Here is a 255326-nt window from a genome sequence, read left to right as displayed (position 1 = left end):
CAAAATTATTTTTAAAAAATATAAATCCCCGGGTCCCATTTTTGGTACCCGCCAAAATTTTTAAATTTTTGCGCGACGAAAAATACATATTGGTCGCGTAAAGTCTAAAAAAAAAAATTTGCGCGACGAATATAGGAATATTGGTCGCGCAAAGTCCAAAAAAATTATTTTAAAAAAATAAAAATCCCCGCGTCCCATTTTTGGTACCCGCCAAAATTTTTAAATTTTTGTGTGACGAAAAATACATATTGGTCGCGTAAAGTCTAAAAAAAAAATTTTTGCACGACGAATATAGGAATATTGGTCGCGCAAAGTCCAAAAAAAATTATTTTAAAAAAATACAAATCCCCGCGTCCCATTTTTGGTACCCGACAAAAAATACATATTGGTCGCGCAAAGTCTAAAAAAATTCCCGCATCCATTTTTGGTACCCGACCAAATTTTTGCGAGACGAAAAATATATATTGGTCGCGCAAAGTTTTGAGCGACAAAAAATATTGGTCGCACAAAGTCTAAATTTTTTTTTTTATAAAAAAAATCCCTCGTCACATTTTTTGTACCCGTCCAAATTTTTAGAGTTTTGCGCGACAAACTGTTGGTCGCGCAAACTTTTGAGAGACGAAAAATTGGTTCGTAGCACAATATTTATAAAAATAATTGTTATGAATAATAAAAATAAAAATATTTTATTTTACAATTTAAAATATAAATAAGGTTAAAGCTGCTTAATAAATATATATACTATTCAATTTCTTAAGTGTTATACGTACAAAATAAATAAATTTAAAGCTACTTAATAAATAAATATATATACACACACCATTCAACGATCCAACCATCAGACTTGTTTGTATATACTTCAAGATCGTATACCCCAAAAATCGCAAAAAACAAACATTCAGAGATCTAGTAACGGGACAAAACTTTTCGATGGTTATAAATAAAAAAATTACGATTTAACGGTTATTTTAACTCCGATTTTGATGATTTTTTTTACAGCTACATTCCTTGACCATATATGAATACAATGACTGAATTTGATCTTCAATTTAAAATATTTACAGTAGTGGATACCACAAAATCTTATGTTATATTTAACGAAAGTATAAAAAAAACTCTTAATTGTTAGTGAATATATTATTTTGATGGCATACACATTCTACGAAACTAGTTTCAACGATCCAACCGTCAAATTTGTTTGTTTATACTTCGAGATCATATACGCCAAAAATCGAAAAAAATAAACATTCAGCGATAAAGTAACGGGACAAAAAAATTTTACGGTTATAAATGAAAAATCATGATTTAATGGTTATTTTAACTCCGATTTGGATGATTTTTTACAGCTACACTCCTTGACCCTATATGAATACAATGACTGAATTTGATCTTCAATATAAAATATTTACACTAGTGGATACCACAAAATCTTATGTTATATTTAACGAACGTATAAATAAACTCTTAATTGTTAGTGAATATATTATTTTGATGGCATATGCATTCACCAAAACTAGTTTCAACGATCCAACCGTCAAACTTGTTTGTTTATACTTCGAGATCATATACGCCAAAAATCGAAAAAAATAAACATTCAGAGATCAAGTAATGAGACAAAACTTTTCGACGGTTATAATGAAAAATCACGATTTAATGGTTATTTTAACTCCGATTTTGATGATTTTTTACAGCTACACTCCTTGACCCTATATGAATACAATGAACTCGATTATCAATTTAAAATATATATTTTCTAACAAAAACCCAATATGAACAACAATAATATATTTTTCTAACAAAAATCCGATCCGATCTAAAATAATAAATTTAAAGCTACTTAATAAATATATATACTGTTTAATTTCTTAAGTGTTATGCATACAAAATAAAAAACAAAAATAAATTAGTTTAGGCGACGAAATGTTTGGATTACGTCATGCAAAGATTTAAAAAAAAATATTTTTTATTTTTATAAGGACTTTGCGCGACGAAGTTTATTGTTTCGTCGCGCAAAGTCACTTTGAGCGACGATGTATTGTTGTCGCGCAAAGTTACTTTGCGCGACGAATGTTTTTTCATCGCGCAAATTTGGTCGCGCAAGACTTTGAGCGACGATGTATTGTCGTCGCGCAAAAGTTTATCGCGCGAAGTGACTTTGCGCGACGAATTATTTTTCGTCGCGCAAAATTTGGTCGCGCAAGACTTTGAGCGACGAAGTTTTGACTTTCGTCGCGCAAAGTGACTTTGAGCGACGAATAGTTTTTCGTCGCGTAAAATTTGGTCGCGCAAGGGGTTTTTTTTACTAGTGTGGGTTTAGAGAGGTGACATGTTGTAAATTGACCTCAAACTCTTTGGGGTTATTTTTCAAATGACCTTAGTTTAACTTAAAAGTAAATGAAAGTGATTCATATATATTTATATAAAATTTTCATTGAGAAATTGATTGATAGGTTTTGCTTGCATGATTGTAGTAAATTTGTGTCTATATCCGCAGACAGTGACTATATGAAGGCATATATATTCATGTGAAAGCTTGAATTTCTGAAATTTTGGGCTCATTAAAAAATAAAATAAAAGCATAAAATTAAATACGACCAAGTCACACGTGACCTCCTCAAATTGTTCTTGGCATCGTGTGACCATGTTACGACATTTTTTGTCCAAGTGTTTCAGCTTCAGCTGAACGACAAGAGTGTTGGTTATCTCCTATGTTTTTTTATTTATTTTAGAATTTTCAAACAAGGATATGTTTCTCAAATCAGATATTAACCCATTTTCAACATAATTTGTATTATTTTCATATTATATATCTTTTTTTGGTCAACTATAAAAGGCGAATAGGCGTTTACTGAACGTGCGGTGTTGCACGCAGTTAGGCGGCGCACGGTTCTAATAAAATAACCATGAAGTCTATCACACAATAGTAAAGTGGAATTTTTTTCATCCTTCATGTATGCATACGTGGATGAATTTTCAATTGTTAATTCATGTCAAATTATATAATTCAACAGTTAATACACTGAAATCAACTATTGATTCTTGTATTTGTCTATAATGTGGTAATATTAGCGAGACAGAAGACGTGGATTATGCCAATTAGCTAAAATATAGTGTATTTGTCATTTTGAGTTTGAGTTTGCTTTTTCTTTGTGCACTGACACGTCAGTTAATAATAAATTAGTGTGTCTAGTGTTATGTACACAATAAATAGAACCGTAATTTTTTTTTAATAGTCTTTCTTTTTCCTTAAATTATTTGGCATGCCCCATACAAGCTACAGCAACAAAGTATATAGGGATACTAATTTCTCCATTAATCGTGTCTTTCTTTTAACCATATGCTCATTATTATCTTTTAATCTGACTACATGCTGCTTGTTGATCACCACCACACAGTGAATAGATTAAATAATTAATTAACTGATTAATTTGCATTCCCATGAATTATTATTTTTTATAAGAAAGGGGTAGAATTTTATTAGATCAATGTAAATAACAATACAAAAACTATAAAGAGAGCTATTTTAACAATAATATAATAAACATACATAAAACTTCCCGACTAACTTGAATAAGCTAAAAAGTTGAAATAATATAAAGAGAATCACTCTCAAAAATAAATTTTGTGAAACCTCTCTCAACGGCCATAAATTTTCAGTGGTTTGACGTGGTGCCAGTGGTTTCAGTCAGTACGTACTGTTTTGGGACTACAAAAATACAGAGCGTGGTGAAGGCAGCTACATAATAGCTTGTTCAAAATAATAATAATTCAATAGTTGACTTGGTGTATACAGTGAAAATAGACAGGGAGGCAATAGTTGACTTGATCTACTTGCATTTTAAGGGCCGGCTTGCGTTTCTAGAAGAAGAAATTATCTATGGTTAAGTACGAAAAAATGTTATCTTATGTTGTTATATTGTGAAATTTCAGTCATAGTTATGTTGAGTATTACTTGAATGAGAAGTATATATATTCTCGATTGAACTTATGTTTTTAGACAAATTTTGAGACTTGAAGTTTTAGTGAAAATAAACTAGATTAGTGATCTAAATACACAGCCAGACAACATATATCAGACAATTCAACAATATAACATTTCCAACTTGCGTAGGCACATAATTATGAAAATAACATATAGATATATCAAAAGATTTTACTCAATGTCAAATGTGAGTATTTTAAATTAAACGTAATATACATTTTTTTTTACTGATTATGTTATCATATCTTACGTGAATTTGAGAAAGAAAGACGAGTCATTGATGTGGACCCTTACGTAAAAACCCCATACCAATGCCTTGGACGTCTAGATTGGGGTACCCCCACAAGTTTTATAGTCGCGGGTTCATGCAGCAATTGTAGAATAGTATTTATTTCCCCTTCACCAAAGCATTAATTACTGTTGTAGTTATTCGTTTACTATTTTATGTTGACTTGGAAATCTGCCCCTTTTGTCTTGTCCATTCCATCGATCGAGGGCATTCGATCCGACAATGTACATGTGAATTGCTTCCAACTTTTCAGACAGAGGATCTGGATTGAGAAATTTCTATTTATGATCTTACAAATGTGTTATATATAATATGATCAATGAATATGATAAATTTTTACTTTTAAATATATACATATTATAAGCAGAGACATTATATATACAAGCAACTCCACACATACAGAGAATTACAGATCAAACAATGGCATCCCCACAAGCTCCCCATGTTGTTATCTTCCCTTTCATGTCTCAAGGCCACACTCTTCCATTACTAGACCTCTCCAAAGCTCTTTCCCACCGCAAGATCAAAGTCACCATCATCACAACTCCAGCCAACGCAAAATCAATTGGCCAAGACACAGAAAACCACCCCAACATCGGACTCGTTGAGATCCCATTTCCCATCATTCATGGCTTGCCTCAAGGCACAGAAAACACCTCCCAACTTCCATCCATGGAGTTCTTCTTCCCCTTCCTCATGGCCACCAAACAGCTCCAAAAACCCTTTGAACAAGTCCTCCAAGGCATGAGCGTGTCCAAATCACTTCCCATCTGTGTCATTTCAGATTTCTTCTTGGGCTGGACTCTGTCTTCATGCCAAGCTTTTGGGGTGCCTAGATTGGTTTTTCATGGCATGTGTGTCTTGTCAATGGCCATATGCAAATCTGTGTGTGTGCACATGCCACACACAAAAGCAAAGTCAGTTTTGGACCCAATAGACTTGCCAGGCCTCAAGCTTCCCTTTGATCTGAGTGTCTCTGAATTACCAGCTCAGCTCATTCAAGCAACTGATCAAAACGACCCGTTTTTCCAGTTCATGTCTGATGTGGGGCAAGCTGACTGCAACAGCTGGGGGGTTGTGGTGAACAGCTTTGAGGAGCTTGAAAGCGGCACCGTTTCATCATTTGAAACTTTCTATGAAAATGGAGCTAGGGCTTGGTGCATGGGGCCTCTTTTCTTGTATGACAAAATTGAAGGGATCAACAAACCCATCAGCCAGAACCAACCCAACAAGTTGATCCAATTTCTCAATGATCAAGTCACTCTGGGCTCTGTGCTCTACGTCTCATTTGGAACACAAGCAGACTTGACAGATGCTCAACTTGATCAAGTGGGTTTGGGCTTGGAGGAGGCTTTGGTTCCATTTCTATTGGTGGTGCGGTCAACCACTTGGTCTCCACCCAATGGACTAGAAGAGAGGTTAAAAGGTAAGCTAATTGTTTTTATAATTTATCTTAGTACCAATATTTTGTAGATATTTTTATTAGATACTCGGCAATTAACGTCGATATTGAATACTTTGAAGGTAAGGGAATGATAGTAAGGGAATGGGTGGACCAACGACGAATATTATCACACCGAGCAGTTGGGGGGTTTTTTAGTCATTGCGGGTGGAACTCGGTGATTGAAAGTATATCTGCAGGTGTGCCCATTTTGGCTTGGCCTATGATTGCCGAACAGTCTTTGAATGCTAAGCTTGTTGCTGAAGGGCTTGGGGCTGGACTTGGGATTAGAAAATCCCATGATGATTTGGGTTCAAGGATTGAGGTATCAAGGCAGGCAATTTGTGAAGGTGTGAGAGAGTTAATGGAAGGAGAGAAGGGAAGGGATGCAAGGGAGAGAGCACAAGCCTTGGGAAGAGTTGCTTGGCGTGCGGTTCAAGAAGGTGGCTCATCCCATCAAGCCCTAAACAAGTTTATTGACCACCTTTGTGCATTTTCTAGTCAATTGTTTACCAAAAACCCAAATATGATTATTCTCTAGAAAAATTGAAGATGTGATTAAGCGGTTAGCATAGTTAACAAAGTCTGTATGTTTGCCTCTTTGCATTCCAGTTCGATTTCTATTTTACATTGGTACATTATTTGGTATCCAAAAATTGATATAATAAATTAGTATCTCTAGTATTATATAGTACATATTAAATATACACAATTAATTATTTTTATGGTAATTTTTAAAATTATTCGGCATGCCTTTACATCAACAGGGAGTATACAAGACTACTGATTTCTCAATTAATCTTGTCTTTCTTGTTAACCATATGCTCAATAATCTTGAATCTGACTACGTGCATGTTGATCACCAATGGTGAGTAATCCTCCACATAATGAATTTTCATTCCCATGAATTATATAATAAGTGGTTAAGCATGCAATTTTAAGTAATTTTTAACTATTTTTGATAAAATCTCCATTAGTTATGTTGAGTATTACTTGAACGTGAAGTATAGATTCTTGATCAAACTTATGTTGTCATACAAAGTTCCAGTGAAAATGAACTTGATCAATGATCTAATGGCATGTTTACTAGTCTTTAATCACTACTAAAAAAACAGCCATTATCTACTGATTATTTAAATACAAATTCATATTAGTCTGTTTTGAATATTTTTTGAAAATTAAAAAGCTAAATGGGTAAAATTAAATTTAGGGCTTTGTTTATCTATTATATCTATATATATAAAGCAAAAGGCAGAGAATGGTAAAACATTCACAATACTAGAAAATGCCCTTGGTTAATGCAAACATTAAGAATTGAAATTATTAATTAAATGAGGATAATATGGTAAATTCACAATTTTTCGTATTAAAAAAATTAGAATTAAAAGAAAATTCAGATAATGGATCCTATTTTTATGGAACACAAATATCCATTATCTTTTTTAATTCTAAAATAAATTTTAATTTTTTTTTTAAAAAAACCTCTCGCATGCGCGGAAGCGCGTGCAAAGAAGCTAGTCTATATATATAAAGCAAAAGGCAGAGAATGGTGAAACATTTAAAATACCAGAAAATGCCCTTGGTTAATGCAACATTAAGAATTGAAATTATTAATTAAATGAGGATAATATGGTAAATTCATAATTTTTCGTATTAAAAAATTAAAAAAAAAAAGAAAATTCAGATAATGGATCCTATTTTTATGGAACACAAATATTCATTATCTTTTTTAATTCTAAAATAAATTTAAATTTTTTTAAAAAAAAACCTCTCGCATGCGCGGAAGCGCGTGTAGAGAGGCTAGTATATATAAAGCAAAAGGTGGAGAACGGTGAAACATTCTAAAACTCCAAATATGCCCTTTATTAAACAAAAAATTAAAACCACACCATTTTAATTAAATCAGGGTATAATTGTAAAAGAACAATTACGCATAACTTTTAAAAAAATTAAAAATAAAATAAAAAAAGGTACAGACCCTCCAATCAGTTGCTCTTCTTATCAGTTTCTTCATCGTGTTTTAGGAACAGTTCAGTAGCAGTTCCTTTCAGTTTGCCCCCTACTTCCTTCACACCCAATTATCATAGGCCTTTCTTCTTACAGTGTGAAAAACAGAAAGAGGAGCAGAAACATAGAGAACCACGGCTGGGAACAACCACAACGCTCCTTGCCAGCTTCACCAATTTCCCAGGTTTTCCTCGCTTAATTTGATGCCTTATTTTTTCCCCTTTTTACTGTTGTTTTGGTTTCCTCAGAAAATTTCTCATTTAATTGGGTTCCTTCCCAGCATCTCCAGGAACACACAGAATCTCGAAGAATTAAACACCTATGATTTCAACTAAAAGTTTAGAAGGTGGTAAGCCTAACAGATCTTTCTTTCTTATTTGTATTATATTCTTTCTTTGATTGGGTTTTGTGATCTTTCACGTTCAGAGAAGGTTTTAGAGGAAAAGGTGTTTGTTGATGATTTTCCATATTTCTCTATCGTGTATGTTGAACGGTTCTCATGGCTTTTGTGTTCATATCAGACCCATGTCCAAATCAAACGGTAAATTACAGTGGGTAAGAGATTTTTGAGAAACTTACTCCTTTTGCTGCATGCTCACCATTTATCGGATTGATTTTTATTTGCTATATGAAATGGTAGGTATGAAATTTAAGATATGAATGAAAGTTTGGTTATTCAACTTATATTTGGATTCTCGATTATTCAAGAACAGTTGCTGACTCTCTAAGAATAGGGTAGGTGTTTACTTGCATGATTAACTCGCAGGGTAGGTGTTTGATAAAATGTATTTGGTTTTGTTCTACGTATTCGAATGACATGGTGGAGTTTTTTTTTTCGTCACTCTTTTGCAGAGAATACTTTGAAGAGAAAACAGAGAGATGTTGCAACAAGTGTCATATTTGTTTCTTTGGTCGTTCATTTTATGAAATGGTGGGTTTTGTTATTCTTTCATCACGAATTTTGTGTATTTGTTATTATGTTATATTTCTTTACTGTGCGTTGTTTGGTTCTCTTCTCAGGTTATATAAAGAAGCAATCTGTTTATGTTTGCTGCAATGATTGCATTTTTGTAAGAATGAAAAATAGTTTAATCCATATACATTACTGCATTCAGGAAATGCAATCTTCTTTTTGTGTATTGTTGTCTCTTCATATATAATTTAAACTTGCCATAACTTATAGATTGTGTTAAACTGATGACAATGATTACTATTGCTATATTTCTACTATTATTATATATATATATATAAACCCCTGCTCACTTGGTTATGTGGAGCAGTTGGTAGGTGAGAACATCTCTTTTGGCCATGATTGTGATATGAAACCCAACCCAAGTCAGGAAGGTGAATGGGGTGAAAGGGTTCTAAGACGAGGAGGACCGCATGTATACAGATGCTATGATTTTTTTCCTTCTATTTTTTTTTTCCCTCCTGGGATTCCTTTGGTAGAGGAAAGCAAAATGAGGATGATAGAGATGAAGGGAGTTCAAGGAGAGGAAAACTACTAAAGGACTTACTGGCCGTGGCTGTGTTTCTTCTCTTTTTAGAGGTTTGCTTGTTTTTATGCTGATATTTGTTTATTTAATAGTTAAATTGGTGACAAAGAAGACAGCAGCTGGAGGCTTTGATGTACAAGCAGACGTATGCAATTAGACTATGATCTATTGAGATTGGTTTTAAATAAAGACATATGCAATTAGTTATTGCGTCTGTTTCAAATTTCGTTCAAATGGCTATTTTCTTTTACTTTCGTTCCTTAATGTGAATTGTTAACATTGTAGGTTTTCAAGGGGGGTTCAACTTCCCAAAGTGCAGGAGGCTTGCAGAGGAATTGGTGAGCTGCTTTCAACAAAACCGATTACATTAAATAATTGTTTATTCTATGTTTTCATTACACCACTAAAGTGATATATCATCTGTTTGGATGCTTAATCGGGCTTTAGTTAGTTAGTTAGTTAGTTAGTTATTTTTTTTGTTTCATGGTTTTATTCCTTCTGAATACAGAATCATATGTTTGGGTTTGGGTTACAAGATATACTTCAAGTTTTCTTTTGCTACTGGCTTCATGAATTATCGAACCCACGATAATTGTAGTGCAGGAGTTATTGTTCTCTCATCTCATCGTTGCTGTAGGTAGATCGGTTGCACGTGTGGGTCTTCAACTTCTCGAGGTTTATCAGCCTTGAAATTTAGTTATATTCATAAAAAATTATGTGTTGTATTAAATATTTGTTTCCTAACAACAATGAGATCAAAGAATTTGATTGACTATAACAGTTGAAATGATCATTTGTTCTTCTTTGCTGAGAAACAAAAGGAGCCAAATGAAAAAAATAATAAAAGAAAAGAAAGGATAAATTTTGTTAGCACGGCAAATTTGGTATATTTTCAAATCCAGAGGTTTAACCACCAATACAACACGTAGGCTTCAAATAAGTTCCACGTCAGAGCAATTGCGAATGCCACGACATGGGCCCACACTTGCATAGGAGGAATTCCTGGAGAAATTCAACTTAATCATTATCAAGTCTTCAAATAAATTTTATTGATGAATAAAAAGCACACTATCGCATAAGAGCAATTGCGAATGCCACTGTGACAGGCGATGAAAGAAAAAAGAGTAATGCTAAGCTTATCACATTCACAATGTGGTATGAAAAATGTGGTAAGCCTAGCATTTTTCAAGAAAAAAAACAAACTGTTGAGATGCACATTTAGAAATTATTTTATTATTAAATTTGGCTTCTTATATAGAAACGAAAAGATTTTTCTTTTGTCTCTTGATTTTTGAAAATGACATTATTTTTTGTATAGTTTTCTTCTGATAATTAGAGTAGGCATGTAGCAAAATATAAACTATCAAAATTGAAGGTGAGTATATGCAATGGCGGATCCAGGATTATGTAGCCAAGGGGGCTTAGTGTAAAAGTTCTGAAATTTTTCTACAAAGAAAATAATGCTAAAAAGATAGAAAGATAGTACTTCCATTCATAATTCATAACAAAACCAATAATACAAGTTACAATTGTCCACGACGAGTTTTCATATTCTGAAAACGTTGCATTATAATTTCGTTATCAATACAAGCAAAAATATCTCTCTCAATGTAAACAATCAAGCTATCATTCAACCATTGATCTCCCATTCTGTTGCGAAGTGGATTTTTAATAATATTCATAGCGGAAAATGCCCTATCCACTGATGCAGTTGCAACCGGTAAAACTAAAGCCAATGTAAGAAGCAAATACACAAAAGGAAATATTTCATGCATTCCTTTCTCCACCATTTTTTCCGCAAGACTACTAATCCCTTCCAATTGAGAAAAATCACTACTCGAACGCATATGATGAACATAAACACCAAGTTGATCTTCAAGCATCAATAAGTCTCTATCCGAAAAATCATAAGGATAAAATTGAGCAAGACGAACTAGCTTTCGTTTGTCAAAAGCCACAAAGTTATTTTTTGGACTCAAGCATGACAAACAAGTAAGTAACTCAGTACTTACCTCGTTGAAGCGATCATTTAATTCCGCAAGTTGCCCATCAATTACATGAATAAAGATCTCCACACGATAACGATGAGAATTTGTCTTCATTGGAGCATTATGCCGTGATCTCCCTGGAATTACATATTCCTCATCCATGGTAGGAACTATAATATCATGTTTGTAACAAAACGAGAATGCTTGCTCAACCAATTCTTCAAACTCATTATCCCTCATCAACTGCAGGTTTTCCTTGCATGTTTTCACTTTGCATTCACAATGTCTTGATCTTTCTTTTGCAATGCTAGAGACAAAGTGTTTGTTATTCCCAATATAGCTTTCATTACAAATAAGTGAAACACAAACTCAAAAGATTGTATTTCTCTCCATAACTTATAGGATTCACCCGAACTATCATTAGGATTATCATCAACAATCATTTGAAGCACATTCACCACAGATGGGAACATAGAAATGATACTAATCAACGTACCATAATGTGAGTTCCATCGTGTATCGCCGGCACGTTTGAGAGTCCTTTCTTGATTTAAGCCCCGCCCCGTTATAAGACAATCATCTTCAAAAGCTCTCACAAGCTCTTCTTGGTATTGTGCTCTAAGTGCATCGCGAAGCTTACAAGATGCTCCAACCACATTAACCAAACTATTAGCCGTTGTGAAAAAAGAGTTGACATCAATGTTTTTCTTTGCTACCGCAACAAGAGCTAGTTGAAGTTGATGAGCAAAGCAATGAACATAAAATGCACAAGGTTGTTCTCTCAAAATCTTTGTCTTAAGGCCATTGAACTCACCTCTCATATTGCTAGCTCCATCATAACCATGTCCTCGTAGCTTGGAAAAGCTCAAATTCGCGGAAGAAAAGAATTTATCAATTGCTTCATTTAGTGCACTTGAAGTAGTGTCGGTTACATGTTGAACCCCCACAAACCTTTCAATTATTTGTCCTTTGTCATTCACATAACGCAACACCATCGCCATTTGCTCCTTTATTGAAACATCACGTGCTTCATCCACCATTATTGAAAAATATCTATCTTTTACATCACTCAAGATAAGATCAATGGTTTCTTTGGCACAAGAACTGACAAGATCTTTTTGAATTGAAGGAGCTATTAACTTTAAATTTTCCGGAGCATTTTCCAACACAACGGCCTTAACTTTTTCATCATGATCCGCAAGAAATTGCAAGAGCTCTAAATAATTCCCTTTATTACTTGATTGTGCACTTTCATCATGACCACAAAAAGAAAGCCCTTGCCGCAACAAATACCTAGTGCACTTAAGTGATGCATTCAAGCAAGTGCGATAAGCCGTGCGAGCTTGGCTTGTTTGCTTGATCACAATTGTTTCAATGTGTGTAGTTTGATGCATCAAATTGTAAGCAACTTCTCTAGCTTGGTTGTGAACACTACCAACCGGTCCAATATGAAGGTTAAATCTTTCTTTCGCCTTCTTCCAATTATTGAAGCCTACCCCAGTGAATGCATCACCACCCACTTGATCAAAATTAGATTTGAAGAGATAACAATGAAGACAAAACGCAGCATCTTTAGCAATACTATATTCCAACCAATCATGATCATCAAACCAATGAGCAATGAAGCGTCTATTAATTCCTGATTAATTAGTTTGTGGGAATTTATAACTTCTAGATTGACAAGGTCCCTTTTGTAGATATGCTCTTCGGATCTCATCCCTAATATTAGGACTATAATCCGCCATTCAAGTTCTTAGTCCAGGGTCTGCTTGAAGATTAGCTAAGATCTCATCTACTTCAATTGGTCTTGCATTTGAACTACCTGGATTAGACAGAGAAGAACTATCCGTAGATAATTTTCTTTTAAAGAATCGTTCCATAAATCTACAAATCAATTAATTCAATCAATCATTAATTTTTATCCAAATTATCATATGAATATGAAAATTTCAATAACCCACTCTCAATATTCAATATACTCCCTAAACTCATATCAATCAATATTCAATATACCAAATTATCATATCAAATAGCAATCAATATTTAATATACCTAATCAATTCATATTATCAATCAAGCATAAACTCAATCAATCTACATTAATATGATTATCACTATGATTCATATCCATAAATTTAATTACATAAAAAAAAATATCAATATGATTCATATCCATAAATTTCAAGCATAAACTCAATCAATCAATATGATCCATATCCATAAATTTCATTACATAAAAAAAAATATCAATATCAACAATATATATTATCACTATAATTATTAATATCAGATTTTCCATGCTTACTTACTTGTAGTTTAAAAAATGGACGGCGGACGGCGGTAGAAGGAGGTGGTGATCGGCACTGGGCCACCGGTGAAGAGTTGATGGAGGTTGTCCAAGGTTGGGAGGTTAGGGTTTGAGAGGATGGGAAGAGGGGCTGTGGAATTGGGAATGAAAGGTTTGGAGAAAATGAATCTGTGCAGAGCTGCTGTGCGTGTGTGCTGTTCTGTTTTTTTTTTTTTTTTTTTTTTTTAAAACCTGGCCCAAAACGACGTCGTTTTGAGGCCAGGTCAATTAAAAAAAAATTTGACTGAGCCTTGACCAAACGACGTCGTTTGGCAAGGCTGGTTTTAAAAAAAAATTACGCGCAAGGCGCGGCGCAGCTGCGCAGGACATTTCGTTGGGGCATTTCGTCGAGCACATTGTGTGCATATAAGGGGGCTTCCAGCAGCTGTGCAAGGGGGCTTTCATGGACTCTCTTGCCAAATTTCCAGCCTTCCAAGGGGTCGTCCGACCCCTCTTGTCCCAACGTGGATCCGCCACTGAGTATACGTGTTCCTAAATTATGCTAAAATTTGTCAATTACAAATTTAAAAGTATATGTTTAAACATGGTCTCATCTCATGTTATTTATGTATAAATTGACAATGAAAAAGTGAAAGATCAATTAGAGAGGAACGGGTGGCACAAGTGGTCTTGATCGTTGCATGTCTTCCTCCTATGTGCATATTATGTAAATATTTATGTCAAGAATATAAAACTACGATGTTGTGTAGAATGAAAATATTATGTTACTTGAGATTTTCCTATTAATGTTGGATTTGCTTTGGGTAATATTAACGTGTGAGTAATTAATTGAATAAGAATCCCCTTAGCTCCTAAAGTTCATTAGACTAGCCTCCTTGTACGCGCTTTCACACATGCAAGATGCTTTTTTTTTAAATCATGCGCGCTACGTGCGACTTATATAGTTTCACAAATATTTTTTCATAATTATATTTATATAGATGTCTGTTTCAACAGTTTCATATTTTAATCGCCCACGTCTGATAAATCGTCGTCTTAAGAGTTTTCATTTATCGCCCGTATTTTTCTAAACCTCCATTTTAGCAGTTTACACGCTATAAAAGAACAAAAAGAAACTGTTAAGATGGACGTCTAGAAAAATATGGGCGATAAAAAGAAAACTTTTAAGACGATCATGCATCAGACTCACGCGATTAAAATATGAAACTATTGAAACGGAAATCTATATAAATACAATTGCGAAAAAATATTTGTCAAACTATGTAAGTCGCGCGTAGCGCGTGATTAAAAAAAAAAGCCTCTCGCACGCGCGGAAGCGCGTGCAGAAAAGCTAGTTATTATTATTTTCCAGCTAATAAAAAGAGATATTTTAAATACTTTGTAGAGATTATAAAAAAACAGAAGAGAGATCTTGAAATGCAATGAATTTCAAAACAGATATTGGTGCAGTCTCCTAGACAAGTCCACTTTCTCGTTGCTTTATCTTTCTTTCCCCAAAACTTGATCCATCTTCTAATCTAAGTTCTCCTTTCTTGACTTTATTTTCCTCCATGTGTGCTCCTCTCGCATGTTTTTCTTCAAGTATTTTTTTTCCTCTTCTCTCATATTCTCACCACCTTCTCACGTTATCACAACTTCAATTAAGATGTTGGTGGGTTGGTTTCTGACAGTGACTTTGGTTCTTGTCTTGTGTATTGGGAGATGAGGTGATCTTTTCTCCATAGATCCAGTTTACTGCTCTCTATCTCTTCATGGATCTACCATCCGACATCACTGCCACACATTCTCTCCATCTAGCCAAGGCAAAATAATCTGTAAGAAACTTTGATTTTTATAATTATTTTGTATAAAATTCAATTTCAAAATTTCGTTGTTTTAACGTGTTCGGCTCATCTTTTTCTTCAGCCCCTTCACTTCACGCCATTGAAGCAACCTAGATCCAAAAGAAGAACAGGCCAAAACTACGAGCAAATATTCTCACGGAAGAATATTCACTTGTGGATTCTTCAACTTTTGATCTTCTGTCATCGCTAGACTTGGAGGTCGATGGAATCTCTGAGCTCGGGCGTGAAAAAATAAAAAATAAAATAAAAAGAAAAGAGACCGAAACAGGGTTTAAAATAAACTTCTCTTATAGAAAAATAGATTCGAAATCTTACAAGTTTACAAGAAATAAATAAAACTCAGTAGGGACATGAGACCTTACCACAATAGATTGATAGAACTAAATTAAGTGACATGCAATCACACAACCAAATAATATCACATTAATAATAATAATGCATGAATGCTCTTCAATTCTACCCAACCTGTTAATGTATATAATATGGTAATCAAATATGCATGTCCCATACCATGCATTTTACCGTGATTTCAAATGCCCCATTATATAAACTAACACACATCATAGTTATCTCATAATTCCCCTTTTGCTAGTTATCTTGTCTATACCATTGATCTCCAAGCCTAAATCACCCAATCGATAATTATACCGCCGATTTCCTAGTCTACTGTGCACATGTGCTCGCCTGGACTTGGTCCCTACAATGGTTAGACTCAACTACACAAAAATCCTTATCCATTACCCTCTTTTCCATCATTATTTTCTCAATCCAACAACACCAACCAATTACCATGACATGATATAAGTATGCCAACATTATTCAAATAGTTCACAATACGTAAATATCCTATATCAAGAACATTATACAATATCACACATAATATAGAGCTCATAAAATTTAATTATATCAATCTTTGTAAAAGGTCACCAAGAAACCCCCTACCTCGTTTCCAAAACTAGCTCCAAGTTAAGAAAATACAAGCTCCGACCTTTAACTCCTCCAAGAATATTATTACCACTCTCTTTTTTTTTTTTTTTTTTCCTCTCTACCACTATTTGTCTCTCGTTTCTCATGCAAACTATGCATGCCTTTCTCTAGATGTAGTAAACTATTTGTAATTGTAGACTCCTATTTATAGTACAATAAAAGTCGGCTAAAGATAAGATAGAAGGGGAAAGTCGGTATATCAAGTAAGTGGTGTCAATTTGGCATGTGCATATCACTGTAATACTGCCAGCTATAAAAAATTATAGCATGAGGTGTTCAAAGCTAATCAAACTCAAGATATTCATATGACAACTCACAAGGTGATACTGCTCCTTGCTTGGCTATAAAAAATGGACATGTCTATCACTAATATCAATCAAAGTTGATCACTACAATCATTTAAACTTAGCCACCTAGTATTCGTAACATGCATGCAACGAAAATAAAACTTATTCATATATTTATTGAAAGTATATTTTTATTAATGAAAATATTTATGAAAGTACAATATGTACCAAGGCAATTATATATATAATTTCTTGAAATATAATATATATATAATTTTATAAATACGGGGTTTCACATCTTCCTTCTCTCTCTCTCTCGATTATTGTAAAAACGACTGGAGTAAATAGACCACATCTGGAGGTGTTGGCCAGAGGTCCTCCGATGCCTAAGTTAGTTTGATTGAATCTAGGCGAAACAATAGCTAAAAAAAGGGTACATAAATTACTCTACGGTGATAACTGGATGGCAGGAGTCGTGAGTGGTGACCGGAGCCTTGTGAAGAGACAAGTATGGAGAGGTTGGCGGTTTTGTAGCCGTGTATTTATAGGCTCTTTAGGTGCTAGGGTTGCAAAGAATAAACTATATTTAGGATGAGTTAGTTCTTTCTCCAAATTGTAGAGATTGAGCCCATTAGGGTTTTGATTAGGATCAAATCTCCTAATTTGATGATGATTATATCTCATAATTAGGATAATATCTTAATTGGTGATATTATCTTTTTAAATAAAGATAATATCCCTATTTTTAGTGTCAATTTTATTGACCTATGAGATATTCTTGTGTACGTGGAGTCTCGTGATTGAAAGCCAAATTATTTACTCCCACAACTAATTTTTTTTGTTTTTGTTTCACTTATTGTTGAACATAATATATATATATATATATATATATACATAGAGCTTCTATTGAGGGTCACCCTTGTAGGGCCCACTCTGTATTCTATTTTACTAATCCAACTCGTCTATTTTTTTAAGATAATAATTCAAAGATCATATCTACAAAAAATCCTTGAATCCGATATCATTTGACTACTCAATTGAGTAATTGAAATTTTAGTACTTTCTTGAAGTACAATATTCATTGATTTTGTAGGACACAATTGGATGTTGAAATGGTTTCCGATTTGTTTAATTTTTTGCAAGGACAATCTATGAATGTAGATTTAAAAATTAGATGGTTTAGGTCGTTGAAGAAAAATTCGTACAGGGACCCTAAAGGGCATTCCTCAAATAAAATTATTTAAAGGATCTCTCAATAAAATGAGACTGATATATATATAAGCATAAGCAAAGCACACCATCTCCCAAAATCCTTTGTGCCATATCAAATACAAAATGCTTCTCTACATGTCTTTAACAGATGAATGCATCTCTCTTCGTATAAAATACTATTATAATTAAATAGTATAGGTGCATGGGTATACTGAAGATTTGTTTAATAAATACTATAACCTTGCAGTTATACTCTAATTTCAGTTTTTTAAAATTTTGTTAATACTGTATAGCCATGCGGCTATACTTTAGTTTTTTTTCCTAAAATTTTCTAATAAATAGTATAGCTGCCCGGCTATATGTAGGTTTTTTTTAATAAATAATATAGCCGCACCTCTATACTGAAGATTTTAAAAAAAATTTAAATTAATAATAAAGCCACGCAACTATACTTGTTTAAATATTTTTCTAATAAATAGTACAGCTGTGCAACGATACTTGTGTTTTTTAAAACTTTTTTTAATAAATAGTATAGGCGTGTGGCTATACTGGCTTCTTTATTTTGTTTTAAAAAAAAATTTCCTTGAATTTCGTTTATCGATAAGAATAGTTTAGAAAATACACGTTTTTTTAAAACCAAACGTACAATACATATATGTATGTATGTTTCATGTCTAATACACGTTTTTTTTATACAAAATTTTCAATTTCAAACAAAGATTTATGAGTATAGTAGTAAGAGATAAGGTAGTAATCTTCATGTAAAATGTTGTTTGAAAAGTGAAGCGTAAGCAAAAGCATGCCATGTCTTAAAATACTGTATCGTATTAAATACAAAATGCTTCTCCACATGCATTTAACAGATGAATGCATCCCCTACGAATAAAATACTATTATAATTAAATCGTAGAACCGCGCTGCTATACTAAAGATTTTTTAAATTTTTTTAATAAATAGTATAGTCGACTATACTCTATTTTTTTTTACATTTTTATAATAAATAGTATAGCCGCTCCGGTAATACTTAAGTTTTTCTTAATTTTTTTTTTATTGATTACGTTATCATATCTTACGTGAATTTGTGAAAGAAAGACCAGTCATTGATGTGGACCCTTACGTAAAAACCCCACACCAATGCCTTGGACATATAGATTGGTACCCCACAAGTTTTATGGTAGTGGGCTCATGCAGCAATTGTAGAATAGTATTTATTTCGCATTCACCTAAGCATGAATTATTGTTGTAGTTATTCGTTTACTATTTTATGTTGACTTGAAAATCTGCCTATTTTGTCTTGTCCATTCGATCGGACAATGTACTGTACATGAGGATTGCTTCCAACTTTTCATATAGAGGATCTGGATTGAGAAATTTCTATTTATGATCTTACAGATGTGTGATATATAATACGATCAATGAGTGATAAGTTTATACTTTTAAATATACACATGTTATAACTTAAATGGATTAGTTAAGTAAATAAGATTGTTTGCCTCTTGAGTAGCCGCTCCCAACACTTGAAATTGATGACATATCTTTTGATAACCGAAAGCTACATATTATATAGTTCCTGATCAAAAAAAGAAGAAAAAAGAAAAAGAAAAGAAGCTCTAAATGGATTGATGATACTACGTAATGGTATAATTTCGTTGAATTATACAATAGGTGAATTACATTATTTGAGTCAGTCATCCCTTGTAGTATATGTTGACTTACAAATTTGGCAACGAAATCTACTTTCAATTAGCATATCATGAGGATATTGTTTCCATGTATATACATATGTGCATGCATAGTCTTAAACTTAATTGATTATATATGTGCATGTATATAAGCAGAGATATTATATATACAAGCAACTCCACACATACAGAATTACAGATCAAACAATGGCATCCCCACAGGCTCCCCATGTTGTTATCTTCCCTTTCATGGCTCAAGGCCACACTCTTCCATTACTAGATCTTTCCAAAGCTCTTTCCCACCGCAAGATCAAAGTCACCATCATCACAACTCCAGCCAACGCAAAATTAATTTTCAAAGACACAGAAAACCACCCCAACATCGGACTCGTTGAGATCCCATTTCCCATCATTCATGGCTTGCCTCAAGGCACAGAAAACACCTCCCAACTTCCATCCATGGAGTTCTTATTCCCATTCCTCATGGCCACCAAACAGCTCCAAAAACCCTTTGAACAAGTCCTCCAAGGCATGAGCGTGTCCAAATCACTTCCCATCTGTGTCATTTCAGATTTCTTCTTGGGCTGGACTCTGTCTTCATGCCAAGCTTTTGGGGTGCCTAGATTGGTTTTTCATGGCATGTGTGTCTTGTCAATGGCCATATGCAAATCTGTGTGTGTGCACATGCCACACACAAAAGCAAAGTCAGTTTTGGACCCAATAGACTTGCCAGGCCTCGAGCTTCCCTTTGATCTGAGTGTCTCTGAATTACCAGCTCAGCTCATTCAAGCAACTGATCAAAACGACCCGTTTTTCCAGTTCATGTCTGATGTGGGGCAAGCTGACTGCCACAGCTGGGGGGTTGTGGTGAACAGCTTTGAGGAGCTTGAAAGCGGCACCGTTTCATCATTTGAAACTTTCTATGAAAATGGAGCTAGGGCTTGGTGCTTGGGGCCTCTTTTCTTGTATGACAAAGTTGAAGGGATCAACAAACCCATCAGCCAGAACCAACCCAACAAGTTGATCCAATTTCTCAATGATCAAGTCACTCTGGGCTCTGTGCTCTACGTCTCGTTTGGAACACAAGCAGACTTGTCAGATGCTCAACTTGATCAAGTGGGTTTGGGCTTGGAGGAGGCTTTGGTTCCATTTCTATTAGTGGTGCGGTCAACCACTTGGTCTCCACCTGATGGACTGGAAGAGAGGTTAGAAGGTAAGCTAATTGTTTTTTTTTATTTTTGTTTTTTTTATTAAGACAAAAAAATAAGGTAAGCTAATTGTTTTTATAATTTATCTCAGTTTCAATATTTTCTCGATATTTTTATCGGACTCTCAAATTAACGTTGATATTGAATACTTTGAAGGTAAAGGATTGATCGTAAGGGAATGGGTGGACCAACAACAAATATTGTCACACCGAGCGATCGGAGGGTTTTTTAGTCATTGCGGGTGGAACTCGGTGATTGAAAGTATATCTGCAGGTGTGCCCATTTTGGCTTGGCCTATGATTGCCGAACAGTCCTTGAATGCTAAGCTTGTTGCTGAAGGGCTTGGGGCTGGACTTGGGATTAGAAAGACCCATGATGATTTGGGTTCAGGGATTGAGGTATCAAGGCAGGCAATTTGTGAAGGTGTGAGAGAGTTGATGGAAGGAGAGAAAGGAAGGGATGCAAGGGAGAGAGCACAAGCCTTGGGAAGAGTTGCTTGGCGTGCAGTTCAAGAAGGTGGCTCATCCCATGAAGCCCTAAACAAGCTTATTGACCAACTTTGTGCATTTTCTGGTCAATAGGTGACCAAATACCCAAATATGAGTCTCACTTGAATTTGAAGTACAGATTCTTGATCAAACTTATGTTGTATACAAATTATTTTACTTTTGGAACCCCAAGTTGTAGTGAAAATGAACTTGATCAATGATCTAATGGCATGTTTACTAGTCTTTAATCACTACTGGAAAAACAGCCATTAACTACTGATTATTTAGATACAAAGTCATATTAGTGTGTTTTGAATATTTTTTGGAAACTAATAACACCAAAGTGCTTGTTGAAGAGCGGTGGTACACCAGAGTGCTTATGCTTAATGTACTTTTACTTAAAGTGAGTCTCTTATCAGTCCCAAAATGGAGAAAGCCAACTGCCACCAGTCGGCTCCATTTAGATAGGCCATTGTTCTGCACTTTCTTTTCCTCTGTGTGTGCTCCTCTCACATGTTTTCTTCAAGTCTTTTTTCCTCCTCTCTCATATTCTCACCACCTTCTCACGTTCTCACAACTTCAATTAAGATGTTGGTGGGTTGGTTTCTGACTCAGCCACTTTGGTTCTTGTCTTGTGTATTGGGAGATGAGGTGATCTTTTCTCCATAGATCCAGTTTACTGCTCTTTATCTCACCCTCGATCTGCCATTCGACATCACTGCCGTACTCTCTCTCCATCGAGCCAACGCAAATATTTTGTATAAAATTCGATTTCAAAATTTTGTTGTTTTAACGTGTTCTGTTCATGTTTTTCTTCAGCCCTTTCACATCACACCATTGGAACAACCCTAGATCCAAAAGAAGAACACGCCAAGACCACCTAAGAATCCAATGAAGCTATTTATTTGTTTTTTAACATAATATATATAAGTAAGGGTAATCTGTCGAATTGCCCCTGAATTTGTACATAACTCTCATTTTACTCCTTGACCTTTTTTTTTAAAAGTGAATTAATGGCTCGATTTAAATTTTATTATCAATGTTCCCCCATCGTTAAAATTCGAACATTTCATCCATTAATCCGTCCATTTGACTCACGTTGACTCTCTTTTTAGGATTATTTTAGTCATTCAGCGCAAATTGAATTACCCAGGTCAGTTCTCATACTTAACACACTTCTCACATCGCGCTCAATTTGGAAAGGGACGGAATTGAGGGTGGGAAAAGGGATGAAATTGAAAGTTGGAGAGGGACAAAATCGAGGGAATCTGAAAGCTTTTTCATAGAGCTTCTTTTGGCCCTGTTGATTCGAGGCAACATGAGGTTTGAACCCAAGACAACTTAGAAGCACGTCAAAGACTTAGGCCAATGCAACTAACACCCAATTGGTATAAGTTTCTTATCCTTTTTTTTTAATCGAAGTTTCTTATCCTTTATCCTCTTGATATTAAACTGTGGTTTCTTTGCATTTTAGTTAATCCAAAATATTTTTCAGATTGTTGAATGTTTTCATCATTTGAGGCATATGCCTTTATATTTATAAATTATACTCAATTACAATAAATCAAAAATAAGAAATCAAGTAAATATTCTAATATCATAGTGGTTTCACCAAAAAAAAAAAAAAAACTCAACCATGTGGTTTGAGATCACACAAAAAAAAAACAAAAAACAAAAAAAGTAAATTTATAAACTTTTATTTTTTTATAATAAAATGGGAGGAGAAACTCGAACGTGTGAGCTCTTTCAATTATACAATTGTTAACGATACATCACACAATCGTTGAATTACCCTAACAAGACATGATAGAAAAAATATGAAACATATCTCTTACATTTAATCTCCTATTACGTGACGATCAAATGATAAAGTATAGGAATTAAAACGAGGATAATATTTAAACATTCGAGTAAGAAAGTGTAAGTACATTTTTTTTTTAAATGTAGAAGCATTTATTTTCATAAGGGGGCTCTTATTTAATCATAATTAAAAGGGTAAATTGCGGAATACCCTCCTGAACTATATAGATCGTCGAACTTAGCATCTTGAATTATTTTTTTGAGCTAATTTAGCCCTCAAACTATTTTAAATGGTCAACTGGGCCCCTGCTGTCAAATTTTTACACTTCTATCCAATTTTCCCTTAATTATAAGGGTAAGTGTGTCATTTTACAAGGCATAGTACCAAAAAAAAAATTGTAAAATATAATTTCAAAATAGAAAGAATAAAGAAAATCAATAAATCCCCACCCAAACACCAACTCCCCTCTCCTCCAACGGAAGCCACCGTCTCCCCTTTCACACAAGGAACCTTTCAATTTTTGCATTCTCATTTGCCATTTGAAAATTTCACGGTTTCAAGGGAAATTAAGGTGAATATTGTTTGGGTGCTTATGCTTGAGCTCCATACGAGCTCTCATTGTTGGTGTCTTTGTGGGTTTTGTGTTACATGTGATTTGGTTCAATATTTTGGCAGCTTTGGGGAAGAAAACTTCTGGGTTTTCTTCAATTTTTTATGTTGTATTCAGAGTTCAACTTCACATCAGAAAAACTTTCGTGGGTATGTGAAGATTTTCTTATATACGGTGGAAATTGGGATATAATAGGTTTTTTCTTAAGGAAAATTGAATTGGATTGGTGCCAAATCGTGAAAGTTAGAAGCTTTTGGGTGGTTTTACGTGATGAAGCTTGTTGGGAGCATTGTCGGCATCTCCACGGAGGCATGTTGGACTAGCTTTGCCGTGCGTAGTTGAGTTTTTAAGCAATGACGATTGGGCCATGAAGAAGGTCGTGGCTGAGGCACTTAGGAAAGTGGCCTTGGTGGAGAGAGATTTGACGGCAACGTATAAAGCTTCGTGTTTGAATGCTTTGGAAAGTTGGAGATTTGATAAGATATATTGTCTTCCCTCATCCCCAATCGGTTGTTTGGTTGCTGAGAAAGGGTATGTGAAGAGCAAAATATATTGTGACTTCAAACATATCGGTAATTATTTTTCTATACGTTGGTGATTCACATCCGATTTGAGGGATGAGAATTTGGTTGAGGAGGAGAATGGGAAGGGGGGAGGGGAGGGGGGTGTGTTGGTGGATCTGCTAATGGATTTTTTTTTTGTTAAACAATAAAACATTTATAAAAAAAATTATTTTTTATTATTATTTGTTGAGACACATGTTATTCACGTGACATTTTTGAAAAATTTAGATGAAATTGGTTAAAAACTAACGGTATGGGCTAAATTGACCATTTAAAATAGTATGAGGGCTAAATTGATTTTAAAAAATAATTCAGAATACTAAGTTCGGCAATCGATATAATTCGGGATGATATTTGGCAGTTTACCCTAATTAAAAACAGATCATCATAAAAGTAGGAGGGGCTATGTAGCAAAACCAAATTCTGAGGGGCTAATTCGAGATTTTAAACTTTAGAGGGGTACGGCGATGAATTACTCTTTTATATAAAATCCAAAACCTCAGCGACTTGCTCCCAAACAAAGTCGAACCGAGTAAAGGAGCTGCTAGGGTTTCTCTATCTACTCGGCATTAGGTTCAGATCTCACTCTTCCTCTCTGCCCTCCCTCGTATTCAATCTGATTATCGGTGCTCCAAATTTCTATATTTCATTCTTAATCATTGTTAATTTTTGATTAAAAAGATGATGAGCGTGAAAAATTTGCTCTTCTTATCTACCTGTTTTGAATGCTTTGTGGCTTGTGATTTGCAGATTCGATCAAAGAATGTCTCGTGTGTACGTCGGAAATTTGAGCCCTCGAGTTTCCGAGGCAGATCTCGAAGATGAGTTTCGCGTTTTCGGAGTTATAAGAAGGTACTTAGCTATTAAGTTGCTAACAATTTCTTATTTTTGTTTTAATTTTACAGTAATTTACGAACTTTTAAGTATTGTTCTTATTATTTGGGATCGTTGTTAATTTTTATTTTATTTTTTATGTTTACTTTTGGGCAGTGTATGGGTGGCTCGGAGACCACCAGGCTATGCTTTTGTTGACTTTGATGACAGTAGAGACGCAGAGGATGCAATCCGTGAAATAGATGGTATGTATAAAATTGGGCTGTTTATTGTTTTCAAATGGGGTTTCTCAGCTAGCTTATTTCATTGAATTCCACTCGTAAGGAGGAGAATTAGTCCCTCCACAGCTTTTTGTTTGTGAAGCAGTATAATTGAGCTGAACAATGCATGATTGGTTTATCTTGTGGGGTGAATCTAGCCAACTCTACCATCATTTTATTGATGGGAAGGTCTGTACTTCAGTTTTTGGTGAACTGTGTAATGAAAGGACACGGTCTCATGCCCTCCATGAAACTATGTTTTCTCAGCAGGTAGTTTATATTATATTGCTTACTGACTCTCCCCCCATATCTCTCTGCACCGTTTTTCAGTGTTGTGAAATTCTGAAAGCTCCATAATGTGTTAATTTTTTGTTTCTTCTTTTCATTTTGTTTTGGAACAGGTAAGAATGGATGGAGAGTTGAGCTTTCACACAACTCTAGAGGTGGTGGTGGTGGTGGTCGTGGAGGGGGTCGTGGCCGTTCTGGTGGTTCTGATTTGAAGTGCTATGAGTGTGGTGAGCCTGGTCATTTTGCTCGTGAATGTCGTCTGCGGGGTGGTTCTGGAAGACGTCGTAGCCGCAGTCCCCCTCGATACCGTAGAAGCCCTAGTTATGGTCGCAGGTGATGTCCTATTTTCAGATATTCTTTTTTTACATCCCATTTTATTTTCCTCTAATCAGTGTTCTGTGTAGTTAGTTATCGAACAAGTAGTGTTCGAATGTATTTGGTATCGAAAGTTCGCCTTGCTGGATCCAAGTTCACAAACATATCTTATATTATTTTTATCTAGGTTGATCTGGTATTCTCCTATCTAATGCCTTTTGACTCTTTTGACTGTTAAGCAGGAGCTACAGTCCTCGTGGGCGGTCTCCTAGACGTCGCAGTTTGACACCACGTGGGAACAGCCGTAGCAGGTCCCCACCATACCGTGGACGGGAGGAGTTGCCCTATGCCAATGGGTGAGGTTCCTTTCACTACGTTTTAGCAAATACTGCTGTGAAACCCTTGTTCTACAGCATGGAAGTTAATTGTGTTGAAAGGATGACTTTCCATTTGATAATGTCATGATGGGATATATCCCATGCATGTACATTATTTACTGTTAGGATCTGTTAATGGTAGAACATGTGAGTAGTTGTGTAATGTATAATTGATGTTGCTGATTTGTTGTACTGACGTATGCTGCTATATTTTTGCAGTAATGGTCTGAAGGATCGTCGCCGAAGCAGGAGTTGAGGAGTGCATAAATGGCTGTCTGCCTTTGTTTAGAGGATGTACTGGCATTAAGTCTTGTTATGTGTGCTTGGACTTCAGCACAACTGTGTTTAAATTGGGGGACGCCCTCAGCCTCTACTCTCTCTGATTTGGTTAAGTTCCTTCCTTTCTTAACTTTAGCTGGTTTTATTTTCTATGCAAAATAGGTGTAGGCTTGAGGATATTATTATTAAAGGTAAAAGTGATAAACATCATATCTTTGTTTAAGAGTGTTTCTGAGAATGGTGCTAAAGATCTATGCTTTTTCTTTCTTGTGTTGAGGTGTCGTCTGGTTCTGCTTCATTGGTTTTGTTCTTCTGCACTCCCTTGGCCCCTGGGATTTGTGCTCCTCTTCTGGGATCTTCAATTTTGAATGGTTGTGGGTCCCAGCCGGCTATCTGTATAGAGCTTCAATTTTGTGCTTCTGTACTCTCCCCTGGGATTTCTTCACTGCCCTGCTATGGGGTCTGCAATTTTGAATGGTTGTGGGTCCCAGCCTGCTATCTGCAGAGCTGCTTCTAATTTCATTGAACTTCGTCAGTAGCGATGCGCCTCCCTCAAACGACTATAGTGGCTTTGTTTAATTTTAACTTAGAAGAATTGAGGAGGAGCTTTGCGTGCGTCAAATATTTCTGCAGGTACTCACATCTGTTCCACAGAAGTTGGGTTGTAGAGTTTGTTTAGATTTGGCTTATAATGGAACTCTAATATATACAGGTCACTTTTAATAGATTTTGCCAGTGGGAATCGTTTCTTAGTCCCCCATTATCCCATACCCTTTGCCTTGGTCGTCAAGTGGATAAAAAATTACTGATAGCAATGAAATTTAACCCCTTCTTTTCTGAGGGAATTGCCTGTGAAATATATGCCAGCAAAGCCGGATATTCAGAAAATAATTGAAAATAAACGTTTTCGGCCTCACTTTTGATCCGGGTCTGGAGATGGCCGTTTTGTTCCGACCCAAGATAGAATTACACTGGAAACTTTGTTTTAGAAGTTTAAGACAATTTATAACTGTGGTTTGGTTTGAGTATGCGAATTCATTTTCCAGCTTCTTAAAGCATGAGAAATCGCATTTTGAATATTTTTCAAATATTTGTTCATCGTTTTACCTAAAAACATAAACTTGGCTTTAACCAGAAGAGTCGGACAACAATATAGCGACCTATTTTCTCATCAAGAATTTTTTTTTAAATAATTCAATTTAACTGCGGAAAATGACCTAGTTACCCATTGAATTCAAGGTAACCAGCATCAAAAAAGAAGATTTACAGACCCAACATCAAAAGCATAAAATAAAAAATAAAAAAATTACAAAGAGAATTTGCGTCCTAAAAAGTCTAAGACATCTTATGGTTTAGGGTTCAAAAGCATAATGGAGTATTAATATCTTATGGATACCGTTGATTTACTAAGAATTATGAGAAGATATGCTAGAATAATAATGCTATTTGAGAGCCTTTTCCAAGGGTAAGGTCTGCACGTTATTATTTTAATTATTTGTTCTAGATCTGCAAAGAGATAATGACCTTTCTAATTGAATTCGATCCAAGGAAGGACAATCATGAAAAGGCAAACTGATTTGTTATTATGCAAATTGGTCCCATCCCATCCCCACATGTCAATGTTCGTCCGTCGGTCTTTGTCAAAACTAAATTTCTTCAGCTAATTAAGATTGCGATCACTTTCGGTCTCTTTCAGCTATGCCCCCAATTTCTAACCATACGTTCTAACTTCCAAGTAAATTTTTATTTATTTTTGTTTACAATCTAAGAGGTAATATATATATATATATATATATATATATTTTACTTTTGGATTATAAAACAATTCATGATTGTGGCACTTAGTAAGAATAGGAAGGAAAATTATGATCGGGATAGCGGATTCAAAGCTAACGTCGATTATAACCCTTAACTTTTATAATAGAAATGAGTGAGAAGAAACTCTCATATCGAGTTCTGTAATAGAAATGGATGGATAGTTGCTTTGGTTCTCATTCTTCAAAGACTAGGACTGTAATAGGAGTGGCCTAACTTTAACCTATATTACAGTCCAATATTCCACATCTGAAAAATAGGAGATGCTGAGATAGTATATACGAGTTTTGTGAGGTGAAGTTTGAAGTTTCTACCTATTAACTCGTATCAATTGGTATCACAGCTAGATTCAACGCAGGTGGATGAATGATGGGTAAATCCCACACTCTCTTGCCCACATTGATACGGCGATTGAGCATCACCACACTGTAGAGGCCCCACATTGGTAGGACATGGAGATTTTAACATAAGAAATATTATAATAAATGTGAATTATATATATATATATATATATATATATATTTCTGTGAAGTTAACATCAACAGAACAAATATAATTTTGTGTCATATAAGCTGCACAAAAATTCATAAATTTTCCAGGTTTCATCTCACAATCTCTTGATTTGAGGGATATTAATTGGATCGTGCCTCCCTCCCTCCCTCCTCAACCAATTTCTTCCAGTGTATAAATAAAAAAATAAAAAAATAGAAGTCAAAACCAAAGTGTGTGAAGCAAATAATAGCTAGATAGACATGTAGCTTGTTTTTAACTGCTAGTGTAGAATTTAATATCTCCCTCTCTTGTCTTTAATGGGCACACTGCACTTCTTGTTTAATATAAACATTCATGTTCTTCACGTTCTCTACCTCTCTGTGTCTGAGATTCACTGGCTTTCTTAATCCTTCCTTCAACATTACATAAAATAAGACCACCCCACATCTTTTTCTTCCCAAAGTTTCAGCCTTGGATCAAGCCTCCTCTTCCCTTCTCTCTCTCTCTCTGAAACTTGTCATTTTAATATTTGTTTTGGTTTTGGAAGATTGGAAAACTTCCCAACAAATGTGGTGCACTTGAACTGTTGCTGTTCATTTGTGTTGCAACTCATGTAATGCATCTTTGTAATGGTCTCTGTCGATGAATAAATGTTACCAGAAGTGCAAGCATGGAGTTGAAGAAAGATAAGCTAGTGAGGTAATTGTCTCTCTCTACTATACAACTCCATCTAATATTTCTTGGTTTCTTCCCACTTTTGCTTAGTTTTCTAATTTAGCTTAAATTTTGTGTTTTTCATGCTCACAGGTTTTATGATAATGAGAAACAAGATGTTCAATTTTCATGGGAAAAAAGTGACACCCAAAAACACTCAAAAGAGTACAAAGTCTCAGCAGCTGCAGCCCCTCTGTTAATTCCTGAAGGCAGCACTGCTGCTGGTGTTAGAGCTAAACCTCACAGATTTGGGAGTTTTAAGGTTTTCCCAGAGAGCCATGAGCCATACAAGAAGAAAATTCTTGATCCAGGAAGTGACATTTTCTTGCAATGGAACAGGATTTTCCTCTTTTCTTGCTTGGTGGCGCTGTTCGTTGATCCGCTCTTTTTCTACCTTCCTTCTGTGCTGAATGATGGTAGCTCATCTTGTGTGGCAACTGACTTGAACTTGGGAATTGTTGTGACTTGTTTTCGCACTCTTGCCGATATGTTCTACCTGTTGCACATGTTCATTAAGTTAAGGACAGCTTATGTATCGCCAAGTTCAAGAGTTTTCGGGAGGGGTGAACTTGTTATGGATCCCAAGAAGATAGCAAGAAGGTATTTGAGAACGGATTTCTTCATAGATCTCATAGCTACACTGCCTCTCCCTCAGGTGCATCATCCTTCTTTTTTTATGCCTATTTTTATCCCGGTCTAGATTGATTCTTCTGCAAATGATTCTATGATTTCGTAGTGGATTGAAAAATATTGAGAAGGGCATTGTACCTACATATGAAGAAAATCCAATGTAGTTTTTTGTATTTTGTCCCCATCTATATTAGTTTTCTGTAACAATTGTGGAAATAACAGTGCTTTTATATTCTGTTTTGCAGATTGTTATATGGTTTATTATTCCTGCAGTTAGAAGCTCCCATAGTACCAATAATGCCCTTGTACTGATTGTTCTGCTCCAATATGTTCCAAGATTATATCTTATTTTTCCACTAAGTTCTCAGATTATCAAAGCCACTGGTGTAGTCACAAAGACAGCTTGGGCTGGGGCTGCATATAATCTCATCCTCTACATGTTAGCCAGTCATGTATGCAGCTTCTTTTTTTTTATTTATTTATTATTTATTTATAATTTTTAAATTTTTAAATTTACCAATTCAATTTAACCGTGATTCAAGACTCAGTAACAAATGCTAGAACAATGTTTGTTCTTGTAGGTCTTGGGGGCATCATGGTATTTGTTGTCCATCGAACGGTACGTGACATGCTGGAAGTCAGAATGCAGAAAGGAATTCAGCCCCACGAAATGTTTCCTCGGCTACTTGGATTGTGGTAATTTGAACAACGATGATCGCCGCAGATGGATGAACAGCACTCAAGTGTTTAGCAACTGCAACCCAGAAAACACCATCGATTTCAAATATGGCATTTTTGAGAATGCAGTGACTAAAAATGTGGTCTCCACAGAGTTTCTTCAGAAGTACTTCTATTGTCTTTGGTGGGGCTTACAGAACTTGAGGTACGATCATGATTAAATGGTTATAATCTGCAATTTGATCAGTATTGGTTCTGATATAATCTGTTTTGATATATCTCAGCTCCTATGGGCAGACTTTGACTACAAGCACATTTATTGGGGAAACTTCTTTTGCCATACTCATTGCTATCTTGGGTCTGGTTCTGTTTGCCCACTTAATTGGAAATATGCAGGTAAATTATCAAAATATATTATGTAATTCTTGTAATTGTTTGCCTTCAGCAACAAGAAAACCTTTTTTTCATTGTTCATTGTTCATAAATTCATGTCCATCTTTAATTTAAACATGTTCTACTTTAAGTGCAGACCTATTTGCAATCCATCACTGTGAGACTTGAGGAGTGGAGGCTCAAACGGAGGGACACCGAGGAGTGGATGAAACATCGCCAGCTCCCCCGAGATCTGCAAGAGCGTGTAAGGCGATTCGTGCAGTACAAGTGGGTTGCCACTCGTGGAGTTGATGAAGAATCAATCTTACATGCCTTGCCTACTGATCTTCGTCGTGATATCCAACGCCACCTATGTTTAGATCTTGTTCGACGCGTAAGTGTGTGTCTTCTCTGATCAACAGATTTTGCCGGCATTGAGATTCTGATACAGAAAAGATCATGGCAAACAAATCCTAATGAGTAATGCTTCACATTGTGTCATTTGCAGGTCCCCTTTTTCTCACAGATGGATGGTCAGCTTCTTGACGCCATATGCGAGCGTTTAGTATCCTCCTTAAGTACTCAGGGTACCTACATTGTTCGTGAAGGTGATCCCGTTACAGAAATGCTTTTCATCATACGAGGGAAGCTAGAGAGCTCAACAACAAATGGAGGCAGGATAGGTTTCTTCAACTCAATTACTTTGAGACCTGGTGACTTCTGTGGTGAAGAATTGCTTGCTTGGGCATTGCTTCCCAAATCAACCCTCAACTTGCCTTCTTCAACAAGAACAGTTCGATCCCTTGATGAAGTGGAAGCCTTTGCACTGAGAGCAGAGGACCTCAAATTTGTTGCCAACCAATTTAGACGGCTTCATAGCAAGAAGCTGCAGCACACATTCCGTTTCTACTCTTACCATTGGAGAACTTGGGCTGCTTGCTTCATTCAGGTTGCGTGGCGCCGGTTCAAGAAGCGACTGCTGGCAAAGAACCTCAGCATGGTAGAGTCATTTTCATATAATTATGACAAGCATGAAGAGGCTGATGAGGCAAAAGAAGAAAAGGAAGATTACCCTAATACCACTGATGCAACTTCAAATACTTTCCAAGTAAGACAGAATCTTGGTGTCACAATTCTGGCTTCAAGGTTTGCTGCAAACACTAGGAGAGGAGCTCAGAAAATCAAGGATGTTCAATTGCCTAAGTTGTTGAAGCCTGAAGAGCCAGACTTCTCAATAGAGCCAGAAGATGACTAGTTTATTAAGATTGCTACGTACACATTAATAATAAAAATCAAAGCCAATAGTCAATATTATGCAAAAAAAATTTATTTAAAAAAAATATCTTCAAAATGTCTATTTGGAGATTAAAATAGCATGGGATCCAATTATAATTGGATGGCTTGTATGGTCATGGGAACTGCAAGTCTCCAACCTCCCAAGATGTTGGCTCAACATCAAAACCTATGTTGTGTTTGAATCTGAATTATTGACCCCATTGTAAATTCTAGTTCCTCTACCTATATAGCCAGCTGTACTCTACAACTAAAATAATTTGTATACTTTCTATTGCATTTGTTAATGTTGATTTTCATTACTAATTTGTCATATAATTCTTTTTCTTCCTACAAGTTTTGGTTTTTTGCTGAACATTTTCTTCCTTGCAGTTTTCATTGCTCATTGAGGATTGAAAACCCTTCTGATCCAACAGCAAAAAGGCCATGTTATTTCACTATGGTGGTGAAAAAAACTGTAATTGATCATAAATACTAATCAGTAAAACATGCATTGAATTTGAACTTCAATATTAGTTGAGGAGAAAAAGTAAATTGGGTTCCTAGGGTTTTGCTCCATCCAAGGGTTTCAGAGTGATGTTTGCTGTTTTGTATATAAAATGTAGTTGCAAGTTGCAACTGATTTTTTGGAATATGATCATGGAATTCAAATGACCAATTTGTTCTCTGATCAACAAGAAAAGGAAAACTTAAGTGCAGTCTCCAAATTGGGTTTATAATCATTACCCAAGCCCCAACTTGATTTTAGTCAAGGCTATCAAAATGGATAAATAAATAATAATAAAATATTCCATCCTCATCAGTAACTCCAAGTGAGCTAGGATTCAAGTTGTAATGTTTTTTCCTATTTGTTTATGTTTTTTAGAGTTTCTGCATTGTAAGAATCTCCATTTTGGAACTGTGTTCTTCCTGTATGTATTATGAGTTTTTATCTTGCTTTCGATGAATCTTACAGTTCCAAAAAAAAAGAAATAAACAATGGGAAACACCTATAAAAATAAGTTGGGTATGGGCCAGACAGACGGTCGTGGACATGAAATTTCACTCTTTTCTTTTCTTCTCAATAATAAAAGTGAATGATAAGAAGAAAATTACTTTTATTACAAATGTATGGTACATTAATTTTATATTTTTTTAAAAAATTACAAATGCAACAAGACAGTACTACGTAGTAGTGAGGCAGGCATATCCCAGTTACTAATACAAGGAGACATTAACAGGTGGCTAAGTGGCTTGTCAAATCAAAGATTTTCTGAGAAATTTAGAAGGTAGTGACATTGCATTGCAAAAAATTAATTCACTGGGCCTTACATGAGCCATGGCTGGCCAAGGAAATGAATCAAATCTATCTATAATTAGACCTCCCAACCCAACCAAGGACACTATCCACAACAGCAAAGATCAGATGCATGCCCACCAAAGATCTCTGGCCCCCCAATTCTGTGGCCATAGACTGGAGGCCGGAAAGCTTGAAACTTTATGAACCAAAAACCTCAGCCGCCCCAAAATACCTTAAAATGCAAACTTTGTTTCACCTATTTCGCCTACCGACACTTCAAATTTGTCTAAAAACACGTGTGCATGGAGACACACATACACACTCCATTATTTGCAGATTGTGGGGAGAGAGAGAGAGAGAGAGAGTATTTTGTCAAATAGATAAAAGCTGAATATACATAAAGGAATTATTATTTTCAGATAAATTAATTACAGATGATGCTTGCTTTGCATGTCTCACTAGCTACCAAGAAGGAATCTACAAGCCAAAAGCATCAGGCAAACTCATCATCCTTAGACTCCAATCTACCTTCTTGGATTCTAAAACACAATAATCAATGACAACCCAATATTCTGTTCCCACTTATGGTGAACAAGAACAATTCAATATCTGTGGTAAATAAAAATAAAAAAATAAAAAATTGAGGAAAGAACATTTGGAAATGTGGTATGGGGAGTGCTTGACAAACAAAGTTCCTATCTTGTACTTCATTCTCACTGTATGTAAATGATTCATCCTATTGAACCAAAGGGTAACTCTGTGCTGCACATTCCCAAGGCAAAGGGGTTGAAATTCCTCCATGTGTATATAGGTGTTTGCTTTTTCTCCTTTTTTTTCTTCTCTTGCACCCATGAATTATCAGCTCATTTGCTCCCCAATGAGATCAAGTCCTACAAGAAGGAAGGTCACACCTTGGAAGAGCAGGAAGTAGAAGTGTACTCCTTGAGCAGATAACAGACTCCTGACAGAAGCTGTGAGCAGGAGGAATGCTAGAGCAAGCTCTTTCCTATATATCTTGTTAGCTTTCTTAATTGGCTTAGGAGCTACTTCTTTCTGCTCCATAATTCGGTTCAACTCAGAAAGCTCACTCTCAGAAGCTCCTCTGTGGACCTGCAATTGGTTTACCATCTTTGATTCCCTTTCAGCAGCTGCCATTAAGTCAGATTCTGATGACCTGCCAGTCTTCTTGGTGATAACCCACTCATAAGAGCTACCCAACTGGAACAATCCAGAGACCATTGCGTTGAATTTTGTTACCGACATAGTGTTCTCAAAAAGCAGGTAAGGAACAATGAAAGGGAATGATTTGGGGGATGGAAGAATGTTGAGAAATGACATGAAAACAGGCACGTAACAGATGACCCATGCAGGAAGCTCTGCCTCCGGGACAAACATGGTCAGTGGAAGAATTATGCAGAACAAGGTGAAGGAATAGAATGGAAGGATGAGTTTCCTCAATAGAAAGAATAATAGTATCAAGTTTGCTTTCTTCCAAGCTGTTATCTGCAGTATTTATACAATTCAAGACATTATGGTTATAAATAATGAGGAATTGGGAATAGCAGAATAACAGACTGTTGTAAATAAGATTCAAGGCACCTTAGAAGTTATAATAGCTGGCAGGCACAATCTAAATAGCTGCATAGGACCAGAATGCCAACGATGCTGCTGCTTCCTATAAGCTTCATAGGACTCGGGCACTTCACATAGTACCTGAAAATTTACATAGCTTTAGGGCTTAAAACAAAATTTACATGCAGTTGGAGGCTATAAATATCAAGGTTATGCACTCCAACTTTGTCATCCGCAGAGACACTAAACCAGAAGTACACTTAAAATATCACAAATGACAATTCCCTGACATGTTAGGTCTAGATTAAATAGATATGGAACAACTATAATTTAAGATTACCTTAACATCGTTAAGGTAGATGAATTTCCAACCATTGAGATGGGCCCGGACAGCTATGTCCATATCCTCTACAGTAGTCCTTTCTAGCCATCCTCCAGACTCCTCAAGGGCTTTAATTCTCCAAACACCAGCAGTTCCATTGAAACCAAAGAAATTAAGAAACACCCCATTAACCTGTTGTTCCACCTCAAAGTGGAAGCACAAATTAACGTTTTGGAGACGAGTCAACAAGTTCTCATCCTTGTTCACAAAGGCCCATCTAGCCTGAACTAAACCTAGTTCGGGGTTGTCCTGCAACACAGAGTGAGATATATTAAATTCCTGAAGTATTCATCAACCAAAAAATACACTGACAAATGTATTGTGTTGCTATTCACCTTGAAATGTGGCACTGTTTGCTTAAGAAAATCTGGATTAGGTTGGAAATCTGCATCAAAGATTGCAACAAATTCATAGTCCTTCACATAATCACAGCTCATTGCAGACTTGAGATTTCCAGCTTTGTAACCAGTTCTAACCACGCGATGCCGATAGATTATGTTGATACCCCTTTGGCTCCAATTAGCAACCTCTGTCTTTATTAACCACTGGATGCTCTCATCATCAGAATCATCAAGAACTTGAATCAAAAGACATTCCTTTGGCCAATCAATCTGGCAGACTGCAGAGATAGACTGCTCATATACCTGCAAAACGCCAGGCCAAGACACCTTATGAACATCATGAAGAATCTATAGCACATTTATGTGGTCGCCATTAATTTCTTATGCTTCAATTTTTTGGCCTCACCATCATGTATTACACCTAAAGTGGCCAGTGTCTACTATCGACCTTAAATAACAGATCTGAACAATGTGACAATTCTTCACATTCTTTCTAAAGTTCACAATTATAACTCTAATTTGCAATTTTTAGTAAGAGGATACTTTATTCAAATGATGATTTTTTTTTTGCTCACAACCATTAAATATTCACAATAATTCCTCAACTGCTCACCAAATTTTACATGATGCTATCTGAATCTAAGAAGACACTTTTTATTAAACAAAGTTTTGCAAGTTTGGTGGTGCAACTGGATTACTAAGCATAACTATCTACTCCAGAAATAGTAACTTATGACTAGTGAATCAAATGGCCACCAGCTAAAAGCAACACGAGAAACTAACAGAAATTAATGAAGAACATAGAAAGGGAAGAGATAAAGTTCAATTCATTACCTCTTTCTCATTGCACATTGGAATTTGAATAAGAACCCTGGGGTACTCATATCCAGATTTCTCAACGTCGTCTGACTTCAAAGAATCCCAATCTATCCTGGGCTTAATTTTCTTGAACTTTATCCACAAGCAACCAACGCTAAGTATCATACGGTCTATGGATTGGATAAGGAAAAGGACGACACAAAATTTCGAAAGTGCTTGAATTGCAGGTGCAATGTAATCAGCCCGAAACGTTAACCAGGCAACATAAACCATGTGGAGCAAGCTTTGTATATCAGAAGTTCCAGGGATGTGCAAACTTGGGTTCCTAAAATAATGCCAACCTTTGAAATATGCAACAACCTCAAAAGCCAGAATTGCAAGGGAAGTCACTAAGAAGACTCTTATGACTGTAAACAGTAACTTCTGCTTTCCCAACTTCCCACTCTCCATAGCTACACCTTCCCTATAGATTAACCTCTTCTTAATGGTACCAAGCAATGCCCAGAAGATTGTGGCAAGCCAAGAAATGCAACTGACAGCACGATGAGCCTTAAGAAGCAAGACCCATGTGACTTGCTTGGCATTTTTACCCCTGCTCTTATCAACAGGCCTGAATGCAGCATCAGGACCATCAATCTCCACAACAGAGAAATTGGGGTTCTCCATTGTCACAACCACTGGTGTTCCCTTACTGGTGTCTTTTGCCCAGAAATTGAAAAAATCCCATCTTGGAGCCATTTTCTCACACACAATAACACACAAAATAATTTTTTTCGAAAAACTATGAAGAATATAAGAACCCAAAGTCCCAAATTTTACAAAAACCAAGAAAAACTCTAAAACCCAGATCTGAAGACAGAGAAATGAGCAAAACCCATTTCAGGAGCAACCATAAAAAACTCAACTTTACCAATGAAAACTCAAAGAAGTGAAGAACCCATTTCAAGGCTCTCCATTCTACACAGAATGCAGCCAAGAAAAGCCAAAAAAGAGAAGTGTGGGAGGTTGGTTCTTTGTACTCTCTCAAAGGCACTCAAGAAAACACAGAGCACGGGAAAGCCACATTATGAGGGAAGGTATCGGCCTATCTGCAGCTGTAATAGCCGAAACGCCATGTGGGGTACTTGTCAAGTAAGCCCATCAAGCTCAACCCTTGCTTTAAACTCACACAAATATATTACCATTGGGTGAAATATTTTTGATTTTCAGAATCTGCTTAAAAAGCTCACAGATTCTTCCAAAAAAAGTTTCAAAAATGCACAGCAGAGTTCACTGGTAAAACATTGGAGACTGATTTGACTACAAATAAGCATCCCATTGTTTACTGAATCCAGGTGTTGACTCTCAGTCGTTATTGTAATTGAATATCATAGACAAATCAGGAGCTAAACATGGTCACAAATCACTCTTAAGAGTTAATACAATTACAATTTTGTTAAAAACAGAAAAAAGGAACCAAAAAAAGAAAGAAGGAAAATTTTAGTTAAGGGAACAGTTACACAGATGACCCAGAAAATCAACTGTCAAAACAGGCAATAATCTTAAATATACTCCAACTCTGCACTACAATGGCGGAAATGCCGCACTGTCATTACTTCAACCAGCTAACTCTCTCCCTCTCAAACCACCCAAAAAATAAAAAAATCAGCTAACTCTCACTTTCTATATCAGAGTTTCAGAATAAGATAGTTTTAGTAAAAATAATGAGTGTATTATTCTTTTTACTATGAATTAGAAGCTTATATATAAGAATATTCTTTTGTTCTTTTATTCTGTATGACCATTTTCTTTTTCTTTTTCTAAATTTAAATATGAATATTAATACAAAGAGACAGTGGTTTTAAAGGCCCACTGCCAAAAGCCAATAGCTAGCCACCCATGTGATGTGATTGTAAAAAGATTTTTATTTAGGGTGTAACATTGTAAAGCTTACTCACATTTCATTTGTATAAATTTAAGAAAAATATTTTTATTTATTACCATTATTATTCTAAATCTCATTTATATTAGTTAACTAATGTTTATTAGGGAATTTTTTTATATTAGCCAACTAATCAAAATGACTTAATACAATAAAAGAATGATTACTAGTTGTCTAATTTTAAATTTTAAAAAATCCTGAAATAAGTATGATTACTGTGCTAATAAAATGGAATTTCTTTCATTCCAAATTTGTCACATTTTCTCTCAGGGAAAGTGTAAAGTTGTAAACTTGTTTAAATTTGGTTTTCTATAAAGAAGAAAAAGAAAAGAATTTCACGTGTTGTGCTGCCCACAATTTATTAATCTTAACCACTTATTTAGCATTAATATAACATAAATCACTTGATACTTTCATTATATGGACAGTGCGTTAATTTGCTGTGAATTGATGCTACATTATCGAGATTCATTGAAATAAATATAAAAATATAAAAATCAAGAAAATTAATTATTATTTGTTTCTTGTAATAATATTTAGAAGATATACCTGTCCTTCTACTTAAGATAGACATATTTGTTAACGGAGTCTAGCTCAGTGAAAAAAGGGCCTTAACTTGCAAACTAGTGATCTTAGATTCAAATCCACATGACATCAGAATAGTATGTGTAAGAAATTCTCCTTCTCTTAATTTAGATTATCGTTTATAATAAAAAAACAAAATAGACTCATATTTTTGTTGTTTCATGCATAAAAACCGTGGGTGGTCTCTCAATTATTGTTTATAGATCTGTGTCCATGCATGCATGTGATTCCAAACCGTCTCATCAGAGATCAACAAGAAGGCCTTATGAATTTCAGCAACTATGAGCTGGAGAAGCAAGGCTATGCCAATTATAATACAACCCATACCTGTGATTCATCACAAATACTATTTTGCATATGATTATTAATTTGTCTTTTCGATTTTTGAATTATACGAATTTGTGCAAATTTTTAGGTCTAAAAAACAGACAATACTTTATAACTCAAATGAGTAAAAGCATTTACCCTACACTTGAATTCATACATTTAGCGGGAAATTAATAAATTAATAAAAGATGGCCTTTCTCATGAAACATATGAGAGGGATAATAATAATATCATGCAAATGTTAGGTCTACCTGAGATTTTCCTAAAAGAAAAAGAAATTCAGATATTGGCCCCGTGAACCAACCCACCAAATTTAATTTGTGATTGACTCGAGCAATGCATATCAGGGCGAAAAAGAAAGAAAATAAAAGATGCAGGCCCATAAAATTACATCAAATAAAAAGAGTAAATAAAATCCACACACCAAAAGGAAAATAGTAGAGCAAAAGAAACGAGTGTTTTGGGCAGCCCCCTTTAGTATTTGGGTTTAGAATCAGACAAGACAACAAGGCAAGCAAAGCACATTTTGCATTTAAATTCAAAGCGCCCCCAGAAGGCCACCCAACAGCCCAATTCAATTGTTTTGTCGGCTATGGAGCTAACAAAGCTTGAGTTGGAATATTAATGAAAGTTATTATCTTGTCTACGTTAAGTATTTTTTATGGAAAATGCTAGGGAGACCAACTTTAGATACCAACTTGTGTACCAACTCTCTAATAGAGTGTGGGACCCATTGTATTGGTGGGCTCCCACCTCTATTAGAGAGTTGGTACACAAGTTGGTATCTAAAGTTGGTCTCCCTAGCATGACCCATTTTTTATTATCCCTTTCTGTTTTTATTTTTGTTTATAATGACGTTCGAATAATAATAATGTAAGGATGTTCAGATATATATATTTGTGTGTGGTGAGAAGATGGTAAGTCTTAAATTGAAATCTGTTAAATGGAAAAAGAAATTATTGTATTTATTTTACCTGCAATATTTTGATGCAGTTGTTGGAAAACCCTAGTTCAATTGAAGAAATGGTTTTGGTCGTGTGCTGAAGGGTTTTAGGGATTCAGTAAATTTGAAGAATTAAAGGGGGATTATACTCAGATTTCAGAGTCAAGTAAACTTGTAAATAGCTGGATGGGTTTTGGATTTGGAAGGTTGGAAGCATCCAGTGTCATCTTCTCAAGGTCATCAGTTTAGATCAACTTGAAACTCTTGATGCTTTAAAATCTTTGCTTTTTATTCACAATGCAATATTCTAGACTACTATAATTGACGTGGAAGAGGATTCAAACTCGGTGCAAGTAGGTGGGCAGCCCTGGCCAACTGACCTAATCTAACTGTACGAATGAACAGTGTAATTAAGCCGAGTGGTAATCTATCAACATCTTACTCAGCCAAAAGCAATAATTGCAGTATGGGAGAACAACAAAGGATATTATTATTCAAGTGAAGGATGGACTAGCACAACAGGAAAACAAGTGCATGTGCATGGAGGAGCCTGGGAGACCCATTCTGATATAACCTGGACCCTGGAAGATTTTTCTTCTCAAGGACTAATCTATCCGAAAACATGAACTAGGGTATTTGCTTTCTGTAATACCTAAATTTCAAGATTCAACAAAGTCAACATGAACCATGTATCATTGTTCTTCGAAGAACTAATAGCCATGTTTGATGAAAATAGAAGCAAATAGTAAAAAGAGAAAGCAGCTGTTAGCAATCGTATGCGATCTTTCAATATCAATTTCATTTACGATGAGCCTCCACGTCTGAAATCCTCTTCGGGGGCTTGCTCTTCCTTTGCTGATATTTGGCAAATGAATACCAAACTCCGCCAGCTGTGTTGATAACTAGTCCAGTCACATTCAGAAAATGCACTTGCACACCACCCAGTAAGACAAAACCAAGGGTCTGAGAAGCAAAGAAACATGAATAAGTAATTTTGCTCACATATATTTTGCTTTAAAATAAGATGAAAGAAAATTTAATGCCCACAATCATCAACAAAGAGGGAGTTCAGGCATACCGTAGAGCCAACCCCTTTTAGGACTCCAACGATAGTTGTTGTTAGAGCGGAGTTGACTATGGTACATAAGAACATGGTGTAGTTGAGAACAATGCCCATAACAAATGAAAGAATAAGGATCACCAAAAAATAAAACGAATTACTCTGCAAACAAAGAAAAACTCCGTGTCAGATATATATTGTAGGATCTTTTTAAGAAGAAGAAAAATTCAGTGGCACAGCAATAAGCCCCAGGCCCTCAAGAGCAATCTTTACATGGTTACTAATTACATGGCCAGGCAGCCACGCAACTGTATATCCACTCATCCAGAATCCCAAAAATATGCAAAGAACACAAAATCAGCATAATGAGTGGAATAATGCTTTTAATGAAACCCCCAGCCCCCACCACATTGCTGAAATTGATTTCACCCGCTGATCTAGGAATCCGTAATGGGGATGCAGGCCAAAAGGAAACTAGGACTTCTAAATGGCTAAATTGCTCAAAGCAACATGTTTAGTCAACTATGTTGTCAATTGGAACTTGTAATTTGAAATCCATTATCAGAGTACGGTTTTTATACTGTTTAACATGTATTAACTCTTTTCTATCATAACTTCAGAAAGAAAGATTAGATGTCAAAGCCTGTAGTCCTTTTCTCAATACAAAACGAACTTTTACTATTTCAGACTCCAATATGTTTAATAAAATGAGATAGGTTGGCGTCCAAAACAGTTTAAGCAGTCAAGCATTTCTTGCTCAAGCATCTACTGTTCCCATAATTATCAAGAATGAATTCAATTACATATAGAAAGAAAAGGTTACGGTTCTGACCTTTGCAATTAGTAATAATAGAGAATTTGGAAATTCTCCTGTAGCTACAATGAGAAACATCAAAACTGGAAGAGACAGAAAGCTGTTATAGTACATGATCTCAACTGATGATAGCCCATCCTCTGCCCCAGATTTCTCCACCAACACAAGGTACATGGTCTGATAATTAAGCGCTAGTATGAGTTTAGCTACCATAACATACAATTTGAAGCCAGTAAATAAACCAATGGATAAACAAAAACATCATAACCAACCTGGAAAAAAACAGAAGTGAGAGCCATGCTATATCCAAAAAAGTCAAACGAAAAATCTCCCAGTGCAGCTATCACAACCCCTCCTGCAGTCAATATTACTGAAAGAGACACCTGAAACATGAAAGAGAGGAAAGGGGCAAATAGAACTCAGTATTGTCAAATTAGTAGTAATAAAAATGCTTCTTGCCAGGACTTTTAGCATTATATTTATCATCTAGAAAATTCCATGAATAACTTTTGCACTTCTAACAATAACTCCTGATGTGTGCTAATTTGAAATCAAGCATCCTTTATCTACATTTATAAGATCAACTTATTTATGAAGACAAACATAATTGTGTCACAAGACAATTTGTTCCATATATGATGCCAGACGTCATCATAGAGACTCTTCAACAGCAACAGTAACTCTATTTTGTAAAAGCTGAGAGTACTTACAAATCTAAATGACAAAGTTTAAAGCCTAGTGTTTTACACCTTATACTAAATCTCAAGAATGGAGAAGGGTTGTGGTAAACACTGAGGAAATGACCTGGCCATCATAATATGAATCAGACACAAAATGCAACTTAGTCTCATCAAACATATCTTAACTTATGAATTGCAGACAACTACTCCCGCACTAACACAAAGTATGTCAAAGAAAACATATAATTTAGCTTCCATTTTGAATTTGTAGAGTTAGTCAATTTGTATCTTATGGAATTTTCACATCACATGTTTCCAAGACTAAATAGTATCTTGCCCGTGTTCTAATTGGGGATAAAACAAGTTTAGGGTCAATAGTACTAAACAAAAGAAGAAAGAAAGCATAACTAATCCTTTCAAAATATATACACAATCATTAAGTTTAATAACACAGTAAAACAATCCATTTAAATAAACACAGGCAGGAGTCAAACATCGCACAAGCCGATCCAAAGAAAGACAAGCGGGAACCTGTATTGTGGGTTTCCCCTTTCCTGAGACGAACCCAGCTATAAGCACAGCGAGAGGTGTGAGTCTTTTGATTGCAATATACATGGGAATATTAACTCCCTTCAAACTGGCCAAAGCAAACGCCACATTAGCATTATAGAACAGCGACACCGGGAGAAGTTTTTTTGCAGTGCTCATTTCTAATCCTCTTGACCTGGTATATCCCAATCTTCGACCAACGTGTATAAGCAAAGCAGTTGCCAATTGCTAAGACAATAAAGAAATGAAAGGAGGCTCATTATGAACAACCAAGCAGGAAGCAGCTGCAAATTACTAAAACAATAAAGAAATAAAAAAGGGGGGACATCATGAACAATCAAGGCAGGTCATTGATGGAAATTAAAAGACCAATAGTCCAATGGTAAGTAATACCTGGACAGTGAGAAGAGTCATTGAATGTGAGTACTCCATAAGAACTGCTTTATTGATAAAAACCATTGCCATGGAAGCAGCCCCATACGACAAAGCCGCAGACAAACTACATTCAAAGACAACAGGGCCGGGGAAATCAACGATTCTTCACTTCAAGGCATAGCATAGCATGCAAGCATAGCAAACATGTTCTTCTTTGCTTACATTTCTCATCAGCAAACGAAAAGTTTTTTTGTAAAATCAATATAAACCCAAAAGAAAGCAAAGGGGGATATAGAAGGAGAACCTCAAAATTGAGCTAACTTCTGCATCAGGAAGTTTCTCCATGGCCAAATCTAAGCTTCAAAACACAAATTCTCTATGTTGGTCACTGTGAATATGAGCTCAGAGGCAGTAATTCCCAACTCCAGAGTCCCAATTACATGATAATCCGATGAAATAAACACTTGGGTCCTTTTTTGTTTGACCAAAACCTGCAAATCAATGAAACCCAAATCTTAAACGTTCGAAAAGAAGGGGTATGGGATGAGACCCAATAGTGAAGATGAAGCGATCCAATTATAAGATTTACAAAATAGCAAACCTGGTGACTGGTGCAGTTACACAGTCATACCATAAACATTGAGTTGGGTTTTTGGATCAGGGAGAGAGAGAAGGGAAAGCCCGAGAAGTAAAGTGAGGAGAGTGTGAGTATGGAGTGTGCGTGAAATGTCAAGGGAGAGAGAGACACACAGAGAGAGAATAAAAAAATGGAACAGAGGAAGAGAGAGAGAGAGTAACGGAAAGAAAGGGAAAGGAAATGTGGAAAATGGGAAAGTGGGGAAATGGGGAAATGGAAACCCAGTGAAAGTGAGAAATAGATGGCGAATGAGGCTCCGGCAATCTGCCATGGAAAGCGCGACAGCCATCGACATCAGACGTGGACGTGGATGTGGATTTAGGGTTAAAGATTATTGGATGCTTTCGTTCCTTCCTTCGAAAGTTGGCTGATGGTGGCCTTGTCTTGTGACTTTGGGACGCTGCGCGCCTTTTTAAATTTTACCCTTTTACATATTTTTTTCAATTGCGATCTCAACGTTCTCGCTTTTACTGTGGTACATGAAAAAATATAATAAATATAATAAATTAAACTAAATAAATAAAGGTTTTCCCTTGGATCGTTGTTTTTTCTATGCTATTAATCAAAGCAAAGTTTATTGACCCAAAAAAAAAAAAAAAAAAACAAAGAGCAAAGTTTTTTTTTATTATATATATTTTTTGTTCTTTTCATTTTGGTCATGTGAGTTAACCATCATATGTCTTCTTTTCTCCCCACATCATATCCCTACATTAAAGTCCCATAGTAATTTTTTGGGTCTTAAATAGTTAGTTTACCCTAACTTACATACTTTTAATTGGAAATACTTTGTAAGGAACCACTTTTACTTACAAGCGCGTTAACATAACAACTATTTTATCATGTTTTTATAATTCAAAAAGTGCTTTCAACTAAATATGATAAACACAATTTTGGTCATATTAAAGACTAAAAGCAATCTCAAACGAATCCCAAGATTTCGAAAAAGCATGCACCTTCTCCCTAGAAATAGAAGTGCTTGACCACAAATTTACAGATAAAACGTTGATTAAGACTTTAGGCAGGCCTAGAAGGATATGGACACCAATATTGGAATCTCAATATTTTGCATTGAGGAGGACTATAGAATATCTTGAGTTGACTTGAGAATGCATGAGCTCTAGGACACCTTTACAATCTATTTGGCCAAGACAAAGTTCCATTCCATCCATAAAGACTAGGCCCTTATCAGAGGCACTTATTACGAGGAAGGCTCAAAATGGGCAAAATTAGAAAAGTTGGGAGGGAGCAGAAATTTGGAATTTGAGTCTCCATACAATCAGTCTCGTTCGACTCTTTCCAACCAGGCCTCAGACCAACTGGCTCTGGAATACGAGGTTGAATGTTCCACACCAAATCCAAGTCTTTCAGAAAACTTCACCAACCAGGCCTTGGTCCAAGATTTTCATTATTTCCAATATAATTAAAAAAAACTGTATAAAAAAAAATAAAGTTTGACATGTGAATTTTCTCCAATTGTGAAGATCTATCATCTCTGTCTCAAGTATGATCAGAATCCAAAATGTTCAACAGATGAAGGAAACTTCGCATGAATTAAAGATTCTGTTTTAGTCAGGTAAAAATAAAATGATTACAAGTGCTATTTCTTACATGCATTAACAATCAGAGAATCAAAATTTTGTCTAGTACAAGATACTCCACCCACCAAGTACGACACTCCTAGAAATTCATGCCGCCTGTTAGAATAGATTATCGGGAAGAAAGGAAAACAAAAAACCCGAAAATGAAAAGGAAGAAGCCGATCTAGTACCCCCCATTTCCAACTCCCATCAGGACTGGTATTTCACCTTGTTGCAGCTCTTGCACTCATGGATGAGTGGTAGTTGGTGCTCCTTTGTTTCCTGTAAGAAGAATAAACATCATCGTATTGGCTTGCCTCATTTGGATCAGCTGTGGCCCCAAGTCCCAACCTCCCCGAGCCACTCTTTCGATCTACACTGCCATCCGCATAAGTTCCTGTCTCCGGGTCTATCTGCAGGTTTGGAGGTGGAGGGATGCAAGCTCCACCCTTGCGCACCGAAGGCTCTCTTTCATACTCATCCTCGTCCCTACCATCGGCATTATGAAGGGGCCCTTCAGAAGGATTAACTTCACCAATCTCTTTGAAGAATTTTGACACTCTCTCAAGAATTTCTGATTGAGGTACATTGGATGGAGGTATAACAGTTGGAATGTCCAAAGGACTCATTGGAGAATACGGCACACCACTTCCAATCTGCATCTTTCTGACCATTTCAGGAATAAGACCAGGTGGGAACAGAGGATATGGTGGTAACTTCTCACCACTATTAGCAGGTTGACCTGGCAGTATATGTGGTGCAGGTTGTTGGTTTATTACTGGTTGAACAGAAGATGGTATGGGCATTGACCCTGGAAAAGCAGCAGGAGGGATTGAATTTGGAAGAAATTGCTGGGATGGCACAGACATCGGCATGGCTTGGCCAGGACCTGCATGTTTATCAAGATGATCTTGGTCGTGTGAACCGGAAACAGAACTTTGCCTATCAGGCTGCCATTGCAGCATGTTATGGTTAGTTGTCTGTGGTGGCAATCCTGCATTCAAATAAAAAAGATAATTACTATATCAGCCACATCATCAAACCCAGTTGCTGGCAATTTAACAGCACTACTGGCCCACAAGTGCAAGCACCCTTGACAAGTGAGAGTGGTTCCACAAAAGGGCATGTGCTTAACAAGCACAGAAGTCAGAACACATAAGCCCACCTGCAGCTGAATCTGTTGAAGCAGAAGAGAGGTCTTTTGGAAGCCCTGTAAAAGAATTGCTTGAGGGTCCACCCATCATCTCATTCCTAAGTGCATCAATAGTATCCTGATCGTAAATGTTATTAGAAGCCCATAACTGTAAAATTTGCTGCAACCTCAATTGATTGTCCTCCGTGATTTGAGGGTTGTGATAAATCCTTGCAAGCATGGAACCTAAGATAGGTTTAAGTGCAAGGGATTCATTATCAAGGCCTTCACCAGTACGCCGATGTGAGCTGTAAATTTGAAGGCAAAAAGAGGAAGATCAAAGAATTATTCACATCGATCAAGTGCCTCTGTAATAAACAAATGCAAAAGACAAACAAGAGAAGACATCTCTAAGTTCTTTATTCACATTGTCGTCATAACTATACACTCCAGGCTAGATACTAGAAGCATTGTATAGCACATAAACAAAGATAGAGACTTTTTCTTGGTATGACAGATTGAGTTTTTTCAGTACAAGTTCTTTACTACTGTAAAGAGACAATAGCTATGACAAACATATAAATGATATGCCAACCCCTGTGGCAAGAAAGAAGAGTTAATTCATATCTCAAGAAAGGTTCATCCACCATCCCCTGTTACAATTTTATAAATTTAACATTTTAAGCCTTCCACACCTTCCAACACAGGTCACATTCACAACCCCTTCCCTCTCCCTGCATAATAGTGCAAAAACCCATTGAAGGCATCATCCTTCTCATTTCTTCACACAAAAACATCATCCGAACCCCTACCCATCAATTAAATTGTTTTTTTTTTTTGAGAAAAAGAACTATAACAAGTAACAGGATTGAAGCCTTCAATGATCTAATGAAAATATGATACATCCGCGACATGGATTTTACAGCATAGCAAACGCTCAAAAACTACAACCACAAATAATGACTCTACTTCTTCTTCCATCCATTACTCCTTCCAAATTCCCAGTGACTGTTGCTCCTGCACGCATAGGTCCAGCTCAACAAACAAAATTCTTATCTTTTCAGAGCTACATTGGCCCAACAAAATCGACCCAAAAGCATAAAAAGCACAAGCAACAAAGCACACATATGCAGGAAAATGCAAAACAAGAACTCTGTAAAACCATGAATAAGCAATGCACCATTTGAATTACCTGTCAAACAAAATGTCATTGGCAAGGTAAATCACATGCAGTTGCCTCTCACAATCATCCAAGCCAAACACCCTCTCTCTAAGAGCTTCAGCCAGCGCAGGCGCAAATATCGACCTCTGCATAAACCAAAATTTCGCTCCTTTAATGGACTCTTTGGTCCCATTCAGCGACTTCAGCACACTATTCAGCTCTATCGCAACCTCAGGCGGAAGCGGCCCAGAAAGGCCTTTGAAGGGCTTGTTCGACGACTGGTCGTACTCTGGACGCCCATAAACTCCAAACGGCTGACCGTGCCGCTGCTGCTCGTAGAAATAAGATGGCAGCGGCCCACCCATCATCGCTCCAGCAGACGGCGGCCCGCTCATCATGGGGTTCGGCGGAGGTCGCAGCATGTGCATGGATGCAGGGGGGAACCCGGGCTGGTTGAATGACCCGCCGGGGCCCCACTTCGATATCCAGAGCTTGTAGCGGTAGTAGCTGTGGCCATCGCCGCCGAACAAGAAGGCGTACTCGGGATTGTCCTGCTGTTTCTCCCTGACCGTCGCTTCGAAATCCGGCCCCACCTTGGCGGCGTACTCGGCGACCTTGTCGATCAGCTTGTGGAGCTCTGGGTCGGATGGAGGGGCGGCCGGTGGCGGCGGAGGCGGAGAGTCGTAAGTGGGGCCGGAGTGGAAGGGGGAGGGGACTAAAGGAGGGGGGAGGTGGGGGGCAAAGGAGGGAGGCGGAGGGAGGTGGTGGGGGTGTTGCGGCGCGTGGGGGAGGACCTGCGGCTGCTGCAAGTGAGGGTGGTAGGGGAATTGTTGCTGGAGAGAGGGGTGTGGGCCCACGTAAGGCTGGCCGTGGAACTGTTGGGTTTGTGGGGGCGGGTACCCGAATTGCTGCTGCTGGGGCGGTTGCTGCTGTTGCTGTTGGATGTTGGTGGCTGCTTGGCGCTGCTGTTGGGCGTAGGCCATGGCGGAGGCGGAGGCGTAATCGTGCGGCTGCCGATCCATTGCGTGCCGTTGACTGCCAGAAAAAAGAAAAACGGTAGAAGCTGTTTTGTGTTCTGAGTGATAATTCTGCTTCTTTGTTGAGCAGAATTTTGATTTGGGGATTTTTGGGAAGCTCAGTCCCCTGGTTCGGACGGGGGTGTTAGGGCTTGTCGCGCTTGAATTGTGTATATGAAATTAGAAATTTAAAATAATACGTTAAATTACTCAAATGGTATTTAAATTTATACTCGATTTACATTTGGTCCCTTAATTAAATTATTTGTTCAAATTGTCCATCAACTCTATAGATTATTTGCTCTATTGATCCCACTGTCTAATTTTTTCTTCGATTTAACCAAATTTTAGGATAAATATGATTTTTTATAATTAACAAATAAAAATAGGGTTAAAATAAATACAAAATTAGAAAAAATTGAAGAAAATGAGATATAAAAATAAATAAATTTATAATCCTAAGAACAGACATAGAACTCACCCAGAACAGACCCATCATAAAAAAAAATAAAATCAAATCCACACCATTTTTTATCTCTCATTTTATAATCCACTGACCTCTCAATTCATTCAGCAAAATCCCATCTCTATCGAATTGCCTTTTATTTCCAACGTCATCCGCCCGCATTATAAAGCATTTCTTAGGCTCTGGATTTTTGTTCAACATCATCTCCAGTTCTATATTCATTCGGGCATTTCATCGAACACATGAGAAGCAACCCATGACGCAGAGCGTACAAATCCCCCACTCCACCTCCGCTCTTTTCTCTTTTACCCCTGAACGTACCCCTAGCAAGCATTGGCTAAGAGGATCTGTGCCCCAGCCGTCTTGGTAGAGGTGGTCTTCGACAAGCTCCTCAACACCATCCTCCGAAAACTGAAGCTAAACTCGGTAGCCTGCTTAAGTTTTTTCAAATTGGCTTCAAAGCAGCGAAAATTTAGGCCCAACCTAAAGTCTTATGGTATAATTGTACATATATTGTCCAAAGCTCAAATGTACAATCAAACCAAAGCGTATTTGAACGAATTGGTCAGCCTTTGCAACAATAATTATTCAACCTCTTTGGTCTAGGATGAGCTTGTTAGGATTTATAGGGAATTTACGTTTTCACCCACTGTTTTCGATATGATTCTCAAGGTGTTTGTAGAGAAGGGCATGACCAAGTATGCCTGCATGTGTTTGACAATATGGGTAAGTGCGGTCGATCTCCGAGTTTAAGGTCTTGTAATTCTTTGTTGAGTAATTTGGTCAGAAACGGCCAAAGTCACACTGCATTGCTTGTTTATGAGCAAATAATTAGGTTTGGGATTGTTCAAAAGAAGAAGAAGAAGAGAGAGATGATAGACGAAATGACCAATTTGTCCTCATATTTAATGGAAATATTGACAGAATGTAACGGTATGACCAATTAATTATATAGAGTTGATGGACTATTTGAACGAATAATTTAATTGAGGGACAAAATGTAAATCAGGTATAAATTTGAGGACCATTTGAGTAATTTATTCAAAATAATAAAAAGGAATCCAAATCTTCTAAGAAATTCCCATTTTACCTCCAAATTTTACTGTCCTCCGGTTTTCTTTTTCTTCCTTCCAAAATCTCGGCTTTAATTTATTTTACAATTTTAAGTGCTGAGCTATGGTCTTATTAAGTTTTGGTTTGGTTGAAATGTTGAGCTATGGTGAAGTAATGAGTTATGATTAAAATAAGTCATTCTATTCTTCCTCATAGTAAAAATAAAATAAAATAGTTTAAAAGAAGAGATTGAGAGTTGCTTCACATTTCTTAAACCCCCCGGGAGGTTTGTTGGAGTGGGATTGAAAATCCCATTTCATGCTTGCCCAAATAATTAAGGATTTGACTAAAATTTCAAAATTTATAACACAGGATTTAAGGTTCGAGTTTAGGGTTGGATATGAACTTTATAATCAATAATTTGGCATGAACTTTTCAATTCATATTCAAATTGGATTGAAGTTTGGGTATTAAAATATGTATGAGGGTTGACTTTGAGGACAATATTGAGTGCAAATGTGGGAGTTCAAATTCAAAGGTTAAAGTTTAAAGTTCGAGATTCAATGGTGATCGAAATTTGTGACTTGGAAGGTCATGATTTAGAATTTGGATTCGAGTTAGAGGTTTCGAGAGGATTATAATTTACACTATAAAATCTAGTGTTATGTTGAAAAATAATCCAATCTTGCACGTCAAATGATATCATAATTAAATACAAGACAACAAAAGAAAAAAAGTGAAAGTACTTAAAAATTTACAATTTCCATTGCCAATGGTATATGACGTTTTCAAAACTCATCATTTTGGTCCCCAATGTTTAAAATCGATCAATGTTGTCCTCTAAAATTTTGTAATCCGCACAGCAATGTCATCTATGCCGTCCAGTTCGTCAAATTATGACTTTTTTTAAGGGCATTTTTTTGGGTCGGGCTCCAGGGCCATTTTTGTCAATACAACACCACCCCATCTGAAATGGGCCATTAACTACCGGATCAAATTTGGAGGCCCGTACCCGAACCATTACCAGTGTCTGAAACATGCCCTAAAACCCTCCCTCAAAAACCCTCTTCGTTTTATAGCCTCACCCTTCGAAAACTCTCTTATCTTTGCGTCAAGCAAATGAAACTGGTATGGCGATGATTCATTTTCAAAGGACCTTATCATTGACCGCCCCCACTTCATCTGCTTCTTCATTCGTTTGCTCAAACACGTTAGCTTCTTCAGCTCTGCGACTCCGCCGCTCCATGGCCAAGGTTCCCACTTTGCGTTTCTTTTGTTGTTTGCTTAGTAAAACATCAATCATGTTCTTTTATTTTCATATTTGATTTTCCTTCAATTTCTTGCTTTTCTCAGAGGACCACTTCCTTCAAAGCCCGAAATGATGATACTAATTCTAGCTGTAATTAAAGCCATGGTCTGTTTTGGGTTGCTGGGACATTCAAGTCTGTAGCTTTTTCACATTGACTGGGCTAATTTATCGACTAATACAAATATTAAGCGTAGATTTTCGTTGGGTTTGCTTAAATGTGCTATATTCAAGCTAGTGCAACATGTCAAATTTTGTGTGTGTGTGTATGTGTGTGCTTGTGCCAATGCGTTCACAATTTGTTTACGTATGCTGTTTCTCTGAAAATCGTATTCTAATGTGTGCAATTGGTGTAACAGTTGCAGTACAGGGCATTTGAGACTTACCCATGCGTTTGCTTGCCATCTTCCCCGATTTTGACTGCAAGTAAATACAGAAATTATTCTCAGCTTAAGTTAAAAAAATCTGGAGGTTCTTGCATGATCATGATAAACCCTGCAAAGGTTGGACCTAGTTTTCATTCTTTCAGAAGAAGTGGTGATGGGTCTGAACGTGCCTTCTCTAATTTAAAACCTGGTTCCCTGAATTCTTTGGGTCCTGGTAATGTTATCAGTCCCGGGTCTTTCGGAAGTGTAGCTAATTATAGCATTGGAGGTTTTGCCAAGAGGTTTTTTTCTCAAGTTCCACATGTGACAAGCAAATTAGAGAGTGTTGGTGCCCAAAATGGCAAGTATTCTGTAAGTACATCTTTTTTCAAACAGCTCAGTAAACGGAGGAAAAGGGAAAAGGCATTGGCGGCTCAAAGCAAAAACGAAGCTACCATTTCAAGCATCTCCAAAGATGTTGATGTAGAAGCTTCAACTGAACGGCAGATTGGAAGTGAGAAGGGAGATGGAAAACTGGGATCTTTCCTTTCAAATTCGCTTATAATCAATGATAACCATGTCCCTAAAGTCAAAGGAAAAAAGAGGTCGAAAAGCAAGAAAACTAAAGAACAAATTTCTGCTGCTAATGCCCCAGCAGAAGCTGCTGCGACACAAAGTTCTAAAGGTACTTCTCAAACAAAGAAATCTGGTAGTACCAAAAGTGGCAAAAAATCTGCACAGGATTCAGAGGTCAGCAACTATAAATTTTCAAGTAGAATTAGGATTGAATCTTATTTTTACATTGCACTATTGTAACTAACACTGCAGTCTTTCAGTTGAATTTCACGGGAAAAGTGCCTGTAGAAATTAGTGATGGTTCTTCAATAAAACCCCAGCCAAAGAAGAAAAGTGGGAACTCTAGTAGAAAGGGAAAGTCTATAACTTCAGATTCCAAGTCACCCCAGAAACATATACCACAAAAAATGGGCAAAGTGAAACCTCAAGGAAAAATGACACTGAAGCAGCTGTACCCCGCGACTGGGAGAACTGTCGTGGTTGTGGAGTCTGCTACAAAGGCAAAGGTTATTCAGGGTTATCTTGGTGATATGTTTGAAGTGCTGCCTAGCTATGGTCATGTAAGGGACTTGGCTGCTAGGTCAGGATCTGTAAGGCCTGATGATGATTTTAGTATGGTGTGGGAAGTTCCATCTGCTGCCTGGACTCATCTTAAGAGCATAAAGGTTGCACTAACTGGGTATGGTTCTTTATCATTTTCATTCACGTCCAATTGGCCTTAAGCAACTGTGATTATGAGGCTGTTAAGGTTCCCCATATGGTTGGAAACTAATGAGATGCGTTTTTTGTGGGCATTCATTCTAAGCTAGGATGCTGGTGTATAGTACTGATATTGAATTCAGTAACTTAAGCATTTCTATTTTTTATTTTCAATTTTTGGGGTATGTTTTTTGAATTTTCTTATTTGTTTTACATTGTTCATCAGAGCAGAAAATCTTATTCTTGCATCAGATCCCGATCGTGAAGGAGAGGCTATTGCTTGGCACATTATTGAGATGCTGCAACAACAGGATGCTTTACGTGAAGATATTAATGTAGCAAGGGTTGTCTTTCATGAAATCACTGAGACCTCTATCAAAAGTGCTCTGCAAGCTCCAAGAGAAATCGATGAAAACTTGGTCCATGCTTACCTTGCCCGACGTGCTCTTGATTACTTGATTGGATTTAACATTTCACCACTGTTATGGAGGAAACTACCAGGTTGCCAGTCTGCAGGGCGAGTCCAATCTGCTGCACTGGCTCTTCTATGTGACAGAGAAATGGAAATTGATGAATTTAAACAGCAGGAATATTGGACTGCTGAGATTGAATTGAACCAAAAAGAACCAGGTTCATCAGTAAATGCCCCAGACTTCTCAGCGCACTTGACCCATTTTGATTCCAAAAAGTTAAATCAATTTTCTATTGACTCTCATACCAAGGCAAAAGAAATTGAACAGCAGATTAATTCACAAAATTTTCAAGTGGTCAGCTCTAAGAAAAACAAAATGCGGAAGAATCCTCCCACACCGTATATAACATCAACACTTCAACAGGATGCGGCAAACAAATTACATTTCAGTGCAGCATATACAATGAAGGTTTGGGTTTGGGGGCCTTTATCTTCTGATTTCCATCTAAGCTAAAATTGAATTTTACATTTAATTAAATTATTATCACTGCTTCAGAATATTTATGTTTTTTGTATTAGGTTTTGGTTCGTTTCGTATGCTGTTGAGGATATTTTTGCCTATCATTGTTGATCAACTTTGATCTTCATATGTGTAATGGCTGTTTGACTGATCCAGTCCATATGGAATGTTGTATGACTATAAGGGTACACTTTGGACATTGTTGTTTGTCTTTCTGCTTTAGTTTATCTTCACATAAAGTCATAAACTTCTTAAAAGTATTATCCACCATAACCAATTATTTGGTAGTATTGCTCATTTAAACCCCCACCACCCTCTCCTGCAGAAAGACCTCTGTTCAAAACAAAACCACCCTAATGATGAATTCTCTGTTCTGATTTTTTTTCTTAATCGGATGTGCAATACCATATGTAGTCCTGGTGCAACATATTTCCATAACCAGGAAGAGTTGTTATTTATTTTCGATGTTCCTCTTCTGTTCTAGTCAGTATTTTGTCCTTTAATTCAGTTTGCCTTTTGATTTCATGCTTTGAATTGGTAGGTGTAGATTTTTTTTTTTTTTTTTTTTTTTTTGCTTTTTGAATATGTATGTGGCTCATGGAAGTTACATTATGTATGCAGCTTGCACAGAAACTTTATGAGGGGGTTCAATTATCAGATGGTAAGGCAGCGGGTTTGATCACATACATGAGAACAGATGGACTACACGTAGGTATCACTTTGGCTGCATGAATATTAGTGCGTGTTAGTTCATTAAGTTTCTTGTTGTCTGTCAGATGATTTTGGTGGCTAGGTTCCTTCTGCACATTTGTATTGCTTCTCTTTGGGTGATCAGTTTTTAATGACCTCTGAATATACTGAATTTCTAACTTTTCGTTAGATTCTAACTCACTTTGGTTTTCAAGTAACTGTAACTGCGTACTTCTGTAATTCATTTAATCAAATGATTTTTAAATTCATCTCATCCCCTTCAAGGCAAGTACTGTATATTTTTTTATATCGTTTAAAATTCCTTTGTGTGCTGCATTAAGAACAATTATTTTATTGGTCTTACGTAAAAGAGAAATCCACTTGGTGCTTTCAACTAATTTGTAAGAGTGCTTTTGACCTACTAAGCATCTTTTTGTCTAATGTGAAAGGACAATTGTGAAATAAATTTTTTACTTGATTATAACATTGTTCTTTCTAATTAATTATTTTCAGAACTTAATTGAAATGCTCATGCAGAATGGGTATCCTTGTCTTGTGTTTTCAATTGCTCAATTGCACATTGGTATTTTTTATACTGCATAACGTAAAAGCATGAGCTTCCTTGGGCGAGTATAAACGTTTTGAAGCTGCTAGTTTTATTTGTTGAGTTTGCTTCAATATATAATTGTACTTGCATTTCTTTTTTATGATAGCTCATACTTTATTATATGCTGATTGTCTTCTTATGTGCACATGATTTACACTGCCTCAAAGATCCATGGTTTGAGCCTATTTTATTCATGTCTAAATGAGGTTGAGATTCGTTAGTTATTTCTAATACCTATTGTTTTTAAATTCTACAGATTTCTGATGAAGCCTGTAAGGATGTGCGCTCCTTGGTAATTCAAAGGTGCTGGAGATAAATGTCATTTCTACATATATTTATTTGTAATTTGAATTTAATTGTATTTATAAGTAGGTTTTTATGAGTTAATAAATACAAGTTCATTTTCCCAGGGTCCTGAACAAGTTGCCCATGTTTCAATTGTTTGTTCAATCCACTACAATTCTAATATATTTTATGTTTTTGTCACCCTACAACTTAAAACTTAGACCTTTTTTGCTTGCATGGAAATCTGATTAGTCATATTCTAATATATTTTTTGAGATCTCTATGTTTGTTTGTGTCCCTTACAAACAATATTCCTTTGATGCAGGTATGGACAGAATTTTGCATCAGAAAGTCCACGCAAATTTTTTAAAAAGGTGAAGAATGCTCAAGAGGCCCATGAAGCGATTAGACCAACTGATGTTCGAAGATTGCCATGTAAATAATTCTGCATGCTATATGACAATTTCTACATTTTTCTAATGCAAGTTTTGTAGATGTTCATTTCATTTGCTAGTCTCTTTCAAGTGAATTGACCATAAAATTTTCTACTTGGCATTTAGCCTTGTTCCGTGGGATGCTTGATGAAGATTCATTGAAGTTGTACACTCTTATTTGGTGTCGGACAGTGGCATGTCAAATGGAGCCTGCTACAATTGAGCAGGTTAGAATGTAAACATATGAAAATTCTTCTCATTCAAGTGATGTGACTAGCAGTCAAATAGAAAATGCATTAACTTGTTGACTTTTTCTCATATCCTGGTCCTTATGTTCAGTCATATGTATGTAATGCAAATCCATCTCTTGCCTAATTATTTGCCCCATCAATCTTACCAGATACAACTTGATATTGGAAATGCGGGCGAGTCCATTGTTTTCCGATCTTCATGCTCAAGGGTTGAGTTCCTTGGATATCAGGCAGTCTTTGAGGTATAATCTATTTTCCATCTTAGTATGGTTGTAAACACCATAAAATGTGCATGTACATTTGGCTGGAGTGCCACAATCATACCTGTTTGCAATTTCATAATTATGTGTGGTTCAAACTGATGGGAATCCTTAATTAATAAATTGAATCTGCTATTTTATTTTGGTAAACAACAAAATCTTCTTAATATTCCCGAGTTATAGAATGAATTTTGATATGTTTTTCTTTATAAAAATGGGCTTTAATGCCCATGATTTTTCAAAACGTTGCTACTTTTACGAGTTTATATGTCAGTTTAACTTTTGATATCTTGAACTCATCATATCTATTAGTCATTGGATCTAAATTTTACAAATATGTGAGGATTTGGAGAGTAAATTGCCTCTTGTTCATATAGTTTCACTTACATGTGATTCATTTGATGCTATATACCCTATTTTAAATTGGCACTTTGTTGCATGCTTTTATGTGAGATTGTCCAATATGTCTAATTTATAATTTTAGGACGTGGAAGCTCAGGCAGTCAAGTATAAAGAAAATGAAGGGAACAGTCGTAATGAAGGTTTTGGACTTCTTAATTCCTTGAAGGTAAATTTCGACTCCAAGTCTGTTGATCAATTTCATCAGAAATTAATTTTTATCGGTAAAATTTGCATTGGCGGGCCACGTGATGTTGCTTGAATATGTGCTTTATTTTGGTTCTGCAGCGTGGGGATCCATTATACGTTGGTAAAGTGGAACTCAAGGAACACCACACTCAACCTCCTGCACGCTACTCTGAGGCATCGTTGGTAAAGTTTTATAATTTTTCATTATACCAGAACATGGTTTGAACTCCTTTTTTATTTTTAGTGCTCACTATAAATTTTCGAGTTCAAATTGTGCCCTTCTTTTCTGTTTAGCTTTGGTTCTCTGACCTTTGTGGTTTTGTGTGCTATAAGGTTAAGAAATTGGAGGAACTTGGGATTGGAAGACCTTCAACTTATGCAAGCACATTGAAAGTTTTACAGGTATGTGATGATGTTCACATAGCCAGGTTTTTCGTTGATGATATTTTTCTAATGTATTCTTCTGTTTGAAAAAAGCACAATTTCTTTAGTTATTTTTATCTCATCTCCTGAGAACCCTTTTTCAGTAGTTTCAACATGTATTCTGGTAAGTTATCTCATATCATCACAATAAGCATGCTCTTGAGAATGATGTCTTAATTTTTAATAAATTTGTCTCTTAACAGCCATCTCTGCAAATGTCTTAATTTACTTCGATTTATAACTTAACAATATTTTGACTTCTCATTTATTTGTGGTGCCAGGATAGAAACTATGTGACAGTGAAAAGCCGTGTGTTACATCCAGAATTTCGTGGTCGTATGGTATGTTCTGGCATTCCTTCTGGTTTTATGGACGTTAGAGAAATAGAAAAGATCTCTACATGTTCCCTTGTGGCTACATGCAAGTCCATTGTTATGTGAAATTTTCTATTTCTAACACTGGTCATGTCTGACTGGTGCTTGTTTATTTATTTATTTCCTGGTTTATTGGTTTACTTTTCATCCTAGTTTTTATTCTGTATTTCCTATCAAAACTTTTAGATGGTTGTGTATCTGTGGGGTTTTGGTTTTTCTTTTTGGTTCCCTTTATAATTAATTTTCTTCTTACACTTCTCTTACTGTTGTGTTTTGCATTAAATTATCAGTAATTCTTAGTTGAAGAGCATGCTTAACATTTTACTGTTGTGTCCATGAAATACTTCGACATCCCATTCGTCCTCTCAATTTATTTTATTGTTCTGGTTACCTTTAGGTGTCAGCATTTCTCGGCCACCATTTTTCCGAGGTTACAGATTATAGTTTTACTGCTGATATGGAGACTGAGGTAAATCTATATTGAATATAATCTTTTTCAATAAAAGTTTCTTTAGTTTCAACACGAAAAAGAAAATATTTTGTATAATCTCTCTCCCATTGCCTAAAATAGTTTCTTAATTTGGTTGCTGTAGCTACATGATTTTGATATATGTTGGGCTCAATCAAGCAATACTGTTCACCTTCCATTGTTAACTATTTGATGTACTTGATTACCCGAACATTTTTTGTTACTGGTGATTGACTTCTTTATGTCTCTCACCAGCTTGATAATGTCTCTGCTGGCTTAACTGAATGGAAGGGCCTCCTTAGAGATTATTGGACCCGATTCAGCGCTTATTGTGACCGTACCAGTACTGTTCATATTCATCAGGTAAGGTTTAGTCTTCGTTAAACATAACCTTCTTTTCGTAAAATATCCTTATAGGAACTTTCGTATTCATTATAAGCCATATAATATCTCAGGTGGAGAAGATGATGGAAAAAAAATTTGGAGACTTCTTGTTTGCTTCTCTTCCCGATCAAAGCAGGACATGCCCATGGTATGCATATGGTTTAATGAAATTCTTCTTGATATGGCTAGTTCTCATTAAGTTTTCTGCAGTTCAGATTTGATTCTGGGATGCTGTTTTGATGGCTTATCTACTCTTCTGCACACATGAAATTGTTTTCTTGAGCACCGTTTCTAATACATATTACAATCTTCACTTATACATGTTTCAGTTGTATGGAAGGCAATTTGATTTTCAAAGTGAGTCGGTTCGGTGCAGGCTATTTTATTGGTTGTGATCAACACCCAAAGTGCAAGTGAGTATGAAAAGCTATGGTGTAACTTAATTTCATGCATGTGCGGCAATATGGTCATTTGATCCTTCTGTTGCCAGTAGCACTACAATTACGGTCCAATGCAAAGAATAGAACGAGTAACAAAATACGAAAGGAAACAACCCAGTATCGGTCAAAGGCCAATTTCATTGTTTGGCCATTGCCCATGGGCCTACATATATGTGAAAAGTTGGCAAGCCAATTCTAATGGAATGGCAAACAACATACACAACCACAAGGGTTGTCCCTCTAGCAAGCCCTGGCCCTCAATAGACCCTGAAAGGGGATTTCACCTAAACTTTAGAACACTGAACAGAACCCTATGTATTTTCCAGGTCGCTTACAGTGAAAAGAAAGATTCAGTTATCAGACATGGCTCCTTTGTATAACATTAGGCAATGGAACTAGCAGAGCCTTCTTATAATTTCAACTTGCATGTCTTTCAGTTATCAGACATGGCTTCTTTCTATAATATTAGGCAATAGAAATAGCAGAGCTTTCTTATAATTCTAACTTGCATTTTGTTGGTCTAAATTTGTCCTAGTTGTAGTGAAAGAAAAATCACCATCCATAAGTTATCAATGTTCATTTGGTTGCTGCAAATAGGTACATTGCTAAGACATTATATGGTGATGATGAAGAAGAAGAGAGTACTCCGAAGAACAGCAGTATGGAGGAACCAAAAGTGCTAGGTCTTAGTCCAGGTTCCAATGAAAAGGTTTGTTTTGAATTCTGATATTTCTATAGTTGGTTTAGGGTCCACTGGAGCCTTAGCTTTGCTTGAGTTTATTATTGTAAGTTATGTTTACATTAAAGAAAAATGTATGTCGCCTTTCAGGTTCTTTTGAAAAATGGTCCATATGGATCCTATGTACAACTTGGTGAAGACAGGAAGGGAAACTCACCTAAAAGAGCCTCTGTATCCCATGTATGTAAAAGTTACACTGTAACTAAACATTGGAACTTTTTATTCTGGTTTTATATGATACTTTTTTTTTCCTTTTGTTTGGTTCTATGCGGATCTTTGAGATGTTTATCTACACATCTTCTTGCCATTATTGGAGTTGATTTTAATAATGCTGTCAAAACCATATTCATAATAGTTAAGTATGTATGTGCTTGTATGCTTGCATGTGATTTATACGAGTTAATTCATGTGCTAACAAAGATTTCCATGCCTACCCAAGAGAAAATCTTAGTTCAATTTTACCAACCCTTTTACTTTCTTTTTTCTTTGTCTTTTTTTTTTCTTTGTGTGCACTGTGTATGGCAAATGCACCATGCTTTTTTTTGAAATCTGTAATCTTTATATTTACGTGGAATCACTTTTCAGATAAAGGATGTAGGTTCAATTACCCTTGAAGATGCTCTGGAGTTAATGCGCTATCCTGTGACATTGGTTTGTTTTCCATTTTGCTCTGCTGAGTTCTGTTTCCTCTTCATCATCGTTGAACTCATTCTCTTGTTCTCTGTATATGTGTTTTAATTTCATTTCAGGGTAACCATCCAGAGGATGGGCAACCGGTGATTATAAAGGTGGCAAGGGTTGGGTTTGCAGTTAGACATCGGCGCACAATTGCTTCTGTTCCTAAGGTCTACAAGGTAATGGAGTTAAAATACGAGCTTGGTTTATAGCAATAGTAATTAATAGTTTATATGTTTTTATCCGAGGAAAAACTTGGAGATGCAACTAGATTTTCCACATGTGATACATGTTCCTTCCATTTCTCTGAGGAAATCTCTTTGGATCACAACGCGTATTGTATCGGTTTGATCCCATTTTTATATAGATTTAAGACCACAATGGAACTATAATAAGATCATTTATTTAACTTTATACATTCAGAATTCTGTTGTCAAAGAGTTGAGAGAATATTTCACCAATTCTTATTCCTTACCAAATTTAATAAGTTGGGTATCTTCATTACACATGCAGAATAAGAAGCCCAGTGAAATCACCCTGGAAGATGCTTTGGAGCTTTTGTCAAGCAGTAATGTAAGACGATCCGGTCGACCTAAGAGCAAACCAAAGGTTGAAGAAGAAGTCATGTTGGAAGCCGTGTAGCCTTGCTTCATTATACAGAAGTGCTACCCTTTCCTATGATGACAATGACCTTTTGCAAATAAATTTGTATGAACATTCACTTATTGTCCCCCTCAAAGTGATTCAACTCAAAATGGATGCTGGTGTTCTTCCGATAGCAAACGGAGAGGTGTGTATACTTCATACTGCAAAAGAAATGGCCTAAATCTGTGCACTGACCTGCATTTGTAGTCTCTACTATACGCGGGAAGATATCGGTGTCGTAAACATTAGTGTGAGGGATTAAACAGTACTAAGTTTAGCTTGTAATTGGTAGCTAGGTCAAATGTTTGGCCAAAAGGTTTAGCCATGTTCCAAATTTGAGGTTATAAACTAGTTCATCATTGGCTTGATTTAAGTCGCCGGCATGAAATCGCATCTTTGTAAAGTATTTAAGTTCAATTTTTGATATATTGTTATGAGTTATGACATTTGATCCAAATAAAAAAAGATGTGGTTTCATGAAAGTCAGAGAGCCCATTTGCAATTAGTGGATATTTGGTAATTTTAGGTGTGATGAAAACAGTCCAAAAAAGTATAATATTTATTTTGCTCTCACCAACCATGTTTGGCATGATCGGTCTTATAAAGAGAGAAGCTTTTATACTGAATTAAAATAAAATAAATAATCAACATAGAAAGATAAAGATTCTTTGAGAATGGAGTACAAATAATTGTATTTAACTAATAAAATATAGACTTGACATGACATGTGTGACCATAGGAGGAGAAATGTTGTTTTTCTGATCAAATGATACATTTTTTCCCTAAAAATTGAATTTGATAAGAAAAGGGTTTTACTCATAAAAAAACTTTCACTTTTGGAAAAAGCCAAAGCTTTTTCAAAAAAGACAGAAAAACCTCTCAACTTTCAAACCAAAGACATGCAAATGTAAAGGATTCCTTAGGAAATCAAAAAATAAATAAGGGCAATTTTGTCCATTTTGGCTTCTTTTAAAATTTTTCTCTCTCCTTTGGGCTTTTCCAAAGTCTCCCTACAAACTTCGTAAATATCTATAATTTTTTTAAAAATAAAAAATAATGCATTTCAAAGAAGAAGAAAAAAAAAAAATCCTTCTTCTATAATTAATTTGGGAGGTCAAACAAATTTTGAAAATAGATTTTTTTAAGAAAAGAAAAAACAAAAAGGACAATTTTGGGAGTGAGAAAAACAAAATAATGATTAATGAGGAGGACAGTCTTATTCTACCCGAACCCGAGTCATGTGGTTTTAGCCTTTCACTGTGAGAAAGTTTCTCCGACAGAAGACAACAACAACAGAGCCACACCGAGTTTCGCTCCAATTCTACCCATCACCTCCTCAGGTTCCTATCTTCCCTCTCTTTCAATTTTTTTTTCTTTTTTTCTCTTTCTTCTGTTTTTTTTCTTTTTGGGTTTCTATTTTCTTGTTAAGATTTGTCTGAATTATCTTATCTGACACTCTGATTCTTACATTCGAGTGAAAAAGTTCAGTTTTTTAAGAACCCCCAAATGATTTTCAGAGGAAAGTTGCAGAATTTGGGAATTTGATGATTGAATTCGAACTTTTTTCTGTGTATTCTTGCACTGCTCGAGATTCGAACATTGGATTAATGGGTGATCTGCCTTTGTTCTGATTTATAAAAAATAAAAAATTGGGTAGGGAGTATAATAATATGCAACAAAGATTGAAGCTTCAGCAACAGCAACAACAAGAAGCCATAATGCAGCAAGCTCTTCTTCAGCAACAACAACAACAGCACATGTACCATCCTGGTGTGCTCGCCGCTGCCATGTCTCAGGTCCCATCACTCTCTCTCTCTCTCTCTCTCTCTCTCTCTCTCTCTCTCTCTGTATGGCTTGTATGCTTGCTTGCTTGCCTGCTTTGATCACAAAAATAGATGATTTGAGTTATTGGGTATCACCTAATTCACTCAAACTTTATGTAATTCATCAGAACAGGAAATATCATTTGTTAAGACATTTGTTTTTGGTTGGGGGCTTAAGTTTGTATTTTTTGTTGCCAGAGTTTTTCTCCGTACTTGGTGCTTTTACTTAGGATGTTTGGGGACGGTTTCATGTATGGTACCATCTTAGATTTGCTAGGATTTTTTGTTTATCTTCTTTCTATTTTTACAATGTGCAGATGGAGCCTATCCCAAGTGGAAATCTGCCTCCCGGATTTGACCCATCTACATGCCACAGTGTGTAAGTGCTGTATGGATTTTTTGTTTTTCTCTATTTCTGGAGTCTTTTGTCTTCCTTTGCATTCATCTTTATGTTAGTCGGGGTGAAATTTTTTTAGCCTAAGTGGACTTCGTGACTTTGAGAAGTTCAAATTATTTAAATTTAAAGTGGACATTATTCATTTGAATTAATGCTGATAAATTCTGATGGCATGATGGTTTCAGGTATGTTGGAAACATTCACGTAAATGTCACCGATAAGCTTCTTGCTGAAGTTTTCCAGAGTGTTGGTCCTCTTGCAGGATGCAAGCTCATCAGAAAGGATAAGGTACATTGAGTACTCCATATTCAAAATTGATTTTCCCCTTAATGAATTTCCCTTCACGATGTGACTGTATATTTTTTATTACAGTCATCATATGGATTTGTTGACTACCATGATCGAAATTCGGCAGCCCTTGCAATAATGACATTGCATGGACGCCAACTGTAAGCATTCACTTACTTTAGATCAAGTGTGGTTACTCTCATGCCTTTCTTGACTTCAATATTAAACATCAACTCTCTCTCTCTCTCTCTCTGTGTTTTATTTATTTATTTATAATTATTTAAAAATGGTTATCATCATAAAGAAATGGTTTATATTTATTAGTCTTTCTAATTTTGATTTGCAGTTATGGTCAGGCACTTAAAGTGAATTGGGCATATGCGAATAGCCAGAGGGAGGATACTTCAGGTTACTTTGAGCTTCAGTTGTTCTACTGCTGCTGTCGGATAGTGTTGCTTGTTACAATTTTATAGGGTTCATTCCTTTAATGCAATTTTACAATTATCAGGGCACTTCAATATATTTGTTGGTGATCTTAGTCCAGAGGTTACAGATGCAACTTTATTTGCTTGCTTCTCGGTCTATCCTAGTTGTTCGTGAGTTCCTGTTTCTTTCGATTATCATTTTTTTTTCTTCAAAGTTTTAGCAGATATATCCCAGGCGCTAGGGTAGCATGCTATAGTTTTACCTCATTACTTTCACCAAATGTTCATGTTACTGACTGACTACAGTTTAAGGACTGAATTTATTTTGTGTTTCCACTTGGGTGTGGGGTAACAGTTTGAATCACCTATTAAATTCTAAATGTCCTGATGTTAGGTTTACAAGACTTTTTCCTTTTGTCCTTTTTATTGTTTGCAGTGATGCAAGGGTCATGTGGGATCACAAAACTGGCCGCTCAAAAGGATATGGTTTTGTTTCTTTCCGTAACCAGCAGGTATCTGTTATGTTGTTGTGATTAGAAATTAGAGTGTTTTGGTGAGATTCTTCCCACCCAAAAATTGCCTCCCACATGTTGTTTACTCTGGAATATCTGTGAACTGATTAAGTGCCTCATGGAAATGCTTTATAGGATGCTCAGAGTGCTATCAATGATTTAACCGGTAACACATCTAAATGTTGCCTCATGTTGCATGGTTTTTTTTTTGGTCAGTTTTGAAAGATACCATTAGTGCATAATGTTTGATGTGTTCTGGACTCCATTTTGTAGGTAAATGGCTTGGAAATAGACAAATAAGATGCAACTGGGCAACTAAGAGTGCTGGCTCCAATGAAGAGAAGCAGAATAGCGACACTCAAAATGCCGTTGTGCTTACTAATGGATCTTCAGGTATCATGAAAATTTCTGACTTGGCCCACAGTATGTAGGATCCTTGGTGAGTTAGGCCAGAGGTTGCTTGCAAGGGCTTCTGGGACTTTAATGGTTGTGGTTTTTGAGATAAGATTGTGCCAAAGGAGCAAAGATGAAGTTTAATAACAGGGTCAGGATGTAGTCTCTTAATACATGGATCTGGTTCAGGTATTAGATTATTGAATTTATTGATTGTAGTCTGAGATGAATCCATTTCTCCGCCTCTGGCTAATGAAATATGACCAGATCGACAAATTAATGAAAATTAGTCTGATGTTGGTTGTCTCATGTAACAAAAACTGACAGTAGTGAGTTTGACTTTGATAGTGCAATTTTTTTGGTTGGTCTGATATTGTTATAGGGATTTAGTTTGTGCATTTGCTAGTGTAAGTATAGGTCTGAGGTTGATGGTTGATCATAGTATACATTGCCGTCCTTTATAATACCAGGATTGAGTGGGAAGTTCGTACCAGACTTGATGTTGATGTCTTGTTCTGTTTCCTTTCTTTTGCAGATGGAGGTCAGGAGAACTCCAATGAAGAGGCCCCTGAAAATAATCAAGCATACACTACTGTCTATGTTGGCAACCTCTCCCATGAGGTGATTAAACAGTGATTCTGGCTACGTTGATAGATTATGTTTCATATTTAAGTTTTAAATCTTAAGTTTGGTCTTATGACATAACTTTTCAACTGTTGGTACAACTATATGCTGTTAGCCATAAAATCTTGCTGAAAATCTGGTCTGTATTTTCAGGTTACTCAAGCTGAACTTCATAGTCAGTTTCATGCTCTTGGGGCTGGGGTTATTGAGGAAGTACGCGTGCAGAGGGATAAAGGTTTCGGATTTGTGAGATACAACACTCATGAAGAAGCAGCCTTGGCCATTCAAATGGCAAATGGCAGGATAATTCATGGAAAGTCCATGAAGGTAATAAAATCTCTACTGCAAGGTCTTTTCATGTTGATGGTCACACGGTTCTGTTGCCTTCTTAATATTGTTCTTCAATGCACATGCACATGCACAAGATCACCCTCTGGTGGGTTTTTGTGCATTCGATTAGTTTCCGCAAAGCGCCTGTGTATGTGTCTTGATAAAAACATCTATTGTTTTGTGTGATCATGCATGCAGTGTTCATGGGGTAGCAAGCCAACTCCTCCTGGGATAACTTCGAATCCACTGCCTCCTCCTGCCCAACCCTATCAGATCCTTCCGGCTGCTGGTATGAACCAAGTCTATTCTCCAGCTGACTTGTTGGCTTATCGGCGCCAACTTGCCTTAAGTCAGGCTGCGGCCACGTCCATGGCCTTGAACTCTGGTGGATCCCAACCTATGTATGAGGGATATCCTAACAGTTCATCAGGTCAGCAGCTAATGTATTATCGTTAATGCCACGGCCAGCGTTGGTGTTGGTTTCTGGCGGGGTTGCCGTTGTGTTTGGTTGCATTGTGCCAATTCTTTCTGTTGGACCTGTGTCTTATATATTAAGATTTCTGCATCTTCGGTTACATGAATTTTTGATCTCCTATGTTGTATCATGTAATATGTGTGATTAGAGATGAGAATTTTCTTTGTTTTGTGGGCTTGTTATAAAATGGTTTTTTATTTATTATTTGTTAATTTCGATAATAGAATAGTCTACGTTGATTGTGAATAAAACATTACAACTTTTCTTGACCCAAAAAAAAAAAACATTACAACTTCTAGGGTTTTATTTTGCTAAAATTTCTACTAATTTTCATAAATTTCAAAATATAAAACTCCAATCTAAACCGGTTTCAATCAATTACAAAGCCTTAAATTGTTTCCTTATTAAGGTCTGTAAATCACTTCTTTTTATGTGGTGTTAAGACATGCAAAACCGACTCAAACAAGTTAAGCCAATTGGCAATGCAGTGTGTTTGCCCTACCCAGCACATTAGTTGACGTGGCAGATGATGGTAACTAATTAATATTGCCACGTAAGTTCTATTTTATTTATTTATTTGTCAATAATGCCTAGAAATTTAAAAATAAAAATACAAAAATCTTCCTTAAAAAATAAAATAAAATAAAACAAGTTAAATAGCATTACTCAATAAGTAAATCAATTAACTGATCTAGGCCAGTGAAAATGAGAGTTGATTTTCTAGCATATTAGTGGCCTCAAGTTCCAACCTCCCTTATCATTTAGACTGAATTATATTCATAGAGGAAACAAAATTATAGTCGTCGTCAGCGTGACTCTGCCTTTCCAATTGGAGATGTGCAGCACTTTAACTTCAAAGTCCTCGGCACTTCACTTGGAGATGGAGCAGTTCAAAGGCCAGTCTCGGCTGCCGAAATTCGCCGTGCCGAAACGATACGATATAACTCTCAAACCGGACCTCACCGGCTGCAGTTTCGGCGGCTCCGTCGCCGTCCAACTCGACATCGTCTGCGATACCCGGTTCATCGTCCTCAACGCCGCCGACCTCTCCGTCGATGCCGCCTCCGTGTCTTTCGCTTCCTCCAAGGTACCACTGACTGATCCCTGCTGCCATGCATGATGCATTTGCTTGCTTGCTTTGGACAATTGTACAATTGTACTCGAGAAAGAAAAAGAAAAGCAATGTTCATTTGGAAGTGCTTCTAAGTTCATCTGATTTCTGAGAGCAGGTAATTTTCAAGCCTTGGAAAGTTGAGACATTTGAAGAAGATGGGATTTTGGTTCTGGAGTTTGGAGAGACGCTTCCGGTTGGTTCGGGAGTTTTGGGTATTGGGTTTGAAGGAAAATTGAATGACAAGATGAAGGGGTTCTACACAAGGTGTGCTCTTCGAATTCTGGATTATATTATGTTTCAGATATGCTTAAACTTTGATTCATTCTGTACAGTACATATGAGCATAATGGTGAGAAGAAAAATATGGCCGTTACACAATTTGAACCGGTTGATGCCAGACGGTGCTTTCCATGCTGGGATGAGCCTGCTTGGAAGGTTGCTCTATAATGATTTTGTTTAAAGCGATTCTGGATACTTAACATAGTTCTAATTTCATCTTTGAGTCTACTAGGAAAGAAAGAGATTGAATTGACCCCGTTCATTCTTATCGGAACTTTGATTGACAGGCTACATTCAAGATTAGATTGGATGATGTTCCATCTGAATTAGTAGCTCTCTCCAACATGCCGGTTGTAGAAGAGAAAGTGCATGGACATCTGAAGACAGTTTCATTTCAAGAATCACCAATAATGTCTACATATTTGGTGGCCGTTGTTGTTGGGTTGTTTGATTATGTTGAAGATCGTACATCTGATGGTAAACTCATACACAATGTCCCTTGTTTTGTGTATGTTAGTACAACCTTTTCTTGATGGTGTCACCTTTCATCTCGTCACAGGGGTCAAAGTGCGGGTCTATTGTCAAGTTGGTAAGGCGAACCAAGGGAAGTTTGCTTTGAACGTTGCTGCCAAGACTCTTGAATTTTACAGAGAGTATGTTTTTGGATCACAATACTACAAAAAATTACTAATCATTCATATTCAAATTTGAAATTACAGTTGATGCATGTTGTGGATTATAAGTGGTAGTTTCTCTAGTTTTTTTTTCCCTTCCCTGCTAATTCTGCATCATTATATTTGGCATTCAAAATGGAATCATTGACGAAGACAGTTACTTTGCTGTGCCATACTCTTTGCCCAAATTGGATATGGTTGCAATCCCTGATTTTCCTGGTGCCATGGAAAATTATGGTTTAGTTACATACCAAGAAACAGATTTGCTCTTTGATGAACAGCATTCTGCAGCTGCCAACAAACAACGGGTAACATACACATCCTGAATGTCACTCTAGCTTTCAGAATTCAGCTTGGTTCATATGATATGTAGCTGTTGTTTTTGAACCCTAAAGAAATGTTTAATCGTTTCATTTGGAATTTGTGAAAGGTTGCAACTGTCGTGGCACATGAATTGGCACACCAGTGGTTTGGCAATCTTGTAACGATGGAATGGTGGACACATTTATGGCTGAATGAGGGGTTTGCAACATGGGTATCACTTCATTTCACTTGTTGTACTTGTTATTTTATTTGCTTTTGGACTTAAAGTAAGTATTTTAACGCCATTAGGTGAGCTATTTAGCTACTGATAGCTTGTTCCCAGAGTGGAAAATGTGGACTAAATTTCTTGATGAAATTACTTTGGGTCTTAAGCTGGATGGGCTTGAAGGATCTCACCCCATTGAGGTACTTCTACGTGGACCAAGTCTTTCATGGGTTTTATTCTAACTCTGTTGTCCAAAATTTGCTGTTTCGTGGCATCAAACCTGGATCACCACTACATTGCAGGGCATCATTTATTGAAGGGTTTAGAATATAAGTGTTTCTGCTATATTATGTTTTAATCTTTCTTCTTTTTGGCCAGGTGGAAATCAATCATGCTTCTGAGGTTGATGAAATATTTGATGCAATAAGTTATAGAAAAGGAGCTTCTGTTATCCGGATGCTACAAAACTATCTTGGTGCTGAATGCTTCCAGGTTGGTCCTTTGGTATGTTAGCAAATATCCTTGAAGATTGAAGCAACTATCTTATTTCTGAAATTTTTACATTTATGTGATGGAAATTTCCAAAAAATAAAGGCTTCTGGGCATACAGGATTTTAGGACGATAGAGATCTTGAGAAAATTGTTAGATTGTGATGTGGAATACTGAACTAGCTCAACATCTAGTTCTTTGGTCCAATGTGGAGCTTAATCATAGTATTTTAGCATGAATTTGAGGTTGGGCTGATCTTGACCATTAGATCTAATGTTAGTATGGTCCAGACTGAACATAATGGCTTTGGTCTTATTTGTGTATGCCATAAGTTATACTGTTAATGAAATAGGGTAACCATTTATGTAATATCTGTTGAAATAAAGCCTACAAAATAAGAGGAAGATGATTCTGTTCCATTACAGATAATTAAATTACATAGGTGCTTGTAGAGAACACCAATAAATGAATTCCTTTGGAATTATGTTCTAGAAATCAACCTTGAATCATCATAACAGACCAGAATTAAGGGAAAGACGGTCAGCCTGGCTTGATTGACAGTCCTACTTGGTGCAGATATATATGTTGTTCATAACAGCAGAGTTATTACTATGTACTGTAGCTAATTTTGCTCAATCAGGCTATATTGCTCATATGATAAAGGTGTTTGAAGTGTGTCTCATATTCTTTCCCTCAACTTTTGAATTTTGGCTATTGTTTATTAAATCCATTTCTCATGGAAGTTACAGAGTTAATTGCATGTTATTTTTTCATGCCTCTAGAGGTCACTTGCTTCATACATAACAAAGCATGCTTCCTCAAATGCAAAGACAGAAGATTTATGGGCTGCGCTTCAGGAGGGATCTGGTGAACCTGTGAACAAGCTAATGAATTCATGGACACAGCAAAAGGGTTACCCGGTTATTTCTGTCAAAGTCAAAGATCAGAAATTGGAGTTTGACCAGGTTCCTTATGTTTACCTCCTTCCAAATGTTGTTTGATTATCAAGTGAAATTCTGAAAGAAAGCTCTAATGCATATATAAGCTGTTGGATAATTTATTTAGATTTTATTCGAATAAATGGCAGACACAATTCTACTCGAGTGGTTCCCAAGGTGATGGGCAATGGATTGTGCCAATAACATTATGCTCTGGCTCATATGATGTACGCAAAAGTTTCCTACTACAAAAGAAGTTCGAAACTTTTGATGTAAAGGAATTTCTGGGTTGCTCCATAGCAGGGACTGGATGCAGAGGCTCATTATGTAGTTGGATAAAAGTCAATGTGGATCAGACTGGTTTTTACAGGGTGAAATATGAGGAGGAACTTTCAGCTGCACTTAGAAGTGCGATAGAAAAGAAACACTTGTCTGCAACTGACAGATTTGGTAATCAATTTTTTATGCACACACTTGCTTATCTATTTGATAGTTAAATGGTAGTGTTTAGTTTTTGCCCTTTTTTTTCCTTTTAACAGGAGTTTTGGATGATTCATTTGCCCTTTCTATGGCTCGCCAGCAGTCGTTTGCTTCACTGCTTACCTTGCTGGGTGCTTACCGAGAGGAACTTGACTGTACAGTGCTGTCAAATTTGATTCACGTAATGATAACCTCTGCTTTGTGTTTATGTTACTGTATTTGTGTCCTTGGTCTGATTTTGGTCTTCACTTTTCACAGATAAGTTATAAGCTGGCAACAATTGCCGCTGATGCTGTGCCCGAGCTACTGGATCTCATTAATCAATTATTTATTGGCCTTTTCCAGTACTCTGCAGAGTAAGCTTGTTCTGTTTTAACTACTCAAGTACCTAGGTAGATAAGCTTGTCTGATGATAATGAAGTTGGGGCGGGAGCAAAATGTTTAACACTCCCAAACTATCCACAAAATTTTCTCCTTTCTTTTTATTTATTTTTGTGTACAGTTTATTATTTATGTTGAATTTGTTTACAGGAAGCTTGGTTGGGAGCCTAAACCCGGTGAGAGCCATTTAGATGCAATGCTGAGAGGAGACATTTTGACTGCCCTTGCTGTGTTTGGGCATGACCTGACGATAGATGAAGCAAGTAGGCGTTTTCATGCCTTCTTAGATGACAGAAATACGCCACTCCTTCCTCCTGACATAAGAAAGGTTGTCTCGATGTAAACTGTACATTCAACCTTTTAAATTCCCTCTTGATGTTCATTATTAACTATTGTTGCAGGCAGTGTATGTGGCTGTAATGCAAAGAGTAAGCATGTCTGAAAGATCGGGCTATGAATCTCTTCTTGGAGTTTACAGAGAGACTGATCTAAGGGAGGAGAAAACCCGCATTTTAAGTAATACTGATTAATTTAGTAAAAGTATGCCGAACATCTGAGTCTGTTATGCCAGGGAGTAATGCATCTCTTTGTGCCTGTAGGATCACTAGCGTCTTGTCCAGATCCCAACATAATACTGGAATTTCTCAACTTCTTATTGTCTTCTGAGGTACTTGCGATGTTGTTATATATTATATATATATATATATATATATCTTAATTACTGGTTGAAAATTTGAATTAAGAGTATCTCAAAGCTTGATGGTACTTAGTTTGATGATCCCATCTATGTAGGTCCGCAGACAGGATGCAGCCCTCGGGCTTTCTGTTAGTAGTAAAGGGCGGGAAACAGCTTGGACGTGGCTGAAGGCATCTCTCGAGCACTAGTTTTTAATGACATTAATGAATTTATTTTCCCCACTATTGTTAACATGATTCATTTCGCCCTTTGGATGATCCAAAATACAGGATAACTGGGAGCACATCTCAGAGACCTGGAGTTCTGGATATCTGCTTCGCTTTGTCAGTGCCATCATTTCACCGGTTCGTTCTCTCTCTTGAAATGTTTGTTCTTGTCTTTGAGGCCTTTTGTTTTGTTCTGATGCCTTTCCATTTTGTTCAATGCTTGTGCCTTCGTTGTACTTTTGGTGGTTTTACCTTCCTCTGCAGTTGGCTTCATTCGAGAAGGTTAAGGAAGTAGATGAGTTCTTCAAAGTCCATCCTGACCTCTCCATAACGAGAACATTGAAGCAGAGCATTGAGCGGGTACAGATAAACGCCAAGTGGGTTCAGAGTGTTGGGAGTGAGAAAAATCTTGCCGATATTGTGAAGGAGTTGGCGCACAGGAAATACTAGGCTCCATATTTAAGCTTCTGTTATGGAAGGAGAATTCTGGATTTCGAAAGTTATGTAACTTAAATTTCCCAAACGAAGAATAAATGTACTGAGTATTGGACACAATGTGACGTAGATAGCATGATGATTTATAAGTGGCAATTTAATTTTCAACTATGCTACCTTTTATTGAAAGAATATGATTTGCCCATATGGAAGACAAATGGGCTACACTACATTAAATCGTGCCAATTGTTAAGTACTACAAAGGCATACCCAGGACCAAAAAATAAACCATGGGTTGGATTTCAAGTGTTCGTCATGAAAACTGTTCTGATTCACATAAAGAAATTTTTCGGTGTGACCGCACTTGAAAATCAATGCAACATATTTAAACCTAGTTGGTTAATTCTTAGCAGAGAACGTTTATGGTTGTTAATTTTGACAATAGTGACAAGGTTTTGAGGAACAATGGAGTGCAAGGTTTTGAAATCTATGGATTTAGATGACATTATAAGGTAAAATTGTTTGTTTTATATTCTATTTATGCCAAGATTTGAATAAGAAAGAAAGGAAGAAAACAAATGGAATTCAATGCATATATTCATTTCAAATGTACTACATCTAGTTATTTCAAACACATTCAATCTTATTTTGTTTTTGTTTTTGTTTTTTTTTATAACAAATTAAGCATTTGTGTCAAATCCATCCAGCCAAATGTAACCTAAGATTAAGTGGGGGAGCAAGTGTGAAGTCTAAAAGATGTGTTTTTCTTTAATAAAATACGAAAACGAAAGTTACAAAGCAAAATCTTTAGGGCAAGGAAGCCCAAAAAGGTCAAATTAGAGAAATACAATTGAGAGGACAAACCATGCTCCCAACAAACAACAGAAGCCAAGAGGGCATGGCCGACATAAAGCATATAATATAGTACTACAAAGAAAAATACTTGAAATCAAAGGCAGGTGGGCGGAGCAGTCGTGGGTGGGCGAGGAGGTTGCAGAGAGAGTTAGGAGGCGACGGCTCAGAGGAGAGAGAGGCAGTGGGGTTTTCTTTAAAATCAGGAAAAAAAAAAAAAAAAAAAGGACCGCTTAGCGCCTTTAAAAAAAAAAAAAATTTTAGGTATAGCCGTAGCAAAAATTTCTAGAAAAAAATTAATTATTATTGAGATATATATATATATATTTAAAGAGTATAGCCGGGCGGCTATAGTTCTCACATATATTCGAAATTTTTAATAGTATAGCCGCGTGGCTATACTCTTTGGGGTCGTTTGGTACACAGGCTTGGCTTGGACTGGCTTGGACTAAATTTAGTACCACGTTTGTTTCATTTAATTCTAGTCTTAGATGGGATTGCTAATACCGGGCCCACCAAAAACACCTCCTTAAGAGGGGACTACTAATCCCATGAAGAAAGGGAGGATTAGCTAGTCCTATGTTTACCAATGTATGAGATGCATATATTATATTGTAATACTAATAACATATATTACTATTATTATTATTATTACATACACATATACTATAATGTACATATATACATGTATATACACATATACAAGTATATATATATACACATATATACATATATAATATATATAAATACATATAGATATATACACATATATTATTATTATTATAATATACTCATATACACATACATATTAATATTATAATAATAGCATACATGTATACATGTATATATGTAACATATATTATATTATATATTAAGGTACATATATACACGTATATACATGTATATATATAAACACATATATACATATATAATATATAAATACATATAGATATATACACGTATATTATTATTATAATATTCCCATATACATATGCATATTAATATTATAATAATAGCATACATGTATATATGTAATATATATTATTATAATACATATATATAAGTATATATATATGTGTATATATTATACCCATGTATGTATTATAATATACATATGCACACGTATATAGACATATACATTATATATTTATACTATATGTATATATATTATAATATACATATATACACGTATATACATGTATATTATTATTATAACATACCCATATATATTATCTAATATAATATACATATGTATATGTATATGTATTATACCCATGTATATATTATAATATATAGATACACCTATATACACATATATTATATACATGTATATACGTATATATATGTATGTTATAATATATAATATATATACATATATTATACATATATTATATATACATATATATTTTATAATATATATAATATATATGTATATATACATACATATATAATATACATATATACACGTATATACATGTATATTATTATTATTATTATAACATACCCATATATATATATTATATTATAATATACATACATATATATAAATATATGTATATGTATTATACCCATGTATATTATAATATACATATATACATCTATATACACTTATATATATATATATGTATGTACGTTTATATTATTTAAAATATATAATATTATTATAATATACTTATATACATATATATATTTTTGAAAAAATAAAAAAATTATAGTCCTAGTCCAAGCATACACCAAACGCAGGATAAGTGTTATCTAACTTAGACCAAGCCAAGCCAAGCCAAACCAGTCCCTAAACATAGTCCATGCCAAGACAGTCCTGTGTACCAAACGAGCCCTTTATGTTCGAAATCTTAATAATATAGCCAGGCGGCTGTACGCTTTAAATATATACGAATATTGAAATATATTTATATATATTTTAAAGAGTATAGCCGTGCGGCTATACGTTTACTCCTTAAATATATTCGGATATTTTAATAGTATAGCCGCGGGGCTATACTATTTGAATATTTAAGTCGGTGTCACTCTCACCTTGCACTCGAACCAATTGTCATATGTTTCATTCCAACTGAGACAAGCCGTTCCATACATTTGACAAACGTGGACAACTCCTCCAAAGTCAACAATTTGTCGCCAATTTTCAACATGGAGATGGAGAGAGCAGTTCAACTTCGAAGTCCTCGGCACTTGTTCACATGGTGGAGATGGAGCAGTTCAAAGACCACCCTCGCCTGCCGAAACGGTACGACATAACGCTCAAACCGGACCTCAACTCCTGCAGTTTCGGCGGCTCCGTCGCTGTCCACCTCGACATCGTCTGCGATACCCTGTTCATCGTCCTCGACGCCGCCGACCTCTCCGTCGATGCCGCTTCCGTGTCTTTCGCTTCCTCCAAGGTACCACTGACTGATCCCTGCTGCCAGGCCATGCATGATGCATTTGCTTGCTTGCTTCGGACAATTGGACAATTGTACTCAAGAAAGAAAAAGGAAAGTAATGAAATGATTGATAACAGAACAGAAGAAGAAGAGTATTTCAGAGATATCAGAAACAGAGAAAGAGAAATGGAGAGGACTAAAGGATTTCTGAGTTTTGATTATTAACTGACTTTTACAAAGCATAGCCCACTCTTATATGTAAACAGATTACAGAGGAGCTTAACTGACTAACCACATAGCTTAGCTGTCTAACTAATACACGTGCTAGGTACCAGACTTGTAACAAACTTACTGACTTGCTAACCATAGTTAACATAATAACTATAGTTAACAATGATTTCTGAGAGCAGGTACTTTTCAAGCCTTGGAAAGTTGAGACATTTGAAGAAGATGGGATTTTGGTTCTGGAGTTTGGGGAGACGCTGCCGATTGGTTCGGGAGTTTTGGGTATTGGGTTTGAAGGAATTTTGAATGACAAGATGAAGGGATTCTACAGAGGTGTGTTCTTTGAATTCTGGGTTCCTTACAACTTACACAGTCAATATTAATTACACTTCAATGGCTAAACTTTGGTTCGTTCATTATGTGATGGTGAGAAGAAAAATATGGCAGTTACGCAGTTTGCGCCGGTTGATGCCAGGCGGTGCTTTCCCTGCTGGGATGAACCTGCTTGGAAGGTTGCTCTGTCTAACAAACTCAGTTCAATTAAATATTGATTTGTATTTGAATCTTGTGATTTTGTTGAAAGCGATTCTGGATGCTTCACATTGTTCTAATTGCATCTTTGAGTCTCCTCGGAAGAAAGAGATACGTTGTTTATAATGGTAATTTACTATAGATGAGAAATCAATCTTCCGGTTGTGGTTAAATTGTTGTTGAATTTCTAGAGTTTGAATTGATCCCGTTTATCCTTATCGGAACTTTGATTGATTGGCAGGCTACATTCAAGATTAGACTGGATGATGTTCCATCTGAATTAATAGCTCTTTCCAACATGCCTATTGTAGAAGAAAAAGTGGATGGACATCTGAAGACAGTTTCATTTCAAGAATTACCAATCGTGTCTACATATTTGGCGGCCGTTGTTGTTGGGTTGTTTGATTTTGTTGAAGATCATACATCTGATGGTAAACTCATACACATTGTCCTTTGTTCTGTGTGTATGCTTGTACAACCTTTCTTCATGGTGTCACATTTCATCTCACCACAGGGGTCAAAGTTCGGGTATATTGTCAAGTTGGTAAGGCAAACTAAGGGAAGTTTGCTTTGGACGTTGCTGTCAAGACTCTTGAATTTTACAAAGAGTATGTTTTTGGATCACAAAACTACAAAAAAATTACTAAGCATTCATATTCAAATTCTAAATTACACTTTATGCATGTTGTGGATTATTAGTTTCTCTAGTTTTTTTTTTCCCCTTCCCTGCTAATTCTGCATTATTATATTTGGCATTCAAAATGGAATCATTGACGAAATGTGACAGTTACTTTGCTGTGCCATACTCTTTGCCCAAATTGGATATGGTTGCAATCCCTGATTTTCCTGGCGCCATGGAGAATTAGGGTTTAGTTACATACCAAGAAACCGCTTTGCTCAATGACGAACAGCACTCTGCAGCTGCGATCAAGCAATGGGTAACATACACATCTTGAATGTAACTCTAGCTTTCAGAATTTAGCTTGGTTCATATGATATGTAGCTGTTGTTTTTTAACCATAAAGAATTGTTTTTCATTTGGCTTTTTTGACAGGTTGCAACTGCCGTGGCACATGAATTGGCACACCAGTGGTTTGGCAATCTTGTAACGATGGAATGGTAGACACTTTTATGGCTGAACGAGGGATTTGCAACATGGGTAACACTTCATTTCATTTGTTGTACTTGTTATTTTATATGCTTTTGGACTTAAGTAAGTATTTTAACACCATTAGGTGAGCTATTTAGCTACTGATAGCTTGTTCCCAGAGTCGAAAATGTGGGCAAAGTTTCTTGATGAAATTACTGGGGGTCTCAAGCTGGATGGGCTTGAAGGATCTCACCCCATTGAGGTACTTCTATGCGGAATCAGTCTTTCATGGGTTTTATTTTAGTTCTGTTGTCCAAACTTTTGCTGTTTTGCGGCATCGAACCTGGATAACTTGCATGACAGGCTTCACATAGTACTATTCACCACTATACTTTTCAAGGCATCATTTATTGAAGGGCATTAGTTTATATGTGTTTATGGTATATTATGTTTTAATCTTTCTTCTTTTTGGCCAGGTGGTGATCAATCATGCTGCTGAGGTTGTTGAAATATTTGATGCAATAAGTTATAGAAAAGGAGGTTCTGTTATCCGGATGCTACAAAACTATCTTGGTGCTGAATGCTTCCAGGTTAGTCCTTTGGTTTGTTAGCATGTATCCTTGAAGATTGAAGCAACTATCTTATTTTAAAAAAAATTACATTTACGTCATGGAAATTTCCAAAAAATCGAGGCTTCTGGGCATGCAGGATTTTTAGAGGATAGAGATCTTGAGGAGATTGTTGGACTGTGATGTGAAATACTGAACTAGCTCAATAGCTAGTCTTTTGGTCCAATTGTGCGGGATTTAATCAGTTAATGAAATAGGGTAACCATGAATTTTGAGTTTGGGCTGATCTTGACCCTTAAATGGTTAGCATGGTCCAGACTGAGCTATGGTCTTATTTGTGTATGCCTCAAGTTATACAGTTAATGAAATAGGGTAACCATTTATTAATATAAGAGGAAGATCATTCTGTTCCTTTGCGAATGATTATATTACATAGGTGATTGTAGAGAACACCAATACATGAATTCCTTTAGTATTAAGCTCTAGAAATCAACCTTGAATCATGATAACAGACCAGAATTAGGACCAAGACAGTCACTTGCTTCATACATAGAAAAGTTAGAGAGTTAATTCCATTTCTCCTGAAAGTTACAGAGTTAATTGCATGTATATATATATATATATATATATATATCTCTCTCTCTGTCTTTGAGGCCTTTTGTTCTAATGCCTTTTCCATTTCCTTCTCTTCTTGTGCCCTCATTGTCCTTTCGTGGTTACCTTCCTCTGCAGTTGGCTTCATTTGAGAAGGTTAATGAAGTAGATGAGTTCTTCAAATCCCACCCCAACCCGTTGATAACAAGGACCTTGAAGCAGAGCATTGAACAGGTACAGATCAATGCCAAAAGGGTTCAGAGTGAGAAACTTCTTGCCGATGTTGTGAACACAGGAAATACTAGGCTCCATGTTTAGCTTGTTCTGTTATGAAAGGCCAAATGGGTTCAGAGTATTCATTTTCTCATCCATGCAATTTGATAAAAGGCCAACGTTGAACACAATGTGACAAAGATATCAGGATGATTTATAAGTGGCAATCTAATTTCCAACTAAGCTATCTTTTATGGAATGAATACGATTTGTCGACGTCGAAAGCAAATGGGCAACATTATATTAGATCATACTACCAAATTGTTAAGTACTACAAAGGCCCTCCATGAAAAAGGGAACCATTTTCAAATGTTTTTAACTGAAACTGTTCGTATTGATGAGAAATTTTTCGGTGTGCCCTAAATAGTAATATATGGGCCAAGATATTTAACCGGAAACATATAACCTAATTGTGGAATGAGCTGTTGAGTGAATCATCTGGAAATTAAGCCTAGCTGGTTAATCCTCAGCAGACAAGGTTTAAGGTTGTTAATTTTGACAATGGTGACAAGGTTTAGAGGAGCTAGGGATTTTGGCGAGGTGCTGGTGGTGCCGGCTGGGAGTTTACTGGTGGTTGGCTTCTAGGAGTTCTTGGATCGAATGGATTTGGTGCGTTCTAGGATCGTCGGTATTGGGTTCGATTTTTGGCGGATAGGGTTGTTGGTAGCGATCTCTGTTCCATCTCTCTGGGTTTTGTTGTGGTGGGGATATGGGATCCGAGTAGTGATAGAGCCTTTACTATTGTTGAGCAATATTTCGCCGAGTTTGCTAAAAAGGTGACAAAGGCCAACCTCGAGGGGTCTTCCAATTCTCCCTAATGTGTTTGTTAAAACGTTTGTGGGCTTGGCATCCGATAAACGTTCTTATTATGATGCTCTTATGTTGGAAGTTCGTCAGGCTAAGAGGCCATTCTTGATCCCCTATGCCCTATCGGGTAGGGCCTAGATTAAGATTCATGGAGTTGGTATTGGTACTTCTGCTAGCTATGTTGTGATGCTCACTACATGTTGTTCTGTACATCGAATTATGCGTGCATAGGAGTTTTTCTTTGACAGTATTACATTGTGGCGGGTTGTTCTTTGCGGCGCTTGGAGTTGTGCTTTGGTATTGGTACTTCTGCTGGCTATGTTCTAACGCTCACAACACGTTGTTCTATACATTGAAATATGCGTGCATAGGAGTTTTTCTTTGACAGTATTAAGTTGTAGTGAGTTGTTCTTTGCGGGGCTTGGAGTTGTGCTTTGTTTCGTCTATATTCTTTCGGGTTCTTTGTAGCGGTCCAAAGTGGCCTATGTCGAACTTTCTTGTTAGTCCATGAAAATGTGGAACTCTTTCCTACCCTAGAGTTTGTCCCATGTGGTTTTCCTATGAAGATTTTAACGAGACCATTGTATTCGTGCCGGTCTTTGTATGCTTTCTTGGCTTATGAATGAAATCCTTTTCTTAAAATAAATAAATAAAGGTTTAGAGGAGCCAAGATGACATGTTTTGGTCAGAGAGGGAAAGAGTTTCGCTAAGGATCTTTGGTTGCTTCGACCAAAACATCGTACTTGTATTACTTGTACTTGCAAACCCTAAACCCTAAAACATCGTACTTGTATTACTTTGCAAACAAAAGAGAGTAAGAAAGTGATAATTCAGAAGTGATTGACTAATCTAAAATACCAAAAGACCAAAAAAGTCAGATACACATGCTGAGAAATTTCATGAGCTCATCAATTTATCTACAAAACTTGTACATTTTTTCTTTTTCGGTCTGCTTACTTACAAAGTTACATTCCCTTAAACATGTTCTCTTAAATAGTCTACATATTTGTGATGTTAGAGAGTGGTTGATATGTGTTCCTCCTAGCTCGCGGCAGAATGTGACTCTGGTTCACCCCCCTCCTGCAAAAAACAAACAAAAAAACAAAGAACACCATTTTGAGCATTTGAAGCTTTTAGGGTTGGTTTTGGGTTTGCTGTAAATGAATAAAAAAAATCGAATTTGTTGGCCATATAACTTACTAGCTGCATCGAAACTTGGCTGTGCTGAGATGAAGGGCTATCACCAGCCATTAGTGTATGGTGCATTGTGTCTTCAGCAATCCCTCTCAATCTGTTGAGTTCCGGCAGGATAACCTTGCCAAGGTCTGGTCTGTCTTTTCGCCTTAACTCTGAACACTGGAGAGCAAGTTTGGCAAACTTCATGGCTTCTTTAACTGGCCAATCTGGCACAGATGGATCCAGCATGTCCTCGAAAGTCCCCTTCTCGATAGCCCTTTCGACATGATGAGTCAATCCCATTGCTGGCTTAGCTGTGATCATTTGTAGAAACATTATCCCAAGTGAGTAAACATCAGACTTCACACCAAGCATGCCTGTTTGCTGATACTCAGGATCTATGTAGCAGAATGTGCCAGCTGTGGATGTCATTCGATATTGTGTCACATTGTCAGCAACAGCTGGGGGCACAAGCCTGGCCAACCCAACATCACTGATCTTGCTCACAAAGTTCCTGTCAATCAAGATGTTGCCAGGTTTTAAGTCACGGTGCACAAGTGGCTCTGGTTTAGCCTGGTGGAGGAAAAGCAAGCCTGTGCCAATTTCAGCTGCAATCCTAAACCTAAGTTGCCAAGAGAGAGGTGGAGAGTTTCCTCTACGAAGGAGACAATCTTCCAAGCTCCCATTAGCCATGTACTCGTAAACTAGGCATCCATACTCAGGACAGGCTCCCAGGAGGAGAACCATGTTCGGATGCCGTATAGAGCTCAGTACTTCAACCTGTTCATGGTCATTAGCAAGTCAACAAAAGAAACAACAATGTTCCACAGCTGAACAAGGTATAGAAATATGTTTTATCATTAAATATTGGTGCATATGTGGGGAAAATCTCTCTTGTTTAGACAGTCTGGCAAGCCAAGATCCTTTCGAACGAATAGTCCAAATTCATATCCTGGTAACATAAGTACCTCTTGGTTAAACTGTGATCTTCCTTGAGCAGCATCAGGGCGTAGAACTTTAATTGCAACAGGTGTATGGTCTAGATAACACCTATATACAGGACCATAACCCCCTTCTCCAATCTTCCGAGATTCTGTGAAGAACTCTGTGGCAGCCTCAATCTCATCAATTGTGTACTTCCTATACCTGACATCCGAATGTTGCAGAGCATTAAGTGCCTTTCTCTTCTCTTCTGATTCTTTGAGTGCTTTCATTTCTGCATTGATTCTTTTTTGTGCTTCCAGTTCTGCAATCCTCTTAGCTGCTTCAGCTGCCTCAATGGCTGCTCTGGACTTAGCTCTCTCCCTTTCAACAATAGCCATTGCAGCTTCCTCAGCTAGATGCGCCTCTTCCAATCTTCTTTCTTCTTCTAATTTCCAGCGCTGGAGTTCTACTGCCTGTAGAATAGATATCTTATAAGAGCTTCCTGTGAAAATCATCAGAGGTGCAATGCTGATAAGATTTATGGTACCTTTTGCTTCGCCGTGAGTGCCTCTTTACAGGCAGTGCTATACATTTCCATAGTTTGCTTGAGCTCCAGCTTTAGCCTCCTCATTTCAGCCTCCACATCTTCCTGTAATTTTGAGTAACACAACCATCTCTATTGTAACAAAAAATTTGGATGCCACTGAGTAATGGGACCTAACACCTACAATCTGTAAATGCAAGTGAAACTTCTCCATACAAAAACTAGTTATAGGATGATGGTCAGGAGCCTCATTGGTCCAATCACACATAAATCAATATATTTCAAGTTTTGACACACCTCACCTAAACTTAAGTATATTCAAGCATAAATAATGTATGAGAAAGAAGTACATATTTGTCAAATTAAATGACTAGATAAAAAGTCATATGCTTACCATCGGCTGTGATGCAGAGGATAATCGATCACTATCCTGAGAGACAGAAGAGAATGTAGGTGGAGAGGAGCTGACATCCACAGATCTCCGTCCAAAGTACTGCATAGACTCAAAGCTGTGGTTCAAGTCTATTTCTGTGCTGCTTGACATTCGTGGCGGGGTGATTCTTCCTGAATCTAGGTTGTCATAGAATGCAGGGAATATACGGTCAATGCTTGGCCTTCCAGAGCTAACATAAGATATGTCTGTGTCTGGCATAGGGAGATCTGCATAGGACTTCCCATTTGGCCCTTTCCTAGTGAATGGAGACCTGCTTTCCATAATGACTATATGTTAGTTCTCACAATAATGTAGGTAATACCAGCTTTATGTTTTATAACACCTTCTTGTCTATCTTCATTGAAAGGGAAACTGAGTGCCACTGACCTGAAGTTTTCCATTTCATCATGGGATTTACGGTGTGGTTCTGGTGGCTTTTCATGTCCTGGTAGAGGATCCAACAATTAAGTTTTACTGAGAAATGTTAGAGCAAAAAGTTAGTGAGGCAGTATTATGCTTAAGGTGCAAGAAACTAACCTTTCATGCCAGACGGAGGGAAGACATAAGGCTCTGACTTTGCGCTTGGGGTATGGCTACGAACTGGGGCTCGTATGGGTGAGATGGATGGGGCAGGACGTGAGGCAGACCTCCTTGATTGAAGTTTTCCCTTGGACACAACATATACATTACAAAAATCTGGTGCCCCCTTTGATACGTTTCCTGGAACATCTGAGATTTTGAATCTACAAAAGGTTTTTGAAGATAAGAAAATGTTCTGTGGACTTTCAAGGCCCTTTTATCACATATCCCATTCAACAGGCATGCAACCATCATAACATCCTATAGAATTGTAGAGCCTTCTTTCCAGAATTTGATATTGGTTTTTTCTTTTTTTTCTTTTTTTAACTAAGGCTTCAGCAGCCGAGTTAAAAAAAGTATATACCTGAGAAAGCCAGTTTTTGCTGAGGCACCAACAACCAAATGCTCGATTGCAGATTGAGTAACGTACTCGTTCAATGCTTTTGCTATATCAGAGTCTTCTAATACAATGTCTTTGCATTGTATCTGATTTCAAAAATAAAAATAAAAATGAGTGAAGTCAAAAAACAAAAAAAACAAAAAAAAGGAAAAAGCCAATGCTCAAAAAGCCTCAACTAATATGGAGGCGCAGATTAAGATCAATAATGCTGGTAGGATTTTGTGTTGCTTACTAACTGAAAAGACAAGCGAACATAATTTCATCACACTCACATTTTTACGTGTACAGTAAACACGAAAAGGAAGGAACAATTCCTTGGTTTGGGGATCAGGGTCTTTGCATACCAAATGTTGGTCCCAATTTGGGTTACTTCCTGCACCCAAAAAGTATGTTGTTATTTTCTGGTGTGCAGAAATTATGGAACAGAAGAAGAAGAAGAAGAAGAAAAGCATGAAGGAAAAAAATAAATAAATATATATATATGCACAGAGATAATGCATACTTGGGGTGGAAAGAGAAGGTGATTGGGAAAACACAGGAGGTTTGATCTTGACATGGATGAGAAGGACTGTTTGGCCTTGTTTGACAAGACTGTCTATACACCATTTGAGTGCACTCTGGCTGTTTTTGTCCTTGTCTATGGCCAGTGCCACAATCCCATTCCCTCCTTCCTTCTTGTCAACATGATTATTAGGCAGCCACATTTCTCTCTCTCTCTCTCTCTCTCTCTTTTCTGTTCCTGTGTTGTTTCTTTTTACTCAAACAAAACCAGAACAAGAACAAAAATCTAATGGCAACTATATATCAATCAAGCCTTAAGATCACAAAATTAATAAAGCGTCGTTTTCACTTTGTCTGAATTCCTTTGTCTCTCTTCTGCAGCAGGGTCCAAAGAGAGAGACAAAGAAGGATTGTGTTCCAGGTATTTGTGCTGTTGTTTGACCTTAATGTTTCTTATTTTGTTGTTGTTTTCAGCTAGCAGAAACAAGAAATCACTTTTGGCAATGACCAACTAATTTTGATTGTTTTCACTGGTTAATCCATAAATAGCTCTGTCCAGATTGGGTTATTAATATGAAAGGACCCTCCATCATTAGCGGATTCTTTTTTTGTGTCTGGCCTCTCCCTAAAGCTAATGACTATATATTGTCTCTCTCAGTCAACCCCTCCTGTCCTTCAAATTCTCACAATCTCAGCACTCAGCACAGGGACAAGATTTGAGAAAGTCTTGAGAGCTTACTCATATTTGGAAAATGTCAAAATAGTTATGTTTATCATTCTTAAAAACAAATTGTAATCTTTTTTTATAGGAACGATATTGGGAGGGGGGAATCGAACCTACTTGGGGTGCAGAGGTAAATGATATTAACCACTTGAGCTACAAACAAATTGTAATCTACCGTCACTCACCAATCTGTTCATCCCACCCATCTACTCTTCCGCTCCACAAAAATTTCTTTATCCCTTAAACTCATATTATTCCCAAATTATTGCAACCCACCACCCCCCTTCAACCCTAATTTTTCTTCTTATTTTCTAATTTCAGTAATTTTATAAAAGGGTCCAATTGCATTTTCCTTTTTTTTCCTAAAAATTAAAATGAGGGGTTGGTTGCAATGGGTGCATTTTCATCCAGTAACAGTTTTACTAAATCTTTGCTGATAAGGATATCTTATCAACATTTTACAACAACTTCAGCATAGCCAAATTTCAATATTCAATTACTTACACTCACACCTCTCACAATTCAATAAACTTTTTCTTAAAATGACTTTTCTACACAAGTCGGATGAAGATCATAATCACACACACCACAAGAGAATGCCCAGAACCTCCCCTGCTTCTTGCAATAATCACATACATATGCTTTGGCCATGTCCAACTTCAGCAAATGGTCATGCTTTATATCCTTCACTTGAGGAGGCAACGCCTCTCCTTCTTTTCTCAAAGCTGCCTCCAGCTCTTTGATCCTGAATTCTGTAAATGGGAAGGCCTTGGCACCATACAAGGAGATCATGGCCTTCCCATTTGTGCTAATAGCCTTCCCATCTGGTCCAATCAGAACCAAAGCCGGAATCACTTTAATGTCGAAAATTCTGCAAAGGTCTTGTCTTGTTTTATCTTGGTATGGGATGGCAAGCCATGGCATGCAGCTTATGTTGAGCTCGAACTCTTTGAGGTCTCGGTCTGTGGAGACTAGAATGATTTCGAGGTCTTGATCACTGGAGGCCATGAGCTCGTTGTATGCTTCTATAAGTTTGGAAGTGAAGGCGCGGCAAGGAGGGCTCCAATGTGCACCAAAGTAAAGGCCTATGGTCTTACCAATAAGTTTGGACACTGATACCTGTAGATGAGCAATCATATATGTCAGTGACAAAGTAAGCCACAAAAAATTTAAGAATTGAAAGTAGTAGTAAAAAAACTACCTCTCTACCATCACTAGACATGACATAGTTTCGTCCTTGATGAGCCAAAAGCTCTTCTAGTTTTCCCCCTTCGCGCTTCGCTTCATCAGCAGCCTTTAGTTCTTCTCTTCTGTTCTTAGTGAATGGAAATGCCTCAGCTCCATAGTCTTCAATCAGTCCAACCAAGTCTTCCTCAACTGATATTCCATCTGAACTTAATGAAATGAGTGATGGGATGCGATCGACGTGGTACAGGTCACTCAATCGTTTATGCAGGTTTGCATCAAATGGGATTGTCAGCCATGGCATGCACTTGAAGTGTTCATTAAATTTTTCCTCATCGCGGTCGAAGGAGACGAAGATAATCTCAAACTCTTTACCTTCCATTTTAAGCACATCATAAAGCCTCACCAGCTGAGGGGTAAGAGCCTTGCAAGGCCTACACCAATTTGCTGAGAAGAAGAGGCACACTGTCTTCCCATTACATGATGACAAGGGGACCTAACCTCATAATCAAAAAACAAGATTACGCTTTACTTATCATAACAGCGATTAGAAATTCACCTCTGAAATTGAAGAGACATCCTTTTCTAGCCAAAAATTGGGGTTTCTATAGACCACTTAAAACTCATGCTCCCATATTTTCAGGTGGTTGGGGCACCAGAACATTCCATGAAACTAAAATCTTTTGAAACTCAGCAACCAAAGAAAAACAAAAATATTGATTGAAACGAGAGGAGGAAGAAGGAGAAGCTTTTGAAGACTACCTTTCTGTCACCAGATAGAAGGAACTCAACTCCTTGAGATTCGAGGATGGTTGCTATATTGCTGCTAGGCACTGCCATCAGAACTACAAGCAAAGTATGGCCTCCACCCCTCTTTTATATTTCCTAAAACACAATGATCAACAAGGAAACAGAAAGAAAGAGTGACATTCACAAAAGTAGCTAGACTTGCTGCAAAAGAATATTTGATTTGTATTATGCATGCAATCAAAGCTACAAACTTTGGGAGGTGTAGATGCTTCATATATATATTCTTCTACAAGGGAAATCTAAAACATTTTCAACAATTGTATCAATTCGCAGTCGATTATTCTCCCAAAATATTCCATAAAATAAAGGAAAAGATATGAGGATGCCTTTTTAAACCGTCTATATACGCACATGTTAATGTCAACCTTGGCTTTGCAGCCATGACGCTACCTTGTTGGCAATATTATCATTCTCTCTTTTATAATCCTCCATTTGTTTAAGTTTGATTTGTTTGGCAACTCATTTGGGCATGTAGACAAAGTAAGGAATCATCCAATAAGAATCACGGCATGCTCTTTATTCCAACACAAAGTTGACTAACTGGATGTGATCAATATGTGATTTCCCTTTTAGACAAATCAGAAAACTTATTAGTTATTAGTTACAATTGCTTCTTCACACCATAAACTTAGTATTGTCACAAGAGCTATGCTGACAGTCATCCACGCACGTGTAGGCTTGTGTTCACCATTGATGTGCGTGTGTGACAGCCACCTATACATGCACATGTAGACGACTGACTTTAGCATTTTCGATGGTCATACTTTAAACATGTAATAGCAATTACGTTGATAATCATGGATTGTTAATGAGCAAAAACAAAAGATTATGGAATTCCTAATAATAACACAAACTCCTCAGAAAGTTGAAATCGATCCGAGTATAGCAGAGGAGTACCTGAGACTTCAGTTCAGGATTGGATAATCTTCTTGAGAGAGAGAGACAGAGGGAGATTATATATATTCCCTATTTCTGGCTAGAACCCTTTGCTTGCTCGTGCATGAGAATGGTCACAAAAGAATATTTAAGCAAATGGACACAACCCACAGGCAGAGAGTTGGAAAAGGATCACAAATTCCAAAGAATAAAAAGAGAATACAAGCGCAGGGAACAAACTCAAAGGAAGGATTGATGGATAAAAGGTATATCCCACTTTGCAGATATTAGATTCTCACTTTTAGCCCTCTTCCCATGTTCTTACACAAGAGTGGAATATTTTATTTTAAAAAAATATAAAATTTGACTGAGGATTAAAAAAATTATTTTAAAAAATGATATAAGTCACATTCTAGCATATTTGATAAAATAAATAAATAAAATTATAGTCCTCGTCCATTTGAATCGGAATAGATAAGGTAGGCGGATATCAAGGCCTGATTCGACCAACGGCATGACAATTACACGGAACTCATCAAAAGGAAATGGAACCTCTTGCGGGCCAGACGGGTACGATTGATATTGCAGGTTGTATGTAGAACTGTGCGGGCGAGTCTCGGTCATTGATATAAGTAAAAATCCAAATCACATCAAAGATTGGAAATCGCCCACTTGCGCATGGACGACTGCTTTAGCATTACACATGCAACAAATTAACAAAATTCCTTATTATACATCATCTTATGCCAAAATCAGACGTTACCATTGAATATAGCTTAGTTCTTACAGTTTACAGTGAGAACATTAATCTTGAAATAACCAGTCACTAATCACTACAACACAAATCAATGATACAGTCGATGGATTACAAGGCAGCAGTACAGTGGTCAATGCTGATGGACTAAACTGGCTAATCAAAATCGTTTAGATTGGCATTTCGAATCATGATGGAGGAACTTCATGATTTACACAAAAATGTGTCATTTTGAAATGGTTCATTTTTTCCTTCTTGAAGAAGCTCTAGTAAACATTTCTCTGATGTTATGTGATTCTGTCTCCACTTTGGGCTTCTTAGCTTGCCTTCCAGCTCTGGTAGTCTTATTGTCACTCTTACTCTTTTCCTGACAGATTACAACACGTGTACAAAAAGACCCATCAGAATGAACCAAAATTTTCTGGTCATGAGATATGGAAAGCATCTATCAACTCCAAGTATTTAGTTTTGAAACACTAAGGAAAACATTTGTGTGCGGGCATATTTAGTTCCCGGGAAATAGTCCAGGCTCCACAACTGCACCAAACAGTTTTTCATTTATTCCAATTTATAGAGAGAAGTGGCCCTATGTCTGGAAGGCATACCTGTGAGCCATTGCATTCTGTGGCAGTTGGGAGAATTTCGATATCTGACATTTTTCTTGTTGCCTCTGTTAAGTCTATCCTGAAAACACAATCAGTATCCCAGACTTAGTTAATGCATTTCAAAATTGAAACATTCCAAGTTCTAACAATAGATGTTCGCATTAGTTCCCAAATTTCTACGGCATAAGACTTATGACTTGTTATGAACCATTTTTTGAAGCAATACCTCAAACGGTCACTCAAAAGCTTCAGCCAGGGCTCATCCAAGTATTCCCCTAATATTGAAACTGCATCAATTACTGCACCAGTAACAGAGGTGAATTAATGAATGGAAAAACAGACATCCCATGCAAAATGGAACGATTCACATACTTATAAACTAGTTGTTTATGGCATAGCAGGATTTAGGGAGCGCTATAAGTATAATAAATACGTATAAGCTGTTATACAGCCGATAACAGTCTTGACTACATGCCAGTTTTTTACTACCAAAGTAAGCTCACTTCTCTCACTTCAACACTGAACAGATGAAATTCCAATGGACACTAGAGAGAAGGGAGAGAAACAGGAGTCATAAAATAAATGGTTTTCTCACTAAAAGTGTACATCTATCTTTCTCTTCCCTTGCAGCATAATTATTGTCCAAGGTGGATAGTGTCTGTTTTAGCTGACATACCTGCCATCACAGGGCACAAAGATCATAAAAACTTACCCAAAAAAAAACTTGCAGCAATAAGTAGCTAAAATATTGTTCGAAAATTTCCATATGTACATGGATATATTCACATATCTCAACATTAAAAATGGAAGAACCCAGGAAAAAAGACAAAAAGATTGAGAGACAAGCACAATTCAAACTTGCTTGAAACCTATAACTTACCCTCCACCATACTATTACGGGGGAGGAGGTGTCACTAGCCCCAAGGCCATGGATCAGAGAGAAAAATAAAGCAATTAGTGGTCAATCATATGTAGTTATATGGCATGTGAGGTGCGGGGAGCAAATTCTTCAACAAAAAAAAAACACTGCTCAATAATCATCGAACACCAAAATTAAGTGATATCAGATGTGGACAAACCTTATGGTACATCCAAGCTAGAACTTTGGAATCATCAAGCCTGAAAAATTTTGAGGATCCAATTTCTGCAGACAGTAAGAGACGAAACAATATTTACTTGGAAATATAACAAAGTCCAATATAATTGTTGACACTAATATTGTAAAAGTTCAAATTATTTGAATTGGCAACATGAATTAAACAAGCATATTGGAGTTCAGACATACATAGTCTTTTAAGGACCTCAAAAAAGATAATAATTAACCACTAGATACTAGACAAAGCTGTCAATTTCCATTCCAGTAACAGAGATTATGTTTCAGGATTCAAATCTCTCGAACATTAGAAATGTTTCTGAAGTCAACGGTGAAAGTGTATCCAAATCCCTTGATTGTGTGACATTAGTATCGACTAACAATCAACGCCAAATTAGACTTCTCTAGTTTTCTTCACCACCAATGCAAGATGTGAACATGATACAGTACAAGTTAATTGGTTGGTTTGCAAACTTCTACCTAAAATTTGAATTACTAGTGCATAGGTAGTGTGCCACCTTTGATTTCACAAACTACTTGCATAAAATTCTCCGCAATGGACAATAGTTTCTGATATCCGGGATAGCCTTCAACAAAGATTATCTCATCTACAAGCCTGAACTTCCCCGGATCGTCCTCCTTCTGCATTTTTAACAAGGAATGTAGTTACCACTAAGATTAAAAAAAAAAAACAAAAAGTCAAGGAACAGTGGGATTAAGCACCATAAAAGTACCTTCATTCTAGCTTCTTCAAAAATGGGCAACAAAATGAAAACAGGATCAACTGGAGTGGCAGTATATAACCCACCATCTAAATATGGAATTGCAACATAAGTTAGGCAAAAATAAGAATAATCCAGCAAAATTTAAAAAAAAAAATGAAATAAAATGAAGCAGGGTACCACCTTCAGCAACATAGTCACCCAGAAACCAAGAAGTGTAGGATTGCTTGAACCAATTAAGCTCCTGAAGAACTCCATTAACTAAAAGACAGCACATTGAGTTTCCTGTCAAAGAAAGTAAGTGAATAACAGTGAAAGATGTAAGTGAATAACAGTGAAAGATGCCCTAATCTCAAATTCTCATAAATCTCAAGAAATCAAATACATGCATTGAGCAATACCGGACTTGGGATGCCGAAGCGAAAGCAATTGTCCGACGTCGTTTCCAGTTTCAGCAGTATCTGTAGATTTTTCGTTTAGGGTTTAGAGATGGAGAGAATAAAGGATTAACTGAAAATGAGGAACGATAAATCGGAACAGAAATTTACCTGCTGCGATGAGAAGACGGATTTCATCGAAGCCTTCCCACCAAGCCATTGAAATGAAACTTTCGTTCCTTAAACCCTAGCAGACACCAAAGGCGTAGTGAAGCGAAACCAAAACAGAAACTGCGCGTGCAGAGAGATGGAGGGAGGGGATATGATAGGTCCACCGGTGGGTCATTAAACCCGTCGTTTTTTACTTTTTAGGAAATGAAAGTATAAATAATTCTAAAAAAGTGGCCTTGTCGTATGGGGCTCCATATGCCCCACAAACTTATCCAAAGAAAAAGGTCTTCTCAAAAGAAAAAATAAATTCAAATTCAAATTGCTTAACCCGAAAAAAGAAAATAAATATAGAATTGTTTTGTGTTATAAAGAAATGAAGTCCACATAGATAAAGCTATAGGGCATTAGTCAAAAGATGGAGATATAACTAGAGGGTATTAGTCAAAAGATGAGATAATGATGTTGGGAAGAAATTATTATGTCTCTCTTAAAGGCCATTTGCTTTGCCTATAAATAGACATTATATTTGCTTGTAAACATACGAAAGAGAGAAGAGAAAGAGTGAGAGTCAGAGAGAAGAGAAAGAGTGGAGTCTATCTGAGGAGAAATTCTGTCAGTGTAAATACCACAAAGAGAAATATAATTTCACTCCCAATATTACAGTGGTACTTCTCATCCTCTGATTATTCTAGTTTTATAACATTTTGAGGTTTTTCTAGGAATAGTCCGGTGAAAAAATGTCTTAACTTGCAGATCAGTGGAAAAAAGTAGATTGTGAGATAAATTGCTTCTATATATGTAAAATAAATGGGTGTGATTAAATGATTAAGCAAGATTAGAAGAAAGTAGATTGTGAAATAAATTGCTACTATTTTAATTCCACTTTTCCAATACCACCTTCATCAGGAAGTTACATTTTTTTCAAAAACAAAATAAATCAAATTGTGTTGTAAAAGTAGAGTCTGGAGTCCCCAAAATGCCCCTCCCCTAATGTCTATAAATTGGACTTCCCTTAGATAGAAATTACACAATCTGAGATGAATGAGAAATGCAAATAAAGAATTCAACAAGAATTCAGATTTCTATTCCTTTCTCTCTCTCTCAATTTCCTCCTCAATTCTCCAGTTTTATAACACGTTATCAGCACGAATTCTCTTTCAAAAATACCAGCTGAATTATCTGATTTTTCTCTGCTTCTGGTTTCTTCTCTCTGTCTCTTCTTTGTTTTGTGTCTCAGAGGCACAACAACACCAAATGGGTGTTCTTAAGCAATTGATCTCCATCTTCTTCCCCCTTGCGGTTTTGCTAATCACACCCACAACCCTGCAAGATGGCCAAAATGTCATAAAATATATCAAGAAGAGCAGCAAGCCCCCGGTTCATTTGTCCTGGCCTCATGGTCTCCAAATATTTCAGTATTTGAAGTATGTATATTCATGAGAAGGAAGCTGGGTCTGAAGTATGTTAGTGCGTTTTCTCCCTTTGGGAGTTTATGGAGCTTCCTCCTCGGCTACCAATACCGGGATAGATTATTATACCATTATTGAGGACCCCGCTGCTGCCAAAGGGAAGACTCTGCCACAGATCATACTGAGATCCATCATCCAGCAAGGAGCTTCAACAAGGAGAGGATGAAGCAGAACCTTAAAATATTCTATTGGGAATTAGGTGAAGATGAAATGAAGAAGATCAACCAAATTCCCCAGCGCAGGTTGTATGCAGGAGACTTCTTTGTTTACGAGCTTGGACCTTACAAGTCCCTCCACCAACTTTGGGATGGCGACCCCTAGGCCCTATCCTACCCTAGCTACCCAAAACTTCATGATTTTCTCTTCCAGATATGCAGACGCAAATGGAAGCAGCAGATCCACACATCTCAATCAATTTAGCACCACAGAGCAAAAAAAAAAAAAAAAAAAAAAAAAAAAAAAAAAAATGAAGAAGAAAAAAAGGCTGCTTAATTGCTTTTGCTTTACAGGAAGAGGAAAAAAAAAAACCAAAAGAGGGAGGAAGCAACGGGTGGAGCACTCAACTCAAACTCTTTTACGTCACTTCACCCCATCTGTCAACAAAAAGCGCTTTTTGCATTGTGGCCGGCATTATTGGTGCTGGCCAACTTGCTTCAGGCTTAAGTTTTGAAGTTTTCTTTAAAGCCCCATTGATTGTGCCGCTATCGAAATTACGCATGCACACTAAAGAATTGCTAGGCTTTACTGATTGACAGCCACCCACTTGGTCTCTTGGTTTTGGAATCTTAACGTGCACTTCGGTCGGGGTAAATATGACTTCTACTTTATAAAATGATTTAATATAATATCATACTATTTGATCGTGGTGTTGATGAGAACCCACCAATAATTGCGTTTACTTTATCGCAAATTTACTTTTACTTAAAGTATGATGAGGAATCGACCCTCATACTTTATAAATTTACTTTACTGCACATTTAATTTCATGGAGCAGAATTAGTGCCCATACACGCACGTTTAATTTATGAATTTAAATTACCGCACAGTTACATTTATTTAAAAGGGTGGTGCGGGTTTATCGTCCACGCCTTTACTATTATTTAAATGTATGGTGCGGGTTTATCGCCCATACCAGTAATTTATTTACCAGCAATTTATTTTATGGATTAAATGTGTTGTATGATGAGTTTTTACAGTAAGCAGATCAGAACCAGAAGTTCCTTGATCCTCATCATACAATTACATCAGGACTTGAAGATCCTTGATGATGATGTTAATATGAGAGCTGGCAGTCTCTCCGGTACTATATTTGTAAACATGTGATCGGACTTGAGGGTCCTTGATCCCTGACATGTAAATAAGGACCTGGAGTTCCTTAATGATGTAACAGTACCGTATTGTTTCATAATGCCGTACACATGGGTGATAACTGTACTGGCAAATGTACTGTACACATGAATAATGCCGTACACATTGATGATAACTGTACTGGCAAATGTACTGGAACCTGCAGTTCCTTAAACTCATGGATGAGCAATTAAATGAGATGCCAGAAGTTCCTCAAAATATGGACAATTATGTAAGGGCTTGAAGTCCAGAAATATGTACAGAAAATTGTAAAAATGTCCATACCATGAGAATATGTGATTTTGGCCCGAAGTTCAAAATCTAAAGGGATTGAATGTCCATACCATGAGAATATGTGATTTTGGCCCGATTTTGGCCCGAAGTTCAAAATCTAAGGGGATTGAATGTCCATACCATGAGAATATGTGATTTTGGCCAGAAGTTCAAAATCTAACAGTGTTGAGAACCTGAAGTTCCAACAATTAAATGGACAACCCTTGAGGTATTATTGCAAATTGTGGTACGCCACATATCTCTTTGGCATAAGAGAATGATGAATTGAGGCTCCTTACATATTTTGTTATATTTGGGCCGGAAGCTCATGAACCCAAATATATGAGATATTAGCGTGGCTTTTACTCAATTCATATTTCATGTCCATTTTGAAAAGGGCAAATAAATTCTGAGTTTATGTTTAGCCCATGCCAAAAGTTCCGGGCTTCCATACGTTGAAATATGAAATTTGGGACAGTCGATGTGGTTATTTGAACCTATAAGGCACAAGGTTCCAAACCGTCATTTTGAAAAGACGTAAAAACCACAGGTGCAAATTTTAAGAATGTGCGCAATTATTATAAAAGGAAAGGAGCAAGTTGAAACGCAGTTGCTCCAATCAAGTTTTGCAAAGGCCATATCTATAGGAGGAAATATGGCTACAGTTTCCAGGATCCCAATATTATCTCAGATCCCCATATTATCTTTTTCTTTCCCAGATTCTAAAAACTTCACGTGGCCTCCATTAAATGTTTGTCGGCACTTTCGGCGTTTTCAAGTATTATTTTCATCAAAAGCCGATCTTGCTTTACGGATTTCACGGAGCTACTTTTTCAAAAGTACCCCGAGAATCTCGCAATTTTCCTATGGTTAATTTGAAATTCACCGATTTTACCTATTCATCTTATTTGTGTATAAATGTGTTACTAACGAAATTTTCTTTGCAGAAGACATCCAGTTTTCTCCATACCTAGTGATGCGATATCTACTTGTTTTTCTTATCAGTGAGCACGCAGTGATGCAATATCTACTTATTTTCCTTATCAGTGAGCACTTAATATGCCCGAGAAGCAAGACTATCTCTGATCATCAATTCAGGAAGCGAGACTATCCCTGATCACGTTTCCGCTACATCAGGAAACTGTGAAGGCGATCTTATGCTCTAATCTCCGGAAATCCTTCTAGACTAGGAGATATGAGAGCTTGTTGTTTGCTCCCACCAGCTTCCTTCCCTGATTGCTTACCTTCTCTTTTTGCATTTTTTCTCTATCTGTAACTCTCTGAGGATTATTTGTTTTTGACAGAGAAAGGAGTTGTGATTTCACTATTGCAGGATATAACTAGATCATCAAGCGCTACATTTACTGGGCCGATACAAGCTTGAATGATACTTGAGAAAAGTTTCTCCCACTTAAGGATGTAAGCAATACTTGTGTTATTTTTGCTTATATACTTATTTGATATTTTATCTTGAAAGGTAACCAAATGGGAAGATAAGTCCATTCCAAAAGAATGGCTTGTATGTATCCATGAATTATAAATGCAAATTTTACAGATTGCAAGTTGGATACATTGATAATACACTGCCACAGATTAAAGTCTCATAAGAACAGAATATGGGTATAGCAGTGATCAATATTATGCACGCCTGTTGCGTAGCAAATGATATGGATTGAAGTCCCGAAAGGACAATCCTTTGACATGTCAATATTGATATTATGCACGCCTAATGCGTAGCAAATTATATGGGTTAAAGTCACATAATATGGGTTAAAGTCCCAGAAATTAATTGACATGTATGTATTAATCTGTGGCATACCTGCAGCATGACAGATATATGGGTGCACGCCTGTTGCGTAGCAAATGATATGGATTGAAGTCCCGAAAGGACAATCCTTTGACATGTCAATATTGATATTATGCACGCCTAATGCGTAGCAAATTATATGGGTTAAAGTCCCATAATATGGGTTAAAGTCCCAGAAATTAATTGACATGTATGTATTAATCTGTGGCATGCCTGCAGCATGACAGATATATGGGTTCTAAATGTTCCAACTCCCTAAATGGAGATTATCCACGCCCTACTATAAAATAACGCTCCATTGGAGGTTATAATCCACATTCTCACATAATAAAAGCCCTCTGAAGTGGCTTGGGTACCCAAAAGCAAAGAAATGCTTATAATTGATGTATGCGCATGCAAATGAGAATGGTGAGATCATGAATTGATGAATGACAATTTTTGATTTTGGAGTAGCTACTCAAATCATCAATGGGCTGTGTTGATTGGAACCACGTTCAATTATTAAATGTCGACAATATTATTGGCCACAATGGAACGAGGTAATTCCATTATAAATGAGAATGAACGTGAAAGAACAAACCCACAGTACGAACCCCAAATTTGTCAATACTGAAAGTTATACTTGGGTATTCGGAATAAAAGGGAATATACCTACTTTGTATGACACAATGTTTCTGGCAGAAACAAGGAATGTTGGGTTTTCTCCATATTTACAGATTCAATTGTGCCCCCCTTATTACACAATTACGGAGACCAACATATTATCTTTAAGGGTTATTAAATGCACAGAGCATATCACCTGAAGTGATTCCCTAAAGATGTATAAATAGCTGGGTTAAAGCTATATAATGTGTCATAAAGTTTAATCCCTTTTAGACAAAAATCCGTTGAGAGGATTTACATTGCATAAAGAAAGTCCCTAAAGGACATGTGCTTGAAGCACAAAATTTGTACTCAATATTGATATGCATAAATTACCTCAGTGAGTACATTGATGTGATTGCAACACATTAAAGATTCTGCAGAATTCATGAAATATTTGTCTCGATCGAGCATTATACCAACGAGATTCTTGCTCATACTAAAGTATTGAAGCATTTTTATGAGGATTATCCGTTGGACACTTTAATGATTTTCCGGAAGTATACTAGACCAGATAGAGCTCAGCTCACACTGTACTCTTTTTCCTTCATCCAGGTTTTTATCCCATTGGGTTTTTCCTGGTAAGGTTTTAATGAGGCAGTGTCGCTCAAGGGTTTAGGGTATACTATGAAAATTTTTATGATCGCTTACTGGACAAAAGCTAATCCTAAATTTTTCAGGGGGAGCGCGCTATCAATAAAGATCTTCAAATACTGTACTCTTTTTCCTTCGTCCAGGTTTTTATCCCACTGGGTTTTTCCTGGCAAGGTTTTAACGAGGCAGTGTCGCACCCGCGCCAATATACTTAGAATTTTATGTTACACATGGTTATGTACTCTTTTTCCCTTCGACCAGTTTTTGTCCCACTGGGTTTTTACTGGCAAGGTTTTTAACGAGACATATTCTGTATCATTTGTGGTCTCCAAGGGGGAGTGTTGTAAAAGTAGAGTCTGGAGTCCCCAAAATGCCCCTCCCCTAATGTCTATAAATTGGACTTCCCTTAGATAGAAATTACACAATCTGAGATGAATGAGAAATGCAAATAAAGAATTCAACAAGAATTCAGATTTCTATTCCTTTCTCTCTCTCTCAATTTCCTCCTCAATTCTCCAATTTTATAACAAATTGGAGTGGATCTAAAAGCAAACAGCACATAACCCTCAAAAGAATTGGTATCTCATGATTATTCAATATTATTGCAGCATGTATTTTTTTTCCTTTTGTTGGAGAGTCCTTATCCTCAAGCAAATAGGTTTTTTGGAAGACTGAAAAACATTACATCTGAGTATTTCTTAAAAGTAGTATGATTAGCTTGCCAATAATTATGTAAGAAAATTCAATATGATAAATAACTTCATGGATTTGCGGTGATTTATTTTGAAAAATAAAACGATTTCTCTGGTCCCAAATTTTCCAACAAACAATAAAGGTATTTATTAATTGTGAAGGAGAGATATTATGCCAATTGTTTTTTTATCCAGCTAACCAAATTATTAGTACTTGAAACAGACCCCATACCAAACAAAGACATTTGTGCCCAAACTGACCAGATATGAATTTGGAGTTATTTATACCAACACCCCTTGAGGTTTTAGGTGTTTTCACAAAATTCTTTGAGGTTTTAAAAATTACACGAATACACTATGAAGTTTCCATTTATTTTTACAAAATCCCTTTTCATTGATTCTACATCCAAAAATTAGGGTGATATTTGCTAAAAATAGTATAGCTGCACGGCTATACTCGGTTTCCTTTATTTTTTTCAAAAATAGTATAGCCGCGTGACTTTACCTTTTTGACACGTGGCGCGAAGGCGTTAAGATGTTGTTTTTTAATATAGTATAACTGCGCGGCTATACCCGGTTTCCAAAAGCTTTTTAAAAAATAGTATCGCCGCCGCGGCTATCCTTATTTCTAATCGCTGGCTTTTAAAAAAAAATAATATAGCTGAGCGGCTGTACTTATTTTGACACGTGGGCACCTAATCGCTGGGCGGTTCCTCTTTATTGTGTTAGAACATAATATAGCCGCGTGGCCATACTCGGTTTTATTAATATTTCTTAAAAATAGTATAGCTGCGTGGCTATACTTATTCGACCCTTGGAATTTTTTTTATCATTTATATCAATTGTTTCTTGACTAAATATCAACACATCCACTGTAGCCCAATAAATTGGATTGAGAATACAATCCCGGTTTGAATCCCGGCAGTGGAATACGCTTTTATTTTTTTCCCTCTTCAGCCATTAGAAAACTTCAGGTGCTATTTTTTAAGATAAAGACTGTAAAGAATTTCCATGCGCTATTTTTTTCTTCCTCCTTTTTTTTTTTTTTTTGCCAAAATTTTCTTCCTTCTTTGGCGATTGTTATTTATTGTGTGCCTCAAATTAGCAACATATATGTATATAATGCAAATGTATTTACCAATAAATCATAATTTTTTTTTAGAGACACAAATAAAAGCAAACAGTCCATAACCCTCAAACGAATTGGTATTTGCATGAATATTATTGCAGCAGGCTATGTCTTTTGTTTGTTTGTGGTTTTGTTGGAGAAAAAAATAGTGACCATCTTGACACGTATTTGCTAAAATTCGGGTAATACTGGTAAGAGAGAAACTCCAGCAACCTTTAATTGTTTATAGTAATTGTTTCTCCAATCAATTTCAACAAATCCGCTGTAGCACAATACCTTGGATTGGGTTATCAAACCGGGTTCGAATCCCGGCAGCGGAATAATTCCTTTTTTATTTTCCGCGGTTTTTCCTCCTTTGGCCATTATTACTTATTGTGCCTCAAATTAGCAATATGTATATGGAGTGCAAAAGCATGCAAATCCTCCTATTACCCTAAAAAATTTCCACTAGCAACAAATTTGGGAGGGATTGTTTTTCCTCCTCCTTTTGGCCATTGTTACTTATTGTGTGCCTTAAATTAGCTATATATATATATATATATATATATGGTGCAAATGTATTTACTAAAAAAAACAGTGCAAAAGCATTCAAACCCTACCAAATAGTATAGCCCCACGGCTATACTCGATTGTTTCTAATTTTTTTAGAAATCGTATGGCCGTGCGGCTATACTTACCTATTTTTTTTATAAAAAAATATAGTATAGCCGGGCGGCTTTACTGTTTTGACACGTGACACCCGAGAGCTAGGTTTATATATATAAATAGTATAGCCGGTCGGCTATACCTTTTTTAAATTTTTTTTAAAAATAGTATAGCCGCCCGGCTGTACTCGGTTTTATTAATATTTCTAAAAATAGTATTGCCACCGGCTATATGTAATTCTACACGATTGCTGGGCGGGTCCTCTTTTATTTTTTTATAAATAATTTAGCCGGGTGGCAGTACTCGATTTTTTTTAAAATTTTTAAAAATAGTATAGCCGCACGGCCCTACTGGGTTTTTATTTAATAAACAGTATAGCCGCACCGCTATACGTTTTATATATAAAATGGGATCCTTTTTTTCTTTAAAATTTTTCCTCCCGATTTTCGGTATCGATAAGAGTAGTTTAAAGCATTATCCATTACTATTAGGCCATTACTTGAGTCTCTATTTTCCTCTTTTGATTTTTTACTTTTCCAGAGTTATTACCCGTATAAACAATTTAGCACTTTCACATTTAATAATGTATTATACATGTACATATGTATTTTTCAATAATACCTCTATGTTCTAAACAAGTCTTAAAGACTTGGTTTCGGGAGATGAAAAAGCTTCATTGTAACTATAGAATTTAATAACTCGAGAACTATAAACCCCAAAACAACTTCATTATAAATTAATAAATAAAATTTACAACATACATAATTCACATTCATAAGATTATTGCTCAAATTCAAAATAGATCGTTGTGATAGATAAACAGCAAAAAAAATTACAATGTCACGCAATCATACATTAAAAACTCAAATAAACCGTTCAAAAACAAACCTTTCAAGGAAAAAAAAGGGGTGTGAAAAATTTCCATTAGCAACAAATTTGGGACGGATTGAACTCGTTTTTCCTCCTCCTTTCGGCCATTGTTACTTATTGTGTGCCTTAAATTAGCAACATATATATATATATATATATGGTGCAAATGTATTTACCAAAAAACACATAGTGCAAAAGCATTCAAACCCTCCTAAATTAACTTGATTATACAACATATATTTAGTATCCCCCCCTCCCAAGCCAAGCCCCAAACTCAAGCATTAACTGAGAAAGAGAAATCATCATCAGTCATTGCCCTAGAAGAGCCCATATCCCCATCACTAGCATAAGAAGAATATTCTTCCTCACTGTCCCTCTCCTTCAACTCTTCAATCTTGTCTACAACTTCTCTCCAATCCCATCTTCCCTCCACACTGCTCTCACAGCAACACATCCCAATCTTTAAAAGCTTCAGCATCTCCCCCTCCCCATTCTTGGTCCCTTTCATGTTCTTATCAAACACTTCTCCTGTCCACTCTTCTCTCACCACTGAGTTCACCCAAGCTGCTAGGTCTGCATTTGCCCTCTTGCCCTGCTGCAAATAGTTTGCTGGGAATTTTCCTGTCAGCATTTCAAAGATGAGTATGCCCAGGCTCCACACATCGGTCTTTTTCGAGGTTTGTTCCATGTGGGAGAACTCTGGGGACTTGTAGGCCACCATGAACTTTTGGGCATGGTCTCTGTTGATCACTGGTATTAGGGCATATTCTGCTATGAGGGGGTTGAAGTTGTGGTCGAGGAGGACATTGGAGGACTTGAGGTGGCCATGGGGTACTGTTAGGCCGGGGAACTCTTTGTATAGGTAGCCTAAGCCCCTTGATACTCCTTTGATGATCATCAACCTAGTTGGCCAATCCAGTCCTGGCTGTCCAGGTTCTCGCTTTACTGAAAATGCACAAACAACTCAAATTAATTCGATATAACGTGTGAAAGATGTGATCATCAATGTGACTAGATGTTGAGTTGTAACTGGCTGAGAGTTTGTGTGATCAATCAACAACGATATTCGGCTGATTATGTGTACCATATTTACTAATCACATTGTTAATTCAATTCTGTTAATTAAATGCATGATTCATAATGTGATTAGATGAAATATTACTATATAAGGGCATACCATGGAGATGACTGGCCAAGCTTCCATTGGCAACAAAATCATGAACCAAGAGCTTCTCTTCTTTCCTATAATAGAAAGCAACAAGTGGGAGCAAATTAGGGTGTGAAAGTCTCCCTAGCCTTCTCATGTGATCATAGAAGTCCTCTTTCCCAACTTGGTTTATTTGCCTAAACCTCTTCACAACCATGGACCCACTCAAGAGCCCTGCCTTGTAAGATGACCCAAAACTCCCACTGCCCAAGACCTCAGCTGGGGCCCTCAGCAACTCTTCCAGCTCAAACCCTCTGTCCTTCCTCACAAAATACAACTCCCCTCCTTTCTCAGCCTTCTTGTAGTTGTCTTCATCAGCTGTTAACTGGACCTCCGTTGCAGCTGTGTGGTGTTGGGCTTTTAGCTTCTTCTGGGCTCTTGCTTCTTGCTTTGATTTAGCACTACGACGTCGTATAAAGAGAATTGCTACAATGGTGCACAGTATTGCAGCAATTGAGACAACTACGATGGCTATGATGAGGAGGATTTTTTTCTTTGAGGACTTGCATGGGGCCAGAGGCTTTCCACATAGGCCTAGGTTACCTATTTGGTCAAGAAAAAGGGCCCATAATTAGGCCCAAGAAAATAAGAAATGAAAACCCATTTGAAAAATAAAAGAAAACTTGTAAAATAAGATAATTCAATTCGACCGACGTGCTACCATACCATCATATAGAAAGTAAATGTTTGAGAAGATCTGGTATCAATGATGATGCGTGTCTCAATCTTTTTGTCAATGATCTCATATTTCTTTGATTTAAATTGATTACAATATCTTTGATTTTCTTTCTTCTTTTGTTATTTTTTTTCTTTCAAAACTTTGTTTTTAATATGGAATTAAAAGTCATAGAATTACATTTACCTTATATACATTTCAATACTTCATTAGTTAATATGACCTTCGGACCAAACTTCTTTTTTAAAACTCAAATAAACAATAGTGTGCGTTTTAAGATGAATGTTAACGACAGTTGTTCACGCGCACATGGACGATTGTCAACCGTTGATGTATGTGTGAATTTATCGTGAGACTCACACACATCAACAATCAACAACTGTTTCACACGAGATAACAATCAAAAACCAAACACATCAAAATCATGTATTGTGTAGTGGATTAAATAAAACAGAATGAAAATTCAAAACAAAAAATGGACAACAAGGAGATTCTTGAATGAATTACTTACCAGTGAAAGCGCTTGCTTCTAAATTGCTCAGGCTTGCAGGTATTCGACCCTCAAACCTGTTGTTTGATATATTGAAATACTTCCATCCATTTGGACTTTGCGCAAAATTTGGTATCTTCCCACTGAACTGGTTCCCCTGGAGACCCAATTCCGAAAGCTTGCTCAATGCAGCCAGGGACTTTGGTATTTTTCCAGAGAATTCATTGCCATCCAAATAAATTTTCTTCAAAGAACTCATGCCCTCAAAGGCATTATCTTGCATTTCACCAGTGAATTGATTGTTGGACAAGTAAACTCCTATGAGTGCACCAAGCTTGTTCAAACTAGGCAGAGGACCTTCAAAGTTGTTGTTCATGATGCTTATGCTTCGAAGGGCAGACAAACCCGAAAGGGTGTCGATATCAATTATGCCCATGAGACCCATGTTCTGCAACTTCAACCCGTACACATTGCCATTTTTGTCACAGTACAAGCCTGCCCAAATGTTTGCGGTGCCATTGCAGGGGTTGGTGGAGTTGTTCCAGTTGTCTAGAGCTGTGTCATTGGACAAAAAGGACTTGAATTTCAATAGGGTTTGGATTTCTGAGGGGTCAGAAGATGACACAAAAATACATAGTTGTGCTAAGAAAAATAGCACCAAAAGCCAGTGATTAAGATCATAGGCTTTGTTAATGCGAACCATTTGATAAGAAATGAGTTGGGTTTTTTTGGTTGATGAAGAAAATGGAGGGATTGAAAATGGTGTTAGATTAGGTGGGTGCGGTGAAAGAATTAGATTAGGGGAAGATGGAAAGGTACAAATAAGGTCGACAATGGCAAAGTTTTTTTTTTTTTTTCCTGCCTATGGGGGGGTGAGCTGGGTGAGAGCCGGCATTAATTTATGATTAAATATTGGATTTAATTCCCTGGATGTTAGGCAAAATTGTTTGTTTAATATTTTGTAGCTTTGGTGTGTGCTGTTGAGTTGCTGGTCTGTTCTTGTTAATGGTGATGGTGAAGTGGCATTTCATTGTTGGCTCAGCCGAATGTTTATGATAGCAAGGATATCCCTTTCACTTAATTACTTGGTATTAATTTACTGCCCTCAATTAATTATATTTGCTGAGGCTTTCATTGTGTGATAAGCTCTAAGCTTATGTGTTGGACCTATTTAGAGAGCCCTAGTAGTAAATAAGTAATTTGATTCGGTAGATATGCATTTCGAAAAGGAAATTACTTACCTCATTTCTCTGTAAGTAGGAACTCCTACATTTATGCAGTTTGATATGTGTGTAAAAGATCTTCTTTTTGTGTTTTTTTATTAATTATATTTATACATATGTCAAACCGTAATTTGTAGGAATGAGAAGTATCTCCTTCCAAAGAAATAGGCAAGCAGTATCATTTGCACAATTCAATAACACGACATGAAAATTTCAGTGTTCGAATTGAGCCTTAACAATTCGTGTTTGTGTTAACTCGCTGAGAAAGCGGGTTATGTCAAACAGGACCCCGAAACAAATAAACCATGCTTTTGGGTCCAAGACACATCCATACTAGAAGCCATTCAAACTTTATAAGACAAAACACAGATATTATTTTATTAAAACAAATAAATATTTTGGCACGTTCTATTTGGATTTGGATACTGCATATGCAGATATTATTTTACAAGAAAAGTATCTGGGTCTACCAACTGTAATTGGAAGAAGAAAGGAAAGACTGATTCAAAAACATAAAAGAGAGGCTTAGAAGGAGATTGAATGGGTGGAAGGAGAAACTGCTGTCAAAGGCTGGAAAATAAATATTCCGGCACATTCTATTTGGACATATGCAAGATATTATTTTACAAGAAATACCAACCCTAGAGAAATGATGAGATGCCTCTTTGTTTTCTAATCATTTGCACAGAATTGCGGGTTGAAAATAAGGACTGAAGTTTTGATGTCCAGAAGAAGAAAAAAAAGGACTGAAGTTGGTCCAAAACCTACACAGGCTGATAGAAGTCTAAACTGAATCGTTGACCTGGGGTCCTGGTTTGGTGTTTTCATAATTATATGTAGTAGTTGTTTTTCTGATAGGTATAATGTTGTCATGGCATAATGCTCAAACTGATCGAGGGAATTTTTAAGTTTTGTGGTTCTTTAATTGAACTCAAACATAGTAGTCATCGTATAAATTCTGCATAAGCTATATGAAATATTAAAATTGCAATCGATATATTCATCACCTAAATATATAAATAAAAATTCCGATTACTGTGATCCGTCCTCAAATTCAATGATATGTTTTATTGGGTAGAAAGCATCCCAATTTAAGCGTTACATATGATTTGCAGATGATTGCATGTATTCAAAAGTTGTCCTATAATGTTATACTATATATGCACGCTGGTGCGAGTTTTCCTAGCTTCTCAAAAAGAGTTGATCCACTTCATTGAGGATTTGCAAGGGGTAAGTGGCTTTCCGCACAACCCTTTGTTTCCTGCATAATTGTTCAAAAAGTAACGTACTTAGTCCAAAACAAAAATTGAAAAGAGAACATAAAAATGAATGAAAGTATTGTTTCCTGCATACCCACGAAGGCGCTTGCATCTAAATTGCTCAGGCTTGCCGGAATAGGACCCTCGAGCTGGTTGTTTGATACATTGAAATGCTTCCATCCATTTGGGTCTTGTGGGAAATTTGGTATCTCCCCACTGAATTGGTTTCCCTGGAGATCCAATACTGTAAGTTTAGGCAATGCAGCCAAAGAACTTGGTATTTCCCCGGAGAATTCATTTCCATCCAAATAAATATTCTTCAATTGATTCATGCCCTCAAAAGCAATTTCTGGAATTTCACCAGTGAATTGATTGTTGGACAAGTAAACTCCTATGAGTGCACCAATCTTGTTCGCACTAGGCAGTGGGCCTTCAAAGTTGTTGTTCATGATGCTTATGCTTCGAAGGGCAGACAAACCCGAAAGGGTGTCGATATCAATTATGCCCATGAGACCCATGTTCTGCAACTTCAACCCGTACACATTGCCATTTTTGTCACAGTACAAGCCTGCCCAAATGTTTGTGGTGCCATTGCAGGGGTTGGTAGAGTTGTTCCAGTTGTCTAGAGCTGTGTCATTGGACAAAAAGGACTTGAATTTCAATAGGGTTTGGATTTCTGAGGGGTCAGAAGATGACACAAAAATACATAGTTGTGCTAAGAAAAATAGCACCAAAAGCCAGTGATTAAGATCATAGGCTTTGTTAATGCGAACCATTTGATAAGAAATGAGTTGGGTTTTTTGGTTGATGGAGAAAATGGAGGGATTGAAATGGTGTTAGATTAAGTGGGGTGTGGTGAAACGAAATGGGGAATTGGGTTTTTATAGGTTTAATGATATCATTAACAGGTAACGGGTTGCTCTTTTGTTCTTGTTAATGATGACAAAGCTCATTGTTTGCTCAGCCAAGTTTATGGATATAGTAAGTCTAATATGTTTGATGCATGGTACTAATATGTTTGATGCTTGGTAGGGTTCGACTTTAATGTCAATAATCTACTATGGTCCTTTTTCATTGGGAAAACATTTCAATATATTATTGTTCAATCTTTGAAGCTGATCTCTATTAATGATCCTCACTAAACAGTCCAAGAAACACGTTTAAACAATTCGAATTTCGATGAGAACAGAGAGGTTTGTCCTGGCAATCTTATTGTGAATAATGTTGCTGGCAGCTTCATTGTCAATCTTGTAACGTTGTGCTTAAGACAAGACAACCACTTTGCTGAGCACCCACAGCACCAGAGAGAACTCAAACGCAAACAGTGTGTGAAGCAATCCCCGATCAAGCGGAAACCCGAATAGCGTGATCCCTCCACTGTTGTGCCCCAAGTATGCCACTGCGCACACACACAGACACGTACAACTATACATAAGCATCCATATCAGTGCCATACAGTGTTGAAGTTTCACATATGCAAAAGCACTCGAGTTGATTTGATATGTGTGGTTAATTTAGTTTGCAAGTGAGTGACTAGAGATATTCAAAGTTTGCCTTAAGCCTTTGTATCTGATTTGAAAGTAGGTCTTGAATTGTAGTATTGTACTGCTATAAGTAATTTTCTTCTACTAACCAAGCTATCAAGGAATGTAGGAAGAAAGCAGACAGACCTAGAGCTTGCCTGGTTTGGAATGAGGAAGGCTCCTGTGGAGAAACTGAAGTCAAAACGTTCGATGAAAATTCTGAATCAGTGTCTCCACAACATCCATCAGCCTCTGAGCTCTGCTGTTTTTTGCATTGCTGATCTAATGCAGCAGATGGACAAGTCAAAAGCATGTGCCATCTTGTTGCAATCGCTGAAATTCCTTGAGCTCTGTGTGTTATTCTTGCTGCCTCCATTAGGCACAAGAACAAACCACTAAGCTCAACAACAGAACAAACCACAAGATCACCAGAGTTGAGAAAAGTCTTCTCTGTTTTGGATGCCAAAACCAGCAACAAGGCCCCAAACTGGCTCACAGTGACGACAAACATGCATCCGATGATGAAGAATCGGTACCTGTGGCTCGTAACCCATAATTGCTTTCTTATCCTTATATGTTCCTGAAACCAAAGTGAAGATTACTATTGTTAAAAATATCCACTCAACAGTCTGAAAATACAGAAAAATTGAAAGAGATTACATGAAAGTTTTGCCTCAAATGTATATGTTGCATCAAAGAAAAAAGATTGTTATTATCAAAGATATTATTGAAATTTCAAATCATACGTACCTGGAATATGACGCTGGATTCGGATTCGCGCCCCTCAAATAGCTTGTGCAGTCCTTGAAATCGAAGTATTTGGAGCTCGCAAGTCAACCGAAACAGAACACAAACCAGCAAGAACACCCCTGTCCTATAAACCCAAGAAGCCAAAACCAAAACAAACATTATGGAATTGAGCGGGACGCTTGAGCTAATATGGAGCAGTGAGATTTTGACAGTGCAGAAGAATATGATCTTGTGTGCAAGCTCAATGAAAAAGGAAGGCAATAGTATGTAAGCTAGGCACTTGAAGGCCTTATCGAGCTGACGAGTGTATCCCCGACGAACAAAACAAGTGTCATCTCCAAGACCGTCGAGGAAGAGGAGTTGTCTCAGGCCATACTTCCTGAAGAAGCCAGACAGAGTGATGAAGCCAATGGCGGCTAAGCCGGACTGGGGAAGTTGGACAAGCTTGTTGAAAGAGATGGGGTCTTCGGATGGGGATTTGAGAGAGAAGGCGGCTAGGATGGGGACTAGGATGGTTAGGAAAATGAAGGTGAAGTAGGATATGAATTTTCCAAGGCATGAGGAGTGGTCTAGTGTCCACCATTTGAGGCTCACTCTGAAGCTGCGTAGCTCATCACAGCATTGGTGAAGTAAGGGAGTGTTTGGTTGATTTTGGTCTTCATTTGGGTGGCTGTTAGGGAAGTCGACATGGATGTTGGTGTTGGGTGAAGTAGTGGAGGGGTTCATGGATTGGTTTTGTGGAGTGTTGGGGTTAAGGCAAATCAGATACAAAGGAATTAGTGGAGTTTTTGATATTTTTTTTTTCTGCAGGTTGGTATGGAAGCAACAATGGTGGAAGAATGAGACAGAAATTGATTGGCTTTGGACAAGAGTAATATGCTATGCTTTGATGTAGATTTTATGGGATTTCCTTATGGAAGTTTCATAAAAATGGGAACTCATTTCAAAGAGCAATATGTATTTTTCATGCTAATTTCTTCTTTTGGAGGATTAAACCTTTTTTTTTTTTCGGGGGTATTGGAAGCTCACTTCAATGCCACTTGGACCACTCATTTGCAAACACATTTGCTCACATTTGCTTCTAAGATACATGAGGTGCCAATTAAACCCAAAATGGTGCATTAAATAGGCATCATAGGTACAACTTAGAGGGAACTGTAGGGATAACAACGAGACACTGGGGCAAGAGCTATTATAGAAAGAAAAAAAATTGTGAAAAATGGCTATTTTAGCGCGAAACCCCTATATTTTACTTGTTAAATAAAAATAAAAATTAAAAAAACCAAAAGTTGGTAAAGAAAAAGAAAGGACTTGCCTTTTCTCGTGAGAGTTCTCTCATTGCCTCCCTAGCCTTCTAGGTGTTTCAATTGGAGGGAAGAATACAGATATGTTGAAAGAGAGCTTTGCGTGCTTTTCCATTTGCCATATGATTTCATATTCGTACTTGCGTTGTTTAAAATAGTATATAAAGAATCAAATGACATATATATTATGGAAAATACAAATAACAGAAATATTGAGTGTTTTAGTTGGTCAACATGGTGTTGTTGAAGATGGTATTAATAAACACGGGTACATTGCCAGAAACAGGAAATAATTATTACTTGCTAGTGGTCTCAAACTCCCACACGTGAACCCCCTAAAAGGTTCAACACCGTGACACCACACCACACCTGTGCACATTGTACATCACAGCAATCAGAACACATTAACAATACAACTACAATTTGGCATTGTTGCCAGAGGTTTGCTTCAACCTGTTCACAATCACAAGTCGTAACAGTGGCTGTCAACCGTTGATGTATATGAACAAGTGGCTACTCCTACGCATAATCACGTTATTGGATACTGAGAAGTTCACCTGATTTGAGGAGATCTATTAAGAAGTGTCTAGCCATAGGAAAGGATATTTATGGAGCGGTGAATATGTACTAAATGAAAGTCTGATTCTCTAGCTTGCATGTCAAAGATAATCTGTCCTTTCTCTTTTCTAGGATGACAAACTTACCTTGTTCTTTCAACTAAAGAGACTAGTCTATAACATGAAAGAGACACACCTAAACTGGTCTTCGATAGGCAAACAACACAAAATAAGCTACCTCCAACATTGCATTAGAACGTTACCATAAATATCCTAACACCAAAATGTTAAACATTAAAATATTGACATTCAGTAAATTAGAGAAGGGGGGAGGGGAAGTTAGAGGAAAACTATTCACATTCCTGGACAAGCTGACGGAGCTGGTCAAGAGTCTTCACAATATCTCCCAGACATGCAATAACCTGGTCTCCTTGGCGTCTAACAAGATCAGTTTGAGGGTCCCCGGTGCTTTTCACATCGGCGGCAGCCTCATGATCTGCATTCTCATTAACAATAGCCTGGATTAGTTCTACATTTTCATGCAATTGCATAACCGCAATTTGCTCCTGTTCTTCAATGCTGATAGCCTTCTCTTTTATTTGACTATTTTTATGTTTCTTCGCACAGCTTTTTTGAGACTTCTGTTCTGCCAGGCTCTTCTGAGGAATTACTTCTAAGCAGCTTCCCACAGGTTTTTCTTCTGCGTGGGTTTCTTGAGGTTTTTCTTCTGCATGGGTTTCTTCAGGTTTTTCTTCTACCCGGGGTTTCTTCAGGCTTTTCCACCTTACATCTTCTAATGAATTTTCTATTGAGCAGCTTTTCTGATGTGTTGATCGGCGTCTTCTCCTCTTGGACTCTAATAATATACAGGACAATTATAAGAACATAACTGGTGATGAAGCATAGAACTAAGGCTTACAGAATAACATGCTTGTTATGCTTTTTCACGACTTCAAGCACAAATAACAATTAAACCATAACTAAAATTCACTTACTCACCCATTACTCAAAAGTAAGCAAAACTTATGCAGTTGACTGGTTTTCACATCGCAAATTCAACCACCTTAAACCTTCGACAACATCCCCTACTAATTTATTGCATCTTGAAATGGTACGCATACCGCAATTGAATAATCAAGCTTGCAAACAAGAGAACTAACTAGTAAGCGTTTGTGCATATCTAAGCTGTCATATGTCACAACTTAACCTTATTTTAAAAATATTAATGCTCAACAACACTCTACCTTTATGATCCAAGTTTCAATGAAGGAGATAACATAACCATTCACCTCCAAGAATCACACGCAAACTAAACAAGAAACTTTGCAGTTTTATTTACTACTTGAATTGTAATGTCTTACATTTACATTATGTTCTGCTCTAAATTTTAATGCTCATAAACTCATAATCCTCTATCCGTTTCAATAGTGCCCAATATAACATCAGGCTATATGAAGGAGGCTCAATATCACCTTCCCTATTCTTTTTCCTCCAAATAATGAGCTTAAAATGTAAACATACATTCAGCATTCAATGATGTCAACACAAAATCATTGGCGCAAAAGAAACCAAAAATGCAAAAACCACAAAGGCAATTGATAACTAATTTGACAATGCAGCACTTGAATATCAACACAGATTTCCATTTGGGGTTGGAGAAAAATCATACCTGGCTCTGCAACAACATCAGGCACATCAGCCTCAGCATCAATCTCAGCTTCTGGATCACTATCTGGGTCCGTATCCGATTGGTTCCCCCGAACCCTCACAAGATTATCAATGGCTCTGAACAACTCATTATCAAAATTCTCAGGCAACCCCTTCTGCTTCCTCCTTCCAATTTCCAAAACCCAGTACGAAGCACCGCCTCTAGACGCTGACTCCCACTGCTTGATACTCTTGTACTGGAGAAACAAAGCGTCCCATTTTCTGCGATACTGATCCAAAGTCCGCGGGACGCCCAAAGCAGAGCAGTTTTGAGATATGATCTTCCATTTCTGAAATGAAGACAATGCTTTCAGACAATCGGCTTCCACAGCAGCGATCTCGTTCACCAGAAGGAGCTCGTCTGTTGAATTCCAGTCTGGTGCTACTTGCGAACGCGTGCTGCGCCTACTGCTCGAACCGCACTGCGATCGGTCAAGCTCGGATTGGCTTCCTTGTACTTTCATTTTCCAATTTTGTGCTCAAAATGTCATCTTTTTTCGGAAACTTGGTGATGGTAAGAGTTCAGTCGACTTACGCAAGAGTCTTTTTGAGCGATCGATGGCCTGAACCCTCTGTAAGCCTCAAAGCTCTGCTCATCACTGAAAAGCCCTAATTTAAGTGACTATTTTGGACTAGTTAAGCTAAATATTTTGGATATTAGGTATAACCTATATTATTTTGCATTCATTCACGTATACTCGTGTTATCGTATCTTATTCGAATTTTGTAAATCGTGTGACATGAACAATCTAAATTTAAATAAATTAACATACGAAATATGCCTAGTCAAATTCAGTTGATATTGTTTTAGCCCAAATTAATCTGTACATTTGGAATGTTTTTAAGTTGGTGTTACGATTGGGCTCGAATAACATAAACATGTGTTTTTAACTCTTTCTATATTCAGATACACATGTTTATGTTAATTAGATGAAAAAGTCTAAAATGTTGCTATTGGTTTCTCGAAAATTCTACGTCTCACTGAATCACGACAGTTTTTTTGGGACCTTGATAGCGCTAGTCACCTGCCAAAAACTTCAAATGGGATTCCATAAGCTCTAGTGTTTCAATGTGGGATTAATTTTAACTAAAACATGTTTCTAATAATATGTAAAAATTATGTGTATAATATGTGAATTTTGTGTGTATTATTGAAATTTTTATAAAAAAATACGTGTATTAAACATGAAAAATATGTATATATGTGTACAATACGAGTATTATATATTTGCTTTTGAAAAAACATGTATTTTACTGAGTCTTTAACACATGTACAGAAAGCAGATGTATTATTAAAAATATATACGTATGTGTATAATACGAGTATTAAACGTAAAAATACTAAATTCTTTATACGTGTACTAACTCTAAGAAAGTGAAAAAATCAAAATAGGACAATATAGACTCGGGTAATAGCCTAATAATAATGGATGATAATCTAAACTACTCTTATCAGAAAAAAAAAATTAGAAAAAAAAAGGAAAAGATCCCAATATATATATATATATATAAATAGCCGAGCGACTATACCATTTTGGAAAAAAAAAAATTAAAAAACAATACTCAAGTATTGTCGCACGGCTATACTATTTTCTAATAAATAAATAAATAAATTCCCGCTTATAGCCGCTCGGCTATACTATCTTTTTAAAGAGGCAAGTGTGAAAACCAGTAAAGCCATGCGGCTGTACTATTTAAAAATTTAAAAAATCCCGCGTATAGATTTTGAAAAAAAAAATAGACTACCAGCCTAGCGCCCACGTGTGAAACTATACTATTTTTTTTATAAAAAAAAAGTAGTACAGCCGAACGGCTATGCCATTTTTTAAAAAAATAAAAAATTTCGAGTATAGCCGCCCGGCTATACTATTTATAATATTAAAAGGGAGGACCTGCCTAGCTGCCATGTGCCCACGTGTGAAAACCAGTATAGCCGCCCGGCTATACGATTATTTAAAAAACCGTAGTAGCACCACTGTACTTTTTTAAAAAAATAATAAAAAAAAATTCTCGGTATAGCCGGGCGGCTATACGTTTTATTAAAAACTCACGTGTCAAAATATGTATGGCCGGGCGGCTATACCCTTTTTTGAAAAAAAAAAAAAATTAACCTTAGTAAAGCCGCGGGGCGATACTATTGTTTGAAAAATAACAAAATACCCGAGTATAGCCGCCCGGCGATACGATTTTGAAAAATACCCGAGAGTATAGTCGGGCGGCGATACTATTTTTAAAAATATATATATATATATATATCAAGGCGATACCTTTTATTAATTTTATTTTTTTATAAAAAAAATACCCTCCTAGTTGCATTAGTTTATACTTTATTGATATAATTGACAATTTCTATTCTTAATGTTTGCATTAACCAATGGCATTTTCTAGTATTTTGAATGTTTTACCATTCTCTGCCTTTTGCTTTATATATATAGATTAATTGGCTAGTGTCAACATATCCAAGGCGGATATTTAAGACAAAGAAATTTCAAAGTAAATCAATGTGAGAGTTTAATCTTTTCTTCTTCTTTTTTTGTGGGAATGTTTGCCTTTGATCTAACTCGTTCTCTCGAGTGAAACTTGTTAGAGGAAACAACAATCAATATTATTCTAATAATTTAATTAAACAATAAATAGAATAATGAAATTAAATATGACAGTAAATTAAAAACTGACTGTTCTTGCATATATAGGCTTCTTGTAGAATTGCAATGTCCTTGAAACATAATTTCACCCATACTCAGTGCTTGTAGTTTTGCATGTGTTTGCTCCACCAAGATACAACTATCTAAATCAATGTCCTAGCACTAGGCCAAATCCACATGCCACTCAATTGGGCACTTGCACAGTAAATCCACACTATTCTATTTCCAAGAGTAAGTCTTATATAAAGACCTCCAAAGAACTCTTGTGTCTCTTGACACGGGACGCATAAATGTTATATGACTTTTATCGTTGTAAATTTTTGTATGTAATGGTGAAGCTAGACTGGTACATATGAGGGGTCAATTAAAGGTGGATGATCCATGAGAACCTCAAGCCACACCCGCGAGTGTGTAAGGAAAATTATAAATTATTAGTTTCGATTGTCGACGGATAAATGAGAATGGTAAAATACACTATCTTTTTTTCTTTTAAGAGTTTAAAGTAATAAGTTAATTAGAAGAAGTGTAAAATTATATGAATTTGGAGGTAAATGTTAATGATAGATATTCATGTACATATGAATAATTGTTAATATATATAAATTTATAATAAAATTCATACATATAATCAACAACTAACAATTGTTTCACACGCATAAAGAACGTCTAAAGCAAACCTTTCACAATCACTACAACTAAGGAATTGGTCAATAATCTTTCATTCATATCAATTTGCCACTTCTCACAAGTTGGACATAGAAAAGCTTACGGTCTTTATTTAAAAGTCTCCTTTTCCTAATTTAAAAATTGTGTAAAATGACAAAAAAGGGCAGCAATCTACTGGTAAAGGTTGACTAAATGGACTGTGGGGATGAAAGGTGGGCACGCGTTCCGTGTGTAACATGTGCATAAAATATAATCTCTACTATTATAACCCAGGCCTCCACCTTTTCAATTGGACGGTATTTTATGGATTAATTTATTAAATTGCCTACAGAGTTTGTTAGCCTGCTGCCTAAATCCCTTATTCATAGTTGACATTTTAGGGAATTCATTGCTGTAATCCCTTATATCTAATAAATAAAAGTAGGCATCATCAATCACGACTCACCCCCAAAAAAAAAGAAAAAAAGAAAGTAGGTGTAAATGGTTTAACCATTTCATTTAGATGACATTATTCAATTATAATTTCAATATCATAGAAATAGTTTAATTTAAATAAGTTATTCAACTGGCTCAGTGGTTTGTCCGTCATTTGAGTAAGGCTCTGAGGTTCAGCTGAGTTTGCTCCTTAGTTCGAGTCACAACAGTTGGTGGCCAACGACATGCTCAATTATGTGAAATAAGGATTAGTCGAGGTGCGAGCAAGCTAGCCCAAACACCTCATGGTACTTACAAAAAAAAAAAAAAAGTTATTCAACCCAACTTCTTTTGTACCAAATTACTCAATACATACGCAGTCGCATATATATATTCGCACATTTACACGCAACTATAACTGTAACTGACAATTTAGTACAACGATAAATTTCACACCGGATTTTAACGTCCACATCAAAATCTACAATAAGAAATTCTTACTATATTTTTCAGATAATAATATACAGTCCAAATAAAATAAAAAAAGACAGTTGCGAACATAGACAAAAACCCTTCAAAACTTCCCAATCTCCTATCATTTCTAACCCATTATCCACTCATTGATAGAAACCCTACAAAGTTCCTCAAAATGTGGCTTGTTTGGCTCCATTGAGTTGGGGTTCTGGATAATTTTCCCATATTTGAAATCCCTTTCATCTTCCACTCCTTCTTGTCGTCCTGCAAAGAAAGCACCAAATTCCTCCTCAAATTTGGAGAGAGAAATTGAAACTTGTAATTTGGAATTTGGCATTTGGAATTTGGAATTTGGAATCTTCACCGAAATCTAAGAGACAAAGGAATCAAAGTCACGGGGTGCTTGGATTCGGGGTTTGCCTATAAACCTACCAAGACTAGTTGTGGGTTTGGTTTCGTGCTGGATTAGCGTCCAGGTTCATTGAGCCAAATTAGGTCTCTGTCTTGTAGACTTCAGTGACACGGTACACGCCGTTTGGCAATAAAAGCACTAATTTGAATTAGATTGCAACGCGGAAAACGATCACAGCTGTAAAAAACCTGTCCAGATTCAATGAACCTAGCCAAGTTTGTTCTTTTTGAAATTTTAGTTTTACGTTTTCAGCAAATCCAACCATCATGATGTATATGGACATACATGATGATTAGTTGAGATGGACATGTATGGTATGAATCTAGTTTTGCCACTAACACATAATTTTGGTAATAAATAGTGTAATCAAGTTTTACTTATTTGAAGTAATCAAAGTTTTAATTTCTTCTAAAATTGTGTTTTAATTTAAATTAAATAATTAGAATATATAGCAAAAAAAATCTATTTATGAGCTAATCTTTGATTGTTATTCTTTTTCCTTACAAAATGTGAAGTATATTGTAACCACACAAGTTAACATATTTGTCATCATGCAAGATAAGAAAGATGAGATAAGATGAGATGAGATTGTGAATTGATAACAAATGATTCTTATAATTCCATATGATTTTGTGGTAGTGGAATTTCCACATTTGTGCTTTCATTTACGTAACAATGTATCGGAAAATATTCATTCTAAAATATTAAAAGAAACTTGAAAATTATACCTATATATGGCGAAATATAAATATAATGAGTATTGGTTAACTTTGAATTTTGTTAAATTAAACATAAGCTAACAAATCTATAACTTTTACTCTTTCAAACTATTCTCAGTAAGCCATTATTGACCTTTCTATAAGCAAAGTTAATGGAACAAAACCCACTTTATGTATCATATTAATTCTTTAATCAGTCAACAAATTTGACTTATACCCTTGGATCAAATACTTGGTACTTTGACACCTAGAATTTGTCTCACCCTTAGATTTGACTCCCATCTAGATATTCCAATGTGTTTTTTTCTAGACCAAATCTTTTACATTATCATTTTTATTAATACTTTTTTGAACAAAAATATTTATGCTAAAAATTTGGGAATTTCTTTTTAAAGATTGTTCTCAAAATTATCTAGTTGTAAAAAAAGGAAAGTATTCCAATAATATAACAAAAATAATTATGCTGATAAAAAGGAAATAAGAATAAAAATTTGCACCAAAAAAAGCTACTTGGCATGTATCATGATGTGATAGATGCACATGATACAAAATTCATGCCACATACATCAGCTAGTTGTCTCAAGCAGGTTCCACCAGGCTACGCGGGCTTCTGTTTCCTCTGCTTCGAAGGCCTATAAAAGCGCTCTCGCCTCTGGCTCCTCACACCGACACGAAGCCAAAACAAATAAAGAGAAGGCGAAGAGAGAGCAGAGAGAGAGAGAGAGAAACAAACGAAGAAGAAGAAAAAGCCCTAATTCTGAAGCTAAACCCTAGTCGCGTTTAGCTTCCCCTCTTTTCGTTTCTCTCTTTGTCGTCGTGCCATTGCAAAATCAAAGAGCGTCGATTTCTCGCTTTCTCCATCAGATCACCAGGGGCTTCTCCGAACACTTGCTCTCATTTTTTTGTCGGGAAATTTCTGCCATCTTCTTTGTAAGCTCTCGTTCCCTCTGTTTTTTTTTTTGGTGGGTGAAATTTCGATTTTATCTGGTTGCATAACAATGCCGGTGGTTTTCTCTTTTTCCACTCTTATTTTGTGTCGTGATCTGCACCTTCTGTTTGGATGCTGAGAAAAAGGGGGAAAATGGAAAATTTTTGAACTTCGTGTTTTCTTTGTTTGAGTTTCCAATTAATGTGAATGTCAATTTCTAGCTCCTAAAATGTCGAGTGCATTTATGGTTGCCTTGTCTTTCTGAGATTTTATTGAATGAAAAACCCAAAACTTTCCACATTAGCAACGATTTAAAGATATTTAATCAAGTCTTTTGATCTGCATCATTGCACTTAGTTTGGCTGATTTAGAAAAGTTGGGCAACTTTTTTTCCTTAAAAGAAGAAGAAAGCTTGAAGCTTTTTAATTTTTAAATATAAATTTTCACAAAGTAGGGCATCATCGCGCTTGGTAATAGAAAGTTCGTGTTTATTATAAAATGTTCTTATTTAGACTATTTTATCACAGTTTGTGACCTTTTTCCCATTGTTCTTTCTCAGGAGTTATACACAACCATGGTATTTTGGGTTTTTGGATATGGTTCACTTGTGTGGAACCCTGGTTTTGAATACGACGAGAAAGTGATAGGTTACATCAAGGACTACAGGCGTGTTTTTGATGTTGGTATGTCTCACTAGTATTCAGGAAGAAATTGTACATATTGTTATAACTTATACTTTTCAATTCCTTTTATGTCATTATATTGCCACTGATTCTGTTCATTTCTTTTCCATTTGTTAAGCATGCATCGATCACAGAGGTACCCCTGAGCACCCTGCTCGGACTTGCTCTTTGGAGTACCAAAAAGGAGCTATTTGCGTAAGTAACATCTTAGACTATTACCCTTCATGATTCATATTCGTTGGTTCTGATAGCGTCGGAATAATGCTTCAGCTTTTGTTATCAAATGTTCTTTCTTTCTTACCTTCAAATTCTTCCAACAGTGGGGTGCTGCTTATTCTGTACGCGGAGGGCCTGAAAGGGAAAAACTGGCAATGGAGGTATGCTTCTTCAAAAGCAAAATGTATCATTGTTGTGATATATTTTTCTGTTGAGAGTGTTCACTTGAGATAAATTTGACATGGGCAGTCATACCCTACTTATCTAATAGACATACTTCTTATCCTCTTTTACTACGAGTTGCAAATTTTATGTACGTCTTATCTAATTGGAATGTTACATTGATTTGCTTCTCATTTGCAGTACTTGGAAAGGAGAGAATGTGAATATGATTTAAAGACCCTTGTGAACTTTTATAAGGTAAGATTAGTTTTAATATTACTCTACCTTCATGCCCGAAAGTTGGAACTGCCAGCTTTCTTAGTATTTGTGAATTTTTAATTATTATTTTTGTACTGTTTGTCATAACATGTGCTTTCTGTGGCGTACAGGAAGGGGACTTCTCTGAGTCTGAGCCTTCCTTGACAGGAGTGATTGTGTAAGTCATTTTGCTGTAGATTTATCAATTCCCGCATCTCATTAAATTCATCCTTTGTAAAATTGCTTCATGATGTAAGAGAAGAAAGAAACAAAAACGCATTACAAATTTGTTTACAAAAATTGTTTCTGGATGTTTTCCTAACCTAACCTGTTCTTGATATTGCAGTTTCACATCCACTCCAGACAAGGAATCAAACAAGTATTATCTGGGTCCTGCTCCATTGGAGGATATGGCAAGGTAATATAGATTACAATTCTTCTTTTCTTGTTTTGGTAGTGCGATGGTGGATGTAATTATTTGTGCGATAAAGTTATTTTCCCTCAATGGCACTCCCTGATGACCGAGTATTTGTCTACAGGCAAATCGCCACTGCATTTGGGCCCTGCGGAAACAATAGAGACTATCTCTTTCTATTGGAGAAGGCTATGTTTGATATTGGTGAGCAATCTTTTTCTTACAGTACCACAAATCCTTCAGCATGAAGACCATGACAAGCTTTTCTTAATTCTTCATTAAATATGTGACTAAATCGAAGAATTTATAACATGAACAGACCATGAAGATGACTATGTGATTGAGCTTGCAAATGAGGTGAGGAAGGTACTTGGAACTGGGGGGAATGGAATTCTGAAGGAGAAGAAAATGGCTGGTCCACCCCACCTCCCACTGAAGTCCCACATCCAAGCCCTTCAACTGCATCCACTTCCCGAAGCCATCGCCATGGACTCGTAACATTTGAACACAAGACAATGATAACAGGAAGAAGATTGATGATAAAAACTGCGGAGCCTATGTTGTGCTGAGAGTGCTTCTAACCCATATATCCCTACCCCTAGTTTTACTTTCCTTTCCTTTTGGCTTAATTCCCACTAGAAGAGAAGACAGATGTCTTTTTTTCTTCTTTGTTTTTGGTAAGCTTATTTCAGCGGCCTGCTTAGCAGCAGAGGGGGCACCCTTTCTAGCCGCGTAGAAGAGATTAGGTTTGAGTGCGGCAAAAACACATGGTTTGGTTGGTTAGGAATGAATATGAGGATGATAGCTAACCTCTTCTTTTCCATTCTTTTATCCTTTTTGAAAACTATGTCGGATGTAACGTTTACAGTCATTTCAATTTAAAGAATGTTTCCAATTTCTAATCTTTGATAAGTTTGTATGTGTGGAATATGTGAGGATGGAGGGATGTAACACTCCCAATAGTGGGCTTTGCCCTTTTGATAGATATTTGAAATTTTACAATATTATTTTATCTGAGTGACGCTAAAGTCGATTCTTAAATTCAATCTCTACCACCTCTATTATCACTTCCACCTAATTTTAAAAATAACTTATCCTAATTATTTTTTTGGGACCTTATAAATGTCTTGACCCTTTATTCAATCTAGGTACATGAGTCTTTCCACATGTAAAATAAATTAAATTAAAAGAGTTTGGTAAGCTCGGTCAGAGCAATATGTCCACCCTCGTACAGTTGGGTTTGAAGTTCCCTCTTTGTAGATTAATTTACAATATCTCATTGTCGACAAAACAAAAAGGGTATATCCAAAAACGGTCCCATGTTGTACCATTTTAACTAATTTGCTTGATGGAGTCATCCTGTAGTGATGTCGTTATTTATAGCCCTTAAATGAGGTTTTATATTTTAATTGTTGAATTAAGTTAATTAATTTGATATAATAGTTTGATACAATAGTTAAGAGATAGGGGATTACCTAAGGATCATATATAAAGCTCTTACTATAGAATTCTTGTTGGTTGATGTATGTATATATGAGCTTAGCCAAGTTAACTATAGTGGATGTGTTACCCACTCTGCATCCGAATTCGAATTCTCCTTTTCCTGTAATTTAAAAGATAAATTAAGTTTAATTCAAGAAAATTAAATAAAAATAAAATATCATTTGTATTTTAAAAAAGAAGAAGTTAATATATCTTCAGTTTGGGCAATTTAGTCCTTGTTTTGAGACATTTAGCCAATGTGCTCGATTTTAACACATAAATCAAATTCAACAATTGAAAATAGATGGACTAAATAAATTGGCAATGTGATAATAAATAGACCCATTTTTAATTGATAAAAACCCAGCACTTTTTATAATTAAAAAGAAAGGAAAGCCCAGCATTGGACCCAAACATCGACTTGGATTGGATCATACGACATGGCAATTTTTGTTTTGGACCAGATGACCCAAAAACTACAAAACATTAGAAAGTAAACAACTTGTGCAGAAAGCCAAGCTTAACGAATACAAACCAAAAACAAAACCTCTATCTCGCTCCTCTCTGCAAATTCAATTCCTCTGAAATACCCAACCTTCTCATTCCTTCCTTCCCATTTCTCGTTAATGGCTTCGGATATGGATCTTAACGCTCCTCACTCCATGGGTACCACCATCATCGGCGTCACTTACAACGGCGGCGTTGTCCTCGGTGCCGACTCTCGAACCAGCACTGGTGAGCCTCCTCATTCTCTCTTCCCTTTCCTTCCCCAAAACCCTAATCAGCTTTTGTGCATTCAACACTCATCGAAATCACTCTTTTATTCGTGTAGGAGTGTATGTGGCCAACCGTGCCTCCGATAAAATCACCCAGCTCACCGATAATGTCTACGTGTGTCGCTCTGGATCGGTACAATCTCATAAACTTTACTATTTTCATTTAATTTCTTCATTTTCTTGATTTTTCGATCATTTGAGCATTTACCCATTTGCAATTTGCAGGCTGCGGATTCTCAGGTTGTTTCTGACTACGTGCGCTACTTCCTTCATCAACACACGTCAGTCTTTGCCTCTTTGTTGCTCTTGTTTTTCCTATTTTATGATTCATAGCTCACGTTGGGTATCTAATGGGTTTGTTATATGATTGTGTTTTGCACAGCATACAGCTTGGGCAGCCTGCAACTGTCAAAGTTTGTGCCAACCTCGTCAGGCTACTGTCTTATGGCAACAAGGTTGGGTTTTTTGAGTTTCTCATTTATGGTATCATAGTATCAGTTCATTTGTAGTTTAATAAATAAATGATTGTGTTTTTAACATCATGTTTTGGACATGGCAGAATATGCTAGAAACTGGGTTGATTGTTGGTGGGTGGGACAAGTACGAAGGCGGTAAGATTTATGGAATTCCTCTTGGTGGCACACTGCTAGAGCTGCCCTTTACCATTGGAGGTATGCTATGCGGGAGTATTTCTAACTTAATTGTCAAACCTTCGTTTCACCCTTGGGGTTAGGTTATGGTGCACGTTTTACACGTTTCTGTATGTTATATGGGATGCAAATTTCATTGCTTGTACGAAGAAGAACTTCCTAGTTTTTGTTTGGTTGAAATAGGATCTTTAGTGGAATGGGATTGGAAGTATTTTATGATATTTTATAGATTATCATCAAATTGGATTTAGTAGTTTGCAACTGGTTGGTAATGTTGGATGCGCCCCAAGTACATGCCAAGAATTCATCTTTGTGGTTAATGAATAGAATTTGAGGGATCAACGACTTGTTTTCACTGCCCAAAGAAAGGCTATGTTCAGATATCATATCCTACTTATCTATAGATGACGAGGATTGATTTCCAATCCGTTTTGGTTACAACTTGAAATTTATTTGTGGAAAATTTCTTATGTGATTTTACTTCACAAGGAGGTTCAGGCGATAGTTTTGCCCATCTGGGGGTTTGGGATTAACATACTTTTTGTCTTATAGGGTCTGGGTCCAGCTACTTGTATGGATTTTTCGATCAAGCTTGGAAAGAAGGAATGACCAAAGATGAAGCAGAGGTATGTATCTGTTGATGTTTGCAGGTAGAAAGGTTTTGTAACTGCCTTGGAACAAATTTGTCATAGAAAGTTCTAGACCGTTGAACTTGACTTGGACGGTACTTTACATTGATAAATGCTACAATCTCGAGGGAGCTTTGACCCTCGAAAAAGGGATTGTTATGCTATCTTTATGAGAAGTTTCTCTGAGTTTGTTGTTAACTGCTCTTTGGTGGCATTTTTGCAGCAATTAGTGGTCAAAGCTGTGTCTCTCGCCATTGCACGAGATGGTGCCAGTGGGGGTGTTGTCCGCACTGTAGTTGTAAGTTTTTCTTTCCCTCAACTCTAATCATTACTAAGCAATCCTATCGCACTTTTGTTTGCACCATACATGATCATAGATTGGCTAAGTTTTGTTTGTGTGCTTTTGCAGATAAATTCTGAGGGAGTGACCCGAAACTACTACCCTGCTGACAAGCTTCCACTCTGGCACGAGGAGTTGGAGCCTCAGAATTCATTGCTGGATATCTTGAACACCGCGAGTCCTGAGCCTATGAACATACAATGAGGATCTTGCTCTACTGATAGGAGTCTGGCAGCTGTTTATTAGTTTTTCTTTAACTCCAAACTCTTGTTTACAATGAGGAATAGGGTGTTCAACTCCATCTTAGGAGATTTGCTCATCTTTTGTGATTTAGTTGTTGTATGTTTGGTTCAATCTACAAATGCTTAGATTCTAATTATTGTGGCTTGTGCATGTTTCCTTTTGTCTCAATTCCTTGTCAAGATTCTAACTTTTTATACAGTATGACTCGACACTCGGAACAAATTTCAATTTTTGAAAATTATATTTTATTTCTGATAAACAAATGCAAAATATTCGAAAAAATAAACTTAAGCTCAGATTTTTCTTCATAACATGTATAACATCATCAGCAATCATTCAAGCAATCGTAATTATTCTGGTAGGCATTTAAAAAGTACAAAAAATAAAATAAAATGTAAAAATCATCAGATATGTGTCGTGTAGTGATTGTTTCGTTTCCAACGAATTGGAGAAGAAATGGCCTCAAAAAGAGACCACCAAACAACACGTCGTATAGTTACAACTTACAAAAAGAATTTCAAGAGAAAATAATAAAATCCAGGAAGAAATAGTAGAGAGAGAGAGAGAGTCACCAGTCTAGAGAGAGAGAGATGAGTGCAATGAGCTCAGTGGCGATGGCTCAGTCTCAGAGCCTTCACAAAGTGTTCGTGTACGGCAGCCTCATGGCGGAGGACGTTTGCAGAGTCCTCTTAAATCGCGTCCCTCAATCTTCCCCTGCCATCCTCAATGGCTAGTCAGTCTCTCTCTCTCTCTCTCTCTCTCTCTCTCTCTTTCAAATGCTTTTTCTGGTTGTCGTTTTTGATAATTTATCAAAAAAAGAAAGAGAAAAAAGAAGTGAAATTTGAGATGATGATGATGTGAAATGTGTAGCCATAGGTATAGCATCAAAGGACGAGTTTATCCGGCGATTCTACCGGTTGAGAATGACAAAGTTACTGGCAAGGCAAGGCCTAAGCCCTGATCAATTTGTAGATGAAAAATAAATAAATAAATAAAATTAATTAATTGTAAATGTTTGATTAAGAAAAGGAGAGTGCTTTGTCTTGTTCTTGTGCAGCTCCTGTTGGGCATCACAGATCCTGAATTACACATTCTGGATGAATTTGAGGATGTTGAGTATGAGAGGAGCACTGTTGAGGTCTCCTCGGTGGTAAGTTGGTAGCTCAAATGCATTCTTTACAATCTCATAATGTTTACTGTTACATCATAGTTTGCAAATATCAAATTGAAGACGATGATTGGCAAAGGCTGGGTACAATTAGAAAGCTAAAAGAAAAAACCTACAATTTTGATGCATTTTTTGTGATTGGAACTAACCACTTCATCAGTTTTTTTCATGACCTTTGGGAAATGTTTGATGGATTTTGTTAATAAATGTGTGCCTTGTCTCAAGAACTTTGTAACCATTTTTTTTTCCAGGATAGTTCTGACAACTTGTTAGTTCAAGCTTACGTTTGGAGCAACAAAAGTGATCCAAATTTGTATGGAGATTGGAATTTTGAGGTAAAAGCTCTTCCATCCTACTTTATTTGAGTATAGTTGAGTATGAACAAGCAAGGGCTGAACCACCCTTAGACTAGAGTGCACTAAGAGCTCCCGAGACAAAGCCAGTCAGCCGCCCACACATAATAGACGGAAAAAAAAAATTATACTGTTGAAATTCCTGGTTTCTGCCTAATTTCAGTACTTAACTACTGAGTTTAGAATTCTTATTTCAAAACAGGATGATATATATAGATTTTACTTTATGTCAAGATTTAGAGAACCCAAAATAAACTAGAGCTTTTCTATGTGTACCGACGCCGTTTTTAGTTAGCACCTTAGTCACTTGTATTGTGTCTGACTTTCTTAGTTTCTTTGACCACTTAAATATTGACAAGGAATGGAAGCAAATACACAAGAAAGATTTTATCAAGATGACTACGGGTTTCATAGAAGAGCTGGAGCTGCCTGAAGCAAAGCCGAGAGTTGCAACATATGAATCATTTTTTCAGCAGGGTCCTGAGAATCCCGCCGCGTCGTGATGCTATATTCGATTTGTAGATTCTGATCCATATAAACAAAACAACATCTACCATTCTATGATTTATATAAATGCTATCCAGTGTGTTAATAATCGAAATAACTTGTTTGAGGCAGTGGTGGTCAGGGCAAACTGTTTATTACCCATTTGTTTGTAGGTTTGGTTTTATTTTGTTTGGTTGGCTGAAGGGTTGGGCCAGATTCAATATTCTACTTTTCTCATTATCTTGATTGGAATTTATATGTTGCCAGAGCAATGTTGTACTAAACGTATGAGAAATCTTGATTGGAACCAGCATCAGAAGAAAGAACCAAACTTTTCATATCCCTACTTTGAATATTTGAATTTCGTCATGTTTTAATCTGTATCTCAGAAAAATCAAAACCATATGGAATGAAAAAATATATATAATTTTATTAATTTTATTTGGACTTCCAATAATATTATTGTTATACTGCCAATACACCAATACACCAATACGCCAATAGGCCAATACATCCACAAGACAGTTGTACCAGAGGGGAGATTCTTAAGAAGGTTCATAAATTTAAACCCAAATTAATAAAGTACTAGACATTTTACATTCCCGTAAATTACTCATTTGGATTGACACAGGGACGGCGTCGTATTCTTAGATATCCAAACTTGCCTGCACCAGGTGATGAGCCCTCAAAAATATATGGCAAGTACCCTGTTGCATCCTTGTATCTCTGCTGAATCTGGACACATCAAAATCAACCATTCTATCAATAAACTCAATTTCTGGTATAATAATGTTTAATTAAGTAAAATACTGTTTGCCTGATAAAATTACCTCCAAAATTTGTTGGCTGCTCTGTAGAGAATTCCTACCAACTGCACAAACTGTTCCACCAGAACCTCCTCCTGTAATCTTGGCTCCATATAGTGTCCCGTCGCCAGATTTAGATGCTTTACTGTGTTGCATCTCTTGTACCAACCGTACAAGGCGGTTTGTTCCGTCGGAGCCAAGTCCACAGGCACTGTAGCTGTAGTGGCACTGCAAAAAAAAAGAGCGAGCGTGTCCAGCATTCTAAGATTCTGTAGCTCAATAAATAATCCATGCAATATATTTAAAGCTAGGTGCTAACTCAATGATTTAACGAAAAGAAAAAATTCAGGTAGTGCTTGATTTGCTTAAGCAAACTCAGTTACTGTCCAGCCAGCAAGTAGCTCGAGATTTGTTGGTACTGGTCCTCCAATTATCTGTACGACGAAAGGATGTGAACCTGGTGGCTTTTATGCGTAGTACTTGACTCCTATGCTAAAAATGGTATCATTCAATATTTTCTGTAGTCTTGTCTATAATTGTGCTGAAGAGGAGTTCGAATTACAGGTTTTCTTCAACTATTTGTACGTACCTGGTACAATAACTCTCCGAGAGCTGTAAGCTGATCATCTGAATTTGCAGATGTTAACAGTGCTTTGAATGCCTATACATTAAACAGTAAACCAAGTACCTTAGATGATAGGAAGAATAAAAGCATTTAGAGATAGACATATTGAAAGGAATAAAAAATCTGGGTACCTTAACTCGGAAATTTTCATATATAGGATGTTTAGCAGGTGCTGTCACTCCATAGTTACGGTTTGGATCAATTACTGTAACTGGATCATTGTGACCATCATACTTCACAAGAAAAGTTTCACCAAGTATAGACTCAGGGAGCATCTTAACATAAAGAGCCTCGTATCTGAAATTCAAGTTTTGGAATAAATAAACAATCCTTTATAGGACCAATACAATTTTAAAAGTAGTTTAGCTATAAACATCACCTTTGTTTATTTTTGGCCAGTAACTGCACCTTAGTTTTTAAGAAATTATTTAAAGGGCCCAGTAGAGAACATTACCTATGAGGTGACAGGTTGCACAAGTAATCTAATGAAGCTTCAGTTTCAAGTAGTTCAAAACCATTATCCTCTAACTCATCAGGGTTTGGTCCATTTTCAGCTCCTGATGATCGAGACAAAATAGCAGATGCTGCACATTTTATCATCTTTCGACCCATGAAGGCACCTATTCTAACAGATCCATAATCCGCACCTCCAACACTACCCAAGAAGAAAAATGGCAAGGCTTAAGTACAAGTTGTTATTTTAGGATTAAAGATCAGACTAAGTCCTGATATAGATCATATAATAAAAACTCCATCAACAAATGGTTTAAGCTGATCAAACGTTTACTAGAATTGTGAGAATTGGGAGCAAATGTTAAAATTCATGGAAAAAGTTGATAAAGATCTCCTACCTGTGTCGTATTCCTGAATCAATTCCCCAAAATCGGATATGACCAGGAATTTCTACAAGGCCAAGAACCTCAGCAGGCTGTACAAAGAACCAAAAAGAAAAATGATATGATTTCTCAATATGTAAAATGTTGCAGCAGAGTTATTTTCAGAAACATTAAAGGATACCTGGCACAACATTGCAAGAAGCTTATTGGCTTCACCACATGCAGAAGTCATCTGGTCCATCACACCACACGGAGCTCCAACAATATGATTCTCCACCTAATAAACAACTAGGATAATCAAGGTAATTTTCAAAAGAAAACCACTAGCTTGTTGATTATAATACAGTGCTGAAGGTGCAACCTTTTGGCAAAGCAAAGCAAGATCTCTGGGGCTGATGCTTAATCCTACAAAGCACAGGAGTAGGTTTTAGTCATTTAGTTTTCCATGTTCATAACTTAATAAACAAAATGAATAGTCAATACTTAAATAAAAAAAAGGTTTATTAGGCCCAAATATGCAATACTTTAAATCAACCAGAAATAGAACTTTCTAAGTCAAACAAACAACATGATAAATAACCAGCTTGATATCAAAAGAAGAAAACAAGCATGCAAATGTGTAAGTATTTCCACACAAATATTCTTCATAAATTTCCATGAAATTTTCTTTTGGGATAACAAAGATAAACCTGTACAACTCTATACAAGTTAATAATAAATCTGAAGTTACAAATGAAAAGGCCTGATTTAGTAGCTGGGTTTATCTAAGTTCACAAATGTTGTCATTTTTTCTAGAAACAAGGAAGAAACAATAAGAATATTATGCAAGAAGCTATAAAAGAACCACTTCTATTATATGTAGAAAATGAAATTAGAAAAGCTAAAAAAAGAATTTGAAGACTATTAAGTTTTCTAGCTCTGTAATATTTGAATAATGGAAATACCATGGGAAGCAGCTATGGCAGACATGGTAGCAACCTCCACAGAAGCAGAAGAAGAGACACCTTTGCCTTCCGGGACTGTCGAGGAAACCTGTACGTTATGAGAAGTGTATGTGTCAACATTATGGGCTATACCACAACAAACTATTTGTAAGCAACTACACATATGTATTGAACAGCAGAGAATAGAGAACAGAACAGGCAAAACACTATAACAGCAAAAGTTCTGAGCTAGGAGATAAGAATAAATCAGAATATTCTCTAAACAAAATAAGTGCCAACTCATACCAGCAAACTGATGCTCTCCTCAAAACGTATGCCTAGTTCTGTCATTAAAACCAGAATGACACCTGCAACATATGCCGCCCACCTAAAATGGAGACCATGTAAGCAGTGTACAAAGTTACAAATACAGATACATTAAGTAAAGAAGATTGACCCACTTTTGAGATGGATCTTGTGAAAAATATTTCTTTGCCTTCTCGTATGACATTGGTTGATCACCGTCCATAAAATCAGCTAGATCCATGTCAAAAGTTGGGCCACGGTTGCTTAACTCTGAACCATATGAGACCTGATACAGCCAATATATGGAGATGGTAACGATATTAAAATTTGTACCAGTAAGACAAACCCACTTTCTATGCTTATTGATTCTTAATGCTTATACATACAATTTGCAGGACAGGTGTTGGGTTTTTTCCTTCAGCCTGCTGCCGAACCAGGGCATGTTTCCAGAGCCTATGTTTACTTGGATGATTTCTTTGTACAGCAACATGGCAGGCTTCCTTTATGGGCATCTGTGAGAAAGAAAATCAGAAGAAACATTCAGTAGGAAAGACCATGCCAAAAGGCAGCTTTGTCCAATGTGTGTATGTCTGCATCCATGTGCAAATGTGTACACACTGCACTGAGTGGCAAGAGCAAGCTTATGAAGACAGGATAACTAATAAAATACAGAGACAAACCTGCAAGACTAGACTTCCTGAATAGTCAGCAATTCCTCCCATTACGTCTAACCGTCCAGGTGCCCTTGCCACAAAGATTTCATCCTGTATCCCAAAAATGAAACACAATTGTTTAGTAAAACCATTGGAAAGACAGTTTATATTCTGACAAATACGAATACATATATAATACTTCCTAAGGCAAACGTCCAAATAATGCTGTCAAGCAGTTTAGTTAACCTTAAATGGTCATTTATACACCAAACGTACACAAAAGAAATGCAGAAAAACAGTGATGGTGTCATTGCAAATGCACATATAACAAGTTATCAGTTCCAAAGTAACTACGTCAATATATACATAATGTTAATATGTCATCTACAGCAGCTAGTGGGCATTTGCTGATATAGTAAAAACCGAAAACCTAAGAAAAAGCATATGAGATTTAGTTCAGCTAAGTGAGACCTCCCAGTTGAAGAGTCCGGCTGCAGCCTTGCGCTCCCTCATCTGGCGCTTCTCAGCACTTTTGTCAGAGTCATACATAGAATCAAGTTCTGCCAAGCTCTTCAAAAATGTCATTGTATCTGAAAGACCCTGAAGATCTCCATGAAGAATCTCGAAGTCCTCAGTGCATCTAAAAATAGAATTGCAATAATCTTATTAGTATCCAAATAATTTTTGTATAACGACAACACTAATAGAATATACATCTCACGAGTTCATTAGGGAGCTCTTCTCGCTCATTTCGCAAGTAGGTGATCCCATTCCAAGTTCACTTTCAGCATTTGCATACCATTCAGGAATGGCCATATCCCGTCCAGGTACCCTTTGTAGTTGATACCCAAGAATTATGGCATCACGCAATCTTCTTGCCCCGCTTAGCTACATGACAAAAGTAGAATCAAAATGTGATTTTCTTTTATTTCATTGAAATAACAGTTTCAATAAATTATTCTCCACAGAAATGTGAATCTTCTACCACCCAACCTTAGCCCTTTTCTTTTTGGGTTTGCACAGTTTGGCCTATTAGATTCCAACACCCTGTGAATTTGTGCCAGACTATAGTGCTAATTCACTAATTTTATAGAGCAGGTTCTGAGTCTCTGCTACTGGAGGAAATTCATTATAACAAAACGATTTGGTATTGAAGTTCTGTTAACCTACAAGTTGATTAAGTTCAATTACCTTATCTGATGCATAGTTTTTCCCAATAGCCGTCTCCTGCAGGATGTGAGCTGCCACCTATATTTTGAATTTTTACATTACTGCATAGATGCAAAATCAAAATGTATAACTAATCACAGAATTCTAGAAACAAAGAAGGTACCTCACCACCATTGATACCTCCTTCATAGCACGGTTTCAAACTGATTGCACGCTCAAGGTAAGGTTTCCAATGACCAGTGAGCAAGTCCCTCCTAATCATCTCAACACCACCTTGATAATACTGTCATACGAAATTATTTTAAACCGAACTAGCATCAGACTATTGACAAGCATATAAGAGAGGAAGAAGAAGATGAAGAAGACATTGCTCAAAAAATGTAATAAAGTTTTTCTTTTATAAGAAATGGACCAAACCTCAAGCATATTTCTCAAGAAAGGTTCTTCATTGAAATAATCTCTGCGTACGAAGACAAAGGGTAACTTGTATGCAAGGGCTTCACTCACAGTGCCATATCCAATTTTTCCTGAAATAACATGAACCAAATTTTTTTGATCTCTGTCCATTCAATGTAGCTCCCTACCAAAATAGTTCAAACCTACCGAGCATACAGTCAGATGCTGCCATAAAATCAGGTGTATAAGCATCTTTTGCAAGCTTTATGAAATTTGGTGGAAGCTCCTGGGTGTCAGAACCACCACAAACCTGAACCAAAAAACAGTAAAACCTTTATTATTATTTTAAAAAAATGAAAAGCACTTTTAGACAGGAAGAAAACGTATAGAAAATTCCATGAAAATACCAGGCACAGCCATCCAGGGGGTAAAAACTCCACTTTCAATTTCCAGCCTGCTGGCTGCAGATAGAGAGAGAAATATACAAGTACAATTAGCAATAGACATAATGAACTATGAACTACGTGTGAGCGAATATGCAAGTTTGTATGAATTGCAACTTAAAGTAATAGTATATGAGTGCAGATAGCTAAGTGTGCATTGGAGAACTCATAAAGTTATTGTGAGGCTGCATGCATAATCTATCACTGACAGATCTAACTGAATCATTCAAAATTAGATGAAACTGGAATAAAGGCATCCCAACAATAATCCAGGGAGCACTGTTTAATCATCAATTCACCTGTCCACCAAAGTTGAGGATGACTAGTTTTACGTCATCTTCAATTCCGAGTTCCTGCCTCACCTATAACCAGGAAAAGAATGAAAAAGATAATCAATAAAATGAACCAATGGAAGGGCTTTGCTAAAGATCTTGAGACTAAAACCTCTTTGCGGGATCTGCGAATCCTCCTCACAACTAGAGGTACATCAACCACATCACGGAAAGCAGGCACTGTAAAGTCAAATATACAGTATGAGACAAGTTAATAAATAATTCCCTGAACTGGAGAGATAAAAGGTAATAAACACAAGGAAGCTACTGTCTTGGGGTTGAAAGCAACATACTTGGGCAGTATCCCGGGAGGCGGATGAGGAACTCACAGTGGGAATAATCTTCCGCTATCTATAATCAACACAAAGAAAATTACCACATAAAACATCAAAAGGCAAATCTAAACAACACATAAGTCAGTATGTTTCGCACCGACATTGATATACAGAGACATGGCCGGATTGTATCAAAGAAAGGTGGAGGATGCAATGGGCAAATGAATAAAATCTAATGGTAATTAATTCAATCTAAAGCACAGGAAGGTCACCTGCCAAACGATTGAACGATGATTACTTCCAGCAGCCATCACATATTCTGCATAGATGAAGTCCCAACTGCATAGAGAAACGAAGAACACTGAGAGTTTACACAAATTTGAAAGAGTTGGACAGCTCAAGATCATCAAAAGTCATTCAAGTTATGCATTTACAACTAAAAGACTAAAAAAGAATGCTAGTGATAACAAGATACCTGAAGTTAGTGACACAAACAGAGCGAATTCCAGCATCTGCTGCTGCACGACACGCAACAGGAACAACATCTGAGACCTGTTCTTGTACAAGTAGGATAAACTGTCAGAGCAAGGATCTTTATGCAACAATGTAAACACAAATCAAAGCTCCCTTCCACTCAATCTTAATGGACTACAATGGACAGGCTCAAACCCATATCAACAAAACAACAGAAGAAACATTTTAAGTACCACTAGGTCAGCCTTGATGGAGGTTAGCCATTCAACTTCTGTTTTCAAAATAGAAGCCCTTGGCACCACAGCCGTCTCCGAATACTAAACAAATATAACAGAATCAGCAACATTACTTCTCCACCACGATAAATAAAAAAATAATAATCAACAAAATGGAGAAAAAAAAAAAGAGGAAATGTCACTTCCTATTACCTTTGCTAAGGATGCAAGACGATCGACTGTTAAAGCATCTGCCTGAACAGCTCCACAGTCTAGAAGAACCTAATATCCAAAAATTCAGTAAGTAAATAAAGTTGCTACTGCTACATTACTAATATAAAGCTAAAATATCACAAATCATAAAATAATTCTATAAAATTATCATTTTGATCATTGATGCATATTAATTATTATCATTGAGAGACATGCAACTTGTGAGATTGTGGAAGTGATACCTTGCGAATGAAGAGCCGAGGCGACTCTATCTCCGACGTGAAAACGAAGTCCGGCGCTCCGGTTACGACGTGCACATCGTGGCCGGCCAGAATCAGGTGCCGCACAACCTACGCTTAGAGAAGAGAAAAAAAACACCGCATTGACGGAGCAGATCAGCAATTGGACAATCGACATTGAAATTTGAAGAAAACAGTGATCAGAGAGCAGAGATAGCTGACCTCAACGACGCGAGTGGCGTGGCCGAAGCCATGGCCGGTGACATAGTAAGCAAACACCAGGTGGTTCCTGGACGCCGAAACTCCTTCGCTCTCTTCGTCAATCCTCATTTTCTCTCTCTCTCTCTCTCTCTCTCTCTCTCTCTAGCAATGATCGCTGTGATCAAGGAGGGAGATAGAGAATCTCAATTATAGAAGAAGAAGAGACTATAATTGACAGAAATATCAAACAGATTTGTGCTGGAGGTTTAGGTAATTTACTAATAAGAGATGAGATGAACGGTGACGTTTCGATTTGTTACAAACTGAGCGGGGTTTTGCCGTTTTGTTTGTGTGAGTTGAGTCATCGAGTTTATCCTCTTCTTGTTGTCTCTCTCAGAAGTCAGCTGCTGCTACTTGCTGCAGCCGATTCAGAGTGCCACGTCAGCGTAACGTACATTTTATCCAAAAGTTTTGAACTTGCTGAAGTATGGGCAATGGAATATATGTTCTTTAATTGAGGTCCAATTTGCCGGGAAGAAGAATCTCAATGCAGCGTCCATGACTGAGTATATTCGTTAGGCATCCTTTCTCAAGGAAAAAAAAGAAAACACAATTTAACCAATTGAACAAATCCAATTATAATCTTACCGAATAGGATGCTGTTGCAACGTGCTTAAGTGGTTAAAATCGTAAACAGTCGGAATCAAACTCTCAAGCGATAACTTGATTTGGATTGGTTAGGTATACGGTTCAATCAGTTTCGATTTGTAGAAAAAATCCAAACCGATGAGATCAGTTGGGTTTGTCGTCTAGGACAAATTTTGAACCAATCCAAATGCGACCACCAAACTAACCAATGAGTGGTCATCCAAAAAAAAAAAAAAAAAAAAAAAAAAAAAAAAAAAAAAAAAAACTAACCAATGAGTGCTGATAAAACTAAAATGAAAAATAAACATAAATAAATAAAAGAAGCCACCCGTGAATTTGGAGTTAGCCCATCGGCTATGGGTCAAGTCCATTCAGAATTGGACGTCCTTGAATTCAAATCCGGCCCATAAAAGAAGAAAAAGAATTCTAAGTGGGCTTCGTTTGGCTGAGGGCTAGGCGCGTCTCCTCCCTATATATACATGTCTGTCGAGCGAAGTTTACAGAAGTCGTGTTCCTAGGGTTAGGGTTACGCCGAACGCCAAAATTGGATTTGCAGAGTTTCTTCAACATATATATTTTTCCTGTGTCTCTCTTTGTATTTTTTTTAATTGTTGAGAAGGCGAATGGGGCTGGAGTTTGGCTCTTTGGCTTATTGAAAACAGTGCCATAGAGATGAATGCAGCTTCCCTAAATCAACCTCTCAACCTTTTCACCCAAATTCGCTATGGCTTTCTTTCCTTCTAGCGGGTTTCTCTGTTGAGGTTGATATATATATATATATATATATTTGTTTCTATTTCATACTTGTTTTTGGTGTATCGAGTGGTAATTCAGGCAGCCCCCTTGCGATGACAATGGCTTGGGAGGCGTTTAACTGCTCGTAAATCGAATTCTTTTGCTCTTCAGACTTGCTGAGAATCTCTCTTTGAAGCTGGTCTAGTAAGCATCAGTACACTTTAACTTTGTTTTCACAAACCATTAGTATTGGATCAGTTGATTTCATTTGAGGTTTTTTTTCTAAATAATCACTGATCGTGAGTCCGGTTCGAATCTTAATTTGGATTATAATGTCTTGTGTCGATCCACCCAGATGAGTTTTCAGGCCAAATGGAAGACGTTTAGGTTTCGACAGACATCTATGAACATTCACAGAATTGAAGTACAAACAATCATTTGTGAACATTCATAGAATTGAAGTACAAACAATCCGTGGTTTATTTGAGAGTTCTAAAAGGGGATTTCCAAAGAACCTAAAACAATTTAGAGTGTGGAAAACTCCCCGAAGTGGAAAATTTCATCAAGTTCAGTTTAATAAAATAAAACTACAGTGAGTCTGCTAAGAACTGGGAGGTTGAACTAGTTATTACGTGACAGGAGTATAATTATTTTGGACGAGCTTTGGCTCCAACCAATGTAGCTGCTTTTGCTGCCAGTGTTGTAACCCACCCGATCCTTCCATCATTCTGCCAAACCCGGGAGCTTCCCCGGCATTGTAACCGTTGTTATCTGTGTCCATCATTTCAACTTCCTCAGCTTCCATGGGCTCCTCTGACTGACTCGCTGCCTGTTCTCTTGATGCTAGAGGGAACTTAGATGCAACCCAGGGAACAACTGCCAAACAGCCATTTGAAACTTCTTTGTTTTCCTCTTCAGCCACACGATCCTCTGCCGGTTTCAGCGACTTTGAATTTCCCCATGAATAGATATGATCTACCAGAAACAAATTCCTTAGTTAAAAAAGGCATGAATTTGCAGACCTGGTTCATGTAAAGGTCAAATGCATACTCAAAGTATGCATTCATTCTAGAGCCGGAACCAAACCACCATTTTTCACACATCGACCCCACTGGCATTCGGCTAATGGTAAATCATAAAAACTTCGCTATTGCATCGACGAACAAGTTTTCAATTTCACACAAATCAGAACATAGCTCAGCATTAAGCATTTAAAAATCACCCTTAATCATTAAAAATAAACTTAAGTTCTGTGTTACTACTCCAACACCATTCAAAGCTGAAATAACAACTTGAAATTAGACTCTATGATCAAAATGTCTTGGCTGGCTACATATGTTATGTTTTCTAAACTCAAGAAACAAAAAAGGGGTCAATTAACAACAATACAGAGATCAAGATTCTTACCCCTTAAACCCGGAATCAAATCTGAATTCACAATCAGAGAGAAATCCCGCGAGTCGGGGGATTTGAGAAGCGGCGGCATGTTCGCGGGGTTATAGAGCACAATTGCTTTCTCATCACCTGAAGGCAATGGGTCCTTCGGCAAATCATCTGTTTGCATCAAAATGGTGCCTTCAGATGGCCTTTCTTCAAACACCTGAGCGGCACTTCTTGGGTCTTCATTTACAGTTGCAAATAAGTCAGCATCCTTCAAATTCCACAACAAAAAAGTAGAAAATTACATGTTAAAGCACGAAGAAACACAAGTATCAGAAATTCATCATATCTCTAAGTTCGGAGAAAAGCGCGGCAAAAAAACCCTAAATTTGTTGAGTATTGAAATGAATTGAAACAAAGACAAATTTTCGGGCGCAGAGAGCTTACCAGTCTCCTGGATTTAGAGGAAGGAAAGTAGAAGGCGTCGTCTATGTCATCATCAAGGTCTTTGCGCTTCATCTTTGCGATCCGAAACCCTAAATCAAAATCTCTCTCGCTTTGTCTTCCTAGCGAGCTTGCCGTGCTTCACACCGCCAGTCTTTCTCTTTTTGGGAATTGATTTTTAAAAAACAATTTTATTTTTGTAATAGTGTGGGTGGGTGGTTTTTTCTGGGGGTTTCTTCAACCTTTTCTTTCTTTCTAATAAGATTACTTCCCGCCCTTAATTGCCGGAAAGGCCCAAATTATGGCGCGATGCTAGCCCAAATATTAATTAGCGGGGCTCAAATTCATCGGCCTAGTGGGCCATGTTTGGCATATGATAACATTGTCACATAACCTACAGCTGTCAGTGTGCCATTGTCGGTTAGGCCCGTTGGCTGATTCAGTATGTCTGCCACCTTGTACCCGAGTTTAATTTCCTTTCGAGTTATTTTAGAATATCGCTTTGTCAAAAACAATATATATTAAAACTATTTTCATTTAAGAAATTGAGGCTTAATAAAATAAAAAACGAGAGGGGACTGAGATCATCTCCAATTCCAAAACTCAAATAAATTTTAGTACCAATAACAAATTTAAATTTTTTTGAACTTGAATAGTATCAATAATAATAAATTTATTTATATAAAAAAATAAGAATAGTATAAAAGAAAAAAATTAATTAATTGTGCACTGGAGCAGTGGCAATTCTGTAATTTGGAAGACACGTCACAAATGAAGGACATGCTATCGGATAATTGAGATGAAAAGCAGAGCGACACTTCACTCTCCCCTGTTTTTTAGAAGCTCACACCAAGCCTAATGGCGACGATGATGACTTTCGCCCCCTGCAAGCTCAGTTCTTTACGCATTTTGCCACCCTTACCCTCAACGACACGTCGTTTGGTCAAGCCTGCACACTGCGTACCCATCCAACAACAACGACAAGAACCAGAGGTACTGAACTACACACTGCGTACTGCCTTCATTAGAGACTTTTTGAGCTTCACCATTTTCAATTGTTTGTCGTCTGACTGACTCTGGTCCAGCTTTTTCCAAGGGTGATGTAGCAGTTCTGTGCGAGGCCTGCAATGGCAGAGGGTGGTTGCTCTGTGAATTTTGCAAAGGCCAGAAAACCAATGTGAAATCTGAGACCAATCGAATCTACCGTCGATGCCCAGCTTGTAGAGCTGTAAGTTTGAGGCTCTCCTCCCTAAATCCCAGTACTTTTTCATTTGCAACTTTCAATTTTTGTGGAAACCCAGAACAGATTTAAGTGAAAGGTTTGATATTTTTTCATAGTTGCTATTTTTTGCTGCAGATTGGTCAGGTTTTATGTTCAAAGTGCAAAGTTTTCAAATGTGTCACATTCCCAAATTACAATGATGGTGAACAGATGTCTTTTTGACCCTTTAATTTCATCTGGGTTGCTTCCTTATTGATACATATGAATATGATATGAGTTAGGAGGGATTGATTGATTCCTCCACAACTACTTTGATTTTTTGGAGATGGTTTTCATTGTTTTGAACAGCTTATGTTCACTGTTAAGGTTCTTTTTTTTTTTTTTGCTCATGTGTAATTTGTTTGAGAGGAAGCAATATTACAAGTGAAAATGGCAAGACCATTTTTATAAATTTTCTAATCCATGTAATTTGAGTAAATTGCAATTAACCACTGAAAAGTTAAATACTTGAATGCCTATCTTTCTTGATTGCAGAATGTTGAGAATTAGAAATGTAGCCCTGAGTCCACAATAGCCCAATTGAGGCTCACTACAAGGAGCTTCTATAATGAGGGCCATGTCCAATAATAACTCTGTCTGTACTGAATTGAACGGCTGTTAACGACCCCCTCAATATAACCCTTCACAATAACCCCTCAACCTAGCCTCCCAGCACTACCTAGTGCCTTTTATATAAAAGGGCCAAGATTTCATCTTCAATGTATGCCAAAATTCATGAATATAAGAAGAATTTAACCCATAATGTACATATTAAGAGGACTGAACAATATATTTAAGAGGACAACTTTTTGTTTGTTTTAATGTTCAACTTTTGGCTTGTTTTAAACAAATTGCTTGAGTTTTAGTTTGCGCTGTCACAAAGAACACCAAACTGATTGAAAACAGTTGAAAGTGCTTCTTTTGGTTATTACATTCATAGAATTAAGTGCTTATTAGCATATAAATTTTCTCTACAACTTCTGGAGTTTGGGAAGCCACTCTGACTGAGAGGCCTGATATTAAAATGACAATCAACTTGGTGCATTTGGTATTGATGAGCTTGATCCAAAGTACCATTTGCTGGCTATTTTCTTTTTTCAAGTTGCAACCAGGACTTTAATCTTTGAGGAACATAACTACTGGTGCTGCACAAAACTGACAATTTGTGTTAGCCACTGGTTGATTAATATATGTTCCCATATACGGATGTCAAATTGGTGTTCGTTGTATTTCATAAGGTTGCTCTTCGACGTTTCTATATATCTCCATGCTGGTTTGGAACTTTGTAAGGAATCCTCACATTTAGATTTATTATCGTTTTGTAAGAGATTGATTTAGAGTTACAACTCTAGCACCAGGTTTTCAGGAAAGTAGACCTATTGCCAAGATTGATTAATAGTTACAACTCTAGCACCAGGTTTTCATGAAACTAGACCTCTATTGCCAAGAATTATGAAACTGAAGCCGTATTTCACGTGAATATTTTAGGCTTTTGCTACTTGCAAATTGGACCAAAGGGTCATACTCATTACAGACATCATGTGATGATCTGCCTTTTTTACTGGATCTTACTGTGGATTTTTAAAACTTCAAATTGCATTATTTTTTTACAATTCATATGGTTGATTAGTCACTCAAGATTGACACATGGTTTTGCTTCCTGAAGTTTGAAACAAGAAAGTTGCATGTGAATGAACAAAGAGAAACTGTGAAAATCTGCCAATGTGATTTTCGGTGTTTACTTGATGTAAGTGCTAATGGCTGCAATATTATATTGTTTTCTGCATCATAAAGTCTTTAAACTAGACATTTGTCTCTGACTTTCTGCATCAAAGACATAGGATACCGATATTTGCAGATTGCATATACAATATGCTTTAGCTTATGAGGTGGCAGACTCAGACGAGTGGTTTGCTGACAACAAAGTTTCATGGAATGAAAGTTTTGAAAATCTGTAGGCTCTCAGAATAGGACAACATTAGAGGTGTTAATGGTACTCACTTGTACTGATTACAACGGCTAGCTGTCTTATGTTCAAAGCTCTCATGAACCTGTCCTGTCAGATATGGTTAAACATTTTTATTGGGGGTGCCATCAGGAGAAATGTTGACCAAGGCTACTTTTTCTTTTGAATGAAGTAATCTCATATTTTTAAATTGTTGGTTTTCCATTGGTTACCTTTTCAGGTCCAATGGATGAATTATGTCTTGCAAACGTTGGACAGCTTTTGAATTATTATTACATATGGTTTAGTTGAGAACTTCTGGAATATGGTTTGTGGTTTGGAGTTTTGCAAATGTTGATTGGTGCAATGTTATGAAGTCTTTATTATTTGGTTGCAACTGGCTTTACGGACGTGTGAAGACTTTATGTGTAAGATGAGTAATGAGCCATCAACACTTGACTCACTAATGAAACTGGTTTAGTTGTTTACTGCATTATCAATATATGCAATTCTGATATCAAAATCCTTGATGATTGACTATGAACCCTCGGATTGGATGCCTGAAAAAACTCATTTTGCTTTGATCCTACAATATCAGCATTTGCCTCATGAATGAGATTGTTGGTTTGCATATATGCAGTTCTGTTATCAAAATGTTGGATTTAAATGCCTCGGAAAATAAGATGTTGGATTGGATGCCTGACAAAATGCATCAGAGGATAATTTACACAACTTGAAAGTTCTTCTTCCTCTCAGCTAAAAGAGGAGAGATCTACAAGAGTGAAAATTATGATAAATAAATAAAACTATCTGCACATTGGGCTTTCTGGCTGGTGAGAAAAGTTAGGCTGGCCTTCTGATGATGAGCAGCACCCCATCATATCATCTTTGTTAAACCTGCATTCTTGCAGATTGAAGAGCAATGTGTCCCTGTCTTCCTCCACCATCTTCAAAATATCTTCAAACACAGAAACCTCACATGGAATCCTCAGAACACCAGTCTGGTGAAACCCAAACTCCTCCTCAGCTTCTCTCAGCAGAATGTGAAAAGCAGGACGACCCAAGTAGTCAGTTGGGATGACAAATCTCTTGAGCTCCTCCCCAACACAAACAGCAAGATAGCCTTTGGGGACAGCAGCATTGCTTGAGGCCTCAAATGAGGAGGTGGTGGTTTTGTCCGACAGAGAAAGTGTCCTCTTCAGAAACTTGATGCTCTTGCTGCTGCTGCTGCTCATGTTGTGGTTGCTGTTGGAGATTGCTTTTGATGATGATGATGAGGAGTTAGCAATCTTTCTCCACTTCTTGAGAATCTGTTGAAGCCTGACAATGTCTCTGATCTTGTTAGATTTCTTTGAATCCATGGTGGTGTTCATTATTGAGCTAAGTAAGTAGCCGCTAGCTATTTCTGAATTGCTCCCTTCTCAGATGGGTGCCTTCAATTTATAGCGGTTGAGGGGCCTTTAAGATTATGAATATTATTTAATGTACATTTTTCCATAAAAATGAATTTAGTATTCTTTAGCTTTTTATATTTATAAACTTGTAAACAAACCTATCAGAAGGTTGACAGTTTCATATGTACACATAAGTTCAAGTCTCGGGACTGCTTTAGACAGGGGCCATTCTCGTTGCATGTAATTGTCCCCCTTTTTCAACTTTCTAGCTTTACAGTTTTGCACCAATACAAGTTTGAGTTTTTTTTCTTATTTATTTTGAAAAATAATAATTTTTTTGAAAAAAGTTTTAGAATATAAATGAATTTGTTGATTATGAAGAGTAAAATAGCAATTTGTCATCGGTGACAGGAATGAGGATGACTGGTATCAACACTCACGGGAGCTCGTAGCTTTCAATTGTCTTGTTTATTAAAGTTTTCAACTTACTTTTTGGCCCAAGATATTTCCAACTTTAGTTTGTAGGATTTTACAGCTGCGGTGGTCGTGAATTATTAAGTTTATTTAATTGCATACATCATCAAGCCCTAAGAACACCTCACGTGATTTTATATTTTTGTTTTTTTCGTTCAAAGAAAATGAAAGACAAAAATAGACAATAAAGGCCTCGTTTGGGAATCAGAATCACTTATGGAGAGAAGCACTTCTCATATGTCTCTATATATAATCATTTTAAGTGATTTTGGGAAGAAGAATTTCCATAAAATCACTTAAAACTCACATAAAATGATTATATGGAGAAGTCAAAAATCACTCTCAAACGAACCATAACTTTTTTATTTTTCCGATAAATGATGAAAATAAGTAATGTGTCTAAAATTTGCATCCAAATGCTCTCAAGCTGTTTTATATGACCTACGAAGGCATGCTTACTTAGTGCATAATTTGCATGTTGCAAGCAAGGTGCATATCAACAAATACAAAAAGCATGCACAAACATCATGATTGTGCGATCAAACTTTGTGGAATGCACCTAATGGTTGAGTTTGTGGTAAGATATAGTTGAACTCAAAATCGAGACTTTAACAAAGTCTAAGTTCGAGAAAAATAACGTATTATAATTGAGAATTAATAACATTTATGACAGTTTCATTTAATTTCTTTTACCTTATAGTTGCATTTTATGAGTTCGGACATCGTAGAATAAAGTTAAACAAGTTCCTAATCTTAATAACATAACAAGGGCACACTCTTGTATGTATCTGCATTAACTCTGCATGATTAATTGTTATGCTTCTATCTTTATATTAATCTTTTATAAGCATTTATACTGATTCTTGTAATTTATATTTTTTATATTCAATTTATAAATACAATTATGGTTTTTCTCTCCAAAAACAAAAGGCACACTCTTGAATTTTCAGTGCATGACAAAGTTGATTTGTCTTGGTCAACCTTGTGCTCACCAAAGTTTGGCAGACCAACTATATATTTTCTCTGTTCTATTTTATGGGCTAGGTTTAGGTATATGAGTTCAAAATTAAGCCAGCTTAGGGTATTCAACTACAATATTGTGATGAATTAAACAAATAAAACCTCAACAATTTCTCACATTTAATTCAATAAAGATTCGTCTGTTATCTTTTTCTTTTATGTTATTCAGTTTTAGAGCCAATGTCCAATAAAAATTGGCCCCTTAAATCATGTGCATCCAAGAATGATAACATCCAATGATTAAACCAACATCTCATAATATTTTTGAATTTTTTCCTCAGGTTGGGTACCACCTACATGATCTAAATTAATTTATAAAAGTTTTTTCTAAATAAATAAATAATTTATAAAAGTTCTTTGACCTATCCCAATTACCCAGCTAAGCAAGCTAATTAATTAGCTGTCTTGTATAATAAATTGTTAATTAGCTGTCTTCTATATTCTAGAACCCTAGAAATGTACCTGCATCTGCAAATTAGTACACCGAAGTTTCAATTATATAAATAAATCCATTTTCATAACTTTCTGCCACATAACATAATTAATGTATTGACTTTTATATATACATATAATTTATTTTTCCAATTGCACCAAGATTTTTTTTAAAGTCAAAAGGCGATAGCATGTTATTCGAGGAGAAAGATGGAACAAGTACAAAAAGCGGGCTATATTTTAGAGAATTAGACAAATGTCTCTACACCTAATTGGTGTTTTGGTCTTATGTTACGAAGTAGCCTACCCTCTTAATTGCACCAAGAATTTTAACCTTTTAAAATAACAAGATCCCTCTCCCCATTAAATTCTATATTTTGCGTTTAGACTTGGATTATTATTATTATTTTTATTAATCATCTATATATATAAAATAAAAGGTAAAGAATGGTGAAATATTCAAAATACCATAAAATGTCTTTAGTTAATCCAAACATAAGAATTAAAATTATTAATTAAATAAGGATAATATAGTAAATTCACAATTTTTCATATTAAAAAAAATTAAAATTAAAAGAAAAATCAAATAATGAATTCTATGTTTATGGAACACACCTACCCATTATCTTTTTTAATTCTAAAATAAATTTATAATTTAAAATAAATAAATAAATAAATAAAAAACCTCTCGCATGCTCGAAAATACGTGCAGAAAAACTAGTTATTAAGAATAGATAATTAACTTGGGGTCAGCAATCATTAACTATACCTTTTTTTTTTTCTGAGTCAGAAATCTGTTTATTTAAATTTTACTTTAAATATTGCATCTAATTCCAGGCACATGTGGCTCATCCTTTTGCTCCCATTCATATGGGCCGTGCTTCATGGCTTCTCATTAATTCAGTCTAATTATTTATTTATATTTTGCTGGTTCAGCTTGTGCCCATTGTAAGAAGAAAAAAACCAACTCTGTTCATGTCATCTCTCCGTACTTTCGTTTGCTCTGTCTTTTTGGGAACTTGGATCTTTGATATGAAAACGTGTAGCGAGACTGTGTAACTCAAACGGTTAAGAGTATAGATCGTAAAACATGAGTGTGTAACTCAAACGATTAAGAGTATAGATCATAAAACACATGTTTTACGATCGACTTTCCTCTCATACGAACTATCGTTTGGATAAAAAATATGTGTGATGACTCATGAGGCTTGACGAGAGGATGAGAGAATGAGTTAAGAATGTAATTAGGTTAAAAGGTCGATCATTTCCGATAAAATGTTGACAGCGTTGTTGGATGTTCAAGTTAGATAAAACCCATGTAAGGTCAAATACATACCCATACAATGCCCAATAATGTACCATAGCCTGTATGTAGCTCTCCAAAGGAATATGGGGTAAGGCTTTTAGCCAGCCAGTTGGCCCAGAAGTCATTGCCCAAATTCAAGAAAATTTCCCTTAATTTTGTAACATTTCAAGATCTGACTTTATTTTAAAATAAGTTTATCACATAGTGTTACTAATTTACTCGTGTTAAAATACTTATATCAATTTGTTAATAATATACTTTGGGAGCTAATTTTTCCACTCTCATTTTCTCAACTTACACTCTTTTTTGCTTTTTAAATACTTTTTAATCAATATTGTTCTTTTTTGTTATTTCTCTTTCCATTTCTACCCTTACCCTATATTAAAGGTTTTGATAACTGAAATTAAGAAAAATCAACATAAAGTAAAGCTAAAACAAAAATAAATTTTGGAAATTGATAGAAATGTAAGTATTTGGACGCCGAATTATTTGTTTTTTTACCAAGTATGTGAGTACCATTTATCTTTGTCGTAGTTAATAGATAATAATTTTTTTGGGCTAACATGTTTACAGGTAGAAGAACTAAAGAATATTACTAACCAAACTGTCATTAGGAGCTTAGATATGCAGAGAATAAGGTATGCATAATAGTCACATATTTTTATTCTTTCATAATATTAGTAAGTTATTGTATATGTTTCTTATAAGGGAATTGTAGGGTAAGAGTAGAATAGGAAAGAGAGTGAACAGAAAAGAACAAAATTAATTAAAAAGTATTAAAAAGTAAAAAGTAGTGTAAGTGGAAAAATCACCTCCCTATACTTAAGGTAATATCAACTATTATATTATAACACTTGAATTGATAACGCCAGGTCACGTTGTAGAATTTCTCCCTAACAAAAGCAATATGATATTCGAAGGTAATAGAATTTGATTCTCTTTACCTGTAGGCCAAGACTGGCAAAAAGCCATTGTGATAAACGTGACTGATCCCTAAGAACATTGGGATGGGTTGGCAGATCATCACAAGGATTGAGGAATATGTTATTTGCGTATATAATTAGCCAATAACTAAGACAACATTAGAGGGTTGGTTCAGAACTTCAGATATAGGATTATTCTGGCCTGGCTTGTTTCACAATCCTTTTTGGAATATCCCCATGAGATAAAAAAATTGGGATAAAATTTATAGAAACTCACCCTACATGAATAAGAATCTCAAGAATCTCCAAGTAGCATATTCTCTTTTGATGGGGGTTGCTTTGTTCCTCATTTGTCAAACTGATGAAACTTTGGAGCTAAAATTCTCATTCCAAGTTAGGTAAAGTTTATATTGGAGCACTAAAGATTAGTGGCCATCTACATGTACATACCAGAAAGATAAATATGAGAAGAAACAAAAGAGCCAAACCATCATGTACAAGCTTCTTTCTTTCTTTCTGTGCAAGGAAGGAGGCTGCTAGGAACTTGTAGGTTTGACATAGGCTGCTAGGAACTTGCAGGTTTGATATTCTTCCATGTTGGGCATCCTGAGAGCACTACTTAGACATAAACAGTGGTCTCTTATGTGGATGACATGACCAATAGATACAAAGTATTGTTGGCCACCCACTTCTTAAGGCACCCCATTTCATATCTCATTGATTGGACATCGCTTTTTTTCTTTCTTTGGTCTTCATTAGAAAATTAATTCCATGATGTAATTTATTTATTTATTTATTATTATTATTTTAAAGCGATTGGGGAAGGAACATTCAATAGGTACTTGGGAATTTCGAACCACTGCTCACATGAGTGAAAGTAAAAGAGGTCAACCAAACTAAGCTGTACCCATTGATAAATGTCTGAAGATTACAGGTGCAGGATAAGGGGGCTTTTTCATTGATGATTGCTGAGGTCTATGCATGCAGCACATGCCTTTTGAATTTCTTTTTATTATCCTAATTAATCATGCTAGTATCCCACTACCAATGTTTGGTCTGTTCATCGTTCAACATTACTGGAAAAGACAAAGACACAGTCACATTTTGACAAAGTGAGACCCCTTATAGACCCTGATGAGAGCTTCATCCATCAATGGAGAGATGACCCATAAACAATTCAATCTTGCCTTTTCCTTTTAGACTAGTATATTGCTATGCTGCATGCATGTCCTAATCATACTTTAGTACTACTCCTTTTCCCAGCATATCCATGTTTTTTTAGTACAAGATTACTATAAGATTAGTATTTGTTAGTGGTCATCACCAAACTTTCCAAGTTTTGTTTTTGGTGGAGAATGAAATGTTTAACACTCAGAATGAAATGTTTAACATGGAGACTAATGTGCTTATATGTTCTTAAACTGTATATATGCATCACACAGTTTGGTAAGAATCGACATAATTAATGATTTAAATTTACAGTATGACAATACAACATTATCCTTAACACGAGTTTGATGGAGTCTCGAACTTAAATCATCTTCTTGTAAAGTGGAGACAAATAATATTAGACTAATAAATAACTTATAATGTCGGATATATAAATGACGTTAGTAAATCCATGTCATAGATCTCGAAGGATCAATTGAGATCAATTTCAGTTGTTATTATCAAATATGATTTGTTGTTGTATTAGCATGATGATTATGATCATGTTTAAGTAGTACATACGTAAGAAATTTGAAAGGGAAACGGCTCTATCAAACTATCTCCATCTCTCTCTATCCCTGAAATTAGTGGGCAGTGCGTGCACAGTCCCTCAAGACTCATGAAGAAGGCGTGCTTCCTCCTCATCTATCATTTCTTCTTTTCTTTTCTTTTTTCTGCGCCTTGTCAGACTCTCACTCTGTTTCATGCAGCACCTCCACTCTTTTGCATTTAGCCCTGCATTTTTGTTTTAAATTCCATAAACACCACTCTAAATTTATGTGGAACAGAAATTCCCAAACCTAAACCCACTTGATATTTGTGGTAACTAAGTTGCCCATATCCTCAAATAATGCGGTTTAATCCCAAATGAAACTTTTATGTCCCCTCGTTGTACTGGTTCGATTTTTATTTAATAAAATTTATCCTCGTATCGAATTTTATTTAATAAAATTTATCCTTGTATCATTCAGATTCTACTAAAAAAAAATCGCAAATGAAAGATAACCCAAATTTTGTCAAACCCTTTTGATTCGTTGCAAATCAGTCTTTGAGCTCATCCTTTGTTGGAGTGCATGCCAAGAATATTTGGTGTTCACATTGTTTTAGCCTTTTTAAGAAATTGTACGCGGCTCATTCCTTCAAAAGGCTAAGCACACACAAAGGGTATTTGAGCCATGTTACTACTACAAATTCATAACCCATTTAGCTTTCCTTCTTTCACACATCTCATTCTGTTTTTTCAAGCACCAATCGGCAACATTGCGTCTAAATACCAATTAGCTAATGTACGTCAAATTCGCGTATCGGGTTCCAACAAAAAATTATGTGGGGAAAGCAAAAAGAAAAATCACTAAAAACACATCAAGGATATAAAGGAGGTTGGCAATGGAAAAACACCACAAAAAAGAGAGAGAGAGAAAAAAAAAAAAAAAAAACTAAAGCTGGGCTCACACACATTATTAGGCTCATGTCTGTAATTTAGCAATAAAGTGGGGGGGTGTGGTGTTTGCTTTTCCCTACTTTGATATTGTTCATTTTATTTATCCTTGTTGCCCATGGATTCTATGAGGTTGGTACTGAATTACGTTTTTAAACAAGTCCACATTCATTTCCCTGTGTAGACTTATTATATATATATATATATATAGCTGCCCGAGCACCCAAGTGGAGAGATCAAGTAACATTATTATAAGAGCAAGAGAAGAGCACCCAAAGCCCTCAACAGAGAGAGAGAGAGAGAGAGAGAGAGAGAGAGAGAGAGAGAGAGAGAAAAGAAATGGAATGGAGGAAATGCTACTTGGATGTAATTCTTGTACCACTAGGGTTTCTGATAACTGCTTCTTATCATGCTTGGTTATGGCATAAGGTTCGAACTGATCCACAGTCTACCATCATCGGCATAAACACAAATGGACGACGATTTTGGGTCTCCGCAATGATGAAGGTACGCAATACTTGCCATCTATTATTACTTTGGTAATACGTTAAAACTATTTGTACCATCTTAACTGACTCACTATATTTCTAACAAAAGAAATCGTCTCATACTCACCTATGTGAAACTCACAAGGTGGTACAAACATAAAAAGCCACAAAGTGTGCATGCATTTGCGTATCGTCTCAGTTTATCAGATCTCTTGTTTATTACATTTCTTATCCCCACATCATATTATACTGTTAGACTGTTAATTTAAAGTATTTTTCTTGTGTCTATTCTTCCATCTTCACAATATAACCATGACAGATTCTTCCATCTTCTCAAAACTTCCCTTTGGGTCTTTTAATCATCCGATCCAACTATACTTTGCCTTAATGCAATCTGATTAATCTAGCATTACAATGATTCAACGTGGCACGTAAGAAACCAAGCATATTTCTCATGACTCGTGCATATACCATTTTCCCTCACAAGGTGGTCAGTGGGAGCTTCTAATCGTTGTTTCATCATCATCTTTTAGCTACAATTAACAAAAACATTTCGAAGTGGTTTCTTGTTCATCACATGGATGATGGGCCACTTTTATTTATTTATTTATTTTCTAAGGGTACTAGGCATATTGGATATATAAGTGAAGATTTATTGCATGCCACCATGCTTATATTCTTACATCCACTTCACTAACCCACTCATCTCCTATTGCATCACACGTCAGCTCCTGCCTCAATAATGATGTATCTACAAGGCATTTCTTGGTACCAAATAGTTTTAAAACCAAGCTATTTTGTCGGCAAAATGTTTATCTCGTCAAACAGTCTAATCTTTTTATGATTGTTAAAATTGTTTTTGTTTTTTTTTTAATATACGCTGTTGAATTGACAATCTAACAACATAATATATGAATATCTATCAGGATAATGAAAAGAAAAATATCTTGGCCGTCCAAACACTTCGGAACACAATCATGGGGTCAACCCTAATGGCCACCACCTCAATCCTTCTCTGCTGTGGCATAGCAGCCGTGATTAGCAGCACATACAGTGTGAAGAAACCGCTCAACGACTCCGTTTACGGGGCTCACGGAGAATTCATGGTGGCTCTAAAATACGTGACCCTACTCACAATCTTTCTCTTCTCATTCATGTGCCACTCACTTTCAATCAGGTTCATAAACCAAGTGAACATCCTAATCAACAGTCCACAAGACCCCATGTCCTTGGTCACCTCAGAGTATGTGTCTGAGCTTTTGGAGAAGGGTTATCTGTTGAACACTGTGGGGAACAGGTTGTTCTACGCAGCTCTGCCTCTTCTGCTTTGGATCTTCGGGCCAGTTTTGGTGTTTTTGTGTTCTGCCACAATGGTGCCTGTGCTTTACAATTTGGACTTTGTGTTTAATTGCACTGAGAAGAGGAAAATGGATACTGGCAGTGAAAATAGGGCCGAGTTTGTATGAATCGGCCACTTATTTTTAGAGCTCCTTGGCCACGTGCTGTGCACGTGGGTGAGGGCTGATCAAAGTGAAGCTGTTGGTGCATGGTTTAATTAGAGGGAAAGAGGAAAGTAAGAGTATTACCGAAGCTGAAGAAATTGTATAAATTAATGCAACCATGTCATCTTTGATCCAATTTATATTAGTATAAATGAATGTCATATTATCGTTGTCTTTTTCTTTCTTAAAGTTTTGGCCAGTATCTAATGATGTCAAAAACAACATCAATTGCTCCTTTAGATAAAGTTATAACTGATAAAGATTAATCAATTGCTCCCTCAAACAAAATTCTAAATTCGAGTCCCGTTTAAATAGTATGATTTGAATTTAGACGTCTCAAATCTAAATCACTCAATCCAAACCGACCCTAAAACTGTTCAACAAATACATCAAATTTCCCTTATGATATTAAGGATATATAGATGACACAGAGAGAGGAGGAGGATCTGAATGGGTTGCATAACCCCACGACATGGGACAAATGTCCGATGTTTCCCATCATCCATATCTTTTATCCTTCTGTCAATTGCCATTGTCATTTCCATTTCAATCACTTCTCAATTCTTGTAGAGACACATGAATAACGCCTAGTAGGCTAGGATGACTTCATGCGTAATCATAAAAAAAACAAAGAATCAAAATAAGATTTTGTGTTTCGTGATCATAAGAGCATTATAGACATAATCCTTCATTTAAGGATTTAATTTGATTTTCTCAAATCTCTCCGAGGCCTTGGTTGTTTTTTTACCAATAAATGTTCTTCTAATTCTAAAAATAAGCCAGTAGAGTGGATCATCATTTAGCTAGTGTTACGTTGTTTTATAAGGGTATTTTTAAATGATTTGATGTGTCTCCGATGTTATTTAAAACGTCTTTCTAGATTTTTATTTTTATTTTTTATACAAGCCTTTGTAAATTGTAATTGGAGTCAGGTACATTCCATTGTTCATTTTTAATTACTCTCTGAAGGTAAAACTGTGAGTTTGCACTGCAGCACCCTTCTTTCTCTGGGAGTGGGTGGCTTCCCCATCTTCCATCTTTCTCTCCTCATCTCCCTTTCTCATTTCCTGGTTTTCTTCCCCTCTCCTCTTCTCACCCCAGATTCGTTTGGATTTTAGGTCCTCTTGCCCATATCTATATGGATCTTGTCTTTTGTTTGTTTGTTTGTTTGTTTTCTGTTGTAGGTCTTTGGTGACTTTTGTTGTTCTTGGATGTGTCTTGTTATTGCTGGGATGGCTGCAATGTGGTTGTCGACCTAGCTTTTTTCTTTGATTTTTATTGTGTTTTTTAAGCAAGTACTGCAATCCACCGCAGACGCCATAATTTTGTTGCAGCTTTTGGTCAACTCACATGGATTTTGCTCCAGTTCAGTGTTTGGAGTTGGAAAAGTGATTGTTGTTAGTTTGTGTGGGATTGGGTTTTGCCTGTGCAAAATAAGAGGTTAGCCATGTTGGTGCTACGAGTCTCTTTGGTTTGCTGAAGAGGATATGGTGTGGTGTCCTTGTTTATGTGTTTATTTTAGTCTAATAATTCTCAAAAACTCAATAGGAGTTTGCTGATATTTGTATTTAGTGTTCGACTTTTGGATGCAGATTTGCTGTTACTGTCGTTGCACAGTGGATCTGTGTTGTATGTCTAAGTACAGGTGCTTTTGTTTCCCAGATTGGAGGTTTTAGGTTTTTCTGGCGTGCATAATTCTCTCCAGATCAAACCAATTTATTTTTGTGTTTGGTCATTGGAGATGTTATACTCATATTTGGCATTGCGTCTACTCTATACTTTTTTTCTGTGTTATCAATAAAATTACTATTGCTTTTAATAATAAAAATAATCATCATTAAATTCTCTTGGCTCCGGCTAGGTTTTTCCAAAATAAAATTTAAAAAATTAAATTATAAAAAAATAAAAAATAAAAAAAAAACTACGTACCCAAAACGACGTCATCTAGAAAATATATATTTTTGGGTTGGTATAGTAATAAAAAAGTTTTAAGTGTTCCAAAAAACAAAGAAAGTTAATTTCAAATCTGACGGAAAACCGATGGCCAGATCACAGGTGCCTTGTTCGCACGCCCAAAACCCAGTCCTCTGGGTCGATTTCAGGTACTTCAGTCGACAATCTCATGTTTTGATTTCTCTTCGATTTTTTGTCTTTTAACTCTCTCTGATTTTGTATAAACCTCTGTTATTTGCTGCTCTTCTTCTTCTTCTTCTTCCTCTTCCTCTGCTTCAATTTTGGCTTTCATTGGATTTTGGCCTGCGTTGGTTACTTTAGCTTTTCATGTCTGTGTATGAATGTTCTTAGCTAGCTTAAACTAGTTCTATTTTTTAACTATATATATATGCATAAAGATGAAAATTTGAGTCCCAGCAAAGCAAACGGCAGTAGCAAAACACATTGAATTGCACTTTCTCCTTTGAAAACATTCGAATATCAGTCTGTTGATTGTTTTTGTTGTCAATATGAAGTTCATGGCCACAATGCTAGATTGAATAGCACCAAATAGCTTTGAGCATCTTGGTACTGTGAGATAATCTTGATTTGGGTCTTTTCACAACAGGTAGATATCTGAGGGGCAAGTGGTGAGGTTTGTCAATAACAAAATGTTGTTCTGAAATGTAAAGGGTAGGCTCTGGTTGATGCATATATTCTTATGAGTCAGAAAACAAAAGGGTACCTAGAGATGTATTCACTGCCAACAAATTTTGTAATTCTCATGTTCTTATTCTTCTTCTACTTTGGGGATGTTCTTGTGCTATCTCTCCGTACGCTTTCCATGGATCCTTGCAACCCCACAGCCCAACAGGAACCACAAACTCTCATCTCGGACCAACTAACAGTCCTAATCAATGGTTACTCCGAGTCTCGCATCCCTCTCCTCCAATCCATCATTGCCTCATATGCAGCCTCATCTTTGGTCTCCTCCATTCTTGTACTCTGGGGAAACCCTTCCACCCCATCCCAAACCTTGGCACAACTGGCCCACAATCTCACACAATCCTCATTTGGGTTCAATGGCATTTCTGTAATCCGCCAAACATCAGACAGCCTCAATAATCGGTTCCTCCCCAGACCCTCAATTAAGACCCGAGCAGTCTTGATCTGTGATGATGATGTTGAAGTTGACCCTAAATCCTTCGAATTTGCTTTTAAAATGTGGGGATCAAACCCAGACCGTCTGGTTGGGTTCTTTGTCAGGTCACATGACATAGATTTATCAAAGAAAGAGTGGATTTACACCATTCATCCAGACAAGTACTCAATCATGCTCACAAAGTTTATGCTTTTGAAAAGCGAGTATTTGTTTCGGTACAGCTGTGCAGGAGGACCGGTCATGGCACACATGAGGAGGATCGTGGATAAGATGAATAATTGCGAGGACATATTGATGAATTTTGTGGTGGCGGATGAGGTTAATTCAGGGCCTATATTGGTGGGGGCTGAGAGGGTTAGGGATTGGGGGGATGCACGCAATGATCATGATGATGATGATGGTAATGGACGGCACAGATTGATTGGGGAGGTGGCACAGGTGGGTTTGAGTAGTAGGAAAGGAAAGCATAGGAAGAGGAGAGGGGAGTGTATAGGCGAGTTTCATAGGGTGTTGGGGAGAATGCCTTTGAGGTTTAGTTATGGGAAAGTAGTCAACTCTGTTGGTGAACAAGGGCTGTGTCAAAAAGGGGGGAAATTGGTGTTTTGTGATCAGTCATAGTTGTTTTATTTTTCTTCTTTTTTCTGGGAGAGCAGAAATATTGAAATCTTAGAAGGATTAAAATCTCATAAGTTGTATGATGGATTGCCCTTGTTCTCCATTCCATCAAAGGAGCAAAGGGTGGTTGTTGTTATTGAGTTCATATTTTTGTACTTTCAATACCAAATAATTCTGAACACAGTTGCTAGTATGTTTTTACTCTAAAGCGACTTGAGGAAAGGCTTGAGGCTCTTTGGATGGAAAACAAGGAGTATGCAGATGCTTTGAATAAGGTCCCATGGATTTGCTGTGCAAAATCATGTGAACGGTGCTGATGAAGTCTCCAAAGCAGGCCTGCAATATGTGGGGACAGAGTTGGATGCCATGAAATTCGTTGCAGATGCTCACGGAAAGCAATCCTTGAAGTTGCAGATATTCCTCAGCTGATTGAACAGCCTAGCCTACCGATCATGTTGTTGAGAATTGTCTCGTCATATTCCATGATCGAAGAAAGACGGATGGTCCACCCTGCAACTTTAGAAACCATTTCCGACATTGGCAAAGCCGCGGGCAGTCTCTGTATTAGTTCTGTCAAGATAATGGCATGAGATTTCCCATTTTTTGTTTGTGGGAAGCTGCTTCTTGTTACTGGATTCATTTGTTCCACGGTTTCTGTAGACTTTGTAGTTGAGATAGATCAACAAAGAAAATGCATATAGGCTCTGAGGCTTTGTGACTGTTGTTGTTGTTATTTGACCCAATTGAATGGCGTGGGCTGCTTCTAGATTTACTATATGATTGCCCCTTTAACATCTATAGTTATCTTACATTAAGAAACCTCATAATTCACATAAAATAAAGTTTTACCTCAACCCTCGAAAGCTTTAATTTCATTTCTCTTGGACCAACACTGGGATTGGCTATGAATAAGTAAATGCAATCAGCAAATCTCATGAATCCAGGAATGCTTGGCCTTGACCCCATGAGCCAAAAGTGCTTTTCTTCAACAAAATTCGGTTCCTACCTTTGTTGAAAAGGTGACAAATAATATTTTTAAATTGGAAAACTTAGAAATTGCCAAATACACTTAGGTGTCATGCTAGAGGTCCTTTCACACCCTTTTTCCATATCAGAAAATTGGCTCTCACATCACACGTTCTTTGAAACAATTGGGTTCCATAGATTTTGGGCTAATTGCACATTTTGGAAGAAACTGATCATCAATTTAAAATCGACAAACTACAAGAATTAAAAGTGACATTTTGCCTTTCCTTGTGCCACTCATATTCTTCATCTATTTTATTTATAGAGGTAATGGGGTCTCTTGAATTGCCCGTTCTGCCTCTAGTATTAGTACAATTCAAACATTTGGTTGGGCCACTGCCTAGAGGGCCTCCCTTGGAACACCCCTTGAGACATGCTTGAACATTTGAAACCCTCCATGTGTAAAGTAGGAGTGTGAAAATCGTAAAATGCACAACTTCTAAATGTAGAGGTTCGGAATCCCTTCTTCTTACAAACAGTTAGACACCGTACAGGTGAAGAATCACTTTGCTAGCTAAGCAGAATTTCTGCCGACCTTGTTGAGTAAAATGAGATAATATCTGGGAACTGTATATAATTGTAGGGCCATTACCACTAATGAAATAAGTAGAAAACAATAAACCCATAAATGGAACTGACACAAACACTGAAGTGACCCAAAGGTAAACTGGAAAAAGAAGGGCAAGATAAGAATTAGGAGGGCTCTACCAGTCCAAAGCAAACGAAGACCGTAGACATAATTTAGGACACCTCACAAGAAAGCCTTGTCCTACAAGTGATGCAATAATACCACAAATAGAATTTAGTGAGAGAAAATAAGTCTATTTTTGGTACACATAATTAGATAATTAAGTCCATTTCATCATCATGAAATTTTAAAAATAAAAATACAAGTGATAGTTTAAATTATAAGGGGTTCACTGGTCTACAAATCAAAGTTTTTTTTTATTGAGTTAGACCCCGTTGACCATCGCCATGAAACTTAATAATACCACAAATGAAATTTAGAGATGGAAAATCAGTCCATTTTTGGTACACATAATTAGAGAATTAAGTCTTTTTTTTTCTTCTTTTTTTTTTATGAGAAGAATTAAGTCTATTTCATCATCATGAAACTTGTGATTTCATTTGGCCACTTGGCCATTTTAATATTTGCAAGAAATTAGACCACTTTTGATGGTGGTGGTTCTGACGTGGGGGCTTTTCTGATAATTCACCTTAAAAAGTTAGGTATTACCTGGTCTTAATTAAGAGCAAATAAAGTCATGGAAAAAAAAAAAGCAAAGCTCATTACTTTAAGCACAAAGAAAGTGAAGGAGGAAACCTCCTTTTTAGCAAGGCATACAAAGCATCTATCAGCATCTTTGTTTTTTTAGGTCGGTGCTTGTCCAAATCAAGCTTCCCCTCATTGCTTTGCCCCCCACTTAAAATAATCCTTAGAGATCCACTCTATTTACCTAAATACACCACAAAAGCCTTTATGCTTGCCTTCACGGCATTATTTTATTCATAACTTTGCATCTAGGGCACACTTAAGATGGAAGATTACATAAGGTGGTTTTTGACTGCATTTCATTGGTGCCCACCATGGTTTCAAGCTTATCCAAATTCATTAAGGAACTAGAGTCTTTCCTTGATCAAATTCTCTAATTCAATCTTTATCCAAGAAATTATAACTATATATTTCCATATTGGATCCAATACCAACGGCATAAAGCAAAGCGCACAAGTTTTTTTTTGTGTCTTATCCTCTTTTAACACCTAGTAAATATAAATTTATTATAAACAATTCATAGTCATCCGTGAACATGAACGTCAAAGTTATCTGTAAGCGTGAAAGATTAATGTCTTATTTGTACCCGAACCCATGCTTGATTAAGGAGGATGAAGAAAATACTAGCCTAGCATTAGCAATTGAGAGAAATTTGAAATTGCTATAGCTCTTCATACTATTAAATTCATTGAAACTATGTCCAATTCCTATGGACAATGACGTGTCAAGTAATAACAACCAAATCGAGAAAGGGCATATCATTATAATAATTCATTAGGTGACTTCGCATGATAGTAAGTCTAACCTATTTAAATATGTGGACCCAAAAATAATCTTTCAACTAATTTCATCATTGGTCCTGTCCAAATTAAAAAAATTTGGTATTGGTCTTGGAAAATTTTGTCTAACTTTCCTAGTGAATTACAACTAGGACAGTTCTCGTTCCAAATTCAATTTTTTTTTTCCTCCTAACCCTCTTTCTATAATGTAATGCTTTCATAAAGTTTGGATGTTACGTGATCGTATTCTTAATTGAAAATCATATAATTAAACATAATTTCATGTACATAACAACTTTAAATTATGTGAATAAAATATTGTCGATTAGCTTTTATTTGCGTATATTTTTCTTCTTAATATTGAAAGAAATTTCAATTTCGAATACACCGGCTCCATCCATCCATTAGTAATCAAAAGAAAAAAGGTAAAATATTACTAGGCAATTACCTATTCAATGTCTCCTTTAACTCTGAGTCACAAGTTTTCTTGTAGACTGAGGACCTAAAAACACATAGCAGATTCAGGTGAGCCCACTCTAAATCAACTTGTTTCGTGTCAGCATCCTGATTCTTTCTAGATTCTAGGAATCAACGGTTCAGATCTTCAAAAATTATAAAATATAAATTGCATTACTTGCACACGAAGAACCCGCTTTGCTTAATTACCATACCACCCACGATCCCCCAAGTCGAAAACACACAACAAAAGAACAAATCACCCCCGCCATTTCGGCCAACGAACGAGTGTATTTTGGTAATCTAAAACACACCAAACTTTTAACTTCATGTGCCGCCCACTTTTTCTTTACGTACTTTGCCTCATGGCCCTTTCCTATTTATACCTCCCTCCGTCTGTCCTATTTCCCTCCCCCTTCCCTCTTTCTCTCTCTGCTAATCTCACCGGAGGTAGCACAGACAGTTCCCAATGGAGCAGAAACACGTGGCGATGTGCTCCGCGGCGCACTCGCAACTGACGTCGTCGTCGCTCTTCGCGTGCTCCGAATTGAAGCAGAGCACCTCGGAGTTTTCTCTGAGCGAGGCTCTGGAGTTTCTGGATAGGTCCATGATCGGTCAGGAGGCCGCCGATACGCAGAGCTACAAAGATGAAAAATTAGGAGAATTTCGGGCTTACGTGAGGGACCGGAATTTCGCCGATACGGAGGTTCTATTTGGCGACGTTTGGGCCGGTGACCTCAGCTTCGATTTCAAAAGCCGGGTTAGTCACACTCATATACTCTCTCATTTGTTTTTGGAAACCGGGTAGAGTTGTCTGTCACGTCAACGTCATGACGTGGCATTTAATATTTTGGGCCCTAAAACGTCGTCGTTGTGGTGTTGAGAATGAATATTGAATGATAGTGTTATATTTATTTACCAAAAAAAGGTCGTGAGATATTAATTAGATAATTAATGAAAAACATTTTAGGTAGCTGGTTACATCATGCATGATGAGAGGATGGAGAGGCTCATGTCAATTAACATATAGAATTCCAACATCCAATAACAAATATTTATATATAATTAAGAATTTAGTTATGGGACCATGGAAACTTAAAATATGTTTTTGATTATTAAATTGTTAATCCCATGTCAAATGAAAGCAACCCAATTACCCGTTACATCTTAGTTGTTAGCGCTTAAACTTAGTGATAATTTTTTTTTTTTTTCAAAGTCAGAAGATAATTCAGTTTGAATTTTTTGTCTCTCGTAAATTTGAAAGGAAAAAAAAAAACTCGTCCATGGTTTTTTTAAACCATTAATTTGAGCCCAATTGAGTTAGGTTGTGGCCAGTAGCCACTGGCACACATGTTTATAAAAATAAGGTGGATGTTGATACCTTGAGTAAGCACAACCAATTGGGCATCCACATTATTTAGTTTCAATTTTTTGCCTTGTTATTTTATTCCCTTTGTGTTTTATATTATTGATTTGTTTTCCATAAATAAGTCAGTGTCTCAGTGGTACAGTGGGTGGCTTTTGAGACTCTACCAAAAGTTCTTAGCAGCCATTACACGACAAGGACAAAATGAAGTGTCAAATTTTGATTTCTAGCTAAGCACATGAATTCACAGTATATAGATATATTCCATAAATGCAGGACATAATGAATGGTTTTTCGAGCAGCGGTGAACTGACTGAAACCCTTCTCTGCACTCAAAATCTCACTCCAAAGAACTCCAGCATCTCAGCAACCATGGATTCTCAGTCCTCAATATGCGGTATGCTTTATGAAACATCAAATATATATATATATATATATATGCACCTTTACACTTTGCTTGTGTGTGTGTTCATGTGCTTTTATGTTTATCACTTTGGACTTGTTCTTGAGCAATTCCTGGCTTGGTTTCTGATTTAGTTTTTTAATATGTGGTTTTCAGTTGGCAGTCCAACGTCGGCTGCTAAACCGATTGCCAGAGATAACCAAGCAAGAGGAGCCGAGAGTGGTTCCTCTGGAGACCAGTCGGATGAGGATGATTTTGAGATAGAAGCTGGTCCATGTGGAGATAGCACAGACCCCCTTGATATAAAACGAATTAGAAGGTATTTCAAGTTGTCTTTCTCTTGTTTTTGGTCTTTTAAATGTTGAGATACTAGATGGATTTGATCTGAACTGCATTACCTTGTCACTACCCTGCAGGATGGTCTCGAATAGGGAGTCTGCGAGGCGATCAAGAAGAAGAAAGCAAGCACAGTTGGCAGATCTCGAGTTCCAGGTAGGAAATGTTCTTGTAATAACTTAGTGTTTGAAAGACTACTCTGTTTTATTAAGGATTATGCATGTATGCCATATTAGTCAGAGATAAATTGAGCATCATCATAAATCTGATTTCGAATGCGATATTACTATCTTCTTCCCACAGAAGCTTTCGTTTTCTTTTTCTTTTTCTTTTTCCTGTTAAGTTTGTGATTGAGTAATTTGAAGTCTGATGGAGAAATTGAATTCATGGTTTCTTTCAGGTTGAACAACTGAGAGGAGAAAATTCAACCTTATATAGGCAGCTTACGGATGCTTCTCAACAGTTCCGTGATGCTGATACGAATAATAGAGTGCTGAAATCAGATGTGGAAGCTTTGAGAGCGAAGGTATAGGATAACATCAGAGAGTCTGTTTAAGCACAGAACTATCAAACACTTGGGAAAAGCAATCGAGACTTCGAAAAAGAGAAGAGAAATTTTTAAAACCAAATATGTAGGCTCAAAGAGGTTGGGAAGGCTTTAAAACAGAGCCTCTGGCCCTTTGCTGTCCTTTGTTCTTGCAAGTGAAGTAGTAGATTTATAACCAAACAAATAACGAACAACTTTAACATCATGTTAGAACATAAACAACGTTGCTATATAACCACGACACAGTTCTAAAATGTTTTAAGGAATATTATCACTAAAGAAGAATCATTTCATTTTAGGTGAAGCTAGCTGAGGACATGGTTGCTCGGGGCTCTATAACCACTAGTTTGAATCAAATTCGTCAAGGCCATCTAGGCACGCCACAACAGTTCAATCCCCATAACCTGCGCGGGGTAGCACAAGTCTCGCCAACCGTCACCATCCACGGAGATGACGCTCGATACGCTGGAATGGCAGTCTCCGGGCAGAATGGAGGCCTTGGACTTGGAAATGCTGGTATGGCTAATAGCAATCTGAGCAACAGAATCATGAGCAATACCGTAAGCTGCGTGTCGGATATATGGTGAAGAACTCCTGAAAAGGATTGAAATGCCTCCTTGTCAATTATGTATGCTGTAGCCTGTAGGCAGATTTGTATGCAGTTTTTAGAAGTGTGCCCTTTTTTCTTCTTGTTTTTCTTTTATGGTTTCCTTCCTAGCCTGTATGTCTCCTGTAAAATTTAGTAATTTAGTGAAGCAAAAAGGTTGCTTTCTAAATTTAATTTGCACTTCCTACACTCTCCAAGTCAAACATAGCTTTCTTCTTCTTCCTTTTTGTTTCCTCTGTGTAATAATTGAGCTTGCAAAGAAGGAAGAATATCATGCTGCCTACTGTCCTTTATAATTATTTTGAAGGCATTGAAACCGCGTTTTGTTGGCAAAGCAGACAAATCCAGGGTTGCACGCACGCGCACCCCAAACTTTGATGTCAAAGCTTTTGATCCCTCCCACTTTTGATGGTGCTTGACTTGTGAGTGAGTGTGCAGCCAACTAATCAAGTCAATACAACATGTCAAACACTTCACCCGTAATGATTTTTATGCACCATTTAATATTATAAAATCTGCATAAATCTGAATCTACATTGTTAATATCATCCCATAAACTATATAATAATGCAAGATGTATACATCATTTTGACATGAAATTGTGTGATGAGTTGTTGGGATTCTTGCTTTACTTTCAAAAGATAATTGTAGGCTTAGTGTGGAGCACTATAATTGATTTGTGGCAGTTTGGGATTTGCTTATGTAGCAAGCACTTTTGCTCATAATTGTTTTTGCAATAAGTCCAATGATCTGGAATCACGTTTTTAATGTTTTTTTGCCAAACAATATCATAATCGCTTTTGATTGTAAGAAAACAATTTTAACACTTTCAAAATCAGTCTCAAACAAGCCCTTGTGACCAATCTTGATTTATGCTTCAAATTTCTGGAAATTTTGTTTCAGGTTGTTTAGCAAGTTATAGTCAAAGAAAAAAATTGAAGAAACAATGAGTTAACAAATAATTGGGCATTGCTGATGGAAAAAGATTTTGAATCCATTTCATATACAAATTGGTACAACAGATATTGTTGAGAAAAAGAATAAGCAATGCATTTCTAACATTTTACCCCCATCATCAACTCAAACTCATTAAAATCAACCTTCCCATCCAAATTCACATCCACAACCCTCACCATCTTCTCAATCTGATCCATATCCCACCCACTCCCCAACCCCAAACACTCCAACACCCTCTTCAACTCCACAGCCTCTATAAACCCATCACCATCCTCATCAAAAATCTTGAATGCCTCGAGCAAAAGCTCATTGCGCTTGGACCCATCGTCCTCCTCCTCCAAACCACCAAGAACCTCCTCCACTGGCACCTCATGATCATCCCCTGGCAAGTCAAAACTCGACTTGTCTTCCTCATGACATATCAACCCTAGATTCTCCACCACCCTCCGTGCGTTTTCCTTCTTGATTCTTCCGTTGGTTTCCATCCCAAACACTGTGATCAGTGCCCTTGCCATAGACTCATCAACTTTGCTTGCATTTTGTGGCTTGCAACTGCCATTTTGTGGCTTGCATTCTGTGCTTGGCCTTGAGACCCCTCCAAAGGCTTGAACCAAGTCCCCAAGTAACCTAGAGCAAACTCCAGTTATTCCCATAATGCCCCTATATAATATATATAGACCCCAAGAACACTAAGGAAAGTGTTGAAATATAGAGAAATGATATGTGTGATTTCCTCCATGGCTACTGTCCACAGTTTTATAGTGTTGGCCATGAGAAAAGACCCTGGTTGTTTTGGTGAAACTACATGAATGCCATTGCAACAATAGTTTATTAATTGTGATAATTATTTGTTTGATCGATCAATTAAGATTCTTAATATAAGCTGGCAATTGCTATATTGAATATGAATTTGTGTGTGGCATTGATGCAATGGACAGAGGATACTGTCATAATTGTTTTAGAGTTGGTCGGTGTATCAGCAACATTTGAAAGAAAATAACACAGAGGAAGGTCTCGAGATTGTGCCAAGATCCCATATAATGGAAATTTGGATTATCTTGTTATTGTTAGTTGACTTTTAATCTAAATTGTCCATTAGAAATATCTAAAGCTAGTTTCAGTATGTTCAATCAACAAAATTCGTTCTTAACGAGGGTAAAAATAATGACAAATCACGACGCTAGATCACTAGCGATGAATTTAAAAACAGAGAAAATAAAAGTCGAATTCTTGACACGGATTACTCAGTCTCAAAGAAAATGAAAATAGCAATATATAGCACTTGGTTGAAGCATGGAGTCATGGAGGACACTGATAATGCTTCTTCATAAATAAAAAAACCAGTTGAAGATAATTTAAATCACTGAAGGGAGCTCGAAGAAATGAAATTTATTATTGCAGATCAATTTCCTCCAACTACTTTTTTATTGGGGGTGAAAATTCCTCCCACTATTTTAGAGTGCACATGAAGGGGCAGAAAACCGCGTTTTTGTTTTTATATATTCCGATATTCGTACCTGCAACAATAAATTATTCCACCTATTTACCAATTAATTATTGTTCTTTGTCTAATCGTCTGCATGCACTGGCCATCATCTCACGTGGGATCTGCTACACTATTTAAATCTTCCTTCCCAACTTCCCATGTGGTTGTGGATGTAAATTCATTCAAGAAATAATACACAAGGACTGAAAAAAGTTATTATCAACACTTTTTCTCCTGCGTAAAAATATAAGAAAGAAGTGAAAAATGACTTTTAAGATCATTGAATTACAAATAATGTCATCCTCTTGTCTATGAGTTCTACAACTACTCATATACCATATAAGAGAATCTTTGAATTGGGTGATACGCTTTTATTTTTATTTTTGTAATTAGTAGAATGAGAGATTCAAATTTGAGACCTATTTCAACGTTAAAAAGAAAAACATCACTAGACTAATAAGCGGAATAGATCCGCAATGATGTAACTAACAAAATAACGGCAACAAGGAAAATGAAATGAAAAGGAATAATCTCAAGTGAGCTCAAATTTTCACTTATAGTAAACTGTACTGTTTAAATTACAATCACTATAAAAGTATAATACTATATACACTCATTCATGTGGGGGAAGTCAAAATGTGTGATACAAGTTATAATGGGAATGAAGGGTAAAAAAAAGGCTTATAAATTTCCAGCCTCAATTGATCAAAGGTTTTCCCACCTCAGATCCGCTTTCTGCGAATTTTGAGTAATCCTCTGGCACTGGGATATTTAACTCTGAACAAACAAACTGAATTATCCTTCCAGTCGCAGCTCCAAATGTCATTTTATTCACGGTCACAGCAATGGCAAACCTGTTTTCTATATCAACAAAACCCGTGGATCCACCCATTCCCGAGTGTCCAAATCCAGTAAGGGGCCCGTCCTTCGAACGATACCTCTTAAACCCAAGTCCAAAGTTCCCATCTGGCTTAACCAAATTTGCATATTCCCCCACACCCAAGAAAGCATCATGAATTCTGGGGTTGCTAAAGATCTTACCATCATTGTCGTTTTTGGGACTCACAATGACCTCAGTCAAACCGGTGTCGCTATCGTTGCTCGTGTTTCTACTGTGACTAACGATATCCTGGTCTGGGTCTTGTGGTGTCTGCTCATATTTATTTGTTCTGCACCTGAAAGCAGCAGCTACCTTCTTGGTTCTGCTACCTTTTTGCTTTTTGGGTGAGCTCTGAACAGGATACTTGGGAATGTGAGGGTGGCTACCAAGAGCTGGCTTAGAGGAGGAGGAATGAGGCGGTGGAACAACACCACCATCAACTAAGGCTGCATAATAACGTGCAAGAGCTCGAGCTGAGCAATGTCCATTAGCTGAAGGTATTATGGCACGACGAATGTTTAGCATGTTAAATAGAGCAGGCAATACAGAAGCAAGTTGTATAATGTTGTCTGGCTGGAAGGAGGATGGCAGGGCCGCTCGACTGCTAAGCCCCGAAAGCTTCTTCAAATCCTCTGTATCTGGTGTAAGGGTTGCAAGTCGAGATTCCACACCTAAAAGAGGAACAAAAAGCAGGGTAATTTATAAATAAATAAATAAATCAAAACCCAGATATATGATTACCAGAATACATTCTGATAAACAACTGAACCAATAGTTTCCTACTGACATAGACCAATCAATCAACTAAAACAAACATGTGTGATTGCAGATTCTTGATACATATTCCTTGCATTTAATGAAGCAAAAACATAGTACACTTGCCTGGAGGGATTCCAATATACATCTCGCCTTCAATTTGGAGGGGGTGAATGAATGCTTCTTCAAGAATCTCCTTGAATTTCCTCCCTGATGCATGCTGTTCCATCCGAACAGATAATTAGAAAATATACAAAGCAAGCTTTGAAAATGGGAATTCACGGTCGTGCATTCAATGATTCCACTACATACAGTACTAAACAGTTGACAGAATATTAAACAGGCAATTATACCTCAATGATTCCACCACATAGCCAACCATAAGATAGATAGTGATAGAACTGCTCCTGGCCAGGTTCAGTCTCAGGTTCTGTCATGGCAATGCGGTTTAAACACTCCTCCCAGTCAGCCATAAGCAAAGGGTTTTCTCTGCCATCTGCCAACGCATTGTGCAGTCCGGATGTATGGTTAAGCACATGATGGACCTAAATAAAAAAGAAAATAATAAATAATCACAGCAATATTAAAAACGTTTATAGCTTTAATGGATGTTGGAATTTGGAATAAGTATCTCAGCAGTTGAACCTCAAATTATATACCTTTATGTGATCTTTTCTATTTGATCCAAATTCTGGCCATATATTTGCTACATTTTCCTCCAGCTTCAATTTTCTGAAAGCAGAATAACTACAAACATTTACCTTGTTTATCAACATTAACATATGTAATTTTACAGTAACACCAACTATAATTTTCTGTAAATAACTTAGATTATATAACTTAAATGCAGAAAGATATCATGCATTGACAAAGTTATTTCGTCATACTATTATATCAAAACAACGTAGTAAACATGCACCATAGGTATTTTATCAAACTCCTGAAGCCATACAGGTAATACCTAACCACATCATTTTTTTCTGTTCATGGATCATATCGTGGAAGTTTTTACTGTGATGGATTCCCCTGTTATACAGAATGCAATGGGTAATCCACACCACCTCACACAATGAAATACTATCTACCAAGCCATGAAGATGCTAAAAAAGAAACGAGAGCTTAGTCTGGAACCATACTAATACGCACCCAGTGTCAGCCAGCCAATGTAGCATTCCAGCTGTTATACCCTTTGTTACAGAAAAAACCGGGAAAAGGCTGTCAAGCTGAACTGGACGAGGATCATATCTACCAAGCACTCCAGCAGCAGTGTCAATAATAACTTTACCATCTTTGTAGGCACATACCTTAATGCAATCATGAAAATTTGATTCAAATTATAACTTCAGAGAAAAAAGAGTCAAAGAAACAAACAATCAACAACTTACCTATCTAAAAAATATGAAACCATTTTCACATGCCTTAAAAAGAAATTGAGAGTCGTCTTGTGTTATTTGTGCCGCCTAATTAGTTGTCATCTTACACCTCTTAGTTCAGAATTCTTTGAATGTAATTCCATTTTATAATATTACACTTACTCAGGACAGAATTTCAACATGCATACATTGCTCTTATACAGAAAATCTTACCTCACTTCAGTCTTTCTGTACCTCCTCAATACATAAGCATAAGTAAAAATAAATGGACGATTTCAAGGGCATCTAGCATTCTGGCATAAAAATCTCAAACCCATAGAAGTAACTTCTAACGTAAAAGTAGCTAATTCAGACCCTTAAAATAAAAAACTTTAAATGGAATAGATCAGCATTCAAAGAACATGCAACACCACTGTAATGAAACTCAGACTTGCAATGGGGGTAATAAGAGAGCACAATAAGATAATGCAATATCAAGCTTTAGGGTGCATAAACGGAAAAGAACTGTTCAGATTTTCATGGCATCATATCAACAGATGAATTGGTGCACACCTGAACTCCAAGTATTTTATTGTTATTCCCCATCTCAACTAGGAGTTGCCTCAGCTTGGCCTCCACATCAGAGTGGGCAGGTGTATCATAGACCCACTGATCATTTACCATTGGTCCCCTATTAATGTTTCTGAAAAGTTTTGGTTCCATCAGAAATGAATCGGATATGAAAACAAACTAACAAAAAACAACATCAGGATAGACTTACCCTTGTAAAACGGATTCGGCAAATGGTCTCATGATATCTTGATATACAATGCGGACATTCATTGTGGAAGAAAGCCCTAAATCCAAGTCAAACGATAAATTTAAAAGGTATAGTTATTTAATACTAACATCAGCAGAGAAAATTTTGAATACAGACCTCTGAGAAGATTGAGGACTCGTGCAAAAATTACAATATCACCTGGAAATGCATCAACCTAATAAAAACGTAAATTAAGCACGGATGGAATTAATCAATAAACATAGCAGAGAAGCACGATGGATAGGAGGACATTATACATAAAACTTACAGGATTAAAGCGTTTAACCTCCTTTTTGTTAAGTTGCATCTTATCCTGTATAACCTTCATGTTTTTTGTTCTTTGATCGGCCAAAGATTTCATTGTTTCCTTAAGAAAATCATAAGTACATAAATTAAACCGAATCGGAGAGGACTTATGAAGTTGGAAAATTGAAACAATTTAACAAGCCCAAAATGAAAAATCTCAAAACTTGTTGCATACTTACATGAGACTCGTTGGCTGGTGTTGTACTACGGAAGAATACACTTGTTATCTCCATTGCTTGCTCTGGTATATCCAGGCGCAATTTAAGACCCATTTCTGCAAAAGCAGACAATAGAGCGACGTGGTCCCCCTGTGACAAAAAAGCATTGCAATCTCATGATTCAAAAAGAATTACTTTTTAGTAATAATCCTTAGAAAAAAAAAAAAATCCAAACAGAAATCAAACAGGTAAGTAAAATACACTCAGAAGGAAGATATAATTTAAACACATTACTATTCATCATTGAGTAATTTAATTCAATGCAGATTGTTCCCCGTTTATACTGACAGTGCATTTATTTATTCTAACAATCAACCTTCATCAGTTGAAAAGGCATTACTATTAATCATCACAGTACTGTTAATTTTTTTTTTGAAAATGCTGATCCTAGGCATCTAAAAGGAAAGAATTAAAACATGCCCAAGAAGAATTACAGCATTACTGGTCGCTATTTCATTTCATAGAGAGCAATTTTTAATGGCTCTAAAACCTCAGTAGATGCCAAGGTCGATTCTTTAAATCATGAAGCCTACTCACCTAAATTTCTTAACATCAAGTTAACCATAAGATATCAAACTGAAAGCAGTTTGCACAAACCTCAGCAGATGCCAAGAACATCTTTGCTAGTGCTTTTTTAAAAGAGCTTGACAATTTCTTTGTAAGCCCAAAGTCAAGCAAAACAGGACGATGTGGAGGTTCCTTGCTCACAAGAAAGTTTCCTGCAAAAGGGACTCAGAGCAGTAAACCAAGTAGAACATAATATTTTGGAAACTTGTTGACTAACGAATTGAAACAAAAACAGTGGAGGGGAAGAGGGATACCAGGATGAGGGTCTCCATTAAAAAATCCATCAATATAGATTTGGTGGGCATATGCACGTGTGATTTCTTCAATAACCTTTTGTTTGTCAACACCAAATGCTTCCAGTGATTCTATGTCATTTAAACGAATGCCATCCATAAACTCTGAAATGATGACTTTCTCTGTTGACTGTCAACAAAAGCAGCAGGCAGAGTAAATGAGTAATATACATGAAAAAGGAAAGACAGCATCCATAATTTATAGAAATGAATTAGATCAACCACTATACATTATCTTCAGTTTTTTCATATAAATTGAGACATGCAAGAACAACCATAACAATCTCAAATCCCTATATCCTAGAATTGCTCATACTGTTTTCGGTTAAATGCTATTGAGATTGCAAAGCCATATACATTAACATTAGACGAATGAAGCATATAGTACCTGAATAACCTCTGGAATCAAAACATCTACTTGATCAGCACGCGTGTTATCGTCACATTTGGTTTTGCAGCCAAGATTTTTAGACACTGTTCTGGTATTCTCTACAGAAACAAAGAGTAGATAAACAAACAAAAAAAAAAAGTTTAGACCAGAAAAAAAAAAAACAAGCCCATTTAAAACAAACTGTCATCAAGATTGCAAAAACTGAAAGGATAAATAATATTTCAGCATTAAGCCAAAATCTAGGAGTATGGCAGACAGGTAATTCATGACTAACAGTAAACTGAGTGGTCAATTTGGGAAATGGGCTCATGCATTTTCAACACCAAAGCGCCTCATTACTGAAAAATTCATTAAAAGAGAACAAAACCAAACAAATTATCATGACTAACAGTCAACCGAGTGGTCATTTTGTATGATGTATAACGCCTTCCACTAAAGCTCCACTTCTTCCTAAAATGACTCCACTTTCCGCACAACCACACATGTACTTTCCAAAATTAAAAAAAAAAGGGAAAAAAAAAGAAGAAGAAGGAACTAAATTCACATGCATGTCAGAGAGCTGGTACAAGAACTAGACTAGTAAGTATCTGACTATCTCAGACAACTTGATTATACCAGCTTCATGATTGAAGTCAAGTTCTTTGGGAGATTCTTTGCACCATTCATCTATCATAGGATTAAAATTGAATTGAGGCTCTGCCCATGCTATCCAGTCAACAATTGACTTAGCATTCTTCAAGTCCTGCAACACAAAAGTATACAATCTTATAGTGATCTTAATTTTATTTTAACCCAAAATTTTAAAACCCAAAGTATGAAAAACCTCCAAAATAATTGTCTTGATGCCCTCATGTTGAACTTTAACAACTACTTCCTGCCCATTAAGCAGGGTAGCACGATGGACTTGTGCTATCTGCATAAATTACAATGGGAAACCAGTAAGATTTTTATTTTTCCTAGAATCAGAGTATCAATTAGCAATGACCCTGAGCTAAGTGCCCATATTTTTCCACTCAAGAGTATGAAAATCTTACTGATGCTGTTGCCAAAGGAACTTTCACAAAATCTAAGAACAACTCATCCATTGATTTTCCGAACTCTTTCTGTATGGTTCGACAAACCTGTGGAAACAAAATTTTCAGTTTAGCCAATGAAGTACTAGCAGATGATAATTGTAATATAAAATTGAGAGTGAGGGGAGGTCAAAAGGTTAAGCAGATGCATGAAGTATGTAGAAACTTATAGACGCAGGAAATGGGGATGTTACTATGTTAGCAAGCGAAATAAAAAATAGATCCCTAATTATCAGAATTAACAAATGAGATCAAGAGCGGAACTCAAGGTTGGCTAGACCGGGCTATAACGTGGCCAAGCCTACGACAAAGAGGGATAAAAAATCCTCTCCCTGATGAAGAGTTTGAATGACAGAACTTAAAAGATCTGCAAACAGTAAATAGTATCAAAAGAACACAAGACACTATATCAATAACATCAAGAAAGCAGATATAGGTTTTCTCAACATCAAAGGCAGAAAAACCCAATATTTTTACCAACATTGTTCAGCAAGTCTAATGTATAATGATATTGTAAGTTTGAAACCTATAGAGATAACCTCTTCCAAAGGACGAGGAGGAAGAGAGTCCTGTAATTGTTTGAGAAGGCTAATATATGCCTCAGGAAGTACATCTGCTCTTGTAGATAGATACTGCCCAAGTTTCACCCACAAACCTTCCAACTCTATTATCAAACTGAGAACACGTTTAGCATTGCGCTCATGAGCACTTTCCCATAAAGTAGCTCCTTTACTTTTGCTAATCCATTTCTCCCGTTGCTGCAAAGCCTTCAGTGATAAAAGGAAAAAAACAATAACAATTTAATATCGTTTTTTGTATTTAAATATCCCACCTATAAATGAACAGAAATGAATGAAATTTACCTTGTAATCAAGGTATATCATTAACGCAACTGAGCAAACTTTCATCCGTCTTTTGTAGATGTTTCCCCATCCCATCAGTTGAGACTCGGTACAGATTAGGCCAAGAGTAATTTAAATTCACCAATCTTTGCTTGGGGAATAAAGGAAAAGAATAGGTCAGGTTCTAGACAAAATGCACCCAAACAAACCAGCATTCACATAGTAAGGGAAATAGAACACAAAGTGTATTCATAAATAATTCTATAACCTACAAACAGAAATCAGAGATGACTACCCTAGAAAAAACTCAATAAGGTAAAAATGAACATTAAGAAGAAAAGATAAAGGGGGAAGAAAGCTCAACAAAATGGAAAGATCATAGATTTGCAACTAAGTGAGCTGAAACTCTAAGCAATTAAACAATCAAAGTATAAATTTGTATACAAGAACCTTTATGAGATGTTTCAAATTTGTAACTGCTGCTTTACCCTATTGTTGTTATTGCACGAAAATAAACTCCTGAAATGGAATCCCATCTATGTTAAAGCTATACTGTTTCTAATGAAAAGAAAAGAATATTTCCTAATTGAAGATGCAGGAAACTAATACTCACAAAATCACCAAAAGACTAAATCGCTCATGGTTATTTTGCCACCACCTTTTCAACAACAGTATCCCTAAGTGTTGAGAGTGTGAATCCCTCATCGGGAAATTAATGCCTTGCATTATAGTTTAAATGATCTTAGGCCTCTCCACCCATTGCCAATTGGTTTTGGGTTGGATGCTCATATTCTAATAGTAAGTCCATCTACTTATCAACATCGAGCCGCGTCATATTCAGCCACTCTAATCTCTTCTCTCTTTTCTCTTAGCGCTTTGCTCTCATTTCGGGCCTTCTTCATATTAAGCATAAACACACCAATAGCAAACCTTGCAAGTGTTCTTATATAGTCAATGTGCCAACTTCAAGTTCAAGAACATAAACTGAAACTTAGCACAACCCAGTAAGCACTACAACTCCAACTAATCAGTTCAAAACTCATTGCCATTCGCGAGGCATTTTGATCAATCACCATCAATTCCCTCCAATGTATGTTTATGCATAGCATACAATCTTTCTTCCTCTCTTTTTTCTTTGCCAATTGAAATTCAGTATGATAAGAATTGAATAACAATTGAAATCTATGGATGTAGCTTTAAATAACTTTGCTAATTCACCTGACTCCTATCCTATCTACCACATCAGTCCCCATAAAACAGCATATAACAAATTCTTATGAAATTCATTTCTCCATGATCACAGCCTATGAACCCTCAAATTCTAAACCAGATTCATAAAACCTCTCCAAATTTTCAGGAATTTGATCAATATCGTGAAGAACAAAAAAAGTGAATGAACAAATTACAATTATATCAATCTCATTGAACAGAAAATTCCAAACAATTAAGGAAAAATTTATATTAACAGACTAAATCAAAGAAATGTTTTCACCTGAAGTCCCAAAGCTTGCGAAGCGAAAACCGAGAGAGAGAAGAAAGCTGAAGCGTTTTTGAAAGTGGAAAATGTTGGAGAGAAGAGACTGATATTAACATAACGTAACTTCCTCGAAACGACCAGATTCTGTGTCGTTTTCTTGACGCGGCTAGAATCTTTTACTTTTTGTTTTAGCGTTGGCCTTCCCCCAACCAACAAATGGTGAAACTCAGACTTTAACGATTTCGTCACCCCCTGTGAGTATTGGATCATGCGCTCGTCCAATCACCAAAAAGTAATTATCGAGATAATTAAAATAACAACTTACGCGTCGCGAGGTGATTCGTTGTTAAGTGCAACAGCGTGTGAGGTTAGTGTAGGCGACGAAACAAGAAGCTTTGCAGGTTAAGTCGCGCGAAATTAATGAAATGTTAGGTGAGCCGTTGGATTGGGCGGGTGAGAGAACCGTAGCCGTTAATTTCTTGAAAGGCGTGCGTGGCTAATAGCTCACCGCTTCTTCGTCATCTAATCTGAACTTTCTGGCGAAAAAAATGTCGTAGTCGCCTGGCCTAGCCGGTGTATATTTTTCAATGGTCGATATTCAATTAATGATCATATTGACTAATTGCAAAATTTTATTCTGGAAAAAGTAGAGTGTTTTTTCTAGGAAAATGGGGGACCACCAAGTTGGACTCGAAGATTTCTTGGGAAAGAGTTTTTGAAACTAGGAAGGAATCTTCTGCTGAGCATATGAGGGAAAAGTATAAGTAGGTATGTTGTTTATTTTGGTTAGGTGTGATTTTTTGTTCGCCCCTTGTTTCATTATCTTCATAGTCAACATACACCAATTATTCATCAAAACAACGAAAGGTTGTTGGTCAATTATGTTTAGCTTGTAGCTATAATTACACGTAAAAAGTTGATGGTGAACTTTAAGGGCGCTTGGTACGTGGATTGTACTTATTAATTTCTATCGGATAATATTAATCTGTTTTTTGAGTATATTGATTGTTTATCCATAATATTATAAGGCATTTTACGATATTCTGGATAAATAGTTTAACTAAGTCATATTGTGTTTGGTCATCTATCGGATAACAGAGGATCATACTTTTTATTTATTTATAAATTCTTTGATAATTTAAGTGGAAATTGAAATCTATATAATAAATTATTATTTTAGCAAGATTTATATGACAATAGTCTTCTTTTGTTTTTGTCTAGATTTATAAAACAATATTACATGAACTAACTCATTATCATAATTGTAGAACTTAGGATCATACGTTTTACATAGTATATAAGCACATCTTTATTGATGGAAAAAAAAAAAATCACATCTTGATATAAAAAAGCTACATAAGACATCTTGATATAAGAAAATCTTTTCTGACAGTTAATTGATATAAGCACATCTTTTCTGATTGTGAACTGATAAATTACATAAGACTACAAATAGATGATAAATTATAAAAGATCAAGTCTGAAGCTAATTGGCCTGGTGCAATGCAATTTTACATCAACCATTTTGATTGGCAATCTCACATGATAAGATAACGTGAGACTTTAATGTCACTATGCTCACTATAATTTAATGGATTCAATTAAATAAAATGAAATAGATGCTAGAGTTTTTTTTTTTTTTTCGTAGGCTTATAATTAAGTGAGTATTATCTAAACCAGGGTATGCGGGTTGTATTAGTTAGTCAGACATGAAGAGTATTAAAAGCCCAATCCTTTTAACATAGTCAAGTACTTAAATAATACAAGTTGACACCAAACAACTAACACGAGTTCTTCTATACTCATATCTAGAGTCTAATATGGTGTACCAAACATATCCTAAGAGTTCGGTTGTTAAATAATGTGATTTTGTTCAGGATTGATGTTACAAGTACTTGTGTTGTAAGTTCTTTTAAGATTTGTTTGGGAGTGTTTATGAAAGTGCTAAAAGCGCATGATAAACAATTTAAAATTTATATACCATAATTAAGAAGCATTCCCAAACCCAATCCTTAATCAAGTGGATTTACAATATCGTCATGCCACTCTTAATTCAAATTGATTAATTGCACGTGGCGAACCCGATTAAGCTTATCTTGCGGACCAAAATGTCCAAATACACCTTGCTCAGGCCCAACCCCTTTCCTAAGCACATGCATGAATTGAATTATAAGGACATGAGCACCACTGTACACACATATTCCGAATGAGGCCATCGAACTCCTAATCTCAATAGAGTCGAACGATGAGAACACAAAGTAGGGATTTTTGTGCCCTGTTACTATTAGCTGGTGCATTAAAACAAGAGCCTTATTTATGGACAATTGGGGTACAGCAATTTTTTAGTGGGTCTTTTGTTCCATTTGTCCAAATAGAAGGGGATCAGATATGGTATAGACATATCTCACCCAACGATCATGTTATTTGAGCATTGGACTTTCTTGTTGGATCAAGTGCATGGATAATTTGGATCTTTAATCAATCGTATATCATGGGATGCCGTTTTAATCTATTCCACTTGTCGTTTTGTTTTTCCCGAGTCACCACTCACCGAGTCCATTCGTTATTTCCAAAACCTCGTTCGGCGGCCAGTCCCGCTACCTACCGCACCGACCCGGTTTTATCGAACCATAAACCGCCTACATTCATTGACAAGTGGTGACAGTTCCACGCGTCAAAAATCAAAGCCCTCCCAGATAATCCCTATCCCTTACCTGACCGACACGTGGCCGACCAAAATAAAACCGCTAAAAAGTTATCTTTTATTCTATTTAGGATCCTATTTCCTTTCGGTAATAAAAAGATTTTTTTTTTTTTTTTAAAAACCAAAAAAGTTATAAGATTTATAGTTGGGGAAAAATTGAAAGTACCACCAAACCCCGGACTCAAAAACTCAAAAGAAACTCAGACTCAAAACTGTCGCTTTGAGTTTTGTTGGCTGTGATTTCATGCTCCATGGCGGCCTCAAAGCTCGCGATTCTGTCAATTTTTCTAGCCCTAATTTTCTCTCAGATTAGGGCTGATGTTTCTGTGCAAGGAGAAGAAGACGCGCCACTGAAGCCCGTCCGATCGGACGGCCCTGATTCGTCCGCTCTGAAGATCGAGTTGGATCAGCTCAAGTCTAAGATCCACACCCTTGGTTCGTTTCTCGCTTGTTTTACGATTTTACGGTTTGTTTGAACTTAAAAACTTAATTTGTGTTTTAGAAGTGTTGTTTATTCGATTTTCCTCGGTTTTATCGCTGCCCAATCAGATGTTACTGAAGTTAAAGATCCTTCAGTTTACGAATCCTGAAGTGTATTAATTTCGTTCTATTTCTAGTTTTTTCGGTTTTTGGGAATTCAAGTAGTACCAATAAGCTGAGCTCTCCGAGCTTAACTTGTCAAGCTTTAGTTTTGAACTTTTTATAATTCTTGTCGGAGCTTTAAAAAAATAAAAATAAATCTAATTTTAGTTACCGTTTTGAGTGGAAACAATATTCAGAAGAGCACAAGTTGATTTTTAGCTTTGTTCCGAAGAATAATCCATAGTGGCTTACCAAAATCAATGTTAAAAAGCAGTTCGTAGACTTTTTGGATTTTGGAATGGTGCTTCTTAAGTGTTTTAAGTGCTGCTTGGGCTTGTTGGCTGACGTTTTGTCTTTCTGTAACTGCTGAAGAATTCGACGTGGATGCGAAGATTAAAGAACTCAAAAAGAAGAATGAGATAATAGAACAAAAGGAGAAAATCATTCAAGAGAACTCGAATAGCATTTCTTCTTTGCAGAGTGAAATCGAGTCTCTCCAGGTTAGCCATTTTTGCATGTGAAGCCAGATAACCAATTACCCACTCTGTTGTTAAATAACAATATGTTTCTTTGGGTGTTGTTTAATTTGTAATTTGTTCTTCCTATGCTACTGTATTTTAGAAAAAAGGGTCATTAGATGCTGAGAAGCAGGTTGGAAAGGCTCATGCACGTGCTGGTGAATTAGAGAAGAAGGTTAGAAATGGTCAAGTGAACTATTTTAGTCGGTGAAAACCACTACATTTGTAAACTCAATCTACATTGCAGGTTGCTGAACTTAAAAAGGAATTAGAATCGCAACATAAAGAGAAAGAGGCCTTGGAAGCCAGGGCAAAAAATGCCGAGACGAAGATTGATGTTTTGATCTTAAAAATAGAGAATGTGAGTTTATTTTTATTTTTTTAATTTGTCTTGTTCGGGAAGAAAAGTTATTTTGTAGCTGAATATGCTCATAATGAAAGTCCTTAGTGATTCTGCATATAACGAACATTGTTTTGCTGAATGTAATACATAACTGGATAAATGACATTAACGGAAGATGGAAAGATTCTAAAAGTTGTATTATCTTTCTGAAGTTCTGTCAAACGATCACTGTTTTGTTTTGTTGTATTCTTGTGATTCAATGGTTACTACCAATCCCTTTCATGTCCTTTTTGTGATGTGTTCGCTATTTGTTTCCCTAGAAACAAGTTTGTTGATATAAATGCCTTTTTTTTTTTTTCCTTTTTTTTATGAATGTAAGCTGCTGGTGGGCAAAACAACATTATTAGTTCCTTGTTTAGCACCAATGTGGTCTCAGTTGAGATTTTTTTGGTGTTTTTTGTATTAATATTTACTTTGACTTCTATACATTGTTGAATGAAAAGTAAACTTCTGTTTTCTTTTGCAACTTGAACCTTGCTTAATTTTATCCTGGGGGATGGTAGAATGATCTCAGATAATTCTTTTACAGATTGAGAAGATTAGTGATGACCAAAAGACTAAAATCCGTAAAACTGAGCGCGCTCTTAAAGTTGCTGAGGTAATTTTTTAGGCTTTGCTAAAGTTCATTATTCTAGATTTTGTTTGGTGCTTATGCAGTCTTTGTTTCCATATTTTTCTTCAGGAAGAAATGTTGAAGGCAAAGTTTGAAGCTACTTCAAAAGCAAAAGAGTTAAAGGAGGTAGTAAGTTGCATAAATTCTCTCTCTCATTTAACCTGTTTCTTGATGTTTGTCTATATTCTTTCTGAGCTAGTTGTAAATTCAGAAAAATCAACCAAGTAGTTTCTTAAGGAAGTAGAATGGTAAGGTTTTGTCTAAGCTTATCATAGGACTTGAGGGTTTTGTCTAAGCTTATCATAGAACTTGAGGGTTTTGTTTAAGCTTATCATAGAACTTGAGGGTTTTGTCTAAGCTTATCATAGAATTTAAGGTTTATTAAAAAAATCTGGCTATAATATGGGGCATGACACTTATTTAATAATCCATGCGATTGGCAGATAATACCTGTTACAGTTCATTTTGCAATTGTCTTCAGTAATCTAGATAATTTATCTATCAAATGATACAGTTGGAATTTTGGAAATAATATGAAAGCCGGGTTTTTTATTTACTTATTTTTATTCATGCAAATGCTTTTTTTGTAGTCGCCCTATATTATATGTGACATATATCCTCGTCTGGTATATTGTATACTAAAAAACGGTGGTGTTATTATATTTTGGTTGCAACCCCTAATGCATATTCTGTTTTTTAAAATCAGGTTCATGGTGCATGGCTTCCACCATGGCTTGCTGTACATTTAATCCATTGTCAGGTAACTAAATGCATTTTACTTTTGTAAAGAAAAGCTTTCTTCAAGGTGTTGAAGTTGTTGTCAACTTGCAGTCCCTTGTAGAGACACATTGGAATGAGCATGGCAAACCAGCAGTGGATATTGCGGTTCAGAAGGTATTACAGTTGATTGCTGTATGATGAAGAATCTCATTCGTTCCTTCTGGAATTTGCTCTTTTACAACTTTGTGCTTAATTTACTGAGTATCATATTCATCTATTACTGACGAGCACCTTACTTCAAATTTGTTCAGGCCCTGGAGAAAAAAGCCCAAGCTGAAAAGTGGGCTGAACCCCACGTGGAAACATTTAAAACTGTAAGCTAGGTTAACTTTATTTTCAACTTTAGTATTGCATCATTACACTATGTGAGGACCTGAATTTGGTTGTGTTGCTGTTTTCCTACATCTCCCGCTATGTGATTTTTCCATGGCAGAGATAATTTAAGCAGGGATTACACAAACACACGCACACACACACACACACACACACACACACACACACACACACACACACTTGCATGCCAATATGTATACATGTGTGTTAGTGTGCCAGTATGCATGTATGCGTGCATGCTAGTAAGTTCTACTATTCAATGATGGTTTATAACTTTTTTATAATAAATGGTTTGTCTTCAATTTCATACTAATTTGGATTTCCCTTCCTTTTCCTGTCTCTGTCCTTGTGCTTTAAAGAAATATATCCCAGCAATCAAGGAACAGTGGGTGGTGGTGAAAGAATCTGTTGAACCCCATGTGAAATCGTTAAGTACGAAAACTGTTGAAGTTTATGAGACGTCAAAGAGTACATTAGCTCCACATGTTCTAAAAGCACAAGAAGTTGTAGATCCTTATTTTCAGGTATCTATCTTATCATATACACTTTTTTCTTTTCGGGGTTGTGGTTTTTCTGTGTTGCCTACATGCATCCTACAGCTGTATTTTTGGGTGACAGGAAGCAAAAAAGTTCAGCAAGCCATATGTTGATCAAGTGGCGACTGTAGCAAAACCCCATGTTGACAAAGTTCGAGTTGTATTGAAGCCCTATACAAAGAAGGCAGTTCATGCCTACGAGAAGTTTCTCAAATCTGCGTCAACGTACCATCATCAGGTATCGGCATTAATTTGGGAAAACCTTCATTCATTATGCTACTGTTAGATACTTATTAGTTCAAAGGTTTGATTGTTGCCTTTTAATTTGAAGTTGCTTTCGCCAAGCCAATTCATCTTGGCTTAATATGGAATATATGTTTAATTTATGTTATCTAATAATGACTCTGTTGAACAGAGTTTGGACTGCAGTACATATGTCATTTACTGTTGAGGACTATTACTGCATTGTTTTGTCTTCTATGTTTGTTGTCATCAAGTGATTCTAAGAATTCATTAGCTCAGTCATTACATGGTTAATACATTATAGTAGTCATAAAATTGTCAAACAAGACGCATATCCTGAATGAGTTGTGTTGTTTTCTCGGTATTCTTTGTCCCAGCAGTGCTGAATATGTTGTTGAAGTATGTAATTTTTTCCCCTTGATACTTTCTAGCATTGGTGGATGTACCCTTAGCTTAAGCCATTCACTGAACCCGAGCTATAGTAGTTTATTAACTTTATAATTAATATTCCTTAAAGGTTCAAGCCAAAGTAAAAGATTTGCTGAAGAGGCATGAGCTGACAAGAGCCCTTGCTACAAAGGAGTTGGAGTGGTTTGCGGTATGTGTAATGAAAACATTCTTTTTGCAGCTTCTTTTATTTTATTTTTTAAATTTTATGTTTGACCAACAATTTAAATGTTGCAGGCCTCTGCTTTGTTGGCCCTACCCATCATATTTCTGTTCAGAATTTTCTCCTCGCTTTTCTGGTTAGTTTCTTAATTATCTGTTCTTTTTAATTATGTTGTTGGTTGAGATGGCAGTTAAAGTTCTTTTGCTGGCATCTTGCACGTCCCTTTCTCTTAAATGAAAAGTAATCCTGAAATATTTCCTTTGGCTGATTACAAATTTTCGTTTATCATCATGCAGTACAAAGTCTAAGAAACCTGTTCGAAGTACCAACCATACACGTCGTAAGTCTAAAAGGGTTCATCCGGACAAGTAGACTGCTGCCAGTTTGTTCACAAGTCGTTTTCTTTTTTATGGTTGAAGGTATACTTCATTATCATTTCAAACTGCAGTAAATGAACCTTTTGTATTGTACCCGATACTGCTATACCGTACTTCTATGTTGATAGGTGCAACTTTACCGTTCTGTTTATTTACCTCAGTATCTGTTTTTCTATTTCTTGCAGGTTGGTTTGTGCTTGTTTCAAGGGCATTTCGAGGCGATATATTTATGAATCGGATGCAGCCACGGCGGTGTTCAAATCTCTTGCTTAAGTTTTAGAAACTATGATACACGAGTTAGACATTCAGATAAGTGTAGGAGTTCATATGGTGTGGGCAGCTTTTAATTATGTTGTTCCAAGGTGTATTCTAGTTTATTTTTTATTCTTACAAAGTTCAGAGTCTAGATGATTGTCGTGTGCCCCTCTTTTCGTTGTTAAAATTATAACTTTTTTGTTCAAATTTTTTATTATATAATTTATAATTTTTCAATTAACTGTGAAGACTGGAATCAATAATTTAGTGAGATGGCCAAGAGGTGTGTCATTGGTTTGCGTCGAACTTGGTATGCAATCTGCATGTTTGTTTCTCAACAACCCATACCCCGTTTTTTTAACAATATATTTACCTCCGCGACTTTCTGACTTGGGAAATAGAAATATCCCAAATAATTATGCCAGGGACAGACAGTCGCTTGTGTGGTGGCTGTTCGGCGTCCTAAAGTAAGCCACAACTTTGATGTATTGTTGTCCGATTACGCAGAAACTTAAGGCCTGTTTGGTATCCTACTTGGAGATTTTATATAATTCTATATAATTCTTGCCTTCTTGGATTCAAGTTTATAAACTCAAAAACATATTTGATCAACAAACCTGTTTGGTAGACTCAATTTTAAAAATCGAAACTCAAAAATCACGCCAATCCCCCAGAATTATTAAAAACAAAAAAAGTGAGCTTTTACAGTTTTTTTTTCTCTCTCGCTCTTTTACCGATCAGGTTTGTCTCTGCGAGCCAATAATCACAAAAACCACCGAATTAAGTTGCACCACCAAAATTGATAGGGTTTTGTCTAACATCTTTTTTCTTTTCTTTTGTTAATTTTAATTTAGGGACTAGGGCTTTTGATTTTCTGATTTTAATATCAATTTTGTTTGGATCTTAAAAATAGTTTGGAGTTCAATACCAAACAAATTTTTAAATCTTAAAATCACTATTTGAAAACTCATTTTTTTAAAAAGAATCATGTTTTTCATTGTATCTCACAGGTCAAAACTCCAGGTGCCAAAAGATTTGTGTGTTTAAGGATGGTTAATAAGGCTATTGAGTGCTGTTAATGGAGGTTAACTTGTGTGAGCTCCTTGTGACGTATGTGGTGGCCCAGGAGGAAATTTGAGCTTGCTTTGATGGCTTTGACATCTTTATTATCATGACATGTTTACTAATCCGTAAACGGAATTAAAATAAGAAGTTGAATTTCGATTATGGATTAATCCTATGTTTACTTCATATGGAGGAATGGAAATACAAGTAAGGCTCACATAAAATCAGGAATTCAACTCATTATTTTGACTCCTACCCTAATTTCATATGATTTAGTAAACAACTTTAATGGGAATTCGGATTCTAACTCATCTCAATCCATTCATCCTCAATTTAGTTTATCCTCATCCAATTAGGATTAGTAAACATGTCATCAGTGTTATATTGTTAGAGAAACCACAACATGAGAAACCACAACTTCAGACCACAGTGCAATATTATCTGGCTGATGATGTTTCAATTATCAACTTATTACGACAATTAATGTGACAAATGGGTTTTTACTTCTAATACCAAAACAAAAAAATAAATGGGTTTTACTTCCCAGACCAGACTTCACACTGCTTTGTGATATTACTTATTCACTAATATTAATAACATGTGTATCTATTTATAAAAACTACAATCTAAATTCATAAATATAAATTTTTTCATTCAACCATATTATTATTACCCGGGATATAGGCATATTGACTTACACGATGGTCGATGCATGATGATGGCATTGGGTTTTTACAAGTGACCAACCGAGACCAACTGGTGACATTGCTACACAAAATGAACTTACTAATTAAAAAAGCGACTTTTTTGAGAAGTTTTATTCCTTTCTCACTCTCTCACGAATTGAAAAGCTTCTCCAATGTAGCCATGAAAGTAAACTTACTACAGAAAATTCTATGGAGTAAGTTTATTTTCGTTCTCACTCTCCCGAGTTCTTAAAGTTTTTCCAGTGCACGTGGTGCTGCTTTGTGGCCAACCACCCCAACGCCTTGTCAGATAATTAAAAACTCATACTTCCTTCCTCTGCTTACTAGCAGTCTCCTAACTTGTGGTATTTATCAATTCTTAAACTTCTAAGTTGATCCATTAGTAACAAAGATGGAGTGGTTATATATGTAATTACTCCATTTTCAGTTTACTGATAAATATTATCAACTCAAAAACCACCATTTATATTAAGCTAAAAAATGGTTGATGGAGTCAATCAGGTCTAGCCTAGCGGAAAATGACTTTGATTTGCTGGCCAGAGATCTTAGGTTTATATCTCCACGGCATCATAATTGTGTGTGTGAGTAATTTAGACTATCGCTTTGTACTAAAAAAGAAAATATTGTGGATGGAAATAAATGAATTTAAAAGATATATAAAATCAAAAAGACCAAGACATGTTTCTGAAGGAGAGAAGTAATTATAACTTAAAACTCTAATTCATAAAGACAATAGATGGCCTTAGTTGCTCTGGGTATATACTTAACCCATAAGACACCCCATTAGAGATGAATAACAAATTAAGGCGTGCTTAATTGAAATGTCAACAGATTGAAAGGAAATACAATTTCTCTGATTCTCAGGAGTACCTTATATGTAGCTAGCTATTCTATACTAATATTAATATCATAATTAATTATTTATTAATTATGTTTGTGGTCTAACTCGCCCTTAGAAGTTAGAACTAATTATAATAACTCTCTTCATAAACCCTAATAGGGAGGCCAGTAGGTGTCAAGATCCACACAATGCTCCATGTTCATAAACCTGTTGCCATTCCCATTTGCATTGTTGTTGTTCATATCTATTGCACCATATCCAGCTTGATGATCTGGACCAAGAGAATTATTGTTAGCCCCATTACTCATAACATCTTGCTGATGAGGGTTCATAGCCGGGGGACCTTGATGATGTAGTTGTGGTGGTGGCATTGGCCTCAACATGGGCTGGGTGGCTGGCGCACCAAGATTCAAATTTAACCCAGAAATTGTAAACCCTCCTCCTCCTCCTCCAAGATTTGGGTAGTTGAATTGGGGTTGGATTGGTACGTTAATAGTGCCATTTGATGATCCACCACCGCCGCTGCCGCCATTTCTTAAAACCCTAGAAATCTCTGCCAGCTCAGCACTTGTCATGTAATTTCTGCCATATGGGAATTGGTGATCACCTATCTGCATCATGGGTGATGGCACCACACTTGGACCTATTTCTAGGTTGTAGGGATTGGCTGCTCTTGATTGGGTTGTTGGATACTTTTTTATGCCTGCGCTCTTCTGGAAGACACGGCAAACCACCCATTCATCCTGTTAAACACAGCATTTACAGTTAGTTAATTCAATCCACAATCAAATCTATATGGAATGATAATATAGAATGAAAGACATAGTTTAAAGACGAAGGGTATCAATATTCTTTTACTAAATACTATTTGGTACCAGATATCGATATATTTGTACGTGCTACCGTCGATATATATATGGTCAATTTTGTGTGAATACTCTACTATTTACCACATTAATTTGCTTGAATTTGAAAACATATATCGACAATGTATTTGATATTGTAAATTAATGTCCGATACAAGTTATCATTTACCTCCATGAAATATGAATTCTTTTTTGTTTCTTGATTTCTTCTCTTTCCCATATATATTACTACTATCAGCATTGATTTCCATGTTTCATATTATCCCACCATCACCATTCACCACGGCAGGTAATTTCCCTAGTTTCCCGTATTATTGCAAATACAATCGTTAATTAACTCAAATGTAAGGGTAATCAGTCATCTAATTATTATTTGCTTGCAAGTACTCCTAGCAAGCTTTTGTAAAACCCAAAATTATATATTATATATGGACTACGGACTGTCCTCTGTCGACAAAGTTTCACAAATCTCGCATTGAATTAATCATGCTCTCTATCCTTTTATCTTTTCTTAAATTATATAAATATGTAACTTGTGCTCAACTCAACAAGTTCATACAAGTATCCCATGTATTATAGAAATGAATATAATTAGGTACGTACCTTAGAGGTTCTGAAGGCGGATTTAGAATGAATACGATATTCATGCATGACCCAATTGGACTTCTCGCCTCGAGGAGCTCGGCCTCTGTAGAAAACAAGTGTCTTCTTCATCCCAACCATCTCAGATGTCACACTGTTGAAGATCTCCTTGTCTTTCCCTGTCGTCTTCCAGTAACCTGTGTTTGTTGCTCGGTTTGTTCTCACTCCTGTTGGGTACTTCCGATCTCGAAGGCTGAAGAAGTACCACTCCTTCTCTCCCATTTTTGCCTTTGCTATAATTCATAATTCATTCAAACAAGAAACCATAAATTATTCATTCGACTAGAAGCTACTAAATTTACCTATGAATATATATATGGGAAAATATCAATTAATATTATTATATGTCACAAGAAATGTTATGCAAAAGTTCTCATGAGTTTCTATTCAGAAAAACTTGATGCCAATCCATGAAATCCAAGTAATAACAAAAAGAAAAATTAAATCAATAAGTTGAGAAAACTAAGCAAGATCTATCAGCTAGCTGCGGTCTAGTGATATTTATCTAAACTTTATTGGTCGTCTATTCCCCGCATAAAAAAAGAAAGAAAAAAAAGAGTTAAGTAAGCAAGATCTGATGAGAACTTTAGGTTTTGTTTTGATGGATACATGCAAAGAGAAAGAAACTGATCTCAAGATGAATTATTGAAAACAAAAGAAGCTAAGGCTCACAAATAAGTTATAATTGTCTATGTGTATATATATTTACCAGGGAGTTCCCATGGCTCGCACTTGTTGAGATCGACATCTGCGATCGCCCTTCCAGTAAAAGTAGCATCAGTTATCTTGTTGATGAGATAGAAGGTGATAAGTTCTTCATCTGTAGGATGAAATCTGAACCCTGGTGGCAATTCCTCCTTCTGTTCTCCTGTCATGATATGGAGATCTCAATTTCCTTTTTTTGGTTTTGCCCTTCTGACTTGTCTGGCTTCTGCAAATATCACAAAGATCAAAGATATGAGATCAATCAAATCAAGAATATCTTACTGAATTGCTCAAAGACTTGCTAAGGTGGAAAAAAAAGTCTAACTATATATTCAACAACATAAACCTAGAGGGACGATATCGAAAACTTGTAGATGCTAAGTACCTAGCTATGGCCAAAAGAACCCCCCCAACCCCCCCAAAAACAAAGGTTGCTAGATAGCTTCTTTGTACACTTTAAGTTTTTACACTTTTCATAATATATTTTGATAAATTAATATCAAGATCGGATGTGCATGAGGGAATACCACTGATCAATGATGAAGATGTGTGAGAGAGAGATAGTTGTGAGGCTTTTCTTGCTCACCATGCACAAGAAATTTAGAATTTAAACTTCCGGTAGCTATAGGGTGAAGAAAAGTAATTGGGGGTGTGTGTGTGTGATGGTGAAGTTCTCACCTACTATGGGTCTTGAGCTACAAGGTTCCAGGTTTAGGGCTTTTAATAATATGAAAGATCATGGAAGAAATCCTTGTTTTGGGATTATTACATGATTGCCCACCTGCACTCATGCACCTCTGAATTGCCAAAATTGTCCTTGCAATTAAAATATATTTGCATCCTACAGTTATATATTGAAGCCGGGTTTCCCTTTTGTTAGGTAATATATATATATATATATATGAATTAACTTTATATTATTATTAATTGAAGCTTGAACTTGAAATTTCAACAAATCTTAATTTTTGGGGACACAGCTGAAGATTGGAGGGTTATTTGTGTAATTATATAACTGGGTCGAAGCTTGGTAAGAAGAATATGCAGTGGAGAGAGGTAGCTAGTAATAGTGAGAAGAAGCAAAAAAAGATGACAGATTAAATAATCTTTTAGCTACATGCAAATAAGACAAAGTCGGGGGGAAGACCAAGCTTTGTACACAGTAAATATATGTTCACTGCTTCACGTAAACCCCGATTGGTTTCACACACAAGCAGCCATCGTGCTAGCTAGAAATTCAGACACAGAGGTCCAATATCCTTCCATTTGAGCATAAATTCCTCTCTCCAATTGGTGCATGCCATGTCCTCGCCAGGTCCCCCAACAACGACTATAATTCAATAAGAATAGGAAAATGTTAGACTTATCACATTTTTCATACCACATTGTGTATTACTTCTAGCATTATCCATAAGAATATCGCTACGCTCGTGCAACTTGTTTTCTAAACATATTGTTCACCAAATGATGTGACGGCCTGTCATTTAAAAGAGGTTTCCGCTCGCACACTGAATTGGCACAAGACCTAAAGATAGTCACATGCTTGAAGGGATACTGGAAAATAGGAGGGGGGATGGGGTTTGGGGAAAAAATCTGACACAGCCCCTGGATTCCCTTCCCCTTAATTTGTTCCTTTTGTTTTGGCTCTTTTGTGCAAATATATGTATTATAATTAGGAATCTAATTACTCACATTTTGTATGTTAATGTTGTTGTGTTGGAGAACAGGAACCCCAGTCTCATGGTACGGCCCCCCAAAAAATTTTCACCCTTATTTTGTCGATAGCAAAATGCCAAAATATAATGCAACACTTATTAATGGGATGTGATTTCCCCACTCTTTTTTTCTCCACTTACACTCCTTCTTGCTTTTTAATACTTTTTAATCAATTTTGTTCTTTCTTTTTCCTATATATTCTACCCTTACCCTACATTGATTTCTTTTTACTTCACTTTTATATTAGTTCTTTTTCTTTACACTTAATTTTTCAATTTGCACTCTATTTTTTGTATTCTTTTTCCTTTAATCGAGTAAGAAATTAAGTTTTTTTTTCCCTTTAATACTGAAAATGGAGTGTAAGTTGGAAAATTAAGTGTAAAGAAAAAGAAATAATATAAAGTAAAAGTAAAAAAAAAATTAATGTAGGGTAAGGATAGAATAGGAAAGAGAAAAAACAAAATTGATTAAAAAGTATTAAAAAGCAAAAGGGAGTGGGAAAATCAGATCTCTTATTAATTGCGTATACATTTTAATACAAAAAACTTGGCAATGAAAAATTAATGCCTCAAGCTCAACCAAAATTAATGCAGTATAGGGGAATTGACTATTATAATTCTTGCCCTTCAATGACTCAAGTTCATGCCCTTCAATGCTTAATATAGAAAAATCAACATGTTCCTGGAGGCCTGAAAAAATTCGTACAGATCTGAGGACGACACTGTTTGGCAGGAAGGAAAATGAGAGAAAACAAAGACGAAAATGTTATATGCTTTTGTACTTTTTGATCAATCATTTAGAAGACAGAAACGAAATTCTTTTATTTTATTTCCTTCTCCAATACCGCCCAACATTGCAGTCAATCACGCATCATCCTGGCAGTTTCGTTAAATTGCGAATTAGCAGCTTGTCTGTAAAGCTTTGGATGGTCATGGAAGAACAGGTGAGAGTGATCAAGACCCCTACCAATCTGATATTTGAAGTGTTTGTCAAGTAAAGATAGAGAGATTGTGATGGATTGCTACTACATACTGTGTTGTAATAAAAATCTCATAATAAAGTCGCAATGCTCAATAATTCTGTTTCTAAACCTCTCAATCTTTCCATAATCATAACCAACCTCATCACTAAAATACTTACAGATGACGAGTTAACGTTGCAATTGTGAGACATGAACACTTTCCAGATTGCAAAGGGAAACAGTGACTTGGACACTTTCAAATTCAACCTCTCTTCTCGGTTGCCCAATTTTGTGACTAAATAATTTGTGTCAAAGAAGATTAGCCATGATTTTGATCAAAGCAGTTGTTAGACGTTTGTCAGTGTAGCTATCAAGACCAGTTAATTGGCACAGAAGATTACTAGCATCTGTCATGCACTTGAAGATTATAAAACTGTTTTAAGGTATGAATTTCGTTGAAATCTTCAAGCCCCCATGGAGATTATAATTAGGGTTTCAGCTCCACATTCACACACGATTAATATCATAGTATTATTAATTGGGGATGGGGGAGAATGATTATGGTTTTGTTATGAACTGATTTATCGGTGTAATTTGTTGATTGGGGATGGTGCAGAGGATGATTAATCTGTTATTCATGGAATAAGTCATACTATGTTGGAAATCGTCTTGTTATGTAACCAATTGTCATATTATATACCGAAAATATAATAATTATTACGTTTGCGTGCATGTATTAACAACGTGAAGAAAATTATAATTTGAGTCGTTTGATGGATGCATAATTAAAGAATACGTGTTTGATCACATTCGTTAGCTCAACGATTAACTTTTGAAAATTGAAACTTCGGGATGACTTTGTCCACTTCGATAACGTATAAAGTAGTAGTTGATAGGTTTATTTTAAAAAAGACACTAGAATCATTGAAGAACCCTAAACCAGTCTCACATTCATTCTTGACATATGCTACTTGTCAAGCACTTCAAAATAAAATACCAGGCTGCTGTTTGATCTCACACATGCGTTACATCCTTCCCCGTAGTGCACAAAATGATTAAGCAAAACTTTCAAATAATTTATTGCAGAAAAAAGATCTAATTAGTTGTTGGGGGTGGAAGGGTGCAAGAAAGATATCACGAAGACAGCATAAGGGTGAGATAGATATTGTTCCCAAAAGGAGTGCAACAAAATTTCAAAGAGTAGTTGTACGTAGAGATTTCATGAAAGCTAACTAGCTAGCCAATGTTTTATATGCAAAATCTACATATATATTCTGGTGCTTTGTGGCGTAATACTCGTACGAAATCATGTGCTTAATTAACTCGATAAGTACGTAATTAAGTTAATAGTATTTTGTTAGCATTTGTTCAAAAAATCTGCACAAGTTGCCTTTCCAATATATTAATTATTATCTATTCTTAGCTAAGTTAGGTTAGAACTTAGAACTTATACCTTAGAGCTTAGTCAGAAGGTAGAGCCATGCATACGTTTTCTATACAAGACTCTGTACTTCCACAGCTAGCTAGCTCTAGAGAGAAGCACAAAGCAAGGACACGTTTGCCTTATATTTCCATTGAGTGCTGAGATTATATTTTACTAAGAAAATATATATGCTAGTACACAATCGCGGATTCAGGAATTTTTATAAGGATAGGTTAAATAATTTTTTTATTTTATATAAAGGAGATATATTATAAGCTTTTTTTTTTTCTCTTGAAACAAAAATGTAAATAAAATTTTATAAATCAAACAAAGTCACATTACAAGCAAATATGACACAAAGAAGTACAAAATATAAATAAATATCAAATCAAACACTTGTCCAACTTCAAAAATACATGTTCGAATGCAAAAAAAATTTAAAGAGCTTGCCTTTCGAATCCCATCACGTTGATTGATTGGGTCTTCACAAATTGGAATGCATTTCCTAGGATCCCATTCTAAAGAAGCAATATCAAACTCTTTAGATTCAACTACTTGAGATCCAAGTTCAGAATGTTTCTTAGGAATTGAAGTATCAACATTAGATGCAGAAGGTGTATCATTGTTATCGTTACCACTTTTTTTGAAGAATGAATAAATAATTTTTCTTCTCTTTGCCGGTCTATTATCATCATGTGACATGATATCATAACAAGAAATATTAGACACCAAAAATCATATATGTTAATTAATAATTCAAGTTGTTAAAATAAAACATATATCAACAATCTCCAAAAAATTTCACCCAAACCCTAAATCATAAAAACTTAACAATAACAATTAAAATTGAAAATTGAAAATATAAAAAAAGAGAAAAACTTACTAACATTAAAGAACCCACTAAAGATAGGTTTGGTGCAATTTTTTAGAGGAGGAGAGCTATTTCCTCTAGGCTCTCAAGGTTCAAATATGGCGTTTTGGGTGGTTAGAAGAAATCTTTTGATGTTTGCTCTCTGTGGGTGTAGCCCAATACCAGTACGATTAGAATAGCTCAAGTTGGTAGAGCCTTAACATGAGTTTTGCTTCTAATCAAATTTATATAGGTTTGGATTAATGTTTATTATTTCATATATGCTTTAGGAATGGGCTTATTTTAAATAGATGACAAAGCTATTATTTACTTTACTTAGATTGGGCTATTATTAGTTTATTATATTTATTTGGTGTAATAAGCTAATATTTATTGGAGTAGGAATAAACTTATAAAATTTAAACCATATTTAATATTAAAAATCTTCCCTAGGCTGGAGCCCACCCCAGCCTAGGCATAAATCCGCCCTTGCTAGTACATATATAGACTACGACAAGAAAATTTGGGAACTATATCAACTAAAAACTCCGTTTCTGGAATTGGCTACATTTATGGATTGTTATTGACATGAATTTTTTGAGGTCGTTTTCCATTATATATATATATATATATATATATAGGGTAATGATTTCCCCACTCCAATTTTATCCACTTACACTCCTTTTTTAGTTATAAAATGGAGTGTAAGTGGATAAAATTGGAGTGGGGAAATCACCACTCTATATATATATATATATATATATATATATATATGTCATGTATATGGGTTTGTAGGGGCGGATTAGTTGTTAAACACAGGGAAGGAAAGAAACTCAGTTACTCAAACTTATCCAAAATCCAAATTTGAAAAAGAAAAATGTGAGGAGAGGAATGTCCAAGACATGATTTGATCATTGCACATTAATGTCCGTAGTTTTTAGGGCTCTTTAGTACAACCCCATTTTCAGGTTGGGATTTTTAGAGTTTAGGGTGTGGATTTTGGGATTTTAATTTTTGGTTTGAAATCTTCCCCCACTAAATAGTAGGGGAACTAGGTTATTATGTCTAACTATCTTAGAACTCAGTTGCAAAGGATCTACTAGTATAGTAGTTTGGAGCAATTACTCGCCCTCCAGGAAAAATCATGAGTTTGAGTCATAGTATTTGTATAGTGTGTGTAAGTTTAATATACTATCACTTTTCTCAATAGAAATATTCTTAAAAAAATAATGAACTTATAACTTACTTAGTGAACCGTATTGGATTGAGGTAGATTATACTTAATTCTATCGGACTAGAATGGCTATATTGAAGTTGATTACACTTAATGCTAAGACTCTCAGGAGTATGGCATCAGAGCGACAAGCCATCAACATGCATCATTCTCAATTCAGCTATCGGAATTTGGGTGTGAGCTTTTTGCATTTTAAGATTTGAAATGTGAATTTTGGCATTATGGAATTTGCAGTTTGGATTGTTGTTTTAACAAATTTCTTATCAAGTTGGCTGAGGTCTTCCACCTCCACCTCCATCTATATGGGTAGAGGTTTGAAACACAGGCACCCAATGAATATTTGTGTAAAATCCACTCCTCTAATCGTTTGTACTTTAAAAAAAAAAAAAAAATTTCTTATCCAAATAGTTGGTCATTGGGCCTTTGAGTCATGGGCCTAATGGGACTTTTGCTTCGAACATAATGGGTCAGGGAATAGTTTCCATGACAAAATGGGCCGAATTTGGGCCAAGCAACAAATGACATGGCCCAAACCTGAACGATCTCTCAAGCTTAAACTCTCTTTTCCGCTTCACTACGACTCTGATGTTTGTGTGGCTCTGTGACATAAATTCCAGTCGCTCAGTACTTTCCCTCTCAGCCAGCCCCCAACATTTTGTGCGAGGGCTAACTTTGCCTCCATATCTGAAAAGGCTTCAGAATCTTGTTGGGTTTTCAGCTCCATTAGAGTACCGAGGTATGTGGTCCTTCGCTTGAACGTTTGTTCTCTTTTTGCCTTTGTTGTTGTGAATTACGGCCATTCTGCGCTTCGTCTTAACTAGGCCTATTGCTGTAGTATAATTTTGTTCTAAACATGCAAAAGCTTTACTATTATTTCCTTTTTCACTTGTAATACTGTGCTAGACTTCATCTTCTTTCTTCTCTGTTAAAATTCAGGGCTATTAGATTTGCTCTCCATGTGTTTGTAATAATGCCTCATTTAAGTGATTTTGGAAAAGAAGAGAAGGAATGCGTCTATTCCAAAAAAAGAGTGTGAGAGAATAAGAATATTGTTTGAGATGAAGGGGTTAAAGAAAGAGGTTGGGTATCGACTGATTATGAGGTCTTACTTTTCTACAATAGAGATTAGAGACACCAACTTACAGAAAAGATTTATCAAGTATTCAAGGAAATTGAAAAGATAATAAAATCTGAGATGGGTTATGTTCATTGGGTGAGGTGAGGTACCGAATGACGTGAAAGAAAAGTTTGAGAGTTCATATTGGTAAGTTGGCAATTGGGTTGGCAGTGGTCTGTGGTGAGATGGAGAAGGGGAATAAGGCAATTCGAATTTTCAAGAACTTGAGAGTACGTGGGGGACTGCCATGCGTTTATTAAAGGCTTCTCAAAGGTTTTAAAGGTAGTATTTCTGGTGATAGATAGTTTGAGGATGGCTTGTGCTCTTGTGAAGACTATTGGCGATATTTACTAGTGACTGCTAGGGAATGGAGATTTGGTTAATGGTATTGCAGGCATTGATACTCAAAAATTTGAGAGCCTTTTAGTTAGAAGCATCGTTGATTCTGTCTTTGTTCTTATTCACCCACCCATTGCACAGTCTGCTACCAAGAGTGACCAACTCTAATAGTATTGCATTCAAACATGATGCACCTTGAAAGTATTTGCTGTTTTTGCATTTTTTGTTCCCTTCCTATCCTGATTGTTACTATTCTGCAGCTAGCTGAAAAAGTCATGTCAGAAAAGGAAGCAAACCCAACATTTAGCAAGTCAACTGGCCTGCCTCGGAAGCGTTTCTACCGAGCAAGAGCACACAGCAACCCTCTGAGTGACTCCCACTTTCCAGTACCCATCTCCCCAGGTCATGTGGATTATTCTCTTCATTACCCGCAACACTTCCCCTCATCTGATCAAGTGGACAGCGGTAAAAAGATCCAGTTTGCAGATATTGGTTGTGGTTTTGGGGGACTGCTGATAAGTCTTTCAACCCTTTTCCCCGAGACGCTGATGATCGGAATGGAGCTTAGAGATAAGGTGACAGAGTATGTCAAGGAAAGGATCTTGGCTTTAAGGGTGACAAATCCTGGCCAATACCAAAATATCTCAGTGGTTCGGACTAATTCCATGAAATACATTCCGAATTACTTTGAGAAAGGACAGCTTTCGAAGATGTTTTTCCTGTTCCCGGATCCTCACTTCAAAGAGAAAAACCATCGCCGTAGGGTCATCAGTCCATTCTTACTGGATGAGTATGCTTATGTTCTAGAGGTTGGTGGGATTATATACACAATTACAGATGTTGAAGAACTTGGCGACTGGATGAAGGCTTGCTTGGAGAATCATCCTATGTTTGAAGCTCTCACAGATGAAGAGCTCAAAGCCGATCCAGTTACGAAGCTATTGAGTTCTGCAACAGAGGAAGGACAGAAGGTTGACAGAAATGGGGGACAGACTTTCCGAGCTGTTTACAGACGCGTTGCACCATCCCTATGACTTTCAGCGTCGACCAGTGGATTGATTAACTTGGAATTGTAGTGGATTTTTTGTGTGTGTCAGTTTGCAACTGCCAAAGTACTCTTGACAAGGGTTGTCTGGTTTTTGAAATCTTTGATTTACTAATTTTATTGAACTATACATGTTTTTCACGCTACACTTCTATTATCAATCTTTCTCTTGATACATGGATTTATCATCAGACTTGTGGATATACATGTTTACCCATTCATTATTTACGAAGAAGCAAGTCTTTTTTTTTTTTTTTGGTCAAAGAAGCAATTCTCATTCATGCTATTTTTTTGTTTTTTTGGGAAAGATGCTTTATTAAAAACATCGTAAGAGTGTATAAAGGATAGGATCCGAAATTCAAAATGATTCAGAAATGAAAACTTAATTTTAAAAAAAGATTCGCGGCTTAAACACTCACAAGAAAACAAAGAGAAAGAAAGAAGAAGAAAAAATACTGCACTTTTGGTTACCAACCATCATCCATTACTTTCAAGTTGGTACGCTAAATTTACTTATCAATGAGAAAGAAAAGCCTATTTCTTACTTTTCTATGAACTTATATGAACTTAAGAGGATGTGAATTCTCTTTTCTAAAATTTGAAGATATTTTTTAAAAATAAAAATAAAAATAATTAGAAGATATAATTTTCTTTAAATAAAATAAAAAAGACACGAGGTGATGAAGTTGGAATTTAACAACTTATCGGATTCGAAACCGCACCGACCCAAAAACTGAGCTGATATCAGCCTTTGCCGACTGAGAAGAAGCAAAAGACGAAGCATTTATCGATTTGATTGAAGGAAGGAAATATGGCCACAAACAGCAGAGAAGCCCGAAGGAGGAAGATAATGGAGCGAGGATCCGACCGCCTAGCCCTAATCACGGGTCGGATCCAAACCCTACCATCCTCCTCTTCTTCATCAACAGACCCAGCAACTCACCCTGAAGATACAGACCCACCATCGCACCCGTTGATTTCCCATGATCAGGAGCCCCAAATCCATGTCCCAGATCAAATCCCAGGTACCAATCTTTCACTCTATCTCTCTCTGTCTCTGCATAAAGTCTTCATCTTTAGTTGTTCCTGTTGCTAATGGTGTGGTGGGTGTGCAGTGGTCACCCCTGAGATTGAGGAAAAGGGGTTTGATTTGCAATGTGACACAAATACTGAAGAAGTCTTTGGAGCCACTGATTCACAAACCCAACCACTTGTGTCCTCATCATCAAGGGTTGAAAGACCATCACCATCATCATTACCAACATTAACACCATTTCAAAAACCTAGACTTGTCACTTGGACTGGAATAAGTGATGCCATTGAAGCAACAGAAGGGACCCGCATTTACATTTCATTGGCAGTAGCCTTGTTGGTGGTTTTAGCCCATCTGGGTTTTCCTTTACTTGGGAGTAAAATGGTGAAGACTCTTTTGGGTTTTAGGCCTCTCTATCTAGTTTTGGTGACCAATGTAACACTCGTGCTTGTGCGAATTGTCGAGAGCGGTAGACGAAGACTCTCTGGAATGGCTGGCAGATTTGGTGAGCTTAATATGCCAGTTGACGGATATGAATGGGCTGATCGGTTAGGCAGGACTTTACAGGCAGGCTTGGTGATGAAGAAGGTACTTGATGCTCTGTTCATGGACTGTGCTGTGTATGCAATAATTGTTGTATGTGGCCTCTCTTTTGCACAGCAGTTGAGCTAGAATTTGCATGTTGTATTTTTGGTATGTCAGCTTATATCAGTGAACTTGCCCTTCTGGTTTTGTAACTTACATTATGCAACTTAACTGCTGCTTGAGCAGCATTTTCTATATGTTAATATTCCTTTGGGATAACAAAAATGATTTTAAAAAAAATGGTAAGTACCTTTCTTCTATACATGTGTACATGACTGGCTACAATAAACTTCATATTCTTTCTACTCATCTTGATAGAAATTCTCACCATTTTCCTCAGCCGTTTGTCTGCCAAATCTACAAAAGGAAAAAAAGAAAAAAAAAGAACCAACATTTTGGTCAAGTTATACAATTTCAGGTAAAACTGTTAATTGAATGCAATGGGTTGCAACTTGAGGAAAACCAGTTTTGAATACACCAATTTAGATTTCTTTTAATACAATGAAGCGATTACTCACAGTTTTGGGTTATGGGCGTTTCTGAGCTGGAGCATATCTTGATTTTAACACACAAAATGACTGCAATCCTCAGGAATGGCTTCTATCTTATCATCTGGTATGTTGTGTTGTAAAACGAGAAGCTCTAGCATGGAAAATATGTCTTTTGCAAATGGTTTCGAATCGTTGCCTGATACAAACTCCATAACCACATTGTTAACCTCAATCAAACTGCAACCTGGGGTTCTCTTCATGCTCTTACTTCTTATGAGTTTCCTCATCCTTGACACATCTTCCCACTTCCCCAGGTCTGCATATATGTTGGAAAGTAAAACATAGTTCCCTGCATCATCTGGTTCAAGCACTGAAAGGTGCTCCATGGCAGTAATGGCAATCTCAAGATTGCAATGAGTCCTGCAAGAGCTTAAGAGAGAACCCCAAATCTTTGACTCTGGCTTCATGGGCATCTTCTTTACTCTGTCAAAAGCCTGGTCAAGGTGCCCAGCACGTCCAAGAAGATCAACTAAACAACCATAATGCTCAATTTCCGGCTCTATGTTATAGTTTTCTCTCATAGAATCAAAGTACTTAACTCCCTCATTCCATAAGCCAGCATGGGTGCAGGCTGATAAAAGACCAAGAAATGTAATGCCATTAGGTTTAACCTTTGCTCGCTGCATGCCTTGAAAGAGTTTGATTGCTTCGCGAGCTTTACCGTGATTCGCCAGCCCTGCAATCATGGTACTCCAAGAAATCACATCCCTCTCCAACATCTTATCAAACAACTGCCAAGCTTGATCAACGCAACCACATTTCACATACATTTCAATCAGGGCGTTGCAAACACAAGTAGACTGCAATAGCCTTTTCTTATCTGAGTACATGTGAATCCATTTCCCAACCTCAAGAGCTCCAAGCTGCGCGCATGCCGGCAGAACAGAAACAATACTGATCTCATCAGCTTCAATACCCAACACTTGCATTTGCCGAAAAATGTCCAAAGCGTCAGCGTAGCACCCGATTCTGGTGTACCCTGAAATCATTGTTGTCCAAGACACAATAGTCTTGTTAGGGATTTCCTCAAACACTCCTCTGGCCTTTCTCATCTGCCCCAATCTAGCATACCCAGAAAGGAGACTATTCCAAGAAACCACATCCATTTCAGTCATACCATCAAACACTTTGTGTGCATCTGTTAAGTTCTCACACTTGGTATATAAATCTAGCAGTGCATTTTCTATCAGCAAATGGGACTTTGGGCCAAATTTACGTACTTGGGCATGAATTTGCGTCCCCAAACCTTCACAAAATAGCCCTGCACAAGATTTTATTATAAACGGGAACGTGAATTTGTCAGGAAAAATGGGGTTCTCAGCTTGTGAGTATCTCGGCATTTGCTTATACAAAGTGACTGCTAAATCATACATTTGATGATGCGTGTAAGCTCTGATCATCGCATTGAACAAAAACACGTTTGGCTCAAGAACTTGTTTGAATAGCAAACTGGCGTAGCCTAAATTCCCACTGTTGTCACAAACATCCACCATTTTTGTGACCAAGAAATTGCTTTGTGATAACGAGAACTTCACAATTTGAGCGTGAATTTTCTTCAACCCGGAAGTGTTTTTACAATTTAGCAACGTGGGTACGAAGAAATCTTCCAATTCTCTGACACTTACGGCGCTGATTCTCGTTGCCATGACTTTGTAGAACAGGGTTTTTTTGGGAAAAGAGAAAGTTGCAAGGATGAATGAGAGGCAGAGGTTGGCGAATCTCCTGAGGAACTGTTCGAAGAATTTGCTACTTGATCAGGGAATGCAAGCTCATGGGACAGTAATGAAAATGGGACTTGGGTTTGATTTGATGTTAAGCAATGATCTTATAGATATGTATGGTAAATGTGGTAGAACGGGCATGGCCTGTGCTGTGTTTGATAGAATGCCTGAAAGAAATGTGGTTTCTTGGACAGCTTTAATGTGCGGCTACTTACAGAATGGTAATGCCAAAGGGTCACTGTCGCTTTTTAGTAAAATGGGACTTTCAGAAATTAAGCCGAACGAGTTCACTTTTTCAATTAATCTAAAGGCGTCTGGTTTTGTGGGCGTTGCTGAGAATGGAATGCAGATTCACAATATGTGCACTAAATCTGGTTTTGAATGGGTAACGGTGGTGAGCAATTCTATCCTTGACATGTACACGAAATGTGGAAGAGTTAGTGAAGCTGCCCGGATGTTCAACGTTATGCCAGTTAAGAACCTTATTACTTGGAATGCGATGATAGCCGGATACACACTCGAAGGAAATGGGGAGAGAGCTTTGCTTTTGTTCAGGCAAATGCAAGGGATGGGAGAAGTCCCTGACGAGTATACGATTACAAGCACACTGAAGGCTTGTAGTGGTCTTGGAGCAATTCGGCAAGGAAGCCAAATACATTCCTCCTTAATCACAAGAGGATTCTCGTGTTCAGTTCGGACCATGATTGCGGGTGCTCTTGTTGATCTGTATGTAAAATGCAGCCACTTGACTGAAGCTCAGAGAATATTCGACCAAATCGAACAGAAGAATCTAGTATCCTGGAGTGCCCTGATTCTGGGTTATGCCCAAGAATGCAATTTACTACAGGCCATGGACTTGTTTAGGCAGCTCAGGGTTAGTATACACCATCAAGTAGATGGGTTTGTTCTCTCAAGTCTTATGGGTGTGTTTGCTGATTTTGCTCTAGTGGAACAAGGTAAGCAAATGCATGCTTTCACCATTAAAATTCCATCTGGTTTAGACATATCAGTAACTAATTCAATTCTGGATATGTATCTCAAGTGCGGATTAACAGATGAGGCAGAAAAATTATTTAATGAAACTCCTGTGAGGAATGTCATTTCTTGGACAATTATGATCACTGGATATGGAAAGCATGGTCTTGGAAGGAAATCCGTACGTCTTTTCCACCAAATGCAATCAGAAGACATAGAACCCGACGGGGTGACTTACTTAGCCGTGCTCTCAGCCTGCAGCCATTCTGGACTCGTTGAAGAATGCCAAGAGTACTTCTCAAGATTGTGCCATGACAGACGGATTAAACGAAATGTAGAACATTATGCTTGCATGGTTGATCTCCTTGGCCGAGCTGGACGCTTAAAAGAAGCTAAGAATTTGATTGACAGCATGCCCTTAAAACCAAATGTTGGAATATGGCAAACTTTACTAAGTGCTTGTAAAGTACATGGAGACTTGGAAATAGGGAGAGAAGTAGGAGAGACACTTTTGAGATTGGATTGCGATAACCCTGTCAACTATGTGATGTTGTCAAACATCTACGCTGAGGCTGGCTACTGGAAGGAGTGTGAGAGATTAAGAAAACTGTTCAAGATGAAGGGGTTAAAGAAAGAGGCGGGACGCAGTTGGGTAGAGATCGATAAGGAGGTCCACTTTTTCTACAACAAGGACGAGACACATCCACTTACAGAAAAGATTCATCAAAAGTTGAAGGAAATGGAACAGAGAATAAAATCTGAGATTGGTTATGTTCATGGAGTGAGGTTTGCATTGCATGATGTGGAAGAAGAGTCAAAAGAGGAGAGCTTGAGAGTTCATAGTGAGAAGTTGGCAATTGGGTTGGCACTGGTATGTGGTGAGGTGGAGAAGGGGCACAAGACAATTCGAGTTTTCAAGAACTTGAGAGTATGTGGAGATTGCCATGCGTTTATTAAAGGCTTGTCAAAGGTTTTAAAGGTGGTGTTCCTGGTGAGAGATGCAAATAGGTTTCATAAGTTTGAGAGCGGATTGTGTTCTTGTGGAGATTATTGGTGATGTTCAGCGACATGTTGCACTTCTATAAGCCAAATTTAAAAATCAACTTCGTTCAATCTCTTTTGAGCAGTATTTGGTTTAGGTTTTCTCCTCACAGACTGCTTCAGATAATATAACAAAATGATCGGACGGTAATCTCGTCCTTAGTTGGCGAATCTAATGGAGGTTTCAATCCGACGGATCAACTGTAATTTGAAGGTAAAACGGAGGAAATGATGAATGGGAACTCTTTACTCTGACTATTGAGAAAACCAAATAAGACTCTGCAATTCATGCCTTTGTTACACCTGAAAAGTTCAAAACTTCCGGACGTCTATTGTGTATAGTTAAAAAGTACGAAAAATCAACCAACTTTATACCGGGTCATGAACACACTGCATTTTTTTAATCGCCAATGTAATCTAAATAGGGGAGGAAAAAACTCGAACATTTCATTTTAAAAAAAGCCACTATAGTATCTGTACATATACAAGTGAAGCTTGACTCACTGCTTGAGCTCTCTCCCTCCTCTCAATCTATCTTCAATTTTGGAAGAGCTAGCTTGTCTTCTTCAGAATACTACTAGCTTGTCTTCTTCAATCTAAATTTCATGGTGCGGTTACTCAGGTTGGAATCTTAAAGAAGGGGTGATCAAGGGCCTGTCGAGCCGTGAGACGTTCAGACGGATCATATTTCAGCAAACCATACAACAAATCAGTCAGAGAGGAACTGGCTTTCGAGGACCCTACATGTCGTGATATCAGATCCTGGATACAACAGCGATGTCATCATATCAAATAACAAATCAAGAGATTTTACAAGATGCCAAATCATGTAAAAACTTTCGAGAACCAAAAAGACCGAGAAAAGGAAAAAGGTAAAACCTTTAAACAATCAAGCTTCTTCACAGCTCTAATACTCTCCCTTGAAACTGCTCCTAGAGGCCAATTTAGTCGTGCACCCCGCCCAAAATACTTTTCAGCATCATTGCTGCACATGGGTAAAAAGTTAATATGTGAAAACTCATAACATTGTAAGATCTAAGAAAATTTTGAAGTCAGAAATGAATATGTATCGTTCAATCTCTGAGGGGAGAAAAACATGATACTTTCATGAAATGATCAAAAAGGGTGCTCTATATGCAATACAAATCAACTCATTCAACCAAAAATTGTCTGGATAAAATAACCAGAGTCAGTAAATTTCACTACATACTTGGCTCTTCGAGTCATTTGCTGCGGCAGAGGTCCCAATACCCTCTCCATCATTGCCAAATGCTCCAAGTTCTCATGTGTCTGAAATAATGCGTTGCCCTGACAAAATTCCACATCTTAAAAATTCCTGACCAGATGATCCATATTCCAACCAGGATAAAGAAATGCGGAACTAACCGCGCAAAGTTCAACAAGAATGCAGCCTATACTCCACAGATCACAAGGATAACTCCATCCTAGACCTGCAAAATACACATACCCCAAGGATGAGAACATGATAGGTGTTATTAGTGGTCATTATCTAAGATGCAGGCAAGATATCGTTTGGCCATTGTAACCAAATATTATTAATACATATTTGGTGATTCTTTCTTTACTTTCATAAGAAACTGAAATGACGTAGAAAATAAAGTACAACCAAGTAAGGTTGAGAAGTGGGGATATGAACAAGATATGAAAGGCCAACTATATAAATATGAGAAATAATTTCAAAATTTACTGTCAAAAAAGGCACCCAAAACTACAAATAACAGCTAAAATCTTTACAAACCAACAAACAAAAAACGAGAGACAGACAGGTTCAAGATGAAGATGTTGACAATGTTGCCAAACTCAAAACAGACCAAGCAAAGAGAACAGGGCAAAAGATAATTCGAATAGTCTATGTTACAAATCAAGATAAAAAAATGGATAAGTCTCATTAATGAGGAAAACCCTAATATAGATTGTTAACAGGTCCACCGTCAATGTCATTAGTGTAATATGGCCTAATTAGGTTGCTAAATGGTTACCATCACTGCCACCATGTAATGTATCCTAATTGACCATATTGGGGGATCCCAACATCAAAATATGGGGACTAAAGCACCACTATGTTGTCCTTATTGGACCTTCAATGACTATGTTGAACATTCCCTTTAAAATGAAATTGTTGTTAGGTATGCCAGCCTCAAGCACTTGCTTCTCTGATCACCAATTAGATAGTCTTTGTTAATCGCCATATTGTTTTGTGTGGTTTCAGTCGGAACAAAAGATAAATAAATACAAAGAAATTATACAACAAATTTTGGCTTGCTAACACTGTAATTAGTTACCTAGAATAATCTCAGGGGCTCTGTAATGCCTGGTAGAAACAATGGAGCTATGAATCTGATTATCAAACACAGTACTACCAAAATCAATCAGCTTAATGGCACTAGACTTGGGCAAGCACCTGTAATGCGTTTCATCTGAAGAAAACCTCTGTACCATTTTCAAGCACTTTTTCATTAATTGAGTCTCTCCCAAATATGAAACATGTCATAAACTTTGAATTGTAAAAGTCCAAGATACCTTAGTACGAGGAAGCTTTACATATTCAGAGGACACAAGAAGAATATTTTCTGGCTTCAAATCAGTATGGATTAAGCGTAAGTCATGCATATCTGTTGGATATAATAAAGAAAAAAAAAAGAAAAACAAGTTAAACAAAAGGACTCAATTATAACACCCTGTTACAGCCCTGGACAAAGAAAGCAGGCCAAGAGAGAGATTTGGGTGACTGGTTAGAATAAAAATAAGAAAGAGAATGAGACTAAGAACTATCCACACACATGCTACAGATTCCAAAAGCTGTCGTCCAAATTCCCGAACAAGATCCACAGGGAATGGGCAGTATTTATTTCTCTTTAGAAAATCAAATAAGCTTGGTCCAAGCTTCTCAAACACCTGATAAAACCATTAAATGCATCCAAAGGAAGGTTTCTGTTTAGTTCCCAGTTCTATGAATAAAGTCCTTGGACATACTAATATCAAACTGTAACTCTATTTGAAAGCTCTATCGTTATTACATACATATGGGAATCAATCATCTAAACTACTTGATGAAAAGATAAAAAAGCAGGCGGGGTAATATCTATTTTCAGGCAGTGCCACATCATCAGCAGAAAACAGTGAATTAATCAATAACCAATACTGTCATATTCAACTAAAATAAAATATTAGACGAGTACAAGAGTTGCATGAAGGAACTTAATTGGATACTTACTATGCATATGTGATTGCGGTAGTCAAACCAATTGTGAATCTGCACACAGCTGCAGCAATGCATTAACATACAGGAAGTTAGACCACATCACGGTGATGAACCAACAATTCTATCAGCTGAAACCCAGAAGACATGTACCATGAGATGCCCTTATCATGCTTAGCAAGCTGCTGAAGCACATCAACCTCAATCATTGCTGCCTCCCGGTATTTTCGTATGCTCCGAACTACCTTGATTGCCACATACTCTCGTGCTTGACGGTCCCAACATTCCAAAACTCGGCCAAATGTGCCTACAGCACTAGCAATATGCTGAATGACTCAAGCAGAATGAGAAAAATATAAAATCTTGTAGACAGCAGGACACTTGACATCTAACCTTCACCCATCTTCTTAAGTATTTTATCTGCCAAATCAATAACCAAGTCAATATCTTTGAACAAATCCACAACATTAACCTACACAAACACATTAGCAAAGACAAATATGCAAAAGACTCTCTGAAAAGCTCACATCTTGGAGTGAGATTCTCGCCAAGATTGTAAACATAATGTCCTTCCCGATCATCGTCTCGTTTCGGAGGCGATCCACGCCTTCCAATCCCTTCATTATATGCCACCATGGCCCGTTGCGCCTACAAAACAACATGCATCCATCAACCCTTTTCAGCCCTGTCTGATTACCTTTATCTCTGCAAACCCCTAAAAAAAGCCTTAAGCTTGTCGTTTCGAACCCGTTCCCTTCCTCACTGGAAACCCTAACCCTAAAATTTCAAGAACCGAAACCAACCTCTGGTTCAGATTGAGATGGGCCGACGTCCCACGCCGAACGGGGCCGTTTCCTGATTCGATTTTGCGAGTTCTCCATCCTAGTCTCTACTCCCACCGTCGTCACCATTTCAAGCAATCGATCCCCCGTCTGCAACCAAAATTCTACAAAAATTTGGGAAATTTAGGGCTTCTGAGCCAAGCTTCGGTTGATTTGTCAGAGAGAGAGCTCCTCAAGCACCGTAGAGAGGATCTCTGAGAAAGAAAGAAAGAAAGAAACGCACACAGATTAGCACCATGCACCGTACCGTCGGACGGAAGAGATTAGGGTTTGTTAAAGTTTGTTATTTAAGTTACAGTCTGCGCCTATTTGATTTGAACCCGACGGTGGAGATTGCACGATACTGTGAAAAAACGCATGGCGGTTGTAAACGGTTTAAGGTAGAAAAAACGGTGTGCCGCCATTTTTCTTTGCTATTAGTGGTCTAAGCCCAATCTAGGCCCATCTAACTAAAGCTTCAAGCCCAATTTAAATTTATTTTAATTGATTTATCACAATTTAATTCATTATTAATTGATAGAACAATGATATTTTTGCAAATGGTAAGAGCATCCGGTGTATTTTTTGGGGTGTAAAGTCACTTTTACATCTCTTTTATTCTTCTGGGAGTTGTAAATATGATTTTTGCTCCCATAGAAAAGATGTATAATTGAATTTGCTCACTTTTGTCCATCCTTTTTTACTTTTTCCCTTGTAGACTCTATTTGCAAAGGATTAAAAAAAAAAATACACATGTGCATTTAAATTTGCATCTTACAATTGTGATACAAATTTACAGTTGTTTACACCTCTCCATTAAAAATAATTCCAATTATAAATAATGTATATTTAACATACAACTCATTATACAACTCCCTACCGAGATGCTCTAACAACATGATTAGCTCATAGTGTCATTGCTCATAAAAAAGAATGAAATAAAAAGAAAGCGGGGACCAGCAAATCCACCATAGCCCACAGTTTTGAGCCCCTCTCCACTTCCATTGGTCATCAAATCAAATTCCAAGGAAAAAAGCAAGCGTGCAATCCACGCGGTCAGCACGCGCCCCTATATGTATACACATACACTTCTTTCAGACTTCATACACTTGCGCTACAGAACACAGGAGGAAGAGCAAGAGCAACCAAAAAGAAAATGCAGAGCCTGCAAGCCAAGGCCGCCGAGTGGAGCGGAGTTGACTCGGCGGACGCGTTCGCCATCGACGAGTCGAACCTGTTCGAGAAACTAGGGCTCCAGGCCTTCGTCAACCTCTCCACCAATTTCTACAACAGGTTCATTCCTTCGTCTTCATCAATCATTATGCCTCCATTGTTTTTAATTGATTGAAATTGAATTGGATTTTGATTGGTGGTGAATTTACAATTGAGCGCTTGATCGCCAGGGTTTACGACGACGAACAAGAATGGTTTCGATCAATTTTCGCCAGTTCCAAGAAGGAAGACGCAATCCAAAACCAGTACGAGTTTTTCGTGCAGAGAATGGGAGGCCCCAATCTCTACTCTCAGAGAAGAGGTATGTATGTGGCCCTTCTTTGGTTATTTTATTTTATTTTATATTTCCAGTTCAAGTTCTTCAGAAAAGGCAGAGGCTTTTGGTCTTGTTAGTTTGGTACACCATGACCATATTGAATTGGATAGGAAATTGGTTTATTTTTAATCAAATTATACTAAATTGGATCATATTGAACCAATTATACTAAAAAATATATATTATTACGTGCGACGGTAACACTAAACATATATAAATAGTTACATGTATAGTGGAGTCTAGCATTTTTAGCAGTAGGCGATATAATTTGAGTGAACTCGTACCACCAATAATGCCATGTGAGGTTGCTGTCAAACCAAATAATATCTAAATCTTGCACATTATAGTCCAGTCCAATATAATCTGTTGCAATTTAGTACAATGCGGTTATTATAGGGTTTAATTACTGATGGATCGAGTCCTTACTGTCTAATTGGAACTTGGCAGGCCATCCGGCTCTGATTGCACGTCACCGTCCATTTCCCGTCACGCACGAAGCGGCAGAGAGGTGGCTGCATCATATGCAGCAAGCATTGGACACCAGTTCGGACATTGATGCCGAATCCAAGCTCAAAATGATGAACTTTTTTAGGCACACTGCGTTCTTCCTTGTGGCTGGAGACGAGTTGAAGAAGAATCAGACTCAGGCACAGCAACCTCCTCCATCTAAGCATGGAACCAGCAACAACCACCATGCGTGCAAAAAAATTTGAAAAAGAAAAGAAAGAAAAAGAAATCTCCTGATCAGTATTCAATTGTTGACAGGAGCAACAAGATTGTAATACAGTAATCTGAAGTTAACCCTCTTTATTATGTGCTTCAAAAGGAGCACAGCTTGTTACATTAGCCCTTTATGAATAAATCCATGAAAATAGATCATAGGTTTATGCTTCTGTTGGATTTTTTTTCTGCTTCAATTCAACTGCAAATCTTATTAATTTAGAGCTCAGCTCAATTTCAAGATTTTATGTGCTGTGGAGCTAATTGGATCTTTCCTTCAAGATTTTTTTATAGAAATATTTGTGTGCCAAATTGGGTCCACCTCAGAATACCAAATTTTCTCAAAATATGGGTTTAATATTTGAGACCCACGCAACCCAAAAGGTTTCGCATTCAGCCCAACGAAACCCAAGAAAGTTTGCACAAGAAAAGTATAAAAACAGTTTCGAAACCCTTGGAAGCACTTAGTGGCTTAGAGCAAGCTGAATTTGAATAGGGATTAATCTCACTTTTCATGTGTGGATACACTTATCCACACATCATGGTATTTACCAAAAAAAAAAAGTATAAACAGAACCCTGTTTCAAACTTGTAGTCCATTGGCGCCCCATGGGAGAATGTCGCTCAAGACTTGAGCCTATAAAAATGATTTGTATGAACATTTTGTCATTATGAGAGAAATCACTTGCAGACCGAAAAACAAATAATTGAGGGAAAGTTTTCAAAATCATTAATTTGCAGTTAGTAAAATTGGTGACAGAAGGAAAATTATTATGGCAAAACAGAGAGATAGAGAAATGATTTGGCGCATATATGGACTTAGCTAAATGGGTTAGAGCAGACGTGCAAGACTCGCCAACACTTCCCACTCTACATCTAAATTCAAATCTCTTTCCCTGTAGTTTAGATTAAATTAAAATAGAATATTGTTTGTATTTTTATTTTTATTTTTAAAAAGGGGAGAGAGATGATTTGGTATACATGAGCAAATCCATTTCATGTTGTAATTAATTATGCAAATCGCATTATCTTTGGGTTCGGTCTTTACGAAGTCTAATGTGAAACTGAACAAAAACTGGATAGAAACAACTGTAAATTTTGAAAGATTTTCTTGCATCACGGTGTCTTCCACTTTAGAATTTTTAAAAAAAAAATGAGAGTAGGCCAATGGCCATCAGCCCTCTCAAAGCTTATCTGCTTGAGCCTTGAGCCCAAAGAAAAGAATAGCAGCTGAAACATCCAAGGTTCTCTCTTTTTTTTCCTAGTGTTTTTGCCTTTGCTTGTGATCATAAGCTAAGGTCAAAAGACTAAAAACCCGGATACCAAATGGAAATGGTCTTTCTAGTTTGTACAAATCATTGTAATAATGGCAAAACATGAATTATTGTTCAAATTCAGCCAATATTTTACATGGATTTTCTTGGCTTAAGCTTTAAACAAAAATTAGAAGCAACTATGGGACTTTAATTTGGAAGAGGGAGAGGAGGGATAGAGAGAAAATAAATTTCAGAAAATAATAGTGAAAGGGTTTTTTACACCAAGATCAAAAACTACATACACAAATTTTCTTTGGCATTCATAACATCAATCCAGTAAGTTCCTATTGTTATGCAAAATCATGGATGGATCAGCAAAACGAGCTGAGAAACTCCGGGATAAGTTATCCGGCTCCATCGATCCCATCCCTCGATCGAAATTTTTCGAATATGTTTTCGGATCATAAGAAGCTGCCTGCGGCGTGACAGTGCTAGAACTGAAACTTTTCTTCTTCTTGTCCATCTTGAATTTCTTCCAAAATCTTTGCCACCCCGGCCGATCAGGCTTGTTGTAATTGCTTGGCATGTAAGGCTGCCCCAACCTCATGCTTTGGCTGCGTGAATTGCACCACTCTTTGATGCCCATCGCTAAGACAAAGACCAAGTTTTGTGCACCTCATTTGGCTATAGAACCAATTTTATATATATACACATGTAAAGGTGTGACATTACAATATATATATATATATATATTTAAATGTAAAAGGGCATGGCTCTTCTTTGATATAGATGGCTTTGGCTTTTGACTTGGCTCAACTTGGCTGCTCTTAAAATGGACCAGAGTTAGGGGTTATATTCCAATATGCGATTCTTTATCCATTTGAAAAATATTATTGTTAAAAATATAAAGGAAAATTGGAAAGGGTGTTTTTTAAAAAAATATATAGATTACTTCAAATATATCTCTGCAAAAAATCACTTCAATCCAAAATCATTTGACCAGTTAAATAGATGGTTACTATTATAGTATTTTCTTAAAGTATCGTGTTCGTCTATTTTGTTGGTCCCAATTAGATGTCTTAATAATTTTCAATTTGCATGATTTTTTTTAAAGATATCTATGAATGAAGACTTGAAAGAATAAACGATTTAGATAATTAAAAATAAATTCGTAGAAAATATTAAAGGATGTCCCTCAATGAAAAGGTACTATATATTTCAATATATACAATTCTTTATCCATTTGAAAAATATTATTGTTAAAGAAATAAAGGAGATTGGAAAGGGTCTTCTTCTTTAGCTGAAGAAGCTTTGATGAAGCTGCTTTGGTATCTCAGCCAGTCTAAAGGTTACTAGAAGCAGAGAACTTTGTTAAAAGGGTCAAAAGTGTGAACGCCGAAAGAGTCATTATTTGCTAGCCGCATGCCTACATGCATTCCTTTGAAAAGTAAAAGAAATAAAATTATTTCTTAATTATTCAGATTGGTCATGTTGAAACTTCCAAAGCTTAATTATAGTGGTTCACATTGGCCCGGGCAAATATGGGTAAAGTAGGGTGTATAATCGATCCAATTTAATTTTAATTGATTTTGATGATTTAGCGGATTGAATCGGATTAGTAATTTTCATAATCGATATAATTAAATTGAATAACTGATTTGCTTATGAGAATTCAACTAAATCCAATATAGTTATGTTTACCTTGTAAACATAATAAGAAATAGGAAGCTTCTTCGAATGGAGAAAATTGAGAAATGTTCTCACCATTGAAATCCTAGTTGCAACTTCACCACCATAAAGATTTTTGGGAGACAAAAAAAAAAAAAAAAAAAAAAAAAGTCAATGCAGATGATGTTGCCTTCAAACTGTTTGGAAAGGGAAGTCTTACCTAATCACACAACATAACACTCTGTTTTCCATGAAGCTCAGCTCAGACTCCGACAGCAAGAGTTGAAATTTTGAAATTACAATGACAACTCTGTGTGAGATTTAATGGTCGGTGCTGAAAATTTCTAGCATGCAATAATGCATGATTGAGTTGGCCAAGATGTTGGATGGGATGGGACCATGAATAGTTAAAAGCTTATCTCTGTCCATTGGTGGTCAAGCAAGGGTAGGGGTGATAGTTCTTGTTTCTATATTCAAAAATACCAAAAACATTAAAATTTAAAAATTTTAAAAATTCAAAGATGATAGGACATCATAGTTTGTCACAAAGAAGAAAAATCCATTTATTGAATGGGCATACAATTTTTTTTTCCTTCAAATTCAACATCACAACAAATTTTCACGAATCAGATTTGAATTCAAGATTTTCTATAATTGAATGGTATAATGACCAAATAATAGGAAATGAGTGATATGATTAAGATGTTTAAAAAGTTGTTCGCTGTTTTTTTTTTTTTGGGTTGAGTTTGCTCCTTAATCATTACATAAAACTTACTTCATACTCAAGTGCACGACACTAAATATTCATAGCTTAAAAAGTAATCACAACCAAATAAATTTTTTATACAAAAAGAGGGCATATGAGATGACATCTCATATTAATTATGTAAATGTCAGATCAAGCATATTTTTGTTTGGGGATTTGTTTTGTTTTATATTCTAAAGAATTTCATGACATCTCTCTCTCTCTCTCTCTCTCTCTCTCTCTCTCTCTCTCTCCTCCATTGTGGCACGCACGTTAGCCGACAATGTTCCCCAGTCATCCACTAGATTGTTTTCGATAGGCTCTATGTTTACCCAAAGAACAAAGATTGAGAAATATAAAAGAGTAGATTCAACAAATAAATAAATAAGGGGAAGAAAAAAAATTTATATTCCACAATGGTACTCTGTCCCACCAATTGAGCTCTCTCTTAACAAAATGAACAAGTTCTCTAATTTTCCTTGGAATCTCAACTACATGGTCTCCCATGCATGATGAATGGGATGAGAGGAGGGCTAAGTTGCATGTTTCAGCAGATTTTCTACACAAAAGCAAGGATTACCAACATTAAATTGCCAAGTGAAACAAGTTTGCCACATACAAAAAGTACAAAACCTTCCTGCTTCCTAGGAAAACAGATCATACACATTAGGGTCACATTTCAAGCTTTTGGCTCCGTAAGGGACCTCAGTTTTCCATAAGACTCGGAACAGGTATGAGCATAGTCTGACATGGCACGGAAGATCTCGGGCAAGCGAGTTCTGAGACTCCCCAGCGACTTCTCTCTCACCTGGATACAGTGTCTCTGGTGAGCTTCAACCTCCTCTTCCAGTTTCTTCTTCAAGCTCTCAACAATGAACTTCCTCTCAGCAACAGGATCCTTGGGATTTGCATCTTCACCTCTCTCCTGATCCATTTCTGCGTGTCTCTGCGCGTACTTTTGGTACCAGTCGTCGAATGCCTGACTTTTACGCAGATACTCCTTCCTTGTTTCCTCAAACTTCTCCTTTAGCTTCATCTCTTCCTCCTGATGAAGTATTATGGTCTTTATCACAGCTGCAAAGGACGATATTGCAGATTTTGCAAGTTCATCAGGAAGCTTTTCAAGGAAATCATGCCATGAATGGAGGAGGACTTGAATTGGGGGATGTTGAACTCTTGGCGGGGATGAGATTTTCTCTTTTAAGCTGCTTTCAATGGGAATGAGATTTAACTTCAACCAGCTATTAAGAGCTTGGATGTATTGTTTTTGATGAGTCACGAGCTTATCAAACTGTGAAAGCCATTCTTGGAGAACATTATAGAGCTGGACAGTGCGGTCATGGTGGTGCTTTGTGGTTTCCATCGGAGTATGGGCAATGTCAAGGGATTTTAGGTCTGTGACAATCTTCAGCTGGCTGCCATGATGCGTGCACATGTTTTCCCACATTTTTGCCATCCTGAGTTGCAGACGAGATTAAAATATTTCCAGAGGATCCTTCTTAATACAAAGAACATATTACCACAATCTGTTAAGGAGAAAGCAATAGCTTCCAGAACAATGTACAAGAATTGTTTGCAAGCACAGTTGACATTAAGTGAGTGCTATGCCCATGACTGGTATATAAGTCTAATGCAATAAATATATGGCCATCCTTGTTAAGAGGAGCAAGGAAACAGTCCCACTGAAAAAAAAAATCTCGATCAATGAAAAACTTCAATACAAAACCATCTAGTATATAACAAAAGAGGATGGCAAAATTCAACAGAGAACATTATAGAAATGGAAACATCAGTTCAATTTCCCCACATTAGAATGGTGCTTTTGTAGAACGTTAGATGTTACTAGTCTTTTTTACAATGAAAGGCTCTTGATGCATAACCAAAATGATTTTAAGACAAAGAAACTATAATCTGATCAACCAAGAAGACACTAAGGGGCAACAGGAATGAAACAAAGAAGTACCAAAATTTCTCAATGTAATTCTGGGCCATAGACTTACCCATCAGCTAGAGAAACAAGTTTAGGGTACAGCTGCTCATCCCGTAATTGATTTACTTCTGAAACTGTAGAATCCATGGACTGCATGTCAACTATGTATCTTGTATGCAAATGACTTACAGCTGCTTTTGTTTTTTCTAAGGTTTCAGCACTGGCGTTGCGTTTCTTCTGTTTATTCAGCAGAGCAACCTTTCTCTGATACTCAACCTTCATAAGCTCCCCTTGCTATCAACATAGAGCAAAACCAATAAGTTGCAGGGTATGAGAATAAGCATATAGTAAGCTGCACATTATTGTGCCGGGAACTTTTCAAAATATATTCTCCCAATCATACTGAGTAGAGAGTTGATACTAATAATGTTCATGAATGTGGAATGAGAATATTGAATCAAGATGAAAGGCAACAAACAAATAAGATGAAACAAACTAATGCAATGCACCTTCACTTCATCATAAAGTTTCTTTTCCCATGCTAATAACTTGTCCAAAACAGTGGCATGAGTTTCATAATCTTCTGAGTTTTCATCCTTCCCATCACCTGGTATGCCTCTGAACGACCTATTCCATGTAATAACACGCATGACCCTTGCAGAATGATCAATGTGTCCTGCATAACATTGCAAGAATCAGTATTGCATACAAAAATGATTCAGAGGATATATCTCATAAAGAGAATGCCTATAACAATGAAGCACGAGCACAAATTTAAGCAAATTCAAAAGATTTTCTTTGTAGAAGAGTCATTCAATTGTGGTTTCCTAAGGCAATTTAACATTTTTTGAGTCCTGGGACAGGCAGATTCAAAGCATCAATCCTTGAAAAATAAAAGGGTAAATACTGACAACTAAAGATGAATTAGTTTTTGAAGTCACTAGAGCCAACATATAGACAAACATAAAGTACTTTTTCTCACTTTGAAATATCAGAAAGTGAAAGTATATAAGCTTGAGATCAGATTTCCAAAAAGTAGTTTTGAATACTTAAAAGATACGATTTCAATATTTTTAAACACATTTGCACATATTCTTTTGATAGGAACCATTTGAAGACATTTTGAAAGCTTTGGAGAAAAAGGTCCCTACACATCAAAATGAACACACTCAACTCAACCATTACATTAACACCTAAGAAGGTGAACAAAACATAAGCATCATATAAAAGCTCAGGCTCAAAAGAAATTCGAAGTACACTATCAATGTGGCATATACCTCGATTATCTGCAAAATTCGAGTGATAATGCAACCGAGTGGCCTCGAGCATCTTTGAAACCTCCTGTGCACTCTCCGAGGCCTTCAAGAAATTATCATCAATCTTATTCAATATCTCCATCAAAGTCACACTGGGGATCACATTGACCACTCTCCTAGTAAACTCCGGTGGCGCCGTCTTTGAATGCTCGATTGTCGGCTTCACCGGAGTCTCCTCCACCTTCTCCTCAATCTCCTCCACCTTCTCCGGAGTCTTTGGCTCAACGTCATCACCCAAATCACCACCACCACCACCGCCGCCAACCTCCACATTCTCATCTTCACCAAACTCATCACCTTCATTCTCACTCAAAGAAGGTCCCGGCATGTTATCCACCATAAAGAAGTAGTCCCAAGCCATGCCCTTAGATTCAGGCATTGGAGGCACCGGCTTCATCTCCGGCGTCCTCGGCGGCGACGACGTCGTTTCCGAAGCCCCATTTCTCGATCCCCTCTGAAACCCTTTATGACTCTCATCTTCATCATCATTTTCATGGTCCTCTTCCTCCTCATCCTCTTCAGCAATGGCCAACCCAACTCTCCGCCCCCCAATTTTCCGAGCCTCAGCACTCATCGCCGGCAAGCTGGTGGCCCTCTTGATTGGACTCGGAGTGAAAGTGGGTAGAGGCGGCGGAGGCGGTGGAAGGTTGAGATTCTCGAGGTGAGGCGGCGGCGGAGGAGGTGGCTCAGTGGTGGGGTCCAGTGGCAGATTGTGGCTTTGGAGGATTTCGAGCTCTTGGGTCTGTTGGGTTTCACCGTGCCCGTAATCGCTTAACGCAGCTCCGGCATTCTTCAAGGCCATGGTGTAGCCGGAATGGCCCGAAGCAAAGGCGTTTCGAGCCACCACAGCCTCCTTCATCAGGTTTCTGCGTTCCTTGCATCGCGAGACTGATTCTTCGTTGTCTATTCTCGATTGGGCGCACCCCATTTTTGTTGGGTTCTTGAGGAAACGACTCTTGGAGTTTCAAACAGTCTTAAAGCTACGGCCTTTTTGACATTTAACAGAAAAGGGCTCAGAAACGAAAGGGTTTTGGGTTTGGAGCTGATGGGTGTGGCTAGAATGCTGTGGCTTCCATGGATATGACAGAGTGGAGCTTAACAGAGCCGAGTTTGAGTAGTGTGGTAGGAGCAGCCACAGAGAGATGCGAGACAAAGGCGGGGGCTTTTTTGGGTTTTCACCTTTTCAGCTACGAGGGACAGAGAAGAGTGTGGTAATGGAGGGAGGAAGGCATGAAATGAAAAGAAAGAGAGAGAGTGCTGCCAAAACTGGTACAGAGAAGTGAGTACAGAGAGCACAGAGAGAGGAGCGAGGAGTGAGAAGAAGCGTGGGATTTGCGTACTCGCACGGAGTGAAGGACTCAACAGCTACTCGCGCGGTTTGATTACGAGGTGTCATAATCCGGATTTTTTAAAATAACGGTCACATTTTTTGAGGCAGCCCAAACGACGTCGGGTCGCTGATTAGCACGTTAAAAAATGCCACGATGCGACGGATGGTATTTGCTTTGACGTGTGTTTTTGAATGGTAATCGTTTAAATTTGAGTAGGTAAACTGATAATTAGCTAATTAATTAGTTGCTTCATGTAAAGTGGAATAAATATTCATCAGTCGGGTAATTAGGTGAAAGGGAATAAAGCTGTGAACCCACGAGGGAAGAGCTATTATTGGCGATTTGAAATATTTTATACTGATATGGCTTGTTACTTAAAAAGAATGTCATTATTATTCAAATTGGTAACATAAATTCTTAAATATGTTTATAAAATTTGTTAGCGAAAATTCATACCATGTACATTACGTGAGTTTCCTAACTTCTCGTAAACTAATATTTTTCTCTCTAAATAAATAGAGTCTATAAGAATTTTTGTATAATATTTCACGTTAAAATGAACTGTGGGCCCAAAAAATACAGAAATTTACGTTTAACCATGGAGCAGCAGTGAAAGTGGATGCGCTTTTTTATGCTTCAACTGTTTAATCCTTTTCCTTTGCTAGGAGGGAAAAAAGGTTCAAATCTAGTTCAACCGTTTAAGAAGGCAAAAAGGGCAATTTAAAAGCCAAAAACAGTTTATTTGATCCTCTATGTAAAGCGCACTGTTTGGCTGATTGGCGATTGTGGGAAGAGAGGAAACGGGCTTAACCAAAACTTTACAAAAAGAAAAACGCCCGTTTACTCAGAATGAGATACATGTGAATTTACATTTGTGATTGATGATGGAGCCCGTATGAACCAGACCGTCCAGTGATTTCCGGCCAAAAAAAAGCATCAGACCAAACTCACAGCAGCTGGAAACTGGTCTTGAACAAATAGTTGCACATGCCCAACCAAAACACTGCCTGATCCTTGACTTCAGACCCCCGTTATGTACGTTCCCTGGGGAAGAGAGGAGATTTATTACTCAATTTCGGCTTCTTTCACGAATCGGCAAGCCCAGAACTTGGAGAGTGCGAGCAAGAGTTGAGAACAATGTGAAATTTACCAAAAGGGGCAAGTTCACCCAGCCACACTGCTCATTTGGCCTTGAGTTCAGCTTTGAGTTTTCTCAACTCCTTACCTTGTTGCTATTAAAAAAAGAAGGAAAAAAAATCAGTTTAAACTAGTTTGACAAAGGAAACAACACGCAGCAACCTTATAGCTTGGAGATGGTATGGAATATTTCCAAGACCTTATACAGGTTCCCCCAAACAAGGTCTGATCTTTCTTGTAGTAAGCACCACTCCATGGCCATATCATATTCAGTAGTGTTAGGCTGAGAACAATGTGAAGTGGATACAGCTTCTTTCTGGATCCAAAAGAAAAAAGCATAAACACGTAAGTGGGACTAGGATTAAACCACGACAGAATACCAACTTTATGTGCATGGGTTTTCTAACGTGTTTATTATGCTTGTAAGGGGCTTTGGTGGTAAGGAGGTGTAAGAGTGCAAGAGTGTGCCAGTGTTTGTGTGTGTGTGTGTGTGTGTGTGTGTGTGTGTGTGTGTGTGTGTGAGAGAGAGAGAGAGAGAGAGAGAGAGATAGATACAACTGTACCATCTCCCTTTCCCGCAGCATTTGGTGCCGAAGTTTATCAATAACTAGATGACCAAAAAAAATTGGTTTCTTTTCCGCAGAGTGAGTTCCGATGCTGCCGACAAGAGGCCTATAAATCATAAAGAAAATATTCATCATATTAACAGCAGATTAGTTTTAGAGAACGTAAAAGCTGATAATCACATTGAGATTGAAGGAAGCCTATCTGCTTCGTCAAACAAAACCAGTTAAAATTACAGATCCAAGACAAAAATACCACCTAGTGAAAAAATCTTGCATGATCTGTTTTCAACTGCTTTGACATGATAACACATAAAAATTGTACATAACAGAAAAGATTTTCATTAAAAAGACTTGTAGCAGTAGCCCAAGTAAGTCATACGAAAGACCTTGAGAAAGAAATTATTGACATGCAAATTAGTCCAGGGATTCTTCATTATTTAAGGGGGAAGTGCAACAGATACAAGATATTCAATAAGAGTAAATAGCAAAAACAGATAACATGCTGTAGAGCCCAAACAAGAAAGCTGATACTAGAATATCATCTAACTAACCTTCCATTTGACAATAACAAGCAGCCCTCATCTAATTTTCTAACAACCATCTGTGCTGCTTCCCTAGTTTTAAAAATAACGAGAGCTTGTCCTACAATATGAAAAAATGTGTCATAATTAAAATCCACAATGCCTAAAAACATCACTTCAGCCGTGGTCTGTTTATAAACAAAAATTATCATCGACAACAAGATGAAGTCAATTTTTTCCGCGAGAGAGAGGAAATACACATTGGAGGCAATTCCGATTTATCTATACCTGAGTGAGGGCTAGAATTTGAAATTCGCTGAATCATCTTAGCCGTGCAAGTTTCCTTGAAACCATGCCATACTATGTCCTGAAATATAATACATACTATCAAAAGAGAAGATACTCTCAAATAAGTAGAAAACCAAACATATAAGTGGCAGGCTAGAGTAGTCAATGATCAAAATTTAGAAGAGAACAAACACAACTTGCTACAATTTTATTGAAGACTTGAACCACTTCAAGCCACAACAGCATATGGTGCTAAAGCTCCAATACGATTATTACCTCCACTTCTGCTGAAGTGAATGCCGGATCCAAATTCTGGAGCAAAACAAGGGTGCCCTGCTCATGTGCAGTCTGCATTCTATCTTCCCAAGGCTGACATTGATAAAAGACCATTCATCAGTCCAAGATAGCCCACACAATTGTCCACCTTACAACATTAGCTCAATTTTCCATCTAAATTAACTTTTCTTTTTTTCTTTTTCAATTCTTCACGACACTCTTTCTGTTTCCTTGCTCCTTGGCAATAGAGTGGAAGACAGGTTTGAGGACTGAAGGTTCAAGGCACTTAAATCAAATGTCAACAATAAACATGAACTTGAGATTAAACAAGCAAATATAAAGAATAAAAAATAAAAAACTTGGTGAAAGGAAAATATAAAACTTTAAATAAAGAATAGAAGTGAGGAAAAAAAAACTCACAAATCCCTTAAACCATGTTCTTCTGTCCTGCAAAAATGAAAAAAGATGAGAAACTGTAAGACCTAAATTCCAGCGAAAGCTTTTGGGAACTAGGCATTAATAATACAAAAGAATTAAAAGTAAATCTAAATTCCAAACCCTTCACTTCACCCCAAAACACAAATGCTAGATGACTCAAATTGTTTTGACATGTAATGTTATAAATGCAAAATAAAATCGTATAGTAAATTTCTTTTCTCAAAATAGTTAAGAGTATAGTATGTCTACATGTGTGAGAACAGTGTGCAGAGTATAGTAATTTTCTGTTTTCAAAATAGTGAACCTCCAGTCATCATCCTGTGAAAACAGGTGATCTTGTGTCTCTTTGTGTTCATGTGATCTAATTCCATTGTTTATAGCTGATTGGTTTTTGCTTGAGAATCTGGAATAGCATCTGCATATTGAGTTTGAGTTCTAGAACCCTATAGACCACAATTAAGCATAGTTAAGTATCAAGCCAAGTTGAGCCCAACACTAGTCTAGTACAAGTTTTTCTGCAACAAATTCGTATAACGTTGTAGAGGTTTGAAACGCTAAATTTGAGATGAAGAAGTTTGAAGGATGAATTTTGGGTTGTGCAAAGTTCAAGTGATAGATGTTTCGATCAAACAAAGATTGCTCCAAGGCCTTGCAAGGCATACAATGGACACCACAGAAGATGGCAATAGAGAATTGAGAAGAGTATATATACTCCGCATGAGGGCAGTTGCTTCAATGAATGACCATCTTAATTAACAAAACCAATTAGTCAGTGACTGTTAAAAATAAAAGAGACCTTCAAAGTTCAAGGCATTGCCTTTACTTTTTGGCATCACTTCCCTAGAAATATGATTACTTGCTTAAACCCTGATGTATGAGAAAGAAACCATCAAGCATTTTCAACAACAAACCGTGTGGACATGTTATTGATACATTTTCAACAATATGCATGTCCGTTTACTATCGGTAAACAACGGACTTCATGTTGGGATCAACTTCATTATCGATATCATGTCAATAATAAATTATTGATAATATCGATACAAAGTCCTTCCTTTACCAAAGGATGGACGACCTACACATAGAATTTCTACTACCCTTTAAATTTAAAAATGGGTTAGGCTTTTGGCTCATTTGGGAATGCTTTTGTAGAAGCGCTTCTACTAAAAGAAGGTCAAAAAGCTTATCGAATAATCCAAGTGGATCTTGGAAGTGATTCATGAAAGCACTTGTGACTTAGAAGCACTTCGGGCTCATTTGGGACTACTTCACTAGGAAGTACTTCTGCTCATAAGCGCTTCTAGCAAAAGTGCTTTCATTATAAAGATGTTGAAATTTTCATAAGAAATCGAAGAGCTTCCTGGAAAAGCACTAGGCAATGCTTCATGAAGAAGAACATGACATGTGCTTCTCCAGAAAGCGTTCTATGATCCATAAGCACTTCTAAACTTTTCTGCAAAACACTATCAGAAGCACTTTTAGTTGTCATAAAAACGTTTTTATGCCTTTCAGAAGCACTCCCAAACAAGCCCTTTATATTCTTAAGGTTTAAGTACTCTTTTATCCTTGTATTTTGCTTAAACTACAATCCCTTGCATTTGGTCCCTATGTTTTACATGTTAATCATTTTGGTCATTTCCGTCTAATTTGGGTGTTAATATGCACCCGCAGAGGCTCATACATCCGCGTATATTAACACAAATTCAAAACACGTGGACCAAAATGAAAATTCAAGCAAAACATAGGAACCAAAATGGTACCTATATTTAAACACGATAAGTTAAATGTCGGAAGAGAAAGGAGTGACATGTTGCCAGGACTACACATAAGATTCGCAGAAGAAACATTGACATGTCAACAGATGGTGAATAAGAAAAGTAAAGTGGGGAGCATGATGTTGTCGTGTATGGGTATTCAAACAATGAGATAGGATGCTATTTGTTTAAACTAGCATAAGGTCAAATCAATTGGAGGTTGATGTTAGGCTCTACAATGACATTATCAACGATTGAGGCAAAAATGACTACGACGATGAAAGAGGCATTGTGGCTCCGAGTTTTGGTTGAAAATTTGGGTATTTCATAGAAACACATGGTAGTATTTTGCTATAGCCATGGTGTTATTCATTAAGAAAAGAATCTAGTTCATTATGTTAGAACCAAGCATCTTAATGTCTATTCTTGATATAAAAGGTAATCAATGATGGCAAGACATGGAACAATCAATCTTGTGTAGAGCATGACAAGTAATGTAACCTCAAACACAATCAAGTATTGCTTGACCTTTCAGTCGAACTCAATCGTAGTCGAATACTAGAATTTAGTCACTTTGTGCCTAGCGTCAAAACGAGCGTTAATGTAAAAGTATTAGTTTCGCTCTTCTCCAATTAGAGCATCACCAATGATGTGCCAATGAAAAAGTATAAGTTTCGCTCTTCTCCAAGTTATTTGATGTTCCAAAATGTCAATTTTAAAAGTAGTGCCACATATGACACAACATTGGGCTTTGCCGAAATTGAACATCAAGAAAAAGCTTCCTTATTGAGAGATCGAATAGATGGGAACTCCGATGTACAAAAGAACATGGCATTTGTTAGACCCAAAGTGTTGATACGCAAGGAACGGCATCAACATTTAAGTTCATGTGCCACAATACGACATAATTGCACACCCAACCATTGGAAATGCTTTTAATAAGGGACCATTGGACGAAAATGAAAAGTAGATAGAGTGACAGTACTTACAGCATCGGGACGTTGAGTGACTTCCAACACTTGGAAACCATAATTTTTGGCCTTATTCTGAGACTCTGTAGGAGGTGGCAACTTGCCATTAGAAAGCGTCGTAACCTTAACATCGGGCTTCATCTTCTTGGAAGGGCCTTCGTTTGTCCCAAGAAAATCCTTACGTTGAGAGGTTTTAGGCAACTTGACATTAGAGAGAGTTGTTGCCTTATCTTCGAGCTTCGTCTTCTTGCAAGGGGCTTTGTTTGTCCCAAGAGAATTCTCCATATTTTTAACTTTGCATTTATCATCAAGTGTCGAAGCAGTTGATGATAAAACCTTTTTATCATTCATACGCTTATGGTCACTACTTTTGCTTTTGTCATTTACCACGTTGGTTGAAGTGTTAAGCTTCGACTTAGATTGTCCATGGTCCAATTCACCAGAACCCTTTGTGCATCTTATCTTTTCTTCCACCTTAACATGTCTTTGCTCACAAATTTTTCCCTTATCATTGGATACTTTAATAGTACAATCAATCTTCGCCTTCTTGGTTGGCCTATTGTCCAAATCAACAGAATCCTTGGTACACTTCACATTTTCTTCCTCCGCAACTTGTCGTGCATGAACTTTACCACTTCTAACCTCACCCTCATTGCTTTTAACTTTAGACCTCAATAAGGCCTTGGGGTTTGACGCATGTTCCCCTTTTTCATTAGTTTTATCCATGTCACTTGATTTTAAACCTACAACAAAAGCAGGCTTTTCTACAAGCAAAGGTTTATGCTTAACCAAATCAGCATTTTCTTGTGTTGAAGAATCAACACAATTTCCAATTTTCTCTAAAGTGACATGTTCTTTAAATGAGTTTTTCTTTGATAGAGCCATTGTTTCATTACTTTCTATGGAATTCCCACAAACTTCGTTTTTTCCTAAATCAACTTTCAGAACGCCACCAGGCTTCTGAATATCCATTCGGTTAAACATGAATTTAACTGCAACAATTACATAAACATAAAAGATATAAGACTTCAAAAACTAAAATGAACAGGTAACTATAATCCAAACTACAATAGACTCGGTAATAAATATGCATACCATCAATCCCAGCAATTTGTCCATCTATCTTATCCATGATTTTCTGCTGCCCAACATCAAAAGTTCGACGAAATACAAATTCAGCCATTTGAAGTTCTTCAGCTGAAGGTAGAGGATTTTCCTTGTCCTTTGAAATGCAAAGAACATTGCATTTTCCAGCAATGGCTTCCTGATTTGATTATAAAAGTTCAGCAACTAGACGACTGATTTATTGTAGGAGAATTTGAAAAAATTGTTAACCTAACAACTTAGACTTTTGCAAATAGTAGTAACCCAACAACTTTATTATGGTATTCAAGCAAGAGAGTTCAAATCCCTATAATTGAAACCTCCCAATATAAGTTGGATTCCACGAACTCTAGTGGTAGAAAGGCTCCCAAGCCCCGGGGTGGGGTTGTGTGGTGGTGTAAGAGTTGTTTTCCTAAGCATCCTCACAATTTAAGCCTTTGGATTGGTACAATGTTATCATAGTATATCTGTCCTCTGATGGTACTTACCAAGACATGCATAAAATAGATTTTTCCAAGTACTAGTTACATGAAGTTAATTTTTTTTTTTTTTTTTTTTACAATCAGTTACACATTGTGACCATTTCTCAATGGTCATCTTACCATGTCCATTAGAGACATAACATTTGCCAGAAGCACAACTGATGTTCTACCTTAGCATATTGTGTGTGTGTGTGTGTGATGGAGAGGGGGGAGAGAGAGAGAGAGCATATAATCTGACACAATTTAACAACCATCTCAAATGGAAGCCGAGTCTGATTGTATTACTGGAAATCAAACTTGTAAGGGTCACCATTTGTAGTCTTCTAAGAAATAGATAAGAGAAAACACTTGGAAGCTAGGGATGATTTACGGTTCTCCTATATCAGAGAACTATAAAATCTCACTAATCCTATTCAAACACTTCAACCAATCTATAAAAAGGCATAGGGATTAGTCCATTCCCGGTGAAGATTGAAGCAGAAAATTGAAAAGGAAAAAAAAATTTGGAACGCCACGGAGAAAACAATATCCGAAAATTTTACAAGAAAATGCAAAGATACTGACCATACAAAATTCCTATATCATTATTAATTGAAAACTAAAGAGATACTTTTGTTAAGAAAACCTAAATATTTCCACTCAACTTTCATAACTCTCCGTAATCAAGTAATCATTCCATTTCTGTATAGAAAATAAAACGAGCTACAATATATAAATAAAAGTTTAATTACCAATGGATTAAGATTCGCAAGGCCTACACCTTCACCGGATGCCAAAAACAACTCATTCTCAAGTATCTCTTCAGCTCCAAGAAAATTCAAAATCTCACAGGGGCGGAAAAACCATAGAACTTTGACTTTCTTTGCCTTCTCACCAGTCTCCCATATTTTTATTAGCTTACCAATCTCAGGCTCGGGTTCACTTTCCTTGTAAAGATAAACACAATCATAAAGACCATACTCCACGCCATCATAAGTAAAAGATTCATAAAACTGAACATCCTTATTTCTCCCTCCCCTTCCTTTCTTTTTTCCCCACTTAAATTCAAGTTCTTCACTTGTCTCAACTTCTACCATGTTCTCCAAGCAGACCTCCACACAAGCAGACTAACTATTAACCTGGAAAATAAGAAAATACTATAATTATATAAGCTTCCAGATGAAATAGCAGCCAAAGAATTCAAAATGTGGACCAACATCAATAAATTGCATGGTCTGTGCACGTGCAACTTTAAAAGCACATAAAATAACCCAACTACAATAAAAGTTCCCATATTATTAACTCTTAAAACAAGATAGATGTAGTGATCCACAAGCATAAATGGACCCTTACTGGACAAACATAGTGTTGATAAAAAAAAAGTAAGAAAATAATGAGTTCAAGACAATAACACTTTTCCATGAAAGCTGATTGAGGACTGCAATAAACTTGTCTTATCTTAAATAACTTTTCAAGAATTAACTTGAAATTTCATATCCGGAAAGTAATAGGAGTGGCAGCTTTCAATTGAAACAAAAAGAAACCCTAGAAACCCAAAGTCTTATTTTCCTGGAAAACTCATACTCCACTGCTTTCTACCGTTGATTTAACAAATGCACCAGTAAACTATGCGAAGAGCTCAGAAGCAAAACTGAACTGCAGAAAAGCATTTTACGATTTCCGTGTCCAACTATATTCGAGACAAACTAACTGGAGGAAAAACCACAATAAATTACGCATAGAATACTCGCCAAATAGATGGAAGTCTAAAACGTTAAAACCAATTCAGGAAAAAGAAAACAAATCAAATAAATAAAACCCAGATACAATCCCCAATCTGAAAAACCATATCTACGGGGATTATTTAACTAAATAAGTAAAGAAAGAGAGAGTGAGTGAGTGAGTGAGTGAGAGAGAGAGAACCGAACCTAATACCGCCTGTGCAATTGAGGTAATGCTGATCCAGTAGAGAACTGGAAGTGTGCAAACCCTAAATCGTTTTGCCCTGTTTATTTATTTGTTCTGTTTCTGATGAAAAACCCTAGCCACAACGCCTAAAAGATGCGCGCGCCTCTTCTCTCGCCTCCTTTTAAAGGTTCCCTCGTCTGATGTGAGAGCTATATTTCCTCTTTTCAAAATTTTGGGCAAAAATTTAAAGACCTCCATTTTAAAGATGATTGCCATTTTTCCTTTTTCTTTATGGATATTATTTATTGATATAAGACTTAATTTTATAAATACCTCTGCTACATTTATTGATATAACTATGTTTGTTATGCAGCACTAGCCTCCTCACACGCGCTTTCGCGTCTGTGAGAGGTTTTTTTTTAAAAGACTTAAATTTATTTTAGAATTAAAAATAATAATGAGTAGTTATGTTCCATAAAAATATGATCAATTATCTGATTTTTCTTTTAATTTTAATTTTTTTAATATGAAAAGTGTGAATTTATCATATTATTCTCATTTAATTAATAATTTTAATTCTTAATGTTTGCATTAACCAAAGACATTTTTTAGTATTTTGAATGTTTCACCATTCTCTGCCTTTTGCTTATATATATATATATATATATATATATATATATACAGTCCCGATCTCTTGGACCACAGGAGTCCAAGAGATTTGTGGTCACTCACCGTTGGATGTAAATTCAACGGTTCACTCAATCTTGAACTCATTTTAAGAAACTTTTTTGAACCATTAGATTAATATCCAACGGTGAATGACCATGATAAACCAATCCAATTATAAACGTGATATGTTCTTTTTTTTTTTAATCAAATAGAATTTTCATTAGGTAAATTTTAGTAAATTTGGGTTTTTCCTTTCAAATTCATTTTTTCTTACCCACAACCCATCGTTTTGTTTTTTTTTTAAAAAAAATTAAAACTAATTTTTTAAAGTAAAATTCGATGACTAAGATCCACTTAAGCAAGTTACCTAATCAAACTTAACATATTAAATATGACCTTTTTAAATTCCCAAAGTACCCCTAATTGCATTTTAACCTCTCTTTTTTCCAACAAATTGTTTGCTATTCAATGTCATAATGGTGTTTCAATTTTGCATTAGTTTTATGGGTCAGTTTTATTTATTATTTTATATATAATTAAAGAGCTGCTATCTTCACTCACCTGTCTTATTTTTCCACCCACCTTATCTTCCCATCTACCATATAAATTTTAAAAAATAAAATCCTATTTTGCCACCCACCAATATTCCTAAAATACCCTTTTAATTATTACCTCATTTCCTCTCTCCTTTATTCTCTCTGCTCATGTCTTCTCTCTCTCTAACGCCCATACATCTCTCTCTCTTTTTTGTTGTATCTTATTTTTCACGAAATTTGAAATTTGAAAACAAACAATAGTAAGTAATACAGCAGTAAAACGATAAAAGAATCAACTTCATATCATGAAATTTGATGACAATGGCTGGTCAGCGTGCAAAAAATGACCAGCCCTTGAAACCAAAACCTGGCTCACGCTCCCCAATTTCTAAACATACCCAACAACCTCTTTACCCACCTTCTAAACTTTCTGGTCCACTGACAGAAACTTGTTCATCCTCAGGTTTTCATATTTTTAATGTGTTTAAGAAAAAAAATTTGAGTCCAAGAAATACTCATCTCCCAATGCTTTAAGTAATCGTAAAGATCTTAGAAATTCTGTTCAATAGGATTTCCTTACCTTTTCGCCAAAATCGTTCTCTTCAACATCCATTCTCCTGTTGTTTTCTTCTTCATAAACAATTTGATTGAATGAATAGAAAAGAGAAGAAAATTATTTGAGAATTGAGTTCTGAGCACTGAAAAGTCATAAGAGGAATCATAAGCAAGGAGTCATAGCGTTCTTGTGTTTTTTCTCTTTCTATCAAACAATAGGGTTACGTGTTCCTTTTTTTTTTATTTCCTTAAGTCATTTTAAGTCATTTTATAATGAGGGTAAATTTGTCTTTAAAAGTTTAAAGATAAAGTGGGTGGGAAAATAAAACAGGTGGGTGGAAATAGCAGAACTCATAATTAAAACTTGGTGTGTAAATAGTGTCGTATATTTTTGAAATTGATTGCTTCCAATATACCTATTAAGTTTTTTTTAAATAAAATAAAATACTATGATTGGTTATATTTTGTGAACGAAATATATAATTAAAACTTGGTCTGTTTTTCCAAATCCGACTAGCTGATCATATTTTGTTTTAATTTCATATTAACTGATTAGTTATTTCCTTTTATGGCAGGACCCGGCCTGGAATTTTTTGGAAATCGGAGCGAATTCCGTCTTTGTTATCAACATCACCCCGATGCTGGGCCCACTTACTAAAAATCGAGACTTCCTACCATAAAGTTGGCAGAGTCTCCCCTGTAAAATGCACAAACCCAACAAAGTTCAACCTGCATAGGATACATAATATGATCCCAACCAGCAGCATGCTTTTAACATACAACAGTTCACAGTAAATAGCCTCTGACCTGAAGTAAAAACCTAACATGGGCAAAAACAGAGCATTTACTGAATTTAGTTTACAAGAACAGTTGAGTATAAAGAAATTACTTGAAGCCTAATCTACTGATGTAAACGATTCGGCCTTCGAACACCGCTTGCAACCTTCCTGGAGCGACTACTGGCTGAGGGGCGCAAAATAGAAAATATATGAGTGGACAAAAACAAAGTTTGGATTTAAAACAACATAATAACCCCACCGTGTAAAAATAATGCCCAAAGCATGTAGATTCACATTTCATAATCAAATACTCAAAAATATTAATCTCAGAAACCCATTGAACCTAAAAAATCCCAAACCACAAACTCCATTCCCAAACTTATACTGCTTTTGCCAGCCCACTACATATACTTTAATGGATTTGTACTCACACCTATGCATATATATATAAATATATAAATATAGATATATCATATACTTCTCTCATTACTTATGTACTGGGGAAACAATCTAACCGGGGGATTGTTTGGCTAGCCCGTAGGATTTCCAGGTGATATCTTGCGGCTAGGGATGAGCGGTCCAACCGGGGGACGAAACTCCATAGCTCACACGCCGGAACTACCAACGCCACGTGTAGCTCACATACTCAAAACCAAGTTCTACGCGCGCAGACTACATCATCGCACACCGGAACTACCAACGCCATGTGTGATGATTCCAAGCAATATACATACTCTTTCCATACGTCGGAACTACCAACGCCACGTATGGGAAGTGTCTCACAAGCTAGAACTACCAACGCCACTTGTGAGACCAATAATCACATGTTCTTCCCACACGCCGGAACTACCAACGCCACGTGTGGGAAGTCTAGTAACAAGGGGATGTTACTTACATAGTCCAATCATACATCTCTCAGCAACCCTTCATACTCAAATATATCCAAAATCCAAAATATATTGCCAATGCTTATAAGAACATCAAATTCATCAACCAAATATATATTATATCACATACACCATTTAAAACATATGCATAAATCTTTCATCAATAAAACCATGCGTATGCTTGAAAACAAAGTCCACCCACAGATAGTCCCAAGCTGCTCGACCCCGAGAGGGTCCTGCTTGCTAAGTACGTGCAGTCGGAACACCTATTTCGAGATATGAACCCTTAATTAATATAAAACACTTCGAAACAAAAATCACAAATTAAATATTTAAATCCCCAAGTTCCCAGCGCGTGTACGTTGAACAAGGTATTCTAAGGTCCATCTACACTTTAGGAACTATGTCTTGAAAGTTTGATTTAGAAAAGACGGTTATCGAAAACCATAACTTTGAATTATTGAATCGGAACATCCAGGGCTCCGATTCACGACCCGCGAACTCCTACACGTTTCTAAAAGTGCCTAGATTAATATATTTTAATTCGGAGACGATTCAACGGTCAGAACCTATTGAACCCGGATAACGCACAATATGCGACAATTCGTTCGATAGTCAAACGACATCCGAATTGGAATATGAGCACGCTTACGCACTCATGACAACACAAGGATTACAACTGGATAAAATGTTGCTTCATCACCCTCATCCACGCACCGCCACACGCGCCGGCAACGCGTGAGTGTGTAGAGTAATTTTCGACGACGGAAATTCTCCACACCACCGCTCCTCATTCCTAACCTAGATACTACTCGAGACGAGGATCACTTTATTCAACTACGGGGAGGTCCAATTCGGACGACAACTGACCGAAATTTCACTTTGAAATCTGGCAAAAACCTAGGTTTTCAAACCGGTTTTCCAAACTCAAAATCGATCCAATCCAATCCCATAGACAGCTATAACATACGGAGACGGTTCGAAAACATACCTAGTTCGATGGAAATTCTCGCTGGAATCGCCGAGCCGCCGTTGTGAAAATTGGAGAGAAAACCAGTTGAAATCGTCGGTTGGAATCAGGTTTTTCGACGGGGAAACTGGGTGGGTTGAGACGGCAAGGTCAAGGCGAGTCGATCGGGTCCAGTCTCGTCGGATGGGGTGGCCGGAATTGGCTGCGGCGTGGTGGTTTCTGTTTGGATGAACAGTAACATGGGAGGGGGAAGTCGCGCGTGCGGAGGGAGAAGAGCTCGGGGTAGAGAGAGAGAGAGAGAGTGAGGAGAGAGAAGAAAATTCAGATTTTTTACCCAACTCTTTTCGAAATATTTACAAGTTTGCCGCTGAAATTATTTTGATCGCCAACTCTTTGTTACAACTTCGATTCAAGCCTACCGCGTGTCTACGAATTCGTCTCAGTACGACCTACCCAAAAATACTAGTCGTGGTCCCAAAATCCTTTCGGATAAGAAAATGACCAATTTACCACCTCCAAGGGTAAATTTATAATTTCACTTAAATAAATTAAAATATGAATTAAATTTGGAGTTAGGGTGTTACATTTTATTTATATCCAAATTTAAAATTTAATAATTGTTATGGATTTGAAATTAATTTGTTTTAGATACATTAATTTACCTACAAATAATGTACCTATATTTTTGTATACCTATTTTTTCTTATAAATAATGTACCTATAATTTTGTTTACTAAATAATGTATCTATCTGCGTATGTTAACGGACCATATTCAAATTAAGTAATTTATGAAAAAATACATAAATAGTAATTAAAATAATTAAATAAAGCTAAGATATTACTTAATTACAAATATTAAACTAAATAAACTAACTTTCTATAAAAAAAAGTCCACAAAATAATTTAAATAATTAATTACTATTTATAAAGTAATTTATGAAATTAAAACATAATTAATAATTAAATTAATAAAAATTTTAAAAATTACTTAATTATATCAAAGAAAGCTTGTCGGAAGAAGTTTTTTTAAAATTAAATATAAAATTAGTTTCTTTGGGTGAATAATTTATCTATATGATTTATAATTGAATAATATCTTAGCCTTATTCAATTACTTTCATTAATAATTATATTTTAATTATTATTTCTTTTATTGAATAATTAATAATTAATATTTTAATTAAATCCATAAATTATATTACTTAATAAATAGTAATTATTATTTTAAATTATTTATGGACTTTAATTTTTATAAGGATAAATTGTTTTTTTGGAATCTCTAATTGCTTAATATTTTTAATGGAGTAATATCTCAGTTTTATTTAATTAATATAACTAATAATTAACTTTAATTATCATTTGTTTAATAAATAATTAGTATTTAAATATTTTAATTAATTTCATAAATGATTTAATAAATAGTAATGAATTTTTGTGTGTATTAGTTTTAATTTCCAAAATTATTTTAAAAATAGTTTTGATTATTTAAAAAATCCTAGAAAATTACTTTAAGTACCAAAAAATATTTTAGTATTCCAAAAATGAATGTTAGTCTCCAAACTTTAAATCCAAGTTACAACATGGCCGATAATATCAATTATTTATTGGAATTTGAATGAAATATATGAATGTGAGTCCCATGTTGGAAGGGAATAGAAAGTCTCTACTCTTATTGTTAAAAATTGTTGTGAGAGAAAACTATAAGGAAAAGCAGATTATGCAGGAATCAGTTTCAAAGAGATGATGGGTTTAATGATTATGTAGCAATTATTTTCTGATTATGCGGGAATCAATATCAACAACACTTTAATAAAAAGTTTACCAAACGCCAAACTGCTTTATCTTACAGTTGATTTCTCTTCTAACAAATCTAATAGTAACTATTTTCACAACACAGCAATACCAAACTAGAGTAGTAGAGTGTGAGTTTTCCCACACGTTCTATATAGAAGGTGGGCCTAGTGGAGTGGAATTTGGGCCTCACGTTTGGATGGAGATTGAATTATATATTTAAAATTAATTTTTAATGGCATAAATTGAATAATGAAACAATAAAGGGGCAAAATTGCAAAAGGAGTCCGAATATTATTATTATTTTTTGTTACAAGTCCGAAAATTTTCAATTCCCGGGTAAGACCGCTTAAAAACGCTACTGTTGTACTAGAGTGTCTTCGTCCACATGCGGAAGTGGAACTATGTCAATCGGCACCTGAGAGTGAAGCGGTCATTTTCCGACCTCGGTTTAAGAGGACAAATCGAGCGCAAAGCCACAGGTCTCTAGGGCATTGCCGTTCGCAGCGGAACTCTGCGCTTTCTACCATGGCGTCGCCTCCTCGGTCGCGCATCAATCAGGTTTGGCTCCCAATTAAAATTTTGTTAAAAACCCTAGGACTCATAGGGTTGATGTCCAATTTAAACTTCCAGGTACTCTCTCATATATTCACGCACTTATTTGAAGAATTGTAGGACAATTTGTTTGGATTTCGTGTTGACGCACATTTCCTTTTGTAGTTTCATTGTTTTAGTCGGTAGAAATCGATGGATTTACAAACACATTGTTTTCCATGTGGTTGACAAGAAAAATGAGCAAACGAAGAGCATTATTGCATACCTATTATATGTGAAATACACAAAAGACTGAGAAAACAATTTGGAAGTGGAAGAATACGTGTCCTTTTGATTTTTATACTTTTCTGTTGCATAAGGTTACAAGAATACATAAGGGTCCCTGATTTGTGGGGATGTTAGCAGGTAATTTGTATCTTGTGCTGTTTGGATGTCCTTATCGAATCCAAGTGATAGACATATAGATATTGCAGTTTTATTCATCTCTTACACATCCTCAACTAGGAAAGAGGCGTGATCTTTGAGGAAAGACTGGGATCTTTACTGGGTTAAAAAGTCTAGATGAATTTATAAATCTTTAATCATGAAATTGAAGTATTTTAGAAATCCAGTTTTACATAACTCAACAAGTTTCCTTTCATTTGTTTGCATGTTCAGTTTTTTGCTTCAAAGAAAAGGAAGCCTTTATCACCTGTTCTGAAGTCTGGGAGAAATGAAAAAGATGTCAAAGTTAAGGTAGAAGGTTCTCCCAGTGCCAAAGGAACTTTGGACAACTATTTGCTGGCTTCACAGGAAAATAATATCATTTCGGAGCCTTCTTACAAAGTTTGTGATTCCTTAGCCCAGCAAGACCAAGTTAGAAGGAATTTGACATCAGAGATTGATAATTCCTTGAAAGATGAATTTAAACAGCTCCCTTTGTCTTCTCAACTGCACTCTGAAGCTAATGATGTTTCCCAAGCAAATCAGAAGGAAACATCAAGGCAATTAACCAAGGTGGGTGATGTGAAGGAGTACCCAGCTTTCACAGAAGGTGAAGATCGTGCAGAGCTCAAAGACTTTGCAGCAGATTTTTTGTCTTTGTATTGCAGGTATTGTACCTTACTGTAAATATTTGTGCACCATTGTATATACATTGTTATTTCTGAGCTCTGTTATCTTTGTCTATGGTTTTCCTGCTCGTTTCCCTGGTGATAAGTTATTGGCTGGTTTATCACTAACCTCTTATATTTCAAATTCTGCATTCTCTATCTTTCTTCTTTTTCCTCCTAAACTCCTTATCCTTTCATGTTCAGTGATCTTCAACCGAATGAAAGTTCTCTGTCAGAGATGAAGGTGAATGACCATAAGAGACAAGCTAGCCCATCTTTGCTTGACCGGGAGGATAAGACATTTAAAAAGAGGCATTGCATTACCAATCAGTCGCATGTGGAACATGAAACCAGTTACTCTAGTGAGAAGAGTTCTGAAGCCGTGCAGTCTGATTCTGTTGATAAAAATGGGGTATATGATTTAGGTCTTCTGAAAATGCGGTATCTAGTTAGTTAAACTCATAACGAGACATTTTCTTATAGATATAATTAAACTTGAGTAATATTGTGATGGGCAGGTTACCATTGTTAATGAACTGCTCGAGCTTCAACCAACCCTGAAAGCATGCAGTAATACAGCAAAACTATCTCTAGACATGTTTGAATGCTGTACACCAGGCTCGCTGACTAGAAAAACTAGTGTTCGTGAAACCCCCAAGTCGACACGTGGAAGCTCATCATTTTCACCTGGAGAAGCTTTTTGGGATGATGCAATTCAACTTGCCGATGGTCTGTGTGCACAGGCAGCAGGAGTAATTAGTGTTGCAGATGGCCAATACCGTAGTAAAAGTTCATGCAATTTGAGAAATGCACGCTGTGACGGCAAGTCAAAGGAAATTCTGGATGAAGGTGAGCGGATGGGTAAGGGTGGCAATACAGGGCCAATGGGGAAGCATAGAAAGGATTTAGATAAAGAAGTGTCCCCACTGCCTGTTAAACATTTTGATTTCTCTTGTGAGGACAAAAATTTGGATAAAAGCGTACCACATCATTTGGATGCATACAACTTAAAGAGTGTGGCTCATGTGGGTGGCGAGCAATCTGAATCCAGTCTTATAGACCCTAGAGGTCTGAGAAATCCTATGATGATCCGTTGCAACAAATCTCAGGAAAATCAAGTGACGTTTAGAGATCAATATACAAATTCTGTTAATGCAGTCACCAACATGAAATTAGATTTGACAGGCAAGGATATGACATCTTATTCACCAGTTGATGAAGTCGTGAAGTTGACTGGTAACCATGAATCTGACGAAGCAAGTACTCCTTCAAGTTTTGTGCCACTCAAAGATCATCTAGATCTGAACAGTTGGCTTCCACCAGAAATATGCAGCCTATATAGAAAGAAAGGAATTTCAAAACTTTATCCTTGGCAGGTATCTTTAGATTTCTGATATAAGGCAGTGCTCGGTTCATATATTTGTGGTGGATTACTTATGGAGGGCAGGTTTATTGAGTGCTCTCCGCTCTTTATATAGGGGTGGATTTTTCATATACTTTGTTTGTTTTGGCTTGTAGAGTTTATATGTGATTGGGTTATGGTGATTTTTTGTTTGTTTGTTTTGTTTTTCTTGTTCCTCTAATGGAAAATAGGTCTGGTTTGGGATTTGATGCTTTATCATATGAAAACATGTTACATGCCTCTCTTTCTGAAAGAAATTGGATTATCAGATAATTACGATGGACAATGCTGCACACCTCAATTTTCTTGCCAATATTTTTTGTTCCCAACGTACATGACATGATCCCAACCTATCAGGTTGATTATGTTTTATTAATTTTTTCAACTTAAATGCACGTAGTTGCAGATGATCTGGTGTGGTGGTTTTGCCTTGAACCAACAATATGCTTATCCTTGCTGTTAGACTAGGATTTCATCATTTTTACTTTACTGAAAAAATAAAAAATGATTTCATTGTTTTAAGGCTTTGGATATATGTACCTTTTCTCCATATTTATGTTTGAGCTGTTGTGTTTCAGTATTGGAACCAATTAGTTTGAAGCATAAAGTACATCGTTCTCCATTTTTCAGGTTGACTGCCTTCAGGTGGAAGGTGTTTTGCAGAGAAGGAATCTCGTATATTGCGCATCAACAAGGTAGTGATGCAATTGGTATTTATCTTAGCTTTTTTGTCACGTTGTGTGCTTTTGAATTGTTTCATAAGTTTGTAAAACATATATAAAACCCTGTGACATTTGCAGAGTTTTGAGCTACAATTGTGTGTGTTATTTATTGATTTTCTACTTTTCCATTTATTTTGTGCTTCCAGTTGATGTATGAGAAGATTTTATTATTATAACTTTTTTTGAAATTATATGTTCATATCACATTTTTAAACGATGGAGTTCTGTAAAAAGAGTTTATACTGGTTTCCTTTCTTTTTTCGCCGGTAAAGCATCTACATATGTTTCTCAGCCTTGCTTCCTTGGCCACAGTGCTGGCAAAAGTTTTGTTGCAGAAATTCTAATGTTGCGGAGGGTCTTATCATCGGGAACAATGGCTATACTTGTACTTCCTTATGTATCAATTTGTGCAGAAAAGGTGATATTGTTGTTTTCCCCTAAATTTGCAATTTAAGATTATTGTTTCTTTTTTTTATAAATAATATTAATTTAGATATCTGTCTTATCTGGTGCAGGCAGAACATTTGGACGTACTTCTTGAACCACTTGGTAAGCGTGTTCGTAGTTACTATGGAAACCAAGGTGGTGGAACACTTCCCAAAGATACTTCTGTAGCTGTCTGCACAATAGAAAAGGCAAACTTTTTGATAAACAGGCTGCTGGAAGAGGGTCGTCTTTCAGAAATTGGAATTATTGTAATAGATGAACTGCACATGGTACTTTAAAGCATATCTTTGTGGTTATGTGTCAATAGTTGTTTACAATTTCTATGCAAGTTTTATATTTTTCCCTCATGGAGCTTTTTTCTTTTTCAGTTTGGGTAGTCTTCATTTGGTAATTGTTTTTTGGGTGGACTTATTTAAATGCCTTTCATTCTTATAACTATTAACAGGTTGGCGATCCAAGTAGGGGTTATCTTCTGGAACTTTTGTTGACAAAACTTCGTTATGCAGCTGGTGAAGGAAATTCTGAATCAAGTAGTGGAGAAAGTTCAGGTATGAGCAGTTGTAAGGCTGACCCTGCTCATGGTCTCCAAATTGTTGGGATGAGTGCAACTATGCCAAATGTGGCAGCAGTTGCTGATTGGCTTCAGGTAAGTAGAACTATAAAACATTAACTATGATCCTTTTTGAACAGATGTTTGATTGTAGGCAGTTTATCATTAACACCTGCAGTCCCTTAGTGCTGCCTAGCTGTGGGTGTTTGCCAATTGATTTAAGAATATAGATACAAAAATATTTACTTGGATTGTGGAACTTTATATATGGGAGCTTGAATTCCACTCTTAATGTAGTTGCTCTGTATATGATGAGTAAAACATCTCATAAGTTGTGTCTTTCAAGGGAAAGTTAATGAAATAGTTAAGTCTTGTTTTGGTAGAAGAAATTTCTGGACACCAATGACTCAATGAGGCAATCAACTAACTTGATTTAGATTTAACCTTTACAGTGATTGAAAAGACCCACTATGTTTTTAAATTTGTTGTATTTTCAATTCTTATGGGCAACTTGATATTTAACCTGTAGCTTATGAGTGTTTAAAATATTTTAGCAAGATTTTATGATTATGCGTCAACTCTTATAAAGAATTCCACTGTACATGTTTTTCATATTATCTTTTATTAGAACTTTTGGTTTTGTTCCCTTAAAATTATAAAGTGGATGCATCACACAGAGACGATGTGTAAGTGATATGATGGAAGTTACAATAGGAAGAGAGAAAGTGGGGTATGTAGTTACCATATCAAACTTAATTTGTTGATCTATAATTAAGATTGTTTAAACTGTGTCATTGACATTTTCTATATGAAATTGACCAAGAGTACTTTCTCTTGATAATTTTGTAGATGTTCAAAAAATGTTTGTTACATTTTTTGAACATCTTGGGTTGAGGGAGGGTAAAAAGTACTCTACTCCTTCTTAGCCCACTCATCTTTCTATGATTCTCCAGCTTTACAGTGTGACTGGCCATGTTGCATGCATAACTTTCCACAAATATTCATGCAGGCAGCACTGTACCAGACAGAATTTCGACCCGTGCCATTAGAAGAATATATTAAAGTCGGTAACACCCTATATAACAAGAAAATGGAAATTGTTAAAACGATCCCCAAAGCAACTGACCTTAGTGGTAAAGATCCTGATCATGTTGTGGAACTGTGCAATGAGGTGGGGACCTCTTACATTCCATTTTTGAGTGAAGCTGTTTTCAGGCAGTAATTTGGAAGTTGATAAATTATGAACTGAGGGAATGTATCTCAGGTTGTTCAAGAGGGTCTTTCCGTGTTGATATTCTGCTCTAGTCGAAAAGGATGTGAATCAACTGCAAGGCATGTTTCAAGATTTCTCAAGAAATTTTCAGTTAACATTCGCAGTAATGACAGTCAATTTAAGGATGTCACGTTGGCTATTGATGCCTTACGAAGGTGTCCTGCTGGTCTGGATCCAGTTTTAGAAGAAACTCTTCCTGCTGGTGTTGCTTATCACCATGCTGGGCTCACGGTATTTGTTTTTTCTTTGGGTTGTCTCCCTTTAAATTTTACTAATTATTCTTGCTATTTTCCTTTTTGAAAATTATTTTGTTTGTTAGTTTCCTCAGAAAGTTAGTAGATGAGCTTTTTTCCTGAAGAATCTGTCTGTTTTTATCTTTTCTTAGGTTGAGGAGAGAGAGATTGTCGAAACTTGCTACCGTAGAGGCCTTGTACGTGTCTTAACTGCTACATCTACCTTAGCAGCTGGGGTTAATTTGCCAGCTAGGAGGGTCATTTTTCGCCAGCCCAGGATTGGTCGTGATTTTATTGATGGGACAAGGTACAGACAGATGGCTGGTCGGGCTGGTCGAACTGGAATAGATACAAAAGGAGAAAGTGTATGTTTTTGTTTATATTCTTCCTGGGTCCTCTTATGTGCCTGCAGTTCGTTTTAAATGTATCTAGTGATCTTTGCGCAATTTCCTTTTTTATTTTTGCAGTTTTACTTAATTCATGTTATATTAGCTTTATCAGTAGGTTTATCCATTTCAATTATTTTAATTTTTTTTTGCTTCACTTGACTAGGTACTTATTTGCAAGCCAGAAGAGATAAAAAGAATCATGGGAATTATTAATGAAAGCTGTCTGCCATTGCGTTCTTGTCTATCTGAAGATATGAATGGAATGACCCATGCAATCTTAGAAGTTGTAGCTGGGGGAATGGTTCAAACTGCTAATGACATTCATCGATATGTTAGGTGCACACTTCTAAACTCCACTAAACCTTTTCAGGATGTGGTGAAATCAGCACAGGAATCCCTGCGGTGGTTGTGCCACAGGAAATTTGTAGAATGGAATGACGATACTAAGTTATACAGTACTACACCTCTTGGACGTGCAGCATTTGGCAGTTCCTTATGCCCTGAAGAATCACTTGTAAAGATTCTTACTTTCCTTATATATTATATATATTCATTTTCCAGATATCTTTTGCCATCTGTATGGCATTGAGCATAAGTTAATCAGTATAGATGTTCATTTGTGTGACTGAGTATCTTCCGCTTTGTGTTAGTTGATCTTTTGTAGTTGGAATTTAGGTAATGTATTTGACATTGATTATACTTTTTCATATTTATGTTCTAGATTGTGCTGGATGATCTTTCAAGAGCAAGGGAAGGGTTTGTGCTTGCATCTGATTTGCATTTAGTTTACCTAGTAACACCAATAAATGTTGATATGGAGCCTGATTGGGAACTGTATTATGAACGGTTCATGGAATTGTCTGCTCTTGACCAGGTAATTTTCCTCTTACCAAATAAGCAGTTGATTATTAATCATTCCGTGTGTCCGTGTGTGTGTTTATATTTGGATATGTTTGTGGAGAACATTTAAAGTTTCATTGGAGACGTTAGATGACCTCATATTTAAAGTATGAACTTGTTTTATGCTAACTAAGAGTTTGTGGCATTATCAAGAGCTGACCCTGATCGGCTATACACCTTGAGGGGTTTTGAACTCCTGTTCTCTTTCAAATGTATGTCTTTTTGCACAATTTTATTTATTATTTTTTTAATTTAGCGGGTAGGTTCTATCAATATCTGTCCATCATCATGTTTTTAAGGTTCATTGGCAGAATTTATTTTACAATTGTCTCTAGCCCTGTGAATTGAGCAATGAGCATTAAGTCAGAATTTTATGACTGGTGTATGGAAATTTTTGTTTGATGATCATATTGGTTTTATGGATTTTAAAATTCTCTCATTCTCTTTTCTGGAATGCAGTCTGTTGGCAATCGTGTTGGAGTGACAGAACCTTTTTTGATGCGCATGGCACATGGTGCACCTATGCGTTCATCAAACAGGTTTAGAGAAAATATGAAAGCGGTGCATGGAAAATATGAAAACCGACCTGGAATCACAAACAATACTGTGCTTCAGGATGATCAGATACTTCGAGTGTGTAAACGGTTCTATGTTGCTCTCATCCTTTCAAGACTAGTTCAGGTTTCATATTTCTTTTCCTCATTCAAATTTTTTACCTCCTAGGCACACACACGGGCATACATGTTGAGCTTGTAGCATGCATTCACGTGTATTCGTTTGTGCTTCTTTTTTCCCTGGTTCAACAGAAATACAGGGGAGGTGACATGCAATTTTTTTCTGAAGTTGTCTTTCTTTTTGTCAGTTTAGTCACTTGCATGGGGTTGTAAATCCTTTTCTTTTTTATATGAATTGCAATTACTTTGGTATAGTTTTGTGAGATTTGTTTTTCTTTAGTCTTGCTAAATATGTACCTTTTAATCTGTGGTGAAGGAAGCTGCTATCACTGAGGTATGTGAAGCATTCAAAGTGGCCAGAGGTATGGTGCAGGCCTTACAAGAGAATGCTGGAAGGTTTGCTTCTATGGTGACCATGTTTTGTGAGAGGCTTGGATGGCATGATCTCGAAGGCTTGGTTTGCAAGTTCCAAAATCGTGTTTCATTCGGAGTAAGAGCAGAGATTGTAGAGCTTACTACAATTCCATATGTTAAGGTAAGTGAACTCTATTATTTTTCCTATTTTATGTAAGGTTTGGTAAAAAGTACTCCTCATGGACAAACCTCCTTTTTTGATATCTGACAGATGCTCACTCGTCTTTTTTTTTTTTTTTTTTTTTTTTTATAAAAATTTTCAAATGTATAAATGTGTTGATTTGTAGGGTTCTCGAGCAAGGTCACTCTATAAAGCTGGCTTGCGTACGCCTTTAGCAATTGCTGAAGCATCCGTTGCTGAAATAGTTAAAGCTCTTTTTGAATCTTCATCATGGACTGAACAAGGTGATGCACTGAAGTGATTCTTATATAGATAGAGTTTTTGTAGTGATTCTACTATATCTTTAAGGTTTATGTACTTTTTGTGTTTTTTGTGTTTTTTATTTCCTGCATTCTCTCCTAATATTGGCAAGTTGATAATATGACTTTAGAAGGTTCAGCTCAAAGGCGCATCCATTTAGGAGTAGCCAAGAAGATCAAGAACGGTGCACACAAAATAGTTCTTGAAAAGGCTGAAGAGGCAAGAGTTGCTGCCTTCTCAGCTTTTAAAGCACTTGGATTGGATGTCCCACAATTTTATCGACCTGTATTTTCATCTGGTGGTGGAAGTCCCAGTATGCAAGGAGCAGGAAATTCCTCTGGTGATAACTCCACTAGTAGCTTTCCTATTGTTGAGCGCAAGGAGCATGCTGCTAAGCCATCTTTGGAAGGAAGGGTTCTTTCTGGAAAGGTTGCACTAGAAAGCAGAGAAAAGTTGACGAAAACATCAGATATTGGTGGGGTGGCTTCAGCCGAAGTATATTCAACTGGTGTCATGCAAATTAAGTTTGGTCCTGATAATTCTACAGTACCAATTCAAGGGTCTGCTGCCCTTGGGGATGAGCTTAAGGCGGCTTTTGATCAGAACAAAAATGCTGATTTGACTGACCATGTTCAGTTACAAAGCTTAGGTGATAGAAATAGGGTATCTGATGAGTCTTTTGATCTTGAAAAACAGGAACGCTGCAAAAGGGTGAACTTGTCTCCTGGATTTAAGGGCAATGCTTGTGACAAAGGCCCTATTCATGCAATTAATACTCTTGGTGGATTTGATTCCTTTTTGGATCTGTGGGAAACCACCTCAGAGTTCTATTTTGATATTCACTACAACAAAAGATCAGAACTGAACTCTGTTGCCCCCTTTGAAATACATGGCATAGCCATCTGTTGGGAAAATTCTCCTGTGTATTATGTCAATATTCCTAAGGATCTGCTGTGGTCTGACAACAGTAAAAATGAATGCTTGCATTTGAATGGATCAGGCAATAGAAGTAATGTGTTACCTCTTGATGATATGTTGGAGATGGCTAGACGTAGATGGAAAAGGATTGGTGAAATAATGAGGAAAAGAGGTGTTAGAAAATTTGCTTGGAAGTTGAAAATTCAGATTCAGGCACTTAAAAGCCCTGCAGTTCATGCTCAGAGATTTGGTTGCCAAAATATTGCAGGGAAAAGTACTTGTTTTGAAATCATAGACAGCTCGTTGTTATTGTTGCCTCCAGTTCATATAAAAGATGGAATTGACATGTGCATTGTGGCCTGGATTCTTTGGCCTGATGAGGAGAGAAGCTCTAATCCTAACCTGGAAAAGGTAAAATAAAAAGTAATGTTAGCATTACTCCATAATCAAGCATGTTCTTTTGTCTTCTCAGAGGATTTCTTCCTTTTTCCTTGTTCATTTTTAAAATAATGGCAGCTACTTTATCATTTCCATCAAAACATTTCTTAAAGGCAAAAGTATTTAACCATTTAATTGTTTCATTCAAGTAATATTCAGATGTTCATCATTGTTCAATTTGCATTTAAACCTTAAAATTTGATTTGTAGGAAGTTAAGAAAAGGTTATCCAGTGAGGCTGCAGCAGCTGCAAATCGGAATGGCAGGTGGAAGAATCAGATGCGAAGAGCTGCACATAATGGTTGCTGCCGTCGGGTTGCACAAATACGAGCCTTATGTTCTGTTCTTTGGAAGTTACTTGTTTCTGAAGGCCTTACTGAGGCACTCGTAAATATAGAAATCCCTTTGGTCAGTTCTTCCATCATATCTGATTTTATTTTCTCAAGGGGGTTTCGTTTTATTTGGGGACTCAAAATATCAAGCAGTTTTGTGATTGCAATGAAAACTAGACTTGAAATTGCTGGATTCTTTGTGTAATTATTGTTTTCTCTCATTGCATCATTCTTTTAATAATGATCTTCTTTGAAAAGAAAAAGGGAAAATATGTCAAAATTTAGAGAAGTTCTATTTAAGAGGTTTGCTATTGTTTGTTTTGGCAATAATAAATATTTTAGGTGTGTCACTCCTGTAGTGGCTTTTGCATGTATTAATGCCACTGTTTTAGTCGGGTGCTTGAGAACCAGTGCCCATTGCCCAACCTTAAGTGTGGAAGGGAATGCATATTTTTCTCTTCTTTGGAAGTTGGAACCACCAACCCAGTAGTTATACTTCTTCATTGGGTAGATACCTTGACACTAGCTTATTGCTTGTTTGTTTTCTAGGTTAATATTCTTGCCGACATGGAGCTGTGGGGAGTGGGTCTTGACATGGAGGGATGCCTGCAAGCACGCAAGGTGTTGGGGAAAAAGCTAAGGCAGCTTGAGAAGGAAGCTTATAAACTGGCTGGCATGACGTTTTCATTATATACAGCAGCAGATATTGCTAATGTGTTGTATGGACACTTAAAGCTGCCCATACCAGAAGGGCGCAATAAGGGGAAACAACATCCAAGTACGGACAAGCATTGCTTAGATTTATTAAGGTATTAGCGAGACTTCTCTTCTTCTATCATACCTCATAACCTTACCCATCTAAGGTGAATTCACGTGTGCTGATTAGCTCTTGGAATACTTTATACTCTCTCCCTCCACTTAACAGGATTGTCTATTTACTTATTTGGTTCCATGGAGACTTCCATCCTGTCTAGATTGTGATGTTTAAATAGCCGACATTTGAAGGAGATAGTATTTGACTATTCATGCATGCACACTTGAATATCTGTATCTTTTGATATCAACATCTCATTGTTTGAAGTCTAAACTTTAATTTGTGGAAGAAACGTTTCCTAACAGTTAGGACATGAATGTTTTGGATGGTGAGGCAAATTAGTAATTGCTGTCTGGAAATGGAAACCACTATTTGCATATGCCAAGTTGAGTAGGTGGTGTGTACCCCAGAGTAGGGTGTCATCCTTTTAGTCTCTGAATATTATTGTTTTTGGTTGTTTCTTGTTGTTCTTATGAGCACCATCAATGGATTAGACTTAATATTTGTAGTAATTTTCATATATTCCTCGAAGAATAGGTTATTCTGATAGTGTTGTATTAAAGGTCCAAAAACATGGCATTGGAATTTTTATTTTTATTATTATTTTTTGTTGTGGATGCTAGATGAAGCTGTATAAGTTTTCTTGTGGGTTTGCATTTGAAAAATGGCTTTCCAATGTGATTCAAACCCATTCCCAGTTGATTTTTCCAATCTAGATTGGGTACAACAGGGAATACCACATGCTGAGAGTTGTGAATACACACGTGATACTTTTAAATTCTTAAACTGCTGCTTCTGCCTGTCCGTCATATATCTATTTAATGATTAATGTTCTTTTATCATTGTTGTTACATTGTGATTTTTCTCTTCTATTTTCATGTACACCACCAAGCTGTTGATATTAGGAAGCTTTGGTTTCATTTCAGGGACGAGCATCCTATTATTCCAGTCATTAAAGAGCACCGGACATTGGCAAAACTCTTAAACTGTACATTGGGATCAATTTGTTCGCTCGGTAGGCTGTCCGTGAAGACACAGAAGTACACATTACACGGTCATTGGCTCCAAACATCAACAGCAACTGGTCGGCTTTCAATGGAGGAACCTAATCTCCAGGTTTGTGTTTCCCATGAGTCATTTTATTCTATCCTCCCACTCCTCCAGTTGTTAACAACTTGAATTTAATTGTTATATGAATTATCGCATTATATATGCAGTGTGTTGAACATATGGTTGACTTCAAAATACGTAAGGATGAAAAAGGAAGCGAAACTAATGTTGATTATTACAACATTAATGCTCGGGATTACTTTATTCCTACTCAGGTAATGGTTATCTTGTTAATGTCTTTAAAGGCTATTTTTGTATTATTATTAGATTTATCCCGGAAGGCAAACCGGACAGTAATACCCCTATCTCCCCAAAGCTCTGTTTCTCTTGCAAATAGCTGCTGTTGTCAAGAAGCATTTTATTACATCTTAATTTATTACCATTTTGAGTGTTTGACAATGCACAAGTAACAATGTGGAACAACAGTATGTTTTTAATACAACGTGGAGAGTGAATACTCCTTTCTTTTTCTTCACCTGGAGAGAAGGGGAGGCCAACTTTACTGTGAAGCTATATGTGATGGAGATTTGAGGTTTTAGGAAAGGAGGATGTGCGGAGGGTTAAAGATACATAATGTTTAGATAGATGAATGTGTTTGTTGGATGTTGGGAAGGAGCAGGGGTTGGGTTTTGCGACTCCATGGTGTACATTAGTTGATTTTTTTTCTTCCTATTATTGCAGGACAACTGGTTACTGTTAACTGCAGATTATTCTCAGATAGAATTGCGGCTGATGGCACATTTTTCTAAAGACTCGGTACTTATTGAACCCCTTAGTAAGCCTGAAGGTGATGTCTTCACCATGATAGCAGCTAGATGGACTGGGATTTCAGAAGATTCTGTTAGTTCTTATGTACGAGATCAGACCAAAAGGTTGGTGTATGGCATTCTTTATGGAATGGGTGCTAACAGCCTTGCAGAACAACTCGACTGCAGTCCAGAAGAAGCTTCTGAAAAAATACAAAACTTTAAAAGTTCTTTTCCTGGAGTTGCTTCTTGGCTCAATGAAGCAGTTGCAGATTGCCGTAAGAAAGGGTGGGGACATCTTACTATTTTCCTTGTTGCTATAATTAGTTGAACTCGTCTAAGAAAAGGTTGCTATTATGTCTAACACCATGTTGGATTTTGGTTTCTATTGCTTACAATTGCATAGGCTTTTTCTATTCTTTGTCTGATTACTCAACTCTTTGATCATATTAACTTTTCCTTCTAAATACGCAGATTGTCAGTACGATTAGTGTGAATAGTTTTTGTATTTATGAAGTGATTTATTTATTTTTTCTTGGCCTAAGAGGAAAAAGTTTATGCATTGTTTTCATGTGTTTTGTTTTGCTCTCAGAATTTATTGTTTCTTCCCTTAGTGATAATTGGAATTTTTTTGGAAGAAGAATCTCTTCATAACAAATACTTCTTGATATTGATTTAATTTCAGCATTCTTTTTCTTTCTGAGTAAAAGAAAATGTATTGCACTTTTGTAAACATTTCTTTAAAGCTATATCAACTGTTGTTCATTATCTGCATTGTTGTGCAGATACATCGAAACCCTTAAGGGAAGAAAACGATTTTTGTCAAAAATAAAATTTGGAAACAGTAAAGAAAAGTCGAAGGCTCAGAGACAAGCTGTGAATTCTATATGTCAGGTACAACTTTTTCCTTCCCTTCTGTGGGGATGAGGGGTGTGGGGGTTTAAAGGTAACCACAAAATTGAAATATTCTTGTACTGATGTCTTCCATTTACAGGGATCTGCTGCTGACATAATCAAGATTGCAATGATAAATATATACTCCGTGATAGTAGGAGGAGCTGAAAGGCCCGATTCTACTTCTCAACTTGCAACAAAGTTACATATACTGAAGGGCCGCTGCAGAATTTTATTACAGGTTGCTTTGGGAAATTTCTTGCCGTTTATTATTCTATTATTTTTCGTAAAGTTCTTAGGGGAATTTGAAATGTGGAAGAAGATATAAGTAAACTAATAAAATATATGAAATTTCTAAGTTACTTTATTTTGTTAGCTTTGTTATTGCACCATGCTTTTGATTCAGTTACAAGTCACAGTGTTTTTTATGTAATGTTGTTGCGAACTTGTGAGCTTAAGAACTATTGGTGGTTTCTATCCAGGTACATGATGAATTAGTACTGGAAGTTGATCCTTCTGTGATAAAGGAAGCTGCTTTACTGTTAAAGACGAGCATGGAAAATGCTGTTTCCCTTCTTGGTATATTTTAAAGTCTATGGATACATTGCTTTATATTTGAAAGTTTGAGGACATATGTTTACGGTACCTTATTTAATTATTTCTTTTCCAGTTCCCTTGCAAGTCAAATTGAAAGTTGGAAAATCGTGGGGTTCTTTGCAACCTTTCCAGGCCAATCATTAACAGCCCATATACTTATGGCATTAATTCTTTCTTTTTATTGGAGTTGGTATCATACAACTGACCACAAGGGTCCCATTTCTAAACTGCTATGATGGAAGCAATATGGATTCAAGTAATGTAGGTTTCTAGTTTGGAAGACAGGCAATATGGGCGTCGGGAAGAAAATGGCAGACAGGAACCGTTCCTGGTTTACAATTGAGTGCTTGCAGGGAAAAATTCTTTGGGTGCCATACAGATGTGTCTACGTGGCAGACCACGATTGCTTTAGCGCTCGTCCCGTCAGCACCTTCCAGAGGCACCATGTAAGCCCTTGTTTTCCCCATTGCATGGCAGTAGAAGACATCCTACGGGTAGCTCAGCTTATGACACACAATGAGTCTTTTGCCTGCCAGCTTCTTCACACCAGGCTTTATTGTATACTTCTGCAGCATGGTTGCTCCCTTCCTTTCGACCTCTGCCGAGATTGCTTGAATATTTCTTCCCAGCTTGGAGGTGGTGAAGTCAACCATCGACTCCAAAGAGGTGGCGCAATATCTTTCTTCTCCTCTAAGGATTGGTTTCACAAGCTTGAATGGTTTCCGTCATTATGCAGACCCTGGTTTCACTGACAATTGGTTGAGAATGTCTGGCAGTTTGGTAGATGAGAAGGGGATCGATTCTGCAGTTTTGCGGTGTAGGAAAGTTGCCCTAGTTGAATTTCTGGCTAAGCTATATTTCATGGTTGTGCCAGGTTGCACATCCTTCTCCAAGAAGAAAACTTCTTGGGTTGGGTCTTTGAGGAGTTGATTGCCAACAGCAGCCTCATGGTTGTCACCAAAGAAAATGTTGTCAGCAGCAGTGACAACGTTTTGATTGTGACCAAAGAAAAGTTTGTCAGCAGCGGCAGTGGCAGCGTCTTGGTTGTAACCAAAGAAAACGTTGTCAGTGGCAGCAACATCATCTTTTTGGTAACTGACAGTTAGTGGCTGGTCCGACAAAGTCTGCAAATTATTTAGTGACATAAATATACATGTAAGTTGAAGAAGCTAGCTTATCAGTAAAACTAGGGGTGGGAAAAGTTCGGTTTGAATCTGTTTATGTCTCAAATTAGAACTGATTTGGCACCATTTATTCGGTTTGGTTCAGTTTGATTTTAAGAAAAAAAATTCAAAAACTGTTCGGTTCAATTTGAACCAGTTTCGATTCCAGTTTAGTTTTGAATCGGATTATAAAAATTATTTTTTAATACAATTCTCAATTAAAATATTATTATTTTATTTAAAAATTAACAAATTATTCAATTTTATATAAAAATAAATATTAAAGTTAAAAAAGAAAGATATTTTGAAATTGAATTTGAATAAATATTAGTTTTATTTTTAGTGAAATTAAAAATATAGCATTAAATATAAATATATATTGAAATTATATATATTTTTAATTTGACCGGTTCAGTTCAGCCCAGTTTGGTTTTTGAAGACATGGAACCAGATCTGAAATCGGTCCAAACCGGTCCGGTTTGGTTTTTCACTTTTTGATCAACTTAGTTTTGTTTTTTGGTTTGGTTCAATTCGAATTTCCGATTCGTCGGTTTGAGTGCCCACCCCTAAATAAAACGGTGGAATAAGAGAGCTCTCTTGAGTCTGAGGTTGTAAATACAAAGACAGACCAGGTTGGACTAGTTCACTGAGAGCTTTCGGCATCGGTTTGTTTGGCAGGATGGAGTTCCAGTAAAGCAGCTGAGGTACTAAAGGTAAAGCAGCAGCAACCAGTGCGAGCTGCAACAACAGTTGAAATTGAACTATCATCAGTATGGGACAATGAATATGTGTATCATCAGTTTGGTTCTCGAACTGGTTGCATAATAATCGGACCATATTCTTTTTAATCAGCTTTTAAGCACGTATTTGTGTTCTCTTACATTACTAGATAAATTTTCATATTTGTAAATTGAACAATATTTGAATAAACTTCTTACCGTATGCTGAATTGGATAAATTCTTAGAATTGTAGTTTTGGTATTGAATGTTTTTTGTTGGAGAAACATAATATTGCATTGATAACTAATACTATGGGTCTATTTGTGGAAAGCCCAACTTTAACTTAGCGCAATCTTGGCTAAGTGATTAGTTACAGAATTAACTTCCTTATAGACATGAAAAATATAACATGAATAACTTGGCACCCAACTGCTCCAGGAACTCGGATAAAGGACGCATCGCACCACCAACCCTAAAGCTGAACATTAAAAAAAGAAGAAATCTGACCCAAAAGAGAAGAAGAAAGAAATCAATACAGATTGGTTTACAGTAAAAGAGAACATTTAAGAAATAAAAACTTTAATTAAATTTTAGCACACCCTCCTTAATTGGATTATTTTCACACTCAATACTACTACCTCGTGCCATGAATTACCCACTGAAGCTTTTCTCATTCTCAAGCATGTAGCATTAACACATTATACCTTTTTTATATTATAAAATAATTTGAAATAACATGTCATATTTGATGACAAAAACTAATACATAGAAAGATATCATGACAAAACAAGCCAACTAAATATGTGATGTGCAATAAATAAAAACTAATCATTAAATTTTAACACATCATCTTTATACTATTACACTGTCACATGACAGTCCCATTTTGTCGAGAAAGTCTTTGATGATGCAGTTTAATTATAACATTTGTGCAATCATTTTCACAAATAAAGAAAATTACCCGACACGATATTGATCTCAACCCCAATCCGAAGGATCCCCCATCTTGTGACACTCCAACTTTGACAAGAAAATCTTGCGTGACATGTTCTGATTACGTCAAGCAAGACCCTCTCCACCTTGACCTTGACACCCATTTCCTAATCTTTCACATGCCAATTCACACTCAATATCTATCTCACTTTCCCCTCAGTGCAAAACTTTCATCTCTTTCTATTTAGCTCTCATTTAGCAAGGATTGCTTTCTCAAATTTCTCTCCCTCCTGACAAAACCCTACACTCTGCGAGAGCTAAACTTATCGGATTCCTTTGTCATCTTTCTAATTTGGTTTTTAAAATTCTGACCAACCCCTGTTATGGTTTTCAAATGCTTGTAAATCGATTTTCATTTGAACCAGCCTCACCACACCACTCTTCTGCTACCATGATTTATGCCAATTCCATGGGTTTGGGTAGCAAGGTAACCTATCAACTTGTTTGATTCAAGGAAATAAATTTCATGTTGTGATTATAAATAATACGCCTCTGCCCACATAGCTGCCCCTGTTTTAAACCCGTGAGACAGATTTTTAGAAAATCCCATGTAAGTTTTTTCCCTGTTTAAATGCGATTATTTATATATTTTGTTTTCCTTAATTATGTGTGGTTAATTTTTACTTGGAATTTTTTGGCAATAACATGCTTTACAGGTATAGGTTGAATTACATAGTAACAATAAGTAATCAATTTTGCCATTAGGTGATCATATGTAGCGCTGATTGGTTAAATAATGTAGATTTCCGGCTTGGAAACCAGACTATATGAAGGAAGTGACAGACGGAATCGGAGTGACATCATTAGATAAACTTTAATGGTATAATTAAAGACATTTAAAGTACATTTTAAGAGGGTAACAAACTAAAATGCTAAAAGCAAAACTAATGCGGACAAAAGCCGCATTAAAATTAATAGCCCACATCACCAAATTAACCAGAAGCCCAAACAAAGCCCTCAAACCCAGCATAACCAAAACCTTAAAACAACACATGAGCCTAAACTAATCCTATTACCACCACTTGAAGAAGCACCGTAGCGGTCACATCCACCACCACATCCATAATAAATTTGAGAAAAATATAATTTCCAGCAATTTATCTATACATAAAACAAATAAATAAAAATAACAACCTTGCCAAAAAAAAACGAGATTTCTATAAACTCTTCCACTTTGATACATGAAATTGAGGAGAACGTTTTTAAACTTTCCTTTTGCTGTCTGTATATTGTTTACTATTGTAAGATTTATTATTATTATTTTTTATCTTCAATATTTGTGTTACGGTTTGGCCATCTCATACATACAAGTCTATCTTTGCTCATGGAATTACCCTATTGAAAAATTTCTCATTCTCAAGCATCCAGAATTAGCATATCTTAAAAATATATATGTATTTGAATTAACGCGTCACACTTTGACAATAAAAATTTATATGTAACAACTTTTGTTTACATTTATGATACTACACTTTCACATGACAGTTCCACTTTGACAAAAAAGTTGTTAGCGGTGTAGTTGAATGTGATATAGTTTCACTTTGACGAGAAAGTCTTTGACAACCTAGTCTGATGTGACAGTCCCACTTTAACCAGAAAGTCTTCGATTGTACAATTTGATTTGATAGTCACACACACTTTGAGGAAAAAGTCTTTGGTGGCGCATTCTAATGGCATCACTCGTGTGACAAAGTCGCAAAACCCTACAAACTGCGTGACGTAAGCTTATCGATTTCACTGGGTACTTTGGTCATCTTTCTAAGTTCTGACCAGCCCCTGTTATGGTTTTCAAATGCATGTAATCGATTTTCACTTGAACCAGCCTCACCACTCTTTTGCTATCATGGTTCATGCCGATTCCATGGGTTTGTGTAGCAAGTCTCACTACACTCTGCATGAGGTAACCTCGATTTCAGTGGTAATCTCTCATCTTTCTAAGTTTTTTTTAAGTTCTGACCAACTCTTCTGCTATCATATGGTTCATGCCGATTCCATGGGTTTGTGTATATCAAGGTAACCTCTCAACTTGTTTGATTTAAATAACATAATTTGCATGCTGTGATTATTAATAAACATATCTTCTCACTAAAAGGCCCCTCTATTAAGGCCTGAAATGTTCTCGGACATGTTTTCTATTTCTTTTCAAAATGTTCTGATGATAAATATTTCATATGTTCAGGGAACTTCACTTTATATTTTGTGGTTAATATTTCCATGGAAAGAAGTTGGGTTATGAATTATGAAGATTTAGGTTTGTAAATGATAAGTCTCTAACGAAATTTAATTATAATAGAAAGCATGCATCACTTAAATTAGGAATTTTCATTAATGCTTGTTAATTATATTAGAAGACACATTACTTATATTAGGAGTTTTCATTAATAATACACTTAAATGATGTGGTGGTGGAAATCATAATTAATGCTAATTGTTTTTTATATCATTATTATTAGTTTTTTTTTTTTTATAGAGATGGACCAATTAAAAAGTTATAGTATTTATAACTCCCTAAACTACAGTTTGATTGGAGTTAAAAGTTTATAGAGAGCTCCTAAAATAGATTTTATATGTTTTTAGCTAAATTTTAACTAAAAAATAGATAGCATGATTGTAGATACTCTTACTATCATAGATTTTTGTTAATTTTTACTGTACAATTTTCTTTTGCATGAAAACCCCAAATTGTTATATCGGACTATTTTCCTTTATAAGCTTTTTTTTTTTTTTTTTTTAAAGTTTAATGCAAGCGGGCTAGACCCCGTTGGCTCCTTCATAAGCCAATATTTATGTTCTCTTACATGTAATATACTAGAAGGATTTTCATATTTGTAATTTGAACAATATTTAAATACCAATGAGGTGTTAGTTAGATTGACTCAGATTTTTGGTGTGCTTTTAAGTAGTCATAAGTTCAGATTCCCATGTTATGCGTGTGTGAGTTTTTCCCTTTTCTCTTCCTAACTTTTGACACACACAAAAAGAATAATACTTAAATAAATTTCTTACCGTATGCTGAAGTTGAAAAACACTTGAATGGGGATAACACTGTTTTGTTATTCCCAATCAATTGCGGTGGCTAAACTCCACATTTTTATAGGGCATTCTAATTGATTTTTATTTATATTAGAGCTGATACAATAGTAGCTAGCCCATTCTTATGGGATTCCTTTTACAATTAGAACCACAAAGACAAAGGGTACGATATTTCTTTCTAGTTTGGAACCCAAGCAATATGACCCTGGGGAAGATAATGGCAGACCGGAACGGTTCCTGGCTTAACTTTGACCTCTTGTAAGGGATGATTCTTGGGGTTCCATGCAGATGTGTCCAGGTGGCAGATTGCTACTGCGTTAGCGGTCGTTCCGTCAGCACCTTGCAGAGGCACCGCATAAGCCCTAGTTTGTCCAAATGTGTGGCAAAAGAAGACAGCATACGCGTAGGTCAGCTTGTGACACAAAATGAAATTGCCACCTTCGTTCACGTTCTTCACGCCTGGCTTTACTGTGTAGTTCTGCAGGGTGGCTCCCTTTTCGACCTCTGTCGAGATTGCTTGAACGTTTCTTCCCAGCTTGGACATGGCGAAGTCAACCATTGACTCCAAGGAGGTGGCGCAGTATCTGTCTTCTCCTCTAAGGACTTCACTTTCACAATCTTGAATGGTTTCCTGAATTACAGTGGCTTCCACAGACCCCGGCTTCATAGCAAATTTGTTGAGAATTTCTGGTAGTTTGGCGGATGAGAAGGGGATCGATTCTGCAGTTTTACGGGGCAGGAAAGTTTCCCCTGCTATATTTCTACCCAAGCTATATTTCATGGTTGTGCCAGGTTTTATTTCCTTCTCCAAGAAGAAAATTCTTTGGGTTGGGTCTTTGAGGTGCGTATCGTCGTCTTGGGTGTAGACGGAGAGAGTTCTGTCCTCGACACCGTGCTGGTTGTAACCGACAAAGTTCTTGGGTGGCTCGACTGAGTCTGCAGATTATCAATGGGCAACATAAATGATGAACATGTTATTGAAGAAGCTAGCTTATCAATAGAATGTTGGAAGATGAGCTTTTGGCACTCTAGGGCATGGTATGTGCAAATAGAAACACATACCAGGTTGGACGAGTTCACTGAGAGCTTTTGGCATTGTTGTGCCTGGGAAGACAGAGTTCCAGTAGTGAAGTTGAGGTGGTAAAGTTGAGGTGGTATCTCTAGCAGCAGCAGCATAGCTTGCCCTCGCCACCAGTGTGAGCTGCAACATTTGAAGTTGAACTATCATTAGTATAAATAAAAATAAAATTGAAACTAATAATTATAAGGTTCAAATCACAAGCTTACGGTGAGAAAAGCAATTATGTGTGAGAAACAGATCTCCATTTAAGAATGCAACAGAAAAGCTACTGGAATTGACAAGAAGAAACTCAGATCATGATGTGATTAGGTGTATAGGGACTTCAAGCTTTATAGTACAGGGACCTCAACTGAAATACATGTCGTGATTAGGTGTAAGAGTTCCAGTGGCTTGAAATTTTGTTTTTCTTTCTTTTTTATGGGAAAGAGGGAGAGCATGCAGTGGCCTGAAGTTTTTGTTTTCTTCCTTTTTTATGGGAAAAGTGGAAAGCATGCATTGGCCTGAAATTTAATATTACATTAGTTATCATGCTTTAGTCATGCTTAGTCGTCATGCTTAAGTCATGCTAAGAGAACATTTAATTTCCAGTTCCTCTGCACGTCAATTGAAAGTTGGAAGTGCGACCTTTTCATGGCCGATTAAAATAAGGGTAATGCTAGAGAGATTATCTTTTTTGTACCATAATCGTATATTATCTGATGTGGCATGCTAAATTATTTAATATAATTACATATATTTTAAATGTTTATTCTCCCCTAATTAAAGCACAAAAGTCATTAAATATAGCTAAGTATATTTTATTATTCTCTAATTACAGCACAATTACCGATAGGAGTCTTTCTATCTTCACTCTCTCTTCTTCCTTCTCCCTACATTGTCTTCTCCACAACAATGTTATGATTGCCGGATTTTTCATGGGTGTTAAACACAGAATCAACCCCTTTCCTCATGTTGGCTGCCATTTTTTGTTCTTTTGTCTCTTACGGCCTGCAACTAGTGGTCAATTTCGCAGCCAAAAAAAAAAAAAACCTAGTCGCTATAATGTGGTGGAAAAAGCAATTGATCCGATAAAAACTTTATATCTTCATGGACTCCCTCAGAAATCTAACTATACTGTTCTTGTAGATCTGAAATAATATAATATTTAGAATCAAAACCCAACTACCTTTCCTTGTTGTATGAAATAGGTGAGACGGAGGAGGAGGAAGAGGAAAGGCTATAAATGAATAAATAAATCTTATGGGATCAGTGCATTAATTAGGGGAGAATAAAAATTTAAAATATATGTAATTGTATTAAATAATTTGGCATGCCACATCATCTTTCACATCAGATGGTATACAATTGTGGTACAAAAAGATGATATTCCTAGCATTACCCTTAAAATAAATATAAAGCTGTTGAAGGCGGACCTAAGGCTAGGCTGGAGGGGAACATTTATGAAATATTAAACATGGTCTGATTATTATATGTTTATTTCTACTCAAATAAATATTAGCCTATTGTAACAAATAAATATAGTGCTGCTATTTCTACCCACCTGTCCTATTTTTCCACTCACTTTATTTTTAAAATTTTAAAAATAAATTTATCTTTTTGTAAAATGACTTCGAATGACCTAAGTTAAAAACTTTTTAAAAACATTTCAAATAAAAATAAAACAACATTTTTTAAAACAAAAACTATCTCTCCTCTCTCCCTCTTCCTGACCAGGTCCTCTGAGCTGCCGATGAACTCACTTGGTGTATGAGATTAAAGCCTCTCTCTCTGCTTCGTTACTATTTCTGTCTTTCTAGATTTTTGTTTCTGTTTTTTTTCTCTCTTGTGAATTCGTGGTGAGTTAGTATTTTATTGATATTAATTAGAGTAGAGATGAATTCGCAAGGTGGGTGCAGGTGAATTGGCAAGAGTTTT

At 36.5% G+C, this 255326-nt stretch overlaps 41 protein-coding genes, 1 long non-coding RNA gene and 2 pseudogenes across 66 annotated transcripts; 22 read left to right on the top strand and 22 right to left on the bottom strand.

Annotated features, from left to right (window-relative positions):
* On the top strand, positions 4565-6392 carry LOC18793175 (UDP-glycosyltransferase 73B4). The gene is made up of 2 exons (XM_007224462.2): positions 4565-5697; positions 5796-6392. Exons 1-2 carry the CDS (start codon positions 4692-4694, stop codon positions 6251-6253), a joined length of 1464 nt encoding a protein of 487 aa, XP_007224524.1. The 5' UTR covers positions 4565-4691; the 3' UTR covers positions 6254-6392.
* Positions 8480-10030, top strand: LOC109946635. Its single transcript, XR_002269735.1, has 2 exons — positions 8480-9268; positions 9501-10030. It is a non-coding gene; the product is annotated as an uncharacterized LOC109946635 (long non-coding RNA).
* Positions 18840-21666, top strand: LOC18792286 (UDP-glycosyltransferase 73B4). Its single transcript, XM_007226766.2, has 2 exons — positions 18840-20736; positions 20888-21666. The coding sequence occupies exons 1-2, from the start codon at positions 19731-19733 to the stop codon at positions 21310-21312; spliced, it is 1431 nt and encodes a 476-aa protein (XP_007226828.1). The 5' UTR covers positions 18840-19730; the 3' UTR covers positions 21313-21666.
* On the top strand, positions 24677-27314 carry LOC18793249 (serine/arginine-rich splicing factor RSZ22). Of its 2 annotated transcripts, none has more exons than XM_007225867.2 (6): positions 24677-24766; positions 24944-25045; positions 25184-25272; positions 25689-25908; positions 26133-26246; positions 26487-27314. In XM_007225867.2, the coding sequence occupies exons 2-6, from the start codon at positions 24957-24959 to the stop codon at positions 26521-26523; spliced, it is 549 nt and encodes a 182-aa protein (XP_007225929.1). In that variant the 5' UTR covers positions 24677-24766; positions 24944-24956; the 3' UTR covers positions 26524-27314. The 2 variants fall into 2 exon arrangements, with proteins under 2 accessions (XP_007225929.1, XP_020410199.1); XM_020554610.1 differs by having other exon boundaries at positions 24719-24819.
* On the top strand, positions 28400-32853 carry LOC18793322 (probable cyclic nucleotide-gated ion channel 14). The gene is made up of 7 exons (XM_020559312.1): positions 28400-29552; positions 29661-30222; positions 30443-30649; positions 30779-31080; positions 31160-31271; positions 31405-31641; positions 31756-32853. Exons 1-7 carry the CDS (start codon positions 29524-29526, stop codon positions 32500-32502), a joined length of 2196 nt encoding a protein of 731 aa, XP_020414901.1. The 5' UTR covers positions 28400-29523; the 3' UTR covers positions 32503-32853.
* Positions 34185-38598, bottom strand: LOC18790781 (probable xyloglucan glycosyltransferase 5). The gene is made up of 5 exons (XM_007226916.2): positions 36949-38598; positions 36109-36417; positions 35732-36022; positions 35419-35532; positions 34185-35322 (listed from the first exon to the last, which is right to left on the bottom strand). Exons 1-5 carry the CDS (start codon positions 37669-37671, stop codon positions 34678-34680), a joined length of 2082 nt encoding a protein of 693 aa, XP_007226978.1. The 5' UTR covers positions 37672-38598; the 3' UTR covers positions 34185-34677.
* Positions 41169-45142, bottom strand: LOC18793318 (putative UDP-sugar transporter DDB_G0278631). Its single transcript, XM_007224310.2, has 8 exons — positions 44789-45142; positions 44492-44678; positions 44206-44311; positions 43795-44040; positions 42856-42966; positions 42602-42760; positions 41788-41931; positions 41169-41672 (listed from the first exon to the last, which is right to left on the bottom strand). The coding sequence occupies exons 2-8, from the start codon at positions 44530-44532 to the stop codon at positions 41508-41510; spliced, it is 972 nt and encodes a 323-aa protein (XP_007224372.1). The 5' UTR covers positions 44533-44678; positions 44789-45142; the 3' UTR covers positions 41169-41507.
* LOC18791677 (calcium homeostasis endoplasmic reticulum protein) lies at positions 46288-50997 on the bottom strand. Of its 2 annotated transcripts, XM_020554678.1 has the most exons (4): positions 50270-50997; positions 48726-49730; positions 47567-47841; positions 46626-47395 (listed from the first exon to the last, which is right to left on the bottom strand). In XM_020554678.1, exons 2-4 carry the CDS (start codon positions 49715-49717, stop codon positions 46626-46628), a joined length of 2037 nt encoding a protein of 678 aa, XP_020410267.1. In that variant the 5' UTR covers positions 49718-49730; positions 50270-50997. The 2 variants fall into 2 exon arrangements, with proteins under 2 accessions (XP_007226974.1, XP_020410267.1); XM_007226912.2 differs by having other exon boundaries at positions 46288-47395; positions 48726-50997.
* On the top strand, positions 52239-62854 carry LOC18789073 (DNA topoisomerase 1). Its single transcript, XM_020554384.1, has 22 exons — positions 52239-52483; positions 52896-53651; positions 53738-54156; positions 54403-55057; positions 55730-55816; positions 56662-56708; positions 57016-57125; positions 57251-57351; positions 57525-57617; positions 58120-58203; positions 58323-58406; positions 58557-58625; positions 58928-58987; positions 59418-59489; positions 59745-59852; positions 59945-60021; positions 60203-60286; positions 60911-61022; positions 61143-61232; positions 61638-61703; positions 61802-61906; positions 62241-62854. The coding sequence occupies exons 1-22, from the start codon at positions 52361-52363 to the stop codon at positions 62367-62369; spliced, it is 3531 nt and encodes a 1176-aa protein (XP_020409973.1). The 5' UTR covers positions 52239-52360; the 3' UTR covers positions 62370-62854.
* LOC18793693 (oligouridylate-binding protein 1) lies at positions 63567-67860 on the top strand. The gene is made up of 13 exons (XM_007222521.2): positions 63567-63712; positions 64030-64168; positions 64513-64574; positions 64778-64880; positions 64965-65041; positions 65227-65288; positions 65389-65476; positions 65742-65817; positions 65953-65983; positions 66091-66210; positions 66746-66831; positions 66988-67161; positions 67363-67860. Exons 2-13 carry the CDS (start codon positions 64043-64045, stop codon positions 67618-67620), a joined length of 1263 nt encoding a protein of 420 aa, XP_007222583.1. The 5' UTR covers positions 63567-63712; positions 64030-64042; the 3' UTR covers positions 67621-67860.
* On the top strand, positions 68281-74092 carry LOC18793193 (aminopeptidase M1). Of its 2 annotated transcripts, none has more exons than XM_020563100.1 (19): positions 68281-68726; positions 68869-69017; positions 69086-69188; positions 69320-69509; positions 69592-69685; positions 69864-70014; positions 70137-70241; positions 70319-70435; positions 70614-70739; positions 71508-71690; positions 71813-72113; positions 72203-72324; positions 72402-72499; positions 72675-72852; positions 72926-73040; positions 73124-73191; positions 73317-73391; positions 73491-73565; positions 73692-74092. In XM_020563100.1, the coding sequence occupies exons 1-19, from the start codon at positions 68475-68477 to the stop codon at positions 73875-73877; spliced, it is 2688 nt and encodes an 895-aa protein (XP_020418689.1). In that variant the 5' UTR covers positions 68281-68474; the 3' UTR covers positions 73878-74092. The 2 variants fall into 2 exon arrangements, with proteins under 2 accessions (XP_020418689.1, XP_007227351.2); XM_007227289.2 differs by having other exon boundaries at positions 68282-68726; positions 70614-70727.
* On the top strand, positions 76840-77845 carry LOC109948981 (aminopeptidase M1-like). Its single transcript, XM_020563120.1, has 2 exons — positions 76840-77113; positions 77506-77845. The coding sequence occupies exons 1-2, from the start codon at positions 76913-76915 to the stop codon at positions 77701-77703; spliced, it is 399 nt and encodes a 132-aa protein (XP_020418709.1). The 5' UTR covers positions 76840-76912; the 3' UTR covers positions 77704-77845.
* LOC18791624 lies at positions 77873-80576 on the top strand (annotated as a pseudogene).
* Positions 82024-85961, bottom strand: LOC18789661 (U-box domain-containing protein 52). The gene is made up of 10 exons (XM_020554876.1): positions 85743-85961; positions 85513-85613; positions 85205-85326; positions 84799-85004; positions 84649-84706; positions 84223-84532; positions 83832-83933; positions 83329-83757; positions 82385-83140; positions 82024-82264 (listed from the first exon to the last, which is right to left on the bottom strand). The coding sequence occupies exons 1-10, from the start codon at positions 85942-85944 to the stop codon at positions 82226-82228; spliced, it is 2325 nt and encodes a 774-aa protein (XP_020410465.1). The 5' UTR covers positions 85945-85961; the 3' UTR covers positions 82024-82225.
* Positions 86866-89755, bottom strand: LOC18789022 (probable nucleoredoxin 3). Of its 2 annotated transcripts, XM_020556063.1 has the most exons (4): positions 89358-89755; positions 88413-88535; positions 87667-88146; positions 86866-87584 (listed from the first exon to the last, which is right to left on the bottom strand). In XM_020556063.1, the coding sequence occupies exons 2-4, from the start codon at positions 88488-88490 to the stop codon at positions 87003-87005; spliced, it is 1140 nt and encodes a 379-aa protein (XP_020411652.1). In that variant the 5' UTR covers positions 88491-88535; positions 89358-89755; the 3' UTR covers positions 86866-87002. The 2 variants fall into 2 exon arrangements, with proteins under 2 accessions (XP_020411652.1, XP_007223217.1); XM_007223155.2 differs by lacking the exon at positions 89358-89755 and having other exon boundaries at positions 88413-89303.
* Positions 90063-93240, bottom strand: LOC18790591 (ribonuclease H2 subunit B). 3 transcript variants are annotated; one of them, XM_007222469.2, is made up of 10 exons: positions 93059-93233; positions 92912-92971; positions 92694-92795; positions 92523-92599; positions 92307-92430; positions 91775-91839; positions 91302-91371; positions 90922-90994; positions 90696-90774; positions 90063-90457 (listed from the first exon to the last, which is right to left on the bottom strand). In XM_007222469.2, exons 1-10 carry the CDS (start codon positions 93105-93107, stop codon positions 90332-90334), a joined length of 825 nt encoding a protein of 274 aa, XP_007222531.1. In that variant the 5' UTR covers positions 93108-93233; the 3' UTR covers positions 90063-90331. The 3 variants fall into 3 exon arrangements, 1 of the variants encoding a protein (XP_007222531.1); XR_002269955.1 differs by lacking the exon at positions 90063-90457 and having other exon boundaries at positions 90756-90774; positions 91291-91371; positions 93059-93240; XR_002269956.1 differs by lacking the exons at positions 90063-90457; positions 91302-91371 and having other exon boundaries at positions 90757-90774; positions 93059-93239.
* LOC18789971 (probable LRR receptor-like serine/threonine-protein kinase At4g31250) lies at positions 102568-106161 on the bottom strand. The gene is made up of 3 exons (XM_007224120.2): positions 104921-106161; positions 103704-104276; positions 102568-103471 (listed from the first exon to the last, which is right to left on the bottom strand). The coding sequence occupies exons 1-3, from the start codon at positions 105600-105602 to the stop codon at positions 102801-102803; spliced, it is 1926 nt and encodes a 641-aa protein (XP_007224182.1). The 5' UTR covers positions 105603-106161; the 3' UTR covers positions 102568-102800.
* Positions 107305-108427, bottom strand: LOC18793661 (pollen receptor-like kinase 4). Its single transcript, XM_007227336.2, has 2 exons — positions 107476-108427; positions 107305-107383 (listed from the first exon to the last, which is right to left on the bottom strand). Exons 1-2 carry the CDS (start codon positions 108155-108157, stop codon positions 107313-107315), a joined length of 753 nt encoding a protein of 250 aa, XP_007227398.2. The 5' UTR covers positions 108158-108427; the 3' UTR covers positions 107305-107312.
* On the bottom strand, positions 108449-111481 carry LOC18793433. Of its 2 annotated transcripts, XM_020555630.1 has the most exons (4): positions 109935-111481; positions 109655-109778; positions 109052-109484; positions 108449-108780 (listed from the first exon to the last, which is right to left on the bottom strand). In XM_020555630.1, the coding sequence occupies exons 1-4, from the start codon at positions 110378-110380 to the stop codon at positions 108644-108646; spliced, it is 1140 nt and encodes a 379-aa protein (XP_020411219.1). In that variant the 5' UTR covers positions 110381-111481; the 3' UTR covers positions 108449-108643. The 2 variants fall into 2 exon arrangements, with proteins under 2 accessions (XP_020411219.1, XP_020411218.1); XM_020555629.1 differs by having other exon boundaries at positions 109655-111481.
* Positions 111653-113867, bottom strand: LOC18790337 (trihelix transcription factor ASR3). The gene is made up of 2 exons (XM_007227029.2): positions 113185-113867; positions 111653-112371 (listed from the first exon to the last, which is right to left on the bottom strand). Exons 1-2 carry the CDS (start codon positions 113684-113686, stop codon positions 111866-111868), a joined length of 1008 nt encoding a protein of 335 aa, XP_007227091.1. The 5' UTR covers positions 113687-113867; the 3' UTR covers positions 111653-111865.
* Positions 119205-122221, top strand: LOC18790271 (gamma-glutamylcyclotransferase 2-1). The gene is made up of 9 exons (XM_007223865.2): positions 119205-119482; positions 120040-120163; positions 120282-120358; positions 120484-120540; positions 120743-120799; positions 120931-120977; positions 121146-121217; positions 121339-121418; positions 121534-122221. Exons 2-9 carry the CDS (start codon positions 120055-120057, stop codon positions 121710-121712), a joined length of 678 nt encoding a protein of 225 aa, XP_007223927.1. The 5' UTR covers positions 119205-119482; positions 120040-120054; the 3' UTR covers positions 121713-122221.
* Positions 123198-125530, top strand: LOC18792296 (proteasome subunit beta type-6). Its single transcript, XM_007223796.2, has 8 exons — positions 123198-123431; positions 123529-123605; positions 123698-123753; positions 123855-123927; positions 124032-124143; positions 124675-124748; positions 124975-125049; positions 125161-125530. Exons 1-8 carry the CDS (start codon positions 123323-123325, stop codon positions 125293-125295), a joined length of 711 nt encoding a protein of 236 aa, XP_007223858.1. The 5' UTR covers positions 123198-123322; the 3' UTR covers positions 125296-125530.
* Positions 125807-127625, top strand: LOC18793368 (AIG2-like protein D). The gene is made up of 5 exons (XM_007225877.2): positions 125807-126067; positions 126205-126277; positions 126392-126484; positions 126754-126837; positions 127215-127625. The coding sequence occupies exons 1-5, from the start codon at positions 125925-125927 to the stop codon at positions 127356-127358; spliced, it is 537 nt and encodes a 178-aa protein (XP_007225939.1). The 5' UTR covers positions 125807-125924; the 3' UTR covers positions 127359-127625.
* On the bottom strand, positions 127749-135928 carry LOC18791429 (L-arabinokinase). 5 transcript variants are annotated; one of them, XM_020554231.1, is made up of 30 exons: positions 135728-135910; positions 135470-135623; positions 135251-135358; positions 135009-135077; positions 134814-134897; positions 134582-134658; positions 134379-134445; positions 134125-134182; positions 133944-134011; positions 133799-133861; positions 133464-133517; positions 133264-133366; positions 133078-133187; positions 132824-132943; positions 132682-132738; positions 132212-132378; positions 131962-132130; positions 131518-131601; positions 131224-131349; positions 130993-131123; positions 130838-130919; positions 130553-130640; positions 129970-130013; positions 129790-129885; positions 129624-129700; positions 129227-129427; positions 128904-129069; positions 128737-128808; positions 128172-128375; positions 127749-128076 (listed from the first exon to the last, which is right to left on the bottom strand). In XM_020554231.1, the coding sequence occupies exons 2-30, from the start codon at positions 135575-135577 to the stop codon at positions 127951-127953; spliced, it is 2979 nt and encodes a 992-aa protein (XP_020409820.1). In that variant the 5' UTR covers positions 135578-135623; positions 135728-135910; the 3' UTR covers positions 127749-127950. The 5 variants fall into 5 exon arrangements, with proteins under 5 accessions (XP_020409820.1, XP_007227025.1, XP_020409821.1 ...); XM_007226963.2 differs by having other exon boundaries at positions 135470-135910; XM_020554232.1 differs by lacking the exons at positions 127749-128076; positions 128172-128375 and adding an exon at positions 128382-128639 and having other exon boundaries at positions 135470-135928.
* On the bottom strand, positions 137251-138889 carry LOC18793051. Its single transcript, XM_020554235.1, has 3 exons — positions 138659-138889; positions 138239-138482; positions 137251-137806 (listed from the first exon to the last, which is right to left on the bottom strand). Exons 1-3 carry the CDS (start codon positions 138728-138730, stop codon positions 137460-137462), a joined length of 663 nt encoding a protein of 220 aa, XP_020409824.1. The 5' UTR covers positions 138731-138889; the 3' UTR covers positions 137251-137459.
* On the top strand, positions 139486-142584 carry LOC18791426. 2 transcript variants are annotated; one of them, XM_020555851.1, is made up of 3 exons: positions 139486-139648; positions 139752-139883; positions 142502-142584. In XM_020555851.1, the coding sequence occupies exons 1-3, from the start codon at positions 139514-139516 to the stop codon at positions 142541-142543; spliced, it is 309 nt and encodes a 102-aa protein (XP_020411440.1). In that variant the 5' UTR covers positions 139486-139513; the 3' UTR covers positions 142544-142584. The 2 variants fall into 2 exon arrangements, with proteins under 2 accessions (XP_020411440.1, XP_007226704.2); XM_007226642.2 differs by lacking the exon at positions 142502-142584 and adding an exon at positions 140013-140336.
* LOC18792443 (auxin-responsive protein SAUR72) lies at positions 142462-143540 on the bottom strand. The gene has a single exon (XM_007224959.2). The coding sequence runs from the start codon at positions 143232-143234 to the stop codon at positions 142668-142670; it is 567 nt and encodes a 188-aa protein (XP_007225021.2). The 5' UTR covers positions 143235-143540; the 3' UTR covers positions 142462-142667.
* On the top strand, positions 150291-152227 carry LOC18792167. Its single transcript, XM_007226032.2, has 2 exons — positions 150291-150564; positions 151472-152227. The coding sequence occupies exons 1-2, from the start codon at positions 150397-150399 to the stop codon at positions 152009-152011; spliced, it is 708 nt and encodes a 235-aa protein (XP_007226094.1). The 5' UTR covers positions 150291-150396; the 3' UTR covers positions 152012-152227.
* On the top strand, positions 154037-156531 carry LOC18788719 (glycosyltransferase family protein 64 C3). Its single transcript, XM_007222928.2, has 2 exons — positions 154037-154149; positions 154608-156531. The coding sequence occupies exon 2, from the start codon at positions 154701-154703 to the stop codon at positions 155757-155759; it is 1059 nt and encodes a 352-aa protein (XP_007222990.2). The 5' UTR covers positions 154037-154149; positions 154608-154700; the 3' UTR covers positions 155760-156531.
* On the top strand, positions 159678-162832 carry LOC18792534 (basic leucine zipper 9). The gene is made up of 6 exons (XM_007222147.2): positions 159678-160050; positions 160933-161053; positions 161216-161378; positions 161476-161551; positions 161796-161921; positions 162242-162832. The coding sequence occupies exons 1-6, from the start codon at positions 159760-159762 to the stop codon at positions 162527-162529; spliced, it is 1065 nt and encodes a 354-aa protein (XP_007222209.1). The 5' UTR covers positions 159678-159759; the 3' UTR covers positions 162530-162832.
* LOC18791746 (probable calcium-binding protein CML43) lies at positions 163523-164217 on the bottom strand. The gene has a single exon (XM_007226124.2). It carries the CDS (start codon positions 164157-164159, stop codon positions 163605-163607), a length of 555 nt encoding a protein of 184 aa, XP_007226186.1. The 5' UTR covers positions 164160-164217; the 3' UTR covers positions 163523-163604.
* LOC18788647 lies at positions 165510-174139 on the bottom strand. Of its 4 annotated transcripts, none has more exons than XM_020554173.1 (19): positions 173983-174139; positions 172512-172641; positions 172188-172415; positions 171610-171696; positions 171399-171488; positions 171191-171317; positions 170573-170673; positions 170146-170314; positions 169922-170043; positions 169286-169414; positions 169069-169167; positions 168918-168975; positions 168762-168837; positions 168554-168683; positions 167775-167932; positions 167288-167360; positions 166982-167173; positions 166755-166848; positions 165510-166543 (listed from the first exon to the last, which is right to left on the bottom strand). In XM_020554173.1, exons 2-19 carry the CDS (start codon positions 172584-172586, stop codon positions 165690-165692), a joined length of 2862 nt encoding a protein of 953 aa, XP_020409762.1. In that variant the 5' UTR covers positions 172587-172641; positions 173983-174139; the 3' UTR covers positions 165510-165689. The 4 variants fall into 4 exon arrangements, with proteins under 4 accessions (XP_020409762.1, XP_007225353.1, XP_020409764.1 ...); XM_007225291.2 differs by having other exon boundaries at positions 172512-172636; XM_020554175.1 differs by lacking the exons at positions 172512-172641; positions 173983-174139 and having other exon boundaries at positions 172304-172372.
* LOC18792854 lies at positions 176755-182201 on the top strand. 3 transcript variants are annotated; one of them, XM_020554517.1, is made up of 15 exons: positions 176755-177106; positions 177626-177753; positions 177875-177946; positions 178019-178132; positions 178704-178772; positions 178857-178916; positions 179494-179547; positions 179619-179681; positions 179819-179881; positions 180260-180424; positions 180519-180674; positions 181197-181277; positions 181364-181425; positions 181586-181708; positions 181852-182201. In XM_020554517.1, exons 1-14 carry the CDS (start codon positions 176923-176925, stop codon positions 181659-181661), a joined length of 1347 nt encoding a protein of 448 aa, XP_020410106.1. In that variant the 5' UTR covers positions 176755-176922; the 3' UTR covers positions 181662-181708; positions 181852-182201. The 3 variants fall into 3 exon arrangements, with proteins under 3 accessions (XP_020410106.1, XP_020410107.1, XP_007222136.1); XM_007222074.2 differs by having other exon boundaries at positions 176799-177106; positions 178857-178913; XM_020554518.1 differs by lacking the exon at positions 177875-177946 and having other exon boundaries at positions 176798-177106.
* LOC18790122 (NAC domain-containing protein 92) lies at positions 184373-187408 on the bottom strand. 3 transcript variants are annotated; one of them, XM_007226445.2, is made up of 4 exons: positions 187275-187408; positions 186752-186973; positions 186004-186275; positions 184373-185277 (listed from the first exon to the last, which is right to left on the bottom strand). In XM_007226445.2, exons 2-4 carry the CDS (start codon positions 186915-186917, stop codon positions 184687-184689), a joined length of 1029 nt encoding a protein of 342 aa, XP_007226507.1. In that variant the 5' UTR covers positions 186918-186973; positions 187275-187408; the 3' UTR covers positions 184373-184686. The 3 variants fall into 3 exon arrangements, with proteins under 3 accessions (XP_007226507.1, XP_020416958.1, XP_020416949.1); XM_020561369.1 differs by lacking the exon at positions 187275-187408 and adding an exon at positions 187133-187193; XM_020561360.1 differs by lacking the exon at positions 187275-187408 and adding an exon at positions 187094-187111.
* LOC18793615 (tRNA (guanine-N(7)-)-methyltransferase) lies at positions 193254-197307 on the top strand. Of its 2 annotated transcripts, XM_007223641.2 has the most exons (3): positions 193254-193664; positions 194645-196454; positions 196545-197307. In XM_007223641.2, the coding sequence occupies exon 2, from the start codon at positions 194660-194662 to the stop codon at positions 195416-195418; it is 759 nt and encodes a 252-aa protein (XP_007223703.1). In that variant the 5' UTR covers positions 193254-193664; positions 194645-194659; the 3' UTR covers positions 195419-196454; positions 196545-197307. The 2 variants fall into 2 exon arrangements, with proteins under 2 accessions (XP_007223703.1, XP_007225622.1); XM_007225560.2 differs by lacking the exon at positions 193254-193664 and having other exon boundaries at positions 195899-196454.
* On the bottom strand, positions 197209-199258 carry LOC18793171 (pentatricopeptide repeat-containing protein At2g20540). Its single transcript, XM_007227211.2, has 2 exons — positions 197566-199258; positions 197209-197404 (listed from the first exon to the last, which is right to left on the bottom strand). The coding sequence occupies exon 1, from the start codon at positions 199242-199244 to the stop codon at positions 197610-197612; it is 1635 nt and encodes a 544-aa protein (XP_007227273.1). The 5' UTR covers positions 199245-199258; the 3' UTR covers positions 197209-197404; positions 197566-197609.
* On the top strand, positions 199276-201407 carry LOC18789230 (putative pentatricopeptide repeat-containing protein At3g15130). The gene has a single exon (XM_007226762.2). It carries the CDS (start codon positions 199291-199293, stop codon positions 201349-201351), a length of 2061 nt encoding a protein of 686 aa, XP_007226824.1. The 5' UTR covers positions 199276-199290; the 3' UTR covers positions 201352-201407.
* LOC18790003 (serine/threonine-protein kinase AFC3) lies at positions 201598-205716 on the bottom strand. 3 transcript variants are annotated; one of them, XM_020561123.1, is made up of 13 exons: positions 205621-205712; positions 205359-205501; positions 205083-205203; positions 204949-204975; positions 204709-204862; positions 204571-204619; positions 204137-204251; positions 203877-203968; positions 203639-203786; positions 202722-202786; positions 202546-202643; positions 202215-202320; positions 201598-202097 (listed from the first exon to the last, which is right to left on the bottom strand). In XM_020561123.1, exons 2-13 carry the CDS (start codon positions 205464-205466, stop codon positions 201954-201956), a joined length of 1227 nt encoding a protein of 408 aa, XP_020416712.1. In that variant the 5' UTR covers positions 205467-205501; positions 205621-205712; the 3' UTR covers positions 201598-201953. The 3 variants fall into 3 exon arrangements, with proteins under 3 accessions (XP_020416712.1, XP_007222750.1, XP_020416716.1); XM_007222688.2 differs by having other exon boundaries at positions 205359-205716; XM_020561127.1 differs by having other exon boundaries at positions 202546-202625; positions 205359-205714.
* LOC18791194 (two-on-two hemoglobin-3) lies at positions 206470-207891 on the top strand. Its single transcript, XM_007223508.2, has 3 exons — positions 206470-206669; positions 206780-206910; positions 207373-207891. The coding sequence occupies exons 1-3, from the start codon at positions 206533-206535 to the stop codon at positions 207636-207638; spliced, it is 534 nt and encodes a 177-aa protein (XP_007223570.1). The 5' UTR covers positions 206470-206532; the 3' UTR covers positions 207639-207891.
* On the bottom strand, positions 211700-216152 carry LOC18790468. The gene is made up of 4 exons (XM_007225129.2): positions 214522-216152; positions 213754-213920; positions 213315-213538; positions 211700-212771 (listed from the first exon to the last, which is right to left on the bottom strand). The coding sequence occupies exons 1-4, from the start codon at positions 215486-215488 to the stop codon at positions 211994-211996; spliced, it is 2136 nt and encodes a 711-aa protein (XP_007225191.1). The 5' UTR covers positions 215489-216152; the 3' UTR covers positions 211700-211993.
* LOC18793023 (protein ANTI-SILENCING 1) lies at positions 216517-225523 on the bottom strand. Of its 2 annotated transcripts, XM_020554972.1 has the most exons (12): positions 225336-225523; positions 224160-224546; positions 222938-223106; positions 221861-222834; positions 219100-219126; positions 218680-218772; positions 218404-218482; positions 218146-218236; positions 217592-217700; positions 217228-217344; positions 217042-217123; positions 216517-216935 (listed from the first exon to the last, which is right to left on the bottom strand). In XM_020554972.1, exons 2-11 carry the CDS (start codon positions 224502-224504, stop codon positions 217073-217075), a joined length of 2055 nt encoding a protein of 684 aa, XP_020410561.1. In that variant the 5' UTR covers positions 224505-224546; positions 225336-225523; the 3' UTR covers positions 216517-216935; positions 217042-217072. The 2 variants fall into 2 exon arrangements, with proteins under 2 accessions (XP_020410561.1, XP_020410560.1); XM_020554971.1 differs by having other exon boundaries at positions 216517-217123.
* LOC18792708 (helicase and polymerase-containing protein TEBICHI) lies at positions 231861-247811 on the top strand. 2 transcript variants are annotated; one of them, XM_020554296.1, is made up of 26 exons: positions 231861-232064; positions 232716-233149; positions 233354-233561; positions 233668-234525; positions 235182-235246; positions 235586-235691; positions 235789-235989; positions 236166-236366; positions 237280-237441; positions 237535-237774; positions 237929-238141; positions 238329-238679; positions 238887-239039; positions 239525-239746; positions 240056-240274; positions 240441-240558; positions 240708-241903; positions 242140-242337; positions 242811-243070; positions 244002-244191; positions 244293-244400; positions 244867-245219; positions 245717-245825; positions 245926-246066; positions 246308-246404; positions 246496-247811. In XM_020554296.1, exons 1-26 carry the CDS (start codon positions 232032-232034, stop codon positions 246564-246566), a joined length of 6507 nt encoding a protein of 2168 aa, XP_020409885.1. In that variant the 5' UTR covers positions 231861-232031; the 3' UTR covers positions 246567-247811. The 2 variants fall into 2 exon arrangements, with proteins under 2 accessions (XP_020409885.1, XP_007226676.1); XM_007226614.2 differs by having other exon boundaries at positions 240705-241903.
* LOC18791271 lies at positions 246669-248010 on the bottom strand (annotated as a pseudogene).
* On the bottom strand, positions 252395-254093 carry LOC18792626 (BURP domain-containing protein 3). The gene is made up of 2 exons (XM_007224804.2): positions 253394-254093; positions 252395-253267 (listed from the first exon to the last, which is right to left on the bottom strand). Exons 1-2 carry the CDS (start codon positions 253557-253559, stop codon positions 252510-252512), a joined length of 924 nt encoding a protein of 307 aa, XP_007224866.2. The 5' UTR covers positions 253560-254093; the 3' UTR covers positions 252395-252509.

Source organism: Prunus persica, chromosome G1, assembly GCF_000346465.2.
Source record: "Prunus persica cultivar Lovell chromosome G1, Prunus_persica_NCBIv2, whole genome shotgun sequence".
In the NCBI taxonomy this organism is placed as follows: domain Eukaryota; kingdom Viridiplantae; phylum Streptophyta; class Magnoliopsida; order Rosales; family Rosaceae; genus Prunus; species Prunus persica.
Note: the sequence above shows the minus strand (reverse complement) of the source record. Positions and strands in the feature narration are given on the sequence as shown.

Excerpts from the sequence above, each read along its gene's own strand:
- LOC18793175 (XM_007224462.2), top strand. The coding sequence starts at position 4,692 with ATGGCATCCCCACAAGCTCCCCATGTTGTTATCTTCCCTTTCATGTCT. Across the intron at positions 5,698-5,795 it reads ACTAGAAGAGAGGTTAAAAG|GTAAGGGAATGATAGTAAGG; the intron begins GTAAGCTAATTG and ends AATACTTTGAAG.
- LOC18792286 (XM_007226766.2), top strand. The coding sequence starts at position 19,731 with ATGGCATCCCCACAGGCTCCCCATGTTGTTATCTTCCCTTTCATGGCT. Across the intron at positions 20,737-20,887 it reads ACTGGAAGAGAGGTTAGAAG|GTAAAGGATTGATCGTAAGG; the intron begins GTAAGCTAATTG and ends AATACTTTGAAG.
- LOC18793249 (XM_007225867.2), top strand. The coding sequence starts at position 24,957 with ATGTCTCGTGTGTACGTCGGAAATTTGAGCCCTCGAGTTTCCGAGGCA. Across the intron at positions 25,046-25,183 it reads GTTTTCGGAGTTATAAGAAG|TGTATGGGTGGCTCGGAGAC; the intron begins GTACTTAGCTAT and ends ACTTTTGGGCAG. Across the intron at positions 25,273-25,688 it reads TGCAATCCGTGAAATAGATG|GTAAGAATGGATGGAGAGTT; the intron begins GTATGTATAAAA and ends GTTTTGGAACAG.
- LOC18793322 (XM_020559312.1), top strand. The coding sequence starts at position 29,524 with ATGGAGTTGAAGAAAGATAAGCTAGTGAG. Across the intron at positions 29,553-29,660 it reads AAGAAAGATAAGCTAGTGAG|GTTTTATGATAATGAGAAAC; the intron begins GTAATTGTCTCT and ends TCATGCTCACAG. Across the intron at positions 31,081-31,159 it reads TGGGGCTTACAGAACTTGAG|CTCCTATGGGCAGACTTTGA; the intron begins GTACGATCATGA and ends GATATATCTCAG.
- LOC18790781 (XM_007226916.2), bottom strand. The coding sequence starts at position 37,671 with ATGGCTCCAAGATGGGATTTTTTCAATTTCTGGGCAAAAGACACCAGT. Across the intron at positions 36,418-36,948 it reads CAATGTGCAATGAGAAAGAG|GTATATGAGCAGTCTATCTC; the intron begins GTAATGAATTGA and ends GGCGTTTTGCAG. Across the intron at positions 36,023-36,108 it reads AAACAGTGCCACATTTCAAG|GACAACCCCGAACTAGGTTT; the intron begins GTGAATAGCAAC and ends TCTGTGTTGCAG.
- LOC18793318 (XM_007224310.2), bottom strand. The coding sequence starts at position 44,532 with ATGGAGAAACTTCCTGATGCAGAAGTTAGCTCAATTTTGAG. Across the intron at positions 44,041-44,205 it reads TGACTCTTCTCACTGTCCAG|CAATTGGCAACTGCTTTGCT; the intron begins GTATTACTTACC and ends TTATTGTCTTAG. Across the intron at positions 41,673-41,787 it reads TAAAAGGGGTTGGCTCTACG|ACCCTTGGTTTTGTCTTACT; the intron begins GTATGCCTGAAC and ends TTTGCTTCTCAG.
- LOC18791677 (XM_007226912.2), bottom strand. The coding sequence starts at position 49,717 with ATGGATCGGCAGCCGCACGATTACGCCTCCGCCTCCGCCATGGCCTAC. Across the intron at positions 47,842-48,725 it reads AATGACATTTTGTTTGACAG|CTCACATCGGCGTACTGGTG; the intron begins GTAATTCAAATG and ends TCAAATTTACAG. Across the intron at positions 47,396-47,566 it reads TTCAACAGATTCAGCTGCAG|GATTGCCACCACAGACAACT; the intron begins GTGGGCTTATGT and ends ATTTGAATGCAG.
- LOC18789073 (XM_020554384.1), top strand. The coding sequence starts at position 52,361 with ATGGCGATGATTCATTTTCAAAGGACCTTATCATTGACCGCCCCCACT. Across the intron at positions 55,058-55,729 it reads GTGCAGCATATACAATGAAG|CTTGCACAGAAACTTTATGA; the intron begins GTTTGGGTTTGG and ends TTATGTATGCAG. Across the intron at positions 58,988-59,417 it reads CAGAATTTCGTGGTCGTATG|GTGTCAGCATTTCTCGGCCA; the intron begins GTATGTTCTGGC and ends GGTTACCTTTAG.
- LOC18793693 (XM_007222521.2), top strand. The coding sequence starts at position 64,043 with ATGCAACAAAGATTGAAGCTTCAGCAACAGCAACAACAAGAAGCCATA. Across the intron at positions 65,477-65,741 it reads TCGGTCTATCCTAGTTGTTC|TGATGCAAGGGTCATGTGGG; the intron begins GTGAGTTCCTGT and ends TATTGTTTGCAG. Across the intron at positions 66,832-66,987 it reads TTGGCAACCTCTCCCATGAG|GTTACTCAAGCTGAACTTCA; the intron begins GTGATTAAACAG and ends CTGTATTTTCAG.
- LOC18793193 (XM_020563100.1), top strand. The coding sequence starts at position 68,475 with ATGTGCAGCACTTTAACTTCAAAGTCCTCGGCACTTCACTTGGAGATG. Across the intron at positions 70,740-71,507 it reads GCTTCCAGGTTGGTCCTTTG|AGGTCACTTGCTTCATACAT; the intron begins GTATGTTAGCAA and ends TCATGCCTCTAG. Across the intron at positions 73,392-73,490 it reads CAGCTTGGACGTGGCTGAAG|GATAACTGGGAGCACATCTC; the intron begins GCATCTCTCGAG and ends TCCAAAATACAG.
- LOC109948981 (XM_020563120.1), top strand. The coding sequence starts at position 76,913 with ATGGTGGAGATGGAGCAGTTCAAAGACCACCCTCGCCTGCCGAAACGG. Across the intron at positions 77,114-77,505 it reads TGTCTTTCGCTTCCTCCAAG|GTACTTTTCAAGCCTTGGAA; the intron begins GTACCACTGACT and ends TTCTGAGAGCAG.
- LOC18789661 (XM_020554876.1), bottom strand. The coding sequence starts at position 85,944 with ATGTGGCTGCCTAATAATCATGTTGACAAGAAGGAAGGAGGGAATGGG. Across the intron at positions 85,005-85,204 it reads GCAAAAACTGGCTTTCTCAG|ATTCAAAATCTCAGATGTTC; the intron begins GTATATACTTTT and ends AACCTTTTGTAG. Across the intron at positions 83,141-83,328 it reads GATCACAGTTTAACCAAGAG|GTTGAAGTACTGAGCTCTAT; the intron begins GTACTTATGTTA and ends GACCATGAACAG.
- LOC18789022 (XM_020556063.1), bottom strand. The coding sequence starts at position 88,490 with ATGGCAGTGCCTAGCAGCAATATAGCAACCATCCTCGAATCTCAAGGA. Across the intron at positions 88,147-88,412 it reads TTCTATCTGGTGACAGAAAG|GTCCCCTTGTCATCATGTAA; the intron begins GTAGTCTTCAAA and ends TTATGAGGTTAG. Across the intron at positions 87,585-87,666 it reads TGTCTAGTGATGGTAGAGAG|GTATCAGTGTCCAAACTTAT; the intron begins GTAGTTTTTTTA and ends GCTCATCTACAG.
- LOC18790591 (XM_007222469.2), bottom strand. The coding sequence starts at position 93,107 with ATGGCTTGGTGGGAAGGCTTCGATGAAATCCGTCTTCTCATCGCAGCA. Across the intron at positions 92,600-92,693 it reads GGGTGACTATGTTGCTGAAG|ATGGTGGGTTATATACTGCC; the intron begins GTGGTACCCTGC and ends TTCCATATTTAG. Across the intron at positions 92,431-92,522 it reads TTGAAGAAGCTAGAATGAAG|AAGGAGGACGATCCGGGGAA; the intron begins GTACTTTTATGG and ends TTAAAAATGCAG.
- LOC18789971 (XM_007224120.2), bottom strand. The coding sequence starts at position 105,602 with ATGGTTCGCATTAACAAAGCCTATGATCTTAATCACTGGCTTTTGGTG. Across the intron at positions 104,277-104,920 it reads AGAAGCAAGCGCTTTCACTG|GTAACCTAGGCCTATGTGGA; the intron begins GTAAGTAATTCA and ends TTGACCAAATAG. Across the intron at positions 103,472-103,703 it reads CTTGGCCAGTCATCTCCATG|TAAAGCGAGAACCTGGACAG; the intron begins GTATGCCCTTAT and ends GTGCATTTTCAG.
- LOC18793661 (XM_007227336.2), bottom strand. The coding sequence starts at position 108,157 with ATGGTTCGCATTAACAAAGCCTATGATCTTAATCACTGGCTTTTGGTG. Across the intron at positions 107,384-107,475 it reads AGATGCAAGCGCCTTCGTGG|GAAACAAAGGGTTGTGCGGA; the intron begins GTATGCAGGAAA and ends ACAATTATGCAG.
- LOC18793433 (XM_020555629.1), bottom strand. The coding sequence starts at position 110,380 with ATGAACCCCTCCACTACTTCACCCAACACCAACATCCATGTCGACTTC. Across the intron at positions 109,485-109,654 it reads AATCCAGCGTCATATTCCAG|GAACATATAAGGATAAGAAA; the intron begins GTACGTATGATT and ends CTTTGGTTTCAG. Across the intron at positions 108,781-109,051 it reads CCAAACCAGGCAAGCTCTAG|TGGCATACTTGGGGCACAAC; the intron begins GTCTGTCTGCTT and ends GTGTGTGCGCAG.
- LOC18790337 (XM_007227029.2), bottom strand. The coding sequence starts at position 113,686 with ATGAAAGTACAAGGAAGCCAATCCGAGCTTGACCGATCGCAGTGCGGT. Across the intron at positions 112,372-113,184 it reads TGATGTTGTTGCAGAGCCAG|AGTCCAAGAGGAGAAGACGC; the intron begins GTATGATTTTTC and ends GTATATTATTAG.
- LOC18790271 (XM_007223865.2), top strand. The coding sequence starts at position 120,055 with ATGGTATTTTGGGTTTTTGGATATGGTTCACTTGTGTGGAACCCTGGT. Across the intron at positions 120,164-120,281 it reads CAGGCGTGTTTTTGATGTTG|CATGCATCGATCACAGAGGT; the intron begins GTATGTCTCACT and ends CCATTTGTTAAG. Across the intron at positions 120,359-120,483 it reads ACCAAAAAGGAGCTATTTGC|TGGGGTGCTGCTTATTCTGT; the intron begins GTAAGTAACATC and ends TTCTTCCAACAG.
- LOC18792296 (XM_007223796.2), top strand. The coding sequence starts at position 123,323 with ATGGCTTCGGATATGGATCTTAACGCTCCTCACTCCATGGGTACCACC. Across the intron at positions 123,606-123,697 it reads ACGTGTGTCGCTCTGGATCG|GCTGCGGATTCTCAGGTTGT; the intron begins GTACAATCTCAT and ends TGCAATTTGCAG. Across the intron at positions 123,928-124,031 it reads TACTGTCTTATGGCAACAAG|AATATGCTAGAAACTGGGTT; the intron begins GTTGGGTTTTTT and ends TGGACATGGCAG.
- LOC18793368 (XM_007225877.2), top strand. The coding sequence starts at position 125,925 with ATGAGTGCAATGAGCTCAGTGGCGATGGCTCAGTCTCAGAGCCTTCAC. Across the intron at positions 126,068-126,204 it reads CCTGCCATCCTCAATGGCTA|CCATAGGTATAGCATCAAAG; the intron begins GTCAGTCTCTCT and ends TGAAATGTGTAG. Across the intron at positions 126,838-127,214 it reads ATGGAGATTGGAATTTTGAG|GAATGGAAGCAAATACACAA; the intron begins GTAAAAGCTCTT and ends AATATTGACAAG.
- LOC18791429 (XM_007226963.2), bottom strand. The coding sequence starts at position 135,577 with ATGAGGATTGACGAAGAGAGCGAAGGAGTTTCGGCGTCCAGGAACCAC. Across the intron at positions 133,862-133,943 it reads TTCGCAGATCCCGCAAAGAG|GTGAGGCAGGAACTCGGAAT; the intron begins GTTTTAGTCTCA and ends TCCTGGTTATAG. Across the intron at positions 128,809-128,903 it reads ATGAAAATTTCCGAGTTAAG|GCATTCAAAGCACTGTTAAC; the intron begins GTACCCAGATTT and ends TTTAATGTATAG.
- LOC18793051 (XM_020554235.1), bottom strand. The coding sequence starts at position 138,730 with ATGAAGCGCAAAGACCTTGATGATGACATAGACGACGCCTTCTACTTT. Across the intron at positions 138,483-138,658 it reads CCTCTAAATCCAGGAGACTG|GATGCTGACTTATTTGCAAC; the intron begins GTAAGCTCTCTG and ends TGGAATTTGAAG. Across the intron at positions 137,807-138,238 it reads TTTGATTCCGGGTTTAAGGG|ATCATATCTATTCATGGGGA; the intron begins GTAAGAATCTTG and ends TGTTTCTGGTAG.
- LOC18791426 (XM_007226642.2), top strand. The coding sequence starts at position 139,514 with ATGGCGACGATGATGACTTTCGCCCCCTGCAAGCTCAGTTCTTTACGC. Across the intron at positions 139,649-139,751 it reads AACAACGACAAGAACCAGAG|GGTGATGTAGCAGTTCTGTG; the intron begins GTACTGAACTAC and ends GCTTTTTCCAAG. Across the intron at positions 139,884-140,012 it reads GATGCCCAGCTTGTAGAGCT|ATTGGTCAGGTTTTATGTTC; the intron begins GTAAGTTTGAGG and ends TTTTTGCTGCAG.
- LOC18792443 (XM_007224959.2), bottom strand. The coding sequence starts at position 143,234 with ATGAACACCACCATGGATTCAAAGAAATCTAACAAGATCAGAGACATT.
- LOC18792167 (XM_007226032.2), top strand. The coding sequence starts at position 150,397 with ATGGAATGGAGGAAATGCTACTTGGATGTAATTCTTGTACCACTAGGG. Across the intron at positions 150,565-151,471 it reads GGGTCTCCGCAATGATGAAG|GATAATGAAAAGAAAAATAT; the intron begins GTACGCAATACT and ends AATATCTATCAG.
- LOC18788719 (XM_007222928.2), top strand. The coding sequence starts at position 154,701 with ATGAGTCAGAAAACAAAAGGGTACCTAGAGATGTATTCACTGCCAACA.
- LOC18792534 (XM_007222147.2), top strand. The coding sequence starts at position 159,760 with ATGGAGCAGAAACACGTGGCGATGTGCTCCGCGGCGCACTCGCAACTG. Across the intron at positions 161,054-161,215 it reads TTCTCAGTCCTCAATATGCG|TTGGCAGTCCAACGTCGGCT; the intron begins GTATGCTTTATG and ends TGTGGTTTTCAG. Across the intron at positions 161,379-161,475 it reads GATATAAAACGAATTAGAAG|GATGGTCTCGAATAGGGAGT; the intron begins GTATTTCAAGTT and ends ACTACCCTGCAG.
- LOC18791746 (XM_007226124.2), bottom strand. The coding sequence starts at position 164,159 with ATGGGAATAACTGGAGTTTGCTCTAGGTTACTTGGGGACTTGGTTCAA.
- LOC18788647 (XM_020554173.1), bottom strand. The coding sequence starts at position 172,586 with ATGGGATGGGGAAACATCTACAAAAGACGGATGAAAGTTTGCTCAGTT. Across the intron at positions 167,933-168,553 it reads ATAAAATACTTGGAGTTCAG|GTATGTGCCTACAAAGATGG; the intron begins GTGTGCACCAAT and ends GATTGCATTAAG. Across the intron at positions 167,174-167,287 it reads ATAGAAAAGATCACATAAAG|GTCCATCATGTGCTTAACCA; the intron begins GTATATAATTTG and ends TTTTTTATTTAG.
- LOC18792854 (XM_020554517.1), top strand. The coding sequence starts at position 176,923 with ATGGCGGCCTCAAAGCTCGCGATTCTGTCAATTTTTCTAGCCCTAATT. Across the intron at positions 177,754-177,874 it reads GTGAAATCGAGTCTCTCCAG|AAAAAAGGGTCATTAGATGC; the intron begins GTTAGCCATTTT and ends ACTGTATTTTAG. Across the intron at positions 180,675-181,196 it reads CGTCAACGTACCATCATCAG|GTTCAAGCCAAAGTAAAAGA; the intron begins GTATCGGCATTA and ends TATTCCTTAAAG.
- LOC18790122 (XM_007226445.2), bottom strand. The coding sequence starts at position 186,917 with ATGACAGGAGAACAGAAGGAGGAATTGCCACCAGGGTTCAGATTTCAT. Across the intron at positions 186,276-186,751 it reads CGAGCCATGGGAACTCCCTG|CAAAGGCAAAAATGGGAGAG; the intron begins GTAAATATATAT and ends TATGAATTATAG. Across the intron at positions 185,278-186,003 it reads CCGCCTTCAGAACCTCTAAG|GATGAATGGGTGGTTTGCCG; the intron begins GTACGTACCTAA and ends TGTGTTTAACAG.
- LOC18793615 (XM_007225560.2), top strand. The coding sequence starts at position 196,241 with ATGGCCACAAACAGCAGAGAAGCCCGAAGGAGGAAGATAATGGAGCGA. Across the intron at positions 196,455-196,544 it reads TGTCCCAGATCAAATCCCAG|TGGTCACCCCTGAGATTGAG; the intron begins GTACCAATCTTT and ends GTGGGTGTGCAG.
- LOC18793171 (XM_007227211.2), bottom strand. The coding sequence starts at position 199,244 with ATGGCAACGAGAATCAGCGCCGTAAGTGTCAGAGAATTGGAAGATTTC.
- LOC18789230 (XM_007226762.2), top strand. The coding sequence starts at position 199,291 with ATGAATGAGAGGCAGAGGTTGGCGAATCTCCTGAGGAACTGTTCGAAG.
- LOC18790003 (XM_007222688.2), bottom strand. The coding sequence starts at position 205,466 with ATGGTGACGACGGTGGGAGTAGAGACTAGGATGGAGAACTCGCAAAAT. Across the intron at positions 204,620-204,708 it reads CATGATAAGGGCATCTCATG|CTGTGTGCAGATTCACAATT; the intron begins GTACATGTCTTC and ends GCATTGCTGCAG. Across the intron at positions 204,252-204,570 it reads ACCGCAATCACATATGCATA|GTGTTTGAGAAGCTTGGACC; the intron begins GTAAGTATCCAA and ends TGGTTTTATCAG.
- LOC18791194 (XM_007223508.2), top strand. The coding sequence starts at position 206,533 with ATGCAGAGCCTGCAAGCCAAGGCCGCCGAGTGGAGCGGAGTTGACTCG. Across the intron at positions 206,670-206,779 it reads TCCACCAATTTCTACAACAG|GGTTTACGACGACGAACAAG; the intron begins GTTCATTCCTTC and ends CTTGATCGCCAG. Across the intron at positions 206,911-207,372 it reads TCTCTACTCTCAGAGAAGAG|GCCATCCGGCTCTGATTGCA; the intron begins GTATGTATGTGG and ends GGAACTTGGCAG.
- LOC18790468 (XM_007225129.2), bottom strand. The coding sequence starts at position 215,488 with ATGGGGTGCGCCCAATCGAGAATAGACAACGAAGAATCAGTCTCGCGA. Across the intron at positions 213,921-214,521 it reads GAATTTTGCAGATAATCGAG|GACACATTGATCATTCTGCA; the intron begins GTATATGCCACA and ends AATGTTATGCAG. Across the intron at positions 212,772-213,314 it reads CTTGTTTCTCTAGCTGATGG|GATGGCAAAAATGTGGGAAA; the intron begins GTAAGTCTATGG and ends TCTGCAACTCAG.
- LOC18793023 (XM_020554971.1), bottom strand. The coding sequence starts at position 224,504 with ATGGTAGAAGTTGAGACAAGTGAAGAACTTGAATTTAAGTGGGGAAAA. Across the intron at positions 217,701-218,145 it reads TTGTTATTGTCAAATGGAAG|GCCTCTTGTCGGCAGCATCG; the intron begins GTTAGTTAGATG and ends TATGATTTATAG. Across the intron at positions 217,345-217,591 it reads TGCTGCGGGAAAGGGAGATG|AAAGAAGCTGTATCCACTTC; the intron begins GTACAGTTGTAT and ends TTTTGGATCCAG.
- LOC18792708 (XM_007226614.2), top strand. The coding sequence starts at position 232,032 with ATGGCGTCGCCTCCTCGGTCGCGCATCAATCAG. Across the intron at positions 239,040-239,524 it reads AATTGTCTGCTCTTGACCAG|TCTGTTGGCAATCGTGTTGG; the intron begins GTAATTTTCCTC and ends TCTGGAATGCAG. Across the intron at positions 241,904-242,139 it reads CTAATCCTAACCTGGAAAAG|GAAGTTAAGAAAAGGTTATC; the intron begins GTAAAATAAAAA and ends TTTGATTTGTAG.
- LOC18792626 (XM_007224804.2), bottom strand. The coding sequence starts at position 253,559 with ATGATAGTTCAACTTCAAATGTTGCAGCTCACACTGGTGGCGAGGGCA. Across the intron at positions 253,268-253,393 it reads CAGTGAACTCGTCCAACCTG|ACTCAGTCGAGCCACCCAAG; the intron begins GTATGTGTTTCT and ends GATAATCTGCAG.